The sequence below is a fragment of the Diplotaxodon limnothrissa genome, linkage group LG11 (genome assembly GCF_057381915.1).
Source record: "Diplotaxodon limnothrissa isolate DT_005_m linkage group LG11, D_limnothrissa_male_GT1.1, whole genome shotgun sequence".
Classification (NCBI taxonomy): domain Eukaryota; kingdom Metazoa; phylum Chordata; class Actinopteri; order Cichliformes; family Cichlidae; genus Diplotaxodon; species Diplotaxodon limnothrissa.
Genome location: NC_140606.1, coordinates 12,059,834 through 12,339,064, shown reverse-complemented (window position 1 = coordinate 12,339,064; position 279,231 = coordinate 12,059,834). Strand labels below are relative to the sequence as shown.

At 40.5% G+C, this 279,231-nt stretch overlaps 23 protein-coding genes and 1 pseudogene across 26 annotated transcripts; 10 read left to right on the top strand and 14 right to left on the bottom strand.

The window, feature by feature from the left end:
- Window positions 1–42,432: 42,432 nt before the first annotated feature.
- On the top strand, window positions 42,433–43,209 carry LOC146622425 (hepcidin-like). Its single transcript, XM_085366205.1, has 3 exons — window positions 42,433–42,676; window positions 42,764–42,841; window positions 42,974–43,209. Exons 1-3 carry the CDS (start codon window positions 42,590–42,592, stop codon window positions 43,058–43,060), a joined length of 252 nt encoding a protein of 83 aa, XP_085222331.1. The 5' UTR covers window positions 42,433–42,589; the 3' UTR covers window positions 43,061–43,209.
- A 26,565-nt stretch (window positions 43,210–69,774) lies between these two features.
- On the bottom strand, window positions 69,775–70,438 carry LOC146622424 (hepcidin-like). The gene is made up of 3 exons (XM_085366204.1): window positions 70,284–70,438; window positions 70,108–70,185; window positions 69,775–69,971 (listed from the first exon to the last, which is right to left on the bottom strand). Exons 1-3 carry the CDS (start codon window positions 70,368–70,370, stop codon window positions 69,876–69,878), a joined length of 261 nt encoding a protein of 86 aa, XP_085222330.1. The 5' UTR covers window positions 70,371–70,438; the 3' UTR covers window positions 69,775–69,875.
- A 367-nt stretch (window positions 70,439–70,805) lies between these two features.
- On the top strand, window positions 70,806–71,522 carry LOC146622423 (hepcidin-like; annotated as a pseudogene).
- A 5,691-nt stretch (window positions 71,523–77,213) lies between these two features.
- Window positions 77,214–78,196, bottom strand: LOC146622422 (uncharacterized). Its single transcript, XM_085366199.1, has 2 exons — window positions 78,157–78,196; window positions 77,214–78,064 (listed from the first exon to the last, which is right to left on the bottom strand). Exons 1-2 carry the CDS (start codon window positions 78,194–78,196, stop codon window positions 77,214–77,216), a joined length of 891 nt encoding a protein of 296 aa, XP_085222325.1.
- Window positions 78,197–80,451: 2,255 nt separating this feature from the next.
- On the bottom strand, window positions 80,452–81,121 carry LOC146622421 (hepcidin-like). Its single transcript, XM_085366202.1, has 3 exons — window positions 80,968–81,121; window positions 80,792–80,869; window positions 80,452–80,655 (listed from the first exon to the last, which is right to left on the bottom strand). Exons 1-3 carry the CDS (start codon window positions 81,052–81,054, stop codon window positions 80,560–80,562), a joined length of 261 nt encoding a protein of 86 aa, XP_085222328.1. The 5' UTR covers window positions 81,055–81,121; the 3' UTR covers window positions 80,452–80,559.
- Window positions 81,122–81,483: 362 nt separating this feature from the next.
- Window positions 81,484–82,210, top strand: LOC146622420 (hepcidin-like). Its single transcript, XM_085366200.1, has 3 exons — window positions 81,484–81,628; window positions 81,716–81,802; window positions 81,968–82,210. The coding sequence occupies exons 1-3, from the start codon at window positions 81,545–81,547 to the stop codon at window positions 82,058–82,060; spliced, it is 264 nt and encodes an 87-aa protein (XP_085222326.1). The 5' UTR covers window positions 81,484–81,544; the 3' UTR covers window positions 82,061–82,210.
- Window positions 82,211–85,271: 3,061 nt separating this feature from the next.
- On the bottom strand, window positions 85,272–86,254 carry LOC146622419 (uncharacterized). The gene is made up of 2 exons (XM_085366198.1): window positions 86,215–86,254; window positions 85,272–86,122 (listed from the first exon to the last, which is right to left on the bottom strand). The coding sequence occupies exons 1-2, from the start codon at window positions 86,252–86,254 to the stop codon at window positions 85,272–85,274; spliced, it is 891 nt and encodes a 296-aa protein (XP_085222324.1).
- Window positions 86,255–88,472: 2,218 nt separating this feature from the next.
- Window positions 88,473–89,179, bottom strand: LOC146622418 (hepcidin-like). Its single transcript, XM_085366201.1, has 3 exons — window positions 89,026–89,179; window positions 88,850–88,927; window positions 88,473–88,713 (listed from the first exon to the last, which is right to left on the bottom strand). Exons 1-3 carry the CDS (start codon window positions 89,110–89,112, stop codon window positions 88,618–88,620), a joined length of 261 nt encoding a protein of 86 aa, XP_085222327.1. The 5' UTR covers window positions 89,113–89,179; the 3' UTR covers window positions 88,473–88,617.
- A 363-nt stretch (window positions 89,180–89,542) lies between these two features.
- LOC146622417 (hepcidin-like) lies at window positions 89,543–90,203 on the top strand. Its single transcript, XM_085365124.1, has 3 exons — window positions 89,543–89,686; window positions 89,774–89,860; window positions 90,026–90,203. The coding sequence occupies exons 1-3, from the start codon at window positions 89,603–89,605 to the stop codon at window positions 90,116–90,118; spliced, it is 264 nt and encodes an 87-aa protein (XP_085221250.1). The 5' UTR covers window positions 89,543–89,602; the 3' UTR covers window positions 90,119–90,203.
- A 3,084-nt stretch (window positions 90,204–93,287) lies between these two features.
- On the bottom strand, window positions 93,288–94,270 carry LOC146622416 (uncharacterized). Its single transcript, XM_085365123.1, has 2 exons — window positions 94,231–94,270; window positions 93,288–94,138 (listed from the first exon to the last, which is right to left on the bottom strand). The coding sequence occupies exons 1-2, from the start codon at window positions 94,268–94,270 to the stop codon at window positions 93,288–93,290; spliced, it is 891 nt and encodes a 296-aa protein (XP_085221249.1).
- A 3,289-nt stretch (window positions 94,271–97,559) lies between these two features.
- On the top strand, window positions 97,560–98,286 carry LOC146622415 (hepcidin-like). The gene is made up of 3 exons (XM_085365122.1): window positions 97,560–97,704; window positions 97,792–97,878; window positions 98,044–98,286. Exons 1-3 carry the CDS (start codon window positions 97,621–97,623, stop codon window positions 98,134–98,136), a joined length of 264 nt encoding a protein of 87 aa, XP_085221248.1. The 5' UTR covers window positions 97,560–97,620; the 3' UTR covers window positions 98,137–98,286.
- A 3,061-nt stretch (window positions 98,287–101,347) lies between these two features.
- LOC146622414 (uncharacterized) lies at window positions 101,348–102,330 on the bottom strand. Its single transcript, XM_085365119.1, has 2 exons — window positions 102,291–102,330; window positions 101,348–102,198 (listed from the first exon to the last, which is right to left on the bottom strand). Exons 1-2 carry the CDS (start codon window positions 102,328–102,330, stop codon window positions 101,348–101,350), a joined length of 891 nt encoding a protein of 296 aa, XP_085221245.1.
- A 2,219-nt stretch (window positions 102,331–104,549) lies between these two features.
- LOC146622413 (hepcidin-like) lies at window positions 104,550–105,256 on the bottom strand. The gene is made up of 3 exons (XM_085365121.1): window positions 105,103–105,256; window positions 104,927–105,004; window positions 104,550–104,790 (listed from the first exon to the last, which is right to left on the bottom strand). The coding sequence occupies exons 1-3, from the start codon at window positions 105,187–105,189 to the stop codon at window positions 104,695–104,697; spliced, it is 261 nt and encodes an 86-aa protein (XP_085221247.1). The 5' UTR covers window positions 105,190–105,256; the 3' UTR covers window positions 104,550–104,694.
- A 362-nt stretch (window positions 105,257–105,618) lies between these two features.
- Window positions 105,619–106,366, top strand: LOC146622412 (hepcidin-like). The gene is made up of 3 exons (XM_085365120.1): window positions 105,619–105,763; window positions 105,851–105,937; window positions 106,103–106,366. The coding sequence occupies exons 1-3, from the start codon at window positions 105,680–105,682 to the stop codon at window positions 106,193–106,195; spliced, it is 264 nt and encodes an 87-aa protein (XP_085221246.1). The 5' UTR covers window positions 105,619–105,679; the 3' UTR covers window positions 106,196–106,366.
- Window positions 106,367–109,400: 3,034 nt separating this feature from the next.
- On the bottom strand, window positions 109,401–110,383 carry LOC146622411 (uncharacterized). Its single transcript, XM_085365118.1, has 2 exons — window positions 110,344–110,383; window positions 109,401–110,251 (listed from the first exon to the last, which is right to left on the bottom strand). The coding sequence occupies exons 1-2, from the start codon at window positions 110,381–110,383 to the stop codon at window positions 109,401–109,403; spliced, it is 891 nt and encodes a 296-aa protein (XP_085221244.1).
- A 2,257-nt stretch (window positions 110,384–112,640) lies between these two features.
- Window positions 112,641–113,303, bottom strand: LOC146622410 (hepcidin-like). Its single transcript, XM_085366197.1, has 3 exons — window positions 113,150–113,303; window positions 112,974–113,051; window positions 112,641–112,837 (listed from the first exon to the last, which is right to left on the bottom strand). The coding sequence occupies exons 1-3, from the start codon at window positions 113,234–113,236 to the stop codon at window positions 112,742–112,744; spliced, it is 261 nt and encodes an 86-aa protein (XP_085222323.1). The 5' UTR covers window positions 113,237–113,303; the 3' UTR covers window positions 112,641–112,741.
- Window positions 113,304–113,670: 367 nt separating this feature from the next.
- LOC146622409 (hepcidin-like) lies at window positions 113,671–114,392 on the top strand. Its single transcript, XM_085366194.1, has 3 exons — window positions 113,671–113,810; window positions 113,898–113,984; window positions 114,150–114,392. The coding sequence occupies exons 1-3, from the start codon at window positions 113,727–113,729 to the stop codon at window positions 114,240–114,242; spliced, it is 264 nt and encodes an 87-aa protein (XP_085222320.1). The 5' UTR covers window positions 113,671–113,726; the 3' UTR covers window positions 114,243–114,392.
- Window positions 114,393–117,450: 3,058 nt separating this feature from the next.
- Window positions 117,451–118,433, bottom strand: LOC146622408 (uncharacterized). The gene is made up of 2 exons (XM_085366193.1): window positions 118,394–118,433; window positions 117,451–118,301 (listed from the first exon to the last, which is right to left on the bottom strand). The coding sequence occupies exons 1-2, from the start codon at window positions 118,431–118,433 to the stop codon at window positions 117,451–117,453; spliced, it is 891 nt and encodes a 296-aa protein (XP_085222319.1).
- Window positions 118,434–120,651: 2,218 nt separating this feature from the next.
- On the bottom strand, window positions 120,652–121,360 carry LOC146622407 (hepcidin-like). Its single transcript, XM_085366196.1, has 3 exons — window positions 121,206–121,360; window positions 121,030–121,107; window positions 120,652–120,891 (listed from the first exon to the last, which is right to left on the bottom strand). Exons 1-3 carry the CDS (start codon window positions 121,290–121,292, stop codon window positions 120,796–120,798), a joined length of 261 nt encoding a protein of 86 aa, XP_085222322.1. The 5' UTR covers window positions 121,293–121,360; the 3' UTR covers window positions 120,652–120,795.
- Window positions 121,361–121,722: 362 nt separating this feature from the next.
- Window positions 121,723–122,335, top strand: LOC146622406 (hepcidin-like). Its single transcript, XM_085365117.1, has 3 exons — window positions 121,723–121,866; window positions 121,954–122,040; window positions 122,206–122,335. Exons 1-3 carry the CDS (start codon window positions 121,783–121,785, stop codon window positions 122,296–122,298), a joined length of 264 nt encoding a protein of 87 aa, XP_085221243.1. The 5' UTR covers window positions 121,723–121,782; the 3' UTR covers window positions 122,299–122,335.
- Window positions 122,336–123,492: 1,157 nt separating this feature from the next.
- Window positions 123,493–127,537, top strand: LOC146622405 (hepcidin-like). 2 transcript variants are annotated; one of them, XM_085365115.1, is made up of 3 exons: window positions 123,493–123,646; window positions 126,558–126,635; window positions 127,436–127,537. In XM_085365115.1, exons 1-3 carry the CDS (start codon window positions 123,560–123,562, stop codon window positions 127,535–127,537), a joined length of 267 nt encoding a protein of 88 aa, XP_085221241.1. In that variant the 5' UTR covers window positions 123,493–123,559. The 2 variants fall into 2 exon arrangements, with proteins under 2 accessions (XP_085221241.1, XP_085221242.1); XM_085365116.1 differs by lacking the exons at window positions 126,558–126,635; window positions 127,436–127,537 and adding exons at window positions 123,745–123,822; window positions 123,960–124,073.
- A 7,449-nt stretch (window positions 127,538–134,986) lies between these two features.
- rspo2 (R-spondin 2) lies at window positions 134,987–191,892 on the bottom strand. Of its 3 annotated transcripts, XM_085365114.1 has the most exons (6): window positions 191,693–191,792; window positions 166,294–166,482; window positions 158,305–158,448; window positions 157,850–158,038; window positions 155,529–155,539; window positions 134,987–135,088 (listed from the first exon to the last, which is right to left on the bottom strand). In XM_085365114.1, the coding sequence occupies exons 1-6, from the start codon at window positions 191,790–191,792 to the stop codon at window positions 134,987–134,989; spliced, it is 735 nt and encodes a 244-aa protein (XP_085221240.1). The 3 variants fall into 3 exon arrangements, with proteins under 3 accessions (XP_085221240.1, XP_085221238.1, XP_085221239.1); XM_085365112.1 differs by lacking the exon at window positions 155,529–155,539 and having other exon boundaries at window positions 134,987–135,102; window positions 166,294–166,478; window positions 191,693–191,892; XM_085365113.1 differs by lacking the exon at window positions 155,529–155,539 and having other exon boundaries at window positions 134,987–135,102.
- A 7,093-nt stretch (window positions 191,893–198,985) lies between these two features.
- eif3ea (eukaryotic translation initiation factor 3, subunit E, a) lies at window positions 198,986–226,562 on the bottom strand. The gene is made up of 13 exons (XM_085366192.1): window positions 226,466–226,562; window positions 225,260–225,377; window positions 224,956–225,073; window positions 222,160–222,202; window positions 220,540–220,644; window positions 215,456–215,581; window positions 214,969–215,093; window positions 211,835–211,961; window positions 211,145–211,246; window positions 207,122–207,231; window positions 200,884–200,986; window positions 200,280–200,414; window positions 198,986–199,146 (listed from the first exon to the last, which is right to left on the bottom strand). Exons 1-13 carry the CDS (start codon window positions 226,553–226,555, stop codon window positions 199,111–199,113), a joined length of 1,338 nt encoding a protein of 445 aa, XP_085222318.1. The 5' UTR covers window positions 226,556–226,562; the 3' UTR covers window positions 198,986–199,110.
- Window positions 226,563–235,165: 8,603 nt separating this feature from the next.
- On the top strand, window positions 235,166–259,293 carry emc2 (ER membrane protein complex subunit 2). The gene is made up of 11 exons (XM_085366191.1): window positions 235,166–235,217; window positions 236,026–236,139; window positions 239,352–239,416; window positions 240,358–240,443; window positions 242,058–242,115; window positions 247,719–247,804; window positions 248,074–248,133; window positions 251,180–251,261; window positions 251,395–251,505; window positions 253,225–253,329; window positions 257,901–259,293. The coding sequence occupies exons 1-11, from the start codon at window positions 235,178–235,180 to the stop codon at window positions 257,985–257,987; spliced, it is 894 nt and encodes a 297-aa protein (XP_085222317.1). The 5' UTR covers window positions 235,166–235,177; the 3' UTR covers window positions 257,988–259,293.
- Window positions 259,294–279,231: the final 19,938 nt, after the last annotated feature.

Genomic DNA, 279,231 nt, shown 5'->3' with positions numbered 1-279,231 from the left:
TTATAATGTTTGCACTCCGTGCTTACTGTCCCTTGTGGTCCACCGTAGTGGCAACGGGGAGTGTTTGTTTTCACGAAAGTGGGTGTGTTTTATGTTGAACTGAACGAGCGGCAATAAAGATAATGGTGGCTCACGAAGCAGAGTATGAACACGTTATTCATAAGTTTGAGACAGAACATTACAGGTCCCAGTGCTCAATTGTATTAAAGACCTCAAATTATTGGCTGGCTATTCAGTCTTTCTGGTAGAAAACATTTTGGCCAACCAAAATTAGTAAACATTTTAACATCATAGTGAATTTCAGATGAACCTTGCTAATTTAAGTAGCTAGCAGGCAAAAGCAGCATGTGGCAAATCTCCAGCTGTACGTTCTCATCCAAATATTTTTGAAAACTTTACATCACAACAACATACAGTGCATACACAACATAACAGTAGCTTCCACAAATTAATGGTGTAATGTACAGTAACAGTATGTACCAATAAACTGAAGGAAATGGGATGTGGATGACTCATGACTCAAAAACAAAATGTGGATGATTTTCCTGTAACGTAGGAGCTCGAAATTAGAATAGATCTTTATGCTTGTGTTCACATGCACTGATCATTTCCAAAGAAAATCGCTATATTAAACTGTAATGCGTGTGTGCATGAGAAAGAGATAGCAAGAGGATGTGAGTGGAAGAGAGATGGAGTCTGAGCCTAGCATCGTCTAAGCATCAGATCATAGCCACTCCAGAATAAATTATTGAAGAGTACTCTGCAGGGATGTTTGCCGTTTAAATACAGCTAGGGCTCTAAAAGCCAACAGCAAAACACACACACACACACACAATTCATGTGCAGTTCAGTTAGCAAAAACAAACTTGATCTGCTTAAAATAATACAATTAATTATAAAGGCTAATGAGATTTTAAATTTTTCACAATAGTCATTAATTTTTAATTACAAGAACAAGAAAACATTTAATACCATTTTCTATATTATAGTTTGGAAATGACAGAATGACAGAAAAATCACAAAATTAAGATACATAAATGCACAAATATTTTTAATAAAGATTAGATCAACCATCTAAACGCCATCCAAATGTATTTATTTCTTCTGCTTCTGGTGACTTGGCACCATATTTTTGCTTTCCATAAGGTACAGAAGGCGACCACTGTTTCTGTGTAGCAACTGGTAGACCTTTATTAGGTCCAACCTGGGACTTTAAAAAGTATTATGTTTCTCTTAAACACAAAAAATGTGCTTCCTGTTAAATGAACGCTTCCTATTTAGAAGATAATGTTGATAATGTTTGCTTCTTAGCTCCCACATTAACATTATAGTATTAGCCTTACATTATATAATAAGTTAGCATATGGCCAGTGTGAGTAACTGCTAATAGTAAATGGCTAATGTTAATGCATCCGCTGGACACATGTTTATTACCGGTTTAACACTTTAAAGTAAATGTGAGTATTAGTGACATCAAAATTCATCACAAAGACCGTGTTGTCAGTCTTTAAAATGCTTTGCTAAGTTTTTTATGCTACTAATTAATGTGTTCAGCTGCTAGTGACTGGGGGGGGGCTGTGTGCACGCATGTTTCCAGCGGTGCCATGAGAAGTTGTCTGTCAGCTGGAGAAGGTGAATATGGCACTGTTTGTATCAATACTACTGCAAATGAGTACCTAACCCAATAGCAATTTTTAGTATTGATCAGTATCTGAGTATCATGTCTTCTGGAGTCAAATGTGAGGGCAGAATCCTTTGAAAACTCTCTTTTCCATATGGCTATATAATCATTCTATTGGACCTGATCAGTGAAGAGTGCTCATCTTCCAACAAGAACTGTGCATAGTCTATTCTAATCCCCCTTCTAGGACAGGCCTGTACATCTGCATACAGTCAGGAAATCTGTAGCAGAACCTCGTCATTCATCAGAGCTTACTACAAAAGCTCAGCCTCACCCACGGGTGCTGATATTGCCTGACATGGCCTTCTGATTGCTGGAAAAAGAGACGTACAGGATGTGGATGTAGGCCTTTTGTAGACCTGCATGCACATCCTGAGTTATACAAACTTCCTCCTAGACAGGAGCACAATTTTCCAAAACTCGATCACAGACGTATTGTGTTCAATCAAAGACTTGTGCTAAGCTGGCACACTGAAAATTAGTATATTCTGTGCTACATTAAACCGGGTTTTATCCTTGTTGTGCTGTCTGCTTTGGTGATTGAGGATGAGCATTCCCTGCCCTTTTTTCAGAAGGGCAGGGAATGCATAGTAGGAGTGAAACAAGAGGAGTGTTACATCCTGCCCATATAGCAATGACTGAAGCTCAAGGAAGGCGCTTGTATGTGCCTGTTTTTCACTGACATTTTATAAAGTACAGTTATTTCTCGTTGCCATGTGTACATTTACTAACATTAATTCGTTACTTAAGGAATCCAGCAGTCAATATTTCAGGCCACAATATAGGTGGCACTTTATGCAGAGCGCTGAAGATGACAAACTGTCTACACTTTGTCATCTTCCATGCTCTGCCCAGAGTGCAAACAAGAATATTCCCACAGAGGACAATGGCTCTGACATAATTAACGCAGGCTTTCTGTACTGCTTTTCATAAATAGAAGAGTCAACATGATGAATAATGTTCTTTCTTTGCTGGTTCTAAGGTTTGACATTTAAAAAGGATAGGCGGCCTGGCATCCACTACATCCACTGGTACACACATGGAAGAAGTCACATGCTCCACATTACTCCCGTAAAATCACTAATTTTTTATTCATTGCTGCACATCTGTTCCACAGTCATAATGATCTGTTGTTGCATATGATTTGTGTATTTGTGTTCACTACACTGAATGCCAGTTGTATTGATTTCTTGGTATATTGTTATGTGTTACAGCCTCTCCTACCTCTTGGCCAGGTTTCACTTGAAAAGAGATTTTAATCTCAAAGAGGCTTTTACCTGGATAAATAAATACATACATAAATAAATAATAGTAATAATAACATTATTAATGCGACTGCAGCATAGTATTGAGTTCTTAATGCATTTAAAACTGAATTGAAACACCAGACCATTATTATTTAATAGCTCCATATTGAAAATAAAATATTTCATGTGGAGTTCAGTTTTAATGACCTCTGACATCCAACTTGGCGTTGTTAGCTAACAGCAGGCTAACTTTTCAGTGCCAACATATAGCAGAATGGACAGTCAGAAAGACTATAAGCAACACATAGCTGTTTTGTAGCTCTGAGTGCTAGTCGCTCTTCACTTGCTCTAAATCACATGACATACAGGTATAAGAATAAAAGCTTATGGGGAAAACAGGTGGAGTGCAAAGGAAATTAGCACTAGCATATTCATATTGGGTTAGCTTAACTACTACAAGGCTTCATTAGCTAGCCTTTTCAGTTTTCCATGTCAATATGTCTGTAACAACTGAAATACAAGATTTAAGTTTGTTTTAAATGTCTGCTTTAAATAAGTAAGCACTCTTTCACGTGCATAGATATAACTCTGTTTAGTCCCCCTACCTGCAATGCGAATTACAGCCCTGTCAGCTGGATCCAGGACCTCCGCTGTGGCGGATTTGGAGCGTTTGACTCTCTGGTGTTTGGACAAGTTCCAGGGCAGGGTGTCTCCAAGAAAGGGGACGCCACTCTTCTCTTCATAGCTTTCCTCCAGTGGGGTTCGATCCCTACGTCTGTCTTTACGGGTCGCCATCACCCACTTAAGAAAGAGATGGATAGGCTTAGTTAGGGACTGATTGCATGAAGGTGCACACATAATCAGAATAAATGTTTTGCTACGTTTACACTCAAATATTAGCACACCACCAGTGGTCAGCTATTTTCTTCTCTGTGCTGACCGACCTCAGCATACTAACATTTAACTGCCACCCAAATGTATAACAAGATTAAACTCAGGTCGCCTAATGTTCGAGTGCTATAAAAATGCAAACTGCACGGCCAGACACACCATGTACTTTGTGGAATACTATCAGTGTATAGAGATGGGAGAGGCTGCATGATCAAGATAACGGTACCACATGGAGCTTCACCTGTTGGTGCAAGGAGTAGGGGTAAGAAATGGCAGCAACAGACACTTGGAAAGCTTGCACGACTGTCCTTCACTAGAAATGCTTAAAAAGGTACAACTGCTTAATGCAGCTGAGCATCCTTGCTCCTTGTTTTCATACTTCCTCTGTGTGCCCAGGTTAACGTTTACTGTTAAATATTTAGCCTATACGCACAGGGCAGCATCAGTTACAGTTAGTTCTAACGTTTTACATATCAGGACATAATAAAAAATTATCTAGCCCTTTCCAGGTTTTAAAATAAGGTACATACAACCTCAAATGAGCAACGGCACATGACATATTACACTATTTCATTATTTATTTATTTTTTAAACTAAGCCAAAATCCAGGAGCAGTGTGTGAAAAACTGTAGCCTGTACAACCACCTATAGCAGTTATAACTTGAGGCAATTGTTTTCTGTATGACTATATCCGTTTTCTACATTGTTGTTGAGTGGTTGTTGCCCACTCTTCTTTACAACCTTGCTTAATTTCACTGAGATTTGTAGGCATTTGTTTATATGCACAGCTCTCTTAAGATCCCACTACAGTGTTTCCATGAGGTTGAGCTTTGGACTTTGACTGGGCCATTGCAACACTGTTATTCTTTTCATTTTCAGCTATTCTGTTGTAGATTCGCTGCTATGCTCATCATTGTTTTGTTAAATGACTCAGTTTCAGCTGAACCTTTGCTGTTAAACAGATGGCCTCACATTTGACTCTAGAATACTTTGGTATACAGAGGGGTTCATGGCCAACTCAATGCCCAGGTCCTGTGGCTGCAAAACAAGTCCAAATCATCACCACTCCACCACCGTGCATGGCAGTTGGTATGCAGTAAATGGGCTCATAAGCTTTGCTTGGTTATGACCAAACGTGGCACTGTACATTTAAGGCTAAACGTCTCCACTTTGATCTGTTCAAAGGACGTAGTTCTGCAGGTCTTGTGGTTTATTCAGATGCAACTTTACAAACCTAGCTGTGCTAGAACAAAGAGGTAAATAACCCATACTTGTTCAGTCTTTTTATAATCATACTGTGAACTTCAACATGCTAAGTGAGGTTTGTAGAGTTTGCGATGTAGCTCTTGAGGTTTTTTTTTGCTGTTTCTCTGAGCATTGCACAGTCTGACCTTGGGTTGAATTTGCTGGGACATCCATTCCTGATTAGACTGTCTTGAATCTATTCATCTTCCACTTGTGAATACTCTTTCTCAGCACTGAATTACCTTATTGATAGGAAAAAACAATTGCTTCTCCAATTCCATTGCTGACGTCTTTCCTCCTTGGCGCTGTTTTTATACATACCTGAATGCTGAAAAGGCCTTCTGCTCTAATAGAGGTCACCACACTTCCTGATCGCATCTGATTATCAGCACCGGGCTGCTGTTTGCCCTCTTAACTCTGGAAGCAGCAAGAGTGTATTTCATTTTGCCCAAACTCCTATGTTTTGGATTCATTTTTTGTTAAATTAATAATGATATGGCATGACGTTGTTTATCTGAGGTTGTATTTACCTACGTTTAGGAGCTGTTAATGAGAAGATTGTTTTAGTATGTCCAGAAATGTAAAACATTAGAGCAAAAAGATAGTGACAGTGACAAAGCTGATTAGAAAACATTTACATTATAACTGTCACTTCTATTGTACTTTTCCTACATTAAGTGGTGTTAAATGCCGTGGGAAGACAAATGGTAGAAGAAAGGATTTGGTTTCCTAAAACTTACAGACTGAGGAGCTTAAATATGGAGATAAAACTAAATAAACAGCTATTAGGTCAATGACCAACATCATATTACTGAAAAGGTATGAAGCTCACATGGTAGTATACACACATTGGTAACGATTACTGATTTAACAAAAGCACAAGCTCAGTCAACACATAGCAGTTAACTGACTCATCAGAACTCATAAACTCTGTCTGTAAGGATGCCAAATAAAACAACGAATGGTGTCACCTGAAGTGACAACCCACCTTCTCAATTGAGGCGTCACTTTCTCCTGTCTCATCGTCTCACTTAACTTAATGTCAGCGTAACTATTTTAAAACGCCAAGAGATGCATGCTTTAATTTAACAACAACATGGAACACATTTGCCATTACTGACCACCTGACTGAAGAAATAGCTGTGTGTGAGTGTGTGTGTGATGACACACCCGCTGTGAGAGATAACTCTGGTCAATAATCCAAAGCTCAGCAGTGATGAAATGGTGTCACATGCCTCTAGTAGTCACAGCTGACCTGAGAGCAGAGCTCAGTCCCCTGTGAAGTTATCATGCTGCACATGTAAATTCCTGTCAAGCTATCCAGCCTTTGGATACTGATGCCATGACAACACAGGCTACTGTAACCAGGTTAATAAATGGGCTGCCAAGTTATAGCATCGAAGCTGGTTTAATTAATCTGTTTGTTTCCATGTCGACACAGCAAATATTGTCTCTGCAGTAGAGGTTTACCTTTTTTTTCCTGCAGATTTACTCAAGGTAAGAATTGGAAAACACTTCAAAGCAGGAATATACTCCTTCAGCGATTTCATTTTAGAAATGTTTGTTTTTGGACTGTTTCAGTGTTTACCTGTGGTAAAAAAAATGTTTCCACACTAGAGAAAGAAAGTCTCACTTCAGCTTGCCTCCATTACAGAACACACACACACAGTTTCCTGTGGTGTTGGATTACAGTATAAGTCAGGCTACCACCGATACATTTTCCATCTGAAAATACTGAAATGTATCATCGGGAGCACGCTGTCCTCTAGCTCAGGATTGTAATGATGTACGGTTTTGCTGAGTACCTTAAGCAACGCAGAATTTCTCCACAAGGTGGACGCACCTGCAACAACCTAAGCCCAAAATCTCTCTGCAAAGCTCACTGAGTCAAGTTATTGCTACACTCCTGTGCTGTCACCCAAACCTACCAGTTTCTTCCAACCCAACCCACGCACAGGACCGGACACCGGCATTGTCTTACCTTACTGCTGAGCTGGATCAGTGCGTAAACGCCTGTTAAACAGCCATGAGTGCCAGTGCTTCACTATGCGCCCTGCAGGATGTCGCCAACCAAAACAAATAAAGTCGCCGACAGCCACGATAGCCACACCTTTTACAGGAGGCAGGGCTGCTGCTGGAAGAGGCTGAAGAGACAACCCGCCGTGCAGAATCCGCATCATCTGTGATATTTCTCCCGCCCCGCTCGCTCTCTTTCATCCATCCTCCACTGCATGGCGACACCACTGAATTCAAAGGTCGGTGATCCTTCGCGCAGTCGTTAACTCACACCCCCTCAAAAAAAACAACAACAACAACTCTAAAGTGCAGCTTCCGATCTTAATTACTCCGAGAGAAACTGAACAGTCCTTCTCTAGACGCTCAGTCCGCACGTCGGAGCTGATGTTGGGTTTGTGCTCCGATCCAAAGCAATTAACAGCTTTCCTCCACCAGCAGGGTCTGGTGCTGCGGTGAAACGCTGCATGACTCACTGTTCGATTAGTTTGCCTGCTTGTCCCGGACTGAATAGTGTATTGTCTGCAGGCTACTGCAAAGGAGAGAGTAAGAAACTGTGATGACACAGCCGCTGTCTGCGAGGGTTTAGACTAATGATTAACTAGAAGAAAAGCAGTTAACTGGTTTGATTTTACACAGTAAGTATCACAAGCTCCTATTTTACTGCACTGAAACATACATGTCGCTGTAGTCTATTGAGATGAGTTTTGGACCATTCAAATAATACACTGTTACGTAATGCTAGGGTCATTATACAGTAAACAAATACAGAAACAAAACATGTGAGTCTCTTAAGGAATAGATCCATAACGACTTCGCTTGGCACTCCCTTTCTGCATTTTTATGTACTATGATTTTAAGAGCCCGTCCTTCCCAAAACAGTAAAGTGTTGAAGGTTAAATCAGAGGTTCCCAAAGTGTGGGGCAGAGCCTTACTAAAACAATATATAAAAGTAATGAGAAAGTGGCCACTTTCATGAGTAAATCATATAAGCCTTATATGATTCACTATATGAAGTAGGCCACATCTTATGCAAGTCTTTTATAAGTTTCTTTTCCATTTGGGCTAAAGGTACAAACGCATATAAACAGCTGCGTTTTAAAAAATACCTGTGTAGGTGTGGACGTAGCGTAAAAGACTTAGTTACTACCTGTAATTTATTGCAGTTTACTTTTATTTGCTTAATTGTTTACTAAATGTTTGAGTTGTGAAATAAACCGCAATGGAGTTTGAAAACAAATATGGGCGCGTGTGCCTTAGAATATGGGGACTCTTTTTGTGTGCGCACGCGCGCGCGTGTGTGTGTGTGTGTGTGCTCTATCTAGCTTTAAATCTGCATTGTGTTGAGTCACTGTATGTTTGGAAGGTTAACTTAGTGCAAATTAGCATTGAGTAGCTGGATTTCAGTGGAAGCGTAGCACAAATTTAAGCTGAATTTCAGCGAAGTCTGAGAAAGATAAGACTCCATAACACACCAAGGTCACCACTTGACTCTGCACCACCATCTGCTCAGCTGTGATGCTACTTTGCGCCTGATATGCTAAAACGTATCACGGCTATGAAAGGTCCAGGGTTTAATGAATTTAATTAAATGGATTTATCGAACAAGCTGAGTTATTGTCTGTTGAAGCTCTGACTCACATCTGGAAAAAGGGGAACACAAAATAACACAAAAGAGTAATATCATGTCTACGTGTGTCTGGACTCAGCAGGGATGATAATAAATGACAAAATTTGAGAATATTTGTTCGAAAGCAATAGAGAATGACTCACTGCATTATATATCAGTATGTATTGCCACCCGGAGCCTCATTTCCTTCATTTATTGATGCAAAAAGGCTGAAAGTGGTGCATAAAAATTCACCAGAATGGGGGGGGGGGTGTCACTTCAGGTATCATAATCCTGTATCTCATGTCACAGCACCACTAATGCATTAAGAGGCTTGTTAATGCAGACTAATAGGAAAAAGTGCTGAAACATCAGGTAGTTTACAGGTAGTAAAACATGTTTTTTAATGTTTTCACATTATTCTCATGAATACATGCTTGCTTTATGAAATGTGGCAGGTCCAAAGCACAAAATGTAATCTTATCCTGGATATTACGCCATAATCCATATAAGCAGTATTTCAGGCGCAGAGAGAACTTTGTGTTAGTGGTAATATAAGGAGAAATACTCTGAGACAGTACAGATTTAAGCTGTCAAAGCTACAGCTGTGTGGACGGTAGGAGACAGGACCCAAATGCAGGACATTTGATGATCTAAGGGAGGCAGCTTTTATTGTGCTGTGGAGAACTTGAATACAGGTAAACAGCTGGGACTAATCAGACATAATGAGACAAGGCGAAAGCAAAACTAGACACACTAACACAGGACAGGGGCTATCAAAATAAAACAGGAAGCATGACATAAAGATGCAGACTAGACACTGAGACGTGGAAACATGACAGACTTGGGAACAGAGGAAATATGAACCACAGAGACAAAAGGAACTAGACACGGAACACAGGGAAGACGTAGTGGCAGAAAACCAAGACAAGCATACAACACACGGAGACAAATAAGGAAAATAAGAATACAGAACAAACCCTTCACTAGAGACATGACACCAGGAACACAGGGGAGGCACAGAAACAGAAAACCTAGAAACCAGAAACTATAAATACAATACAAACAGAAAACCATCATTCAAAGAGAATAACTAACCCAAAACCACAAAACACTGGATCACCAACCCAGGACCATGACATAAGCTGTTTATAGGAATACAAGATTTCAGATATACCAGAAAGAATGATAGTTAAGCAATAGATCTCAGGAAAAAGAGTTTTCAGTCAATGAAAATCTCTGACAATAGGAAAAAAAACTACTCGAAAAAGATGAACAAATCATCCAGCTGAAGCTGATGGCTGCTTTCAAGACCCACTGTTAGTATCCTGCTCACCTCTGTTTGTCAGTGAGAACTTGGTTATCTTTTAAGTGACAAATACCTCAGTCTTCCTATCATCCAGATTTGTACATGTCACTGCAGTTACACGTGCAGGATGTTCAGGTGAGCTGGAAAGAACACTAGAGCTGTGGACTTGAATGGCATCAGACTAAACATTTCATAGACTGCATTTTGCTTTTATTTGACAACAGCTGTTCTCATTAAGGTGGAGTCTGAAACCACCCTTTAAATTCTGAGTGTACCGAGCTGCTATAACTATCAAGACAGAAGTAATACTGATCTAAAAAAAACTAGATTGTATTGATAATAAGAAGATTAGATATTAAACACTTTATCCTTAAAAAGAACAGGTTTCCAGTCTTATTTAAAATATGGCCTTGATTTTCTCGCAGCACACATGCTGACTTAAAACACAAAAGCTCCTCAACTACAGTTCTTATCTCAAAGACCTCGGACTACAAAGCAAGAGTCGCATTCATTGCTGCACAACGATGCTACCACTGCATGACAAGCTGAAACTTGTGTGTATCCACTATAACAGTTGCTGTGAATGAAATTTTCTAGTGCATTGCCTGCACTACTAGTTTAGTGGTTTAGCACGACAACTGAGATGAGATGAGATAGCCTTTATTTGTCAGTTGCAGGTCTTTTGCCCACAACCGAGATGACAGACCTTGCCGACCGTACATACAACACACAAACATCACATTGGGGAGACAGGTCAGGCTAGGTAGCGAGGAAAAAAACATCGAAATGTGTAACACAAAAGGATAATACAGGAATGCACAGATATCAACACACCATAGCACAATAAACACAGACAAGCAACATGTGAAAGTGTTCCAGTTTGTACATCTGATCTGGGACCGCTGCAATCTTCGACTGCGCCTCCAGCTGACCCGATGTCCACATCAGAGGGGAGGTAAGCGTTGGAGGTGGCGTTGGATCCGGGGTAGGGAGGGTGATGCGTCAGTGAGTGCTTATCAGTATCAGTATATGTATGTGTTTGCGTGTCCATAGTTCAGCTGAGACAGTGTCCTTCGCCCTGCCAGGCTAAGTAAACAGTCTTCCAGCCAACCCATGTGGCCTTGCATGGGACAGTCAGGGACAATGGCAGCATGAAAACTGAGCCAGGATTAAGGTCATGTGACTTGGTAATAGCAGTCGTAGGGCCATTAAGTGACACCTAGCCTTTTTATGTGTTTAGAACTCACTGGATCTATACTTACAGAGATTTTGATTGGCTCTTACTGTAAGGTTGCACGTACAGCGAAGAGTATTGAGACTCCTCCTGGGTTCATTGTGTCAGCTGCAGCTGCTTTGCTGTCTCTAGAGCTCCAGTTCACTACTCAGGGTGCTACTTTTGCTGCCATTTAACATTTTTGACACACCAGATATTTTCTAGTTGTTCTAAATGTATTTAGAAAGTGTTAAGGTTCAAAATTGAGGAGGGAGAGTACAAACCACCCATGGTCCAGAGGATCTTGGTCCAACAATGATTTTAATGAACACACGTGTGGGAAGACACTCTGTACGCAGACAGCCAGTAGTCCTCGACTTAATCAAAGCATAAACAGATATTTTATAGCATCAGGGTTTGATTTACTGACGCCCCTTCATGCGTCACAGATACATTTTATACATAGATCAGACTTTTAACCCAGAAGATCATCTTCTATTTTCATGGCTGGTACTTTCCGTTCTTGTCTTAAAGTGAATTGTTCCTCTTTCTTGCCGAGACAACAAGGACGGTTCCTCTTTTACCGAGACACTTTTGTAGTTACAACCAGACATGACTAATCTCTCCTCTAAATAAATTTAACTCATGTGTGTGTGTCACGACCTCACATGCTCTTTCTCAATTCACCTGTTGTACTTCTGACCTTTCACCAGGACAGAGGCTCACTGAGACTATGTGTATGTCTTCTACTAAATAAATGTTTTAACCAAGAACCTCTACTAAAACCTTAATATAAAATGACCTGATATATAAGTGTTTTGTAAGCATGTATTGCAATTCCTTCTATGGCTCCAAGTCACTTGCACAATAGATTGTCCGAACATCGCGCCGAACAAAGCTTCCGACCCCCAATTAATTGACCGAGCTCCAACTCTTTAATAAGCACAGATATGCATTGTGTATAAAATAGTCATAACTGCTTAAGGCCTTCTTAAAGCTATCTGTTACATTGTTAAAGCCTCGTCTTAGCCTGCTGCTCAAAATAACTTCCACTTCTGCAAAACTCTCCAAGCCTGTTTCCTGTCCTGTTACTTTTAGCCTTTCTGAAAGACACACTGTTTAACCCCTGAATGCAATATAAACTCCAGATTATATTATTAATGCAATGGTAATAATGATGATTATTTAACAATAGCAGTAAAATAATTTCCCTGCTCCACACTCCCTCTCTCGACCTCTGGAACACCAGAGGTCGCAATACATTGTGTCCTCGCTCAGACCCTCTCTAGCCGTCCTCTGGCTCAACCAGCTCCCATTCGAGAACACTCCATGTGTAAGCTTAGGTTTTCTCGGTCCCTCTCTGGTGGTTCAGCAGGCCTCGAGATCTCCAGGATCCTCGCCCCTCCTGTGGTCGCCGAGATCTTCTGCAAAGGAAACAAAACACCATTTCCTGCCTCTCCCTAACTTATCCTTTTTGGGACTCTGTAATCAAAAGCCTGATCCTAATTATGTTCTTAACTTATTGACTTATATTTATATATATATTCTTCAACATTACTCATCCCTTTAAAACTCTTTAAGCCCTGCTTTCACGTCCGGTTGCTCGCTCTATTTTCCCTTATCTGATCATCAACATCCTGTGCACAAATTGTCGCTGCTGCAAGTTCCTCTACTCTAAAAGATCCAAAAGAAAACAACCACTTTAATCAATTAAGTTTAAGCATATAAGCAATTACTCCTGTATACATTTCATCATAGCTAAATGCTGCCTTGAAACAACTCCTATGTGTTAACTTCATTTTAACCTCACATTTCCTATGTTATAACCCGTTTTTGGTATAGCCTTTTAATTTCATTTGCTCCCTTTAATGTAACAATACCTTCTAATTCTAATTTATCAGACTTAACCAAAATATATGCTTTCCTTCCTCTTTGGTCCTTCTTTAAGTTCAGTCAAAAGCTAAATGAATTTGAGGCCTTTTGCCTGGAATCAATACTGTCATGTGTGTTTTCTATTCTTGTTTACCTCTTTGTTTGTGACGGTGGACATCTCTAAACCATCATGAGTTCAGGCTTTCATTATTATCATAAGTACTTAAACTACCCGTTTCCCTTTCTCTGGTCAGAAATCCCAACTTATGTCATGTATATACGTGTAAGCAGGTCTTCATTGCTTTTCCTATGTATTTTGTTAATGTTCAGTGAGTGTAAGCTGCTTTCTTCATTGCCTCTATATGTTATAGTCAGGTTTAATTCATGCATCTTTTCCCTGATTTCTTAATTCAAAACTATCTCACTTCTGATTCTTTCCAGAAATAATTTCACATGTAACACTTTGTCTATATAATTTCCCTGCTCCACAAAAGCTAAACTAAGTAATCAGTGTTTGGATTTTTTAACCATTTTTTATTTGGAATGTAGAGTTTATAAACAACTATTCATAATAACATACTAAAAGTCATGATATGCATTTCCTCAGTTGTGTGAGACATATGGTTTAATACAGTGTGTGTCCCACAGGTATTGACAGTAGATTTCACAAAGTATTACCCATTACAAATCCCATATTAATCTTTTTGGACAGAAGTCATAGACGGAATAATGAGCAACATTACTATGAAGATAACTACATTTGGTGATGCAAAAACCATTTAAAAATAGAACAAAAACAACAAAAAACTTTTTTTAAATTATTTTAATACCCTTGATTTATGGTCAGTTCTGTTTTTTCTCAATTGCAAATGGAAGAATTCCTCCAGCAGACATTCAGCTTCTTAATAAAATTAGGGGAAAAAAGAGAAAATACGACATTAAGTTTGTGATTTTGTAAGTCCTACTATAGATTTACAGTAAAAGTAAATTAAAGTAACTGTCAGCAAAACACAGGACACAGTCAGGAGTCTCTCTGTTAGCCATTAGGGTTTTTCTGCTGCTTGTTTGGTGTCTCCTAGCTACTCATTAGATGTCCTCACTCTGCATCCAGTTGAAGTTTTTACTTGTTGTTTTTGTCTCTGCATTAATTACTCCTGGAATTATTCATCAGTCCACAGATGTTGTGCATTTTGTACTGCATTCATAATTTATAACTGAAACATTATCTGCATTACATCTAAACGGACTCTGACAGCAAGTAAATGTATTTTTTTCTTTTAAGTTCAGCAGTGGCCTGATTTCCTCCTCAATGTCCCTTATTTGTCTCACTGCTGGTCGGTCTGCATGATTACCACAAGAGGTTTAGTGGTCAGATGTCCCTCAGTACCAGTAAATTTGTGTTAAACAAGAAATGCTGGGACGGGTGCCAGCAGGTCAGATCAGATCAGCTGTTTTACAAGAAGCTCACGTCACCTCCACCCACTCAAACAGCATGTTTTCATGTGGACAGATTATCGAGAAACAGTCTCCCACTTATCTGGAACAACTCTATCAAAACCAAAATAGAAAATTGTTTGCAGGTGTTTTGTGTGCCATTACAGCTTTATGTGTTATGTTTTCATGTCATTCTCCTGTTATTTTGTCTATTTTTATAACTGCTTTGTGTGGCTCTTTTTTTTTCAGTTAAGTAAAAAAGAAGTTTTTTTTGTTTTCCTTTAGTTTTTTCTGTGTCTGCAATCATTTGTATTGGTTTGTGTTCATTTTTCGTGTCATTTTTAAGAGTTCCATTTTTTTGCATTCTGTATTTTTTCCTAATATTTACCATTAAGTCTGATTGTGCAGTGGCCTAAAGAACTTGAAAGAGAAGGCAACTTGACCTCTTTAAGTTTTTTTTCCACTTCTCATCCAAGAGGCTTTACATCTTTACATAAAGGATAAAGAATGATCTTTTGAGGATATCAGTGTTTACATTCTGGACCAAGAAGAAGTTTGAAAAAGGAGTAAAAGAGGCCTATGTCCACGGTAACAACCATCAATAGAATGGTGGCATATGTACAGTGTAGTCTTGATAAATGAGTTTCCTCCACTCAGACCGTGCTTCAGGTGACCTCAGTGGGTTACATCACAAGGTGGGGCATCGTACACTAGTGCTTACAATTCTGTGTAAAGGTCAGAAGTCAAGTGGTCTTGAGCAGTACTTTTCTGAGCTTTCTAAAGGTCATTCAAAGTTCTTATTTGGGCATTGGGTGGTTTTTCACTCATTTTCAGATAAATATTTGTTTGTTAAGCCACTTAACACTCACCTATGAATCACTCAGGCATAAAAAAGCCTCCTTGTTGTGTTGTGTTGTTGTCTACACATAATAGGAAAACTAAGAAAAGAACCAATTTTAAGTTGTGTCTTAGGTACTTTGTTGGTAGCAGCCTGTTACAAAGAAACTGTTCCAATTTATTTATTTTGATGTACAAAAAAGATAATAGAGTTTGACAGGCATAAAACAGTATTTTTGCACCAACAAGGTGATTCCCAAAGAGCTGCTAGATAAACTTATCTCACTCAGCATGGTGTGCAGTGTGTCCTTAAAACACTGGAGGAAGCAGAACACACAGACAAAAGAAGTAGCAGCTCTAAAAATCATAATGCAGTAAAAGCATACACGGATAGAAAAACACACAATGAAATATTATCAGTCATGGATTGGCCTTCTCACAGCCCAGACCTCAGTATTATTGAAGCAGTGTGGGAACGTCTTGACAGAGAACAGAACAAAAGGCAGCCAACATCCATAGAGCTTTGAATGTCCACTATTGCTGAAGACTACTTAAAGAAATGACAAGAAAGTTGAGTGCTGGGACTGCGCCTTGTAGGCCTACTGTGTTTTAAGATTAGACAAGAAAGAACAAAACAGACTGCATCTGATGATGTCTCTTCTTTTACAATCACACACACAAAATTCACAGTCACCTGCAGCAGCCAAAAATTCTCAGGCAGCCATCCAACACTGCCCTCCAGTGGAATTTTGAAAAAAAATTCCTCAAAAGCTACAAAAATTGGGACTAAGTTCAGTGCAGGTCATGGATTATTTAACCAATTCCTCATGAGAACAGTCTTATTAAACCAATTGGAAGGAACCTTGTTTTATCCTCAAAGCCTCAGACATAACATTTGCCACATCAATAAAGATCATCTTATTCCTCAAGCACTCAACATTCTCCAGGCATCTACTTCTTCACCCAGCGGAAATACCACCTTACCCACCGTGAGCCTTTTTCTGCTTAAAAAGCATCATAAGAGTCTTATTTTTTATGTGTTTGTGTGATGGAAAGCACATATTTTCAGACAGCGATCACGGCAGTAAAGCCATAAAGTAATGACGGAAATCTGGAACGGTATGGCAAACGTTATGTTCAAGTCTATATGATTTACATAAACAACAAATGGAAAGACTGAACGCGTCTCCGCAGTGAGTCATTTTTGGAGCAGACTGCATCATGGGAGAGTTTGCGCAGGCAGTAAGAGGGCAGCAGAGTGCTTTGAGATATGTTTGCTGTAAGGTACGATTGGGTATCAACAATATTAAAGTGGATATATATTGTACTTATTGCTAACCACCAAACACACTCGTGCGCACATAGTCACACCACACAGGCATGCAGGATGCGGCGCCGGCCAGAGTCATACACAAACACGCGTAACCCACACACATGGCTGTATATACCCACGAGTCCATACACATATACAGGAGTTTAGTGCGAAACCACATATACACACACAGGAGCGCTCACTCGCCATAAACCACACTCATACACACACGCACACTCCTGCAGTGCATACCTCCCTACTACTGGTCCAGACCCAGACACCGCATGCCAGTGCACCTCACTCCCTGAGCCACAGGCCGCAGGAGTAGAAGAAGAAACAGATGGGTACCAGCTGTTTGGATCAGAGCCCTGGGTACACAGCTACTGTATTGCACCACACACACACATACACACACTTCCACTGCATACATGAATACTTGAACTCATTCAAGTTGTTTAACTGCAGCTCTGCGTATACTGTTTCTAGCACTTATGCAGAGAATTTACAAGTAATGTATTGTTGCTGTACTTTTGGTCTGTTTAACAATTTGAGCTTTCTGCTCTACTACTAAACTGTTGCTCTTTATCTGTCTGCTGATAATTCAAATTACTCACCTTTCCTGGTATTAAATGCTACACGGCAACAACACATTCAGACATTGTACAGTTTGTCATTGCAGCCTTTAAATATGAGAATAGCTGATATTAAGGCGCTTACATAGTCCACATTAAATGGTGAAGGAATGATACAAAGAAAAGCAAGGTCAGACACTGAAATAAGTAAACTCATTAAACAGGCAAAGTGGAATCACACTGATTGGAAATCTGTAGTTGCAACAAGCTGGTTAATAGGTCAAATAACTTGTAACACAAGCGGGGGTTGCTGGCAGTGGTAATTACACACAAATTATCCCAGTGCTAGCATTAACAGCAGGCACACTATCATAGCTGTTAACACATACAGCATTAAGCTTTTTCTTTCTGTGTTAGCCACTGTGACGCACAAAGTTCAGGGTGCCCCACTTTTTGCCCTGCGACAGCTGGCATTCAGCCCCCATGTGGCCCTGAATTAGATAAGGGCAAGAATGTGGATGGATGAAGTAAAGTCATCACATATAAATAATTTTTGGTTGCATGAACATGAAATTGGATTTCTCTTCTGTCCACCTGCTCGATCTAAGTATGTTAGATCTCTGCATAGATCTGCTTTGATCTCCTCCTGAGAAATATATCAAATAAATAAGATTCTTAACAAATGCACTGCTCAGAAAATTAAAGGAACACTTTGAAAACACATCAGATCTCAGTGGGGGTATCTATGCCCTAAGGAGACTACTGATGGTGTCCTAAGGGGTCTCATCTCAGATCTGTACCAGGGTATCACTGAGCTCCTGGATTTGTCTGAGGTGCAATCTGACTGCATTGGATGGACTAAAACATAATGTTCCAGGGGTGTTCTATTGGATTTAGGTCAGGTGAGCATGGGGGCCAGTCAATGGTAGTAATTCCTTCATCCTCAAGGAACTGCTTACATACTCTCGTCACATGAGGCTGTGCATTGCCCGGCAACAGGAGATACCCATCAAGAATTTCATCCTGATACCTAATGGCAGTCAGGGTGTTGTTGCCTAGCCTGTAGAGGTCTGTTAGTCCCTCCATGAATATGCCTCCCCATCCCATCACTGACCCACAATAAAACCAGTCATGCGGTCCTGGAAAAGCACAGGGCACCAGTGGTCCAGCTGCTGATTCTGGTATTCTACGGCAAATGCCAGACGGTGCTGTTCAGTGAGCACAGGGCCCACTAGAGGACGTCAGAACTATGTTTCTGATTGTTTGGTCAGAAACATTCACACCAGTGATCTGGAGGTCATTTTGTAGCTCATCCATCCCTCCATGGAAGAAGGAGCAAAATATCCGGTCCTGCTGTTGGGTTCAGGACCTTCTGCGGCCCTGTCCAGCTCACCTAGAGTAGCTGTCTGTCTCCTGGAATCTCCTCCATGCTCTTGAGATTGTGCTGGGAGACATGGCAAACCTTCTGGTAATAGCACTTATATTAATGTGGCATCCTGGAGGAGTTGCACTACCGATCCAACTTCTGTGCAATCCATGAATGGCCTAATGCTACCAGTAGTGACACTGAGCCTAGCCAAATGAAAAAAAAAAAAAAAAAAAAAACAGTCATAAAAGATGTGGAGCGAAAAAATGTCAGTGGCCTCCACCTGTTAAAGCATTCCTAGTTTGGGGCTTTATCTCACTTTTGCCCATATAGTGCACCTGTTGTTGCTTTCATTAACATCAAAGCAGCTGAAACTGACATCAACAACCCCCTCTGCCACTTACTGACTTGATGCTATGCTCTGATGAAAAGTATTTTTGAACAATGTATCATGTTTGTAGGTGTGTTCCCATTCATACCTACTGCCAATTAACCTAACCCATGCATGTCTTTGGACTGTGGGAGGAAACCAGATTATCTGGAGAGAACCTACGCAAGCACGGGAAGAGCATGCAAGCTTCACACAGAAAGGCCCCAACCTTTCTGTGGGTGGATAAGAACTTAGCATCGTCTTGCTGTGAGTCAACAGTGCTCAAGTATCCACTGGAATATACTGGCTTTCACAGTCTCACTGTCCAACTTTAATCTAACGCACTGCTCGACAGAAGCGACATGAAACACACAAAAATAAGTGCAAAAGGGGTTTATGAAAAGAATGTATCTTTACTCTCAGAGACCACCGTTCCCTAAATAGCTGTCAAATTAACTCATCACTGGCATCCACAACGAGGTCAGGGGTTGATTTTGATCATCCTCGACTCTCATTTCTTTTCTTGCGTTTTCTCCAGGATCCCAGCAATTTCGGATCCAACCTCAGCTATCAACTTTCTTCCTATGAGTCAACCGAGGTGGTGACTCCTTCAGCTCATTACAACATGACTTACCCAAACCAAACCTCTCCTTGTGCTCACTGGGAAGCATGTTTCTCCCTGTCTGAATGCTTTTAGTTACAGTTAGCGGTCGCTCCCCCTTATTACTCTGACTTTAAACAAAGTCAAAGTCTCATTAAATCAAAATACAGCATTGTGTGAAGTACAGTAAAGTTGGGATTTATCAGTATTTAATGCTTCTGTGACTGTCCTGCCACTACAAACGTGACATTAAACATCACAGGAAGCCATGTGCACAGCTTACAGCAGCAGTCTATACTGGATCAGCTATTGAATATTGCACACACACCACAAATGAAAATGGCATTGTGTGTACGGTTGCCCACGATTGTCCTGTGATTTCCAGCTTCAGCGCTGATGTGGTCTGGCCATTGTGGTTTTAGAGGGCAGACCGGAGCAACAGCAGGCTGGTTTGGAATCTTTTTTCCCTCTGGAAGCCAACAGGATGTCTTTAATGAACCACAGCGTGTTTGAACTGTCGCATCTCACCATACTAGGAACCCAGCCCTCATCGTTGGCGTGCACAACAAGAAAAAGGCAGAAACACAGTGAAATGAGAAACATGCAAGAAAAAAAAAACTGAACATGTATCAAATACAGGAAATGCCGCCTCCGAGACAAAGACCACAAATCAAATGTTGGTCATAACAGCGGGGAACGTCTGGGTAATTTATCATAGAGGATTCAAGAGCCCGAGGCCGTCCTGTTCTTGCTGTGCCGGGGCAAGTGTTTCTCCTCCCCATCGCACACATCTTCATGTCACGTTTGATGCAGCTTCACGATCACATCACAGCCAACAGTTCAGTGAAGTTTGTAGCTCCTTGTTGATTTACTTCTGAGGGTTTTAAAAAAAAAAAAAAAAAAAAAAAGCAGACACCGTTGTTTACCACAGGCTACAGATCGCTGGGAGTGACCGGCTTGATTAGTAGTTGCCAGTGTGTTGAGTGTACCTGCTGTGTCCACAAGATGGTGTTGCTGGCGTATCGTATAACTAACCGAAGCCGCAATGCCGCTCGCTTTGGCAGCGACAGAGAGCAAACAGAGCTCACATCATTTTCACGATAACTGCAAACTGTGGTGATGGTTCAGTAACTGTGAGTGTTGATATGCTGCATATTGTTTCAATTATACCAAACTGTTGTTCCAGACCATGCCATAGAAAAATGCTGAAAATACTCCATGTTTGATCTTGTGGGCTCTTGTGAAACTGGAAATGAACGGTGATTAACTATAATGATGAAGAAAGGTTATGTGCCACAGGTTATTTGACTATTTAAGCCGGTCTACATAGAGAAGGCCGAGAAGGAGGAGCCCTTTTAAGCTATTTGCAAATGGAAGAGTCATGTTCTACAAAACTTATTATTTAGGATTGGAAGAAAGCTCTTAAGTATTTAATAGATTTTTAAAAAGTGGGATAGCAATAACTTAAGCACACAGTCTTGTAAAAGTGACAAAGTTGTTTTCCTTTCCACATCGCATGGCAGCTAGAACTGCTTCAGTCTAGCTCAGTTTTATTTGTAGTATGTGTGTGTGACTGTGTGTGTGGTGGTGAAGTGGGAAGCTTTGTAGTGCTGAGTGAGAAAGACGAATATGGCTATGATTAAAGTAGGCACTAAAGCAAAGGTGGTAATTGGGATCATAAACACTCACTTTTCCATTTGCCCCTCTAATGAAGCGTTCCTGTTTATTCTGCGCAAGCGATTCATCAGAAACACAGCATCCACTCTGAGCCAGCCGGAGTGATTAGCACCCCTCAGATCTGTTTACATTGTCTTGGTGGCATGATCAAGGATGTCAACAAATACGGTACGAGTGTGCAGTAAACAAGTGGCGGAGGACTTTCCGGGGTACCGTAGACTCCACGTGAAGATGGAGTTTACCGATCTTTTTGCAGACTTACCGCGAGTGTTTTGCGAATCAGCAAATATTAAAATAATGCAAATTAAAGTGCGCATTATTCCCCTGCTGTTAAGCGATTCAAAGCTTAGGGCAACACGATGAACAGCTGGTGGCACTCATTCAGATGCCAGTGATTGCTTGTGAGCACAAGTGAAATGAAATGATGAATGAAAACTGTACAGAAAAAACATGATGCAAACGTTTTAGTGCTGTAAATGCTTTAGGCGCTTGATTTTGGTTTTCCTTGTTTACCCAGTGATTCAGAAGTGGACAGATCAGTGCAAATATCGATAGTATCGATGTCATTGCCGGTATTGGTATCAGCTTGATACCAGCGCGACAGAATCGATACTGTGTTTCTGTCTTCTAAGGTTAGTATGTAGCCCACTGAATTATGTTAAATATATATATATTTTGGAACTGAAAAAATATACCTCAAACATGCGCTGTAAAAAAAAATGTCAAAAACCCTTTTGCCTTACCTATCGCCTCTATTTTCATGAACCTATAGCACATTTAAACAGCAGAAGCAGACCCAAAGTGCTTTAGAGGCAGATGCATTTACATTCCAGCTCTACAAAGAACCCAGTTACAAAATACATGAAAAGCTGAAAGAGACAAAAGTGTTTTGTTGTGTTAACGAATTACTGTGGAAAGTAAAAAAATACCAATCACAATTATTAAAATCATTATGTGATTCAGCTTATAAATCAAGAAACACTGATTCCTTACATAAGCTACTTTTTTTATAGGTTAAAAGTATTGGTATTGGTATCAGTAGCACTGGCCCTGTATTTACTTGCTATCAGATTGATACCAGAATCTGCATTCTTGCAGTGTCTGTAGTATAGATTTAAAACTATATAGGAGATCAAGTGTCATGTATACATCAAGTTTTAAAGGGGGATCCAGAATCCTTGTCCCTTGTGGGGCCGTGGCCTGAGGAGATTGTGATACTGTGCAAACCAGGAAAGAGTCCTGGCCTACGTACACAGCCGTTAAACAACAGCCTTAAAGCCTCACTGTCAGTTGCTTGGAGTCGGGCATAGAAGCCTGCACCTCTAGTTTATTTAATTACATTTGTTGACCCAAAAGTGGTCTAACCACTGCCCTCAGTGTTAGCTCTCTTTTTTTTCCTATTTATTTTTGGTGTTGCAGTTTTCTACATGGTTCTTCTTTGATCAGTTTTCCAGCCATTATATTAAACTTTACCAAGTTCTTCCTCTGTTTATTTCAGAGATAAAATGTGTAGAACGGAGCAGCAACAGATGCCGGAGCAAAATGCAAAACTAGCAAAGATTGAATCACTGTTATAGCAGCAGTCAACAGAAACGGCCATTTAATCGAGAAAGAAACAACGGAGGGTAATTAGGTTTTGGCAGTATGAACCGGGTTTTAATTGCAGGTTTTACAAAAGGCCACCTCCTGAAGTTGTTTAACAAAACAGGGAGGGGAAAAAAACGAGTGAAATGGAACCTAAACATATCTGCAAACATAGATGTTTGATCTTGCACATTTTTAGCATGTACAGGCTTAGGTCAAGTCAAAACTTTGAGGGGTGTTGTGAAAGGATTAGATCAAATTCTTAGCTAAGCAGCAATTCGACATATATATATATATATATATATATATATATATATATATATATATATATATATATATATATATATATATATGCATCTAATCAGCTCTGGTGTATCTTCACAGCTTTAACAGATGTTTTATTAATGACTGGAAGTGTTTAACTAAATATTACACCTGCCTTCTAGCTGCTTAGATTACAATCAGTTTAACATTCTTCTCCTTTCTCTTTAAAGAAAATGAGAGGCCGTTTGCATATCCACTTCAAGCCCACTTTCAAACAGGATTCCTTTTTATCTTTTCCCCTCACCCAGTGAATCTATCAATCCATCAGTGAACCCAGAGGAAGCTCACCCAGTCAGTGCGTTCCCTTCATCTTACTGAGTCGAAATACTTTATGGCATGTTTGACTTAGCAAATGATAGGAATAATGCAGGCTGTCAGGTAGGAAAAAGCCAGGCTACAAGGCCACAGCAATCAGGAAAACTTGGTCCGGTGCAAGGCATGACTTCAATAAAATGCCACCAGTTCTTTCTTTCTTTCTTTTTTTTTTTTTCTTTTTTTTTAAAGCATTAGTCCATGGCAAATTAAAAAGTAGAGTGCAATTAAAAGAAATCACTGTGTAAATGTTAGCATGTGGAAGTTTTTCTTTTCCTTTCCCCTTTTTCCCTTCCTCCTAGCCGAACAAAGAATGCCCCTGAGGCAGAGCGGCGCAGCTGTTGAATATTACTACATCCATGTGTTTTAAATAAGGCCCCATTATAATCAAAATCATAAAAAAGCTAATGTGGCTCACTTAAACATTTAAATTTAAGTTAACCAATGTAGAGTTGGATCCTTTGTGTGCATTTCTTGTAACTGAAAAAAAAACAGCTTAAGCAACCATCAAAGAAGTCTTTATTGGTAGCAAATATTTTGTTATTGAAAGTATTTTAAGTAGTGATAGTACAAATAATTAACAGCTTTTGCCAGCTGCATTTTTCTAAACATTTTTCATTTGTCATTTTAGCCAGATTACACATCCAGGGCAGTGTATCTGTTGTGTTTAACTCTGAGTTTACTGAGCAGACAATCAGCTGCAGCACTGAGAAAAGAATATGAAGTACTATGAGTTATCTTTTCCTACAAACTGAACTGCATGGACTGCATGGAGGTAACATCAGAAATATAGAATTAATCTATGGTGGCAGTTGAATTATGAGTGTCCTTCCTAAATGAATTTTTCCTATAATTCCAGTCATCCCTCCACTGCCTTTAAGAAATATTTGATATTAGCAAGTAATGCTCTTTGGCGTATGGACCCTGGGATACTAGGGTAATTTTACTGTCTGTCCTATGTCCAGTGTTCACCACTGGACCTATTTGTATGCAGCGAAAAAACTTTCCTCAATCAGAAGCTGCACTATCGGGGCCCACAGCAGTCTATCAACTCAGTTGTTTTTAGTCTTATTGCCACAGGTGTATAAAGCCAAGAACCTAGTCGTGTAGTCTGCCTTCACAAATGCTCACTGGAATCCAATATGATCATGTAATAGAACAAAGGCAATTTGTGAAATTTCTTCCTAAATATTCCACAATCAGTTGTAAGCGGTATTTTTGCAAAGTGGAAGGAACCACATGACCTCAGAGCAGAGTCAATGAGTCCTGACGCAAACCTCCTTTTGCATGAACATCAGCACAAAAACTGTGCACCAGGAGCTTCATGGTATGGGTTTCCACGGCTCAGCGGCTCCTGTAGGTGTTATGATTAGACAGGCCAGTATTTTTTGTCTTTTATAGCAGCAGATATTGGCAGATCAGCCGAAAAGAGATCATGTTTATAGGTTTGAGGTTTGAGCATGAGTATTTAGAATTCTGTAGAGTACAAAAGAATGGGAGCATGAATGAATACAATAACATTGTGCATTTCTATTTGTACTCTATCCTTATATTTTACCCCACCTCCTTTGTTTTGTCTCTTGGCTGTATTGCCTTAGACATCGTCATACTATAGCACTTATAATTCAATACTTGAAATAACACAAATAGAAATGAAAAAATAAACAGATAAAAGATTTGCATGAAAAAGAGGAGCCTGTAGAGATGTAGCTGTTCTTGCAAAAGCAAAATGTGTGGCACCACAATGCATTTAGATCACAATCCTGATTGCAAAAGCGGCCAGACAGGATGGGATTAAAAAATAAATAAATACATTACATGTTGTCAAAAAGGCTGATTTATTTAGAGAAAGTAAAGCAGTCAGCAGACTGAGGAGAAAACTGCAGATACATTCTGTGGAGCCGATTGGTGTGAAGAAGTCTGCTGCGCTCAACCCTTTGGTTAGAAGTCAGGGTGAGGGTGTCGCCTCACACCAGGACAGATGGGTTTCCATGGAGGGATGAACATGTCTGGCCAAATCCACTTTTCCCCCTTATTAAAATGGATATTTCCGAGCTGTCAGAGGGTGAAGTCTGGTTTTGCAGAGTATCTTGCTTACTTCTCGCTGACAGTGGGCTTCCTTTCCCCATACGTTCAGCATCTCCTGAGGCTCTCGCTCCCATTATGTAGCACAGCAGCTTCCCTATGGGTCCCAAGCCAACACAGATCTGGCAAGTGGTTCACTTTTCACTTAGCGGCACACACTAATTTACTGAGACTCGACACTGTTTTGGGTCCGCGGTGCAATTCCCACGTTCCAGCTGAGAAAATATATCATTAGTCCCTCATCGTGTAATGCTTGCCACGTTACGTTATAAAAGCTGGGGTGTAAAGCGACATGGATAAAACAGGAGCAATTTCCAGTGTGCCTCATTTCGACCGCCTGCTTGGAATAAGTGGTAGGCGTTAAGAAATTTGAAAAGGGGACAAGATGCGGTGTTGAAAAGGCCATTTTGCTTACTAAATACTCCTGGGTGGCTGGAAGACTAAGCATTTCCATTGCAAAAGTCTCCAATAACGTATTACAGCCATATGAGCGCAGGTCTTTACGAGCCTTCCTTGAAAGTTATGTGGATTAATTAACTTTCCAGCCAAATTAAGATTCCATGCTAATTTTAGTCGAAGTCATTTTAATGAGATCTGCACAGAAGATGGCCAATTCACAATTCCTTCCCTCAGTTATACACACTCGCTGTTCCAAGGGTTAATAAATAAATAATGAAAAGAAGTTTGTTTATGTGGCACCCCTGTGAGGGAATGACCACATTAATGTTATTTTGTGTAAAACACTCATGTAACGGGACATTTTTCATTGCTATATGTATTTATCTTCAGTTCTTTAAGAGGATAGAAAATCCATGTAATAGGGATTCATTTTATGTTAGAAAGCACTTTGGTGCTTGCTCCGGGGTTTGGGGGTGCAGTAAGTGGAGCCCACCTTCCGCTGCTTCCTCAGACACGTTCTGGAGGAAAGCAGAGACGCATCGTGTCTTCCTTACTCCGCTCTTCACCTGCTTTTACAGGTCGGTAAATGGTGCTCGCACCGAAAATGTTGTTTATTGTTACCATGGTTACCCACGTTAACGTGAATGAGAGAGTTAAGGCGGTCCGCCCGAGTTAATTACATGTAAACGCGGGAGAAAACCAGAGGAGTGTCCCGTGCGACCGCACCGCGAGCCCGCTCGTTAGGTGGAGCGCTCGTGAAGCAGAGTCAGTGCGCTCCTATGCTCGGTGCAAACGTGTTGTAATGCTCCAATCGAATCAGTTCTGTGAGATGTGAATGTTAATAGTTATGTTGAAAGTGACTGAGTAGATTAGCTAGTGTAACACAAGCACTCTGAGCAACTCTGTGTAGCTAACAGAGGCATTCACGGGTTAATTAAACAAGCTGTGTTTCATGATGCACTAAATAGTGATTTTGCCAGTAAATTACTGGAGGGAACAAATGTAATGTATTTACCAATGCTGTTATTGAATATAACTGTTTAGCCAGTAAGACACTGCAGAAGACAATGTGATGTGTTTATTGATATGATAAAAGAATGTAGTTGTTATGGAAAGAAGTGTGAACTTAAGAAACTGAACCAGTTAAAAAGAGTATATTTCACTGATGTTGTGAAATAAGTAAATGTAATTGATGTGAATGAGGAACCAGCTGAACAGTATATTGAAAGCTCATGTTTAGTGTTTTATAGCATTTATTTGTGTGAAATAAATCAGACTCAGACACGTTCTGGAGGAAAGCAGAGACGCATCGTGTCTTCCTTACTCCGCTCTTCACCTGCTTTTACAGGTAACATATTGTCATCGTGGTCTTCATCCTTGGGACCCGTAACAAATCTTGGGGGCTCGTCCGGGATCGGCGCCACCTTGTGGTCGGGGCTGATCCATAAATGACATCTGGGACCAGGACGCGAGCTGATGCTGGCTGAGCGAGCTGAGAGTTGGAGCCGAGACTGATCCATCGTCGTGCTGAGTGGCCCATTGAGAGGGACAGCAAGGAGTTGCAGCCATGGCCGAGGGAGGGAGGAAGAGCCTAGTGTGGGACATTAGGAGAAGCCTACTCACCCTGTCAGTGGGAGAACTCTACAAGATCGCTAAGAAGGTGGGTCCAGCGGACCCGGGTCAGCCAGAGCTCGACGCAACAGACCAGGAGGGCTGCTTTGACCACATCAGTTCTTTCATGTACAGTAAGCCACTGCTTGAGGCAGAAGATGGTGGGATGGTGGACTTGTTAATGTTAAAGGACTTCATTGATGATGTGATTGAAAATCGACAAGTATGTGATGATAGTGTGTACGCAGATTCACCTGTTACACAGACACTTACACAAACTCTGCAACCAGCTCACCCCTCAAGTGGCATGGGTGATAGTCCTACGCAACCTGTTCCGGTGACCACGATAGCTAACATGGTTAACCGGCCGCCAGTTGCAGGTACAACTAGTCTGACTGGCCTAGCTAGCTCTATCTCTGATATCACTAACACTGAGCTGCAGGAGATGTTAAATAGCTATGAGGCGCTTGGTAAAAAACTGAGACAAAGTGTAATGGTCCCCACTGAACAGTCACCTCGACAGCCAACAGGTTTGCTAGTTCAAGCTAACCTAACACAGAGCGACCCATTTCAACCCAACCCACCCGGGCAGTCACGGGCCCAGCCCACTCGTGAGGGGATGATCTCTCTGAGAGACCTCTCTTATCTCCAGAGAAGAGAATTTAGAGTACAAGGGGGTCAAGTTGGTGACCATTCATCCGACATTAGCTACAACAACATTTGCAAACAGATGGATGAGGGGATTAGAGAAGGCTTCCCTGACGCAGAGATAGTTCGTGGAGTGCTCAGGATAATAAAGCCTGGAACTTTTAAAGATATGCTAATCAATAAAGACGATTTGACTGTACTTGAACTGAAGGGGTTCCTCCAGGCCCACCTGAGAGAGAAAAATAGTACAGAACTCTTTCAGGAATTAATGTGTGCCAGACAAGACGAGAGTGAGACACCACAGCAGTTTCTCTACCGGGTGATAGGGTTGAAGCAGCGGGTCCTCTTCACCTCCAAAATGTCTGATGCAGGCATAAAGTACAGTCCAGCTACTGTTCAGGATGTTTTCTTGCACTCAGTCTACCAGGGGCTTGGGTATAAGCACAGTGACATTAGGCGAGAGTTAAAACCTCTGTTGTCAAGCGGAGAGGTGAGTGATGAAACAATTTTGCGCCACATAATGAGAATCACTAGTGAGGAAAGTGAGAGGCAAAAGAGAATAGGCTCGTCCCGTCGACAGAACACAACTAACGCACATAGTGCTCAGTCTGAGCTCAACACCATCCAGGAATGTAGTAAGCAAGACCGACCAGTTGACATAACTAAGACTGACCCGATTAAAGAACTCACAGCTAAAGTTAATGAGCTCGCTGGGCTGGTGGAGGCAATGAGACAACAGACTCTAGCACGAGCCTCAGACCTAGCGAACCCATACTCACAAAACAGGTCAAGAAACAGAAAAGACAAAACCTTTGGGTGTCCAAACTGTGTTGAACAGAACCGTCCAGATTGTTGCCATTGCTTCATCTGTGGGGAAGAGGGTCACAGGGCGGTTGGCTGCTTAAAAAAATCTAAGAACCAGGGAAACGTGAACCGGTCTCTGCAGCGGGGCGCCCAGTGACCGAGTCCAAAAGAGAGCCCCACAGTGAGCGCTTAAGGGAGGTGAGGACCCAACCTAGCCTTAACAGTAGCAAACCCAGTCTCCCCTCACCAGTCACATCAGGAGTTAACCGGCAGCAGGGTGAGGCACTCGCTACGTCTGGTGTTATGACACCCCACACTAAACGTGGGGCAGTTGCTAAGCTAATCGGTAAGAAAGCTCTCATACAGTGTAATTTGAATGGCTTAGCAGTGAAAGCACTACTTGACACAGGTGCTCAAGTTAGCATCATAAGTCGAGATTGGAAAGACAGATACTTGCCTGACTTAGTCATGCGACCTCTGTCAGAGATCATCGAGGAAATTGATGAGTTGAAAGTGTGCGCAGTCAATGGGGAAACCATACCATTTGATGGCTGGGTACCCATCATGATCAACTTACCGGGGGGTGAAGACCCCAGCCTCTCCGTCAGTACTCCGGTCCTCGTCAGTACTTTGCCAATGGACAAACCATTGATCGGTTTCAATGTCTTGGAACAGATCATTGAGGGGCAACCAGAGCGGTTGATACCTACTCTTGTTACCTTGCTGTGCAATGCCATCTGTCTTCCCCCTGAGAAAGCTGAGGTGGTCGTAAGCTTCATCCAGACAGCAGAGCCAAACATGAAGCAAGGGCGCTTGAGAACAGGTGAAAGGGATGTGATTATCCCTGCTGGACAGGTCACCTGGGTAAAGTGCCGGGTTCCATCATTCATGAATCCACCTGATTGTTTGGTGCTGTTTGAGGCTGATGAGGGTAATCAGGCCCTAGAGCAGTTGGATGTTTGGACGGGGTTAGTTGAAATACAGAATCCAGCTAAGCCGTACGTCGCCATTGCACTGAGTAACGACACCAAACATGATATCACCTTGACGAGGAAGACTGCCCTGGGCACCCTACAGCCGGTTGAACGTATTGTGGAGGCCGAGGCCCCAAACGAGTCCCAACCTACCGTAACAGTTCGCGAGGTAACGGTGGAGCCAGCTGAACCTCTCCCAACGTCATGGCATCCGCCAGTGAACCTTGAACATTTGGAGGAGGAACAAAAAGAGATTGTGGAGAGAATGTTGTTCGACGAGTGCAGGGCCTTTGCGAGGGATGGGAATGATATTGGTTGTAATCCTGATCTGAAAATGGTGATAAACCTAAAGGATGACATACCAGTGCAGAGAGCATATACTTCCATACCTAAGCCGCTGCTACGGGAGGTTAAAGAGTACGTGCAAGACCTCCTGGTGAAGGGATGGATAGTAAGATCCAAGTCCTCTTATGCTGCTCCCATCGTGTGTGTACGGAAGAAAGACGGTTCACTCCGTCTTTGCATAGACTACCGTCTATTGAACCAGAAAACTGTTCCGGACCGACACCCACTACCTCGGATACGCGACCTGCTTGACACCTTAGGGGGATACTCCTGGTTCAGCATCCTTGATCAAGGCAAGGCTTACCACCAGGGGTTTGTGGATGAAGGCTCCCGCCATCTCACCGCCTTCACCACACCCTGGGGCCTATACGAATGGGTGAGAATCCCGTTTGGGCTCACTAATGCACCCGCCGCCTTCCAGAGAAGTATGGAAGAGATCTTAGGTTCGCTGAGGGATGACTGTTGCGTACCATACCTTGACGACATCCTCTGTTACTCACAGTCTTTTGAAGCCCATGTCGAGGTGGTCCGCAAAGTTCTTCAGGTCCTACAGGTCCACGGTGTGAAGCTGCGGCCTGAGAAGTGTGAGCTTTTTAAAGCAGAAGTTCGTTACGTGGGGCGCTTAGTTAGCGCTGAGGGCGTCAGGATTGACCCAAAGGATCTGGAGGCTGTCTTGGCCCTGAAGACCAAGTCACCGCAGACGGTGGGTGATCTGAGGCGGGTCCTGGGCTTCCTTAGCTACTATCGCTCTTTCATACAGAACTTTTCGAGGATAGCTCAGCCACTGTACGAGCTACTCCAGAGCAAGTCTTCAGAACGGCCCACTCGTAGCCATCAGAGTAAAACCAAAGGGCCTCAAATGCCATCAAGGGCGCCCATAGACTGGACTCCTGAGCATCAGAGGGTACTGGAACAACTGGTCGACATGCTAGTCCATCCTCCAGTGCTAGCATATCCAGACTTTGACCAACCCTTTGTTTTGCACACTGATGCATCCGAGCAGGGACTGGGCGCTGTACTCTACCAACAGCAGGGTGGGAAGTTGCGCGCCATTGGCTATGGGTCACGAACCCTGTCGCCTGCTGAACGGAACTACCACCTGCACAGTGGCAAGTTGGAGTTCCTGGCTCTTAAATGGGCGGTGTGTGAAAAGTTCAGAGATTATCTGTTCTATGCACCACACTTCACCATTTACACAGACAATAACCCGCTTACGTATATCATGAGCACAGCTAAGCTGAACGCAGTTGGTCATCGATGGGTTGGGGAATTGTCTGATTTCCGATTTAGCATCAAATACAGGCCAGGAAAAACAAACATAGATGCCGACACGCTGTCCCGCGTTCCTCTGGATGTGAACAACCTTGCGTCAGTGTGCACCGAAGAGTTGTCACATGAGGTGGTGAGAGCGGCTTGGGAGGGAGCAAGAGTAGCCCAGCAGAAAGAAGTTGCGTGGGCGGCTGTCCTTTTAGCTTCCTCCCAGGATGTCATGCTGCAGCCAGGCGCGGCTCTCCAGGAAGTCAAACCTGATGACCTGATGCAGGCACAAAGGGATGACCCCACGATGAAGGAGGTCATCAGACTTAAAGAGTCTAATGTCAGACTCAGTGAGAGTATCAGGAGGTCGTTAGAAGGATCTGCTTGTAAACTCCTCCGCGAGTGGGACCGATTACACCTCGAAAGTGAAATCTTGTACAGACGAACACCCGAACGGAAACAACTAGTCCTACCTCTCCTGTACCAGCCTATGGTCTTGAAACATCTTCATGACCAGATGGGTCATGTCGGTACTGAGAGGGTCCTTCATCTCGCACGAGAGAGGTTCTATTGGCCTCACATGAAGAGGTGCATAGAAGAAGAAGAAAGTGTACTTTATTGGTCCCCGTGGGGAAAATCGCTCTCTGCATTTAACCCATTCACTCAGTGAAGCAGTGGGCAGCCATTGGGCGCCCGGGGAGCAGTGTGTAGGGACGGTACCTTGCTCAGGGGTACCTCAGGGTAGCTGTTCAGGGGAATCGAACCCCCGACCTTCCGATCATGGGGCCACCACTCTACCTACTGAGCTATCCCTGCCCAGGGACTACGTCACTAAGAAATGCTGTTGCATTAAACAAAAGAAACCCACAGTTCATGTGCGTGCACCCATGGGCAACCTGAAGTCCAACTCACCACTTGAACTTGTCTGTATAGACTACCTACATCTTGAGAAAAGCAAAGGCGGGTATGAATACATTTTGGTGGTGGTCGACCACTTTACACGGTTCGCTCAGGCCTACCCGACCAAGAACAAATCCGGGCGGACTGCAGCCGAGCGGATCTACAATGATTTTATACCTCGCTTCGGGTTCCCCAACAAACTCCATCACGATCAGGGGCGAGAGTTCGAAAATGAGCTCTTCTGAACTCTTGGGCAGCTCTCAGGGGTTGGTCATTCTCGGACATCCCCATACCACCCCCAGGGTAATCCTGCAGAACGATTCAACCGCACCTTGCTGCAGATGTTGCGTACCCTGACAGACAAAGAAAAGGAAACATGGAAAGATCATCTCCCACAGGTTGTACACGCATATAACTGTACTCGTCATGAGTCCACTGGTTATTCCCCACATTTCTTGCTTTTTGGCTGTCACCCCCGCCTTCCGGTCGATCTGCTGTTTGGCCTGGTTGAGGAAACTGAACCAGTGTCGCACGGGGGGTATGCTGAAAAGTGGCGTAAGAGAATGACAGAGGCCTATCAGGTTGCCACCAAAAATAGCCTTTCGGCTAGTGCTAAGGGGAAGTCGTACTATGATCAGAAGGTGAGGGGAGTGGTACTGAAACCAGGGGACAGAGTGTTGGTGAGGAACTTAGGCGAGCGGGGTGGACCTGGCAAATTACGCTCCTACTGGGAGAACAGGATATATGTGGTCAAGGAACAGGCTTCGGATAACCCAGTGTATGTCGTCCATCCAGAGGGTAATGACCAGGGAAGGACTCGGACCCTGCACCGGAACTTGCTCCTCTTGGTCAATGATTTGCCAGTAGAGTTCCCACCACAACCAACTAAACTAACCTTAAGATCGACTCACAAACAGACCAATGCTCGAGTGAGGGGTAAAGACAGGGAAGGACGGATAGAAAATGCTGAGACCTCTGATTCAGATGATGACCCGGGTAGTGGCTACTGGCTGAGGGTACCACCAATCCAGGCTGAGTTCAGAACAACCGTCCCTTCCGGGAAACAGGCTGTCAGCCAGGACAGATTGGAACCGGGTAGGCAGACGCAGGCTCAGTTTGAAGGAGGATCTGTTCTGAGCCCGAGAGATCTTGAAGAGCCAGGACGAAGGACACCTGTGATAGATGCCGAGGACATTGTTGAGAATCTGTCAGAGGTGGCTGGAGCCCACGAAGGAGGTCCATTAGGAAGAGGGGGTCCCATGGCACCTGAGAATGGAGATGAAGTTGAGACTCACCAGTGTGACCGCGAGGGGAGTAACAGTTCGGCAGCCCTTAGCTTGCCTCAGTCAGAAGTGGAACCTGAGTTACCTCGACATGAGTGCTGTGATGAGCAGGTAGGAGACTCTCAGTCTAGCTCACCTGCCCCACTGAGGCGATCCACCCGACAGAGGCGTCCAGGCCAAATGCTCACCTATTCATCTCTAGGTCATCCAACATACCAGTCACGGCCCACTGTAAACATGGTAGATACTTACCTCGTGCCTTCGGCCACCCTGTGGCCCCCACAACCAAGCCTATCTTCATTCCAAGGCCCACCGGTCGTCCAGGTCCCATATATCTCTCTTCTCTACCCCATATGTAGTTATTAGGAAGAAGCCCTAAACTATGGTGGTTGCTTAATCCTAGAGAACCAAACATTCCTAAGTGCTTGAAGTTTTAATTTAAGGGTTTGATTATTCACTGTCCGAGATTTGACGAGAATACAGAGATTGGGAGTGTAAATTTGTTTCAAGTGTCAGGAGCCACTTTTGTTGTAGGGGAGTGTGTGGCACCCCTGTGAGGGAATGACCACATTAATGTTATTTTGTGTAAAACACTCATGTAACGGGACATTTTTCATTGCTATATGTATTTATCTTCAGTTCTTTAAGAGGATAGAAAATCCATGTAATAGGGATTCATTTTATGTTAGAAAGCACTTTGGTGCTTGCTCCGGGGTTTGGGGGTGCAGTAAGTGGAGCCCACCTTCCGCTGCTTCCTCAGACACGTTCTGGAGGAAAGCAGAGACGCATCGTGTCTTCCTTACTCCGCTCTTCACCTGCTTTTACAGGTCGGTAAATGGTGCTCGCACCGAAAATGTTGTTTATTGTTACCATGGTTACCCACGTTAACGTGAATGAGAGAGTTAAGGCGGTCCGCCCGAGTTAATTACATGTAAACGCGGGAGAAAACCAGAGGAGTGTCCCGTGCGACCGCACCGCGAGCCCGCTCGTTAGGTGGAGCGCTCGTGAAGCAGAGTCAGTGCGCTCCTATGCTCGGTGCAAACGTGTTGTAATGCTCCAATCGAATCAGTTCTGTGAGATGTGAATGTTAATAGTTATGTTGAAAGTGACTGAGTAGATTAGCTAGTGTAACACAAGCACTCTGAGCAACTCTGTGTAGCTAACAGAGGCATTCACGGGTTAATTAAACAAGCTGTGTTTCATGATGCACTAAATAGTGATTTTGCCAGTAAATTACTGGAGGGAACAAATGTAATGTATTTACCAATGCTGTTATTGAATATAACTGTTTAGCCAGTAAGACACTGCAGAAGACAATGTGATGTGTTTATTGATATGATAAAAGAATGTAGTTGTTATGGAAAGAAGTGTGAACTTAAGAAACTGAACCAGTTAAAAAGAGTATATTTCACTGATGTTGTGAAATAAGTAAATGTAATTGATGTGAATGAGGAACCAGCTGAACAGTATATTGAAAGCTCATGTTTAGTGTTTTATAGCATTTATTTGTGTGAAATAAATCAGACTCAGACACGTTCTGGAGGAAAGCAGAGACGCATCGTGTCTTCCTTACTCCGCTCTTCACCTGCTTTTACAGGTAACATATTGTCATCGTGGTCTTCATCCTTGGGACCCGTAACATTTACAACACTGAGGCCAAGTTACTTCATAGTAGACCAACATCCACAGGACTGTCACCAAGTGCAACCTTGCTCTGTCATTACATACTCAGTGAATGAAGACCCGTTTTTGGCACAAGACCACAGCTTTCTGGGCTTTTCGCTTCACAAACATGTTTACAGGCGCAACAGACCTGTCACCTCAAGGCCACCCCGCAGGGCCACACGAGACAGCTAAATATATCGCCTCCCAGGAAGCACCAGAGAAACTCTTGGTTCTGACCGGCTATCGTTCGGCTTAATTAACAAACACAGGTCAGAGCCAAAGCAAATTAGAGGCCAGGGCATGCTTTGTAGGCACTACCACACTGAAACCACAATACAAACCAGCTCCTCATATCGTATCAATCATCGATGCCCTTTTGTACACCCAGCTACCTCACTTCATATTTGCTCCCTGTTTACCCTTCTACTTTGTGCTTCTACCTATCCAGACCAGTTAGAAACCCTCTTCTACATCTTCGTCCTTCTATTTTCTTTTTAATCACACATGCACAACTCATTCATGTGGCAATGGTTTAGGTCGGCCGACACCCAGTGGCAAATGTGCCTGACCCCCTTTCTGCCCCCTCGAGCCTCCCTCCCCAACACCCTCTGGAAAAGCCACATCTATCGCTGGAGCTTTGTGGGCCCTGACTGGGAGCCTGAGCCCATTAAAGCCACGCTGAACTGTGTGTGTCTGCATCTCCGAAGTGAAGGGATTACAGCTTACAAAATGTTGTTCTGGGCCTCTCTGGGACGAGTAATGAGCGTGGCAGTCTCCTGTGCTGTATTAAACACTTCAGAAGCTCTGTTATCCTGTTTAACCAGCCTCACTGAGCAATTTATGGAAGTTTCTAACAAGCATCAGAGATTTAATGAAAGTTATAAGCATCCGTGTTATTTAGCAGATAATTAAAGAAAATTAAACGAGAATGTCACTGCAGTGGAATTCTGTTATTTATATCGTTTATAAGTGCGAGTGAAACATGATGAAAAGAACTTAAATTTAAGCGCAATTCATCAATAAATTTATTGCATCCTCACGTTAGGAAATAGCGATGCCGTTTCACTTCCTTTTTTATCTCTCTCTTCTACGGTAGCAGAACATAGGGTTTTGTTGGTGCAAAGGCTCCTGTTAAATTGTTTCACTGGCACAGAAAAGCAGCGCCCTTTGACTCTGCGCAGAAGACATCATCCGCTTACAAGCTCTCGCTATTAAACCCATGCGTGTCGTAATAAGCCCCGCTTTGTTTCTAATACATCCGAGTGAAAACATTTATTGGACTAATTACAATGGTCTCGCGTTGGATTTTCTTCCTGTGTTACACATGCTTTGGCACAGTTCCCAGTATTGTATTGAAATGTCTCACTACTCATGAATGTGGTATTAACTGCCAGGCAGGCAGCAGAAAGGAAAGAGGGAAAAGCACCTTGGAGGGAAACAAGGAGTAGGGGACTACATTTTTTGACCAAGACATCCTCTCTGATGGCGTTTCTTAAGACTCGCAAAGTCCATTTGCTTTATGATGGATTATGTTGCAGTCGAGGATGTATGAAATTACATTTACATGGGAAAGTTGATGAGACGTGGTTAGAGTCAGAAAAACAATGATAAAGTGGCAAACATGGTAAAGTTAAAATGGACCAATCTGTCAGCTGAGGCTCCAGTATCTTTGTTTAGCCAAAATTCTGTTAGGACTCTAAGGTCGAAGTTCTTTCCAGCATTTTTGCTGCGAAAACATGAGCCAGTTTTTGTGGCCTACTAGAAGGGAGTAGTGTTCCATCCTTGCAGGAGTCCACTCTGCAGGTGGGGGAGAGTTATAGGAGAGGTGGAGAATAAACTTAACCTGGTTGTCTACTGTCTTGTGCAGTCTGGGAGATGATTGAATGTTAGGGTGGGTACAGTTTCCTCTGTGGTGGGGTCGGGTGGGCTGTTCTGGGTCCTGTGGGGCTGGTCGGTCGTGCTGCCGTAGGCCCCCAGTCTGGATGAGCCTGGGCTCCCTTGCCTTGGTGGGTGCCGAAGGACAGGGGTGCCTACTGGGGTCAGCGGGGGAGCTGGCCCCAGGGAGGGGCATCTTGCTCCTTCCTTCTTTTCCTCCCCATCCCCGGCTGCCTCCCTCTTCCCGCTCAACACACCCACCCACACAAGTAGGACCTTGGGGTGCGGGTGTGTCACCAGGGTGCAGGGGAGGCTTCCCCCCCCCTCTGTCCCCTTCTGGCCACCTGTGCCTCAATTTTATTCCACAACTTAGACATCCACATTACTCACACTCTCATAACACATACATGTAGGGCCTTGAGGGTGGGCACGTTAACGGCGTCCAGTGTATTCAACCCCACCTCTGGCGCCGGTGCCCACCTCTCAATTTTAAATCCATGTAGACATTGAGGGTTCTCGGGAGGGGCCGTGCTAACACCTGCTGCTCTCTGGCAGCAGCACCATGCTGTCCCATGTTTTAAATGCACCTTAGAACAACACGCAGCAACACTACACAATAGCAAGAGGAGGGAGGTTTGGGGTCTTCACACACCCCTGTTCTCTGCTTGCCATCAGGGCGGGGGGCTGGAAGGAGGTGTTGGCCGTCCGATTGGGATCTGGGATGCGGGGCCTCCCTGCTGCTGCGGAGCCTGGGGCGGTCTGCTTGCCTCCACCCCGGGGGAAAGGGTAACATCCCCTGGGTCTAGGTGCCGTTTCCCCCTCCAGGGGCGAGGGTACCTGGACCCGGGGTATAGAGTTTGTTTGGGGAGTGTGATTGTGTGTACAGTGTCCATGTATATCTATCCCTACATGGGGTGAGTGCTGAGTATTTGTATATGTGTGCATGAGGGTGGGAATGCATGTTTGTGTCTGTGTCTATATGTCAGGTCGGGTCTTGCACTCCACCTCTCTGGGAACTCCCAGGCCCTCCCTGCTTGCTAAACAACAACGTTCAATATTTAGTATTTACTGCTGTTTACACTTAGCTAGATTAATGTGATTTTGTTATGTTTAGTATGTTGCTCTGGGTTTTTTTTTGCTTGTTTTCTCTTCTTTTTCTCTCAACAGGTGATCCAGGAGATTTTTTTTTCTTCTTTCTCTTTTTAAGTGCCCTTTCTCACTGTCCCTCTTCCGTTCTGTTTTTCTTTTCCTTCATCTTTCTTTCTACCTTTCCTATCCCCCAGTCATGTCTGTCCCGTCTGTAACAACTGAAAATAAAATAAAATAAATAATAACAACAAAGGTCGATCAAATGGACCAATACGGCAAGGCCGTGATGATCCATTTGGCAAAGTAAATCCATTGGGTATCCTTGTTGGTCTTCAGACAACAATTTTGACGACTAAAGAACCAAATGGGACAGGCAAAAAAAAAGAAGGGAAAAATGACATTATAATCACTTTTTTCATAAGCAGTATTATAAGACTAGAAATGGAACACTGTTCCACCAAAGATTAGCAGAATTGCACAATCGTGCGATAGTGGCAGGATGATGTAAAACTGGAAAAAACAAAACAAAACAAACAAGCAAACAAAAATCCCTGTTGATTTAAACCCTGTGGGAGTATTACCCTCAAGAGGGACAAAAGGACCCCCTAATGATCCTCTACCTAAGCACATGAGCCAAGGTGTGAAAATGGGTCTAGGTCACAATCAGCCACCTTGGCTCATGTGATTAGGTAGAGGATCATTAGGGGGTCATTTTGTCCCTCTTTGGGGGATACTCCCACAGGGTTTAAATCTGGGACTCTCCACCATTTGACCCTAGAAATGAAGAAGCTTCTTGGATAAGAGGTGAAACGTCTTCAAGCAACTTTAACCCTCTCGAGGCAGGCGTTGCCGATTTGCAACAGTTTAAAAACTAACAACCTGATTACCCCACATACATATTTTATGATTTTTTTTTAACTCAGAAGTACCACTGCAGGACTTGGTTGTGCATTAACAACAAAAAGTTTAATTTGAGAGTGAGAGGGTTAAGAAGTCCAGACGCTTTTCTAAGCTCCTTAGACTACCATGAGCTGGATGACTGAGAACCTTCACAGACGGATGGATGGAAGCCATTTTTAAACAGTTTCCTGTTTTCAGACTCAAACATGATTGTGCAATTGATTGACAAGCAGTTCTGTGGCCAGCCGAGGCGGATCCCCTGATTACTCCATAACAAATTAAGCAGATAAACGAGCTGTGATTGATTCCAAGTGTTGAGCTTTCATTTAATATCTTTTCTCTGGAGCTTTCAATATGAAGTCCAAAGAGATGTCAGTACTAGCGAACGAAGCCATTGTTAGGTTTATTTGGGCTTTGCAGACTATCAGACAAGCAGCAAAAACTGTGGCCAAATCAATAATCTGGTGCATCCTTAACAATGCAACGACCAGGTCAACAACACCAAAAGGCTTGAAAGACCACATAAGACAAATACAGCAGATTACTGGTCAAGAAAAACCCTTTCACAACATCTGTCTAAGTCAAGGACAGTCTGAAAGATATAGTCTAGGTTAGACTTAAACAATATAATTATTGTAAATACAGAGAGTTTACTGAGCAAGAATTGTGTCACTACCCAAATACCATTGCACCAACACTAAATTGGCTGTGTGAATAGGTGTCTCGGAGTGTTGGCCATTTGATGGGCTGGTGACCTGATTTCACCTCATACCCCACGCCAGCTGCACCACTGAATTACACAAACAATTAAGAATTAAGTTAAATAGAAATTTCTGTCTCAAGGTGATTTTTGTGATTTATCTGTAGGTAATATGCAAAGGTGGTGAAAATTCTGTTCCATTTTAGTGCCTGTAAAGCCCCCTTTTCCTAAGCAAAAGATATTACCTTTCTCTGGAGCAGGACTTTCCATTGACTGTATAGTGACAAAACCATACAATCCGGTCACCATACTGTGGAGTTTAGCTCTTTTTGTCACAGGTAAACACGCAGTTACTGAAAATAAATGTCATGGTTGATGTAGTGGAATAGGAAATATAGCCAAAAGTCAAAAGCATCAGTGTCATTCGGGAAGCATGCAGGTTCTGCCAGTGATGACGCAGCATGAACTTAACAGACCAGCTGTTTGTTTGAAACAAACAGGCAGAACTCAAAACTGCTCTGAAAATAAAGACGTTCAGGGTTGCAGCTGCAGTGGCTGCCATCCTAACATTTGTCTACAATTAGAAGGGTTCTGCTTTTCCATTTCTTGGAGTGAGATTACATTACATTACAAAGTTTTTTTTACAATGCTAAAAGGAAAATTATGTTTCGGCTGTGGTAGCCCATTAGCAGTCCGCTGGCAGCTTCAGACCGTCCATCTACCTGCAGAGAGTATCTGTTGTCAAATGGGGGCAGTGTCCAAAATAAGTGCTTGCGTTGTTGTAAATTAGCCAGCCATGGAGAACAACTAATTTATAACATACAAAGAACTGAAGTGAAACCGAGTGTGCACTGCAGCTACTGTCTGTACTTTTCATGTCGTATTCTTGGTCTTTGCCGCTGTCACTCCTTTCCTTGTTCCAGCTCGATTGTTAACCAATTAGCATTTGGCTAATGCACCACATCATACACGTTGTGCAGGAGTCTCTGTAGGCAAAACTACAACTGCAGTACCATAAATACAAAATATTGGGTATATGCAAAATTGTTTGATGGACACATGAGGGGGAACCAGTGAAACCTTCAAAGGTACATACAAGTAGCTTGGAGAAAGCACGAGAGCTGAAATAGTTCATGGTGTTTCTGTTAATCTGAGATTATTTAATATTGCATCTGAACGATATGAACCTCCAGTGAAAAACTGGAGCAATAAAAAAATAGAAAACTGTAGTAGGTCAGCTTGATGAGGAATTTTTGCATCAGTGTAGAGCAGCTATGCAACACCTGATCTAGTGCTGGCTTGCTCTTTGCTGAGTTGTAACAGATGCATATTTTTACTTCACATGCAGAACCCATCATACAGAAATGATTTAATTTAAAAGTTGTGGTTTGATTTGATTTAGTTACAGACTGTTCAGCCAAGAAAATCAAGAAATTCTCATTTCCCATAACCATTCACTGCAATTTCCAAGCCCCCTCCTGGAGGCAGTTACATGCTGCCAACAATGAGGCTGCCAACAATGAGGCAACAGTGACCCAGCTGAATGTAAATAATGTATCAGCAGACTCTACCATACGTCAGGAGAAGAAATCTCACTACTTCATTCTGTGTGTAAATTTTAAGAAGACATTTTTTTTTTTGTCAATTTGCTATTTTTAATCATGTTTCTGGTGGATTTGGTAATCACCCACATGTAGGCTACAAACAAGCGTTTGAATATCTGTTATTTATGTCCTATTGCTACTTTCCATAATCCCATACTTCTAAATACATAATATGGTTTCAATCTTTTATAGTTCATGTAACATATTCCGCTATAGTTTCGTTGTTATATCACTGATAACATTTAAAATGGTGAATTCACAAAGGACCCAACTTCAAGAAAAATGTAGACATTCATATACAGATTTATACTTTTATCAAACAGAGTATCCAATCTTAAATTACAAATCCCGAACTTTAATGCAAAATTCTTTTTGTCAATTCTTTTGTCTTTTTGTTTATCAGTAGTTTACGTATTCATTAATCTCGGAAAAGTGAACTTTATTCTTTACGTCATGCTGTTAATGTCAGAGATGTGGTAAAAGCTTTATTATGTGGCTGATAGTATATTCAGCAGAGGTTCAAAGATAAGTCAAGCTCCTGCTTTATCAAAAAACATTTCATCATTTGTTGACCATGACATTGTAGTCAAGCACACAGGTCAAAAGGCTTTGACACAGTGAAGCCAGGGATTTTAGTCATTGCAAAAACTGCAGTAATTGTTAAGATAGCAGTCCAATGAACAGAGTCTGCAGTTAGGTTCATTTTTCACAGACATGACAGTCAGAAAGAAGTTAATGATTGAGCAGACACGAGTAAAACATGAAGAAATTCCAAATTTACCAGTCTTTGGAAATTTTTCACCCATTTTCCCGAGCGTCTCGTGTATGGTGCCAGTTATGAGGCAACAAAAGCCTGAGGGGATATAAATACTGGCACTTTTTCTATACTCAGCCATCGGATCAGAAAATCTCAAAGAGCTGACAACAAGAGACATCAAAACATCAGAGAAGAGCAAGAAGTTTAAGCTAAAACCTCTTAAGATGAAGACACTGACAGCTGCAGTTACAGTAGCCATTGTGGTCACAATTATGTGTATTCTGAGGAGCTCTGCTGTCCCTGTTGTTGAAGTAAGAAATTAACCTTTACTATTACAGTATTAATAACTCTATTGTGTAGTAAATTTTCTCGCTCTAAACATGACAACTCATTAATAGGAGCAATTGCTGGTGGAGCTAATGAACACTGACAATCCAGCTGCAGAACCTGAAGAGATATCAGTGAACTCGTGGAAGGTGAGCAGGGATATTTGAATGAATCATTGGGCTAATTTAAAAGTGCCCAGCAGGGAGCTACAGAGCACAAACAAGAGTGAGCTGTAAGGCTGAAGATGAACACTGTGCTCATGTTTCTTGTCTTTTACATAGATGCTGCATAATGGAAGACAAAAGCGTGGTATCTTTTGCGGCAGGTGCTGTAATGGCAAAGTCTGCTGGAGGTGCTGCTATGCCTAACTTGATTTGGTTTTACTCCTTTTATCAGCTGACAACTTTAAATTGTTAAAAAAAAAAAATGCAGCTGTTTTTACCCATGCACAACTGTCTATCTATGCACAACTGTGTAACATGAATTGCTTGCAAAAATAAATGCCTGAATAATAAAATGTAGCATTACTATAATACATTTCAGTGTTATTTTGTATGTCTACAGAATTTTTTCTATAACGTATATGTTAAAAAAAAAGAGTTACCTCACTGATAAACACCTTAAATAAATTAGTTAAATATTTAAACTCCAGTTAAGGTACGTAGTTTGGAATAATTGGAAAAATATAGCAGCTATAGCTAAAAACAAAATTATATAAGCAATCCCATACGGTAAAAAAATATATTTTAAAATACATTTTGAAATATATTTCAAAATATACAAAAAATGGCCAAAAAATATATGTGCTAAAATACATTTTAAAATATATTTATATATTTAAAATGTATTTTAGCACATATATTTTTTGGCCATTTTTTGTATATTTTGAAATGTATTTCAAAATGTATTTTAAAATACATTTTGAAATATGTTTATGTATTTTGAAATGTTTTTTAGCACATATATTTTTTGGCCATTTTTTGTATATTTTGAAATATATTAATAAAATATATTTCAAAATACAATTTAAATTTATTTAAAATCATTCAAAAAAATATAAATTTAACCCTTCATATATTTCTAAGAAAACACATTCACATGTAACATCTGAAAGAAATCTTTATTTGATGTTTAAAACATACATATAGCATATCAATCAAGCAAGGAATATTCATTTTATAAGTTTATTCTCATTACATACTCAAACATTCTAAAAGAAACACACACACATATACATATATGTGTGTGTATGTGTATATGTGTGTGTGATTGTATGAACATAAGTCAGCATACTTAAAATGTAATTTCTTTTCCTTTTCCAGCAGTCTCAGTTCCCCCAGCTTTCACGGCAATCCTCAAAGCCCTTCTGGACACGCTGGGAAACCCCTTCCTTACCGCCACTGTAACAAACAAAAGTCACAGTTCTATTACTTTTATCAGAGTAAAAATAAAAATGTGATTTATGTTAGCTGGCTTCATTTAGCAAACAGATATTTCTGTTTATATAGATACAGATATTAATACAGATATATTTTACGCATAATTTTACCTCTTTTTTTTCCTAGATGGGAAGTCTATCCAGTTCACATTACAGTAATGCTAACACCCCTTTTGGTCGTCTCTCCTTACCTTCCAGCATTCATAAATCTGTTGACCTTCTTTGTCTGAGACCAACCACTACAATGCATCATCACCTATTTGTATTGGTAACTTACTTTACAACCTATTTTAATGGTTGCAAAGTAAGTTACTTGTGCTGTATGCAATTTTAGATACACAGAAAGTCTTCACTTACTATATATGGCTGTCATAGTGTCCTTATCAAGGGCAGTTCTTCACTCTGCGCCGATGTCCGTTTTGCTCTGTCCTCCTATAAAAAGCATGAACATTTGAGTGTTTGACTAGTTTTAGATTTCCAAAAATTTGATATTTGTACAACTAAACATTTGAACTACAATATATGCTATTGAGCGATACTTTTATGGGTAATTTTTGGTAAAGAAACTGGTGACAGAGTTGTAGGCTTTTTAAAGTACTATTAGCTAACCATTTGAACTGACTTTCAAAGCTGATTACCTTTTAAATTGCTGTGGATCAAAACCTCCAGTGGGAAGGTGGCCATTAGAAGAACACGCACCATTGAACCTGAAAATAACAAAAACAAACAAAAAACAGAACAATATATAGATACTGTTTATATAGGGTAATAAATCTCTTCTGAAGCAATATAGTTCATTTTGGGTGAAAAACAAAACATTCCTCTAAAATATATATACTGACATCAGCAATCAACATCATGATTGTAATTATTTCCTTTTTAGTACATCTACTGCTGTTTGCATGTGTCAAGCACTACGACTGTATCTATGCATATAAATTCACCATATATATCCAGCAAAAATGTTTTGTTATAGTCAAAAGGAAAACAAACAAAGGCATTCAATCAGAGGTGAGAAATTAATTGGGAATATGAATTATAGGTGAACTATTCTTTACCTACTAGCAATCAAGCTTCTTTAACCAAGAAGCTTGAAATATTTGAATGTAAAATAAAATAAATAAATAAATAATAATAAAAATAACATGATGTAATTAAAATGCACAACTTACATTAAGGAAATCTGCATTTGTATCCACAGGCTAAAAGTAAAACAGTAAATGTGTTAGTGATAGTACAGGTATTTGTAAAAAAAAAAAAAAAAAAAGAGGCAGTAACTGTGACGCTTCTAGTGGGATGCTAAATGCAGAGATTTATATTTACAGTATAATACTGCATGTACGGGTAACTGTGTTGTGAACTGTAACTGAATATTAGAGAATCTCAGAGAAATTAAATGTATTTATTTTTTGAATTTATCAATCATAAAACCGTCTGTTTTGAAGGCCTGTTACGATAGCGACTTTTTGTTGGTCGGTATATTGCCCCATAAACAATTGCGACAAGTTATGTCATTGTCATTTTAAGACCATTTTATGTCTTTGAATGTATAATCATAATATAACACCATAATAATGCAAGATCTACACACTTTCAATTGACAAACCAACATCTAATTCTTAAAGTATTTAGATCATTGAAATTAGGAATCAAAATATTAGATACCTTAAAAACTTGAATAAATAGTAAATTTTCTAACAAATAGAAAACAATGTTATTTAATGTTATTGTTTTGTTATCATTATATTTTATTTTTGTAAATATAATGGCGGATAAATTACATCATCAACAATTATTGAGGTCATGTACATGTATTGTGTGTTAAGTCGATATATCGATTATTGTGATAGGCCTACTGTTTTGGTATCATAACGAGCTTGTCAAACATGCATGACCACTAAACAATGTCTAAGCAGTAGTATTGGTCTGAATGACAACAAACATAACTAGTGTTTTGGAAAATCTGTTAGAAAACAGTTATTTCAATAATTATGATTAGCATGTGACACAGACACCGCATAAAAAACTACAACAACAAATACTTACTTTAGGAGGATGGGGGAGGGCAGCATGAGGTTGAGACTTTGACATCTGTAAAAAACAAATTCATGTATTACAAACAAGTCACTTAAAAATACATTAATGTGGCAGACTGTTCCCTGTTCAGATGCAGTGTATAAGTACAATCAGGGCTGTCACAACAATGGGGTGGGGCCAAGTGGCTGCAACCCTAGGTACAATGTGCAGGTATATATAATTACATATAATATATGTGAATAAAGCAAGAATCTGTTTAGGTTAGTCACTGTGCTGACTGATGCTTGCTAGGTTTATATGATTGCAAACTGCACAAAAACAACAACAGCAACAACATTAATGACAATGACAAACAAAATTACTTACATTTATGTAAATCTCACATTAGGAAGATCTGCATTCGATTTCATGGGCTGAAATAAATAGGCAGAAACATTACTGCTAAAAAAATAAAAAACAAAAACTCTAAAAAGCCTAAAAATGACTTAAAAAGCAAGGAAATGTGGAACATTGTAATTAGCGAACATTAATAAAGCATAACTGTTCTTTGTTTCTAACCTTGGTAAGTACTCTGTAGCCAGAAGGAGAGGTAGGATTTCTCTGAAAGCCAAATTAAATGTGAATAGGCTTTGATAGTTATTGAGAAGGCAGAATAATAAGAAAAGGCAAAAGTACGTCACAATATAATTAATTAAGTTACATATTTTGATTACCAAATTATGGAAGCGTGGAGCTGCCACCCAGGCAAAAGAAAAATAGAGCTGTATCACGTTATGACGTGAAATGTTTATTGTTCTAACATTATGCTTTTCATGTTTGTATAATATAATATCACGTTATTATAATATACATAATTGTCACGTTCGCACAATATTGTACGGACGTGATAATTATGTACATTTTTCGTACAATGTTGTTCAAACATGTTGTTCAAACATGATAGTATATTGTTAGAACGATAAACTTTTCACGTTATAACGTGATATACTTATATTTCTCTTTTGCCTGGGTGGCAGCTCTACGCTTCCGTTCCAAATACACGAGAATAAAGTAATATTATATGGGAAAAGGCACCTGCTAGCTTGATGATGGAGGCTTCTTAGACTGGCCACCCGCCTTGGCTTCTTGTCGCCACTCCACGAAATAAAGGTCCGTTTCCTCCATGCCGGCTAATTATTCATCCTCATTAAAATCTCGTATATGTTCAGTTGGCAGAATTGAGAATTTTACATCTTCCAACCACTTAATTAACGCGAACATAATCGGCTTGTTTCTTCCCGTCTCCTGTATCCGGCCGTTCCTCTCGCTGTCAGATTTCGCGCCTCAGAGACGTCGTTATTTTTCAAAAAAAAAAAAAAAAGAAGAAAGAAAGAAAGAAACAGCAACAACTACTAAAGAGAGTTTTTGCACGTTCATTGCACATTTGTGGGAATGTTTAAATATTTAATTTTTATTAATTACTTTTCATTATATCTTTATTTTTTAAACCCCCGTGGCAATGCGCATGCGCATACACTCCTGCACGCAAAGGGCTTTGGAGTTGACGTAATGTCGCAATGCATTGTGGGAGCGCAGCACCATCTTGGCAGGTCACGAATCAAAACAAGATTGCTATGAACCATTCTGAAACGTAGCTCAAAAGAAAATGACGGTATAGAGACAGATTCTGTCCAGATGCAAAGAGACGGTACTTGATTGTTGAAATGTGGACCCGTATGAAATATAGCCGTGGAGTAGAAACCCTGAAGACCAAACCGCTATTGACTTAGCATGATCTACTCTCATACCTTGTCTGTGGAGTCAGAGCATACACGGCGCACCAATTTCGCAATTATAAATCTCTGGAGGCGCACATCCAATTCACCAAGGACTGGGTACAAGATTTGGCTATTTTTAAGCCTCCACGTTGTGAGTACGCCGTCATTCAAGCAAAGGTAAGTCAGCTTGAGTACTGCGAGTAAAATGCGTTTGATTCCCCCCAGCATTCAAATTAGTGCTAGCAAAAATTCATTCGTGAGGGGGAAATTACAGTGAGAACATGTAGAGGCTCTGTTAGAGGGATAACATAGTGAGTTCAGTGCATTGATGTGACATTGTCCTGAAGGATTTAGTTATTCTTTATGGTTAAAGAAATTGCCCTAATTAATTCATATTTATTATAAATAATCCTAATTACACATCTTGCTTCCTTGTTTGTGTCCTGTGTCACTAAAAATACATTCTGTTTTAGTTTTATACATTGATTAATGACCTGCAGAATCTGCTTGTCATATTAGGTGTCCATAGTTGTCACTTAAAGTCGAACTTTATGTTTTCTCCCTCTTGAAAGTGATTACATCCTTGCATTACATACTTTAGGTTCATTTTTTGCTGATAGGTTTCTAAAAAGAAACATGCAGATTTAGAATATAACATGCAGCGTTCTATAGATGGATACATAAAAACACTTTATTTGTTACATTTATGATAAATGGATTTGAAAGTAAATAAAACACATTTGTGTCGGACTTGGCTTATTAAAGTTCTTGTCTTTAAATGAACTTTGTCTGTGTGTGTTTTAGGTCCTGCACTCTTAAAGACTGAATTGCAGCATTGCAGCCACAGGTCATTGTGAGCATCACAGGGAAGGTTGAAGCCGCCCACTGCAGCTGTATGGCTAGAGTCGTGGAGACTTGCAGCCATGTCACTGCTCTTCTGTTTAATGTAGAAGCAACAGTGAGGATCTGTGGCACAAGGACTGTTACAGATGAACCTGCATACTGGGTTTTGCTGGGTAATATGACCAAGATACAGCCAGAGGTTGGCCATAAGATAGACTTCTCCTCTTCAGCTGCCCAAAAAAAAGGTTCTTGATCAAAACATAAACAGACCATTCGTTGTGACAGGTAAAAGAAGCCATCCTCAAAAAAGAAAAGTTCCACCTGCTACTGTGGAGGAGTTGGATCAACTGATGGGACAATATTTTTCCAAGCATAGTTCTGTTCTGAATAACCCATAATGTTTTAATTTAGGGGGCCATGTAAATACTTTGCATTTACTGAATATGTACTTACTAAATACCACTGTTCAAAAGTTGAATAAAGAAACAAAGAAATGTTTGCCTATTTTTAATTAAAAGCACTTTGTCGAACATCACATCAGTTACAATGTAGAAAAAATGTTATGTATAGTTTACAAATGACAAAATGTTCACATAAAATCATGACAGCATTTGTATAATATCACCCACTACTAGCATTCTGTAATTTACTGTCTCTTTTGAAAACTTATCACTACATAAACAGCACAAGACTTAAAAGTATTTAACAAGAGCATTTTTCCCTGGTTTTACTACCACACTGGGGCACATGTTCACCAAAACGCAGCAAACCTTTGCCATCTTATCCAGGAAGGTCACCTTTTTACCCTCACATGGAAGAAGTAATCTGATTGGCATGGTGGTATGTAGCATGTAGTTTGAAGCAGGGATTTCGTAGTGCCCCATGTGTAGTGTTGGAACCCAGTCAGGATTTGTTTCATTCATTTCATAGGCTGGTTTGTTGCAATAATGCCAAATAATTAGCAACTCTATAAATAGAAGGTAGTTCTGCATGTTTGTTCTAAGTTTGTGCTATTGAAAATAAAATTAACAGGCTATAAATAATAATATGAACTTATTTAGAACTTACCTGAATGAAAATACTGGAGCACACCAACAGATATCTGTGGCTGGTAGAGAACTGAATATCAGCTCGTCTCGCAGCTGCTATCCAGGCTAGACGCCTTCTTTTGGTAACATCCAACACATAAGCTCCCTCATGATGTTTCCAGGTGAGGAAACAATGAAAAGAGAGCCTGTTTTCAAGCTTATTCCTTTGTCGGTAGTGCAATCTAACATTACAACCGACCACACAGCAAGCATTTGTTTGGCCTGCTAATATGGCGCCTTGACCAAAAATCCTGGCTACGCCCCATCCCGTAAGATCACGCTCCAGAGCCCTATTAACGTACGGATCTAGAAAGAAGACGCTGCATTTTTAACTCTGAGGGAGATGGAGAATGAGCCTATTTCCAAAACAGTGGAGTGTGTTCCTTTAAGTACTAAATTGTATATATTGTCAAAAACTAAAGTGTACATAGCAGTTGTTGTATCTTGTTTACTGTATCACTGACAGATAATTTCAAAGTCAATGAACGCTACATTATAGTGAGATATTGTGTAATGTGAAATACTGTAAGCAAATGAATAAACAACCTAATTCGTGATAGACCTTTGACTCTGTTTTGTTTGAATCCAACTGTTTTTTGCAGATGTGCATAAAACATGTTACTATTAGTATTGTTATCATTATCATCATTATTGCACTAAATATATTTTAAATAAAGGATACTTTGATATACATTCTACTGTAAGGTTGGAAATGTATTTTCTTCACCCTAAAATATGTTTTGAAATGTATTTTGGTTTGAAAGAAATATATTTTCAATTTCAAAAATATATTTTTTTGGAGCATCACAAATACAAAATATATTTACCATATATTTGAAATATATTTTGGCCAGGAAAAATGTATTTTTTTACCGTATGGGATAGCTTAACAAAGCATCTTCAGCTAGCTATACTTCTCCAAGTCTCGCAGAAAGTCAGTTATACAGTAATTAATTGATCTGTTTGTTTTTGTATTAGTCAGCTCGAGCTTGTAGTACAAAATAATATATAATTTCAGGAACACTAGCTTAAAGCAAACTCTGTATTAACTAATTAGCAAGCTAGCATGCTAAGCAAGCAGGTAATATCAGAATATCAGACTATCAAAACAATATCAGTATCAGTTAGATTCAAAACAAATTTGCTACACCAAATTGAAACAAGTACCTGAACGTACTTTTTTCAGGTCACTACTGCTGAATGCTGATAAAAACTGTTTTATTTTTCAGCAAAAGAAGAATTAGCATTGGTGTAATGGCTCTTGGTGACAGTTATTTGACTAATAAGGTATGTAAGGGTGAACGTGTAACCCAGGGTATTTTCTGCAAAACACAGCAAATTTACAGATACCCCATAAAAAACTCACATGCAGACATTCAACTGTAAGAGTACAGTCACTGCAAGCATGACTGCTCATAAAAATAGCACACATAAAGGGAACCTGAGCAGCAGCTAATGCTAACTAAGGAAGTCTTTGCAGGAATGGAATGAACTAGGTCAATGAACATAGCACAAAGATAGTTCAACAAAGAGAGTGAACATGATTTTTTTGATATACAGAATTTAGACAGCGGTATTTGGCAGTCAGACTCCGATGGCCCGTCGCCACAGAACAAAACCCCAGCGGTAGTAGGAATTAGAGCAGGACCCCTGGAGTCTAGACCCTGGTAGTGGAGATTAAGATGGAGGCTTCAGAGGACCCTGAGTGATGAGAGGTGGGGATGAGGAGGAGGTGGACTGGACAAAGGCATCTGCCAATGAGAACGACTAACGCACAATGAGATTTAAAGTACGCGCCATGAATGCTGATTGGCCTGTGGATTGGAGTAGACCAGTTATGTCACAAACATCAGATACCATAAATCATCCTAAGGGAATTTATGCATAAGCTTCTTTAATACATACGTGTGTGTGTGTGTGTGTGTGTGTGTGTGTGTGTGTGTGTGTGTGTGTGTAAGGAAATTTGAGAAAAACAAAAAACCTTGATCCAAAATATGACACTAATGGTTCATTCCATCTCAAATTAACATGGAAAAAAGTACGGGCACAGTTTCACATATTTGAGATGAAAATGAAGACTGATAAATGACATGATAGTCCAAAAAAGTGTTATTTTGAAAATGTTGGAAAAAATATTTGTAGTCGGTAATGCAATGAGAGGTATAAAGGTATAAAGATAAAGATAAATTGTGAATGTATACATAGTACAGTTTGTTGTTTCTGAGACAAGCACAGAATTCAGAAGGCTTTTCAGTAAACGTGACTGTAGTTTGGGATTTGAGTTATTGCAAAAGATGCAATATTTGTAAGCACAGCAGTGAAACAGCTACAGTAAGAATGTAGAAAGCCCACAGTGCTTATAATCCTTTGTAGTGGTATGTGAAGGGGCATTTACAATGACAGATCAATTCATGCCACATTGTTAAAATTCTTTTAAAATAAAAATTTAAAAAAGCCAGTTGTCATTTTCTTTTGACGTGTAAAATGTACTTTCATAGACAAGAAATTAAAAAGTATGATTGAAGAGCCACTGTTCATGGTATGTAAACTTTTGCAGATGTTTCCGGCTTTGGTTAATTTTGCAGTCTGTGATCTATTTACAATCGTGTAACTGCATCATCCAAATATTTTCTTAATAAATGTGCAGATCTTTCCCGTCTATAAATAACAAACTTACTAACTAAACATTACTACAATATAATGCTTAAATATATTTGTGTTATTTGTGCTTGCTTTATATATAAATGTTATTTAACTTGAATAACTAAAATGTGGAGATAAACATATACCTGTGGCGACTGCAGGCCTAGTTAAGTTACTAAATAATATTTCAGTCATCATCATTAGGCCAAAAACAATTTAGGCCCGTTCCTCATGTACAAGGTATTTTGGAAAACATAATGAAAGCAGAAAATCTTCATTTTAAAGAAAGGCCGATGCACAAAGTCTAATAAGCATATCTTACCATTGGACTGCACACTGAATTCCCCATTCAAGCATTGGCACTTAAGTACATCAGCAGATCTTGCTGAAAGTAAGTCATATACTAATTAATTAGTAGTGCACATGTTTAAACCCAACAGTAGCTATAGCAACTAAGAAATTATCATTAAATAGCAAGTAAACTGAATGAAATTAGCTAACAATTATCATAGTGATAAACAACAGAATATGGTTATATGGTCCCATCTCGTCATTGCTGATGGAAATACACGTGAAGGCAATTTTGCCCTGCACAACAGGACTTCCTGAGCAGTAACAAACTTGGTTTGGTGGGTTTCCTTGACATTTATATACTCAAAAGTCTGTGGTCCTTCAGAAAATACTAGAATTTTTATCATGATTTGACTCAAACTAATAATAATCTTTCAGACTTTGCTATCTTAAAGAACCTTAAGCAGACCTGCAGATCTTTGGCATTCTAGCTGTCAGTTTGTTGAGGTCATCTGGAGAAATTCTACTCCATGCATCCTGAAGCAGCTCTGACCCCTCCCCCACATTGGACAATCGGACCATCTCTCCCTGTTCCTCACACCTCGGTATTCACCACTCATCCAACGTGTGAAACCTGCTGTGAGGACAATTAAAGTGTGGCCAGAGGGGACAGACGCAGTGCTCCAGGACAGATTTAAAAACACAGACTGGAATATGTTCACCCACACAGACCTGGACCAGTACACCTCATCTGTACTGGATTACATCTCCAAAACCACAGACAGTGTCACCACCCAGAAACGGATCACCATGTACCCCAACCAGAAGCCTTGGATGAACCGGGATGTTCGTCTCCTCCTGAAGGCCCGCAACACTGCCTTTAGGTCAGGAGATACACACGCCTACAGCACAGCCAGGGCTAATCTAAAGAAGGGCATCAAAAAAGCCAAACACCATTACAAAAAGAAGGTAGAAGAACACTTCTCCAACTCCAACCCCCGACGCATGTGGCAAGGACTCCAGACCATCACAGACTACAGGACCACCAAACCCTCCCCCGCATCCTCTGATGTCTCCTTCCTCAACGAGCTCAACAACTTTTATGCTCGTTTTGAGCGAGGGAACCCCACAACCACAACCAAAGCAGACATGACGCCAGACCACCAACCTCTGACTCTCTCCCCCACCGATGTAGGAGCGGTGCTGAGCAGGATCAATGTCCACAAGGCTGCAGGCCCTGATGGCATCCCCGGGCGTGTTCTCAGAGCGTGTTCTGGGGAGCTTGCAGGAGTGCTCACAGACATATTCAATCTGTCCTTGGCCCACGCTGTGGTACCGGCCTGCTTCAAATCCACCTCCATCGTCCCGATACCCAAAAACTCCAACCCATCTTGCCTCAATGATTACCGCCCAGTAGCACTCACCCCCATCATCACTAAGTGCTTAGAGCGACTGGTCCTAGCACACTTCAAATCCTGTCTCCCCCCCACCCTGGACCCCCACCAATTCGCATACCGCCAGAACAGGAGCACAGAGGATGCAGTCTCCATCGCAATGCACTCTGTCCTCTCACACCTGGACAACAACAACACCTACGCCAGAATGCTGTTTATAGACTTCAGTTCAGCATTCAATACAATCCACCCCTCACAACTCATCAGGAAACTGACAGATCTGGGCATCAGTTCCCTCATCTGCAAATGGTTACTGGACTTCCTGACCAACCGCCCCCAACATGTCCGGCTGGATAACCACTGCTCATCTACCATCACAATGAACACCGGTGTACCACAAGGCTGTGTGATGAGCCCTTTCCTCTACTCCCTCTTCACCCACGACTGCAGACCTGCTGATGGTTCCAACACCATCATTAAGTTTGCAGATGACACCACGGTGATTGGCCTCATCAGTGACAACGATGAGGCCGCCTACAGGGAGGAGGTGGATCGTCTGGCTGAGTGGTGCGACAGAAACAACCTGCTGCTTAACACCGAGAAGACCAAGGAGCTCATCGTGGACTACAGGAGGAATGCTGACCCACATCCACCCATCCACATTAAGGGGACGGCTGTGGAGCGTGTGAGCAGCTTCAAGTTCCTGGGAGTCCACATCTCCGAGGATCTCACCTGGACGACCAACTGCTCCAAGCTGGTCAAGAAGGCTCACCAGCGCCTCTTCTTCTTGAGGACTCTGAGGAAGAACCACCTGTCCTCAGACATCCTGGTGAACTTCTATCGCTGCACCATCGAGAGCATCCTGACCAACTGTATAACAGTCTGGTACGGGAACTGCTCTGCCTCGGACCGGAAGGGGTTGCAGAGGGTCGTGAAAACTGCCCAGCGCATCGCCGGAGCACCACTTCCTGCCATAAAAGACATCTACAGGAAGCGGTGTCTGAAAAGGGCTGGGAAAATCATCAAAGACCCCAGTCACCCATCGCATGGACTCTTCACCCTCCTGCCCTCTGGGAGGCGCTACAGGAGCCTCCGGACTAAGACCACCAGGTACCGGAACAGCTTCTTCCCCACAGCTGTCAGACTCCTGAACTCTGCCTCCTGACATCTGACCCACGTTAAACTCATGGACTGAACATACACACACCCACAATGGACAACTGTACCCTCAAACACACAATAATAACATGGACTGAACCACCACTCACAACCACTAGCACTTTATATAGCCTCTGTAGAAACTATCTACACCCTCACTTATCTTAACTGCACTACTGTATAGCTCTGTGTAAATAATCATTCTGTACATTCGATAATCTTTAATCCTACAACTGTTTACAACTTGCATAGTTCCCATTTCTGTATAGCTGTATATCTCAGATTCTGTAAAGTTATTTATTTCATATTCTGTATAGTTTTTCATATTTATATCCTGTTCATAGCCTGTACATAGCTTGTACTCACTACAGCCTGTACATACTTATAGTTATAGAATATTCACAACATACTTCATACCGTGTACATTATAACATACCATAATAGACCCATTTCTGTAATATACTCACATATCTATATTATTGCTAATATATATTGTAATATATCTATATCACTAAAGCACTTCTGGATGGATGCAAACTGCATTTCGTTGCCCTGTACCTGTGCATGTGCAATGACAATAAAGTTGAATTCTATTCTATTCTATTCTATAAGTTGGACAGCTTTGATTGACATGTTTTGGTTACCTTATCATTCTGTTCCCACAACAGCTCAAGAGGGATGAGATCCAGTCGCAGTCCAGTCATGTTAGCTAAACGCTTCTTTTCTAAACATGTCTTATATTTTTAGTTTTTCTGTGATGTCACGTCATTAGACTAACAAGACTTTCCTTTGGTGCTTCTCATGTATTTTTAACATTTTTGTTTATCCAAAATTACAAAATATAAAACAGGTGCACAAAGGAATATCTATCTTTTGCTTTTTTTTTCACTTCCCTGCTTCACAGGGTTCAGATGACCAACCACTGTCCAGGTTGTCAGTAGTTGGTCATCTGAACTAGGATGAGAAATAAGTTTTAAATTGATTAATATAATTAAAAAATTGTAAACATTTCAATTTTCAAAATATTAGGGCCTGCCTAATACTGTCCCAAAAACTGAGAATCTAATGATAGATTTCTTAGCTAGCTAAAATCAATTATTTGAATATTACTTTTGCTTTAAAAATAAGTTTCTTGTCCTTCACTTCCTAAGCAGTAGCATTAGGGACAAAGCTACACTTTAATTCTGGAGGCAGTGTATAAGGAGAGATTACCCTCAACAAAATGCATTGTGTTAGCTAGTTGGTGAAACAACTTGATCAGCTGTCTTATTGTGTCCTGTGATACTTTCTCTTTATTGCACGTGGATGTAACCATCAGTATCCTTGCATATGTCCACTTCCAGCTGTTTCATTTTGTACAAATCCAGCCAACATTTCCGAGTTTGTGTGGTTTATCCGTCTGACTTGATGCACCTCTCTGCACCATCTTTTCAACAACCTTATACTTATCACCACACTGTGTTTATGTGCTAAGAGAGAAATCATTTAATTGCAACTCAAACTGATTCTAAAGTACGATTTCTCTAACTCATCTATGCAAGACATTTTATATAGGGTATAGTGTTGGAGAAAGTGGCATGGTGAAATATGTCTGCCAGCTATTTGGAGTTGAGTACAGGGAGTAGTTGATTGATGATGATTTGAGCCCTTCTCTATAAAGGGGAGAGAAAGAGGAACTGAGAGAGAGAAACAGGAAGGGAGAAGGTTGTAGGACACAGTTGTAGCAGGGAAGCTGGTTAAACTTGGAGACTCTGGTGAGGGAAAATGACATTTTAAAAGAAAATAGTTTTAACCTGGCCCGAATGGTTTTGCTTTTGAAGTTGTACCGGAAGGAGGATTCATTTTAATTAAGATTTACGTGGATTTGTTGTACTTAAAGCCTGGATTGGAAACTGTTGGACCGGTGGATTTAGGGAGTTGTAATGGAAAGTCTCAAGCGCAGCCATTCGGAGCAAACTCACATGTTACTACAGTCATAAAAGAACAAAAACAAAGCTATCCTTTTTCTGGTTTCTTATTCCACCCCCGTATCCATGTCTAAGCTTTCTCCTGAACGCCGCACAGCGACATCTGCAGATTGGAATGAAGACTGCACATCACAGGATTTTAAGGAGGAAAAGCCTACTTGGTAATTAGGAAGTGAGCAACCAGAAGAAGTCACTTGAATCTGGAGAGGAAGAGCTCTAGAGTGGTATTCGCAGGATCTGGTGTAGAATCACTCCGTACTGACGCAAGGCAGGTTAAGGTGGGTGAAAAGCCTTTCTCGGGAAGATGCAAGACTGATATGTGATTGCCTGCTTGTTCTTCTGAGTGACCACCTTTTCCTGTTTGTAACCAAGTACATTACTTTGACTGTGGTGGCTTCAGAACTACGCCTTCAGCCCACTAGTCTGCTTCAAAGAAAAATAAGGCTTGTGTAGCCTATTTTCAGTGTGAGTGTGGTGGTTTTCTACTGGTCACTATTAGAACTTATTTCTTGCACTGAGGCCGTTTGTTTCCCACTTTCAAACAACAACTTTGATCTCCACATTTCGACTTATTTTTCAAAATAGTATTGAGCTTAATATCATAATTTTGACTTTATTCGCAAACTGAACAAATACATTTTTTTCTTAATGTGGCCCTAATACTTCTTCATAGAAAGAATGTCTGTAACACACCGATATTTAACCAATCAATCACTCACCTCAGCACTCTGACATTCACTTAACTTATTGTGGTCTGACCTGTGTGACATGCAGCAATAATAAACACCAGCTGTAAATGTTGTATCAGTTATGATCTTGATAGGCACTTGAATTTTGTCTAACTTCCAACAAACACAGAACATTTATTGAAGTATTTTTCTTACAGATGGATCAAATTAGAAGTCTGGCGTTAAGTCAAAGAATACACTCTTTAGTAAGCTAATGGCTTTCTTCCAATAGGCTATTAAAATTGGATCGACATCGTTTAGAAAATAACCAAGAAGCTAATGTGATCGTTGAAAAAACACTTTCTTTCTTTCTGTTTTTCCAATTTTTAAATATTGTGGCTTTCGATCACAGCTAGAATTTGGCATACATAATGGCATGTAATCACTGTGACTGGTAAAGATGTTCTGGCGAACATGGCTGAAACCCTGATGTCAACTGGTCAAAACTAAAGTATGACTGCAAAAACTGAACCGCAGTTTGGACAGATGTTGATGTCTCCACAAACAACATAGGTCCTACAAAGTGAGAAGTCTAGATGTGGTTATTACAGTGAAGGGAATAATGCATCCGTCTTCATATAGTCTTTAAACAATGACAACTTAATTGGTTAGTATACCTTTGTGAACAGGAAACCACACACCATCTTCTCAGTGTTAACAAAGTTCAAAAAGAGTTCCATCAACCACTAAAATATAGTTGTACATGTGTTCTTTAATATGTTGTAATAAAAAAGCTGTTTAGCAATGACATTTATTTGTTATTATTTAAAAAAAACATCTGACTGCTACAGTCACCTGGAATAAAGTCATACAGTTGGTTTGTAGATGCCACTCAACATCCAAATGTCTTAGTTTTTAGTTAGCCAAGAAGCGCAGTCAATATCAGATCTCTGCTTTTCTTACAAAAACTTTTAAAAAATCAACATTAAAAAGGAAAAGTCTTAAAGCAAAATGCTGAAAGTGGTTCAGACATAGACATGTGGTCAGAGTGCTTTATTCTAATGTGCTATTTTCATGGAAATGCTTAATTTAGAAGCATCTACTGCTGAATAATTAGATGCTTGTAAATTAGATGTTAATTTTAACTCTAAATAAAACGTTTTGGGGGGTTTTTAACTGGAAGGACCTTAACAGGAACTTGATCTACTTGAGGTTTTAAAGTGGTGAATGACACTACTTATCATGAGAAAATCAAACGTCAGTAATATCAAGAGTGAGCATCACTGTCAACAGTGGTAGACTCAGTAATAATTCCCAGGTTACTATAATAACCTATACCAGGGAGAGAGGAGGGAAGCTTTTGATGTTACTGCATATGTGAATCTGTTAGGATCTATTTAGGTTCAAGTGATGCCAATTTTGTTATTGGATGCTGAACGCAAGGGTCGGGGAAGACATCTGCATACCAACCAAATGTTTGTGACTGTGCAGACTTGACTGCAGGGACTACATTACAATCCACTGACTGTGAATGTGCTCGAGACAGTGAACTTCAAATAGTATAACAGCAGTGACTAACAGGGTGTGGTGTCTTCTGCTGTTCGTGTCAACAACAGAGTAGAATCAACCTTATAGTGCCAGCTTAAACTCTAAGCTAAGGCAAAAGCAGGCTTGTTGAAATGACATGCTAAAATTCTGCCTTTTGTAGCACAAACTGTGGTCATAGTTAATGTTTTATATATGAATTTGAGCCAATGAGCATTTGAAATAGTCTTTTAGTCTTTTTTCTGCTGACATAAAAAAAATACTGGATAGCTCAGCTGAACTACCAAGTTCAGCTTCTTCCCTATGTGCTCATGAACAGATGCAGACAGATCTTTGGATTTTAAAAGAAAAAAAAAATTGTTCAATTTAAGCAGGAATTCCCTTCAGATGAATTCTGAGGAGACTTTTTTTTAAGAAGGGTCATCATTGTAAGGTTACAATAATTACAAAATTCATCATGTCAAAAACAGACACGGAATGATAAAAATACGGAAAGTCAAAACAAACAAGGAACATAATGCAAAGTCTAGTTTAGCAACAGAAGCTTTGCTCTAAAAGTATGAAGAGCGTTAAATTCTCCCAGAGAGACAAAAGCTTTCAGTTTTTTTCTGAAGGTTTTTTGTGACTGAGGTGCAAAATAACACGACTCTGTTCTACCTAGTTCAGAAAACATCCTGGGTACCCCAAAAGAGGAACCACCTGGAGGAGTGAATGTCATACCAGCTGTTGGAGAGCGATAAGAGATCACACACATAAGTTGCTGGGTTCACAGTATGCCCTGGTGGATAAAAATATATCAACGCTTTTGTGTCCTTAGGCTAAATGAAGGCCACGAAATCACATCATAACATAAACAGCGATGTGTTCCGACTCTAATTTTACCTTCAGATTTACTGCTGACCCTCCAGTTCACATGCGTTTTTGCCCACAGACAGTCCAGTTTTTTCAAATGTTTAAACATGTTTCCAGAAACTGCAGCTTAGTTTGGTGAAGTTTTTAAAATGTTGTCTATTTCACACAATATGTAACAAAACTCTGTCATTTCAGCCTGGTAATTTAAGTACAGTAAAAGAAAGAAAATCAATGCAGAGATACAAAAAGGTAACAGGAAATATTTGTTTGTTACTGTAATACAAATGATGCAGTTGAACTGACAATGAATAAATATGTAATAACTACCTTCTGCCTCCTAAGCCCCCCCGTGCTCTTACTCTCACTTTTCTTCTTTCTCTCTGTTCTTGCTCACCCATCTTCTTGCCTAATATTACAAACTTTAGTGAAAAAAAAAAAAAACATATGAAAACTGACAAAATGTGACTTGTTGACCTGTAGCAGCCAGTTTGAACAAAGCTTTTTTCATAGAAATGTTATTACTTTATGCAAATGCAAATGTTTCTTTACGATTATTTATCCTCTTTTTATCTGATATATCTGAATTAAGTGTAGTAAATGGTGCAGTAATTCTGCATGGTTTTCTTTGTTGAAATGGTTGCACAGATGCTCAAATATCTTCTGACTGCATTTTGAACAAACCTGATGGAAGTCGATGAAAGATCATGTCCTGATTTGTTGCAGTATTATTATTCTCTGACTCTCACTACATGTGCTAAAAAGACTTGTACTGTACTCCTTTCAAAAAAATTTACAGCCTCCTCCAGAGTAAATAGACGTGGACTCCAGCTAACACAGTACACCGACAGCATGCACTCATTATAGACAGTGTTGGGTAAGTTACTTTAAATTAGTAACTTAGTTACATTACTAGTTACTTCTATCAAAAGTAACTCAGTTACTTCAAGTTACTCGTTACTTTCAGAGTAACTAGTTACTAGGGAAAGTAACTTTGGTTTTACTCAGAATTCTCTTGTTAATGTGTTGCTTCCGTAACTGGATACCCAGCCAGACTGCCAGTATTCTAGCTTGCTTACTTGCCATAAGTGCACTGTGCCACTTACCAATAGAAAGGAAAAAATAATGTGCACATTTCCATAAGAGAAATCCCACGCCTGGACCGTCGTTGACCGCCGCATGATTCTAGCCTGCTTTTTACATCCAACACAAAAACTGCAGTCGTGGTGCTTTCGATGGTACTCAGAACTTGGAAATTCTGCCTTCTGAATAGGAAGATCTAGGTAACACCAGACTGCAGATGAGCTGCATACAGGGCTGGACTGGGACAAAAAAAAATCGTCCCGGGGGATTTGACTAGAGACCGGCCCACCATTATAGGAAAAATCATAAAGCCTTTGAATGAAAACAAACGCTGTTGTGACAGTGATGTACACTGTTCTGATGGTATATATGCATCAATTTATCAATCGTTTGTTGTAAGACTCAGATAATTATTTTTTTAAAAGCTAGACATTTTAAATGAGAATAAGAAAGAAAAGTATTTCCTTGTGCCCCCCTTTCCCTGTTAATGCCCTACCTGCCCCCCTGGCAACACTTTGCTAGACCCGCCCCTGCACAGTTACCAGCTGTCAGCTACCTAAAAAAGGATCCTGGTGTTATTTGTCTCTCAGAAACAGTTCATAACTTCCCTTCAACTCATTCATGTCACCTAAAAGGTAAACCTGTTTCTCCATCACCTGTTCAGCTCTGATGATTCAGTAAGGACATCTCCTGGTTTCATCTTCATGTTTCCCTCTCACCACATATTCAAACCGACATCATGACCAGCAGGTTTACAGCTGTGGCTCCAGCAAACATCAGCTGATAGTAGAAAGTAATATTAAATAAATTCTAACAACAGCTGATCAAGCTTAAACGTACTGCTGTTGTTTAGCGCGACATCCGCTGGTTTCCTCTTTCTGGCGCAAAGTGAGCGATAAACAAACAAGAGAGAAAAGCCGATCAGCTGATCATTGATCAGTTTCATGATTGAAGTAGCAACAGGAGAGGGAGGGGGGAGAATGAGAAAAGAAGAGGCAGCTGTGCTTCCACCACTTGCTAATGTTATTGAATCTGTGGAAGCTCCGCGATAGCCACCACACGAAGTAACGAATAACGAGCCTATCTAAATCCCAGTAACGAGTAACGCGTTCCTGGTTTTGGCATAATAACTAGTTACCGTGCTCGTTACCACAATAATAACGTAGTTACTGTAACGCGTTACTTAATAACGCGTTAGTCCCAACACTGATTATAGATTAATGTGGTTGTTCTACAGCAACCACCAGAACTGGGATTATGCACTTGACTTGAGAGGAGTAAGAAAACAGAATTTAGTTGACTGCAATCTACAGTGTACTGACATCTAGTGGTGAGATTTTACAGACTGTGCCTTTAAACCCTGGAAAAATAAATCAATTTTTAAGACATGTTGCTAGAAAAGTCCAGCGTTCGTGTAGGTGAACAAAGCTTGCTAAATGATCCAGTCTGTGTTCAGAGATTAAACAGAATGATTTTTGAGTGAGACCAGTGGAAGTTGAATTGAAGTGTTACATTGACCATCATGCTTCCAGAATTGTGTTCACATTTCCACTTTCATTTCAGATCATTTTTTCTCATTTTTCTCTATTCTTAGTACACACCAAAGAGCAATGTTGTATTTATGTAGAAATATGTGCAAACCACCTCTTTACTGTTCCATGACTACAAGAGGAACATGAAGTATTCAAGGTGCTCCACCGAAAGATAAACATTTGCTTAATGACTGGGTGGATCAGTAAATTAAAACACACATTACACACATTTCCATTCACCTGCGCTGATGACAGATTAACTGTTTTAAATGAAACACACACTGGCAGTTTGGGTGAAATTTTATCGCATAATTGTTGAGTGTGTAAAGAGGCGTCCTGCTCTGACGTCTCCACTCCGCTGCAGATATAAGCAGTTACTCTGCAAGACTCTGACAGACCTTTTCCTCCATCCTCAGAGGAACCAAACTGCATCTTTTCTTTCAAAGCATGTTCAGTTCGACCTGCAGGTGAGTCCACACAGGTGAGTCTGCGACATCTCACGCAGCTCCTAAAGGCTATGTCGTTTTTATCTCAGTCTGAGTCTGTGGTATATTAAAGTAAGTGCCAGTAACATGTAAACTATTATCAAATAAATAATAAAACAAATGTAATCAATTGAACTCTATGTATTCTGTATATATATATATATATATATATATATATATATATTAGGGGTGCAACGATACACAAAATTCACGGTTCGGTTCGGTTCGATACTTTGGTGTCACGGTTCGATATTTTTTCGATAGAAAAAAATGTTCATGCATTTTTAATTTGTCATTTATTAAAATTATAAATATATATTTTAACTCAAAAGTACAGTTTTTAAATTTAACCCTAACCCTTGTGCGTGTTTTTTATTTTGACAGCGAATGCGCACCTGCGGACCACTTATGTGCAGCCCGAATATCGTTGCACCCCTAGGGTGCAACGATATTCGTATCGATATTGAACCGTTCGATACAGTGCTTTCGGTTCGGTACGCATATGTATCGAACAATACAACATTTGTAATTTATTTTATCAATTTTCCTTCTGACGATGCTGTCTGTGTTGAGCGCTCAGTGAATCTGTGTTCGACTACTCCGCCTAGGCTGCACTGTCGAGCGCAGATCCACTGAGCGCTCAACACAGACAGCATAGTCAGAAGGAAGAGCGCAGGGCAAGCTAGCGAGACAGAAGTTAAGCTCTCCTTGCAACAGGCAAATTGAACGTCATTCAGATCTGGCGTTTGGAATTATTTTGGTTTTCATGTGACGTATGACCCTGAAGGTAAGCGAGTCATGGACTAAAGTAAAACAGTATGTTGGATGTGCCATGCAATGCTCAATTACATTGGTGTGAACTAGTGTGTTAGCGCAGTTAGCTCGTTAACGTGTTGGCCGTCTAGCCCCATGCACGGAGTGATCGGCGGTAGCTCGTTAACGGAGATTTGCCGTGTTGTGGCGTTAAGGTCATTTCAACGAGATTAACCTGAAAGCACTAGTGGGAACACAACGAATATGACTGCACATTTACGCCGACATCATCGTAGTGCAAAGACAAGTGGAAGCAGACAAAAAAAAGCAAGCATGCTACTAACTTTAGCCGAGTCATTTAGACAGCTGTTAGCACATGATTCTCCTTATGCTGCTGAGAATATAGCCCAGAAGAAGCGGATAGTATAGCTTTTATTTTGGAAAGAGACATTTCTCTGTAATAAACTCTCTTTTCCAAAGATGAGTGATTCCTCAATCAGATACAGGGCTTGCAATATCGCTAGCCCGACGTCCCGGAGCTAGCGATTTTTTCAGTCGGGCTACCAAAATCTCTCTTCCCTGCCCGTCGGGCTATTGTAGGAAAAATATATGTCAATGCTTCTGCATTCTTTCGGAAATGTAGCTGGGTAATTATGTCATTGGCATCGGTGAGCCACTGTCAATATGTGACATATTGAAATCGCGTTTGAATTTGCGCTTGTTTTTTTGCTTTCACTTTGCAATCGTGCGAACTGTGTATAGAGAGCGACAGCACTGATCTGTGAGTGATGATAATTTGTGCACCAATTCCTCTGACATCGTCTTATTAATCGTTAGCTTACTATGCAAACATGACAAGTGAAATCTCCCGCAGCAAGCTTAAACATGTGAGAGGTTGATCGCGCAGAGAATCGCTGAGCTTATGTGAGTGAGTGTGTAAAAGCATTTCAGTTCTGCTGAGCCAAATAAGACAGGTCAGGGTGAAGAAGTGACAGCCAAAGAAAAGCTTACCACAAAACGGAGAAGTTATGACAAATCAGACTATAAGGCAAAAAGAAAGTGCAACTTTATGGTTTCATGGACAAAAGAATTTCTGTGGCTGCAATATGATGAGCTAAATAACCAGGGCTGCACATAAGTGGTCCGCAGGTGCGCATTCGCTGTCAAAATAAAAAACACGCACAAGGGTTAGGGTTAAATTTAAAAACTGTACTTTTGAGTTAAAATATATATTTATAATTTTAATAAATGACAAATTAAAAATGCATGAACATTTTTTTGAATCGAAAAAATATCGAACCGTGACACCAAAGTATCGAACCGAACCGAACCGAACCGAACCGTGAATTTTGTGTATCGTTGCACCCCTAATATTTAATGTTAAAAAAAGTGAAACTTATAATCATCTGTCTGCTTCTGTCTGAAAGGTAACAGCAGCGCTTCAGTGTCAGATCAGAGGTGAGAGGAAAATTTAAAAAAAACCAAAGTTACATATCTCCAAAGTCATTAATATGTGTATCAATTTCTAACATCAATAAGTCATTGTTTTAAAGGTGCTTAGAAATATAGATTAAATAAATATAATTAACACACAAATTTATATTTGTGTGTCTTAATTCAATTCAGTTTTATTTAAACAGTGCCACAATCACAATAACAGTCGCATCTTTCTAGCATCATTGTAAGGAAGAATGTAAGATACAATAATAATAATGCAGAGAAAAACCCAACAATCATATGACCCCCTTATGAGCAAGCATGTTGGCGACAGTGGAAGGAAAAACTCTCTTTTAACAGGAAGAAACCTCAAACAGAACCAGGCTCAGGGAGGGGCGGCCATCTGTTGGGGTGAGAGAAAGAAGACAGGACAAAAGGCATGTTGTCTCAGACATGTAGCACATTGTACAACAAGTGTTTAGAAATCATCGAGTACTAAAGATGCTAAGAAACTCTCCATTAATGTTACTGGAGTGGAGATATCAGGGATAGGCACGGTTGTGGCACTGATTCACTCTTTAAAAATATGGTCACCCCGGTGTGTCGGCCAGAACACCACCTAAGGCCAAATTGTCAAAAAGTATGGAAGAAGGAACTTGAGGTTTGGTTTGAAGCACTTTATACTTACAGCCCAATTCCTGTGGTTGTAATCACAGGGGGTGTGTGTGGCTTTTTATCATTCACGCACACATCACATCCCACAGGAATCAGTGCACCCCCACCGGACCAACACTGCTCGTCCGACATGAAACTGGCCATCTTACTAACTGGATGATGTCACCAGACAGTGGGCTGGATCAAACTAACAGAAGGTTAAATATTAAATGAACAGTTTATAAACTTATATAAACTTACAAACACCTGTATCAGAATTTAAATAGAATTGTCCTGTGAACTTTGGGCCCTTTTATACAGTTACAGATATATGAACATCATAAGAGGTGAAAAGGCTGTTATCTATTCAGTTTAAATTCTTTTTTTTCTTTTTAGAATATATATATATTTTATAGCCAACGTAGACAGCTGAATGAAATTATACCACCCTGTTAGGTCAGACCTGAGCACTGCACAGCCTCCTGTACAACACTGCTGAAGGATACATGCTTTCAGAGCAAAACACTGCGCAGTTTAAGAGTACTGCTGATGTAAGCTGGTCGTGAAATGCTACACTGTGACTAATGAGGCACCTTGGACCAAATGAGTATAAATACCAGCACCTTTTACCGCAGCCAAGCATCACAAAGGAGCTGACAGAAGCCAGTCAGAGGATCTGACCAACATAAACCATTCAACCTTCCTGAAAATGAAGACATAACATGTTGCAGTTGCAGGGGCCCTTCAGGAGAGCTCTGCTACATTTGCCGAAACAGGCCGACTTAAATTCATGAATGAGCAGCCAAGACACTAACATCTGGTTTTCTTTAAGCAGCCACAAGAGCTATCGGGGGCAACAAGCAATGACAGTCCAGTTGCAACTGTGAGTCAGCTAACATAAGGAGATGTTAGCTGACTCACAGTTGGTGTGCTCAATTCATTCAATTAAAACAATGACTGTAAAATCACTCAAATATAAGTGTGTGCGTGCGTGTGTGTGTGTGTGTGTGTGTGTGTATGTGTGGTTCTTTTAAAACATATTTTCCCAATGCCTCTCTCCACAGGAGAAAAGGGGGGGCGGGGGAGGGGGGGGTATGCTAAGGGATCGGATCATACTGCAGGCTCTTGACATTTTGCTCTTGTCTTTCGCACAAAATCAAACAGAATCCTGTTAGGTGTCAGGTGTTACTTTTGCTTCAGACAGTAGATTGTTTTATCCGTGCTTTTACTGACTACTGAAACTTATGGAAGCCAGTTTCTGCCACAAAAAAAAAGTATCCATAACTTGGAATTTCAAGTTATCTTTCTCAAGATTTCGACTTATTAACTCAAAATTTTGACTCATTTTCTTGAAATTTCGACTTATAAATTCAAAATTTCAATGTATTAATTCCAAATTTTGAGAAAAGTAAGTCAAAATTTCGAGTTAGCTCTGCCAATCAACAATCTACGTGGAATGCACACTCAAAACCGGATCACAACTAATTGGCGCTTTCAGGAGTACGTTTGCTGATCGAAACGCCATGTGATTCCGCTAATAACTCAAGGATTTCATCATTTGTGAAGTCACGCTGAAAATAATCAGCAATTTGTGCATTCACGACTGGCTGTAACACTGGTAGCTTAGCTGTAGCATTTGTAGCTGAGGGCTTCAGCTTCCAGGTAACAAGGAAAAGACGTCATTCACGTAGATTACTGATTTCGACTTATTAATTAAAAATTTTGAGCTACATTTCGAGTTAATGAGTCGAAATTTTGAGTTATGAATACTTTTTTTTTTGGCAGAAATGGGCTTCCATAGCACACAGCTTATGAATGCTCATATGATTTATCACATCATTGGACACTGCACTAGTACTGCTACTTTACAGTATACAGTATACACAAAAACACACACACAGATTCTTGGATTTATTCGCAAGGTGTTTCAGCACATAAATGAGCTGCTCCACTCACGGTTTGCAGGTGCACAGACCCCGAACCAAAAGGCAAAAGCCCTAAAATGAAACCCATTACACAGTAGTTACACAGCTATTCACAATGAATGGTCAACAATAAGCTAAATATAGGAACACCATAAGAGGGTGGATCGATTAATAGATGGAGGGATGGACTCAATAGTGAGCAACTGCAATACAAACAACTGCAGCACCATTATATATCCATCTTCTTTAAAAAAAATAATTTTGTGTGTTATGCGTGTTTGTCATTATATCTCAAAGAATCAGCATTACTTTCCTTTTGCTTTGGTATTTGAGGACAAACTATGGTGAACAAGCAAATGCAGGCTTGCCTTTCACTTGGAATTTCCAAGCTGCAGGCTCAAGCATAGATGCTGGGAATACAGAGTGTTGCAAGTTCACCCGTGAGAGCAGGCTGAACCATTGTGAGTTATGAGCGACAAAACGTGTCCTAGCTGCTTAAACAACATTGAGCAGCACACCAGACAGGTTTCAGAAAATAAATACAGCAGCCAAGGAAGAGTTAAGAGATAATAATTCTGTTTAGATGTAGGCCTTCTTTTGTTTTATGTACAGTAACTGTAAATGTTGCTTACACTATGGTTCTATGAGGCACTTTTACTGTGAGTCTGACAGGTTTTAGAAATTAGAACCAGCAACTAAGACAGAGTTAAGATGTAATATAACAACTTAGTTTATGCAAATGTAAGCCTGTCTTTGCTGGTTCACACACAGCTGTAAATCCAGTAGTAGTCCAGTGCCTAATACAAATCCAGTGCTTGTATTAGGCACTTTATACTGTGTATGAAATCTAAACATAGAAGAAAGAGTTTATAGCTTTTCTTTAACTCAACTACAGAAGCGCATTTTCTACAGGACTCAACACGTCATGCAGTGCTTTCAGAATATTGGTTATATGCTTATCTCATCATTCTTAAATGAACTCACAAATGACATCCACAGTTTGACGGATTGAATCTGAGTATTTAAAAAGTTATTATCTGCAGCAAATAAACATTCGAGATCCTGATCTGTTTTCATCCGTTTGGTTGGTTTAAAGAATTCTTTCATGAGCCATTAAAATTTTTGAAGTTATTATAGGGAAACAACGTATCAATGATAATGATATAAATAGTACATATTTTGGTTCTTCAATAAAAGTATCAGAATGATGCTTGAAAAAAGAAACTTGGAGTTGTAGAGCAAAGAAACAAACATGGATAATTTCCCATTTCCGATGCAGTGGAATTTCCCAGTCCCACTGATGCAAGACTGCTCCAGACATAGCTTTTGTACTTTGAGTGCTTGTTTCTCTGTGTGTGAACACTCTCCAGCCCACCCCACAAGAAAGTGGTTATGTAAATGGATAGATGGATGGATGGCCATTTTTAAAGGTCTAATAAAGGAAAAAGCTACATTTAAAATGACAACAAAAATGCACATTGCACTTAAATTAAAAGTTTATTGCGATAAACTGTGCAATACAAGCACGTGGTTGAGGCAGTAACTGAGGACACAATGTGACTAAAACAGTAGAATCTCACACATTAACTGTGACATACAGTTTGTTAATGCTGAGTGGTTGTGGGAGCAGGAATCCTCAGAACCTGCAGCAAACTCCACAGATACCGGGGGTGCAGCAGCCACAGCAAAAGCGACACTTGATGCCACGCTTGTGTCTGCTGTTATACAGCATCTGTAGGAAACACAAGAGACATGAGCACAGAGTTCATCTGCAGCAGCATCACTGCTCTTTATTTTCACCTGCTCTAACAAACACTTTCATTTAGCTGAAGTAATTTGGCCACCTTCACTCAGTTAGTGTTACTTACCTTCCATGAGTCCACTGATGCCTCCTCATGTGCTGCTGCTGGATAGTCCATGCTCATTGGCTCCTCCAGCTCCTGCTCCTGTTAATGAATTGAGTGCAGTAGAAACCACATTGTAGCACTGAAACAAACATTTGCAGCTTGTAAGCTAATACACTTGGTTAAAGTCAAGTTCTTACTTCAGTGACTGGGACAGCAGAGCTCTGCTGAACACAAATGAATGTGAGCACGACGGCCACTGCAACTGCAACACTGAACGTCTTCATCTTAGGAAGCTTTGAGAGGCTCAAGTTCGACTCTTTCTCCTGGTCCGGATGATTGTTGTGAGCTGAGTCCTTCTGTCTGATGGTTAATGTGTGCAGAAGTGCTGATATTTATACTGATTTGGGCCCCTGCTGCCTCGTCACTCACAGCTCTTACTCTACCTGATTTCAGGAACATTGCAAAACTCCATATTTTCCTGTGCTATGAAATTGTAGGAATGGAAAATTCCTGAGGAAGGAGAAAATCTGTACTTTTCTCAGTCGGCATGAACTTTGACCTTCGGATGTTTAACTATATGGGTTTTCCCTGTCCTATTGATGCAAGCCTGTTCCCGACAGTAGTTTCTGTACTCTAAGTGACGAGGCAGCAGTGGAGCAAATGAGTATAAATACCAGCAACTTTTCCCTCAGTCAACCATCACGAAGGCGCTGACAAGAGTCAACGAGAGAGTCAAAGGATCTGACCACCTTAAACCACTCAAACCTCCTGAAGATGGAGACGTTCAGCGTTGCAGTTGCAGTGGCCGTTGCACTCATGTGTGCATTCAGCAGAGCTCTGCCACATTTGCTGAGGTTACAGACTGTGTTAAATTCATGTAATGTGCTTCTTCTGCATGAATTTGTTGTGAAGATGCTAAGATCTGTTTTCTTTCTCTACAGATACGAGAACTGCAAGAGCTACAAGAGGCTGTGAGCACTGACAGTCCAGCTGCTGAACATCAGGAGGTATCAGCTGACTCATGGGTGGTGAGTTTACTTCAATAAATGAATGAAGACAGTAATTGTGAGATCTCTCAAATGCAGGGAGATGTTTAAAATAAACTGTGCACTCACAACTTTTCATAAAATTAGAAACAATGAAGTGACTTGCAGGTGAAGATAAACTCTCTGCTCTTCTCCTCTTTCACACAGATGCCGTACCACAGACAGAAGCGTGGCATGAAGTGTCGCTTTTGCTGCGGCTGCTGCAATGCTGGTGTCTGTGGATTGTGCTGCAGATTCTGAGAATATCTACCTGCGATTCTCACATCAACCACTAAGTATAGACTGTTATACATGAAATGATTTGACTGCTTAGCATTTGTTAAAGTCTGACAGTGTTTCTTCATCTGGTCATCCTGCTGTATCAGTGAACAGTGTACCAAGCATTTGGAACTACAGTATGTTATTATATTAAAAAGTTCAGAGTCACTATACTACAACATGTGCTGTCTGTTTCTGTTTCTGTCTGACAAGAATTAAACATTAATGGAAACCAGTGACATGAAGCTCCTGATGTACAGTTTTTGTGCAGATGTCAGTTAAGAGTTGTTGCCTCATACTCTTGCCCATGTCGTATGTGGTACAACCTGTTAATAGAGCCAAGCCATTGATAGCAAAAGTAAAGTGAGCATATTTTCCCATATTTGTAATTATATGAGTGGGGAGCATCTCATCATCATTCAGTTTTACCACTAATTATGACAAAAATGCAGTAATGTACAATAGCTTTGAGCTGATGGACTGGTTCATTGGTTATTTGAAAGTTAAACCAAGCATACTTTTTTTAAAGAATGTAGAAGTGTTAGATAATGTTTCCTAGAAACACTTTCTATACAAGTTCATTCATAAATGTTTTAGACAACCTTATCTCGACAACCTTTCACTGAATTTATTTGGAGGTGTTTTCACGGTGTGCATATGAAGTTTCTAAGCTGCATGATTAATGCAGGAATCCCTCACACAGAAGAAAAAGAGAGAATAGAAAGATTTGCGTACAGCAGAAATTTGATACTGGACATAATAATAGAAAACATCTCAACAATACTGAGAGACGTTGCACTGTGGTGAAACTGTAAAGTAGGTGTAACACTGTGTAATGCTGTTTCAGATAATATCTGTACTGTATGTGCGCTGCATCCGTTCTGCAGAACATTTAAGCAAAATATTTCACGACACTTCAAAAAAAGCTAGAGTAGCTGTATCATGTGGATGTAGCGTATCACAAACAGGCTCAAAGCCAGTACAACCAAACGTGATCAAACGTCAGGCCAAGGTGGAACTGATTCCTATCTCCTGTAACTTCTACAACACTGTCCAATAGAGACACATGAATGAAATGCAGTGTCGTTAAAAACACTGATGATTTTTTTTCATATTCTTCATTTTAAGAATTTAATATATTTACATCTGAATAAACTTTTAGGCATTACGCTGACTGATTGATGCAGAATTCCCATTGGACTGTTCCCATCACGACCCAGGTGATCAGTCTCTCGATAGCTTTTCCTCTGGTTCCTGCTCTCTGCTGACACTCCTAGCTGCAGCCACGTTCTCCATTCCATCTCTTTAAACAAATTCTTATAAATAGTTTAACCATGTGCATTTAGTTCAGTATTACCTGTTGCCTGTGTCCTTGTCTTTTGGGAAAATACTTTACACAAATAATGGCTCAAAAAGGATTCCTTTTTTTTACTGTGCTGCAATTGATTACTGGATTATTTGTACCATTAATTAGTGTCAACTAATTTTTATTCAGTCTCCACATAGGATATGCTTGTGAAGATGGAATATGGGGGAGAGCAGAAGTGCGTTGAAGTTCCACAAAGGGATGAATGAAGGACATGCATATTGTATTGAAGAAATAAGTGATGAGAATGCTGTTATTTGCATTTACCAGCTCACCTATGTCAGACCTTTTAATAAACAAAATTCTAATGAAAGTGAGAACATGTACACTGTTACATCTTTCAGACAATATTTTGAAATTGTGGTGCACAATTCAGAATAAATGTTTTTCAAAAACCATTGCGTCTTTTTAGTAAATGTTTATTTCCAAAAGAAATTTCTAGAAGTTCAGAACAGTAAAATTCCCGCTTTTTAGAATGAATTAGAAGATAACTCTTACGTAGTTAAACTAAAATACTCTTTTGAGAGTTAATATATAAACTCTTAACACCAAGTGTTAAATTATCAACTCCAGACAGATTTGGTGTTTAACACTAAATCAGAGTTAACGTACCAACTCTCCAAAAAGAGTTAAATTAACACTCTCTGGTGTGGACCCATATAGACACTTTAATAGTGTTGAAATCAAATCCGACAGTGTTAATTTGGACATGCTGGATTTGGAATCTACACAGTCACATCCATTCAAATTTTAAATTCAATTCAATTTTTTTTATATAGTGCCAAATCACAGTAACAGTCACCTCAAGGTGCTTTATATTGTAAGGTATACTTACAAAGAAAAACCCAACAATCAAATGACCCCCTATGAGCAAGCACTTTGGCGACAGTGGGAAGGAAAAACTCCCTTTTAACAGGAAGAAACCTCCAGCAGAACCAGGCTCAGGGAGGGGCGGCCATCTGCTGCGACCGGTTGGGGAGGGGGAAGGAAAACAGGATAAAGACATTCTGTGGAAGAGAGCCAGAGGTTAACAACAAGTACAATTCAGTGCAGAGAGGTCTATTAACACATAGTGGGTGAAGAAGAAACACCCAGTGCATCATGGGAATCCCCCAGCAGCCTACGCCTAATGCTGGACATACACTGTGCGATTTTTGGCCCATTTTGAGCCGATTTTTCAGTCGTGCAACTGTTTTGGGGATCGACCCGAGTTTGGCCTTAATCGTGTGTCGTGCATCGTATACATGGGGTAACGAGAAGTGATTAACACCTCACGATCAGCTCCTATATGATCAGCTTATACATGAAATGATTTGACTGCTTAGCATTTGTTAAAGTCTGACAGTGTTTCTTCATCTGGTCATCCTGCTGTATCAGTGAACAGTGTACCAAGCATTTGGAACTACAGTATGTTATTATAAGTTCAGAGTCACTATACTACAACATGTGCTGTCTGTTTCTGTTTCTGTCTGACAAGAATTAAACATTAATGGAAACCAGTGACATGAAGCTCCTGATGTACAGTTTTTGTGCTGATGTCAGTTAAGAGTTGTTGCCTCATACTCTTGCCCATGTCGTATGTGGTACAACCTGTTAATAGAGCCAAGCCATTGATAGCAAAAGTAAAGTGAGCATATTTTCCCATATTTGTAATTATATGAGTGGGGAGCATCTCATCATCATTCAGTTTTACCACTAATTATGACAAAAATGTAGTAATGTACAATAGCTTTGAGCTGATGGACTGGTTCATTGGTTATTTGAAAGTTAAACCAAGCATACTTTTTTTAAAGAATGTAGAAGTGTTAGATAATGTTTCCTAGAAACACTTTCTATACAAGTTCATTCATAAATGTTTTAGACAACCTTATCTCGACAACCTTTCACTGAATTTATTTGGAGGTGTTTTCACGGTGTGCATATGAAGTTTCTAAGCTGCATGATTAATGCAGGAATCCCTCACACAGAAGAAAAAGAGAGAATAGAAAGATTTGCGTACAGCAGAAATTTGATACTGGACATAATAATAGAAAACATCTCAACAATACTGAGAGACGTTGCACTGTGGTGAAACTGTAAAGTAGGTGTAACACTGTGTAATGCTGTTTCAGATAATATCTGTACTGTATGTGCGCTGCATCCGTTCTGCAGAACATTTAAGCAAAATATTTCACGACACTTCAAAAAAAGCTAGAGTAGCTGTATCATGTGGATGTAGCGTATCACAAACAGGCTCAAAGCCAGTACAACCAAACGTGATCAAACGTCAGGCCAAGGTGGAACTGATTCCTATCTCCTGTAACTTCTACAACACTGTCCAATAGAGACACATGAATGAAATGCAGTGTCGTTAAAAACACTGATGATTTTTTTTCATATTCTTCATTTTAAGAATTTAATATATTTACATCTGAATAAACTTTTAGGCATTACGCTGACTGATTGATGCAGAATTCCCATTGGACTGTTCCCATCACGACCCAGGTGATCAGTCTCTCGATAGCTTTTCCTCTGGTTCCTGCTCTCTGCTGACACTCCTAGCTGCAGCCACGTTCTCCATTCCATCTCTTTAAACAAATTCTTATAAATAGTTTAACCATGTGCATTTAGTTCAGTATTACCTGTTGCCTGTGTCCTTGTCTTTTGGGAAAATACTTTACACAAATAATGGCTCAAAAAGGATTCCTTTTTTTTACTGTGCTGCAATTGATTACTGGATTATTTGTACCATTAATTAGTGTCAACTAATTTTTATTCAGTCTCCACATAGGATATGCTTGTGAAGATGGAATATGGGGGAGAGCAGAAGTGCGTTGAAGTTCCACAAAGGGATGAATGAAGGACATGCATATTGTATTGAAGAAATAAGTGATGAGAATGCTGTTATTTGCATTTACCAGCTCACCTATGTCAGACCTTTTAATAAACAAAATTCTAATGAAAGTGAGAACATGTACACTGTTACATCTTTCAGACAATATTTTGAAATTGTGGTGCACAATTCAGAATAAATGTTTTTCAAAAACCATTGCGTCTTTTTAGTAAATGTTTATTTCCAAAAGAAATTTCTAGAAGTTCAGAACAGTAAAATTCCCGCTTTTTAGAATGAATTAGAAGATAACTCTTACGTAGTTAAACTAAAATACTCTTTTGAGAGTTAATATATAAACTCTTAACACCAAGTGTTAAATTATCAACTCCAGACAGATTTGGTGTTTAACACTAAATCAGAGTTAACGTACCAACTCTCCAAAAAGAGTTAAATTAACACTCTCTGGTGTGGACCCATATAGACACTTTAATAGTGTTGAAATCAAATCCGACAGTGTTAATTTGGACATGCTGGATTTGGAATCTACACAGTCACATCCATTCAAATTTTAAATTCAATTCAATTTTTTTTTATATAGTGCCAAATCACAGTAACAGTCACCTCAAGGTGCTTTATATTGTAAGGTATACTTACAAAGAAAAACCCAACAATCAAATGACCCCCTATGAGCAAGCACTTTGGCGACAGCGGGAAGGAAAAACTCCCTTTTAACAGGAAGAAACCTCCAGCAGAACCAGGCTCAGGGAGGGGCGGCCATCTGCTGCGACCGGTTGGGGAGGGGGAAGGAAAACAGGATAAAGACATTCTGTGGAAGAGAGCCAGAGGTTAACAACAAGTACAATTCAGTGCAGAGAGGTCTATTAACACATAGTGGGTGAAGAAGAAACACCCAGTGCATCATGGGAATCCCCCAGCAGCCTACGCCTAATGCTGGACATACACTGTGCGATTTTTGGCCCATTTTGAGCCGATTTTTCAGTCGTGCAACTGTTTTGGGGATCGACCCGAGTTTGGCCTTAATCGTGTGTCGTGCATCGTATACATGGGGTAACGAGAAGTGATTAACACCTCACGATCAGCTCCTGATCATCAGTCATTTGGTCGTAAGAAAATCAAACCTGTTTGAAATCCTGTCGGCCGTCGTGAGGGTGTCAACGCAGCGTCTCTCACTGCGCACGCGCAAACACAGAGATGAAAGCGAAAAGACAGAACAGCACGGCAGTGCAGCGTGTGATCCGGACACAAGCGATGGAGGCACAACTTGTAGAACTGCCAAGCTCATCCGAGCCTTTTCGATGTGGCCTCACAAAATTATCGCAACCACAACAACCGTGAAAATAGTGTAAAATTTTGTGTCATAACCTTCATGCTATGGACGAACAGTGTGAGCACTCAGGTTGCACAGAGCATCGGGCCGTATAGTATGAGACCCTGCATCGTGACCTACGAACTTCTAACCCCTACGAGTCAATCGGAGAGTTTGAACAGGAGCTGAATAACGCGACTGAAAAAATTGCACAGTGTATGCCCAACTTATGGCAGCAAAACCAAGGGAGGATTCAGGGTCACCTGAGTAGGCCATCAGCCTACTAAAAGGATACAGAAAAATCCCGTTGAAATAGTGTTAGTTGTCATCACGGGTGCTGGTGGACTCATTTGAACACCTCCGAAATTTGCAAACGCGCAAGCATTCCTCTTCTTCTTCCAAATCCTCTCTGGACCTTTTCCTCGAGCCTCCAGTTTCATGGTTGTCAGTCTCTTCATGGGCATCTTCAAAGAGTTCATCACTACTGCTCTCAGAGTGATCATACACAATTGAGCTGGTCCCCGAATCAGAGTTTGCGAGCCTGGATCTTTTGCTATTAGGCTCTTCTTCATCTCCATCTTCCTTTCTGGACCTTTTCGTGGATCCAACAGACAGCGGTACCTCATCAGCAATATTACCAAGATGAGGACAGCCCTCGCTATCAGTATCACAGGCAGAGATGAAGTCAGAGTCATCATCAGAAAACTCCTCGCTCCATCTGATTCTTTTGTTGGGCTCCACATCTTCCACATCCATCTCTCTAGACCTCTTCCTGGATACACCTGGCTGAGGATCCTCTTCTGGGATGTACGGGTGAACATCCTCACAGTCTTCAAATGCCTCATCAGAATCGTCATTTTCAATGCCGACAACAACAACAGCATTATGATCATCATGCAGTTCATTGTTGTCAACATTGGCATCATTGTCTCTCACATTAATATTGTGATTGTTTACATTGTTGACATTGCCGTCATTGACATTGTGAAAGTCAATATATAAGACACCATATCGATCCTCTAATTCATCTAGTAGCTCAGTCAGCCTCCAAAAAAAGATATCATAGAGAGTAACATAAAGTCTTTCCAGTAAACCCCAGATTCCACCAACAGGTTCGTAAGCTGGCTCCTGATCTCCTCTTGGAAACATTTCTGGGTTAACCTGTCGGCCTGCAAGATCATTTTATCTTTTAATTAGCATTCATAAACATCTGCTGAAAATCAGTTTTTCATCAATTTTACGACTGAGTGCATGTGCTTACCATTACGGTTATTTTGTGATCCATCTCCGCTTCCATTCATTTTGACTACAAGGAACAGAAAACAACAATGATCACTAAACAACTCAGAATGTTCAGCGAATTTGCTTTTTTTGTGATAACTTTAGGCTACGTCCACACGTACACGGGCACTTTTGTAAACGGAAATTTTCCTTTTTCGTTTAAAAAAACCCCCGTCCACATGTGCAGTTTTGAAAAAATATCTCCTTCCACATGTAAACCCTAAAAACAAAGTCAGGAACATGCCAAATCCTAACCGTGTAGAAATGTTGGCCAATCAGAAGTCTAGAAGCCTGGGAGGAAAACCTCACAAAACCTTACATACTATACTTCTGAAAGGTTTTTGTCTTTTTCTGGAAAGGCAGCTAATGTTGTGTTACTTTCAAGTGCCTTCATCATTTCAAATGTTAATAGCTAAAGACAGCATTTTGGCTGGTATAGACTCACAACTTTGGAATGGACAAAATGCATATAGCATACATGAATGTAAATTTTTTAAATTACATTTATTGCAAACCGACGTCAGGATTTGTGTTGTGAGAGCGTCTGTGTTGAATGATGCTCACTCTGATGCCTCTGTCTTTCTAAATGGAGGGACAGTAACTGCGTGTGTTTGTGTAAGCGTGTAAAAACTGCAGATACTAAGATTAACAGCAGAGCTTCTGTCACTGTAAGATATGATTAAGAACATTTTCTAATTTATGTATAATTTGTCAAATATTACAACAGCTGACAAATAGTTAAGTCTTCATTTGTTTTCCTGAATAATAGAGCCACATCATCCTCTCTATGATGTAAAATATAGTCTAGACTTGCACAATGTAAAGTACAGAAATACTGTCCTGGCAGGCAGGAAAATCAGGCTTTATATTTAAGTAAATGATCTTAAGTCTATAAAATGAAATTTGAACTTACTTTAGTTCTTGGTAAGTTACAGAGCAGTTAATCCTCAGGGAAATGTAGAAATTTCACTAAATAGTCGTCTTCCTTCATACGGTTGCAGTGTCTCTTCAGTTTTGTTTTCATATGCTGATGTTTTCATTCAAAACATGTTTAAATGCTGCGATGCCATTCTAGCATCATAGACTGCGGAATGTACATAGATTCTTTTTACATCAAGTTGTATGCACAGATTTTGATATCTTATATGGAGACAAAAAATACTTAAGACAGAAGTGAATCTTAAAAACTAAAGCAGTCAATGTGTGTTTTTTTTTTTTATTCTAATAGTTACTGTAAAGTTCTACTCTAAGAGATTCATCTTGGCCTTTATGCAGGATTAAAGCTCAATAATGAGGACACACACAAAATATAATACATTTCTTTATGATTGTTAGGCAAAAACAAAGAGAACCCAAAGCTATCAAAACATATATCCACAGTCTTATTCTTGCTCTGCTCCCTAATTTTCCCCTGGAGGCATCACTATGGCAACAAAACAACATGCATTAAATGACGTTCCAAACAACAACAACCAAACTGTTTTCAGTGCTTAATATTTAACATGTCTTCATTATAAACTGTATTTGTGCAAATCAGTGAGGTTGATGTGCACAAGCTGGGATTCAGACTTCGGAGGGTTAATCCAAAAATTAGGTTTACATTGTTGTTCATGACAGTGCAGATTTCTGACGTTTTGTGTGCTTTAAGCATTTAACAATTTGATTATTTTCTAACAAAAAACAGTGTGAAACTCAAGTTACACTTGTGTTTGTAAATGAACTGCCCCATGTCGTGTAGCTTTCTGGATTTTATACTTATTGGGCTACATGTTTATTTATTACACAGGCTATACAGTACATAACATCAAAACTCACATGTTTTATCTAACTAAAGTGTTTAATTATGTGGGCTACAGACAATAATCAAGTTATGGACTCTATTTATATGAAAAATGTATATATTTACTGCATTTGAATCATTTTAACCATATATAACCAACTGCATATGTGTTTGAAATAAAAATTGAATATTTTGGAGAGTCTCCCCTCAAAGTCAGAACACTTTGGTGTTTGGTTAAATTGTGATTTTGAATCAGTTACAGGGGTTACTGTGATCACGAATGCTTTTCTCTCTATGTGTTAACACTGTCCAGGATATACCCTGCCTGTAGCCCTATGGCAGCTTTGATGGATGAATTGATGGATGGACGGTGCATAGCAGTCAGTTTTACAAATGTAACAAAGGAAAATACGACATTTAAAATGACAACAAAAATCCACATTATATCTAAATGACCATAAAGTTTATTGTGATAAACTGTGCAATACAAGCATGTAGTTGATGCAGTAACTGAGGACACAATGTTACTAAAACAGTATAATCTCACACATTAACTGTGACATACAGTTTGTTAATGCTGAGTGGTTGTGGGAGCAGGAATCCTCAGAACCTGCAGCAAACTCCACAGATACCGGGGGTGCAGCAGCCACAGCAAAAGCGACACTTGATGCCACGCTTGTGTCTGCTGTTATACAGCATCTGTAGGAAACACAAGAGACATGAGCACAGAGTTCATCTGCAGCAGCATCACTGCTCTTTATTTTCACCTGCTCTAACAAACACTTTCATTTAGCTGAAGTAATTTGGCCACCTTCACTCAGTTAGTGTTACTTACCTTCCATGAGTCCACTGATGCCTCCTCATGTGCTGCTGCTGGATAGTCCATGCTCATTGGCTCCTCCAGCTCCTGCTCCTGTTAATGAATTGAGTGCAGTAGAAACCACATTGTAGCACTGAAACAAACATTTGCAGCTTGTAAGCTAATACACTTGGTTAAAGTCAAGTTCTTACTTCAGTGACTGGGACAGCAGAGCTCTGCTGAACACAAATGAATGTGAGCACGACGGCCACTGCAACTGCAACACTGAACGTCTTCATCTTAGGAGGCTTTGAGAGGGTCAAGTTCGACTCTTTCTCCTGGTCCGGATGATTGTTGTGAGCTGAGTCCTTCTGTCTGATGGCTAATGTGTGCAGAAGTGCTGATATTTATACTGATTTGGGCCCCTGCTGCCTCGTCACTCACAGCTCTTACTCTACCTGATTTCAGGAACATTGCAAAACTCCGTATTTTCCTGTGCTATGAAATTCTGGGAATGGAAAATTCCTGAGGAAGGAGAAAATCTGTACTTTTCTCAGTCGGCATGAACTTTGACCTTCGGATGTTTAACTATATGGGTTTTCCCTGTCCTATTGATGCAAGCCTGTTCCCGACAGTAGTTTCTGTACTCTAAGTGACGAGGCAGCAGTGGAGCAAATGAGTATAAATACCAGCAACTTTTCCCTCAGTCAACCATCACGAAGGAGCTGACAAGAGTCAACGAGAGAGTCAAAGGATCTGACCACCTTAAACCACTCAAACCTCCTGAAGATGGAGACGTTCAGCGTTGCAGTTGCAGTGGCCGTTGCACTCATGTGTATTTGCATTCAGCAGAGCTCTGCCACATTTGCTGAGGTTACAGACTGTGTTAAATTCATGTAATGTGCTTCTTCTGCATGAATTTGTTGTGAAGATGCTAAGATCTGTTTTCTTTCTCTACAGATACGAGAACTGCAAGAGCTACAAGAGGCTGTGAGCACTGACAGTCCAGCTGCTGAACATCAGGAGGTATCAGCTGACTCATGGGTGGTGAGTTTACTTCAATAAATGAATGAAGACAGTAATTGTGAGATCTCTCAAATGCAGGGAGATGTTTAAAATAAACTGTGCACTCACAACTTTTCATAAAATTAGAAACAATGAAGTGACTTGCAGGTGAAGATAAACTCTCTGCTCTTCTCCTCTTTCACACAGATGCCGTACCACAGACAGAAGCGTGGCATGAAGTGTCGCTTTTGCTGCGGCTGCTGCAATGCTGGTGTCTGTGGATTGTGCTGCAGATTCTGAGAATATCTACCTGCGATTCTCACATCAACCACTAAGTATAGACTGTTATACATGAAATGATTTGACTGCTTAGCATTTGTTAAAGTCTGACAGTGTTTCTTCATCTGGTCATCCTGCTGTATCAGTGAACAGTGTACCAAGCATTTGGAACTACAGTATGTTATTATATTAAAAAGTTCAGAGTCACTATACTACAACATGTGCTGTCTGTTTCTGTTTCTGTCTGACAAGAATTAAACATTAATGGAAACCAGTGACATGAAGCTCCTGATGTACAGTTTTTGTGCTGATGTCAGTTAAGAGTTGTTGCCTCATACTCTTGCCCATGTCGTATGTGGTACAACCTGTTAATAGAGCCAAGCCATTGATAGCAAAAGTAAAGTGAGCATATTTTCCCATATTTGTAATTATATGAGTGGGGAGCATCTCATCATCATTCAATTTTACCACTAATTATGACAAAAATGCAGTAATGTACAATAGCTTTGAGCTGATGGACTGGTTCATTGGTTATTTGAAAGTTAAACCAAGCATACTTTTTTTAAAGAATGTAGAAGTGTTAGATAATGTTTCCTAGAAACACTTTCTATACAAGTTCATTCATAAATGTTTTAGACAACCTTATCTCGACAACCTTTCACTGAATTTATTTGGAGGTGTTTTCACGGTGTGCATATGAAGTTTCTAAGCTGCATGATTAATGCAGGAATCCCTCACACAGAAGAAAAAGAGAGAATAGAAAGATTTGCGTACAGCAGAAATTTGATACTGGACATAATAATAGAAAACATCTCAACAATACTGAGAGACGTTGCACTGTGGTGAAACTGTAAAGTAGGTGTAACACTGTGTAATGCTGTTTCAGATAATATCTGTACTGTATGTGCGCTGCATCCGTTCTGCAGAACATTTAAGCAAAATATTTCACGACACTTCAAAAAAAGCTAGAGTAGCTGTATCATGTGGATGTAGCGTATCACAAACAGGCTCAAAGCCAGTACAACCAAACGTGATCAAACGTCAGGCCAAGGTGGAACTGATTCCTATCTCCTGTAACTTCTACAACACTGTCCAATAGAGACACATGAATGAAATGCAGTGTCGTTAAAAACACTGATGATTTTTTTTCATATTCTTCATTTTAAGAATTTAATATATTTACATCTGAATAAACTTTTAGGCATTACGCTGACTGATTGATGCAGAATTCCCATTGGACTGTTCCCATCACGACCCAGGTGATCAGTCTCTCGATAGCTTTTCCTCTGGTTCCTGCTCTCTGCTGACACTCCTAGCTGCAGCCACGTTCTCCATTCCATCTCTTTAAACAAATTCTTATAAATAGTTTAACCATGTGCATTTAGTTCAGTATTACCTGTTGCCTGTGTCCTTGTCTTTTGGGAAAATACTTTACACAAATAATGGCTCAAAAAGGATTCCTTTTTTTTACTGTGCTGCAATTGATTACTGGATTATTTGTACCATTAATTAGTGTCAACTAATTTTTATTCAGTCTCCACATAGGATATGCTTGTGAAGATGGAATATGGGGGAGAGCAGAAGTGCGTTGAAGTTCCACAAAGGGATGAATGAAGGACATGCATATTGTATTGAAGAAATAAGTGATGAGAATGCTGTTATTTGCATTTACCAGCTCACCTATGTCAGACCTTTTAATAAACAAAATTCTAATGAAAGTGAGAACATGTACACTGTTACATCTTTCAGACAATATTTTGAAATTGTGGTGCACAATTCAGAATAAATGTTTTTCAAAAACCATTGCGTCTTTTTAGTAAATGTTTATTTCCAAAAGAAATTTCTAGAAGTTCAGAACAGTAAAATTCCCGCTTTTTAGAATGAATTAGAAGATAACTCTTACGTAGTTAAACTAAAATACTCTTTTGAGAGTTAATATATAAACTCTTAACACCAAGTGTTAAATTATCAACTCCAGACAGATTTGGTGTTTAACACTAAATCAGAGTTAACGTACCAACTCTCCAAAAAGAGTTAAATTAACACTCTCTGGTGTGGACCCATATAGACACTTTAATAGTGTTGAAATCAAATCCGACAGTGTTAATTTGGACATGCTGGATTTGGAATCTACACAGTCACATCCATTCAAATTTTAAATTCAATTCAATTTTTTTTTATATAGTGCCAAATCACAGTAACAGTCACCTCAAGGTGCTTTATATTGTAAGGTATACTTACAAAGAAAAACCCAACAATCAAATGACCCCCTATGAGCAAGCACTTTGGCGACAGTGGGAAGGAAAAACTCCCTTTTAACAGGAAGAAACCTCCAGCAGAACCAGGCTCAGGGAGGGGCGGCCATCTGCTGCGACCGGTTGGGGAGGGGGAAGGAAAACAGGATAAAGACATTCTGTGGAAGAGAGCCAGAGGTTAACAACAAGTACAATTCAGTGCAGAGAGGTCTATTAACACATAGTGGGTGAAGAAGAAACACCCAGTGCATCATGGGAATCCCCCAGCAGCCTACGCCTAATGCTGGACATACACTGTGCGATTTTTGGCCCATTTTGAGCCGATTTTTCAGTCGTGCAACTGTTTTGGGGATCGACCCGAGTTTGGCCTTAATCGTGTGTCGTGCATCGTATACATGGGGTAACGAGAAGTGATTAACACCTCACGATCAGCTCCTGATCATCAGTCATTTGGTCGTAAGAAAATCAAACCTGTTTGAAATCCTGTCGGCCGTCGTGAGGGTGTCAACGCAGCGTCTCTCACTGCGCACGCGCAAACACAGAGATGAAAGCGAAAAGACAGAACAGCACGGCAGTGCAGCGTGTGATCCGGACACAAGCGATGGAGGCACAACTTGTAGAACTGCCAAGCTCATCCGAGCCTTTTCGATGTGGCCTCACAAAATTATCGCGACCACAACAACCGTGAAAATAGTGTAAAATTTTGTGTCATAACCTTCATGCTATGGACGAACAGTGTGAGCACTCAGGTTGCACAGAGCATCGGGCCGTATAGTATGAGACCCTGTATCGTGACCTACGAACTTCTAACCCCTACGAGTCAATCGGACAGTTTGAACAGGAGCTGAATAACGCGACTGAAAAAATTGCACAGTGTATGCCCAACTTCTGGCAGCAAAACCAAGGGAGGATTCAGGGTCACCTGAGTAGGCCATCAGCCTACTAAAAGGATACAGAAAAATCCCGTTGAAATAGTGTTAGTTGTCATCACGGGTGCTGGTGGACTCATTTGAACACCTCCGAAATTTGCAAACGCGCAAGCATTCCTCTTCTTCTTCCAAATCCTCTCGGGACCTTTTCCTCGAGCCTCCAGTTTCATGGTTGTCAGTCTCTTCATGGGCATCTTCAAAGAGTTCATCACTACTGCTCTCAGAGTGATCATACACAATTGAGCTGGTCCCCGAATCAGAGTTTGCGAGCCTGGATCTTTTGCTATTAGGCTCTTCTTCATCTCCATCTTCCTTTCTGGACCTTTTCGTGGATCCAACAGACAGCGGTACCTCATCAGCAATATTACCAAGATGAGGACAGCCCTCGCTATCAGTATCACAGGCAGAGATGAAGTCAGAGTCATCATCAGAAAACTCCTCGCTCCATCTGATTCTTTTGTTGGGCTCCACATCTTCCACATCCATCTCTCTAGACCTCTTCCTGGATACACCTGGCTGAGGATCCTCTTCTGGGATGTACGGGTGAACATCCTCACAGTCTTCAAATGCCTCATCAGAATCGTCATTTTCAATGCCGACAACAACAACAGCATTATGATCATCATGCAGTTCATTGTTGTCAACATTGGCATCATTGTCTCTCACATTAATATTGTGATTGTTTACATTGTTGACATTGCCGTCATTGACATTGTGAAAGTCAATATATAAGACATCATATCGATCCTCTAATTCATCTAGTAGCTCAGTCAGCCTCCAAAAAAAGATATCATAGAGAGTAACATAAAGTCTTTCCAGTAAACCCCAGATTCCACCAACAGGTTCGTAAGCTGGCTCCTGATCTCCTCTTGGAAACATTTCTGGGTTAACCTGTCGGCCTGCAAGATCATTTTATCTTTTAATTAGCATTCATAAACATCTGCTGAAAATCAGTTTTTCATCAATTTTACGACTGAGTGCATGTGCTTACCATTACGGTTATTTTGTGATCCATCTCCGCTTCCATTCATTTTGACTACAAGGAACAGAAAACAACAATGATCACTAAACAACTCAGAATGTTCAGCGAATTTGCTTTTTTTGTGATAACTTTAGGCTACGTCCACACGTACACGGGCACTTTTGTAAACGGAAATTTTCCTTTTTCGTTTAAAAAAAATCCCGTCCACATGTGCAGTTTTGAAAAAATATCTCCTTCCACATGTAAACCCTAAAAACAAAGTCAGGAACATGTCAAATCCTAACCGTGTAGAAATGTTGGCCAATCAGAAGTCTAGAAGCCTGGGAGGAAAACCTCACAAAACCTTACATACTATACTTCTGAAAGGTTTTTGTCTTTTTCTGGAAAGGCAGCTAATGTTGTGTTACTTTCAAGTGCCTTCATCATTTCAAATGTTAATAGCTAAAGACAGCATTTTGGCTGGTATAGACTCACAACTTTGGAATGGACAAAATGCATATAGCATACATGAATGTAAATTTTTTAAATTACATTTATTGCAAACCGACGTCAGGATTTGTGTTGTGAGAGCGTCTGTGTTGAATGATGCTCACTCTGATGCCTCTGTCTTTCTAAATGGAGGGACAGTAACTGCGTGTGTTTGTGTAAGCGTGTAAAAACTGCAGATACTAAGATTAACAGCAGAGCTTCTGTCACTGTAAGATATGATTAAGAACATTTTCTAATTTATGTATAATTTGTCAAATATTACAACAGCTGACAAATAGTTAAGTCTTCATTTGTTTTCCTGAATAATAGAGCCACATCATCCTCTCTATGATGTAAAATATAGTCTAGACTTGCACAATGTAAAGTACAGAAATACTGTCCTGGCAGGCAGGAAAATCAGGCTTTATATTTAAGTAAATGATCTTAAGTCTATAAAATGAAATTTGAACTTACTTTAGTTCTTGGTAAGTTACAGAGCAGTTAATCCTCAGGGAAATGTAGAAATTTCACTAAATAGTCGTCTTCCTTCATACGGTTGCAGTGTCTCTTCAGTTTTGTTTTCATATGCTGATGTTTTCATTCAAAACATGTTTAAATGCTGCGATGCCATTCTAGCATCATAGACTGCGGAATGTACATAGATTCTTTTTACATCAAGTTGTATGCACAGATTTTGATATCTTATATGGAGACAAAAAATACTTAAGACAGAAGTGAATCTTAAAAACTAAAGCAGTCAATGTGTGTTTTTTTTTTTTATTCTAATAGTTACTGTAAAGTTCTACTCTAAGAGATTCATCTTGGCCTTTATGCAGGATTAAAGCTCAATAATGAGGACACACACAAAATATAATACATTTCTTTATGATTGTTAGGCAAAAACAAAGAGAACCCAAAGCTATCAAAACATATATCCACAGTCTTATTCTTGCTCTGCTCCCTAATTTTCCCCTGGAGGCATCACTATGGCAACAAAACAACATGCATTAAATGACGTTCCAAACAACAACAACCAAACTGTTTTCAGTGCTTAATATTTAACATGTCTTCATTATAAACTGTATTTGTGCAAATCAGTGAGGTTGATGTGCACAAGCTGGGATTCAGACTTCGGAGGGTTAATCCAAAAATTAGGTTTACATTGTTGTTCATGACAGTGCAGATTTCTGACGTTTTGTGTGCTTTAAGCATTTAACAATTTGATTATTTTCTAACAAAAAACAGTGTGAAACTCAAGTTACACTTGTGTTTGTAAATGAACTGCCCCATGTCGTGTAGCTTTCTGGATTTTATACTTATTGGGCTACATGTTTATTTATTACACAGGCTATACAGTACATAACATCAAAACTCACATGTTTTATCTAACTAAAGTGTTTAATTATGTGGGCTACAGACAATAATCAAGTTATGGACTCTATTTATATGAAAAATGTATATATTTACTGCATTTGAATCATTTTAACCATATATAACCAACTGCGTATGTGTTTGAAATAAAAATTGAATATTTTGGAGAGTCTCCCATCAAAGTCAGAACACTTTGGTGTTTGGTTAAATTGTGATTTTGAATCAGTTACAGGGGTTACTGTGATCACGAATGCTTTTCTCTCTATGTGTTAACACTGTCCAGGATATACCCTGCCTGTAGCCCTATGGCAGCTTTGATGGATGAATTGATGGATGGACGGTGCATAGCAGTCAGTTTTACAAATGTAACAAAGGAAAATACGACATTTAAAATGACAACAAAAATCCACATTATATCTAAATGACCATAAAGTTTATTGTGATAAACTGTGTAATACAAGCATGTAGTTGATGCAGTAACTGAGGACACAATGTTACTAAAACAGTATAATCTCACACATTAACTGTGACATACAGTTTGTTAATGCTGAGTGGTTGTGGGAGCAGGAATCCTCAGAACCTGCAGCAAACTCCACAGATACCGGGGGTGCAGCAGCCACAGCAAAAGCGACACTTGATGCCACGCTTGTGTCTGCTGTTATACAGCATCTGTAGGAAACACAAGAGACATGAGCACAGAGTTCATCTGCAGCAGCATCACTGCTCTTTATTTTCACCTGCTCTAACAAACACTTTCATTTAGCTGAAGTAATTTGGCCACCTTCACTCAGTTAGTGTTACTTACCATCCATGAGTCCACTGATGCCTCCTCATGTGCTGCTGCTGGATAGTCCATGCTCATTGGCTCCTCCAGCTCCTGCTCCTGTTAATGAATTGAGTGCAGTAGAAACCACATTGTAGCACTGAAACAAACATTTGCAGCTTGTAAGCTAATACACTTGGTTAAAGTCAAGTTCTTACTTCAGTGACTGGGACAGCAGAGCTCTGCTGAACACAAATGAATGTGAGCACGACGGCCACTGCAACTGCAACACTGAACGTCTTCATCTTAGGAGGCTTTGAGAGGGTCAAGTTCGACTCTTTCTCCTGGTCCGGATGATTGTTGTGAGCTGAGTCCTTCTGTCTGATGGTTAATGTGTGCAGAAGTGCTGATATTTATACTGATTTGGGCCCCTGCTGCCTCGTCACTCACAGCTCTTACTCTACCTGATTTCAGGAACATTGCAAAACTCCGTATTTTCCTGTGCTATGAAATTCTGGGAATGGAAAATTCCTGAGGAAGGAGAAAATCTGTACTTTTCTCAGTCGGCATGAACTTTGACCTTCGGATGTTTAACTATATGGGTTTTCCCTGTCCTATTGATGCAAGCCTGTTCCCGACAGTAGTTTCTGTACTCTAAGTGACGAGGCAGCAGTGGAGCAAATGAGTATAAATACCAGCACCGTTTCCCTCAGTCAACCATCACGAAGGAGCTGACAAGAGTCAACGAGAGAGTCAAAGGATCTGACCACCTTAAACCACTCAAACCTCCTGAAGATGGAGACGTTCAGCGTTGCAGTTGCAGTGGCCGTTGCACTCATGTGTATTTGCATTCAGCAGAGCTCTGCCACATTTGCTGAGGTTACATACTGTGTTAAATTCATGTAATGTGCTTCTTCTGCATGAATTTGTTGTGAAGATGCTAAGATCTGTTTTCTTTCTCTACAGATACGAGAACTGCAAGAGCTACAAGAGGCTGTGAGCACTGACAGTCCAGCTGCTGAACATCAGGAGGTATCAGCTGACTCATGGGTGGTGAGTTTACTTCAATAAATGAATGAAGACAGTAATTGTGAGATCTCTCAAATGCAGGGAGATGTTTAAAATAAACTGTGCACTCACAACTTTTCATAAAATTAGAAACAATGAAGTGACTTGCAGCTGAAGATAAACTCTCTGCTCTTCTCCTCTTTCACACAGATGCCGTACCACAGACAGAAGCGTGGCATGAAGTGTCGCTTTTGCTGCGGCTGCTGCAATGCTGGTGTCTGTGGATTGTGCTGCAGATTCTGAGAATATCTACCTGCGATTCTCACATCAACCACTAAGTATAGACTGTTATACATGAAATGATTTGACTGCTTAGCATTTGTTAAAGTCTGACAGTGTTTCTTCATCTGGTCATCCAGTATGTTATTATATTAAAAAGTTCAGAGTCACTATACTACAACATGTGCTGTCTGTTTCTGTTTCTGTCTGACAAGAATTAAACATTAATGGAAACCAGTGACATGAAGCTCCTGATGTACAGTTTTTGTGCTGATGTCAGTTAAGAGTTGTTGCCTCATACTCTTGCCCATGTCGTATGTGGTACAACCTGTTAATAGAGCCAAGCCATTGATAGCAAAAGTAAAGTGAGCATATTTTCCCATATTTGTAATTATATGAGTGGGGAGCATCTCATCATCATTCAGTTTTACCACTAATTATGACAAAAATGCAGTAATGTACAATAGCTTTGAGCTGATGGACTGGTTCATTGGTTATTTGAAAGTTAAACCAAGCATACTTTTTTTAAAGAATGTAGAAGTGTTAGATAATGTTTCCTAGAAACACTTTCTATACAAGTTCATTCATAAATGTTTTAGACAACCTTATCTCGACAACCTTTCACTGAATTTATTTGGAGGTGTTTTCACGGTGTGCATATGAAGTTTCTAAGCTGCATGATTAATGCAGGAATCCCTCACACAGAAGAAAAAGAGAGAATAGAAAGATTTGCGTACAGCAGAAATTTGATACTGGACATAATAATAGAAAACATCTCAACAATACTGAGAGACGTTGCACTGTGGTGAAACTGTAAAGTAGGTGTAACACTGTGTAATGCTGTTTCAGATAATATCTGTACTGTATGTGCGCTGCATCCGTTCTGCAGAACATTTAAGCAAAATATTTCACGACACTTCAAAAAAAGCTAGAGTAGCTGTATCATGTGGATGTAGCGTATCACAAACAGGCTCAAAGCCAGTACAACCAAACGTGATCAAACGTCAGGCCAAGGTGGAACTGATTCCTATCTCCTGTAACTTCTACAACACTGTCCAATAGAGACACATGAATGAAATGCAGTGTCGTTAAAAACACTGATGATTTTTTTTCATATTCTTCATTTTAAGAATTTAATATATTTACATCTGAATAAACTTTTAGGCATTACGCTGACTGATTGATGCAGAATTCCCATTGGACTGTTCCCATCACGACCCAGGTGATCAGTCTCTCGATAGCTTTTCCTCTGGTTCCTGCTCTCTGCTGACACTCCTAGCTGCAGCCACGTTCTCCATTCCATCTCTTTAAACAAATTCTTATAAATAGTTTAACCATGTGCATTTAGTTCAGTATTACCTGTTGCCTGTGTCCTTGTCTTTTGGGAAAATACTTTACACAAATAATGGCTCAAAAAGGATTCCTTTTTTTTACTGTGCTGCAATTGATTACTGGATTATTTGTACCATTAATTAGTGTCAACTAATTTTTATTCAGTCTCCACATAGGATATGCTTGTGAAGATGGAATATGGGGGAGAGCAGAAGTGCGTTGAAGTTCCACAAAGGGATGAATGAAGGACATGCATATTGTATTGAAGAAATAAGTGATGAGAATGCTGTTATTTGCATTTACCAGCTCACCTATGTCAGACCTTTTAATAAACAAAATTCTAATGAAAGTGAGAACATGTACACTGTTACATCTTTCAGACAATGTTTTGAAATTGTGGTGCACAATTCAGAATAAATGTTTTTCAAAAACCATTGCGTCTTTTTAGTAAATGTTTATTTCCAAAAGAAATTTCTAGAAGTTCAGAACAGTAAAATTCCCGCTTTTTAGAATGAATTAGAAGATAACTCTTACGTAGTTAAACTAAAATACTCTTTGAGAGTTAATATATAAACTCTTAACACCAAGTGTTAAATTATCAACTCCAGACAGATTTGGTGTTTAACACTAAATCAGAGTTAACGTACCAACTCTCCAAAAAGAGTTAAATTAACACTCTCTGGTGTGGACCCATATAGACACTTTAATAGTGTTGAAATCAAATCCGACAGTGTTAATTTGGACATGCTGGATTTGGAATCTACACAGTCACATCCATTCAAATTTTAAATTCAATTCAATTTTTTTTATATAGTGCCAAATCACAGTAACAGTCACCTCAAGGTGCTTTATATTGTAAGGTATACTTACAAAGAAAAACCCAACAATCAAATGACCCCCTATGAGCAAGCACTTTGGCGACAGTGGGAAGGAAAAACTCCCTTTTAACAGGAAGAAACCTCCAGCAGAACCAGGCTCAGGGAGGGGCGGCCATCTGCTGCGACCGGTTGGGGAGGGGGAAGGAAAACAGGATAAAGACATTCTGTGGAAGAGAGCCAGAGGTTAACAACAAGTACAATTCAGTGCAGAGAGGTCTATTAACACATAGTGGGTGAAGAAGAAACACCCAGTGCATCATGGGAATCCCCCAGCAGCCTACGCCCAATGCGGGACATACACTGTGCGATTTTTGGCCCATTTTGAGCCGATTTTTCAGTCGTGCAACTGTTTTGGGGATCGACCCGAGTTTGGCCTTAATCGTGTGTCGTGCATCGTATACATGGGGTAACGAGAAGTGATTAACACCTCACGATCAGCTCCTGATCATCAGTCATTTGGTCGTAAGAAAATCAAACCTGTTTGAAATCCTGTCGGCCGTCGTGAGGGTGTCAACGCAGCGTCTCTCACTGCGCACGCGCAAACACAGAGATGAAAGCGAAAAGACAGAACAGCACGGCAGTGCAGCGTGTGATCCGGACACAAGCGATGGAGGCACAACTTGTAGAACTGCCAAGCTCATCCGAGCCTTTTCGATGTGACTTCACAAAATTATCGCGACCACAACAACCGTGAAAATAGTGTAAAATTTTGTGTTATAACCTTCATGCTATGGACGAACAGTGTGAGCACTCAGGTTGCACAGAGCATCGGGCCGTATAGTATGAGACCCTGTATCGTGACCTACGAACTTCTAACCCCTACGAGTCAATCGGAGAGTTTGAACAGGAGCTGAATAACGCGACTGAAAAAATTGCACAGTGTATGCCCAACTTCTGGCAGCAAAACCAAGGGAGGATTCAGGGTCACCTGAGTAGGCCATCAGCCTACTAAAAGGATACAGAAAAATCCCGTTGAAATAGTGTTAGTTGTCATCACGGGTGCTGGTGGACTCATTTGAACACCTCCGAAATTTGCAAACGCGCAAGCATTCCTCTTCTTCTTCCAAATCCTCTCGGGACCTTTTCCTCGAGCCTCCAGTTTCATGGTTGTCAGTCTCTTCATGGGCATCTTCAAAGAGTTCATCACTACTGCTCTCAGAGTGATCATACACAATTGAGCTGGTCCCCGAATCAGAGTTTGCGAGCCTGGATCTTTTGCTATTAGGCTCTTCTTCATCTCCATCTTCCTTTCTGGACCTTTTCGTGGATCCAACAGACAGCGGTACCTCATCAGCAATATTACCAAGATGAGGACAGCCCTCGCTATCAGTATCACAGGCAGAGATGAAGTCAGAGTCATCATCAGAAAACTCCTCGCTCCATCTGATTCTTTTGTTGGGCTCCACATCTTCCACATCCATCTCTCTAGACCTCTTCCTGGATACACCTGGCTGAGGATCCTCTTCTGGGATGTACGGGTGAACATCCTCACAGTCTTCAAATGCCTCATCAGAATCGTCATTTTCAATGCCGACAACAACAACAGCATTATGATCATCATGCAGTTCATTGTTGTCAACATTGGCATCATTGTCTCTCACATTAATATTGTGATTGTTTACATTGTTGACATTGCCGTCATTGACATTGTGAAAGTCAATATATAAGACATCATATCGATCCTCTAATTCATCTAGTAGCTCAGTCAGCCTCCAAAAAAAGATATCATAGAGAGTAACATAAAGTCTTTCCAGTAAACCCCAGATTCCACCAACAGGTTCGTAAGCTGGCTCCTGATCTCCTCTTGGAAACATTTCTGGGTTAACCTGTCGGCCTGCAAGATCATTTTATCTTTTAATTAGCATTCATAAACATCTGCTGAAAATCAGTTTTTCATCAATTTTACGACTGAGTGCATGTGCTTACCATTACGGTTATTTTGTGATCCATCTCCGCTTCCATTCATTTTGACTACAAGGAACAGAAAACAACAATGATCACTAAACAACTCAGAATGTTCAGCGAATTTGCTTTTTTTGTGATAACTTTAGGCTATGTCCACACGTACACGGGCACTTTTGTAAACGGAAATTTTCCTTTTTCGTTTAAAAAAAATCCCGTCCACATGTGCAGTTTTGAAAAAATATCTCCTTCCACATGTAAACCCTAAAAACAAAGTCAGGAATATGCCAAATCCTAACCGTGTAGAAATGTTGGCCAATCAGAAGTCTAGAAGCCTGGGAGGAAAACCTCACAAAACCTTACATACTATACTTCTGAAAGGTTTTTGTCTTTTTCTGGAAAGGCAGCTAATGTTGTGTTACTTTCAAGTGCCTTCATCATTTCAAATGTTAATAGCTAAAGACAGCATTTTGGCTGGTATAGACTCACAACTTTGGAATGGACAAAATGCATATAGCATACATGAATGTAAATTTTTTAAATTACATTTATTGCAAACCGACGTCAGGATTTGTGTTGTGAGAGCGTCTGTGTTGAATGATGCTCACTCTGATGCCTCTGTCTTTCTAAATGGAGGGACAGTAACTGCGTGTGTTTATGTAAGCGTGTAAAAACTGCAGATACTAAGATTAACAGCAGAGCTTCTGTCACTGTAAGATATGATTAAGAACATTTTCTAATTTATGTATAATTTGTCAAATATTACAACAGCTGACAAATAGTTAAGTCTTCATTTGTTTTCCTGAATAATAGAGCCACATCATCCTCTCTATGATGTAAAATATAGTCTAGACTTGCACAATGTAAAGTACAGAAATACTGTCCTGGCAGGCAGGAAAATCAGGCTTTATATTTAAGTAAATGATCTTAAGTCTATAAAATGAAATTTGAACTTACTTTAGTTCTTGGTAAGTTACAGAGCAGTTAATCCTCAGGGAAATGTAGAAATTTCACTAAATAGTCGTCTTCCTTCATACGGTTGCAGTGTCTCTTCAGTTTTGTTTTCATATGCTGATGTTTTCATTCAAAACATGTTTAAATGCTGCGATGCCATTCTAGCATCATAGACTGCGGAATGTACATAGATTCTTTTTACATCAAGTTGTATGCACAGATTTTGATATCTTATATGGAGACAAAAAATACTTAAGACAGAAGTGAATCTTAAAAACTAAAGCAGTCAATGTGTGTGTTTTTTTTTTTATTCTAATAGTTACTGTAAAGTTCTACTCTAAGAGATTCATCTTGGCCTTTATGCAGGATTAAAGCTCAATAATGAGGACACACACAAAATATAATACATTTCTTTATGATTGTTAGGCAAAAACAAAGAGAACCCAAAGCTATCAAAACATATATCCACAGTCTTATTCTTGCTCTGCTCCCTAATTTTCCCCTGGAGGCATCACTATGGCAACAAAACAACATGCATTAAATGACGTTCCAAACAACAACAACCAAACTGTTTTCAGTGCTTAATATTTAACATGTCTTCATTATAAACTGTATTTGTGCAAATCAGTGAGGTTGATGTGCACAAGCTGGGATTCAGACTTCGGAGGGTTAATCCAAAAATTAGGTTTACATTGTTGTTCATGACAGTGCAGATTTCTGACGTTTTGTGTGCTTTAAGCATTTAACAATTTGATTATTTTCTAACAAAAAACAGTGTGAAACTCAAGTTACACTTGTGTTTGTAAATGAACTGCCCCATGTCGTGTAGCTTTCTGGATTTTATACTTATTGGGCTACATGTTTATTTATTACACAGGCTATACAGTACATAACATCAAAACTCACATGTTTTATCTAACTAAAGTGTTTAATTATGTGGGCTACAGACAATAATCAAGTTATGGACTCTATTTATATGAAAAATGTATATATTTACTGCATTTGAATCATTTTAACCATATATAACCAACTGCGTATGTGTTTGAAATAAAAATAGAATATTTTGGAGAGTCTCCCCTCAAATGTCAGAACACTTTGGTGTTTGGTTAAATTGTGATTTTGAATCAGTTACAGGGGTTACTGTGATCATGAATGCTTTTCTCTCTATGTGTTAACACTGTCCAGGATATACCCTGCCTGTAGCCCTATGGCAGCTTTGATGGATGAATTGATGGATGGACGGTGCATAGCAGTCAGTTTTACAAATGTAACAAAGGAAAATACGACATTTAAAATGACAACAAAAATCCACATTATATCTAAATGACCATAAAGTTTATTGTGATAAACTGTGTAATACAAGCATGTAGTTGATGCAGTAACTGAGGACACAATGTTACTAAAACAGTAGAATCTCACACATTAACTGTGACATACAGTTTGTTAATGCTGAGTGGTTGTGGGAGCAGGAATCCTCAGAACCTGCAGCAAACTCCACAGATACCGGGGGTGCAGCAGCCACAGCAAAAGCGACACTTGATGCCACGCTTGTGTCTGCTGTTATACAGCATCTGTAGGAAACACAAGAGACATGAGCACAGAGTTCATCTGCAGCAGCATCACTGCTCTTTATATTCACCTGTTCTAACAAACACTTTCATTTAGCTGAAGTAATTTGGCCACCTTCACTCAGTTAGTGTTACTTACCATCCACGAGTCCACTGATGCCTCCTCATGTGCTGCTGCTGGATAGTCCATGCTCATTGGCTCCTCCAGCTCCTGCTCCTGTTAATGAATTGAGTGCAGTAGAAACCACATTGTAGCACTGAAACAAACATTTGCAGCTTGTAAGCTAATACACTTGGTTAAAGTCAAGTTCTTACTTCAGTGACTGGGACAGCAGAGCTCTGCTGAACACAAATGAATGTGAGCACGACGGCCACTGCAACTGCAACACTGAACGTCTTCATCTTAGGAGGCTTTGAGAGGGTCAAGTTCGACTCTTTCTCCTGGTCCGGATGATTGTTGTGAGCTGAGTCCTTCTGTCTGATGGTTAATGTGTGCAGAAGTGCTGATATTTATACTGATTTGGGCCCCTGCTGCCTCGTCACTCACAGCTCTTACTCTACCTGATTTCAGGAACATTGCAAAACTCCGTATTTTCCTGTGCTATGAAATTCTGGGAATGGAAAATTCCTGAGGAAGGAGAAAATCTGTACTTTTCTCAGTCGGCATGAACTTTGACCTTCGGATGTTTAACTATATGGGTTTTCCCTGTCCTATTGATGCAAGCCTGTTCCCGACAGTAGTTTCTGTACTCTAAGTGACGAGGCAGCAGTGGAGCAAATGAGTATAAATACCAGCACCGTTTCCCTCAGTCAACCATCACGAAGGAGCTGACAAGAGTCAACGAGAGAGTCAAAGGATCTGACCACCTTAAACCACTCAAACCTCCTGAAGATGGAGACGTTCAGCGTTGCAGTTGCAGTGGCCGTTGCACTCATGTGTATTTGCATTCAGCAGAGCTCTGCCACATTTGCTGAGGTTACATACTGTGTTAAATTCATGTAATGTGCTTCTTCTGCATGAATTTGTTGTGAAGATGCTAAGATCTGTTTTCTTTCTCTACAGATACGAGAACTGCAAGAGCTACAAGAGGCTGTGAGCACTGACAGTCCAGCTGCTGAACATCAGGAGGTATCAGCTGACTCATGGGTGGTGAGTTTACTTCAATAAATGAATGAAGACAGTAATTGTGAGATCTCTCAAATGCAGGGAGATGTTTAAAATAAACTGTGCACTCACAACTTTTCATAAAATTAGAAACAATGAAGTGACTTGCAGCTGAAGATAAACTCTCTGCTCTTCTCCTCTTTCACACAGATGCCGTACCACAGACAGAAGCGTGGCATGAAGTGTCGCTTTTGCTGCGGCTGCTGCAATGCTGGTGTCTGTGGATTGTGCTGCAGATTCTGAGAATATCTACCTGCGATTCTCACATCAACCACTAAGTATAGACTGTTATACATGAAATGATTTGACTGCTTAGCATTTGTTAAAGTCTGACAGTGTTTCTTCATCTGGTCATCCTGCTGTATCAGTGAACAGTGTACCAAGCATTTGGAACTACAGTATGTTATTATATTAAAAAGTTCAGAGTCACTATACTACAACATGTGCTGTCTGTTTCTGTTTCTGTCTGACAAGAATTAAACATTAATGGAAACCAGTGACATGAAGCTCCTGATGTACAGTTTTTGTGCTGATGTCAGTTAAGAGTTGTTGCCTCATACTCTTGCCCATGTCGTATGTGGTACAACCTGTTAATAGAGCCAAGCCATTGATAGCAAAAGTAAAGTGAGCATATTTTCCCATATTTGTAATTATATGAGTGGGGAGCATCTCATCATCATTCAGTTTTACCACTAATTATGACAAAAATGCAGTAATGTACAATAGCTTTGAGCTGATGGACTGGTTCATTGGTTATTTGAAAGTTAAACCAAGCATACTTTTTTTTAAAGAATGTAGAAGTGTTAGATAATGTTTCCTAGAAACACTTTCTATACAAGTTCATTCATAAATGTTTTAGACAACCTTATCTCGACAACCTTTCACTGAATTTATTTGGAGGTGTTTTCACGGTGTGCATATGAAGTTTCTAAGCTGCATGATTAATGCAGGAATCCCTCACACAGAAGAAAAAGAGAGAATAGAAAGATTTGCGTACAGCAGAAATTTGATACTGGACATAATAATAGAAAACATCTCAACAATACTGAGAGACGTTGCACTGTGGTGAAACTGTAAAGTAGGTGTAACACTGTGTAATGCTGTTTCAGATAATATCTGTACTGTATGTGCGCTGCATCCGTTCTGCAGAACATTTAAGCAAAATATTTCACGACACTTCAAAAAAAGCTAGAGTAGCTGTATCATGTGGATGTAGCGTATCACAAACAGGCTCAAAGCCAGTACAACCAAACGTGATCAAACGTCAGGCCAAGGTGGAACTGATTCCTATCTCCTGTAACTTCTACAACACTGTCCAATAGAGACACATGAATGAAATGCAGTGTCGTTAAAAACACTGATGATTTTTTTTCATATTCTTCATTTTAAGAATTTAATATATTTACATCTGAATAAACTTTTAGGCATTACGCTGACTGATTGATGCAGAATTCCCATTGGACTGTTCCCATCACGACCCAGGTGATCAGTCTCTCGATAGCTTTTCCTCTGGTTCCTGCTCTCTGCTGACACTCCTAGCTGCAGCCACGTTCTCCATTCCATCTCTTTAAACAAATTCTTATAAATAGTTTAACCATGTGCATTTAGTTCAGTATTACCTGTTGCCTGTGTCCTTGTCTTTTGGGAAAATACTTTACACAAATAATGGCTCAAAAAGGATTCCTTTTTTTTACTGTGCTGCAATTGATTACTGGATTATTTGTACCATTAATTAGTGTCAACTAATTTTTATTCAGTCTCCACATAGGATATGCTTGTGAAGATGGAATATGGGGGAGAGCAGAAGTGCGTTGAAGTTCCACAAAGGGATGAATGAAGGACATGCATATTGTATTGAAGAAATAAGTAATGAGAATGCTGTTATTTGCATTTACCAGCTCACCTATGTCAGACCTTTTAATAAACAAAATTCTAATGAAAGTGAGAACATGTACACTGTTACATCTTTCAGACAATGTTTTGAAATTGTGGTGCACAATTCAGAATAAATGTTTTTCAAAAACCATTGCGTCTTTTTAGTAAATGTTTATTTCCAAAAGAAATTTCTAGAAGTTCAGAACAGTAAAATTCCCGCTTTTTAGAATGAATTAGAAGATAACTCTTACGTAGTTAAACTAAAATACTCTTTTGAGAGTTAATATATAAACTCTTAACACCAAGTGTTAAATTATCAACTCCAGACAGATTTGGTGTTTAACACTAAATCAGAGTTAACGTACCAACTCTCCAAAAAGAGTTAAATTAACACTCTCTGGTGTGGACCCATATAGACACTTTAATAGTGTTGAAATCAAATCCGACAGTGTTAATTTGGACATGCTGGATTTGGAATCTACACAGTCACATCCATTCAAATTTTAAATTCAATTCAATTTTTTTTATATAGTGCCAAATCACAGTAACAGTCACCTCAAGGTGCTTTATATTGTAAGGTATACTTACAAAGAAAAACCCAACAATCAAATGACCCCCTATGAGCAAGCACTTTGGCGACAGTGGGAAGGAAAAACTCCCTTTTAACAGGAAGAAACCTCCAGCAGAACCAGGCTCAGGGAGGGGCGGCCATCTGCTGCGACCGGTTGGGGAGGGGGAAGGAAAACAGGATAAAGACATTCTGTGGAAGAGAGCCAGAGGTTAACAACAAGTACAATTCAGTGCAGAGAGGTCTATTAACACATAGTGGGTGAAGAAGAAACACCCAGTGCATCATGGGAATCCCCCAGCAGCCTACGCCTAATGCTGGACATACACTGTGCGATTTTTGGCCCATTTTGAGCCGATTTTTCAGTCGTGCAACTGTTTTGGGGATCGACCCGAGTTTGGCCTTAATCGTGTGTCGTGCATCGTATACATGGGGTAACGAGAAGTGATTAACACCTCACGATCAGCTCCTGATCATCAGTCATTTGGTCGTAAGAAAATCAAACCTGTTTGAAATCCTGTCGGCCGTCGTGAGGGTGTCAACGCAGCGTCTCTCACTGCGCACGCGCAAACACAGAGATGAAAGCGAAAAGACAGAACAGCACGGCAGTGCAGCGTGTGATCCGGACACAAGCGATGGAGGCACAACTTGTAGAACTGCCAAGCTCATCCGAGCCTTTTCGATGTGACTTCACAAAATTATCGCGACCACAACAACCGTGAAAATAGTGTAAAATTTTGTGTTATAACCTTCATGCTATGGACGAACAGTGTGAGCACTCAGGTTGCACAGAGCATCGGGCCGTATAGTATGAGACCCTGCATCGTGACCTACGAACTTCTAACCCCTACGAGTCAATCGGAGAGTTTGAACAGGAGCTGAATAACGCGACTGAAAAAATTGCACAGTGTATGCCCAACTTCTGGCAGCAAAACCAAGGGAGGATTCAGGGTCACCTGAGTAGGCCATCAGCCTACTAAAAGGATACAGAAAAATCCCGTTGAAATACTGTTAGTTGTCATCACGGGTGCTGGTGGACTCATTTGAACACCTCCGAAATTTGCAAACGCGCAAGCATTCCTCTTCTTCTTCCAAATCCTCTCGGGACCTTTTCCTCGAGCCTCCAGTTTCATGGTTGTCAGTCTCTTCATGGGCATCTTCAAAGAGTTCATCACTACTGCTCTCAGAGTGATCATACACAATTGAGCTGGTCCCCGAATCAGAGTTTGCGAGCCTGGATCTTTTGCTATTAGGCTCTTCTTCATCTCCATCTTCCTTTCTGGACCTTTTCGTGGATCCAACAGACAGCGGTACCTCATCAGCAATATTACCAAGATGAGGACAGCCCTCGCTATCAGTATCACAGGCAGAGATGAAGTCAGAGTCATCATCAGAAAACTCCTCGCTCCATCTGATTCTTTTGTTGGGCTCCACATCTTCCACATCCATCTCTCTAGACCTCTTCCTGGATACACCTGGCTGAGGATCCTCTTCTGGGATGTACGGGTGAACATCCTCACAGTCTTCAAATGCCTCATCAGAATCGTCATTTTCAATGCCGACAACAACAACAGCATTATGATCATCATGCAGTTCATTGTTGTCAACATTGGCATCATTGTCTCTCACATTAATATTGTGATTGTTTACATTGTTGACATTGCCGTCATTGACATTGTGAAAGTCAATATATAAGACACCATATCGATCCTCTAATTCATCTAGTAGCTCAGTCAGCCTCCAAAAAAAGATATCATAGAGAGTAACATAAAGTCTTTCCAGTAAACCCCAGATTCCACCAACAGGTTCGTAAGCTGGCTCCTGATCTCCTCTTGGAAACATTTCTGGGTTAACCTGTCGGCCTGCAAGATCATTTTATCTTTTAATTAGCATTCATAAACATCTGCTGAAAATCAGTTTTTCATCAATTTTACGACTGAGTGCATGTGCTTACCATTACGGTTATTTTGTGATCCATCTCCGCTTCCATTCATTTTGACTACAAGGAACAGAAAACAACAATGATCACTAAACAACTCAGAATGTTCAGCGAATTTGCTTTTTTTGTGATAACTTTAGGCTACGTCCACACGTACACGGGCACTTTTGTAAACGGAAATTTTCCTTTTTCGTTTAAAAAAAACCCCGTCCACATGTGCAGTTTTGAAAAAATATCTCCTTCCACATGTAAACCCTAAAAACAAAGTCAGGAATATGCCAAATCCTAACCGTGTAGAAATGTTGGCCAATCAGAAGTCTAGAAGCCTGGGAGGAAAACCTCACAAAACCTTACATACTATACTTCTGAAAGGTTTTTGTCTTTTTCTGGAAAGGCAGCTAATGTTGTGTTACTTTCAAGTGCCTTCATCATTTCAAATGTTAATAGCTAAAGACAGCATTTTGGCTGGTATAGACTCACAACTTTGGAATGGACAAAATGCATATAGCATACATGAATGTAAATTTTTTAAATTACATTTATTGCAAACCGACGTCAGGATTTGTGTTGTGAGAGCGTCTGTGTTGAATGATGCTCACTCTGATGCCTCTGTCTTTCTAAATGGAGGGACAGTAACTGCGTGTGTTTGTGTAAGCGTGTAAAAACTGCAGATACTAAGATTAACAGCAGAGCTTCTGTCACTGTAAGATATGATTAAGAACATTTTCTAATTTATGTATAATTTGTCAAATATTACAACAGCTGACAAATAGTTAAGTCTTCATTTGTTTTCCTGAATAATAGAGCCACATCATCCTCTCTATGATGTAAAATATAGTCTAGACTTGCACAATGTAAAGTACAGAAATACTGTCCTGGCAGGCAGGAAAATCAGGCTTTATATTTAAGTAAATGATCTTAAGTCTATAAAATGAAATTTGAACTTACTTTAGTTCTTGGTAAGTTACAGAGCAGTTAATCCTCAGGGAAATGTAGAAATTTCACTAAATAGTCGTCTTCCTTCATACGGTTGCAGTGTCTCTTCAGTTTTGTTTTCATATGCTGATGTTTTCATTCAAAACATGTTTAAATGCTGCGATGCCATTCTAGCATCATAGACTGCGGAATGTACATAGATTCTTTTTACATCAAGTTGTATGCACAGATTTTGATATCTTATATGGAGACAAAAAATACTTAAGACAGAAGTGAATCTTAAAAACTAAAGCAGTCAATGTGTGTGTTTTTTTTTTTATTCTAATAGTTACTGTAAAGTTCTACTCTAAGAGATTCATCTTGGCCTTTATGCAGGATTAAAGCTCAATAATGAGGACACACACAAAATATAATACATTTCTTTATGATTGTTAGGCAAAAACAAAGAGAACCCAAAGCTATCAAAACATATATCCACAGTCTTATTCTTGCTCTGCTCCCTAATTTTCCCCTGGAGGCATCACTATGGCAACAAAACAACATGCATTAAATGACGTTCCAAACAACAACAACCAAACTGTTTTCAGTGCTTAATATTTAACATGTCTTCATTATAAACTGTATTTGTGCAAATCAGTGAGGTTGATGTGCACAAGCTGGGATTCAGACTTCGGAGGGTTAATCCAAAAATTAGGTTTACATTGTTGTTCATGACAGTGCAGATTTCTGACGTTTTGTGTGCTTTAAGCATTTAACAATTTGATTATTTTCTAACAAAAAACAGTGTGAAACTCAAGTTACACTTGTGTTTGTAAATGAACTGCCCCATGTCGTGTAGCTTTCTGGATTTTATACTTATTGGGCTACATGTTTATTTATTACACAGGCTATACAGTACATAACATCAAAACTCACATGTTTTATCTAACTAAAGTGTTTAATTATGTGGGCTACAGACAATAATCAAGTTATGGACTCTATTTATATGAAAAATGTATATATTTACTGCATTTGAATCATTTTAACCATATATAACCAACTGCGTATGTGTTTGAAATAAAAATTGAATATTTTGGAGAGTCTCCCCTCAAAGTCAGAACACTTTGGTGTTTGGTTAAATTGTGATTTTGAATCAGTTACAGGGGTTACTGTGATCACGAATGCTTTTCTCTCTATGTGTTAACACTGTCCAGGATATACCCTGCCTGTAGCCCTATGGCAGCTTTGATGGATGAATTGATGGATGGACGGTGCATAGCAGTCAGTTTTACAAATGTAACAAAGGAAAATACGACATTTAAAATGACAACAAAAATCCACATTATATCTAAATGACCATAAAGTTTATTGTGATAAACTGTGTAATACAAGCATGTAGTTGATGCAGTAACTGAGGACACAATGTTACTAAAACAGTATAATCTCACACATTAACTGTGACATACAGTTTGTTAATGCTGAGTGGTTGTGGGAGCAGGAATCCTCAGAACCTGCAGCAAACTCCACAGATACCGGGGGTGCAGCAGCCACAGCAAAAGCGACACTTGATGCCACGCTTGTGTCTGCTGTTATACAGCGTCTGTAGGAAACACAAGAGACATGAGCACAGAGTTCATCTGCAGCAGCATCACTGCTCTTTATTTTCACCTGCTCTAACAAACACTTTCATTTAGCTGAAGTAATTTGGCCACCTTCACTCAGTTAGTGTTACTTACCATCCATGAGTCCACTGATGCCTCCTCATGTGCTGCTGCTGGATAGTCCATGCTCATTGGCTCCTCCAGCTCCTGCTCCTGTTAATGAATTGAGTGCAGTAGAAACCACATTGTAGCACTGAAACAAACATTTGCAGCTTGTAAGCTAATACACTTGGTTAAAGTCAAGTTCTTACTTCAGTGACTGGGACAGCAGAGCTCTGCTGAACACAAATGAATGTGAGCACGACGGCCACTGCAACTGCAACACTGAACGTCTTCATCTTAGGAGGCTTTGAGAGGCTCAAGTTCGACTCTTTCTCCTGGTCCGGATGATTGTTGTGAGCTGAGTCCTTCTGTCTGATGGTTAATGTGTGCAGAAGTGCTGATATTTATACTGATTTGGGCCCCTGCTGCCTCGTCACTTACAGCTCTTACTCTACCTGATTTCAGGAACATTGCAAAACTCCGTATTTTCCTGTGCTATGAAATTCTGGGAATGGAAAATTCCTGAGGAAGGAGAAAATCTGTACTTTTCTCAGTCGGCATGAACTTTGACCTTCGGATGTTTAACTATATGGGTTTTCCCTGTCCTATTGATGCAAGCCTGTTCCCGACAGTAGTTTCTGTACTCTAAGTGACGAGGCAGCAGTGGAGCAAATGAGTATAAATACCAGCAACTTTTCCCTCAGTCAACCATCACGAAGGAGCTGACAAGAGTCAACGAGAGAGTCAAAGGATCTGACCACCTTAAACCACTCAAACCTCCTGAAGATGGAGACGTTCAGCGTTGCAGTTGCAGTGGCCGTTGCACTCATGTGTATTTGCATTCAGCAGAGCTCTGCCACATTTGCTGAGGTTACATACTGTGTTAAATTCATGTAATGTGCTTCTTCTGCATGAATTTGTTGTGAAGATGCTAAGATCTGTTTTCTTTCTCTACAGATACGAGAACTGCAAGAGCTACAAGAGGCTGTGAGCACTGACAGTCCAGCTGCTGAACATCAGGAGGTATCAGCTGACTCATGGGTGGTGAGTTTACTTCAATAAATGAATGAAGACAGTAATTGTGAGATCTCTCAAATGCAGGGAGATGTTTAAAATAAACTGTGCACTCACAACTTTTCATAAAATTAGAAACAATGAAGTGACTTGCAGCTGAAGATAAACTCTCTGCTCTTCTCCTCTTTCACACAGATGCCGTACCACAGACAGAAGCGTGGCATGAAGTGTCGCTTTTGCTGCGGCTGCTGCAATGCTGGTGTCTGTGGATTGTGCTGCAGATTCTGAGAATATCTACCTGCGATTCTCACATCAACCACTAAGTATAGACTGTTATACATGAAATGATTTGACTGCTTAGCATTTGTTAAAGTCTGACAGTGTTTCTTCATCTGGTCATCCTGCTGTATCAGTGAACAGTGTACCAAGCATTTGGAACTACAGTATGTTATTATAAGTTCAGAGTCACTATACTACAACATGTGCTGTCTGTTTCTGTTTCTGTCTGACAAGAATTAAACATTAATGGAAACCAGTGACATGAAGCTCCTGATGTACAGTTTTTGTGCAGATGTCAGTTAAGAGTTGTTGCCTCATACTCTTGCCCATGTCGTATGTGGTACAACCTGTTAATAGAGCCAAGCCATTGATAGCAAAAGTAAAGTGAGCATATTTTCCCATATTTGTAATTATATGAGTGGGGAGCATCTCATCATCATTCAATTTTACCACTAATTATGACAAAAATGCAGTAATGTACAATAGCTTTGAGCTGATGGACTGGTTCATTGGTTATTTGAAAGTTAAACCAAGCATACTTTTTTTTAAAGAATGTAGAAGTGTTAGATAATGTTTCCTAGAAACACTTTCTATACAAGTTCATTCATAAATGTTTTAGACAACCTTATCTCGACAACCTTTCACTGAATTTATTTGGAGGTGTTTTCACGGTGTGCATATGAAGTTTCTAAGCTGCATGATTAATGCAGGAATCCCTCACACAGAAGAAAAAGAGAGAATAGAAAGATTTGCGTACAGCAGAAATTTGATACTGGACATAATAATAGAAAACATCTCAACAATACTGAGAGACGTTGCACTGTGGTGAAACTGTAAAGTAGGTGTAACACTGTGTAATGCTGTTTCAGATAATATCTGTACTGTATGTGCGCTGCATCCGTTCTGCAGAACATTTAAGCAAAATATTTCACGACACTTCAAAAAAAGCTAGAGTAGCTGTATCATGTGGATGTAGCGTATCACAAACAGGCTCAAAGCCAGTACAACCAAACGTGATCAAACGTCAGGCCAAGGTGGAACTGATTCCTATCTCCTGTAACTTCTACAACACTGTCCAATAGAGACACATGAATGAAATGCAGTGTCGTTAAAAACACTGATGATTTTTTTTCATATTCTTCATTTTAAGAATTTAATATATTTACATCTGAATAAACTTTTAGGCATTACGCTGACTGATTGATGCAGAATTCCCATTGGACTGTTCCCATCACGACCCAGGTGATCAGTCTCTCGATAGCTTTTCCTCTGGTTCCTGCTCTCTGCTGACACTCCTAGCTGCAGCCACGTTCTCCATTCCATCTCTTTAAACAAATTCTTATAAATAGTTTAACCATGTGCATTTAGTTCAGTATTACCTGTTGCCTGTGTCCTTGTCTTTTGGGAAAATACTTTACACAAATAATGGCTCAAAAAGGATTCCTTTTTTTTACTGTGCTGCAATTGATTACTGGATTATTTGTACCATTAATTAGTGTCAACTAATTTTTATTCAGTCTCCACATAGGATATGCTTGTGAAGATGGAATATGGGGGAGAGCAGAAGTGCGTTGAAGTTCCACAAAGGGATGAATGAAGGACATGCATATTGTATTGAAGAAATAAGTAATGAGAATGCTGTTATTTGCATTTACCAGCTCACCTATGTCAGACCTTTTAATAAACAAAATTCTAATGAAAGTGAGAACATGTACACTGTTACATCTTTCAGACAATGTTTTGAAATTGTGGTGCACAATTCAGAATAAATGTTTTTCAAAAACCATTGCGTCTTTTTAGTAAATGTTTATTTCCAAAAGAAATTTCTAGAAGTTCAGAACAGTAAAATTCCCGCTTTTTAGAATGAATTAGAAGATAACTCTTACGTAGTTAAACTAAAATACTCTTTTGAGAGTTAATATATAAACTCTTAACACCAAGTGTTAAATTATCAACTCCAGACAGATTTGGTGTTTAACACTAAATCAGAGTTAACGTACCAACTCTCCAAAAAGAGTTAAATTAACACTCTCTGGTGTGGACCCATATAGACACTTTAATAGTGTTGAAATCAAATCCGACAGTGTTAATTTGGACATGCTGGATTTGGAATCTACACAGTCACATCCATTCAAATTTTAAATTCAATTCAATTTTTTTTATATAGTGCCAAATCACAGTAACAGTCACCTCAAGGTGCTTTATATTGTAAGGTATACTTACAAAGAAAAACCCAACAATCAAATGACCCCCTATGAGCAAGCACTTTGGCGACAGTGGGAAGGAAAAACTCCCTTTTAACAGGAAGAAACCTCCAGCAGAACCAGGCTCAGGGAGGGGCGGCCATCTGCTGCGACCGGTTGGGGAGGGGGAAGGAAAACAGGATAAAGACATTCTGTGGAAGAGAGCCAGAGGTTAACAACAAGTACAATTCAGTGCAGAGAGGTCTATTAACACATAGTGGGTGAAGAAGAAACACCCAGTGCATCATGGGAATCCCCCAGCAGCCTACGCCTAATGCTGGACATACACTGTGCGATTTTTGGCCCATTTTGAGCCGATTTTTCAGTCGTGCAACTGTTTTGGGGATCGACCCGAGTTTGGCCTTAATCGTGTGTCGTGCATCGTATACATGGGGTAACGAGAAGTGATTAACACCTCACGATCAGCTCCTGATCATCAGTCATTTGGTCGTAAGAAAATCAAACCTGTTTGAAATCCTGTCGGCCGTCGTGAGGGTGTCAACGCAGCGTCTCTCACTGCGCACGCGCAAACACAGAGATGAAAGCGAAAAGACAGAACAGCACGGCAGTGCAGCGTGTGATCCGGACACAAGCGATGGAGGCACAACTTGTAGAACTGCCAAGCTCATCCGAGCCTTTTCGATGTGGCCTCACAAAATTATCGCGACCACAACAACCGTGAAAATAGTGTAAAATTTTGTGTCATAACCTTCATGCTATGGACGAACAGTGTGAGCACTCAGGTTGCACAGAGCATCGGGCCGTATAGTATGAGACCCTGCATCGTGACCTACGAACTTCTAACCCCTACGAGTCAATCGGAGAGTTTGAACAGGAGCTGAATAACGCGACTGAAAAAATTGCACAGTGTATGCCCAACTTCTGGCAGCAAAACCAAGGGAGGATTCAGGGTCACCTGAGTAGGCCATCAGCCTACTAAAAGGATACAGAAAAATCCCGTTGAAATACTGTTAGTTGTCATCACGGGTGCTGGTGGACTCATTTGAACACCTCCGAAATTTGCAAACGCGCAAGCATTCCTCTTCTTCTTCCAAATCCTCTCGGGACCTTTTCCTCGAGCCTCCAGTTTCATGGTTGTCAGTCTCTTCATGGGCATCTTCAAAGAGTTCATCACTACTGCTCTCAGAGTGATCATACACAATTGAGCTGGTCCCCGAATCAGAGTTTGCGAGCCTGGATCTTTTGCTATTAGGCTCTTCTTCATCTCCATCTTCCTTTCTGGACCTTTTCGTGGATCCAACAGACAGCGGTACCTCATCAGCAATATTACCAAGATGAGGACAGCCCTCGCTATCAGTATCACAGGCAGAGATGAAGTCAGAGTCATCATCAGAAAACTCCTCGCTCCATCTGATTCTTTTGTTGGGCTCCACATCTTCCACATCCATCTCTCTAGACCTCTTCCTGGATACACCTGGCTGAGGATCCTCTTCTGGGATGTACGGGTGAACATCCTCACAGTCTTCAAATGCCTCATCAGAATCGTCATTTTCAATGCCGACAACAACAACAGCATTATGATCATCATGCAGTTCATTGTTGTCAACATTGGCATCATTGTCTCTCACATTAATATTGTGATTGTTTACATTGTTGACATTGCCGTCATTGACATTGTGAAAGTCAATATATAAGACATCATATCGATCCTCTAATTCATCTAGTAGCTCAGTCAGCCTCCAAAAAAAGATATCATAGAGAGTAACATAAAGTCTTTCCAGTAAACCCCAGATTCCACCAACAGGTTCGTAAGCTGGCTCCTGATCTCCTCTTGGAAACATTTCTGGGTTAACCTGTCGGCCTGCAAGATCATTTTATCTTTTAATTAGCATTCATAAACATCTGCTGAAAATCAGTTTTTCATCAATTTTACGACTGAGTGCATGTGCTTACCATTACGGTTATTTTGTGATCCATCTCCGCTTCCATTCATTTTGACTACAAGGAACAGAAAACAACAATGATCACTAAACAACTCAGAATGTTCAGCGAATTTGCTTTTTTTGTGATAACTTTAGGCTACGTCCACACGTACACGGGCACTTTTGTAAACGGAAATTTTCCTTTTTCGTTTAAAAAAAATCCCGTCCACATGTGCAGTTTTGAAAAAATATCTCCTTCCACATGTAAACCCTAAAAACAAAGTCAGGAACATGTCAAATCCTAACCGTGTAGAAATGTTGGCCAATCAGAAGTCTAGAAGCCTGGGAGGAAAACCTCACAAAACCTTACATACTATACTTCTGAAAGGTTTTTGTCTTTTTCTGGAAAGGCAGCTAATGTTGTGTTACTTTCAAGTGCCTTCATCATTTCAAATGTTAATAGCTAAAGACAGCATTTTGGCTGGTATAGACTCACAACTTTGGAATGGACAAAATGCATATAGCATACATGAATGTAAATTTTTTAAATTACATTTATTGCAAACCGACGTCAGGATTTGTGTTGTGAGAGCGTCTGTGTTGAATGATGCTCACTCTGATGCCTCTGTCTTTCTAAATGGAGGGACAGTAACTGCGTGTGTTTATGTAAGCGTGTAAAAACTGCAGATACTAAGATTAACAGCAGAGCTTCTGTCACTCTAAGATATGATTAAGAACATTTTCTAATTTATGTATAATTTGTCAAATATTACAACAGCTGACAAATAGTTAAGTCTTCATTTGTTTTCCTGAATAATAGAGCCACATCATCCTCTCTATGATGTAAAATATAGTCTAGACTTGCACAATGTAAAGTACATAAATACTGTCCTGGCAGGCAGGAAAATCAGGCTTTATATTTAAGTAAATGATCTTAAGTCTATAAAATGAAATTTGAACTTACTTTAGTTCTTGGTAAGTTACAGAGCAGTTAATCCTCAGGGAAATGTAGAAATTTCACTAAATAGTCGTCTTCCTTCATACGGTTGCAGTGTCTCTTCAGTTTTGTTTTCATATGCTGATGTTTTCATTCAAAACATGTTTAAATGCTGCGATGCCATTCTAGCATCATAGACTGCGGAATGTACATAGATTCTTTTTACATCAAGTTGTATGCACAGATTTTGATATCTTATATGGAGACAAAAAATACTTAAGACAGAAGTGAATCTTAAAAACTAAAGCAGTCAATGTGTGTTTTTTTTTTTTTATTCTAATAGTTACTGTAAAGTTCTACTCTAAGAGATTCATCTTGGCCTTTATGCAGGATTAAAGCTCAATAATGAGGACACACACAAAATATAATACATTTCTTTATGATTGTTAGGCAAAAACAAAGAGAACCCAAAGCTATCAAAACATATATCCACAGTCTTATTCTTGCTCTGCTCCCTAATTTTCCCCTGGAGGCATCACTATGGCAACAAAACAACATGCATTAAATGACGTTCCAAACAACAACAACCAAACTGTTTTCAGTGCTTAATATTTAACATGTCTTCATTATAAACTGTATTTGTGCAAATCAGTGAGGTTGATGTGCACAAGCTGGGATTCAGACTTCGGAGGGTTAATCCAAAAATTAGGTTTACATTGTTGTTCATGACAGTGCAGATTTCTGACGTTTTGTGTGCTTTAAGCATTTAACAATTTGATTATTTTCTAACAAAAAACAGTGTGAAACTCAAGTTACACTTGTGTTTGTAAATGAACTGCCCCATGTCGTGTAGCTTTCTGGATTTTATACTTATTGGGCTACATGTTTATTTATTACACAGGCTATACAGTACATAACATCAAAACTCACATGTTTTATCTAACTAAAGTGTTTAATTATGTGGGCTACAGACAATAATCAAGTTATGGACTCTATTTATATGAAAAATGTATATATTTACTGCATTTGAATCATTTTAACCATATATAACCAACTGCGTATGTGTTTGAAATAAAAATTGAATATTTTGGAGAGTCTCCCCTCAAATGTCAGAACACTTTGGTGTTTGGTTAAATTGTGATTTTGAATCAGTTACAGGGGTTACTGTGATCACGAATGCTTTTCTCTCTATGTGTTAACACTGTCCAGGATATACCCTGCCTGTAGCCCTATGGCAGCTTTGATGGATGAATTGATGGATGGACGGTGCATAGCAGTCAGTTTTACAAATGTAACAAAGGAAAATACGACATTTAAAATGACAACAAAAATCCACATTATATCTAAATGACCATAAAGTTTATTGTGATAAACTGTGTAATACAAGTTGATGCAGTAACTGAGGACACAATGTTACTAAAACAGTATAATCTCACACATTAACTGTGACATACAGTTTGTTAATGCTGAGTGGTTGTGGGAGCAGGAATCCTCAGAACCTGCAGCAAACTCCACAGATACCGGGGGTGCAGCAGCCACAGCAAAAGCGACACTTGATGCCACGCTTGTGTCTGCTGTTATACAGCATCTGTAGGAAACACAAGAGACATGAGCACAGAGTTCATCTGCAGCAGCATCACTGCTCTTTATTTTCACCTGCTCTAACAAACACTTTCATTTAGCTGAAGTAATTTGGCCACCTTCACTCAGTTAGTGTTACTTACCATCCATGAGTCCACTGATGCCTCCTCATGTGCTGCTGCTGGATAGTCCATGCTCATTGGCTCCTCCAGCTCCTGCTCCTGTTAATGAATTGAGTGCAGTAGAAACCACATTGTAGCACTGAAACAAACATTTGCAGCTTGTAAGCTAATACACTTGGTTAAAGTCAAGTTCTTACTTCAGTGACTGGGACAGCAGAGCTCTGCTGAACACAAATGAATGTGAGCACGACGGCCACTGCAACTGCAACACTGAACGTCTTCATCTTAGGAGGCTTTGAGAGGCTCAAGTTCGACTCTTTCTCCTGGTCCGGATGATTGTTGTGAGCTGAGTCCTTCTGTCTGATGGTTAATGTGTGCAGAAGTGCTGATATTTATACTGATTTGGGCCCCTGCTGCCTCGTCACTCACAGCTCTTACTCTACCTGATTTCAGGAACATTGCAAAACTCCGTATTTTCCTGTGCTATGAAATTCTGGGAATGGAAAATTCCTGAGGAAGGAGAAAATCTGTACTTTTCTCAGTCGGCATGAACTTTGACCTTCGGATGTTTAACTATATGGGTTTTCCCTGTCCTATTGATGCAAGCCTGTTCCCGACAGTAGTTTCTGTACTCTAAGTGACGAGGCAGCAGTGGAGCAAATGAGTATAAATACCAGCACCGTTTCCCTCAGTCAACCATCACGAAGGCGCTGACAAGAGTCAACGAGAGAGTCAAAGGATCTGACCACCTTAAACCACTCAAACCTCCTGAAGATGGAGACGTTCAGCGTTGCAGTTGCAGTGGCCGTTGCACTCATGTGTATTTGCATTCAGCAGAGCTCTGCCACATTTGCTGAGGTTACATACTGTGTTAAATTCATGTAATGTGCTTCTTCTGCATGAATTTGTTGTGAAGATGCTAAGATCTGTTTTCTTTCTCTACAGATACGAGAACTGCAAGAGCTACAAGAGGCTGTGAGCACTGACAGTCCAGCTGCTGAACATCAGGAGGTATCAGCTGACTCATGGGTGGTGAGTTTACTTCAATAAATGAATGAAGACAGTAATTGTGAGATCTCTCAAATGCAGGGAGATGTTTAAAATAAACTGTGCACTCACAACTTTTCATAAAATTAGAAACAATGAAGTGACTTGCAGCTGAAGATAAACTCTCTGCTCTTCTCCTCTTTCACACAGATGCCGTACCACAGACAGAAGCGTGGCATGAAGTGTCGCTTTTGCTGCGGCTGCTGCAATGCTGGTGTCTGTGGATTGTGCTGCAGATTCTGAGAATATCTACCTGCGATTCTCACATCAACCACTAAGTATAGACTGTTATACATGAAATGATTTGACTGCTTAGCATTTGTTAAAGTCTGACAGTGTTTCTTCATCTGGTCATCCTGCTGTATCAGTGAACAGTGTACCAAGCATTTGGAACTACAGTATGTTATTATATTAAAAAGTTCAGAGTCACTATACTACAACATGTGCTGTCTGTTTCTGTTTCTGTCTGACAAGAATTAAACATTAATGGAAACCAGTGACATGAAGCTCCTGATGTACAGTTTTTGTGCTGATGTCAGTTAAGAGTTGTTGCCTCATACTCTTGCCCATGTCGTATGTGGTACAACCTGTTAATAGAGCCAAGCCATTGATAGCAAAAGTAAAGTGAGCAGCTTTTCCCATATTTGTAATTATATGAGTGGGGAGCATCTCATCATCATTCAGTTTTACCACTAATTATGACAAAAATGCAGTAATGTACAATAGCTTTGAGCTGATGGACTGGTTCATTGGTTATTTGAAAGTTAAACCAAGCATACTTTTTTTAAAGAATGTAGAAGTGTTAGATAATGTTTCCTAGAAACACTTTCTATACAAGTTCATTCATAAATGTTTTAGACAACCTTATCTCGACAACCTTTCACTGAATTTATTTGGAGGTGTTTTCACGGTGTGCATATGAAGTTTCTAAGCTGCATGATTAATGCAGGAATCCCTCACACAGAAGAAAAAGAGAGAATAGAAAGATTTGCGTACAGCAGAAATTTGATACTGGACATAATAATAGAAAACATCTCAACAATACTGAGAGACGTTGCACTGTGGTGAAACTGTAAAGTAGGTGTAACACTGTGTAATGCTGTTTCAGATAATATCTGTACTGTATGTGCGCTGCATCCGTTCTGCAGAACATTTAAGCAAAATATTTCACGACACTTCAAAAAAAGCTAGAGTAGCTGTATCATGTGGATGTAGCGTATCACAAACAGGCTCAAAGCCAGTACAACCAAACGTGATCAAACGGCAGGCCAAGGTGGAACTGATTCCTATCTCCTGTAACTTCTACAACACTGTCCAATAGAGACACATGAATGAAATGCAGTGTCGTTAAAAACACTGATGATTTTTTTTCATATTCTTCATTTTAAGAATTTAATATATTTACATCTGAATAAACTTTTAGGCATTACGCTGACTGATTGATGCAGAATTCCCATTGGACTGTTCCCATCACGACCCAGGTGATCAGTCTCTCGATAGCTTTTCCTCTGGTTCCTGCTCTCTGCTGACACTCCTAGCTGCAGCCACGTTCTCCATTCCATCTCTTTAAACAAATTCTTATAAATAGTTTAACCATGTGCATTTAGTTCAGTATTACCTGTTGCCTGTGTCCTTGTCTTTTGGGAAAATACTTTACACAAATAATGGCTCAAAAAGGATTCCTTTTTTTTACTGTGCTGCAATTGATTACTGGATTATTTGTACCATTAATTAGTGTCAACTAATTTTTATTCAGTCTCCACATAGGATATGCTTGTGAAGATGGAATATGGGGGAGAGCAGAAGTGCGTTGAAGTTCCACAAAGGGATGAATGAAGGACATGCATATTGTATTGAAGAAATAAGTAATGAGAATGCTGTTATTTGCATTTACCAGCTCACCTATGTCAGACCTTTTAATAAACAAAATTCTAATGAAAGTGAGAACATGTACACTGTTACATCTTTCAGACAATGTTTTGAAATTGTGGTGCACAATTCAGAATAAATGTTTTTCAAAAACCATTGCGTCTTTTTAGTAAATGTTTATTTCCAAAAGAAATTTCTAGAAGTTCAGAACAGTAAAATTCCCGCTTTTTAGAATGAATTAGAAGATAACTCTTACGTAGTTAAACTAAAATACTCTTTGAGAGTTAATATATAAACTCTTAACACCAAGTGTTAAATTATCAACTCCAGACAGATTTGGTGTTTAACACTAAATCAGAGTTAACGTACCAACTCTCCAAAAAGAGTTAAATTAACACTCTCTGGTGTGGACCCATATAGACACTTTAATAGTGTTGAAATCAAATCCGACAGTGTTAATTTGGACATGCTGGATTTGGAATCTACACAGTCACATCCATTCAAATTTTAAATTCAATTCAATTTTTTTTATATAGTGCCAAATCACAGTAACAGTCACCTCAAGGTGCTTTATATTGTAAGGTATACTTACAAAGAAAAACCCAACAATCAAATGACCCCCTATGAGCAAGCACTTTGGCGACAGTGGGAAGGAAAAACTCCCTTTTAACAGGAAGAAACCTCCAGCAGAACCAGGCTCAGGGAGGGGCGGCCATCTGCTGCGACCGGTTGGGGAGGGGGAAGGAAAACAGGATAAAGACATTCTGTGGAAGAGAGCCAGAGGTTAACAACAAGTACAATTCAGTGCAGAGAGGTCTATTAACACATAGTGGGTGAAGAAGAAACACCCAGTGCATCATGGGAATCCCCCAGCAGCCTACGCCTAATGCTGGACATACACTGTGCGATTTTTGGCCCATTTTGAGCCGATTTTTCAGTCGTGCAACTGTTTTGGGGATCGACCCGAGTTTGGCCTTAATCGTGTGTCGTGCATCGTATACATGGGGTAACGAGAAGTGATTAACACCTCACGATCAGCTCCTGATCATCAGTCATTTGGTCGTAAGAAAATCAAACCTGTTTGAAATCCTGTCGGCTGTTGTGAGGGTGTCAACGCAGCGTCTCTCACTGCGCACGCGCAAACACAGAGATGAAAGCGAAAAGACAGAACAGCACGGCAGTGCAGCGTGTGATCCGGACACAAGCGATGGAGGCACAACTTGTAAACTGCCAAGCTCATCCGAGCCTTTTCGATGTGGCCTCACAAAATTATCGCGACCACAACAACCGTGAAAATAGTGTAAAATTTTGTGTTATAACCTTCATGCTATGGACGAACAGTGTGAGCACTCAGGTTGCACAGAGCATCGGGCCGTATAGTATGAGACCCTGCATCGTGACCTACGAACTTCTAACCCCTACGAGTCAATCGGACAGTTTGAACAGGAGCTGAATAACGCGACTGAAAAAATTGCACAGTGTATGCCCAACTTCTGGCAGCAAAACCAAGGGAGGATTCAGGGTCACCTGAGTAGGCCATCAGCCTACTAAAAGGATACAGAAAAATCCCGTTGAAATAGTGTTAGTTGTCATCACGGGTGCTGGTGGACTCATTTGAACACCTCCGAAATTTGCAAACGCGCAAGCATTCCTCTTCTTCTTCCAAATCCTCTCGGGACCTTTTCCTCGAGCCTCCAGTTTCATGGTTGTCAGTCTCTTCATGGGCATCTTCAAAGAGTTCATCACTACTGCTCTCAGAGTGATCATACACAATTGAGCTGGTCCCCGAATCAGAGTTTGCGAGCCTGGATCTTTTGCTATTAGGCTCTTCTTCATCTCCATCTTCCTTTCTGGACCTTTTCGTGGATCCAACAGACAGCGGTACCTCATCAGCAATATTACCAAGATGAGGACAGCCCTCGCTATCAGTATCACAGGCAGAGATGAAGTCAGAGTCATCATCAGAAAACTCCTCGCTCCATCTGATTCTTTTGTTGGGCTCCACATCTTCCACATCCATCTCTCTAGACCTCTTCCTGGATACACCTGGCTGAGGATCCTCTTCTGGGATGTACGGGTGAACATCCTCACAGTCTTCAAATGCCTCATCAGAATCGTCATTTTCAATGCCGACAACAACAACAGCATTATGATCATCATGCAGTTCATTGTTGTCAACATTGGCATCATTGTCTCTCACATTAATATTGTGATTGTTTACATTGTTGACATTGCCGTCATTGACATTGTGAAAGTCAATATATAAGACATCATATCGATCCTCTAATTCATCTAGTAGCTCAGTCAGCCTCCAAAAAAAGATATCATAGAGAGTAACATAAAGTCTTTCCAGTAAACCCCAGATTCCACCAACAGGTTCGTAAGCTGGCTCCTGATCTCCTCTTGGAAACATTTCTGGGTTAACCTGTCGGCCTGCAAGATCATTTTATCTTTTAATTAGCATTCATAAACATCTGCTGAAAATCAGTTTTTCATCAATTTTACGACTGAGTGCATGTGCTTACCATTACGGTTATTTTGTGATCCATCTCCGCTTCCATTCATTTTGACTACAAGGAACAGAAAACAACAATGATCACTAAACAACTCAGAATGTTCAGCGAATTTGCTTTTTTTGTGATAACTTTAGGCTACGTCCACACGTACACGGGCACTTTTGTAAACGGAAATTTTCCTTTTTCGTTTAAAAAAAATCCCGTCCACATGTGCAGTTTTGAAAAAATATCTCCTTCCACATGTAAACCCTAAAAACAAAGTCAGGAACATGCCAAATCCTAACCGTGTAGAAATGTTGGCCAATCAGAAGTCTAGAAGCCTGGGAGGAAAACCTCACAAAACCTTACATACTATACTTCTGAAAGGTTTTTGTCTTTTTCTGGAAAGGCAGCTAATGTTGTGTTACTTTCAAGTGCCTTCATCATTTCAAATGTTAATAGCTAAAGACAGCATTTTGGCTGGTATAGACTCACAACTTTGGAATGGACAAAATGCATATAGCATACATGAATGTACATTTTTTAAATTACATTTATTGCAAACCGACGTCAGGATTTGTGTTGTGAGAGCGTCTGTGTTGAATGATGCTCACTCTGATGCCTCTGTCTTTCTAAATGGAGGGACAGTAACTGCGTGTGTTTGTGTAAGCGTGTAAAAACTGCAGATACTAAGATTAACAGCAGAGCTTCTGTCACTCTAAGATATGATTAAGAACATTTTCTAATTTATGTATAATTTGTCAAATATTACAACAGCTGACAAATAGTTAAGTCTTCATTTGTTTTCCTGAATAATAGAGCCACATCATCCTCTCTATGATGTAAAATATAGTCTAGACTTGCACAATGTAAAGTACAGAAATACTGTCCTGGCAGGCAGGAAAATCAGGCTTTATATTTAAGTAAATGATCTTAAGTCTATAAAATGAAATTTGAACTTACTTTAGTTCTTGGTAAGTTACAGAGCAGTTAATCCTCAGGGAAATGTAGAAATTTCACTAAATAGTCGTCTTCCTTCATACGGTTGCAGTGTCTCTTCAGTTTTGTTTTCATATGCTGATGTTTTCATTCAAAACATGTTTAAATGCTGCGATGCCATTCTAGCATCATAGACTGCGGAATGTACATAGATTCTTTTTACATCAAGTTGTATGCACAGATTTTGATATCTTATATGGAGACAAAAAATACTTAAGACAGAAGTGAATCTTAAAAACTAAAGCAGTCAATGTGTGTTTTTTTTTTTATTCTAATAGTTACTGTAAAGTTCTACTCTAAGAGATTCATCTTGGCCTTTATGCAGGATTAAAGCTCAATAATGAGGACACACACAAAATATAATACATTTCTTTATGATTGTTAGGCAAAAACAAAGAGAACCCAAAGCTATCAAAACATATATCCACAGTCTTATTCTTGCTCTGCTCCCTAATTTTCCCCTGGAGGCATCACTATGGCAACAAAACAACATGCATTAAATGACGTTCCAAACAACAACAACCAAACTGTTTTCAGTGCTTAATATTTAACATGTCTTCATTATAAACTGTATTTGTGCAAATCAGTGAGGTTGATGTGCACAAGCTGGGATTCAGACTTCGGAGGGTTAATCCAAAAATTAGGTTTACATTGTTGTTCATGACAGTGCAGATTTCTGACGTTTTGTGTGCTTTAAGCATTTAACAATTTGATTATTTTCTAACAAAAAACAGTGTGAAACTCAAGTTACACTTGTGTTTGTAAATGAACTGCCCCATGTCGTGTAGCTTTCTGGATTTTATACTTATTGGGCTACATGTTTATTTATTACACAGGCTATACAGTACATAACATCAAAACTCACATGTTTTATCTAACTAAAGTGTTTAATTATGTGGGCTACAGACAATAATCAAGTTATGGACTCTATTTATATGAAAAATGTATATATTTACTGCATTTGAATCATTTTAACCATATATAACCAACTGCGTATGTGTTTGAAATAAAAATAGAATATTTTGGAGAGTCTCCCCTCAAAGTCAGAACACTTTGGTGTTTGGTTAAATTGTGATTTTGAATCAGTTACAGGGGTTACTGTGATCACGAATGCTTTTCTCTCTATGTGTTAACACTGTCCAGGATATACCCTGCCTGTAGCCCTATGGCAGCTTTGATGGATGAATTGATGGATGGACGGTGCATAGCAGTCAGTTTTACAAATGTAACAAAGGAAAATACGACATTTAAAATGACAACAAAAATCCACATTATATCTAAATGACCATAAAGTTTATTGTGATAAACTGTGTAATACAAGCATGTAGTTGATGCAGTAACTGAGGACACAATGTTACTAAAACAGTAGAATCTCACACATTAACTGTGACATACAGTTTGTTAATGCTGAGTGGTTGTGGGAGCAGGAATCCTCAGAACCTGCAGCAAACTCCACAGATACCGGGGGTGCAGCAGCCACAGCAAAAGCGACACTTGATGCCACGCTTGTGTCTGCTGTTATACAGCGTCTGTGGGAAACACAAGAGACATGAGCACAGAGTTCATCTGCAGCAGCATCACTGCTCTTTATATTCACCTGCTCTAAAAAAAACACTTTCATTTAGCTGAAGTAATTTGGCCACCTTCACTCAGTTAGTGTTACTTACCTTCCATGAGTCCACTGATGCCTCCTCATGTGCTGCTGCTGGATAGTCCATGCTCATTGGCTCCTCCAGCTCCTGCTCCTGTTAATGAATTGAGTGCAGTAGAAACCACATTGTAGCACTGAAACAAACATTTGCAGCTTGTAAGCTAATACACTTGGTTAAAGTCAAGTTCTTACTTCAGTGACTGGGACAGCAGAGCTCTGCTGAACACAAATGAATGTGAGCACGACGGCCACTGCAACTGCAACACTGAACGTCTTCATCTTAGGAGGCTTTGAGAGGCTCAAGTTCGACTCTTTCTCCTGGTCCGGATGATTGTTGTGAGCTGAGTCCTTCTGTCTGATGGTTAATGTGTGCAGAAGTGCTGATATTTATACTGATTTGGGCCCCTGCTGCCTCGTCACTCACAGCTCTTACTCTACCTGATTTCAGGAACATTGCAAAACTCCGTATTTTCCTGTGCTATGAAATTCTGGGAATGGAAAATTCCTGAGGAAGGAGAAAATCTGTACTTTTCTCAGTCGGCATGAACTTTGACCTTCGGATGTTTAACTATATGGGTTTTCCCTGTCCTATTGATGCAAGCCTGTTCCCGACAGTAGTTTCTGTACTCTAAGTGACGAGGCAGCAGTGGAGCAAATGAGTATAAATACCAGCACCGTTTCCCTCAGTCAACCATCACGAAGGAGCTGACAAGAGTCAACGAGAGAGTCAAAGGATCTGACCACCTTAAACCACTCAAACCTCCTGAAGATGGAGACGTTCAGCGTTGCAGTTGCAGTGGCCGTTGCACTCATGTGTATTTGCATTCAGCAGAGCTCTGCCACATTTGCTGAGGTTACATACTGTGTTAAATTCATGTAATGTGCTTCTTCTGCATGAATTTGTTGTGAAGATGCTAAGATCTGTTTTCTTTCTCTACAGATACGAGAACTGCAAGAGCTACAAGAGGCTGTGAGCACTGACAGTCCAGCTGCTGAACATCAGGAGGTATCAGCTGACTCATGGGTGGTGAGTTTACTTCAATAAATGAATGAAGACAGTAATTGTGAGATCTCTCAAATGCAGGGAGATGTTTAAAATAAACTGTGCACTCACAACTTTTCATAAAATTAGAAACAATGAAGTGACTTGCAGCTGAAGATAAACTCTCTGCTCTTCTCCTCTTTCACACAGATGCCGTACCACAGACAGAAGCGTGGCATGAAGTGTCGCTTTTGCTGCGGCTGCTGCAATGCTGGTGTCTGTGGATTGTGCTGCAGATTCTGAGAATATCTACCTGCGATTCTCACATCAACCACTAAGTATAGACTGTTATACATGAAATGATTTGACTGTTTAGCATTTGTTAAAGTCTGACAGTGTTTCTTCATCTGGTCATCCTGCTGTATCAGTGAACAGTGTACCAAGCATTTGGAACTACAGTATGTTATTATATTAAAAAGTTCAGAGTCACTATACTACAACATGTGCTGTCTGTTTCTGTTTCTGTCTGACAAGAATTAAACATTAATGGAAACCAGTGACATGAAGCTCCTGATGTACAGTTTTTGTGCTGATGTCAGTTAAGAGTTGTTGCCTCATACTCTTGCCCATGTCGTATGTGGTACAACCTGTTAATAGAGCCAAGCCATTGATAGCAAAAGTAAAGTGAGCAGCTTTACAGTAACTGTCCAAAACTGTCAAAAACTGTCAAAACAATTATTACTAGTGCTCTTTAATTAAGTCATCATGAAGACATCCTTTGGTGTTTTTCTAAACTGATGTTGTTTCATGACGTTTTTCACCATTTTTTCATTATTTCACCATTTTCATGAAAAGCTAAGGTTTTACACTCACAGCATTATTCAGATTTCTATAGATATGTTACTCAAGACGACAATATTTTTGAATAGGAGGACAGAACCACAGTGAGTTTTACATCTGGTGGAATTTTCCCATATTTGTAGGGAGCATCTCATCATCAATCAATTTTACCACTAATTATGACAAAAATGCAGTAATGTACAATAGCTTTGAGCTGATGGACTGGTTCATTGGTTATTTGAAAGTTAAACCAAGTAAAGTAAAGTAGGTGTAACACTGTGTAATGCTGTTTCAGATAATATCCCGCAGGCCAGAGTTTGACACCTATGATCTATGTTATAGTTAAGTTTAAAGTCTTGTGACATCATTAAGTACAGAAACTACTGTCGGGAACAGGCTTGCATCAATAGGACAGGGAAAACCCATATAGTTAAACATCCGAAGAAAAGGTCAAAGTTCATGCCGACTGAGAAAAGTACAGATTTTCTCCTTCCTCAGGAATTTTCCATTCCCAGAATTTCATAGCACAGGAAAATATGGAGTTTTGCAATGTTCCCGAAATCAGGTAGAGTAAGAGCTGTGAGTGACGAGGCAGCAGGGGCCCAAATCAGTATAAATATCAGCACTTCTGCACACATTAACCATCAGACAGAAGGACTCAGCTCACAACAATCATCCGGACCAGGAGAAAGAGTCGAACTTGAGCCTCTCAAAGCTTCCTAAGATGAAGACGTTCAGTGTTGCAGTTGCAGTGGCCGTCGTGCTCACATTCATTTGTGTTCAGCAGAGCTCTGCTGTCCCAGTCACTGAAGTAAGAACTTGACTTTAACCAAGTGTATTAGCTTACAAGCTGCAAATGTTTGTTTCAGTGCTACAATGTGGTTTCTACTGCACTCAATTCATTAACAGGAGCAGGAGCTGGAGGAGCCAATGAGCATGGACTATCCAACAGCAGCACATGAGGAGGCATCAGTGGACTCATGGATGGTAAGTAACACTAACTGAGTGAAGGTGGCCAAATTACTTCAGCTAAATGAAAGTGTTTTTTTAGAGCAGGTGAATATAAAGAGCAGTGATGCTGCTGCAGATGAACTCTGTGCTCATGTCTCTGGTGTTTCCCACAGAAGTTGTATAACACCATACACAGGCCTGGCATCAAGTGTCGCTTTTGCTGTGGCTGCTGCACCCCCGGTATCTGTGGAGTTTGCTGCAGGTTCTGAGGATTCCTGCTCCCACAACCACTCAATATTAACTTATGAAGCTTTAAAATAGTCAGTTTTAACTGTGTTCATAGGATGAAACATTTTGATTTGGTAAGGTTGTATTTTCTATGTCTTCAATGATGTGACTGTATCAACATATTTAATCACATGTGTGTACTCATTAATCAAGTCTGTCAAATAATAACATTAAACGGTACTTCAGAATAATTCTTTTGCTCTGAAAAACAGATTTTATTACACTGCAGCCGATAAAGAGCAGCTTTAAGTTCAACAGTAGTTAGACTAAACGTGAAGTAGAACATTACTTCACGTTACATTTTTACATGGATGGCCTATAACTTGAAGTCATTATGTGGCACTACATAACATTTTATATAAATATAACATAGACAGTTCAATCGTTACTCAGTAGTACTTCTCACTGTATAAGGACCCAATGGTATATGACAGCAAATGTGCTATGAAGTGTTGATTCATCCACTTTATGCAGCTATAACTACATTTATATAGATGGCAACAGCTGAAAGCAGTAACCAGCTAAACTGGTTCCTGCCAAGTCTGTATTTGTGCGTCAGCACTTTAGACTTTAGCCTCTCCATGCTTGGGACCTTATATTTATGGCATTGTTGTTTGGGTTTTTTGATTTAGAAGTTAATTTGTAAATTTAACATGGAAGTCTACGGGGACTGGCTTGTTTTTCAAGCAGAAAAATAGTACCAGCTAGTGGTTTTTGGCACTAACATCTTAGCTTTATTTTTTAGCCCTGGAGTTTGTTTGTTTTTTGTCAAACATTTATATAGACTCATTATGGACATAAATTGAATTTATATATTTATATACACAGGCTCTAATATATCAATAAATTCAAGCTTTTGCAACTAATTCTTGTTTTAAGGATATTTTCTGTACAATCATTCCACCCTGGAAAAACAACAGTTCAAAGAAAGCATTAAAAGCCCAAAGTTACCACGACATTCATGCCCATGATGAGTGCATGTAAACTTTAGACCACATCTTAATTTCCCGTACAGATCTTTTGATCTGATGATGGATTAGACTTTCTCGTTTTGTTTCCATTTGTTGTTCTTAACAAGTTGGTTAACAATTCACAGTGTAGGTTTGGCTGTTATGTAGCTGATCATTTTCAGTGATCATTTATTGGTGTGAAGTGTTCAAACTAAACTTGATCACATTAAGTAATGCATAGGAGGGAGAAGAGGGGGACTACTTTTATCAGGACTTAGAGGAAAAAGGTAAACAAATCCCAGCTGTGTGATCTCCATTAATGACAACACTGCAAGAAGCTCTTATTTTTCTGCACAGGTACTTTAACACTGCACTCATTACTCCAGTGCTGAAAGCATTACTCCTCAGGGGCTGGAATCTTTTTAAAAATAATGAAATCATCCATCAATTCATCAATATATTCGAGGTGGATTTGTAGCTGCAGTGGTCCTTACAGCTACTATAAATGAGACCAAAAAATGAAGTAATTATTCCTTATAGTCCTAAAAAAAACAGTTAAAAAGGCAGAATGTATTCCTACAGAGCCAATAATCCTACTGTTGTTGTTGACACAGATGTGCTCATTAAGCTAAAGCTAACAGGTCAGCGAGGTCACGGTACATGAGACAGAGTGGAGATAAGGGATTTTGGTTATTGCACAAGATGTTTAGTAAAATTCAAAAGACCCTTTCAACCTTTATCAGAGTAAACACACCGTGCACTCCTGTCATTATTGATTTTGGTATTTCCCTACAATTTATTTCCTTGAACAGATTTACATTATTAAAGTGGTTGTAATAGAGTGACAAAATTTAAAGATAAGCCGTTTGCTCTGTGTTTAAGTTGACAGTTACATGACATTTGATACTGATCCATTTGAAACTCACTCAGTCTAGCATCTTCTTATAAGAAAGTTCCAAGCACTGGACATGTTGATTTGAAATAATAATTAGTGTATTAGTAGCATAGTGCAGAATATAGGTGACAAACTGTGTGCTGTATTAAACTGTTGCACTCATGAAAATTCAATACTATGGCTGAATTAAGGAATTAAGATTATTGAACAAATACTGTTCGCACCAGTGCAAAATACTTAACATTTTGTTGTTTGGGAATTTCCTATTACAATACCCAGCATCATTTAAGTAGTGTTGCAAGTCTTTCCCAAGAAGGAATAAAGTACTGCCAGTGACAAGGTAACACTGTATAAATAACAGCATGATCAGCAAACAGAGCCATTATGCTCAAAAGCGCTGATAGCAGAAATGAAAAATTCAACCTCTTTGACAAGTTAAACTGCTGAAAATGAAAACATTCGCGTCTGCAGTCATCTTGGCTGTCGCACTAACTATTTACATTGAGGGGAACGCTGCCTTCCCATTCACAACCGTGAGTAGCCTGCTTGATGTAAATTAAGATTTATTCCTTTTTATTCAATGCTCATCAGCTCTGTGTGTTTTACTGTGTTTCTGAATGTATGCAACTAATCAACAGGTAGAAGACATGGAGGAAGAAAAGAGCACTGATGATCCTGCTGCAATGCAAGAAGAGACGTCAGTAGAAACATGGATGGTATGCTGAGTTGATCAAATACTTAAAATAAGTCATGAAGCTTGAGTTCATTCAATTTCTAGTCTACAGTGTTTTCAAGTAGCACTTCAAAATACAGCCGACAACCCATCCTGTAATTTTACAGGGCAATTTTTTTATATTTAGGGTGCATTTTCAGTACCCAAAAAATACTTCAAAGAAGCAGAACAAAGCAGTAGCAAACTGAAGTTTTAAAGGATAAAAAGACAAAGAAAATATACGTCAAGTGTATTTGAGGAATTAATAACTGAGATATTTTAGAGGAAAGGACAAACGGTGTTGCCCAATCTTACATTGCAATTTTAGGGGAGAGGGCTGTATTACTGTATCATTACCCCAACCACCCTATATTACACTGCAATTACTCATTATTTTGGTGTCCACATTGTTGCTAGAAATATGTGCCAGTAAACATTGGATTTAAAGCCACTCACACTACATAAAAACACAGTAGAATTTCGGCTTCTTCTTTCCTTTAAAACCTCTAGTTGTCACAGCCTTGACGTACTGTACCCACACCAGTATCTGGGGAAAATTAAACTCTAGGTCAGGAAAATTCAATTCAATTCAGTTTATATAATGACATATCACAGCAACTGTCACCTCAAGATGGTTTATATTGTAAGGTAAAGACGATACAATAAGACAGAGAAAACCCAAACAATCAAACAACACTCTGTGAGAAATCACTTGGCAACAGTGGGAAGCAAAACTCCCTTTTAACAGGAAGAAACCTCTTTGATGTATTTATTGTTCAGACGTATTTCAATTTTTTTTCACAGATGCCGTTTGACATCGGGGAGAATCGCAACACTAGCCCCGTCAGATGCCATCATTGCTGTGACTGCTGCCTGTTCAGTGGCTGTGGCATATGTTGCCAGTGAGGCTCAGATTTGAGTAGCTTCCATCAAAAGCAGCTTTACTTTCTCATCTTCAGCTAAAAAAATATGATGTATGTATTTATCCATGCTGTATTTACTATTATGTACAATAAACAACTGTGATGATCAGAAAGAGGGAGTGTCTAGGGACAAACAACAGAGGCGGCTATATTTTCCGAGGGTGGTCTGCTGTCCAAGTGCAAACCAGGCTCAGCTCTGCAGTGGTTCACTTATTATCCAGTACAGAACATGGAGGTATGGCATCCAGCCATGGTGGTGTGCATGCTATTGTGTAACTTTCAGCATGGCTGGATCGTGCCTCACTATTATAATGACCACAAAGGTCAAATAAATGATGCGGTGTTAAACCGGTGTAGAAATAATTAGGGAACACACAGACGCAGGCAGTCTATCTGACAGAGTTGTGAATGGATGGAACAATATGCAAAGAAGTCAACAGATTGCAAGTGACATGCAGAACAATGGCAAACCCTGTGGTTGCTGTTTAAGCCTGTGTGATTACAATTTAATTACCCCCAATACACACAGAAGTGCAGATACACAAAGAAAAACACACACATTCGCTTACACGCATGCACAGACTACCAGTCTGGAGCCTGGTAGACTCCTGCTCTGATCCCACCCTCATTCAGCCTTGCAGGGGGCTGAGAGGCATGCCAGGCTTGCCTCACGTCCAGACGGATGCCCGTTGTACGCCCCCATACCGACAAAGCTGCTGCCAAACCACACAAGGAGATAGTAAATGAGTGCACAGAGCTCTGTTCAGCTTCCTTACACACACAGAGACACGCACACACACCATGTGGTTTATTTTATCTGACTCATACCCACATACACATATGAGGCACAGTGCAGGCAGGTAGCAATTAGGGCCCTGTTCATCGGTAAATGCAGTACACTACGTCTATAAATCTTTTAAACTAGTGATATTTAAGTGTGTAAACTAAACTTCTCGGGTGGTAAGATGAGGAAATCACACAGTGCTGCTTTTTGTTGGTGATTTGATTTGCAGGGGAAGGCGTTTAGCCAGAAAAATAATAATAATCATACAAAAGAAAGCCACTTTAGATCTTTAAGACAAACACAACTGGAACAAAGAGCTTTATGTAGCACATAATTACTGGGCTACAAACTCTTGACCTGATGGCAGCACTTGCTGAAATGTCTGGAAATAAACATAGGCATCAGAATTCAAAGGGGATGCCAGCCCATCTGATAGTAAATGTAATTTACAAATAGTCAGTAATTGTTATTTGAAGGTTATTGACCTGCCCGTGAGTCAGAAAGCTCCGCTTTCTGTGTCTGCACTGTCTTGTGTCTGCATCATTCAGTCTGCTGTTGCACTGTTTTTGCAATTTTTGCACACTTGCACTTTATGTAGTCCTGTAGCATGATCTTGGAGGAACGCTGTCTCGTTTCAGACTCTTAACTGACAAATCAGTTATCACTTTCTCCAGTTAATCACTTAAACCAGCAAAGAGCAGAGTGTCAGCCACTGACTCCACTGCAGGTCACGCTCGACAGCAAAGGCACGCACACACGCACGCTCAATCTGGGCTGGAAATGTCTGCGATGAGGTCAAGACCTCCCCTATAGCTGAGTTGATTAAACACGTTTCTACAACCCACACACTGCCCAATAAAATTTGCTGTGCTGAAGATGATGACTGTGCTGCCCTCACTGGGGGCATCACTGGCTCCAGTCTTCCCAAAGAGCCCAGCCCAGGGACTTACCCTCAACACCCTGCTTCAGCGGCTCCACTTCCACCTACTCACCACGGGCCTTAAGGGAGCAATCAACCTGGCTTCTTATTAGAAGGATAACAACCATTTGCACGTGTGTGTATATGTATGAATGAATATTCCTTCCACAGACCCTCCAAGTGGAGCCAAAGGTTGCTTCTGAAGCATGCTACTGCATAATCCATCCCTGAATCAAGGAGGGGTTGGGGATAAACATTCCTGGACAATGAGAGCCTGCTTTACCCCCTGCTGTATTCATACCCACTTAAAATCTGCTTACCCACAATGCAATACCTGGCTTAAGCGAATAGCCCCCCAGGAAGGAATGCAGTGCCACTACAGAACAACATATCCCTACACGTAGAAGCCACTAGTGTCAGCTATGGCTCACATAAAGCCCCCCTGGGCTCTGACTGAGTACATTATATCCCATTCAACTGGTCTTAATATACTTTAATAAGACCTGTTTTTGATTAATTCTCCCTTGAAACCAGTAGTAACGCAGCTACTAGGCAGTGGGCACATATAAAAATTGAATGAATGGAGCAGGGCTGCCAGAGAGTCAGAAGAGGGAAAATAGGAATCCTTGTGGATTTGTCCTCACCAGCTGGCTCTTGAGTCCAATATAATGGTTGTGCCCATGGCTCTCAAAGCACCAGTTAGAGGAAATGTTTGCCCAGCCTGTAATGCGTTTAAGGTGTGCAGTATGATTCATTTCAGGTCATAAAGCCCTTGCGTGTCACATCCTGAGTGGTATGAGCGAGTTGCTCTGCCTATGACTGAGCAGGGACAATGGCTTTGTGTTGCATTTGAATCCCAGTGAAAAAGAAACAGCTAGGTATTCCAGAAGAACGCGGGGTTGAATCGGCCAGGAAAAACAATAGTTACGGCACCCTTAGGAATCGCCACGCCGGGTAGGTATAGAAATGCCTGTCTGCTCCATGTAATGGATGGTGATAAAAATGTCCCATGTTCACTTCTGCACCTGCTGCAATGAAGCTCAACTGAAACACTACCAGCGCAAGTGACTCATAAATATCCCCATTTGTCATCCAGAAATTTAAACAAAAATATATGTGTGTCAAAGCATGGCAATATTAATGCACAAGGTGAGCATTATGACAAAGGGCCTACGTTTCCTGTCCCGCAGGTGAGGCCGACATAACGGGGCTACACGACTGCGATCATCCACGCAGGCTTAACTGGTGCACCGCTACTCCAACTTTGAATCTTTTTACAGTTTCCCATTTTGAATGTTTCTGCAGCAAAGCAAATGACTGTCACAGACAATTAGCTTTTATTGAAGACTGTATTTATTCTAGGGATTAATGTGTTCCCTAGCAACTCCAAATGAAGCGAGTTCCTGCTTTGAGAGTTGACTTTGGATTGCATTGTTGCAATTAGGAGCGAGTTTAGTAATAAAAGTCACCCATTAATGCCACCATTTCGCAGCCTTGTACACATCATGATGTCTAACATATGGCAAACTTGTTCAAAATATTAAGATCTGCTTGTCCTTTGACACCAGTATGTTCCTACTCAGTGCTGTTTCAGCCCGTGCCAAACACCATGGCTAACCCACCAGAAGATTAATGATTCCAGATTTCCGTCAACTCGCAGGGCAAAGCGATGGCTCATTATACAGTTATTAAAAACAGCAAATTATTGCAACATTTATTATCCAGGGCAATCTTATTTGCCCCACCAATGTCATAACTTCCACTTCTGCCATGCACATTGGAACAAATGTGTCACATATGCCACAACTGCTTACTCGCATTAAGCTGCAGCATGTTTAATATAGGGCAGAGGTCTCAGCACCCCTCCTGTTATCCTCCTACTGTCTTGTGAGCTCCATACATGGCCGACAGCAGATACGCTTAAACGCCATCCCAACCTGCTTTAAAAGCACTGATCTATCCGAATTCAAGCCCACTGGGTCATTTCCTGTTAGTGGTTTCACTTGTTGTGCCTTTGAAGCAGGCTTTAATAATAGGACCCAACAGAACTAATGAAAATGCTCTCTGTCAGATTAAAAGGGAGCTTCAGTCTCAGCCACCTAACCGCATTCAGCACAAACATTAAAAAAATGCGCACAAAGGAAGGCATACACACACTCACACACTTTACAGAAGTGGTTTGCACAGGGAGGACCATTCCTTCTGATGTGTGCATGACTGTTAACCTCCTCAACAATACTGAGAATTGCAGCAATGTCCTTTTTCTCACAGTCACAGAAAAACAAATGAGTGGAAAGGGACAGACCGATATTAAAGAATAACTATAAGAGTTTGATCGCATCGCATCAAATGTGCGATGTGATTCTTTGTACTTTCTTTTTTCCACTGTGGATGCTGCAATGTGTGCTTTAGTGGTGGTCTTGTGCTTAATGAATCCACTTCAGTGGAGTTCCTCTCCGTAAGCTGTAAGGTTTAATCCCCAAGTCTGGAGTAGTGATAGTCTGGCCCGGGAGATGACATCTGTGAATCGTTCATTAACTTGGAACCAGCAGCAGATGTCTTTAAAAACAACTTACTCAACCTCTATGACATGTTTAATTCCTTTCAAAAATTTATTTCATTTTTGCTTTGTTTCATTTATTCATTGGCCCAACTGGTTGTTTATGGGCTCCCTTTTGCCATCTTTAAATACATTTTTTAGAAAGTAAAATTTTACGACAGCTCTAGATGGAGGCCTAAAACTACTTAATACTACTTGTCTGTCAAATAAAGGCTTGCATCTGGGTAAGTTTGTTAGCTAGAGTTAAAGTTAGCTACCTTTAGACGTGCATTAAATTACATATAAGGTATTAAAGGCCATGGGTTGGCCATTGATGTTATTCCCCCCAAAATTTGGCTGCTTCCAAAAGCCCAAATAACAAGACAGAAAATGTGGATTTTTTAAAAAAAAAACTAAAGGAAAGATCTCAATGGGAAAAAAATCATGCTAGAAATCTATACTGATACGGACTGGGTAATGTCTTTGGAACAAAAGGATGCCACACTGTTTGCTTGAAATGAAAATAATCAAACTACAAAGTGCAGATTTGAAAGTCGCTCTTAAAATCAGAGTGAAAAAATGATGAGGCAGGCTAGTCCATTATACTGGAATTTCACTGCAGCAGCTCACTAGTTTGTATGGCTCCCTAATGTTCTTGTACACATGCTTGACAACATCAGGGCATGCTCCTAATGTAACGACAGGTTCCTGGAGATCTACTGCCAGATCTGGAACAGGCTCAGTGAGCCCTATCAGTGACCTGGCAGCACCTGATCTGGATCCTCTTTGTGAACTTAACATGCTAGCCAAAAATGATTTCTTTGCTATAGCCATACAGGGCTTATTTAAACAATTCTGACATTTTGTATTGCGTTTGATTAAATGTTTCTATTCTCATTGTTCTAATGTCATGGTAACTAAAATAACCAAACGTGTTAGCTATTCTTTTGACTTGATAACCTTTTACTACATGTTGGTTTTGCGGCTCCACTGTTAAGCTTTGAAAAGCCTCCTGGGTAAAGTCTGCCGTGTCACTTGGAACACCTGTGAAAGATGTTCAGGCACTTAAAGCTGCATATTTGGCCTTAAGATAGACATGGAGCCCATAAACTGAGGGGTATTTCAACACTGACAGGCTCCCTGTGGAAATATCATTTGTGATTTCAGGGGAGGTTAAGCAGAGCAGGAAGACTGTGGTCTCTTTCTCCCAGGATGATATATGTATGTGACACAGCGCGATTCATCTGCTACTGGGCATCCATAAGCTGTCTGGCAGATTTGAATTTTTTTTTCTTTCCTTCATTTTTTGGGATGGTGATTACGCAGCGTGGACCTCGGGTTAAATTAGCCATGACTTGCATTAGAACATGCTCTCTTCACCCATATACCAGATAGATTTAGCATAAAGCTAAATTTCTCTGTGATTATTTAATGTTTTGAAGATCACAGAAGTAAGTGCGACGTGCATCACTTAAGTTGGTGATCGATTGTGTGTTGCATGACAAAAGACACAGCCAAACGCAAGTTGTTAGGAAATTATAGTGTAATGCTGGAGATGGATGAGCCACCAATGACATCCGCTGGTTTTGTAGCTTTCACGAGGCTACGTCATAGTGAATTACAAACCCTTAACGGTGCTGTCATGCCGTTAAGGCCTAGTGGACCATATCCAATCCTTTGGCTGGAGATACCACTTGTCTCATGCAGTATGACATGACGGATTTCACAAATGTTTTTGAAATCACTCAATGGTACTCGGAAAAAAAAGACAAGAAAACTACAGTTTCAGAGTTTAGCCACATATATTATAGCCACAGACAATAATGAAAGGCTTCATCATACAGTCACATGAAATGTTTTTTAATAAAACACAACGTACACATATGCAGTCCTATGACCATACATTTGCTGGATCCTAATCAATAAACCTAGAATATGTCAAAGCATAGTTTTATTAGTCTTGTTTTTTTTTTCTTCTTTAAAACATCAAAATCAGTAGATGAGGTCAAATGAAAGGAATACAACACCTGCGTGACAGACGAGAAAGCGTTTCCACGTGTTAAAGATATGCACTGTTATAAGGAACGCAAAGAATATTTCAGCATATAAGAGTAACAGTATGAGGCAAAAATTCTCACTGAACCAAAAAAAAGTACAAAACAGAATTAATAAATAAATCAAATATATACCATATAAATGAAATAGCTATATGGTGGCTATGTTTATTATTTGTTTTTAATCATTTTAATCTGTAGCTTGTATTACAACCTTTTTTTCTCTAAAACATTTAGAACGATAAACGAGTCAATACTGAAAATACAGTAATAAGCTTTCAATATTAGATCAACTATGTACACGAGTCTGTTGCCATGCTAGTTGAACAACTAAATTTATTCTTTTCTTCTTCTTCTTTTTTAGTTTTTTAACCACACTATACAGTTAGAGCATAAAGCGGTCTGAACGTAAACAGTTTGTGCTGAGAATAAAATACTTTGCAACTATGCATGGTAATTTCTTTTAATATTACTCTCAAAAATGTACATAACATAAAGGCCACAATGGGAACACTTGTCTCCATGAATAAGGAAGGTAAGGATAGCTTTGACATAAATATAGGGAACAAAAAAATAGTCTCTCTCTCAGGTCAAGATGCCATTTTCTTGTCCATCAGCATCATTTTGCTTCCTCGAGCGTATTTTTAAATCTCTCCCGAACAGTTTATGTCGCCAACTCCCTCACAACCTCACCGTCCCCTTCCTGGCTCCTCCGCCTCCGCGGTACCTCTGGTGGCTCCTCCGTCTTCCGTCACCCCAGACGTTGAATGACATGGTTAATGACGATGAAATGAGTTCGGTAATGTCAACTGTAAAGATCCACAAGGTAACAAGGCTGGGAGAACAGAGTCACCTGGCTGGTCACTGCAGCTCGGGGAGAATTAGCAGGAGGCAGAGGCATGAAAGCATGTGTTTGGTGTGGTTGTGGTTTAGTGTTGTACTTATATCACACATTATATGCTGTATATTGTTGGACTGGCAGATTTATGAGTCCTGGTTGGCAGGGCGAAGGTGGGATAGGGCTGGGCAGCAGGACGGGAGGTGGCGGGGTTCGTGATAGTCGTCAGTCAGAATATAGGTGCAGCAGCGGCTAGCAGCTTTGCGTTGGTTCTTTGTTCACTGGGTAGTTTCAGTCCTCACTGGCTGGAGCGTTTAGAGGCCAAGTGGTCACTGTGCTGGTTCTGAGCTCGAAACCGCAGCCTCTGCTTGTTCTTCTTCTTTGGCTCTTTGGATCGATGCTTTCCTGAACCACCTGAGCAGAAACAAGAGAGAGAAAAGATTTTTCATTTTAATCATTACCGTCAGGTGTGAGATTCTCTGAGTGAGAGCGATTTTGTATTTTACACTGCCTCATGTCAAACTCGTTCTCTTCTTTAGCCTAAGGTTGGCAGGTCATTTCAGTTAATTTTATTATTATTAACCTCCGGCTCTCTTCCACAATGTGTATTTTCTCTCGTATTTGCTGACAATTGGCTTGTGAGGGCCTTAAAAAGGTACGTATGTGAACTTTTGCCAAAGCCTGCATTATGTAAAAAGTGAGTCCTACGTTAGGAAACATCACAAATGAGGTCTTAGCTTGCTCCAGCCCTCAGAACTGAACCCCAATTTTAAACAAACGTCTGTACAGCCCAACACTTCACTGTCACTGCAATAGAGAGCAGCAATAAGTATGGGAAGTTGCATAACTCTTTTCCAAGTTGGAAAGGTCCCCCAGCCCAAGGTTAATCCATCCCAGGTTTCACTGGGATGGGCAAAGCATGCTGGGAACTGACTTCCTGCTCTCATGGAAGCGTGTGTGGTGAAGGATCTGCACCCAAGGCTCTCTGTGACAGAGAAAACTGGCTACTGAACCACAAGGCAACCAATCTGGCTGCCAAGGCCACAAATAAGATAACGAGGTGTGTGTGCAAGATGTATGTGTGCAGAGGGAGGAGAGGGGAGGCGGGTGAGTGTGAGGGAATTTAGGGGGAAAGAAAATCTAATGGGGGGAAAAGTGGAGTAAGGCTTGGATGATGAGAAAGATATCTGGATCCTGATCTAGAACACAAAGAAACAAGCCACGCTCTGGTTCGCTGACATGGGAAACACAGGAGGAAAGTGCTACAGAAAAACAAGTCTCATATGGTGGCCTTCACCGCTTCGACATCTTATTACAGCAGTTGTTTAAGCTTTTGTCTTGAAAGGAAGGTAACGGTGTGTAAAATGTGGCCCCATCTCTAATTGCCTTCTCATACTGTATGTGCTGGTGTTGCGTTGGCCCTTCAACGCACCCATACAAAAGACTGTTTTCCCGTTCTCAGGGCTGCTCTGTGAGGTAGATTTGAAAATATTCACTCATTTAAGCTGACACGCATGAGAAAGCAAGATATTGCTCTAGTAACAGGGTTTCCCAATGAATAATACAGATGCATGCAAACATCAAACCATCTCTGAGTTATTTCCTGCAATTAATCTAATCTTGTTATTTTCAGTCACTTTGCCAATCTGAAACATGGCAATAAAGTTTCTTGCACACAGCTCCTAGTTAACATCACCCTTTGAAAACAACTTTCACATCTCTTCCATCAAACTCTCATGCCCTTCAATTGAAAATATTGCCAGGGGACTTTGTACACTTGCTTAGCTGATTCTACTCTAGATTTTCTGCGTGACTTAATGTAGAATAATATTAAAGTAAGTCTGGAGCTCAAAGGCATTTGGCCTATAGGTTCATTTTCCTAATTGCTCTTTAAAGAGGTAATTTTCATTCAAAACAGTGTTGCTAGGTGCCTGATAAACAGTGCAATCAAGTCAGGATAAATTACATTTGACAGCAATAAAGTACACGGTGCTGCATTAAACTCCTTCAGTAACGGGCAAAGCCCTCGTGGGCCATTCCTTGGACGCAAGGCTGCATTTAAACTGAAAAAGCCTGCATTTACAGCAATTGCTTAAAACAAATAAATATGTGAGAGTTAAGTTAAAAGGCTCTTTTCCTGGCTAGTTCAGGACTGGGCAGGGGATCTGTAATCCAAAGAGTTTTACGCTCACAAAACACACACACTGAAACAAACTCAGCAGCTGCACAAGCAGGCTGACTTATAGAAAATCAAAACAAAAGTTCACAAATTAATAGTTACGCTAATTAATTACAACCTGAAATGCCTGATTAGTACCTCTTCTACATCATGCACTGCTACTATCACATATTTTATTGAGCAAACTTGAATTTTTTTATTGTTTTAAATGATTGTGAAGAGAATGAAAATTAAAATTTTTAGTGACAACAAAACTGAGCTACAATCAAAGGCAAAACAGAACCTGCAGTGTAATTCTACATGTAATGCCTAAAGCTAGTTTTCTTAGCATTATTTTTTCCGCTCGCTGTGCCCCTGACCACATTTTCACTTGCGCTTCTCTTGAGTGCTTATTGTTGCCTGGTTACAAAAAAACATCGCCTGCCCAGTTTTTCTTCTCCTCCTGCTTGATTTTGATTAGTTAGTGTGAACACTGGCATTGTTCTGAAAGTTTAAGTGTTGAGGCCAACTGAGTAAAGACAGTAAACACACACACAGACAGACAGACACTGATTGCATTTATTTCCCACAAAGAAACAGCTAACTAGCTAAACAATGGGAATGGTAGATACGGCGCTAAATAGGGCTAAAGCTAAGTTTGCTTATTACATTCCTGTTGCAAATTAGGAATTTGCCATCCTTAATATCATTATAAATTTTTACATGGTATAAAAAATGTCATATCACAATACCAATGATATTAGCAACACCATGCATTTACATTCCCAAGCTGGCACAACAGCACAAGCCCAGACATGTCTGACAGCGAGAGCCACATGTCAGTCTAGGGAGGAAAAGGGAGGTACTCCAATAAAGCTTTGCAAAATATGCAAGAAAACTGTTCTCGCTAAAGGAGGAAACAACAAATTGTTTTGCCACTTGAGGCACGCCATCAAGTACAACCACGCAGTAAAGGCAAGAGAGCTGGAGATATGCCACCCAGAAGTAAACAACTGGACCCCATATGACATGATGGAAATTACTGACTCGGTTACACGGTGGTAAAGGCAGGCTTTGAGCAAATGGTTAAAAAACCCGGCCCAGGTTACAGCATCCCAGATAGGAAATATTTTTTTAATTTCGATTTATTACGTGACATTGTGGCAGGTTCCTGAAGAGCTCCATTATTAGATCATTTCAGTCCCTGCTATTGTAAACTAAAGAGTTAAACAGTTGTGTTACAATTTTACTTAAAATTTACACAGAAAACACTATCTAGGCTACTTTACTGTGTCACTGGATATAATGCCGTGTCAGTATGGCTGCATTGCTAATGCTGGCACCTTGTTGCAATATGTTCAGACTTTGAATTAAATAGTCTATCATCAATGACAGTAGCTCGCAAAGGATGAAAAGAAAAGAAGGAAAAGAAGGATGGAAAATTCAATCCATTTTGTTTGCACTAATAAATGCTGCTACCTATAAGCTCCAATCACTGATATAATCACCAGTTGCACACTTCCAATATAACTTTGGATGAATTGACATTCACTGTGCGTTTATACACCACTGTGCACTGAATAATTAGTTATTATTAATCTGAATGCTTATTTAATAGAACTTATTCTTTATGGTTGGTAACCTTTGCATTCAAAGTCTCAAAACAGTGCCTCCATCGTTAGCACCCTCTTGCAACGTTGTTTCAAAAGCTTTTTTTCCTGTTCAGTCTTTTGGTGTGTGGCTGTGGCAAGTTGATGACAGCCATCAACAATGAGTACAAGCAAAATCATCATCCTCCATATGGAACACAGGAAGTAAAATAAACATGGGGGCCTTCACAGCAGAAACCAAATACACTGCCTTCTAGCCTGTTCCCTAGCTTTGGTACCCAAAAAACTTTACTTTAGCATTTGCATGAATCCTGACTCTGTCCACTGGCTCCTTGTTGTTTTTATTATTAATTGAAAGGCTCTCCTCTCACTTTCTTTGTTTTCAATATTTTACCTGTCTGTGTTCCCATGTTTTCATCCCAAATGTTTCTTTTGGGGGGGGTTTTTGGTTTTTATCTAGCAGATATTGACAAGTTCAGACTTTTCCAAGCCACTAGTGACTCCTTCCAATCATACTCCTTCACATCAACATTACCAGTACATTTCAAAGCTAAGCTCACGCCCCCAAGCTAACTGATAGTGCTTCATAAACACACCTCAACAGAAAATTAGGACCATATTTCATAATCCAGTCTCAACGCTGACAGCTAGAGGGCAACCACTCCCCACATAAGCCCCTTCCCCCCTGCATCTGGTGCAGTCCCAGTGTGATGTTTTATCATATCTACCCTATGAACTCCCATTTAGCCTTTCCTCAGGGTACAGTGCACACTGAGCTTTCATCATCTCATATTTACGACCGATGTAATCACTTAAGCTGATTACTAGGGTTCACAGAGGAAACAGTTTAATTTGCATCAATTGCTTTCAAAACCAAAAACAAATTCATAAATCTTACAGCATGTAAAGATAATTTTCTCTTGGAAGGCACAGTGGCCTTCAAATCATTCTCCGTCTTTGTTTTGCATTGAAACTGGCACAGCAAGGATCAAATCAAAAGAACACGACTTTTATAAGAAAATTATCTCCATTTAAAAAAAAATAAAAAATTCTCTTTCCATTCTGGCTGCATTTACTATCAGTAGAGCAAAACCGCAACTTCACCAATGTTTGGTTCTCCTCCATAGATACAGTCTTCTTTGCCAACTTGACGTTCGCATTCGGGTTTGAACTGAAAAGTGAATCAAACAAACAAACAAAGCTCTCAAGAGCAAATCAAAATGTTTTTGCATTTCGGAATCAGAAACAGAGCCTGCGGTGGGATTGTTATTTACCGCTGTCAAAAGTGACCTTTGTGGAATTCTTTTGTGTATCAGTCAGCGTGCGAGCACATGTGCGAATGATGTGCGGCATATGCCCTGTACGCTTGCGAGTCCATGATCGTGAGCTTCTATATCACCTTTGTGAGCTTGAGAAATACTTTGTGTCATTTCCAATTTTTTCAGCTGCCAAACCAATGAGCAAAGAGATATTAAACCTCTCCACAAGCACCGTAGAGGACATTCCTCAATAACCTCTTAAAGCCATTGAGGATCTGCTACTTTTTCTTTTTCTTCCCTATCCTTGCTGTTTCCCCTCTCCATGTCCCCGACTTTCTATTTGAGGCTCTCAGTATGGTACAGCTCCAACTAAGAGTTAAGTGCTATTAGACGTATCATATTATTAGGATCACACTCCAGAATAATATCTTCTTGCGGAATGGCAATATGACTACTTGTCCAACTGATGCACTGAAAAATAATCAGTCAAATCCATATCCAAGGGGAAGGGGGCCAAAGCCAAAGCTCCCTTCATCTATGTCAAAGCCAATATGTTTGTTTTGGAAAGGGGAAGCAAATTGAAGAATATGTATAAGTTTACATGAGAGAAATCAGACTTTTGTTTACTTTTGTCACCATAAAGAGATTTTCCCGTTAAAGTAAAAAAAAAAACAAAAAACTACTTTTTCACTGTTTGCTCACGCGTTATTGTGAGGCTACTGCTATCTTACCCTATCGTCACAGAGGCCGCAACCTCCTAAAAAGAAGCAACACACCAACCAATGGGCAGGCCAAGTGATTTCATCCACTCACGGCTCCGGCAGCAGTGCAGGAATCAAAGGCCTAATCTTATCTCCTTTGCTTTGCGGTTTGAGAACAAAAATCGATGGCTGACCTCGAGAAGGCATTAAGACATACGGTAAATGGGATCCTACGCTGCTGAAAACTTGCCCCTGCTCTTCTGTTACCCCATCCTTTCACTCGACACAGACGGTCAATTAATAAGTTTCGAAAAACATGGAATAGGGACTGGGGGCAGAACAAAGAAGAAAAACAACAACAAAACAACAACAAAAACATTCAAACAGTTTTGAAGAAGATTCAATGGGACTCAAGGAAGGTAAAGCCGGAATTTTTGGCGGCTCGTCTTTTTCATAAACAGGCCAAAGCGGAGGCCATTATTTGTGAGGGAAGGAGAGAACTACTGGCGCCAGTGAGATTTGATTTCAGTGGCAGAAATTGGATTAGCAGCCATTAAGGGCCTCCTCACACATACATTTATAATGCTGTGAAGGGGAAAGGATCTGCAGCCAGCCAGTACTCACACACCGACAACTCCTCTGTCTGGGAAAAGGTTACGGACTGACACTGCCCTATATTGCCGCTGAACTCAGTTTGCAGTTGATTTATAGGTGGGACATAGCCATGTGACCTCAGCTGACCCGTGGTTCATTAAGGCGTGGGCCTGATAGGTAAGCCAAAACTTTTAATGGCGCTTTGTGCTGTTTGTGTCCGCCTGTGGGGGAAATGCTGCAGAAGGGTGATTTGACATTGGAAAACAAGGAGAGCGTGCTACAGGATGAAATTATGTATAAAAAGAGGCCACAGTTTGTAACAGATACAGATGCGAAAGGAGAAAAAGCTCCAGTATTTGAAGTACTGTGGCAGAGACACAGAAGTCAGATAGTAGGAAAAAAGAAATCAGCCCCTTGACAGAGAGGACAATCATTTACAAGATGCTCATCTTGCCAGCCAACTGACAAAAGGCCCTCTGCACAGCGTCACTTAGCCCTAACAAGGTTATTCTGGATCACACTCTTTCATTCACTTTCGTTCCGTCCTCCTTCCCTTTCACCCCATGCTCTGCTTACTATCACCACGCTGCTGGCAGAGAATGATTTAAAACATACGCATTCCGATTTAAAAAGCTAATGTTGGGATTAGGTCGCTCATTATTTTCTCATCTATGACCACGGCAGAGGATAAGCGCAGAGATTTTAAAAAGCAGGTTAGCTCTCTGCTCTGCTCTGCTCTTTGATGCCTTATTTCACTGACAGTAAGTTAAAGCGAAAACCGGACTCGGAGATTAGCGTCTCTAAGCAGAGAAGTCCTGGCAAAATATGCATGACTGACACGGTGATTAATGCGCCCGATGGTCAGCACAGACAGTTTTGTTTTTCCCCCTTGGGAGATGAACGATAACACCAGCAAGATGCAGCCGCAACCTGCACAGGTCGGCTACAGAAGCAATGAAGTTCTCCTCCATCAGTCTACTCAGGGTTCAAAGTCATGCTCAACTTTGCCCAATACACTAACTGTTCCCCCGGGTTACGACTGCTGCTGGCTCGAGCACTCACAAACAAGTTATTAACAAGAGACCTTGACAGATGCTTAAATTAGACTATCTTCCAAAGAAACTCCAAAGTCAAATCTTGCCTTCCAGAGATCTTTCTTCACATTTACTCACTTAAAACATTCCAAAATGTTGGAAAGTCAGGAATTAGTTCTTCCTGCTGTACAAGAAAGCACACAGTGGATCGATTCCTTAGGCCAGATTTGAAAGTTGGAAAATTGGAGCACGTATCATTTCCCACGTTTCTGAGATACAGTTTACTGGCACAACATAACATGATAATCCTAGAGCTAAGGTAACTACTCAGGACAGAGAAATAACATGCCAATGAATATAATAGGAGCCAGCGTACAGTATATGCCCATATGAAATTTATCTTAAAAGATGTTTAGCTAATCATAGTAAAGTATGACTTTTCTAACTATTGTTTACGATGGAGGCTAATTACATTAGTTTACCAATTCATAAACAAATTGAATTAGATTTTTTACATTATGTGGCCCATTTACAAACAACTGCAAAGCCTTCAAAACTACACATCTTTATTCATTTGTAGAAAGAGAGGATGGGTGAAGTAGCCTGTTTAAAGCTGAAGGTGTTTTTATTACAGAAAATCAGCAGCTACTGTATCTCAGAGGCATGAGCCACCACCACCATTACTGTCTATTATGTCAAAATGTAATGTGTGTATATTTGTGTTCATCGTGTATTCATCATGCTGAGTGTGTAGCAGGGATTTATTAAATACAAGAGGATTATTTTGAAATGCATCAATTTGATCGATGTTTTGTTTGCTCTGTTAACTAGTCAGCTAAAGATGCCAAATACCACAACAGGAGCTGTTGACTGATGTATCCATGGTTTTATACAAAGGTTTCCCAATGTTGCACGACCGAGCACACCAAAAAAAAAAAACAAAAAAAAAAACGGTGGAACAAATGTATAATCTACAACCTTGAGAAGAATGCTATTTTCTCATCTGGCTACTGGGCTTAAGAACAGACATGATTTTGGCAGGTTGTGTTGACCGATAGAACATCAGTTCAAAAGAGGTTAAAGTGAACCACTAAAAGAGCAGGATGTTCTTTCACTTTAATACTGTATCACAAACACTCTTGATTGAAGAAAAGAGCCCCACGCAGGAGCAAGATGGTTCCTTACCAGTCCCTTTAAGAGCTAATTGTCTAAAGCTGATATTGAAAACTACACCTCGGTTCTTTGCCTCAGTTAGCATCCCGTCACTGGACAACAGGTCATATACACCGCACAAACACTTAACCTCAAACTATAAATGCTTCCTCTAAACTGCACTGAGCAGATGCCTCGTCAGTAGACAACCGAACACAGTGATACAGGGATAGATTTCCTCATCCTCAGTGGTAAAGCGGTTCAGTCATTATTTCTAATCGTTTGGTGAGCGTACCAGACACAGAAAAGGAGAAATTAGGTCTCAGGGGTTAAATTACATGACGTAATCTGGTTTCTGGTCTGTGACATCCTGCAAACTGTTACGGTTTTCCCACTTCCACTTGGGGTTGCCAAAATGTAACAACTTGGGAGCAGGGATCGTACGCACGCTGTCGCCCCCTGCAGCAATGAGAGGCTGTCTGAACATAGGCATGCCGCTAATGCGAATCAGCCTCCTCTCAACTCGGAAGACGTGCCTGCTAGAGAGGTACGATACTCACTCTTCATTTTTCTGTTTGAATTAGGGCTGTATAACTGATCATCATTGATTTTTTTTTTCTTTTTCTTTCTGGTAAATGGAGCCTTGCTGTATTGCGGTAGCTTTACACGGCTCATGGTGTCATGAGGGTAACGTCAGCAGCCAGTCTGTGAACAGGCATTAAGACCAGCCTGCTGAGTCTGATGCCCCTGGAAACCGCAGGGCCCAGAGAGAAATGAGCAGCCCCCTCTGCGGTCTGCTATCTACCGACTGACTCATCGACACATCTGGGCCTAAGTATACGGGGGCTGCGCTGGCCCGTGGGCTCTTGGGTAAATGATGGATAATTAGCTCTAGTTTACTTTAATGAATGGCTTAATGTTGTGTTTCATTTCTGATGACAAAAATATAAAGCACAGCAGTTATCAAAGGGAGGCCCCTGCACCAATGTTCCTGAAGGCTTTGCCACTGGCGTGGTCTATTTGCTTTTGAATTTGTTGTGCGCATGGGGGAGTGAGCTAAAGCGAGCTACAGTGTTCAGCAGTGTAAAATATAAACATGGATCCAAAGATCGGGGAACTTGCTGGGATCTACAGTACAGTAGCAAATTCATTATTCTAGACAGTAAGCTATTACAGATGTCAACTCTGTTTGTCTTTACTCAAAGATAGGAAGAGCTACAGCACTCCAGTTTAATTTCCATGCCTTCTATATTAAGATGAGATCTCTATAGAGTCTTTGATCCGTCTTATAATTTCCACATGCGGTGATATAAAGCAGGAAATGTGCTGCAGAGTTATCATAGTCATCCATCTTAGTTTCCGATAAGTGCTTTGCATCGAACTGATGAAATTAAGCTTTTTCAGCAAACACATGATCGAGCATGGATTCATTTATTCTACTGGACACTCGATAACAAGATTCTCAGAAGCTTGTGTAATATAACTGCCGTTTACATTTCTGTGTCTTTACAGTGATGTACTGCTGCTTGCTGCTGTAGCTCTTGATCTTATTTGACGGTTCGGTTTCATGCACTTGTACACCATCCACCTTGTCCTTGATACAGTTAATCAGACTTGCAATCCACAGGCAAAAGCAATAAAAAAACCACTCACTCCAAAGAACCTCAGCAATCTTCCTCTCTGTGCATAAACAGGCATGTCAGCAGAATTAAATGGGCACCTCTAAACGGATCTGGGCAAGAAAAGGAGATCAAACTATGGAGGTGATATAAGTATTTGGAGCATTTATTATTTGTCTGAGGAGGGGAATCTGCATCTCCAGGATTTGTTGAGAGTCTGGGGCTCATGTAACGCAGGGGGTCAACCCCCAATGAAGCATCCTGGCTGGGGGATTTACCTGGATCAGCCACCTCCTGTGAGCCTGGAAGGCCTGAGCAAGAATCTCTCTGCGTAACAGTTCCCCAGCCTCCTTTATAGACAGGAATAAAATGGGTGTTAGCATACGCACGAGGGGGCACACAATAAGGTGTATTAAGAGTGGAGAGGGCTTTCTGTATCCCTGTTTGCCAAGTAGCATTCATCCCAAGTGTTTCTAGGCTTAAACATGAAATCGATAGCATAACCAGCTAACTAGCGTACGCTAAACAGCATTGCTTCCATCATAAAAATAAACAGTAATTTAAGGAATGTCTGATCTTGTATTTGTGCTTACTGTGCTTACAGTATTTATTGACTCTTTTCTTTATTTCTAAGTGTATCGTCTGCTATTGAATTTGGCTTACAATCACCTTTTTAACAAGCCAGCTAATCATCTATGGTCAACTGTGTCATTGAGTGTTTTCCAATGTGTTTGAGTGCACATGCTCCTCTAATCAATACATCCTCCTGTCTCTCTAGGTCTGTAAGGGAATGGGGAAGGATATAGAAAGAAATTGTTCAGCAAGACTCCCTTTTTACATCTCAATTCTGCACAAGCCTTTTCATCCCCCACCCCTTCTCTCTACTGGGAAACTTCAGGAGGAAATCCCTCACATGTTTGGACATGGAGCACAACTGTCCCAAAAGAGGACCAGACCCTAACAAGCGGGGAGCCAAACTAAGTCAGATGGGCTTAGGCACAAAAACATAGACAGGGGCCATCAGGATCATGGTGCAATCCCTGTGCAATGGCCAGTGATGAGAGAATCAAGGCTGGCAGCCACTTTTTTGTTTTCCTTGATTGTTCACCTAACTCTCAAAGGGTGCTGTTGTTCAATCTCCTCCGGTGATCCCACAGACGGCACATATTTTTTGATAAAAATAGTTCATTAGTTCACAAAGGAAGGAAGGGGGGAGATGCGTTTGATGTTCGCTGAGCTCCTGTTGCACAGGGAGAGAGGTAAAGCCAATTCAGGAAGGGCTTGATCCTCTCTAAGGCCTGTGCTGCATCAAACACTTGTCAAACACCAGACAGACAGACAGCTGAGTGGCTCTGACAGATCCGATCACAGACACGAGCAATAAGAGTCACTGCCGGCTCAGCTCCTCTATCCAGGCACCACTCACTCCCTTGTCAATAATCCCCCTTAAATTCACAAGAACACAAACAGAGGGCTTTTAGGCATATGGCAGACATTTTCTTGTTGTTTTTAGCTGTGCGTGATTACAGTGCAATTTCAACGGTCGTTTCATGGTCTCACCTCACCAGGGAGAGAGAGTTGTGTACTCCAGCATCTGTCATAGATGCAGCAGGGGCAAGAGAAAGGAATCGAATCAAAGAAAGACTTAAGCGCTCTCTAATCTGAAAGAACTGTCTCAAGGCCTGCTGGGATCATGGTCCTGAACCTTGCCACCCAGTGAGAAGGAGCATTTACATTTGAGGGGATTTGATATGGTACCTGGAATAGGTTGACTTTCGTTGAATGGCCCATTCAGTCATTTCTTGACATTTTCTTTGGAGCGCTATCATATTCTGTGCACTAAACGGACCATTTTTAACATGACAGAATATTCAAACTCTGAGAAAATGCCCTTTGCGCCACTAAAGCCAGTGTGCTAACACAGTCTAAAAGAGGTCTGGATAAGCACCATTTGCTCTTCTGTAACTTCTCCAAGTTTCAAGAAATTCAGCCAGATCATTTCTGTTGTGTAATTTCAGTGACAGACAAGCAGACTAAGAGGACTGAAAATGTATTATGTGCAATCAAAAATGTAAATTTGCCCGTTATTCTCACCAGGATTGTCTCTGTGAGCTTTCCAGCTCTTCTATTGCACTTGGATTGCTGACTGATAGTCCCATTCTGACCATCTGCATGTATGCATTAGCAAATTCACCATCCTTAGACCTCAAACTTGAGCTGAGAACAAACCTCAAATAACGTGTCAAATTGGCCCAACTTTCATGTCAAGGATCATCACCGATGATGAGATCTGGGTCACTGGCTATGACCCAGAGACCACACAGCAGTTTTCAGTGGAATAATCTGAAATGTCCAAGCCCGGAGGCGGTGAATCAGATCAGGAGTACAACCAGAAAACACGTTCATCTTTATTTTCGATTTTGGACTCTGGGGTCAAACTGTCAACACGGAGTGCTAGTTTAATGTCCTAAGTCATCTGAGGGGAAGAAATTTGGCGCATGCCATCGTCTGACCAACGGCATAGCACTGATTAGGAAGACGTTTTTCAGTCACACAGACATAATTGTCATTCAACACCCACCCTGCTTGCCCTTAAAATGAAATCCAAGCAGTAGGATTGCTGTTTTGACACACTGGAGAAGACCTTAAATAACCTTAAAGTGTAATTTATGGTCCTGCAAATGCGTCCGTCTGCGTCCGTTTCCTTTTGGGCAGCAAGCGGAGAGGGGGTTTTCACCCACCGCAGACGTGCTCGCGTGCAGTACTCCAAAATCACAACTGCACGTCGCTGGACGCGGATGTCGTACGCATGTGCCAAATGCTGATTAGTTGAAAAGTGGGCCGAAACATGGAAGGGAGCCATAGAGGAGTTCCGTGCAAATAGGAAAACCACGGAAAAAACTTCAAAGATCAAAAAAATAAAGCACGAAAAGTACGTTGTGTATTCATTTTCAGTTCAGCTTTCATCTGTTGCAATGTCGGTCTTCTCCGTGGATGGCTCACAGACCAATGACAGCAGACCGGATATACTACATACTCTAACTCAAGAACAAAAACTTCCAGTAGACTGTGAACCATGAATTCTACTTAATGATCATAGCAGCATTTAGATCCAAATTGTGCGTGTTACTTTATAAGTGCAATGTTCGGTGCCCTTGCATGGTCAAACTAACTGTAACCGTAACAATAAAAAATAAAAAAAAACCTCTGCAACAGCAAAAACACAACAGAAGTAGAAAAAAACCCAAACTCTCACAAAACACAATGGAAGTGTTTCTGGGGACACAATAATGTGACGGACCAGCTGCCGAAGTATCAGATAAATGTTTGCTATTAGCCGTTTACTCACTTTTGGAGCTGTTCCGTCACAGAATTGTTTCTTCTAAAAAACTTTTATTTTGTGATTTATTTATTTTTTGCTTTTGCATTATTTTTTCTATGTTTGTGTTTTATTCAACTTCTGTTGTGTTTTGTGAGCTTTTGTAGAATTTCTCTCTTTGCTGGTGTTTTCTTAAGTTGCAGTGAATTTGACCCCTCAGGAACACCGTCAAAAAGTAGTTACAGAAGAATTATTGCACTTTGTTTACATCAAAGTGCTGAAACCCTAAATCAAGAGGAACGTGTCATCCACCCAAAGAAATACAAAGATGCTGCATTATATTATTCTTGTCCTCTAATATATTGCTTACAAAATAACAAACCATGGTAACATTGCATGAATTGCTATTTGCCTTTGAAAATTCATGGTCTGGTGCACTTATGCCACCTGCAATTGTCTAACAATAAAGAAATACTGGTGAGTCCAGGCTGTAAAACTATTGGACATAGTGAAGAAGTAAGCTTTAACAGAATCAGATGCTTGACCTATTTCTTTTTCAAAACTAGACTCATCAAGTAGTCAAAAACCTGAACCAAAATGCATGGCAACAAGGCTCAGTGTCTGCTGGGATGGAAAAAAAATAGGCAAAAGCTTGATAACATGCTAGCATTTCAACTTTAATAAGACACTACTTAGTCAGTATTAGCTTATATTAGCTTACAGCTAGATCTGTCCTGGACAAGTGGCTAAAAATCAATCAAGTTAAATACCCTACCTGCCACTCGCTCCAAACTAAAAGCATGTAAGAAGCTAATAACTTCAGATTGGCTCGTGGAAGCTACTTTGTGCTTGTGTTTTTTGTTCTTAGTCTGAGCATGTCAGGGTCACTAACATCCTGCATTCACTCATTTAAGCTGACATTGTTAACCTGTGACATTACCCTGGCATTTTGCTTTTAGTTGTGTGCTGATGAGAGTGCAGTGTTCTTCAATGCTGGTACGCTGGGCTTGGCCTCTACTTACCACCGTAATGGCTGTGCTTTTAGTCTGCACCCCCTGTATTTGTCACTTAGTTCACACAGACACATAGAAAAACACCCCAGACATACACGCAGCCAACGGCCAGCAGGTCTATACTTGTTCTTTGTTGTGTCTACATGTCTCTGCGCTGGGTCCACGTTCATGGACATGAGTGGGTCAGAAGCCACAGCCTCTCTCTCTGAATCACTAGCTGTAATTAAACGCTGTGATGGCTCTATACAGACACTCGGCAGCAATGGAGAAATAAAGTGAAGGCGATGGAAAGAGGAGGAGAGGAGTTGAGTGGTGTGGAGTGGAGCTGAGTGGAGAGGGGTTCTTGGAGGCTGAGCCAGTGCAACTGTGGACCAGATGTTTTCAGGCTGTCCCGTTCGGCTCCTCGCCTGCCTTCTATTCTCCTCAAGCCAGACCGCTTAGAGAGTGAGGACCACAGAGTGCCGCTTCAAAACAATGTGCGCCACGCGAACACGTCCTCCTCCGTGGCATGCACTTTATTCCCGCACTGTGATATGTGATACACGAGCACTAGCGTGTCATTCGAGTGCGAGACAGGAAAAGAGAATGGAAAGAGGGACGAGGGAAAGAGTAGATAATGCGGTGACTTGTTCTGCCTGTGAGGTCTGTTTTACTGTTTATCGGTGTCTATTACACGTTTCTCACACTCGGGCGGTGTAAACGGGTGTGCGCACGTGTGCATACGCATCCTCATCTGTCTGGCGTGTTGTGGATGTGGAGATGAAAGCGTTCGTGGGCCCCACAGGAGAGCTGGCAGCAGCGGCGGACTGGAGGTCTGGCAGACAGAGAGGCGTTGCAGGGATGGGGCGCGATCAGACAGATCACTGTTTGACCAGTTCGGGTTATTTAAATATGAGGTGACAAACCCCAACACGGGCCTGCTTCAAGCTATGGGTGCTTCATATTTTCAGACTGGAGAAGAAATGATGGCTTTACATTTTGCCTTGTTTCAGCTTTAAGAAATTACAATAAATAACAGAGTTGACTCTTATACTCCTATAATTTCATGCTGGAAAAGCCTCTAAAACCATAGTAACCTCCAAATACATAGCAATGAACTTCAATAAACATTTTTTTAGAGGGCAAACAGGTTCCATATAGTCACATATTTTACAAAAGGCCAAGGAGTGCTACATATATGATCCATCACAACTTCAAAGATCAAATCAGAAGCTGTTTCCATCTATCCTTGTAAAGACTGTCTTGTCTGCAGTTAAAAAAATAATAATAAAAAAAAAAATCACAGGGTGTAACGGCACCAATCAAGGGGTCGTTGGTCGTTTTATGGTCATGACCGTTTCATGGGTAATATCAGCCCATACACTGCACAACGGGGGGGGGGGGGGGGGGGGGGGGGGGGGGGGGCATGAGAACATGAAAACATTCCACTACTGTAGAACATTTCCCCTCCTCCCCCTCTTCTACCACCTCCTTCTCTCCCCCCACCAGTTTGCTGCCACTTTGTTTGTTTGTGTACGTCTGTTTTTGATGGGGTTGTTGATGTCGGCCCATATGCCTCATTTCCTCAGCCAGAAGACGACAACGGAAGCCGCGCAACCGACGCAGCGTCCCCTCGTCCCCGACAGAGTTCCTCTCTGAAAACAGTGTGATTGCAGTGAAATGCTGTCTGCAGTCACGGGTGAGCGCAAGCATCAACTTTTGGCTGTCGCCATCAGCTAGCTCGCATCAATGGGAATAAGGACAGCAGTAATGCACATTTCAATAAGCCCAGTCAAACAAATAAGAGGACGTCTGTATCTAATGTGCGTACACGAGTCTACAAAAGGCAGTTCAGCAAAACCACAACTTAACTGGGCCAAAGAGTGTGAAAAAAAACAACAAAAAACCCTCACACCCCTCCTCTTTCTTCCTGCTTGGAAAAGACCAGATGACAATAATGTGGAGCACGGAGCCCCAGTGAGTGCCACTGACCCCTCCTCTTCCAACGCCCTCCCCTCCCTCCATCCCCCCGGTCTTTGAAAGGCCTCCACATGTTTATGGTTCATGCCTGTGGTATGACGATGGATTCTCCATATAAAAGCCAGCAGGATCATGGGTGTTTCAAATATTGCTCTCTGAAGACAGTTGCAGACAAAATGACAGCAGCCATATTTATTTTGGTCAAAGAGCAGGGACACTTAGTGGGAAGTTAATCAGAGACACCCCTGTTTCCCCGCAGGGTTCCAGCATCACCCCCACATGCCCTATAAGGAATGTACCCAGGGAAGAGAAGTCTCTAAGAAGACTACCGGTAATGACTTTCTCCTGCAGTGGAAGATTTAACACCACCACGAGAGGCCAGAAAAACAAACCCAAAGGTTCGGTTTGAGACCATCGGCATAAAGCACGTGTTGATGGTCTGTCCAGACAAGAGCCTAGACAATCAATTTTAGGGAGATATGAAACACAAGCGGAGAGATGGGGAGAAAATCATGGCACAAATGCGCACACGTGATAGATGAAGTGTTAATTTGTGCGTGTGACTGTGGTGGTGACCGTAACTGCCATTGGCACTGAGATGCCGGAGACCTGGCCAAGGCAGTGACAGGTTGATGTGTCTGTCCTCTTCACCCACGCTCTTATTCACTCCAGCACAGCGCAAAACTTCCAAAACACGCTCACCTCAGTTTTACAGAGCCACAGCAATGTGTGCAACACATGGAATTTGTCATGTTTAAATTAATTCGCTTTTTTTTTTTTCTCGTCTTTCGTCTGCCCCAGATTTGGTAAGAATTAAATCAATGATTGATGAGTGTTTGTGCAGTGGGTGGTGGTGGCAGGTGGGCGTCATCACAGTCAGACACCAACTCAAGCCCATGTGACCGCAGCCAAACCATCAATGCTTTCCAAAGGAGGCAGAGTGCTCCTGAGGCCCCCTCACCAGCTACTGTGTCAGCCCCTATGGAGCAGCCTTATTAAATGTAGATTAAGCCGTGGCTCCATCAGTCACAACAGGCTGCACTGAGAGGCACAAATAATCACTATGACAGGGTGGCTGCCAATTAGGGCTCTCCTTCTGTCCTGGGAAAGCGCTCCTCACTCCACTCCCGCTGGCGGGAAGAACTGATCCAGATTGTCCGTGATGTTACCCGGGCCAGAGATCGCCATTAATCACCACCTGTCATTGTAGTGCGGTAGAAATCAGAGCGAAACTTGTCATCTGTGCACCAGCTCCACTGACTTCCTGTAGCGCACACCCGGCGAACATTAATTGGAATAATGAGATAAGTACACAAAGGGAGAGGAGTGCAAACCTTTACTGTCGAGAGCTTTGGGTAGAGTTTAGAGCGGTGTCTCGAGCAGAGCTCTGTCGTTGTTTGGCTTGGACCCACTGCGCTGTGAGCTTTTCTGCTGAGCCGAGAAGACCACGCTCCATCAATTAGGCTCAAGTTGAAAGTGTGCATCTGTTTTAGAAGCAAAAAAAAAAAAACAGGAAAAAAAAAACTGGCCTCATAGTCGAAGGCTACATCCGACAAAAACACACACAGAAATGTGTTTGGATGTCGGGTTTCCAAGCCAAACACAGGCCAGACTCAGATGTGATCATGCTGAGTGCGTAACTCAAATACTCAGAAGTGAGTGGCATCTTTCGCCAGAGCTTAAACCCCTTGGCTCGGTGAGTATAAACACCAAAATTGTGTCTCACACGCTCATAGGCATACATATAACTGCTCGCTTAAATGCGAGCGCTGGCAGAATCCAGAATTGTTTGGGGTCGCGAGCGGTGTTTGCCACAGACAAAGCAGGCTGAGCTGAGCTTCCTCCAGATTGGATTTAAGGCAATCACCATCCCTCTGTGCATCATTTTACAGGAGCAGAGACTTTCGAGCAGATGGTTCGCAGACGGTGAGGACTAGGGGGGTCCGCAGTACTGTGGATTCACCGCAGAACCAGACTGGGTTCAGACTGAACCTGGCATAAAATCCCACCAGTCAACCAAATCTTCCTGGAGTCTGGTCTATCCAGGGCGGATCTGCGTTCCTTTTAGTCTCGTACATCAGACTGTTGGTAGTGTGCCACTGCTCTGTCACGTCCAATGGCTTAAATGGAGACAAAGGACCTCAAAGGCCTAGAGATGTCACACTGCAGAGGAGTGATGAGGTGATACACTGATTCTAAGTGGGTTTATCCTCTTCTACACCCCTGCCTCAGAATGTATTAAAAAAAAAAAACCCCTCAAGGTTCAAATTGATGGCATTGGGAATGGACTGAGCAGCAGGAGCAGAAGAAGTAGTTATCACAGTTACAGTATAAACATAAACTGCACAGTTAAGTTATGACAGGCAGTATTAGTGGTGGCTGGATCCAAGCACTTAAATGACTGATGGGATGGAGGGCTTGGCCTCAGCTGAGCCCTACAGCAGAAAGGGTTTCTCTGGTTACACATACGAGAGATCAATACTCTCACTAAGGCCTGCAGCTCTCCCAAGTGCAGGTACATAATCCAATGGCCAAAGATAATCATTATATGCTCCTTCTCTCTTAGTCTTCCTCTCTCTGCCTCTTTCTGTTCCTCTCTTTTTCTTTCCATGAGGTCAGCGATGTGCCTGCGAGTCTTCACGGGCTCAGAGTAGCAGTCGTAGAAGCGTAACTGTACACTGAAGCACATTGTTCTAAAAAGCCAGATCCTAAATGTCTTTTGGTTATCACTTCCAAATATTTGCAAAGCTGTAAATTTTTACTATTTCATAATTTCATATTGTAAATTTTTTGTGCTTGTTCGCTTAACTTTGGCCTTGGCCGCAAATATCTACCTTTACCTAGAAACCTAATAAACACCTATGGAAATACAGCTCTGAGAGCTGATTTGCAGAAACGGTTGGACATGAGCCCGAATTACAATGGGCCATTTGTGTTGGATTTTACTCCCTCTTAAATGCCAAATCGGGGATAAGAGTTTTGAAGGCTTTAATACTTTATGTTGTTTACACAACATTTAATGTCACTGCCATCGCCGAAGCGGCCATTGTTCAAAGATTACAGTAACATGACTGGGGAAAGAGAGAAAGCTGAGGCAACTCCAAAGATGGTTTGATAGGCAGAAGGAAAATGAACTTCAAATGGGCATCAAACTCATCGCACACATCTGCTTGTAAACCAGTGAATCTGATGACAGGGGGCTGCTGGGAAATCTCTGTAGGGAATTCCTTAAAGACATCACCTATCCTCTATTCCCATCAACACACAAGTCAGGGAATGGGAGGAAGCCAGTGCTGATAGTGTCAGAGCTGCTATTAATAATGTCTCTTTATTGTTTCTAGCCTGGTCAGAGCAATGCTCCAGGGATCCAGGGGCTATAAGAGCATTTTACCATCTCAAAGGTACAATGCGTTGCCATGGTGGTCCAAATGTAGGTTATTTTTGCAACTTTTTTCCGTCATTCCCACCTGGAAATGACAGGATTTCACTGTTATTTCTTGTAAGTTTGGAGAACTACGTGAACGACAACCAAAATGTTCCTGGCTAAACAACGTGGCTCCGGATGCTGAAAATATACACTAATTATCTGTCTACTCATTCTATGTGTTGTCATGTATGCAGTACAGTTGTAATGCTGCAATAGCGTTTTCTTTAACAGAACCCTTCACCGCATGTTTTGTCTGTCCGTGCGCCACAAACCTGCGTAATCAGGATCCTGCTTTCCTAGCAAACACTGGCCCAAATGGATCCCAGCAGTGCGAGTGATATACGGTGTTTACACTGATCGGCAACACGCACTGAAGACATCAGACGGTGCGTCATGTTCAATGTGAAAACTCACCTCTTCACTTTATCTGGGCTTTACTTTTTCCTCTTGTGCACATTTTACAGTGGGATTAAATCTCTGCAGACACAGAAAGGGAACGAAGATCGCTCGTGTAGCGTCTGTTTGTGCCCTGCCTGAGCTGGGAGACAGGGATCTGTCTGTGACGTCCAGTGTAATTTAAATACGTGGCTGTGTTGAAATGCATCCATAAATAGCATATAGATACATGCTTCCTATTATTTTCTGTCTCCATTTAATCCATAGCATCTTTACAATGTGCAGTTATACAATCCTGTGCTGATGTCTATGTGCTTTACGTATAAATAAAACATTGATTACTGCATTGCAAGGTTTATCATGTGCATGTTTCTGACTAAACTGTCAGAGACAGACTCCATGACGGTCCGACATCCTTTAGTGGGACCTGTGACCAATTCTGGTATTCTTTGGTGAATGCCAATTGAGCTACATGGTGCTAAACTGACAGCACAGGTCCCACTGAAGGACATCACGCCCCCCTGTACATGAGTAGCCCAGGACACACTGGAAGTCATTTTGTTGGGCTCTGGCAGCCCTCCACTTGAGAACAAGAGAACAGATACTGGTCCTGTTCTTGGTCGATGCCCTGTGCAGCTTTCTTTCTGCATCCTCCAAAATTTAGAGACTGCTGAAAGACAGCAAATCTTCTTGCAGCAGCACATATACAATGTGTTGTCCTGAAGGAGCTGGACTACCTGTGCTAACTGAATGTACTGGAGGTATTGTCTCACGCCACCAGTAGTGATAAGGATGCCAACAAAAAGAAGAACTTAAGAAAATTAGTCTGAAGAATGGAGAGAACAATGGACTGTTGTCACCATCTGTATTCAAGCAAGGTGAAATGATTTCAAAATTCTTTATGCTTCTTTACTGTACAGATTTATATCAATGATCATTAACAGACTTTTTGTTACACTTTGATGATCGAGTATCATTTTCTGAGCAATGTATTTTCTCAGATAATTGCATTAAAATCAGGCCAAGAAGAACAGGCACCATAAACTCTCTAAAGGTCCAAGTTCAGTGATTGAATCAATTTCAAGCATCCTCTGCCAGCACTGGTGAATGTGGCCGTGCCCTTAACTTTAAGCACTGATGCAGTTTAAAAGCGTTAGCTGAAACAGTCCGAAGATGTTTGGCAGTAAAAATTCTCTTTTTACGCCTGTAATGTTAGCTATTTTAACATGGGAAGCTATGTGGACTGAGCTGTATTTGGAGCCCCCCTCAAGTGGACACTTAAAAAACTGCAGTTTCCGCCTTCTTTTTCAGTCCCGGATGTCGCTGCTTGGATTTCACTCACGGACGTGATTATTTGCCGGCGTCTGTCGGCTGAGCTCCCAGGCAACAGTTCTAGATGTGTGCACTGCTTCTCCTCCCATTTACTTCAGCAGCTTCCATTTTCACATTGTATTTATTTGAATTGTAGAGTGTTGCATTTCACCGGCCTTTGCCAAGAAGGGATTTTTCACAAGCAGTGAGGAATTAACAACACATGCCTAAGTCTGAAATTTGCCTTTATTTAACGGGCCACCGCAGCACTTCACAAGCCCAGAGAGCCCCAAGATGCACACACAGTGACACTTTAACACACGTTTTGTAACCACTAGAGATGTAACTCAAGTCACTGGAAAGGGAACTGTACTGAGAGGTTTACAAAGACTGGATCATCAGGGAGCAGTAACTAAGATGGACATGGGCAAGTCTGGTGTCGAGTTTTTAAAGAATCCAAAGGGGGGAAAAAAGCTTCTGCTACGCACTCTGTTCATAATTAACAACTCTCCATCACTGACTTCATGCTTGAGATAACTGACGACAGTAACCATGTACAAAAATGCCACATTTTAATTAAAGGAGGTCATAAAATTTCTTGGAAAAGGTCAAGCAGGCATGGCAAAGTCATGAAGAGGTGCGTGGGGGTTGGGAAGAATTTCCCTGACAAACAGCAGAGTGCTTTAGGAACTAAATGTGCCATGGAATCACAGTTTCCAACCCAGACAGCAGCAACCGCCTCGGTACTGCTGAAATATGAGAAACTATCAGGGTTTATTTCAAGTTTATTTACTCTTTCACCACTTCGCTAAATGACCCTCCCATTCAACGGTCTAGGCCAAAAATGGAGAAAAATCCTCAAGGTTAGAATATTTTCCTCTTTCTGTTAAACACTGTTTTGACAGGCTGAATGATATCTGCCAATTGCTTCCTTATTTGGTGAATTAAATATTTACACTTGGCCTATTCTAATCCAAAGTTTATGAGAGACGTAAAAGCACATTAAGGGAAAAGACATTTATTTTAAAAGCACTACTAACTGAGGCCGTCACCCCAAATGGTGTGTTTGGACCATCTAAGAGAAAATGGTTTACTTTTTGAAAAAAAAATATTTCCTTTAGCTCTATTTGCACACTGAGAATTTCCAGATTTGACTTCTCATTTAATGGCCTGACATGCATGCAGCACGCACCGCAAATATCTCTCAAGTTGACGGGAGGAAACAGAGACGGCCATTGAGGAAACCTGCAGTTTGTACTTTGAAGAGTTCCACTGAGGAGATGGAAGAGAGGGGCGAGGAAATATACCCAAGAAAAAGAGCAGGCTATCTTATGGCCGCCATGGAAAAACTGTGATATTTCACGCAAGGAAATGTGACGGCACACCTCAAAAAAAAACAGATTCTGAAAACACAGGTACAGGAGTTACATGAGACAGGTGGAACTCTGACAGGATGGGAAGAATTCTCCTTTGGGATAAGTGCACTGTTTTCTTTAATATTGGCCCGAGTAGAGCAAACCTTAAAGTGAGTGTGGATAAAATCGGGACTGACTGACAGAAAGCCTTTCTCATACACAAAAAGCAACACATGGCTGTGTAACTTCCTCACCGTTCCTGCAGTGCCGCTTGGCCATTTTGCACATCCTGGACTCGGCGATGGTGGGACAGGGTATTGTGTCCTTGGGTGGTTTCTTTACAATGTGCCGCGTTCGGGTCTCCAGACCCCACTTAAAGCCACAGGTTTTGTTTCTCCTGGTGCAGGCTCCCCATTCGCTCCACTGACCCACCTCGCAGCCCTCTGCAGAGAAAGACAGAAAAAAGTGATGTGCCGTGAAACCACAGCGCTATTAGGGGTCAACACAGATACCCCGGGGTCAAGATTAATGCAAGCTGAAGGAGCTTTTACTTGGATGCCATAACTTCTTTGTGTGTGGTCCCATTGTTTTTTCTTTAATAAGCAACTCACACTGAGAAGTTATAGAATACTGTTTACAGATAAAGAAAGGTGTAAAAGAGAAGGAGGCATTTCCATTTTTTTCTACATATTTGTTTCGCTTCACATACCTCCACACTCCATGGTATCTTCCAGCGGGGCAAAGCCCTCGGGGCACTTATCAAAGCAGCGCCCTTTGTGTAGGTAAAAACCCGATTTGCACTTGGTGCAGAAGTCTTTACTGAAGCAGGACTCGCAGTTCTCTATCCTGCACCCTGGAGGGAGAAGCAAAGAAAGAGGGAGAGTCATCAGCAAGCCTCTCATCTGGAGCTGATCGAGAGCTAAGGGGTTTTGGGGAAAGGGGGAGGCCTTGAAGGAATTATACTGTCTCTCCCACAAAAAAAAGAAAAAGTCGATAATGCTTTGTGATTCATTTCTCTACGGAGCTCTAGTCTATATCATAGGACTTGTTTTCCCTGACATCAATGTGTTTTCACCTTCGTGTTCTTGTTGCGCAGTGAGCGAGCAAACAGTGTGAAAACGCAGCAGCAGAGCCGGTGAGGAATTATGTCACGCTGACCTCTTTCAACAGGATGAACTGACATCCAGCACATGAGCGCACATGTTTTCAACTAATGCTCGTGCTGAAACAGGAAGAACACATCCCGCCGGAGCTCTGAACCTCTGAGTCCTTAATATGCTGTCGTATCACTTCACACGCTTCCGATCCGCGTGCGTTTCCATAGCTAAAGATCATTCGGAACTCGGGTTTTCATTAAACGGCGAATAGTGGCTCTTGATCACAAAAGCGGACGACTCTGTGTGGATGCTTTGGCTACAATATGAAAGGGTGGCAGTGCGTTTTTTGTTTTTATTTTTGGAGTGGAAGGTGGGACGGGGACGACAAGATTTTCTATTGCACAGCTAAATAAATGCTGAATCCTTTAGTCAGCAAAACCAACAGCGCACTTATCCTCCCACGCCACACCCTGGTGCTGCACATGACACCCTGTGCCGCACTTGCAAAGAAAGGCAACGGCAATGTGTCATCAAGCTCTCTGCAAATAACACATCAGGCAGGGCGAAATTACAACAACCACACCAACGGGGCGACGCACAGGCCCACATGATTAGTAGGAGCCTCCCCGGGGCTGTCTAATTTATGTTGCTACTCAGAAACATTATGTGGCTCTTTTGCCCAGTAAATTCAGAGTGAACCAAACCTTTAACCTGCAGGCACCATCCACCTCAGACTGGAAGGCTGGGTTCTTGTGTAGGGTGTCGTCTGCTCTGCTGATTGTGTCCTGTATGAGGATGCATAAGCTTACATGCTTTTTCTCTCACGTGTTAGTGGTGGAGGCTGAGGGCTGCTCTTTTATCTGTGACCCTTGCAGGGCCCAGAGATGGGAAGGTTCTCACAATCACACCCCTTAATTACACCATCTTCAGCTAACCATCAGGCCTCCTCCTCGACATTCCTCCAAAACAAGGGGGTCCCTCCCGCTCCACTTTGAACCCTAAAGTATGGCCTCTGCCCACTCACTCTGGTCTCACGCTTTCCCGACCAGTCTAAACAAACCATGGACACACACACACACACACATATGCACAAACACACACATACCAATAAGATAAGGCTAGTTATAAATGCGATTCCACAATAAAGCTGCACTCCACATTCTGAAAAATGAAGGTGGACTCATCATCAATCACTCGCTCCTTGAGCTATTTCCTGCTTTCACACATCGCTTTTGCTTTAATAATTCAATCATCTGATATTATTGTATTATTATTATTATTCATCTACATATTTTCTAGTTTCATTATGGATTTTCTGGCGTTGACCAGGCCAAGCGGTTCTGTTATAAATGCACTCTGCTGTTCTTTTTAAGTATCCTGCCTCTGTCTGGATAAGGAAGTTAAATCAGCAACGCTTGGGTCTGATACAAAACAAGCCCAATACAGGGAGCGAGCAAATAAATCACAGCGCTAATTGGAAAGCACAAAGCTGTCTTTTTACCCCTCACACTTCCCAGGCCTGTCATCACCTGAGAGACTTTTAGCTTTTGGACCAAAAAATAAAAGAGGGAGCGGGAGAACAAGAACATCTGGCAGCACTCTGAAGCACTGGGGCTGTTGTGCAATCCTTGGTTATTGACAGTAAATATGAGCAACCCAGATGTGCGGAGGTTTATGTCCTTGCAGAAGCAGCATAAGCACTTGACAAGGTTTTTGATTAAAACATCACTCTTGGTTTCAGTTTTTCAGATGTAGCCAGGCAAAGGCTCAAACACCCGGGTATCTAGTTTTCTAAATAGCAGATAAGCAATGATGTCATGCTGGGAAATGGATGAGGTGGACGACAACATCAATGCAACTGCATGGGAGTTAGAAATGAAAGTAGGCAAAGCCGGAGGGTCAGAGGTCGTCGGCATGAGGGGCAGGTTAGGAAGGGAATCCCTGTGACAGACATTCAGAGTCCAGCTATCAGCCAAAAGGCTATCTGGAACAGCGTGGGCTATCTGAGGCACCGGAGAAGCCCCTATACTGACCACCGACCAGCTCAGCAGTGAGAAGGCTAGTCCAGCAGCTCCAGAAACAGATACAGGGGAGTGGGTTCACTCTCCCAGCGGGATTAACCTCTGGACCACCTTTAAAGTCTTCATCTAGGTGCCACAGGGAAACTAATGAGAAATAATGAGGTCATCAGATCCCAGAGAAGGCCCGGTGTTCCTGTGACTTAAACCTATTATCATCATTATCTCCCAGCCTGGTTCTGGCTGTGACTTATATGATGAACACTGGAAAGTGTGTGTGTGTGTGTGGTGGGGGGCAGTGGCTGAGGATGCTCAGTTTTGAAGAGATTTCGTCAGTGCTTCACCACTGTTACAATGTCACTGCTTCACTTTTCTTTTTTCTTTTTCATCTGATTTTGCACTTCAGTTGTACGCGGTTTGCACGCCAAGTGCTTTTGAAGTCAAGACATGAGTCACCGAGTGTCCCTTGTCATCTAATAGCACATGCTTGGCAGAAGGAAGTCCCTCAGCTGTGGTCTGGATGGGGAACCCACTGATTTGATCATGGACACTTGAAGCTCCGTGTCAGATTCTGTCAACTTGCTCCACTGGCTCACAGCAACATGTGTAATCACTTCATTTATTGACACGAATCCTCGCTGTGCAGAGAGAGATGGTGTTAAATCACATTGTTCCTCACAGGCTTATAGCTGAGCCCGGAGTTGGGCTGTCAGGCCAGTCATCAGTCTACTGAGAGAGCCACCTCCACAAAACTAACCAGACTTGATGATGCACAGCAGGAGTGTCCATGTTATAAAAAGGGCCTGGCAGAGTGAGGGGGAAAACAAGCCCTCTTTTTCCATCTTTCTTATCCAGCCTAAGTCGAACAGCTCTAACCTACTGTAGGGGCCCTGAATTTGGCTGACATGGAAGCTTTGGCTTGCCCGCTGCCACCCAGCCATGTCGTGTGGGGCTGCGGACGGCAGATGTTCGTGGCAACAGCCAGCGCTGCCATGTTCTTCCCGACACACTCCGTGCGTTTTTTTCCCCACATGGCTGCACCTCCGCACACAAGCGCAGAGCAAGGTGGAGCAGAGGTGATGTTTCTGTCAGTCAGTATCTCCCAAAGAGAGATCAGGGATGACAGACATGTCAGCAGGTCCTCGTAGTTTCACTCCAAAAGGCACAATCTTGTGATATGCTGGGCTCCTATATTCCAGCATGTACTCGCAGACAGCTCAAGCTTCAGACGGTGGTCAAGCGTAGACAGCCCTTCCACTCTTGCACTTTGGCATGCATAATTATGCAGGTCTCTGAGAACAAACCCAATTCAACTCTGTGTCTGGGTGTAAGGTCCTGGGAGCGGGCTTGGTTTGGTGGGCCCGTTGTATTGTCTGGCAAATCTGAAAGTGCGGTTAGTAAAGCTGTGATGATTAAATGTCCCTTGGTGAAGCTCAAAGGCCAAAAGCAACTGGTCTTTTTGTTGGTTAGACTGCAATGGAAATACCCACATGCTCAGAAGCAGAGCGAGGAAAGGGGAGCTTAAAGGAAAGACTCCTGCCACTGTTGCCAGCTAAAGGCAGCAAAAACTTAAGTACCTTTACGCACACTTGTGCCCATATGGTTAACGATCATGATGCATAACGGATCTGCAACCCAACAAATTCCCAAAATGCACTTTAAAATTCAAATGATCTTGGAGAGGTTACATCCAATGAGCTTTTATTTTGACCCATAACAAAAAAGAAAGAAGTCTCTAGAGCACAACAGACTGGCACTAAATTAGGGGCAATTTTTAAATCACATTTCCAGGATACTGGATCTCAGGCCTTGATTTGACTGGTTGGTGGTTGGCAGTGAACGCAGCGTGGGGTTTTTAAAGCTGCTGCATTGGGGTAAGGCAACTGTGCTGGCAGCTAGAGTATGTCTAGCAGTGGGGGGTCTGTAATACACCCCGAGGGAGGAAGTCTTCAATGCAGCCCTGCACTCATGCTGACTCTCTCAACACTTTGTCTCATACAGAAGACAGCTCTGATAGTCGCCTTTCAGCTCATAATTCTTTCAGCCAGTGAGCTTGCTTGTGATAGCAAATGACAGAATATGCTTTGGATGAGGATTGTATATTAAAAGCAAAGTGATATGAAATGTGACTTTGCAGAGAGCGTGACTTCTCTACATTCATGCAGATTTGGCTGTACACAAAGCAGCGCACTGTGTGTCCGTTGCTACAAATCTTCCCTGCAGAGCGGTGGGCTGACACTCACAGACACCGGTGTGGGGCCTGTTCTGGGCGACTGATAAGAACTCCCGTGGATAACACTGGAGTTATAGCATATGGTTTATGGCTCATATCAACCCATTCATTAGCTGCTGAAAGGAGTTTCAGGGGAGCAGAGGTCCAAGAACATAAAATATGGTCACACAGAAAGATATTATGCAACAAAAAGACATTACTGACGAACCAGCTCCATCTCCGTGATGGCAGTAAACACTGTGGCTCCCATGTCTCAAGCCTCTTTGGAACCTAACTGAAGTGTAGCTGCAAATGGGCTTCCAGTTACGTTACGCCACAGAAAGCAGAGCTCCCATTGTTTCAGTCTCTAATTATGGTGTTATCTTCCCTGCAGTGAATGGGAAACCCCCCAGAAAAGTGTGCATTAAATTTAAAATTCATCATACGGCACAGTTTCTCAAGGTATTCAGAGGAAATTCAAGGAAACATTTTAGTAACAAGGAGCAGCAGTCAACGTTGAGTTCTTTGCGGATTTGCAAAGAGCAAAGATTTAAATGATCATACATTAAAGTATTGCTGTTGGCTTCAATTTTAGTAGAACCGCATTATCACAGTTTTTGGCGAGCACTTTCCCAAGACATGCTAGTCAGGTGGACCAGACTGTCTGCAGTGCACAGAAGCTGGGTGAGAATGTGATCCTCTAAAGAATGAAACGCGTGAATGACGACCTGTTAGAAGACCAGAAAGCCACAAGAAACCTGCTTTCCAGATGAGCCAGCTGACCCTAATAGAGATCAACCATAATAGTGCATTTGGAGGATCTTTAACTAACAGTTGTAGTCAAGGATCTCTATATTTATGACCAGGAGCTTGACCCTGAATAGCAGAGAAAGTACATCTGACATCTAAATTTACAGTCTGAACCATGACTTGTTCAACATAACAGTATACATACGATTTTTGTATTTGTCTTAGATTCCATACCAGTGAAACTACAGCCCTCTGTCTAGCTATCCTTGCTTTATATTGCATAACAATGTCAGTTTACGGTTTTCCTTTAGAAAAAGTGAACATTAGATTTCAGAGAGAGTCCCCAATCCTATCGACCTCTTGCTTAGTAGAAGAATTTCAGAACAGCCCTCAAAAAAATTCTTGAATGTGATAAGATCACACAGACAAACTCGGATTTAATAATAAACAGCTGTCCTCTAAGTGATTTCAGAGGCAGTGCTTAAAAAACACCAAAGAAACAGGGCACAGAGAACCCCTCATCATCGCCATTCATGTCCACTCTGTCTGAGTTCCAGTTGCCTGCATTAGCTCACAAATATTACCTTCCAAGTCGATAAAATGTCCGCAATAAAATGATCGGATTCCAGCTGTTTAGTGGAAATGACACACAGAGCGCAGTTGAGAGTGAGACTCGAATAGGAAACCGGATTAGAGAGCCACAGCTGAAGCAGCGATCACATCAAAGTAGTTCTCGCATTAAAGTCTGATGCTACATGACAATACAAGATGTTGTTCTATGAGCAGTTTGCATGGCCAGTGATCCAGATTAACTTCCCACACATCAGGATCCGTTAAAGTCAAAATTCAGCCTGTGTGGGGCGGTGCAGTCAGGAAAGCAGGGTTAAAAAGTAACGTTTTAAAAGACTTTTTTTTTCTCTTCGACCAAAAAACAAGATGTCTTTCACTTCTAGCTTTCTCTGAGTAATGAAAATGGGATAAAGTGACTTTGGAGCCTTTAGGATTTTGCCTCTAATGTGGGAAAACTGATGAACTATGAGCATGCAAAGAGCAAGGGTTTTGTTTGTGGGTATCCAATTGATACCAGCAGTCTGCTAAAAGAGACGTTCAAAGTTTCAAACTGCACTACAGGATATTTCTGCAAACCTTTTGTGATCTTGTTATCCTAAATCCAAAAAAACATCCTACAAAAAGGAAAAACCGCCCATTTCGAATAATCTCAATCTCAATGTATTTCCTCAATATTTTTAATTTTATTTAGTTAGTAAAGGTTTAGCTTTATGTTTGGTAAGAATGGGAACAGGCTGACCCACAAAACACTGTTAGTAATTAAGAAAAACGTTATTTTAAATTCATTCATGAATTTATATTTTGAACCTTTTATAGTACTAATTTCTGAACAGAGCCTCAAAGACTGATGAAGAATCACAACCTGACCAGGTAAAAATGAACATGCGCTGATGTTCCACTGCCAGATTTCTGGACACTGAAGTTTCACTTTCAATAGAGGCCGTTTATGGCTTGAAGAAAAAAGAAATTGGTAGTTTGGCTGTAATATGCTTTTATTTTAATATCAAAATGAGCCAATCTATATATTTGCATCTAGATGGGCTACGGTTGCTGCATGTCAGAGGCAAAGGTACGGACATCCTCATCTGGGACTTAATTTCAGTACGCCTGTCAGAAGTTTGGCCTAGGATTTAAGTTCCACTGTTTTTATATGAAACACTCAGCCAACACCTATAAAGGTCCTCTCTATTTCTCTCCGGCCATATTTCACGTTCGTAAAGGTTAAGTTACGAAAGTGAAACATGAAGAGGAGAAGGACATATTTGATTGACGAGCTATTGTTAATAGTATAATCTAGAGTATGTAAGACCAAAGGTGTGGTCCAAAACACTAATATGCCTAATGATGAGGGGATATTTAATATGGTTTCATTACTCAAACAGTAAATAAAAGTAAGTCAAGTTCTGAATTATATTGCCTTTCTCTAAATACTAAATACAATATTAGTCTAAGGTGTAGTGCCACTTTTATTGCTTTACTTTTCTTAATCAAACTCTCCAGTCAATGCACAATATATTGGTGGGTGGCCTGCTTTCTGTTCACAGGCAAAAAAAAATTCTTTGACTCCCAAGAAATTACACTGTCTAATGAAAACCTCAATCCACAAGCTCCGGCAATCAGTCGTTAAAACAAGTAAGTTTCCTTCCCTTATTCTAACATATAAACATCTTTCTCCATATTGCATAGTATCTCGAAAAGGACTGCTTTACCGTACTGCTGTTTAATGTGGCCCTAAAGCTAGTTTTGGCCTAATTGCATTTGCATTTTGGTTGCATTTGTGGTTCGATTTCATGCCTTCAGACAACCTCGCGTTACAGAGGCTGCTAAGACAAGGCTTCACCAGTTACATCCACCTGTGTGAACGGATGAGCCATTCAAATTGTCAGGCATGTGCGTCTCCTCTGAGTAAGTCGCAATAAATCATTCGCTGTGGGAAAATGGGAGGTGGTATTGTATGTCTGGCTAGGGAGCCAAGGGTGGAAGGAGATTTTGGGGAGTGAAGGTGGAGTGTATGAGGGATGCTGGGTAGGTTAAACTCGATAGGATCTTACTGGAGCACATGTTGAGTTCGGGGCTGCGCATGCCGTAGTATCCGGCCGGACAGTCGTGAAGACACTCCCCATACTGCCTCATCCTCTCCCTCCGCAGAAACAGGAACAGTTTGGGCTGGCAGTTCACACAGCCGTTATCCCTGGAGCACACCGAGCAGCCTTTACAGATGGGGTACGCACCATAGCTAGCTGCAGGAAGGACAAACAGGGGGGGTGGGGGGAAGAAAGAGGGTGACATAGGAGCAAGAGTTGATTAGAATCCGGAAGAATCTGTCACTTTTTTTCGATCAAAGATTTTGTTCACACAAAACACACAGATTTATATTTCCTAAAAACTTTCTGAAATCAGCATTTGTGATCGATCCTTTATTGAACAGTGAATTTACCATCATCAATCAATGATCATCAGACACAAAAAATAATTTTTATTTTCAGTGCGTGTGTGTGTGTGAGGTCAGTGCTTCTGTTAGCTCGACTACCGCTGGAAGATGTAACTTCCACGGTGGTTCAGATGGCTGTTTATTCTGAACCAGCAACAAAGAAGCAGGATTCCTTCAGATCCTTGTATCATTACTCATCTGCGGATGACCGTAAGTTCACCCTGTGACAGGGACGAGGTGAACAAGAGGCAACACACTCAACTGTGGGAGGGCTGACCGTTAGAATAATACCTAAGTACAAGAGTAAAAACCCAAACAACCATAATAGATATATCAGCAGGATATCCTTCAATTCATAGTAAATATGTCCAATTCAACAATTTGTCATTCATGCAAACTCTAGTTCGCCTCTCAGCGTTCGAATGCTGATTGGTTATGAATGTGAATATTGCATTAATTCTGGTCAGAGCTGGCCTCCTAAACGATTGTGTTGAGACAGCCGATGAAAGCCCCCAGAACCGCAGCAGCTCTAGCCTCAGCTCGAGTTGCCTGTGGAAGACAAAGGAGCCAGTAAAAAGACAGTCCTTTCTACAATAAGTGACTTTCAATCTAAACTCCTTAGCATCCCGTTTACAGGAAAATATCCTCGGGCCATTCCAAACGAGAGACACTTCAGATGTTCTTCAAGCCAAGTCTTGAATATCACAGGCAGGGACTGGGTAACAGCGGTGCTTATACTGTGCGACCTACCACAACGCTTAAAACACTGTGTAGCAAGCTGGACAGCCTGAGAGACAGAGCAGAGCATGCCTGCATTACTGGCCATAGATCCACATATTAGATTTCTCTGAAGGGATTCAACCAGAAAAAGTGAGAGCTAAGTGGGCCCATTGCAAGCATCAGTTTGTAATCATGTAAAAAATAAGTCAGCGCATGTCGGAGGCTGCCTTGGTCTCATCTTTTTTTCATTTGTTTTGTTGGAGCGCTGGGAGACAGTCTTTAGAGAGGTATGCTGGCTCTGCCAAACTGTGCTCGTATTCCTGAAGCCAGAGTGGATGGAAGTAAGATTAAGTGCTAATCAGAATGTGTCTCTGATGGTCTTTAGGGATGAGGTTTACAGCGACACTCCATCGATCACAGCAGCGCCGTGATGTGCGCTCCAACTCCATTCATCACACAGACTGGGGATGGTTCATCTCCAGTCAGCACTTGCTCAGTAAGACATGAATGAAAACCCCAAATTAATACTAGCGTTGGCTCTTCCAATTCTCAGATGGAAAATCGTGTCTTATATTCAACTGTCAATCCAACGTTTTAGTTGTGCCAATGCAGCTCCAAGATGGCATCCTCAAAGTCATCTGGCGGATACAGGTGCGCCTTACCTAGCATCTAGTACAACTGGACAAATGTCAAGTGCTTTCCTTACCTTACAGAAAGTGCTATAATAACGTGCAGGAACTTAAAGCCGACTTCTATTTCCCGTCAGGTAACGCTATCGCTATCACGAGAATCACTCCCCCGAATATATCTCATATTTCATTCTGTCAATCCTTCCATTCTGTAAGACTAAACTGCATCATTAGACCCAACCTCAATACTCAACCATATATTCCTGTAGAATACACAATCTGGGTGCATTTACAGCAAACTGACATTCGCATTAAACCAGTCACATGTACTCCCGTCTGCCCTTGCTAAATCTGAGCATAGCACTGACAGAAAAACACTATCCGGGCCTGTGGTCATCCCAGACCATTGGCAGGTCAATCAACAGAGAAATTATAGTTATTGAAAGGCCTTTTGATGAGCCTGGCTCAAAGTTCCCGCTCATTCTTTGCTCTCCGTTGTTTCTGCTTGTTGCTAATCTCACGGTGTCGGCAAGTGAGGACAGCGCAGTATACGTTGTTTGAATGAAGCATTTCCCGTGTCCTGGAATTACCATATGACTATGGGGAAAGTAGGGAAGGAAAGGCTGAAGGCAGTGGAGAGAAACTCTTTTGGTCCAGATCTTGGGGAGATTAGCTTGTGTGTGTGCGTCTGTGGAAAGGTTTGGAGGTTTAGGCCACAGGTATGTCAGGAAAGAGGCCACAATTCACAGTGTCTGGAGCTACGCTGTCCAACTCACGTCCCACACTACCGGCATAATGTCTAGTGCACTTTACATCAATCTGCCGACTGCCAGCAGGTTTCAGCCATTCTTAAGAAAAACATCCAAATGTACTTAGAGCAGAAGAAAAGATACTGAAAAGTAAATTAACAGACATCTCCATATATTACAGCAGTTTAATTTAATTTGGGAGGACCGTATAGTTAGTTTGCTAGAGAATATGTTCCAAATTGTAAATGTGGTCCCTTTTTCTTTTGGCATATTATGTCTTTCCTATTTTCAGACACCAGGTCTACTTAAACCCAGTCTATCTTAATGCTAAGTGTGTTCAGACACATGTTCCATGTTCTTCTTCTGTTCTTCACGCCCATGCTCTTCTTCTGTCAGTCACTTTGAAATTAAACTGACCCACAGATGTAGAACAAATGGACCGAGTGGTCAAAAATCTCATTATGGATACCAGGTTTAACGTATACGGTATGTATTTTGAGACTTCGGGAGAGGACTGCACATCATTAAAAGCACCACTCCTTTCACATGATAAAGTGATGTCGTTTACGATTTCAACCACAAAGTGCTTATTACGTGAAACAAAACAAATCCGCAGTTCCCACTTCTGACAGCTGAGTAAAGATCCCCCTGGGCTTCAAGTACTCTATTTACAAAAGCCCAAATCCATACGAACATCGCTGAAAAAGCCTCCACAAGGACATTTTAATACAAAAACTTAATAAGTGCCTCAATGTGTCATGTCTACAAGGCAGAGCGCTGTGCAAAGTTGCTGTTCTCATACAGGAACCACATGAAGGACCCCTCACATATCGTCTACCTCAGCCTTCACAAATGTACTGTGACAGCTAAACCCTGGTAAGTCCCGAGGGAGGAAAATACCTTGAAATCATTTGCATTTATAAAGAGAATTTACATAATGGCTACATTTTTAAAAGAAAATGCTGGCAGTTTGGAGAAGATTACGTCTGTGTGCAAGTTTAAAGCAGAAGCCAGTTAGCTTAGCAAGATCTAACTTTCCTCATTACAAAAACTGTCCAAAGTTTAAACACAGTACATGGCAAGTTAATTTATAAATAATTTATAAATTTCTGGACAGATTATTGATATGGCTAGATTATGATTATGCTGTTTCCCTATGCCCCAATATTTATACTAAATTAAGTTAAAGACCTGCTAATTATAGCTACATATGTAGCTTACAATATGAGCGCAAGACTGGCCCAAACCTTATTTAACCTTTGTCAGAAAGTGTACTTTCCAGTGTGCCACTAAGCAGTGTCCTTTCAGCTAATTTACAGAGGATTTTCTTTTTCTTCATGCTTCATGCTTCTATCCAACTAACTATCCAAAAACCCAACTGCACCTGGCATCTTGTGGGCTGTCTTCTCTAGAGTGAGATGGCAGCCAGTTTGGAAATACTCTCATGTTATAAAAATATAATAATCACCAAAATTAAAATTGATCATGTTACAGTGAAATATGCCATGCAGTTCCAACACCTGTTTTATTTTAGATCAATAGCAGTTAGCTTAAAGGTTTCTGAGAGTGACAAAGGCAGGGTGTTATTCTGGAATCCCCTTGAATTGCATTACTTAGACATCAACCTTCTCCAAATGAGGAATGACCAACTTGATGCCCCAACACAAAAATACAGTGCTGTGAAAATGTATTGAATGGTTGGTTACAATTACAGTGGAGATGACAGATCTTGTAACGCAAGTTTACATGTTTGGCTAGCATTAGCGCTGTCAATATGCTCTAAAATCTGCCAAATCTATCTTTTAAATCTCATGTCAAAGTAGAAGAATCCACAAGATCAAGATTACCCTTCATTAAGATCCCATACAGGAAGTTTGGCCATAAAAGTAAATACATAGGAGTAGAAGCAGTAACAGCTAACTAGCGCAACTGACTCTTGACTTCATCCATCAGTTATGCATCTACTATAGGATGCCACTCACATATTCGACTGGGAAAGTACCCAGTCAAGAGTCATAGCTATGCTAATCAAGTGGTCAAGGCTGCAAGAGAACATGTTTTATAAACCTGCTATTAAGTATGTATGCTGTTCATCTTAAGTTTGTCGAACAACAGTTAGAGTCACAGCATAAGAATGACAGCGTGTTTGGAGCGCGGCAGCTTTCGTTTTGCAGCCTGGGAAATTTAACTGCATGCAGCTCAAGAGTAATTAGGGCTGCTTTAAGATCAAGTTGAAAAAAAAAAAAAAAACACAAACTCCATTGCAGGTAGATTTTTATGAGTCCAAAGCCAGCGTGACAGATTATGCTCATGGCTGCCAAAACCATCAGCATACGCCATGAGGTTCCACCCACGGTCAGCTAACTTCCTGCCTTGCACTCACCTACCTACTGTTACCCATGAATACATTCATATTGAAAGATTCCAACTTTCTGCACTCCAAACCCCTAACAAGGCAAACTGCATATAATTTTTGTGTTTCTTCAAGAGCGGTGAACTTCACAAAAAGAACAAAAGACATGTTTTAGTAGGCTTCAGTGATGTAGGTCTTTTTTTTAGATTGACTTTGTTAACAAATCTTAGGTCATTACTGATGAAGACTGATTCTCTGTAACCATTTTCAGGCCCTTAAAGATATACATTTTATTTTCATTTCCTTTAATTTTCATAGGATCCTTGTATTTATGTTTTTTGGGATGTCATTTTCAGATGCAAGGATTTTTTTTGTTGTCTGTGGCCAACAACATTTAGAACAAAGCAGTAACATGATTCTGTTTCATGCCTCGGCTCCTCAGTTCAAGTCACAGTGTCATTCACTCAGCAAAAAGTAACAGACCATAGTTTACCTTGACACCTGTCATTTTAACCAAGCACTAAATAAAAAACCAGAGTGGGCTAGCAAAAAGCGTGTCCCGGTTAACTGCTGAGGTGATGCAGAAATGCTGCAGACTTGTATCGGTATCATAACACGGTGGTGAATTCCGAACTCAGCAAAACTGAAGACTGGTGCTTATATTAAAACACAACTCTTTCTATTCTCATAGTTCTGCTTCATTTCTCCAAGGGCCCCTGGTATGTAAATCTAATAATGCAGACTGTGAATGCAGCTATCCAGCACACTGTCCATTATTTGGAAAAGGCACTTTACAGTGCAGGACACATATATACATACGGGGAATCTTGACATCATCCAGTAACACGGCAAAAATATATCAGCCGCTTCATCTATATTATCCATAAATGTCACATGGTCAAGAGGCAGTGATGGAAAACCTCAGCTTTTGGAGTAGCAGCAGGTCACAAAGACTTGCACTCTCATGTGGAAAGCGCCACATTCACCAACAGAATTATACGCTTTCCTCGTGGCACTGGGACTATTATTGTTTATTGTCTACCTCACTTGTTCCCCTTAAATGCTGGTATAAGCTTACTGCTGTTCCACTTAAGGGGAAAAAAGAGAAAGCATGGGACAAGGAAAGGGCATATACAGGACAGCGCAGCAGCCTCCAGCTGACTGGCGGCGAATCGTACCAGAAGGAGCAAAGCAGCCACTTTCTGGATCTCTTCAAACCACCAAACTATCGAGGATTACGCTCCATAGCTGTAGCAGTGTCAACCCTCACAAGCGGTTGTAACATCTCAACATTGTTCGAGCATGGAAAATGACATCAAACGACCTGCTTTTCGGGCCCGTGACTTTGTCATGAATTTGGAAGTCGCACTTAGCTAAAAAATTGCGGAGTAAAAGCAGAAGGGGTAAAAGAGGGGGGTACTTTGGGCCTGTGTGCTGAAGGCGCATTTCTGTTCCAATTTAGCAGAAAATATATTGGACTTGCCTCTGACTCTGTTCCAGCTGGAAACAGTCAGGTTTTAGGATCTATGCCTTTTTCCCCCCGGTTTACTTTAACAGATCATACTGTAAGCACATGTTTATAATTTGGGACAGTCCTGCTGCTTATAATGATTTTGCAGCATGAGACTGAGCAAACACATTTTGCTGTCAGACATATTAGCCCCAGCCAAAGTGTTCTTGTGACACAGATCCACCGTACGACGCAGGCAGCTCGGGGATTTGAACCCTCACTTAAAAGCGTGGTTGTTAATGTAATGGCGAATGGGTAAAACAGGCAGCTATGGTTCAAACAGGCAAGTGGAAAAATGGCAACATGAAGGCAACACTTTTTAGTGCGTAATAAAACAAAAAGTCAAACTAATTTAATTTGGTGTGACTCAACAGGTCGGGCCACAGTGCCATGCAGGTGAGAAAAATAGATTTGACTCACTGGATAACCACGGATGCAAATGAATGGAAGGAATAGTTTGACATTTTAACAATTTTTTGGAGTTTTTTTTTTCTGTTTGTGTTTTTTCTGAGAGTTAAATAACAAGATTGATACTGGTAGGGTTAATGTGTACATGAGAACTAACATGTTAGAGTCTCTGGTGGTTTCCCTATTTACTGCGCTCAGCCAAGACATACATAAGTTTCAAACTTCCCATAAAAAGACAATTTATTTGCTGTACACGCATAGATTCAACATGATTACACAAGATAAAACACATTAAATAGCCTAGTGAGCTTTCAAGGGAATGTTGGTTGTTTTGCAGCTTTAAAATTCAATGTGGCCTAGCTCTTTGTCTCTATGTCTCTGTCACGTCAGAGTAAAAACAGGACAACAACCTCTTTGTGACTAGGAAAACTTGGTGGTTGATTTTTTTCTGCTGTTTGCAACCAAATGAGAGTATGAACAACAGGTCACCCAGAGATTGAGCAGTCAACATCCTCAAACATCATTTAACGACAAGTTGCCTGATGGGAGGCAACCTGTCTACAAACCATTGCGGCTCAACACAGACTAATTGCAACCACTCTTAGACTCTAAGTGAAGGTTTTGGTGAAGGGTTGCAAATAACTAACATCTAATTTATAAATGCAGATAGACAGAAACATGCTGTAATCAGTCTGAGTGAGTCTGCGTCAATGAGTTTAACTCCCCTGCAACACAACCCTTTGCAAAAGGAAGCTCAACACCTGCTGTTGTTCTGGTTATATTCCTACCGGTATATAAAAGCAAGGCTGCCAAGAATCTATGACTCCATCTACTACTGTTTTATCACCATTATTATGCACCAAAGTCACTGTGAACACAGTCTTCAAAGCAACATTTTTAATGCAACAAGGTTGCAAGTTCATTCAAAGTGTGATTTGAATGTCCTTCCTGATTTTGCAGCTGGTCAAATAGAGATACATTGAGAGTGCTTCCAAGATTATCTGGAAACACTCTGCACCTTTAGCCCATCTGTCCAGTCGAACTCTCAACCTTGCACTCCTTTCAAGTCTGTATGAAGACCCCAAGTTAGTTCACTTCCTAATATCTTTAAGACTTAAGTCCCTTATTCGGGTCAGACACAACATCTGGATTCCTTCATGTGAAAGAGACCTTGTAATTCCTGTTTGGAAATTCGTAATAAAAGATGAATCACTAACCTGCCTCTCGCAGTGTTTTCACACTTTCAACCACAGTGATGGACACTTACACCCTTCAGCCAGTGGAAAGCTGCTCAAAAGCTGGTCATATATGAGAGGGGGAAAAAACAGAATGACCTTGATGTGGTGGTCAACTAACGGCATCGCCTCTTCATTGTGGGTTGCGGTCCCATAAATGTTTTACAATTTTGCCTTGCCATGAAAACAGCAGAATATCTGTTTGCAGTCCGTGTCAGCATTATTTAAACAATGCAGTGAAACAATGCAAACCTCTAATCATGTTAAACTTTTGTTCCAGTGGAGTAAGAAAACAAAAAAAGTCAATTCTAAAAGAGTTGTGACACTTTAAAAAGCATTTGTTAGGAACGCTGCATTTATGGGCCTATTTTATTTTTGGTATATTTTATAGATTTACAGCACAGCTTTAAAGTGGTTTAGAAAAAAATGAACCAAAAACAACAGTGTTAATTGTAGCACTTTGACACTATTAAATGCACAAAATATTCCCTATTTAATGCACATGAAATCTGTTCTCTTTCTTGCCATTGTTTCAGTAAAAATGGACCAAAAAAAAAAAAAAAAATCAACCTGTCTGCTGCCTGTGATGGGTCATCATCTGTTTTTCATTCTCTTGGTGGTTAATACTTGTTTTATACATTTACACTAGGACTGGCCAGTGCAGGTGCAAAAGGATCTTGTCATATTTAATCACTGGGGCACTGCAGGAGTTAATTGATGAGTCACGAAGATGGACTTTATCACCCCCTAAACAGGCACCATGAGATGAACATGTGGTTTGCATTTCTTGCTGGCTCCATTGCTTCTTCTTGTCTATCTTTTTTCAAAATTTCAACAAAAGGTGATGATGTTCTTGTGAAACACCAGAGTTATTTCAACCCATTTTCAGTAACTCACACCAGACTAACGATGGTGCCAAGTGAAATCGACAGGTTCAGAGCACATTAACAAACAAGCAGTTGGATATTGGAGATTTTATCAATAGCAAACATGTTGTTTAAACCAGTGAGGTGATGGAATGTGGACATTTTTATGCTTTTTTTTTTAAAAGGACTGGCCTGGATGAATTATGGACCTCTACGTAAATTTGTGCCAACACATTGACCTTTAGTTGCAAAACTACATGGAGTATAATAAATTGTTTTATGGTTTTTTATTCGTGAGACTCCAGAGGTGATGCATAGCACATTTGGAAAGGATTAGATCAATTGTCCAGGATGTGGTTGCAAAATACAGTTTAAAAAAAAAAATCTGCATCATTCAAACACGGCAAGGTATGTAGTAAGCTAATTGCAGATGATGGTCCATTTTCAGCCCTTGTACCAGATAATTCTCAGATCTGGTTTTTGCTTTTTGCGAAGCTACTTAACAATGACAAATTATTCGAGCATAAAAAAAACGCACCTAAATCAAGCGAGTGTGTCGATACATAACAGACAACTTAGCCAGGCGACAGTTTTAATAGTGTCCTTAAGGACTTTGTTACTAGCAGCTTGTCACAAAAACATATAATTTTTGTCCCACTTCTAAAGTAAAATCCAGAAATAAAACAGTATTTTTGATTCCCAAAGAGATTATAGCTGAAAATCTGGCATATCTCAGCATGGTGTGCAGAGATGCACTGGGCCCTTGAGTTGATCCATGTACTGTCCACTGAAGCCTCATCAGAAATGGTGTCAGTGGAAGTGTGGCTGTCAAGAAGCCATTATTAAAGAAGGCAAACAGAGAGGAAAAATCTGATTTTTTTTTTTTTTTTTTTTGCCAAATTAGAAAAGAACTGGACTGATAATCAGTGGAAACAGGTTTTTTGTAGTGATGATGTAGTGTTTTGATCAAATCATTGTATCAAATCACATCTATGGAGGACATCGGGAGAGAGGTACAACAGTGAGTGTCTACAGCCATCTGTCATGGTTTTGGGCTGCAGTTAAGCCAGTGATGTTTATCAAAATTGTTGGAATTATACATGCAGAAAAGTACAGTCGAACTTTGATCCACTATGCAAAAATCATCTGACAAGTGTCTGATTGGCAGCAAATCCCAAACACACTGCCAATGCAACACAAGCATACATGGATGGTAAAACATACAATGGTACACTATCAGTCATTGACTGGCCTCCCCAGAGCCCAGACCTAAACGTTAGTGAAGCAGTGAGAGATCCAAAGAAGAGCTTTGAATGTCTTTCAAGATCCCTGGGGAGTTATTCCTGAAGACTGCTTAAAGAAGTTCTAAGAAAGCTTGCCTAAGAGAGTTCAGGCTGTGCTGAAGAATAAAGATGGTCATACCATTGACTTTCAGGCTTGTTAGAACTGTACAAACTTTGTTTTTGTTTTACATTTCAGTGAATCACGGCACCCATTCCCCATTTTCCTAACAAAATATAAAGAAATGAGGAGAAGCTGATAACTGATAACCTAGTGTATATCTAGGCAGTCTGATATCAGGAATGTCAGTACATTAACAGTTTTTGACACTGACTGAAAGAGCATAAACTACTTATGAAGTATAAGACATGCAAAATAAGAAGTAATTCCCAAAAGAAAGAAACCCATTTGGAATTTGTATAGTTCAGTATTTACACTCCCTCAAATTCACTCAAGCTGTGGGAAAAATGTGTTCTCAGAACAGAAGGAAGAAATGGCTGAGGGGAAAAAGCTGGGTGGAGGGAAAGGTGGAGTGGCTGTGATTAGGCCACATGTTGGTAATTTATCACACATAAACCTCACACCTAATTTTCACACCTGTAGCTCACCGTGTGGGTAGTCTAGTAATTCACTCACACACGCACCTCCACACACAAATACACTCTCTTACACCGCTGGGTGGGACTTGGCTGTGGGTTTTCCCAGTGCAGGAGGCGACCGAGGACATCACAGGGATCAGCAAAGTCATCGGGCATATTTGGCATATTTGCACCCCATGTAGCTTCTGCTCCATCTCTCCCGCCCTAACCCGTGCACACGCTCCCCTCCCCATGTGTCATCACCTTGACTAAACTCATCTCCACTTCTAGCTCACACATCTGAAAAACAAAAAAACTTGGACGTGACTTTTTCGTACTTGCCAGAAACATATTTTTGGAGCTCCAGATGGAAGATAATCATCTTTTGCTGAAGTGTCACGCAAAAACAGACCGTAAACTTAAGGTTTTGTTACTTCCTATCACTGGCTCACAAAGCTGGGAAAATAAATTATTTTTTTAAGTAGAAAAAGCTGGATGGATCACAATGAACTGCTAAACGTGGAACTCTGAAATAAAAATATAAGAAATTGCCATCAATGCTGTATTAAAAGCTCAGATTTTTACTTGAAAAAATTAGCTTACTTTCACGCTTTTTAAATGTTTAGCAATTACAGTAAATTGTGGAATTAGTGTTAGTGAATAGTAGCTGAAGGTAGGGCAAATTCCATCATTGTAAAATTTGATTACTTGGCTTTACTTTAAATTATACAAACTTACTCTCTCTCAAAAACATTTATTAGCCTCAACTTAAGATGGTCAAGATATGCTAACTTGGTTTTTTTTTGTGACCATTACTCAAGGTCAAAGGTGTAAAATAAAAGTTCTCCTATCAAGTTAAACACACTCTATGCAACTTCAGTTGGATATGAAATATTGATCAGATAATGATGACGATGACTTTAATATAAATGACGCACTGTGCCCCATACACCGCACAGTTTAAGAAATGCTGGTTATACGAAGATAAAGTACAAAAGTCACATATTCAGATTATAACAAAACAGGAGTTTTGTTTCCTCATGGATAATTGTGACTTTGTTTTAGTGTCAGAGCAGGTCGCAGGAGGGGTCATCTTAATATTCTATACAAATATAGGTTTTAATATTAAATTCTATACAGTGGAACCCCGACTTACGAAATGAATTCGTTCCCGAGGGTCTTCCGTAAGTCAAAAAGTTTCGTAAGTCGAAGCACCCATTGCGCCTTTTGAGTGAGGTGATGCTGAACGATAGGCTATAGGCTAATTGCTAACTAGAATAACAATATGTCGTTCAAGTGGAACAGCGAAGCGCAATTACGAAAGCCAAGGGGTTGTCACATCATTCGGAAGGCATTCTGGGCATTCTGGGCTCGGCCAATCAGAGCCAGCGGATTTCGTAACACGGACATTTTGCTGTAACACGGGCAGAAATATTGCCATTCAGTGCCTTCGTAACTTGAATTATTTCGTTCAATGGGGTATTCGTAAGTCGGGGTTCCACTGTATTGTGTAACTTAATCATGTTTTATATACAATTATTCTGCTAAGGAACTTTAAAAAAAAAAAAAAACATACAGTATGTTTTATCTTAAATGAAAAAGAATGAAAGTTTAAAGGAATAGTGAAAAGAAACATACTGGTTTCTTTTCACTGGTTTTGGACGTTAAGAAAACACACTGAATGTTAGATCCAGGAAAAGACTGCCAATTGTGAGGACTCGCATAAATCAGCCAGTTACTAAAAGCTTTGACATTTTCTGTTCGCCTCACAGAGTTTCATTATTTATTTTCTTAGGGGTAGCCAAATTTTGGGAGACGGGAGCAGGAGCAAAGAGCTGCCACCTGATGGAATCTTCATTTTCACAGAATGTGTTTGAATCAAGTCATTTATCATTAAAAAAAAAAAGAGAAAAAAAACGAAAAGAACATGAACAGCTGTTGAAAAATTATTCCTTATTAAGTGCTTAACAAGATACTACTTCACACTCGCACTTCACCCACTGAGGCCAAAAGGGAGATCTGACGTGCTTACCGGGGTCAAAAGTGGAGAGCACCACAGGGGGCAAATGGCAAAGACCTGGTCTCGCTTTCAGTTGTGGTGCCTGACACTGAAAAAAAAACCTAAAACTCCTAAACATCAAAGCCACACTTTTCTCTCTCTGTCAAAAAAAGAAAAACTGGACTGGATCCAATATCGACTTTTTCACGGGAAAATACCACAACCTTGTTTGTTTTCTCACTTAACTGCCTGCTGCCAGCTTTTCGACGAGAGAAATGGTCACAGCACAGGTCATTAGAAGGCTGAGACTTATATTTCTTTCACTAAAGCTGCCATTATTTTGTTAAGTTCTCTTTAACTTAATTACCAGAAAGCGCACACATACACAAAGAATCTTTAAAGAGAAGTTCATCTGAGGTACTTCTCAAGTCTGCGATGTACAGTTTTGCGTAGAGCCGCCTGCTCCTGTAGCAGGTGCCTGGGTCACATCTGGCCTCGTGTTTTCACACCACCACAAACCGGCACCTGAATGGTTGGCACTGCCCAGATTTCTTAACAGAAACCGGCTTGTGTTGGCTCTGAGAGGCCAGGACTCAGCCCGCGGGAGGACATGTTTCTTTTCTTATATTGCCTTTTGAGAGAACCTTGGAATAAATGCTTTCATAACGCATGAAGGAGGGGGGCATTTTGCTGTAGCTGAATTTTCTTTCAGCCCGAATACTGCACGTGCTCTTCAGTATTTGACTACTGCACCCAAAAAAAACAAAACAAAAAAAAGAACACAGGCTTCCAAGGTATGTGTTAGATGTTTCAATAAGATTTAAGAAGCCGATACTCGCATCCAAAACCCTCTGGGTGGTAGGAGGGTTGTCAAGTCTATCATTACATGCAATGGAGACAGATGAATGGATTGAATGGCTGTGCCCGCCTTTTACCTGCACGCCGCTGCGTTTGCTGCTACAGCTATGAGCAAATCAACTCAATAAAGATTCAGTATCTTCTTTGTTACATATATCAAATAAATGTTGAGGTGAGATCATTTATTTTTCTTATTCTATTTCACTAAGGCTTTCACCCTTTGAATACAAATGTGTGCACTCATCGTCATTGCTGATGCTAAGCAGCCCCATGCTGTCCATTACACTTCACTAGTGTTCATTACCGCACCAAGGCGGTACCATCTCTGAAGCCATTAGCTGGTAAACATATAAACTACACATGACCCTTGTCCACAGATACCTATTCGTTATGACTCCTGCTGGTGACAGCTGTTTACACAGCTAAGGCCGCATGCTCCTGAGCCCTGGCACTACTCCAAATCAAATAATATCCAGTTAAGGAGAAGTCAGCCAAGATGTAACACAAGTGCATAACTAGAAGGGGGTGGGGGGAGGGTGAAGGAATTTGACAAATGTTAATGGACCTCTTTCTTTCTTTTTTTTTTTGTTCTTTTGAAGCTTATACTTCTCTGTCTAGCATTTGTCTCTACCACAGTCATGTCTCATTGTCTGCATCCTAAAACAAGATTAGTGAGAAACCCTAATGGAGAAAGAAAAGTCAAAGGGCAGTCACCACAATTGATGTGCTGTTTGACAAGGCGCAACATAAAAATGCGCTGCATTAAAATCATAACAGCTTAAAAATTTTCTCCCGCAATTAGACTTTCACTCGTGTGTGTGCGTGTGCATTTGTGTCCAAAGCCCATGTGGCATGCAGCCAGAGGAAAAAACAACAACAAGACAAACAGCGACAAAAATGTCCCCGACCACAAAATACAACGCTGCATACAATACAACAAAATGAACTGTATTACAGTGAACACAGCTGTGCCCATTCTGTGAAACAAATGGGACTGCATCTCATTCAGTGACGGACAGCGTTACCCAAAGTGTAGATTTGACTGAGAGGGGAGGAAACTACACCTAACTTGTCGTTCTCATATTAGTTCGGGGATAATCGAGAGCGCGCTCCAACAAACTGCTTCAAAATCTCAGAGACTTCACAATTTGCTCTAGTCATTTAAAGCATCAACCTATTCTGTGAGTCCCACATGGATGCATTTTCATTTGTTAATTTGTCAGTCATTCAGCCAGGTTTTTCCTAATATTTGTAAGCAATATCTAGGCCAATCACAGGAGGACATCCGGTCCAAGTGTAGCCCACTTAGACTGTCAGAAATAAACCTTACTGCTGCAGTGCTTACAATGAAGCTGCTTTAAGCAATATCTTTTAGACTAACAATGGACTGAATTGGTATTTGATGAAACAATCCCTATTTTTAAGCAAAGCGAAGAAGTAAACAACTAGAAACTTAGCGCGTAAAATCTGCCTGGCTTAAAAAATTTACAAGGACTGACATTAGCAGCTTAAGTGTTGCATATATTCTGTAGAAGTTTGCAGAGACCCCAGCACAGTAAAAAGAACTTGCTACTCTGGTATTTGTCACACGGTCAAAAACAAATCTCAAACGGATCACTAATGATTTAACCGGACAGCTGGAAAGTCTAGATAGCAAAAGTTAGTTTTGGTACTTCGATTGTTCAATCACACCTTAAACCAGATTTGTTCTGCACGCGTGGGAAAATGCACATGCTTCCTCTTACTGCTTCAGTTTAAAATTAATTTGTTTTCTTTCTCACACTGGGTTAAAGTGTGTATGTCAATGACTTTTATTGTGAAATGCATGAAGAGGAAGAAGCCCACAACAGAGAGCATTTACAGAGAGCCTGTTGATTGCTAGTACTGGTGTTTCATGAAAAGCGGCAACTACTCGTGCTCGAAGGATAGTCAGTGAAAATGAGTGAATGAAGCTACAAGGCTAACATAATTATTTATATCTGCTTCTAGAGAAAACAGCTAAAAAATACTGTCGTTACATGACATCACACTATTACATTAGTGTAATATTTAGTGTAACTTTCTTTGTCTTTGGGCGTCATTCATAGACAGTTTAAAGGATGGATATCATCCACTGGTTTCTGAAGTCTTGTTTTAAAGCCTCAAGATTAGCATTTTCACTGTCATCGTCTTGGTTTAAAGAAATAAAAATCAGATGTGTTGAGGAGGTGCACACCTGACTGTGAAACTACTCTTTGGCATGTGAGTTGTCAATAATGAGTTGGCAGCCAATGAGCATGGATAATCCTTTTTTTTTAAACAAAGTATGACAAAGATTTGCAAATGAGACAGTTTTCTATTCAATACGCCCCAAAATGAGTGACTGAGCCCATAAACCCACCAGGAAAGTGTTTGCAGAGGTAAAGACAGAAAACGTAATTAAACTTAATTGTGACTGGAAGTCGTTTTGCAACCACAGCTATTGCCATCTTGTGGCCTTTAGATGGAATAAAAGTTTATGCTTCATTTAACCAAACCAATGTCTAGGGTTACTTTTACAGTAAAATACTAAATAAATAAATAAACAAATAAATAGTTTAATTATTGATTAAACCAATTTCATTCATTTTTATAGTTAATGAAAGTTTCTTTTTTCATTTTGTTTTCTTATTTTTCTTATTTTTTTTTCTTTTCACCAAAACAGTGTATAAGCAGAATTTTCTATGTAATTTGACATTCTTAATACAAATAAGGATCAAATTTATTCAGAAAAAATATTTTTCATAACTAGTCAAATAAAATATAAATTTTAATCCTAAAATGTTAAATGAGAGTGTAGCAATTTTATGTACATCAGTCACACAGTGTACGTGTTGGTGACTTTTATTGTGAAATTCACAGGAAGAAGCCAACTACAGATCCCATCTATAAAGAGCCCATTCATTGCTAGTATCACATGCTGCATGTTCCAAACCTGTCAATTCTGATAAAATAAGCACATATATAAATAAAACACTGTTATTTGGGAAGGCTCGGGGGGATTTTATGTCGAAAACACATCCTTTTTCCAACAAATAACCAGCTCCATGGAGAGTCACACCTGCGGCACCAAAGAAACTCATTGAGCGAAAACTTAAAAAAAGCCAACACAGATGTTTTGTTTTTCCAAGCTCAAGGTTGGGAATGAGCTCAGATACTGAGCGTACATACTTTGACAGCTAGGATGCTAGCCGTTTAGCGAGGAGTTTAAAGACACACAGAGGTGCTCTGTTATCTCGGATATAATCTCACAGCTCATCAAGCTGAGTGACAAGTATTGGGGTGTGAGACTGAATAAATCTGACGGGAGAAGAAGTACACTTCACTGCCTTGAGGCTAATGTTGCTGTTACTATAGCTTCCATTACAAGATTGACCTACAATCTTGTTGCTTTGCTCTGATAAGAGACAGACCAGATCTTATCCAATCCTTCCTCTATCGTGCACTCTCTGTTCCCATCACTCCTTTTTGCTCCTTCTACCCCGACCTCATAAGTCTACAGGGTATGACCCTCTAAGACCTTTTTAAATCCGACACGCAGGCTACGTTGCTGTTGGTCTGTTTCCTCCTCCTCGTCCTCTGCCTTCCTTTCTCTCCACAGAGGGAGTCAAAGAGACAATGAGCTAAGCATCAAGGCCCAGTAATGACTCCCAGCCCTGTTTCTGATTAAAAACACACCGGGTGCTTCTGCACTCCACAGGCAGCTATGAGGCCTTCCTCTCCTCACACCATGAGGCTTGAGAGTTAGATGACAGAAGCACAGGCCAGCCTCAACACAGCTCCATGGCCAGGAAAACAAAACCAAAAAATAAAATAAAAAATCCGGTCTAAGCATGACACGTTGTATCATTCAAAGCTCTTGTCTCAACTAGTCCAAGCCTAATTCCACAGGCAAGTCCTTATTTAGTCTGAGGGTGCCCAATTACCAACATTAACCTCAACCTCAGCCAAAACCATAACAAAGCCATAACAGAGGGTGCTTACAGTCCCCGCCAACGATGCATCAAGGGTGGGGGTAAAATATCTTGTCACGGTTATATGTAATTGAAAGTGCGTTGGTTTTGTCTTTCACACAGTATACAATGATACTGGCAAACCAAGATAGCAAGAAAAGCGGATTTTGTTGAGCGTTCTTCAATAAAGCACCTCAGTGCCACTCCATAGATGGCTGTACCGCACCACGCACTCAGCAGGCGGCAGTGGGGACTTCCCTACCTTTACCTCTCCGTGTCCATACTCAGGCCACCAAATTACAGACGTCCCGCAGAGAGACGCTTTATTGCATCTGACCAGCTCACTTCCTCTCCATACCAAAGGCATTACATGCTGAGCTTTATTTTGATGTGGCATGTAAGCATAATTAGAGGTCCCATAAAAGAAGGGAGGGGGGGAGAAAAAAAAAGAAGGAGTCTTGTCCATCTGTCGAGTGTTAAGGGGTGGGCTGGGCACGGGGGTAGCAATCAGAGAGCCCCATGCCTCCTTCTTGTTAGAGCCATTCTAACAGGCATTGAAGCAGACCTTAGCACCAAACTCGAGTCAGTGTGTGTGTGTTTGTTTCTGTACATGCTGGTGTATTTTCTCAAGGGGCCTCCTTGAGTTTCAGATTTCCGGGCTTTGCAGATCAATGCAAAGTAGGTACTAGTCAACACGCACACAAAGGATCATATCAATATGGTAAACAAGAGCACATACTGAGTGTGGCTTTTTCTAGAAACACTATACATTAGCCTTCCTTCCAAAGGCTCTTGGGCTCTAAATGATCCACTAAACATTTAGAGCCAGCCGGCTATAAAGAAATGGAATATTCATAAAATATCTTAAGGAAAATTACATGTTATGTGTTGTGAAAACACATTTTTTGCTTTCTGGTTGTCATTTTATGCTGTGTAGTGTTGACTAAGGGCACCCTAACCCTGACCATTTCACATATTGGAGTGATAAAAGCACACGATGTGATAAATGTGCTCAATATTCTATTATGTATGCTATGTACGTTTTCCAAAAGTGACGATTTCTATCGATATACTTTTGATATCTGGACGTTTAACATAAAACTTATCATCAGACTCAAGCTAGCTTAAAGCTAGCCTGAAGCTAGCCTAATTCAATGGTTCTCAAAGTGTGTGTCGCACCCAGCTGGTGGGACCCACAGTTCTGGCAGGTGGGGCGCAAGTTACCTGGCAGAAAAGTCAGGTTTAACATCGGAATCCCTTTTACTGCGGAACAAAGAAATTTGCGGCAGTTACGTTAATAATATGCGCATCCGCTGAAAAGCTGCACCCGCGTGTGTAAGTCGACAGCCGCAATAAAGAAGTGTACTGAAAAGTGCGAACATGTGGTCAGGTCTGTCGTGCATCATTTACAGTGGTGCCGAAACCCAGGATTGGAGCACAACAGACCCGGCCACATGTTCGCACTTTTCAGTACGCTTCTTTATTGCGGCTGTCGCCTTACGCACGCAGCTGAAGCGTTTCGGCTACAGCCTACATACAACAACAACAGGACCCACTTAATTCTGTTTTAAGCCGCTCAGGTGCGTCTGCCTCCCCCGCAGCCGTGCCGCAGACCACGCCCCGCCACAGCTCTGCAGTCAAAAACAGGCTCACTGCAGCCACTAAGAGTGAAAAGTATTAAACTCTCACTAAATCCTTTATTTTTCATCTCTGTTCACAAGTTTCTGGATTTCTTTTTTATAAGGCTAAGACCCAACTTTATTTTTCCATGTTTGGGAATGTTGACATTCTGTTTAACTTGTTGCTTTTTTGAAGAAGTGGTGCAGACGAATGAAGCAGTCTAGTGACAAAAGTTACAGTTGTTTGTTTAAAACAAAAGTTACTGAAGGATTCATTGTGAATGAGTTGATCTTATGAATAAAGCTGCTTTTCTGTCATTGTTTTGTTTAGATGGGGCGTGAAAGTATTTCTTCCTGCCGTGTGAGGAATGATGTAAAAGTTCGAGCACCACTGGCCTAATTTCATGTAATAACTAGAAGAAGGAAAATAGGAAAATAATCAACATGTAAAGAAGGAAATGTATGTTTTTATACAAGTTTTTATACTTCTTAAAATGTGAAAGGACAGCTCAACACTCAACCTATTCCTTTTTTTCATGGAGGTCATGAGAACATTAGGTATCACTGCTATGTGTATTAGGTGAACATACAGCAGCAGTCTGTCAGCTAATAAAACAGTACATAAATATTTACACCATTTTACAATTTTATAATAATAATTACATTGTTGTAGAAACCTTAAAGAATACTGTATATACATATGTAATTGTAATAAACTAGAATAACTGCAAATAGTGAATCCAAGTGCAGTAGTTTACTGCAGTTTAACACAAACCGATGTTACAGGGAAAATATAAAATCCCACTAGTGTAAGTGTAGTTTTTACACTTTCTGTAGTGTGTTAAATTACATTGTGTTAATTAGTGAGCTTTGCGTGTGGTTTTGTTGCCTTTGGACAGAGTCAGACTGACTGTTTTCAGCGCTTACACTAAACTAAGCGAACTGGCTGCTGGCATAAGCATGATCTAACTCATGTGAATGAACACATTTCTTAAAATGTCCAGCTTTAAGCCTAATTTTAATGCTTTGTTTTGTGTAAAGCGAAAGGGGAAATGGCTCATTTTAACAATTCCCATGATTAGATTCATTGAGGAAAAAAAAAAACACAATAGATGCCTATTGTGTTCACATCATTACCTCTAAACAGCTCTTCACTGGATTCTTTTAGAGGTGTGTATTAGTAACGTGAGAGGTAAGCAGCCTGGAAATGCATTCTGGTGTAAGCTCGAGGGGCTCCATCCCCAGCTCTGGGCAGCTCTCCCACCTGGAAGGACCTTGTATGTGTTTTTTTTTTAAATACTCTTTTTGTTTTGTTGTTTTATGTGTGGCACTTAGAAATGATTCCCAACATTAGAATCTTTTATGGCCCAATAAACTTGAGAGAATTGGACCAAATTGGCTGCTCATATTTAGAAGCTTTATAAGGAAACGTATTAAGGTGTAATTGCTGCGAAGGAACAGGCATAGGTGAGGGATGCAAAAAAAAAAAAAAAAAAGTCTTCACACTCTGGACAGACACTGTAGTTTTTGTCTGCTGCTGAGAGATTCCAGTCACCATGAGGAAACATGGAGTGTGTTCTAAGATTTTATATAATAGCTTTATTTTATTTCACATTTCCGAAAAAAAAAAAGAAAAAAATTTTACAGCGTGGTAACACATCGCCTAAAATTGAAAACATCTGTTTGGCATTTAGCTTTGCCAGTATATGGGATCCTCAGATGACAATAGTTGAAAGTTGGAAAGGAACATCCCCATGCGTATCCCCCTCCTAACCCTCCAACCCAGCCTCCCTATCAAAAAAAAAAAAAAAAAAAAGCCAAAAAAGGTGGGGAGAGAATTTATGAAAGAGAGCCCGAATCTGGAGATGGAAGAAGTTGATAGACGAATATGAGTACATCTCCTACCTCACGATCACACGCTCATAAATAAAAAGGTTATTCAGCAAACTCAATTCATTCATTGGGATTTACTGAATTTTTCAGATGGTAAAACAGTGGAGAAAAAGCAGATCGGATCATCCTACTTTGTCGTGGAGCCCAATAAAGAATCCAGATCTGTGTCTCCCTACAGAAGAAAGTTCATGCCACTGCATGTTTTTTCCTCTTGCTGGGGGTTTTTCAGCAGTGTAGCATGGCACGAACGCACTGAGGAGCCTTTCACCGGCTTCACCTGATACCGCTGGGACTTGAAGTGGGAGCTGCACTACAGGCCGGGATCGACGTGCAGGTCAGACGAGGAGCTAGTCTTTCGACAGAGTTCGGAGGCTGGGTCAGACTAATGTGATTTATCAATATAGTGCATAAGTGAATCATTGTCCTTAATGGCCACGATAATCCCCAAGACAGACCGTGAACATGATTAGTTGAAGAAGTTGGGGTGGGTGAAGGGAGAGGATGTGTGTTGTGGACCCTTGATCATCGGTAACATGCACCTGCAGGGTGTCCATGTATCTGCCAGTACTCTTCCTCTCTCGCTCACTCTCTCTCTCAGACACACACAAACACACACACACACACACAAAGATTTACACTTCTCGAAGCTTAGCTGACAGGGCCTGGGAGAAAAAAGACAGAGCTCTGTTCCTTGACGCTGGAGCTCGAGCTCAGGTCAAGACTCAGCCCGCTGTAATCCCTCTCAGGTGATGCTGTTCACATTCAGCCGCTTCCAAATACGCTTTTAAATATGCCTTCCTCATCCCCTAAAAAGCCCCCTCCTCTCTCTCCTCAGCACAACCTCCAAGGATGGTGGGTGAGAAGGACGGATCTCTGCTGAGATCAGATCCGATGGCTTTTCAGCATTTTCCGGAGACCAATCCCGTGCTTCACACGAATAAAACAAACACACTTTCAAGTGTTAGCTATGGAATAAGAAAGAAAAAAAAACAGACGAGTGAGGCTGCAGTGCTAACATCACCTGGAGTAGAGTGGCATCATGTGAGAAGGTCTTGTTAACAGACGTGCCATCAGGCTTTTTCCCTCCACACACACTTTTTTTCCAGACTAGCGAGGGTTGGTTTAAAAGCAGCTTCTTGGAGCGTTCCCTGTCATTCCCCTTAAACACTTAATCAACAGATTATATTGCGCTGAAGTGCTGTGTTCCAACATTAACACTTACACCCACAAACCTGGGACTTTGTGCAAGCTTTCAGCACACACAGGTCCACAGGCTGATGTGCAGGGCTCAGAAAAGAGAGCGCACTATGTGCAAGTAGCTAAGCTGCATCTAAAAAGAAAATCCACCAAACTTTTGCTGTATTATCAAAGTAAACCATAGAATCAGTTAAGAAGAGTCCACTACCTGAGAGTATCACGTTTTCACTCATTTTCAGTAACATCTTGTGATTTTTAGCACTAAAACCATATTCCCCCCCCCACACACACACAAACACATCCATGCTGCAAGTGTCATGCATCTCTAGCCTCGCCCCCTCCAACTCTGCATTGGTTTAATCTAATCACTTTGGTCCTTCAACAGAAAACACGCAAAAATCAAGCATCTGGGAACCCAGTTAACACAGTTGAGTAACAGATTCCACAGCTGAATCTGATCTGAACCATGCTATGACCTGCAGGGAATTCAAATTTGGGATTTCTGGCTTGATGCACAAAGGGTTAACAGTATCACATGGCAACTTTTCACCACTCTCGACTGCCATTACCTATTCATTACCAGTTAAAACGGCTTAGGGCCCCACTGTGTATCCCTGTTCCTTCAGGCAGCGCTCCTACTCGAGCCTGATTTTATGGAGTCAGCAGGTGGCATCATTAGCCAGAGAATAAAAATGAAAAGTAATACCCTTGTGTCTAGCTATGATATCATAGCAGGGCTCATTGGCATCATTTTCCTATTTCTAGTGGGCACGATAGGGGGTAAGGAGGTGTAAATTTAATATATTCTGTCATCTGTTTTACTTCTTTTTTTTTTTTTTTTAAGTGTATATGCACAATTGCCACAGTCAAAACAAGAGGCTGGTTCATGCCATGCAGTGTGTGAGCAACACCAGACCAGCCCAGAAAACCACACAAAGATCCCAATCTTGACCGCGCGCCGGGGGTCACATGCAACGGCAGCGTTACTCCTTGACAAACCCGCCCGCCCCCATTCCCCTCATTATGATGGCATCTCCATTCCTTACACCTCGCTCAGTTATGCGGCTACGTGTGCCATAGCATATCAGTGGCAAAAAAACTCTCTTTTCAGTGTTTGGTAAATTAAGCAGGATGTCTTTCATTCCTCGTTACAGCAGTTTCGCCTGGGGGAGCCGAGCACGGCCAAACTGAGTTTTAAACGTGCCTGGGTCTCAACACTCCTGAAAGCTTTGGATAGCTTCCCCGTGCATGCCAGACAGGCTGTATATAAAACTGTCACAGGAACCTTGAGGGCTAGAAAAATATTCAAGCATTTCTAGGCCTATTGGACAATGATCTCTTACACATGCTTCTTTCAATATAACCGTGATAAATAAAGGAAGGAAACAAATACTGAAGACTTGGCTGACTGCCCACTGCTTGCTAGGATGGCAGTTTTGGCCCAAAGTGCTGTATATCCACCCCCCTCAATACAGACGCACACACAAACACACACGTATACTTTAAACATTACAATAAAGGCCAAACCTGTGCATATTTGCACGGGGTTAGCATGACAAGTGTAACATCCGCTCTGAGAGTGAGCGGTAACAGTGTGTAGCTTATCGTCCTCAGCCTGAAGCTGTTCTTGAGGTCAAATGTGTAAGTTAACCTTTTGATCTCGTCCCTGCTGGTTAGGCCACCCCCCAGCTCTCTTCCTTCTTTCTCTCTCCGAACTCTCCCTCACACACAAACAGACAGCAGCACAGATAAAGAGGCACCTAAAGACAAATGTGCACCGCTGGATTTGCTGCTTGACCATCCAACCCTGCAGATTACAGGCGCTCTTAAGGGCGAAACACTGCTCTTACCACATAAATGGCACTCCATATCTTGTGTGCTATCTAAAAGTTGCACGGTGCAATGAGAGAGAGCGATGCAGAGAGAAAGAGAGGGGCTGAAAAACGTGTGTGTGCCAGTACCCCGCAGTGATTGCCTGATTATTTGCAGATGGGCAGTGGAGGGCTTGCAGAGTGTGGAGGTTCCCCCTGGCACGCAGCGCATATGATTAAATATGTGATTGCCTTACAATTTACATGAACCCACCCCCCCACCACCACCACCCCCCTTTGACTTTAAATGAGTTTTTCAAGTGTCCTACCTTTAGACGTGGGTTGTTAGCGCCATGCGCAAACTGGACCACATTTCCTCTCACGGTCACCCTAAAAAGGATCTCGGCAATGTGTTATGTCACAGGTCTGAGGAGGGCTCCGCAGGGGCCACTTTCCTAATCCGGCTGGCTCCTCATTCATACAGAGTAGAGAGTGGTATTTACGAAGGTGCTGCTCCCCCCCTCCTGCCCCCGACCCCTCCTCACAGCTCCTGCGCCTCTGCAGGGTGATTGTTATGCGCTTTTCCTACCAACTGTTTAAAGTGGTTATGAGATCAATTAAAACCAGCTTAAGAGGTGGTAGGTGGGAGGGAGGGTGGAGTTGAGATGTGGCATCCATAAGTGTGAGGACGGGGATTCCGTATCTGTCCACTGAATAAGTCACCTCCTGCTCGCTACAGACCCAAAGCGCTATTTATTTATGTAGCGCTTTACGATTTATGTAGCGCTTTACGTGCCTCCAACACACTGCACCTTTTCTGGTACCAGAACATCCACAGATAGCCTGAATTAACGCTAATCCAGTTCGCTCTTTGTCATTTTGGATGCGCGTGGCCCATTTTGCGCACATTTTACGCACCAGTTACCGGCTCTGAAATCATTAAACAATGTGGAAAATCTTATTTTAGAGAGGTCAGTAGGTTACATGAGATGCTGTAAGAATGAGCTGTAGCTCAAACAACTATTCATTTTTTCTCCTTTTTGCATGGATTTCTGGAATGTTCTGGTTTGGATCGACGGCACTAAGTTACGTGCGTTGAAAACAAAATTCAGATTTAATTTCATTTTCTAAAAGAAAAACAACAACAACAAAACCCAACAACTTTCCGCCCGCGTTTAGTGCGCACAAAACAGGGGCTACAAGTAGGAGCGAAGAGGACTTTTTACAGAGTGTGTGAACAACCTTGTTTAGGCTAGTTACCTCCCCGGACACACACAAACTCTTTGCGAACCCTTAAAAGTGATGCTCCTGTAATACTGGAAGGTTTTAACCTTCTAGTTACCTCTTTTGTTTCTCCTCCAGCGGTGCGACGGCGCCTGACAGTTGCTGTACTCCATACAGTTCAATATGATCAGGGCAAATGAGAAGAGTCGAAACTGCATCTGGACGGCGGTGTGTAGCTCGGACTCCAGTTAAAATCTCGAAATCTGTGAAACGTCCTCCTCCACGTTTCTTTAGCTGGTCATCGGATGTGTCAAACATAAGACGAGATGTGACATCGTATCAAGTCGCCGACTGGGATCATTTTATGGAGCGCGCTGATCCTCACTGAGTAAAAGTGTCCGTGCGCTGAGGGGGAGAATGACAAAGGAGGTTACTGTGATAACAGTGTAACGAAATCAACACCTTCCCTAAACACTGATGCGTGGGGATGATAGAGGAGTGCACTGAAGCCCCCCCCCCAAAAAAAAACAAAAAAGCAGAGAAGCTTCTGTGTGTTAATGTGTCGGAACAATCGCAAATGTAAAGCTCAAAGGGCACCCCTCTCTAAAAATAAAAATAAAAATAAAGGCAACTGTGCGTAGTGGTCGCCAAAAAATAAAAATAATAATAATAAATAATAATAACGCTCCGTGAGTAACGTGATGTTGTGTACCTTTCACAAGATTAAGTGCAATTCCGCTCCGGTTCCACTTTCAGCTTCCCACCTCTGAGTGCAAGTGCGAATGGGGAACGTGCAGCATCCCTCTGTGTGTGTGTGTGTGTGTGTGTGAGTGAGAGAGAGAGAGAGAGAAACTTGTGTCTCCAGAAGAGAACAGAGGTCCGAGGAGGAGGAAAAAGGTGGTAGCGGTAAAGAAGGGGAGGTGGTGGAGGAGAAAGAGGAGGAGGGGGTCCTTTCCTCCTCTCTGTAAAGAAAGGGGAAAAATTGGGGTGCTTAGATTCCGTTTACCTGCGTTTCCTCTCTCAGGCTCGTCCACTTGGCTTCCAGCAGAAACACATGTGTTGCTTGTTTGAGAGCGTAAAACGAGAGCCGGTGAAGTGAGTCTGCGTTTTGCGCGCTGCTCAGACTGAGCGGTGACTTGGAACTCCCGATCGGTCCTGATGCTCGCTGCTGCCTTTTGCCAGATATAAGCGCCGTGTCGCTGTCACGTGTGGAGACTCTTCGCGTTGTGTGTTGCTCCTTATTTCAGATGTTCGAGATGACATTTCTTGTATTCCCCCCACCCTCCCTCCTCTCCCCTCCTTCCCTCCTCTCCCCTCCTTCCCCTAGCCCCCTAGCGCAAACTCGGCCACACTGGCCGATCCGAGGCTGCCTCTGGGTCCTAGTGAGCATTAAGAAAAAAGCTGGATCGTCATTCAAGAAGAAAAGAAAAAAGTTGATGTATTCGTTTCTGGATAATGGGATTGCAGTCCGTATACAATGGACTTTTTTTCTGCCAAACGACAAGATTATTTAGGACCCAAATCATCATCCAAACACGCCCCTTTGCCCTTCGGCAGAAGTTTCAAATCAAAGTTTTTGACTCCTCTCAACTGGAGATGTAATTGTTGCACAGCCAGTCTATCTCGGTTGAGCTTTATTCCACTGACGATGGCCCTATTTAATAATTAGAGGTTCACCCCACGAAAAAGAAAAATTATCTGCATAATTTATGGTAATAGCATGGGTAAAGTCAACCATATGGTCACGCCTATTTTACTCCAACCCCCACCCCCTCTCTGAAATTAATGCTAATCGTCGGAGAGGCTGTAATTGTGGAACTTGGATCAATCATTCAATCGTTTCTGGGAGTTTTTCCGCTTTTCCCCTCATGCCGGGCCTTCCAGGGTGACCCACGTGACCCCAAAGAAAGGACATATCCAAGTCGGTGAGCCTTCTCCTTCAGTCAGGAGCGTCTCACCTCGTGGGGAAAAGCTGGAGCTCGTCCACTACCCCCCCTCCCCCGACATTCAGACTGCCGGCTGACCTGCAGATGAGTGATTACAAAGGGCAATGAACGTATTAAAGTTGGTGACGGAGGGCTTCAGGTAAAACAGCCACACACATAAACGTGGCCGTGTGCAGAATACCATTTTCTCCTGATGTTTTCTGACCCAGTGGAATCCAAGTTGTAAATGCTCTACCCCTTTCAGCCACTAGGTGTGGCACTTAATCTTTTATTTATTTCAGGAAATTATTTTCATGTGAGAGCAGCTCCGTTGTCCACGTCAGTGATCCTACAAGTGGGAGGTCAAGAAAAAGGAAAAAAACAAAACAAAACAGGGCAGATATATTTCTTACACTTCAACCAGCAGAGGAGCCAGGTAGTTTAAAAAAAAAAAAAAAAAGAACACATTACTACTCAAAAACCCGGTGGTACAAGGCATGATTTGGTCACTAGAACCGAAAAAATGTGAGTGAGGGAAACCCTATGTTTAAAAAATAAATCCTGAAACTTATGGTGACCTTTGTCCTCACTTTGTTTATTTATTTATCCAGACATTGTGGTCAGGAGGCCTGTTAGCCACAGGCAGAGCTGCTGGTTTGGATTTGTCTCTAAAACAACATCTAAGAGTGCACGGTTAAGGTGAATGTGATAATTTAGGCCTCCGGCACTTTTATTTTCATGATGTGTCATGGAGAAGGGGGTCGGTAAACCAATCACTTTATTCTCTCCATCCCTCCCCTCCCGCTCCTTGCAGTGCACAGAAGTGGGGATGAGGGGGGGTGACGTCAGCATTTGGATGGTCTGGCTTAGAGCCCTCAGTGCCATAACAGCAATGAGGGGAGCTGCTGTTCACTCTGCTAATCAGAGATCCAGGCTAGATGGTCTCCATCGTGGGTTTTTTGTCACAGTTTATTTAGTTAGAAAAGGAAAAAAAAAAAAAAAAAGCCACTCCACAGTGGTCATCTACAAATCAGAATATCCAAAATGTCCAGGGCAGGATGAGAGTGAGGCAAACTGAGAAAGTTCAATCTGTTTTTAGCAACTTTCCATGTTTGTGGCTCCAAATGGAAAGAGGGAAACTTCAATATCCCAAAATAATCCAACATGACATTCACAAACAGAGCTGAAACATTACAGTCCACTTGTGCAAACAGTTTTAGAATCACCATAAATCTAGAAAACAAAACCGTCTCCCCTCAGGGTTCACTTTAGGAGCTCTTCCATTAGATTTAACTGAAAACGTGAAATAATCTAAACAACTACAGTTCACCTGCTGGTGAAGATCGATGAAGTTTTGGAACAGCTGATAAACCTGACCTCTAAGGGAGACTGCGTTGAATAACATGATCCTATGTATGACAATGTGCCCACGTCTGATCAGACTTGTTTTGCATGTGTTTTATCTAGGGACGGATTGGTTTGTCATTAATCTTTTGTGTCCGTTTCTGTGGTGTTTCGAATTCCAGTTCCTTTTTTTAAATGAATAAACCCAAGCTCATTCAAAAACAATAATGAAGGGCTGAAATGCTTCAAAAGTGGGGTTTTTTCTGCAATGAAGACATTACATTTCCCTTTAATAAAAAGGAAACAGACCAAAAATCCTTTTTTGAAAATCCCCCTGGCATCAGCTGTTGATTATCAACAGTCCTGTTAAAAATTAAGTGCATCCCTACTGTTTCCATAGGAAATGTGAGGGTTAGTAGCAGCCAGGTGCAACTAATCAGCTGCACCTAATTAACTGATCATCAGTTATAAAAGACGTTGTTGTGGCAGTTTGCCGGTCTGGTTTATTCTGTTGTGTTAATACAATGCCACAATCTTCACAGTAACGTCACCCAAAGGTGAGACTGTGCAGTGCTCATAGAAACATGTTAAATCTTACAATTCATGACACTACAATGGGAAAAAGACTGAACAAGTATGGCTTGTTTGCAAGGGTTGCAGGGAAAACCTCTTCTTTGTAAAAAGAACATGGCAGCATGACTTAGATTTTCAGATTTGCATGTGTTTGGAAAAAACTAAAAAAACTAAACAACCCCTCCAGCATATCAGCACATATACCTCATACCAACTGTCAAGCACAGTGGTGGAGGGGTGATGATTTGGGCTTGTTTTGCAGCCACAGGACCTGGACAGCCTGCAGTCATTGAATCAACGATACTAAATAGTGTCGTGAAGTAGACAATAATCCCGAGCACAGGAGAAAATCTACAACAGAACGACTGCAAGAGGGGAAAAAAAAAAAAAAAAAAATCAAGGTGTTGCAATGGTCCAGTCAAAGTCCAGATGTCAACCTCAACGAAATCCTGTGGGGTGAGCCTGTGGCTCTGTATAAACAAATACCCACCGACCTCAATGAACTAAAGCAACACTGGAAAGAAGAGTGGGCCAAAATTCCTCCACCATGATATGAGAGAGCGATAAAGTCAGACAAAAATAATTAGTTCAAGTTATTCCTGCTAAAGGTGGTTCATGAGATTTTGTTTGTCTGCACGTACACATACATTAATACACACACACACACACACACACACACCTACCTATCTATATATACAGACATGCAGACCCTTTCCAAAAAATTAGAATATCATGGAAAAGTTTATTTCCATACTTCCATTCAAAACATTAAATTTTCATTGATTATAGATTCATGACCCACAACTTAAATGATTTCAAGTACGTAGTTTTTTTATTGGTACATAATTTGGGCTTCCAGCTCATAAAACCCACAAAAACAGGAATTCAAAAAATTAGAAGCAAATTTTACAGGGCATGAATGTTTTAACAGTGTCACACACAAACTCATCTACTAAACTAAAAGCACCTGCACAGGTTTTCCCAGGTGTCATTAAATTGCTTCAGTTTATTTCAATTGTCTCAGTTAGGTTCAATATAGTGAAGACTGCAGACTTGACAACTGGCCAGAAGAGCATCACTGATACCCTCCATAGGATGGCTAAGCTACAAAAGTTCATAGCTAAGGAGGCTGGCTGTTCACAGAGTGCTGTGTCTGAGCATATCAATGGAAAGTCTAGTGGAAAAGCAAAATGTGGCAGAAGATGCACCAGCAGAAGAGATGACAGTGGCCTTCGGCAGATTATCAAACAGAAGATTTAAGAATATGGCAGAGATCCAGCTTCAAAATCCACCACATTCAGATGCATCCAGGATATGGGCTATAACTGTCGGGTTCCTCGGGTCAAACCACTTCTGAGCCCGAGCCAACGTCGGAAGCGACTCAACTGGGCCAAGGAGGAGGACTGGACTGTTGGCCAGTGGTCCATGGTCCTCTTTTCCGATGAAAGTACAGTGTGCCTTTCATTTGGGAATCAAGGTCCAAGGGTTTGGAGGAAGACGGGTGAGGAACAGAACCCAAGCTGCTTGAGGTCCAGTGTGAAATATCCACAGTCAGTCATGATTTAGGGTGCAAAGTCCGGTGCAGGTGTTGGTAAACTCTTTTTTAAATCCAAGGTAGCAGCAGTCTACCAGGATGTTTTAGAAAAACTTCACAATTCCTTCTGCTGAGGATCTGTACAGAGATGGAGATTTCATCTTCCAGCAGGACCTGGCCCCTGCCCATACCACCACAAGCTCCAAAACCTGGTTTGATGGCCATGCCATCACAGTCCTTCACTGGCCAGCCGGACCGAAACCCCATTGAGAATCTATGGGATATTATCAGGAGGAAAATGAAGTCCACCAGACCCAAAAACCTTTAGAGCTGACAGCAAGCATCAAGGAAATCTGGGCTTCCACGACTCCCAGGCAATGCCACGCCGCATCGAGGTAGTGATTAAGGCAAAGGGATTCCCAACCAAGTATTGAAGATTGACATATCATTTTGAAAGTACGCCATTTTTAATTGACTTGATGTGATCCTTTTTTTTTTTTTTTAAATGCAAAAACTGAGAAGTAAATGCTAATGTCTTCATGGTATTCTAATCTTTTGAATTCCGGTTTTTGTGGGTTTTATGAGCTGGAAGCCCAAATTATGTACAGATAAACAACTAAGTACTTGAAGTCATTTAAGCTGTGGGCCGTGAATCTATAATCAATGAAAATTTAACGTTTTGAATGGAATTATGGAAATAAACTTTTCCATGATATTCTAATTTTTTGGAAAGGGTCTGTATACATACACACACATACATATAGTTCAGTAGTCTTCACTTTACATGTTGGTGAATTTAAATGTGGCTTTAATAGGCAGCTTTTTTTTATTTATTTACCTTTTCATTTATTCTGTTTGTAACTGTGATAATCATTTCCAACCAAAGAAGATAAATCTACATTTTAGCAGATGTGTTTGTGTCTAAAACTTGAAGTATTTTTTAAATTCTGCTAGTTTTTTTTTGTGTTTGTCTTGATGAGAACCATTTCAAAAGAAACAATTCAATCATAGTTAAATTCTGATATCACACCTTTTCCAGCAAAGCCCAGAAGGGATCTCAGTTAAAAATAGAACCGATTGTGAAACCCTGCTCCGATACCTATGTTTACAAAGCACGCTGAATAAATAAAATGGGACATGCTGTGTACTTTGAACAAACCCACTTAAAAAAAAAAGAACAAAAAAAGAAAAAACAGGTTTTCATATTTCACCTCTAAATGTACACAGTGCACTTGTGTTTGTCAACCGAGCTGGTCTGTGACGCATTATGAAAGAAAATAAAAAGAGGGAAAGCGCCTATTATCGGTCTGTCCTGCTGCTTCTTGGACAGGACAGTGTCACTCAAAAGGAGCACGTTTACGGGTGAAGCACACATACGGGTGATCAAACACTCGCTGCACTTTCTGGAAAGTGCAGGTGTATTTTTTTTTTCTTTTTAAACATAGAATTCCTTGTTTAGCAGTTCAGTTGCATGTAGGAAGAAAATTAAAGGCACATGAAGGATCGACACCCTGTTTGTGAGCAATAAAGAGGGAGTTAGGGAGAGTCAAAGGACTTGAGTTATGAGAAGGTCGAAAGCAGAGAAAAGTGGGGGTGGGGTGGGACATTAAAAAGATTGTGTCCGTCTGGCTAATGGTTCTTTATGGCTCCCTCATGTCCTCAGATGGACAGGATGACTGGCACACAGTATGACCACTGGTAACTGCACATCACCTCCATTGCCCCCCCCTCTCTTTCCTTCAGCTGACATCCCACTCAGGGAGGCTGCCTGCCACAGTGAAGTGAACCACTAAAAACACCATAAAACCAACAGACTAAACAGCCATTCATCATTACACACGCACTAGTCTTAACTGTCTAGTGCGTGTGTAAACTTGATGAAGTTTTAATGCGAACATTAAAACTTCATCAAGTATTACCGGAGCAAAAAAAAAAAAAAAAAACAAGGAAAGAGAGAGAAAAAAAACAAAGTTCTGACCACTCAAACCTCAAGTGCAGAATGTAATGTCCAGAAATAAGACAATCATGGGTGAAAATGGTTTTGTTGGTCACTTTTATTGAATTGGTGATGACTTGAACCAAGTGCAAAACAGTAATTTGCTCTTTGAGGGACAAGTGTGGGGGGAAAAAGATGCAACACCACAGGGCACGGGTGATCCATCAAAATCCGCTTTCCTGACCTGCCCAGCTCGGTGTCTGCAAGAGAAGCGTGAAGAAAACATCACATTTAGACCATTTGCACATCACTGTGAGCGATCAAAACAAATCTTTCTTGTTGACTGTGGGAAATGTAAAAAAAGTAACATACATGTGCAAGCAGTTATATGATGACGTTTTCCCCTTGTCGGGTGTGTGTAATGTGTGTGTTCTGTTGGTGAGTGCTGGGTGGCTGTGAGAGCTGACAGGGACCCTAAGCAGCTGGCCCACATGGTAGGGCTGTAAATGTTCCCTATATGCAAGTAATTTGTAGCCTTAAGGACAGCAGGATGCAATCGTGCTCTGTGAGTTGTTTGCAACCTCTCTTTTTTGGTCTAATTACAAAAACTCCTTAATGGGGGGGGGGGGGGGGGGTGCTTTTTTTATAGGATAACTTTAGGGTGCTTTTTTTATAGGATAACTTTAGGGTTGCACTCCCGCTGCAGACATTCAAACAATAGGGAGGAGGCTAATTGAGCACATCAAAAAGATACTCAAGAGGCGCACGGTTATCATGAATGCTGTAACTGCCTGGTCTCGGTCGTGTCGGGCTGCCCGTCAATCCGCTCTGACAGATGTCAACTTTTCAGGGAGTTCGGAGCATCATTTTAGCATTGCGCGTAGTTGCAATGTTTGAACTGCCTACATAGCGCCATAACGTGCAAGGTCAACATCAAAAACAGACTTAAAGGGGATGACTGGACCCCGAGCCAGACATCTGTAACAGGTCCTAAGTGCAGAAAACTCCAGACTTTGACTAATGTTCACCAAAGCCAGAGTGAGGGTCCACCTTATTTACGCTGCTGAGCTGAGTCACTGAGCTCGGGCCTCGTTTTATGGTTGTTTGGAATCTACCTTGTCATTAGGCCTTTGAAGAGCAATGGAGGGATGAAAGCATTAGCTCTGTTAAACTTGCTCTTCCGTGTAAAGAGAGCTTTTGTTGACGGTTGTTCATCAACATTCTTGAGCCTTGTTCTTCTGAGCTGATCATTTGAGGTGCTTTGAACTACCCTGAGTGCACGCTGACCTTCAGTCTGATCAGTTAAGTGAGTTTTGCTTCCCCTACAGCGACGAGCAGGGAGTGGAGATTTGTGTGAATTTTTATTTTAATGTACACTTTGTGCATTACTCACCTCGTTTCTGCTGCTCTGGGCCTGCTTTTTCTCAATGTTCATGGCCAGCATTTGGCTGCGGAACGAGAGGCTCTTAGTCTTCTCAATCACCTGCTGGTAAGGCGATATGGCGTTGTTCCCCATGACCACATGGCCCTAGAAGAATGGATAATAGCCTCACAATAATGCCAATAACTTTTAGTCTCACAGGCATGCTATTCTACAATGACCAACCAGAAGTATCACATAGGTCCTATTCGTTTCTACTGTAGGCACATCTAGATAATTCTATGTCATTCTGGTAGACTAAGCTATGATTTACTGATTACAGAGAACTGTTGCGATGGGTATGCCATAACATGTAGGATCAACATAGAGCCTCATAAGAGGATATGTAACAAGGCTCAGATACTGCGGTTACAATGTCCTTATAGCTACCCTTCCATTTTAAAAAAAAATAATAAAATTTTAAAAATGAGGATAGCGTTGGGCTCCTTTTCCCTCCTGAGGTTACACAGAAGTGGTTCTGAAACAGCCCCCAATTTGCTGAGATTTGTTTTAAAGGATTTGATTCATTACTTAAGCACAGAGCTGACTGATTGAGGAAGAAGACAGAGGGTCTCACCAGTTTGGAGTCTATCTTGGCATCCAGCCTGGCGTTGCGGATGAGGTTGACGATCCATCTCTCGGCTTCCTCGGGAGTCATGTTCAGTTTGTCTGCCAGCATGCTGTTGAGGAAAAGGAGACAGTGAGCTCTAACCTGGTTCGGTTGAAATAATTCAAAGTAACATTGATATTAAATGTTCTAGAGACATTAAAGAGTTCCCAGAGGATGTGTCTTTGGTCAGCAATCAAGTTAGAATTTTAATTTGACCAATACTTTTAGCCAATGACAGGATATCGGCAAAAATCAGCTGTTCTTGTACATTAGTGTACGTGTGTGGAATAGCACGTTCAATACCAATGTATGTAGATCGAACTGTCACGACTTCTGCATGAGTCTCAATTGTTGTAGCTTGAAGCACTATACTGAGCCACCAACAGTCTAGCAAAGTCTAAAAAACAGCTGATAAAATCTCACACTTTAAGAGGGATTTTAATATAAAGTCACGTGAAAAAGAACATTTTCACAGAATTCCAAGCAGACTTATATAGCAGTAAGTACACATTTACTGCTTCCATAGGAATTAAGAGGGTGCCAGGTGCTTCCGATCAAATACACCTGATTCAGCAAGTGTGAGCACCTCTATAAAAACAGAAGAAGAACACACGAGACTTCTGGAACAACATGCTTTGGACAGACGAGATCAAAGTGGAGATGTTCGTCCACACAGCTTGCACAGTGGCACCTTTAGCAAAAACCAAACACAGCATATCAGCACCAAGACCTCATGCCAACTGTCAAGCACAGTTGTGGAGCAGTGATGATTTGGGCTGATTTTCGGAGTCATGGGACTCATGGAGTTGAACATCAACAGTACAAAAGTATTGTAGAGTCAAATGTGAGGCCATCTGTCCAACAGCTAAAGCTTGGTCTGTATGGGGCCATGCAGCAAAAGAACGATTTCCTGCACTGCAGCAAATCTACAACAGAATGGCTGAAAAAGAAAAGAATCAAGGCGCTGCAATCGCCGAGTCAAAGTCCAGATCTCAACCTGATTGAAATGAGAGGACTTTAAGAGAGATGTGCATAAATGATTCCCCACAAAACTCAATGAAATGATGCAACGCTGTATAGAAGAGCAGGCCAAGACTACTATGCCAGAGACACAGACAATTTCATACAGAAAAGTGTTACTTCAAGTTACTTACACTAGGTGGTGAGTCTAATCTAAATCATGGAGCTATACTTAATTTTTGAAAACTGCCATTTTCAAATAAAATAAATAAAATACCCCAACTGAATTTTACTGTTAATTCTCAGGTAACATTTAGCTTCTGGAAACCCTGACTTCAATTAAATGTAGCTGCTGTGTGTGCTGATTCATGCATGAAATATGTTCTAGCACCCAGTAAATCGTATTTAATGCTACTCTATGTTATGACCGATGTTGCACATTAGGTCCCAAATGACTGGTTATTATTTCCATTTGACAAAGTTTATAAATGGCCAACACATTGCACTTCAGGCAAAAAATATATATAACACACCCAAACACTTCTAATGGTCCCCTGCTAATGGGAGCTTGATTTACAGACTTGTATGAACAACTCAATTTGAAGAATGGGTACTACCCCATGTTGTGAACCTCTGTAATTATTTAACTCTTTCTCTTTTTTGTCCAGGAAACACTCTTTGTCCACCTGGCTGCTAAAGCTCATCAGACAACTCCAAACAGCAAATGTCCCCTGAAGTAAAAGCCAGGTAGGAGACCGGGCTGCTCTTTGATAGAGCTGGATGTAGATGTGTCACAGTATAAGGAGGGGGTTATGAGGGTGGCTGGCATTCTTTGATCCAAAGCTTTCCCCATTGCAGCTGGCTTCCCTTGTGGCTTTCAAAATAACTAGACCCCCTCGATACCCCCTTCCCCCTACATTTCCTGCCTCTTTCCTCTTGTCTGACCCTCACCACCCTCCACGCCTACCACATTTCATATCAGGGCCCCAATAAATATTCCCGGCCGCTTTGAGCACTACTCAGAATGACTACAGCAACTCTCATCTCAAAACCATGAAACCAGCCCCTCCCTTGAGAAGCACAAATCCTGCTGGCACAAATGCGTGAAATCGGTATTCCTGCAAAAAAACAAAACAAAAAAAAAGCAATAGCACAGGTTAAAAAGGCCTGTATTAAACAACTGACTTTGTTAATGATCGCTTCCTGGTCAATTAACCCCATTTCGCGAGACCCCTTCAATATAAGTAAGAATCTGCCCAGACAACACCACTTTTCACTCCATGCCTCAGCAAACAAATTCAACCACTAGTACAGATTTCAACTGTCTCTCAGAGGCTTATTTAAGACATTCTTTTAGTGGGAAGTAATCTTATTTTGTGATATGTCTGTCTTACCTCAAGGCTTAAAAACTTTAAAAAAAAGACTACCACTTTCTAACCCATGAATGTTGGTCAAATGGTGGCAAAACCACATAAAGAAGGGAAGTGAAATGATGTCAGTGTCTGGATGAGGCATTAAAAGCATAAACAACAAATAAAAGGCATTACCTCAGCATAATGAGAAAAATAGGGTTTGGTCTCCAAGTGACAGTGCACATCTCTCAACACTTACACCACAAGTGAAGTGATTGAGAAGGTGGATAACAGGACAGAAAAAAAGGCAGTTGCGAGGAGTTCCCAGCAGCCCAGAGGAGGGGAAAGGATATGAGGAGACTGATGAAGCTGTCACTCATAACAACAAACCTTGTAACATTAGCTCTGCCGGACAGCTGATTACACTTCAGCTCATCAAACCTGTGGAAAATGATCCATGACAGCAACATTGCTCTGATGGATCATTGTCTGGAACGTCACAAGTTTGTGTGTAGGCTGTCTAAAGACCCAAGTTTAGGTTTGATGGTTAACACATGTCGGTGATCGCACTGACACCATTTCACATCAGCAAGTGTTAATTTAAAGTAAATGATGCGCTGATGAGTAGCTGCAGCTCACACTGTCAACTCGGAAATTCAGGATTTCGATTTCATGCTCTGTGAGGCAATGTGTTGCAGGATCTTGAAGACAGTCCTTAATAACTCTGTATGTGGGATCATTAACGTGGTACAGGATGACTTATTCAGTAACATCAGGCAGGCAGACTGGAATATAAGGGGTATAGGCATCAAAAGCACCTAAAACCTTTGAAGGGTACTATACATCGCACTCTATCAAGCTGACTGATATTAGTAACAATTCTTCAACTATTTATTTAACAATTAATCTAACGCAAATTCAAAAGTAAATTTGAAACTGGTTCTAATTTCACTCCAGTGAAGGTGATTGCTGCGCAGGAATAATGTGGGTGTTTTGTTTGACAATTCAGGAAAGTCGGGACGCATGTCAGTCAGGTCCAGGTCAGATATGGTGATCAAAACAAACATGATCTGGTTTCCTCGCTGGGGACTTGAGCTAATCCTTAACCCTTCTCGCTGTTGTCTTTGCAGTATAACACAGGAACACAAAGTGCCCCAAAAGGCCCAAGGCCTTGGCCTGTACGAGTCAAAGCCCTCTAATCTAATTTATAAAATAAAGTCTGGCAATGTTTTGCTCCCAGGAAGCACATTTGTATATCAGAGCAGGGTAACTTTATCTTATGTTCTAGTGACAGTGTTCTTCAACAGCTAGCCTTACTTATATCTCAGAGAGAAGGAAGATCAGAGGGAAGGGGAAACAAGACAGAAAAGGACAGATGTGGGAGCATGCAGTGCGCAGGTCAGAGTTAACAACCCACACTATTGACATCTTTTGGCCTTAAAGCTGAACAGGCAGCTTCCACGCCTGGTTTTATTTTACACAACCATGATCCTGTTCCTTTGGGGAGAAGGATCACTTTCATTTCGACCCCTTACTCGCTCTGGCTCCTGAGCTTTCGACTTCAGGCTAGGGGACTCCTGTGAGTCTCAATACCAAGCTCACACTTGAACAGAGAGGTCAGGCATTGGGGTCTAATTCAGTTAAGGGAGAGAGGAGGATTTTGGGGGGGGGGTTCTTCTCCAAAGTAGACCCCTTCTTAACATGGCTGGCCTAAAATGAATGCATTGTTAAACACTAACATATGATAGTGTTTAGGAGAGTCCAAGCCATTTGGAGCAACCTCGTTTTCGGCTTGGGGTAAAATTGATTTTTCGGAGAAACCGAAATGATTGTGTGGTCTTTTTAATGACTCACTTGTGAGGTGGAAAGCTCTTCAGTGTTACTTCCAAATACACACGACACCCCTTCCAAATACCAGTGAACTGTTGTGTACAACACAATCCAGTCATGAGTGGGGGTGGGTGGGGGGGACAAAACTTCCCCAAATGACCACGTCTCAAGCATTTACTCATAATGTCAAAGGACAAGTGTGCACTTGAGGTCACAGCAGGGTCTGAAACATTTATGGAAGGACTAAGGAAATAAAGCCTGTAAATCAAACAAGGAAAGCAAAGCTAAATTGGAAACACGCACGCACACGCACGCACTCTTGAGACACTGAAAAGTCTAGACAAAAAGACATGTGTGTGTGTGTGTGTGTGTGTGTGTGGGGGGGGGGGGGGGGGTTGCAAGTGTGGGCTAAATCACATTTTCAGTGCCTACAGTACACTTTACACAAGCATTTCTTGCATAAAAGAACTAAAATAAGCCAACTTCTGGTCTACTTTTGTATCTCAAGCTGTGGGCAAAAGGCAAGCTAAATATCTGTGAAACCATCATGGCCAGCAGCTATAAAAATGTCCTCATTAAAAACAGCCATCAAATTCATTTGAGTCCACGCTTGGGTGCAGAGGGCTTCTGGGTAGAGGACTAATGACTTGGAATTTAGTTGTCTGTCAAAAACAGACATGTTCTGTCCATCGTCACAACACCACCAAAAATAAACACGGAAATCCCTAAAACGACCCTTGGTTTGTGTTCCTGCTTCAGAAACCTCAACAAACAAGAGAGTTGAGGACACACAAAAAGGTGAAAAGTAGAAAAATCACTGTTCAACTTCCTCTTTCAATGTTACCACTAACCTTTTGTGGTCCTTAACAAGTAAATGGATCCAATTGCACTAAGTCTGCCAAAAAGAACCAGGACTCCTAATCAATTCCAGACAATCTGCAATTGGAGATTTCGACAGGGCCTGATCATGTTCCATAGTTCAACCTTGACTACAGACTTCCACAGCTCTATGTAGCAGTCAATGCAATCATTTTCGTGTCAGAAGAAGTAATTCATTCCCTCTTTCCACTGAGCATCACGTGTTTGTGAACCATACTTGGAAATGCAGCCTTTCCTTCAAATCTTTAGCAGTCACAATAGGCCTGAGGGACGGCATACTGCTGTGTGAAAGCAGTGGAAAATGTGTACTGTAAATTAGTCTGGAACAGTATGAACAACAGAATAACATATGCACTTCCTAACGTCAGAGATAACACTTACAAAGACAAGCGGGATTTCTCTTTATCTTTATAACTCTCTCAAATTGATGCCAAATCCTATAATTTTTCTTAATTACAAACAATTACTATAATCTTTTTTCTTTCTCGCCGCTAATGCTCACTATAATTAGCATTTACTAAATTTCTTGGTTTCGGGGATGGATCCAAGGTCAATTTTATTTTAATGTAACTAAATTGAATTTCAAGCTAACAGTCAAATTAAGACCTACAGAACCCCCTGACCTCCATTTACCCAGCCGAAGAGAGCTGAAATGTTTATGTGTACTGGAGCAGCTGGGAACATCTAAAGCAATCCAAACCCTGACCTCTTACTGGAAGACAACTTGTAGTGAACTGGCCTTGACAGGTGGTCTTAAAAGTTTAGTAAGCACAGCAACCTGTAGAGACCTGGAAGCAGTTAAACCCCATAATACTTATCCCCAAGATGTGTGGGGTTAGCATGGCTGTGCACAGAGAGGCCAATAAACACTCATTTCAGGAAAATTCCTTTAATCGCAAAGCAGCTGTTCTTACTTCCTGCATCTTGAAGTGTAGCGATATTAAACAGTATTTCCTGTTAATCATTAATGATGTCAGTCAGTTTTCCTGTCAAACATATTCTACGTAGCAGCACACAGGCATTCACAGCTTTCAAACCGGCCAGAAGTGGTTTTTGGTTACACATCCTCTTTGCAACTGACTTCATGTAGCAACTGCCAGCAACTTCCAGGAATTACTTGCCAACTAGTTGGGGAATACACATCCAATACAACAGACAACTGTTGAGCAATGTGTGTTACTAACCTGATGCTAATGCACTGGTGAATTCTGCAGAAGGTCTCAAAGATGAAGAGCCGTGCGTTCTCGATGAAGTCCTCCAGGCAAGCAACCAGGAAGAAGTCATTCACAAGAACCTAAGAGACGGAAAGAAGTTCATGTTAGAGCACTGTACAACAGGTATGAAAGCAATGCTTATTTCTATCAATCTAGGACACTGGCCTAAAATACACACAACTCTGAGTTTGGACCAGACAGAGTGGAAAGTCATGAGTGCTTTGTCTGCCTCTTTTATTTAATGTCATATGTAATAAGGGGGAAAAGAATTCAGTTCACTTAAGCCCAATTCCAACTTGGTTTTTGCTGTAGTAAATAGGGTAGGAAGAACTACACTGTCTGCATTTTTGTTTCAGAATAAAGGTCCCTCTCTAAGTAATACACTTCAAAAACAACCACAAATCTTCAGATTCTACAACCACCACATTACACCATTCAGTAAGAACAGATGCAGCCACAGAGATGACCACCCTGTCAGCGACTTATCACCGGTCATCTAGGCTGTTGGTTCAGTGTCAACTCTCTCTCTCTCTCTCTCCTCTCTGTAGGATTGTCAGATTTCACAGCTACTGTCATCCAGCATCTGCAACACCACAAGCTAAATTCCATTCACAAATGACACTGATTTTTTTCAAAAATATGTACTGGGGAAAAAAAAAAAAAAAAAAAAAAAAAAAAAAAAATATCACCTGTGGCCGGTTACAATAACAAATGCAGCCTCATTTTGACTCTTTCTTACTGCTGCATATGGCCTATTCATCCATTTATCTACTATAAATGTTCATGTTCCAACTACGGTCCCAGAGGTACTACTGTATGAAATGCTCCCATTTCCCAGTGCTTACTGCATTCCAATGCACCAGTGAGAGCTATTTCACATCACAGACCTCTATCTTCAAAAGTTCTGTAAGGATTACCAGCTCTTTGTTTTCTTAAGCCTAGAAAGCTGCTATCTGCACAAAGTTCTGCTTGAATAAATCCCAACTACATGGCGCTATCAGGCAACACACGTTTTCAGCTATGACAATGCTTATCTAAGGCTGATAAACTTTGAACAGCTAAGTGCCCTAATTATTGTCATCTGGGATTCAGACCACAAAGCTTAAACAAATTCTGGAAGGGGCCCGAAGAGCCTATTTATGTGCAATCTGAGGGCCGGACTATAGGTAGCCCTATACTTTTCATTCTTTTGCCATGCAAGCATCTAACATCTGACAGCGATTCCAGATTTGGGTGGAGTGGGAAAGAAACAAATAACAACTTGTACAGCCTAACCAAGCTAAACTCCCTATTTGAAAGCACTTTGCTCATACTTTTGTACCGGCTGCAGTGAACTGAAGTTGGGAGAGCTGAAAACAATACGCATGTCGTGCTATTGTGGCAATCAGCAAATAAATGGGTGCCACTGTTCTCAGCGGATCAAATGTGAGGCACTACAAATGTTCATCAAGACAAAAACCAATTGCAGTGTGTAGTGGTTTACTTCAATCACTCCATGGTCTGTGAGATCCTTTAACCAATGAAACTATTCTCTTGCGTGTGACTTTTCTTTCCCCGCACAAATGTCTCACCGACTTCAAACAAGACCATTTTGGGAACAAACACATGTTTGCATAGCATCACAGTAATGCATTAGAGGTGCTGTTAAACACTTTGGAACCACCCAACTCGTTGTGAATTGGACAAGGTTAATAGAAGCCTTTTGTGCCAACTGGACATGCTCTGATAAGACTGACAGGTAAGCTAGTGTTAAAAGCACCTGGAATAACTTGGGCTCTGAGAGGAAATTGGGAGTGAGCATCTGTTTCAAGCACAGTCGAGTATGTAAACAAAACCCCACGAGGTGAGGTCAGGACCTACCCAGAGAGCTCCTAAAAAGAGCGTGCAAGTGTTTAACAAGGACGGCGGTGTCATATTTTAGTCAGTGTAGACCTTACAGAAAAATATTTTTTTTTCCCCACGTTGGATGTGTTCTTTTTTTTAAGTACATAATCACATAAAAACAAATTTGGCTAATTAATTTCGTTTTAAATTTCTCTAAGTAGCGATATGGTGAGGCAGATGACTCCATATTAGAGAAAAGAGAATAAATCTAAATGAAACAGAACCTTAAGTATACCACTGACATGAGTTATAAACATTTTCTCCTAAGAAAGAGCCATTTGATCAGGCCACATGTTTTTCATTTATCTGCAAGAGGCAAAAGATGAAACGGGGGCCAAATAGCCCTAAGTTTAGTCTTTCAATCCTCTGCACCTCCAAATTAGCACGTCATCTGGGAAAGCCAAATTGCAGTGTGTATGCAGAGAATGAACTAAGAGATTAAGTTCTACTAAATAAACACACAATATGTACATAGCAAAACAATCAGGACACCTGCTCCGTCTTTAAATTTGATTACTTACCACAGAATGTGTCCAGAATATCCTTTAGAGTATCCATGTATCTTATATACAAAGGTCACTAATGCAACAATCTTTGATAAACTGTGGCAACTGTCTAGTTTCAATGTACCTATTATTTTGTCTGTCACACACAAACCTGACAGAATTCAAATGTAAAAATTGCGCAAAATCTTGAATTAACCTTAAGAAAAAGAACACTGCTGGCAATATTTGAGATCAGAAGATACAAATTAAGCCAAATAACTCAATTATGCACCACAGTGCCCAAAATTAAATTAAATTGACCTTAAAGTGAAAAATGAGTCAGAAGAGCCATTATTTCTTATTCACCCAGTCTAATAACGCTTTCAAACAAAAACCTGTGGCATTTTTAAATCTCTAGTGGTAGAGTGGGGCCGTTTTTTAAGAGTGGGCTCCTGTTCTGCTCGTCTCACACTAAGCAGCAACCTCCAGAGCTAAAAAATGTAAACAATGCGAAAGTGCCCGAAAGAGAATTTCATGTTAAAACGATCAATTTTAAAGCGTTAGAACGCATGTTTACAATCTGGTGCTGGCCTCTATAGATGGTTTCCCCCTGTAAAAAATAAAAACAAAACAGAAAACAAAAAACAGGGGTGATTTTTTTTTTTTTTTTTTTTTACTTTTTTGTTACTCCACCAGCCCAGACATTGGTGTGACCTCTTTGCATGACACGTGTCCCAGCAAAGGCAGCTGTAGCCAGTCTTTTGTATATAGTCAGTAATATAAAAAGACTGGACCAAGTTGTGTGCGTTTCTACTGCAAATTATTGAAATTGAGTGTATGACATGAAGGAGAACATGGACTAAATTAGCACTATTCTCTAGAAAAGACTGAACACAGACCTTGAATAGGTTTTGGGAAAAAAGAGGGCAGAATGTTATTTTTATTTTGCATCATGTCTTTGCGGGTTTCTTCCGCAAAGTGAGCTGTAAATCTTATCTTGTTCAAGGACAAGTTCTCAAATCATCATGCTGTTCAGTGTGTTAAGCTTTGTAGTCAACACACAAAGAAGACTTTTACTGTAAGCTACTCATATTTCATATTAAGTTACATTTCATCATTGCAAACCGAAATTGAAACAAATGCTCTGAACAGTGGTGTTATGACAGATCTCCCTCTTAAACCGAGTGTCTGCACGCCTCTGCAGAGACTTGTGCTTATAAAGCTTTTATTGTTAACGACTAGGCTGATGGGTCAATTACAGGACATAGCATAATCTGACTGAAGCCTGAGTCATACAGTGTCCAAGGAGACCTCTACATATCAGACAGTGAGATACAAGGCCCAGCCTATCACTGCTCTGCCTCACTGGACCCACGCAGAACTGTGGCGAAAAGAATTGCTGTGTGAACGTGCAGAAGGTCACACACAGATGACACGATTACTAACCATTAATACTATGATGCTCTGTGTGAAAGTTCAGGGGTCTGACCCACAAATCAGACGTCCTCAGAAGACCCCCATATTGTCACGCAGATGAACAAAAAAACCAAAACAACATTTCTTCTCCATTTGGGAGCAAAATGATGAATTTACTGTTGGTGAGATGACTGAAGTGGGTACTCACCGATTCACATTCCCTGAGCTTCTTCTGAGCACTGTCAAAGTCAAAGTTCACGTACAGGCACTCCACAAACTCTGTAATCGGATCTTTGTAGGTGTAAGATTCCTGAGAACATAAAAATCACAGGTACAAACATATTTGTGTGTCTAAGTTAGAAAGTTAGGGCTCATCGACAGTAAGGTGCAAGTAGTTTATACAGTTTATTTAGAAATAAATACGACAAATATAGCAAACGTAAATCACTATCTGTATATGAAGTTCAAGCGTTTTACAATGTAGTCAGAACCACCACCTGCTGGACACAATTGCTAAATAAATGAAACCATGCTCTGAACTCTGAAGGGCTCTAAATTTCTTAACTCACATAAGGCTATAGAGCAGACAGTACTGAGGACATCTTTTATTCATTACCAACAGCCAATCAAAACAGTGCTTAGATCTCTGAACCAGCTACTGTCATTGGTAGATAAGGCATGGGCACACAACAGTTAATCAGTTTACTGCCATTCATCAGGAGTTCAAGGCTTCTCTTGCTTGACTCAAACTATAATATATTTTGTGCTTAAAGTGAAGTGTTAGCAATGCTATTGGGTTACATGATCAGTTACCCACCCTTCAAAGCCAGTATGGCCAATAAGTAATGACCTAATAACTGTGCACTCTGTGACAGATTTTTTTGTGTGTTTTTTTTACCTGTTGTATGACCTTCACCAAATCCTTCAGAACTTGCCGACGTTTACGGACATCCTTGTTTGTAATGACCGCTGTAGTTAGGTAACGCAAGATGTGGGGGCACATAGTCTGGATAGCATTGAGGTATCTGGAGTGAGGTAGGATGAAAGCAATCACTTTTAAGACCAACGTAAGCATAGATGTGATCTTTACAAGGACACATAATATAACATTTTGGGATTCTTATCAGGCTCCTGGCATTTTCAACAGAGAAAATCCTTTTCAGCTAAACAGATAAATGTCCTAACGGGACCTTCATTGGGTCGGCCTGGGTTCAAGTTTTAGCCATTTCTTTCATTAGCATCTTAGGGGGGGATTCTGGCAAGAAGATACAGATCAGTGAGCAGGGACCTGCCCAGTAGCTGAAACTCAATCCAAGAGGGACTGATGCTCCAAGCACAGGTCAACTTGCTAAGGGCTGAACACGAGAGAGACAACACTGTTTCAGGCTCATTATAATCCCACACCAACTGTGGAGATACTGTTTCTGTAAAAACATGCTGCACGCACAACAACTGGACGCAATATTAAAACCACCTACCTGCCTAGTATTTGTGACATCAAAACAAATCCAAATTAGAGACATGGACATTTAACTACACTTCTTTCTGATAGCACTTTGTGGTATTGAGGGAGTCGGGGGGGGCTAGCATCAGGTCCTTTAAGTAATTTGAGTTGCAATGTTGAAACTACGTGGACTTGTTTTTAACAACACAACCCACACATGTTCAAACAGATTGAGATCTGGGAAATTTGGATGCCAAGACAACATGGTCATATTCCCAAGAAGAGGCCATTTCCACCAGTGAATACCACTGCCATGAAGGGGTGAACATCTTCAGCAATGTTTAGGTAGGTGCTATGTGTCAAAGTAATCTTAACATGAGTTCCAGGACGCAAGGTTTCCCACCAAAACATTACTCCAAGCATCACACTACTTCTGCCAGCTTGTCAGCTTTCCATAGTGCATTGTGCTGCTGTCACTGCCTCAGGTTAAGGACCAGCAAGCTCTTTGCTGTTCACATGGTGTAAAAGTAAATTGTGATTTACCTTCTTTCATTACTCCATGGCTGAGTTCTGATCTGCTTGCATGCTCTTTATAAATAGTTTTGACAGTGGACTGGAGTCATCGTGTACTCTGCCCAGTCTGTGGCTATCCAAGAAAATATGCACCAAGTTGCAATTCACTGTGTGTTCTGACAGTTTTGTAATACCCAGTATTAAAATGCCCTTATCATGACTTTAAGAGGGTTTGCAATCCTTTAGTGTGCAGTTTAATTTTTTTTGTAAACGGTTAGCAGACTTTTGAAAGCCACGGTCCTTAGCCAACTGAATTCACCTAATTGTTTAGCCCAGGTAGGTTCCTTCAGTTCTCCATAGCTAAGGCCAAAGGAGCACATGTTACTCAGAGGAGCGGTTCTAAACCAGGCTTAATTATCAAAATCAATTAAAGGGACAGGGGAACCTGTGGCATTTGTGAAGTTCAGTCTAAAAATGGCAGTGGGCTACCTTTAAAAAGCCACTGTTGGCCTGGTTTTAGGAGAGCTCCCTTTCTTGCTTTGTAGTTGCTTGACTCCCGTGAAGAAGAAGGAGAAAAAAAAAAAACCCACAACGCTCCCTGCTGTGTTCCTGATTAACTTACACCTACTCATTCTCCTGGGGGCTCCAATAACAAGCAATCTTGCATGAATCACTGTACCATAGCCTTCTTGGTGCATTCACTCTAACCCACTTAGGAGACTTGTTTTTTTTTTTTGAGTTTTCAGGCAACAAGCATCACTGCACTGGTTTACTGAAGATGCTACTGAGGCATGCAGCCAAGAAATCAACTATGAGTTCAGGTTTCCTCTATTTAAGGAGTCTGTGTGAGAACACAGGAACAGGTCCCGTTTTACAGCTTGTAGGAAAAAGAAAGTCATGTCAAACATCCCAAGGAGGGATTTCAACAATCAAGTAACACAGGGTGTACTACTGCAGTAGTGTTTGACCATTTTGCACCAGTCTTATACTTTGTTACTGGATATTATTTCCCCTGAGGTCTGCGCACTCTGTCAATAGTACACAAACAAGGCTTTGGACCAACATTTGCTGACTGCAGGGGTAAGGGAGGTCAAATGTGGAGCTGAAGGCCAACCACTGGTCACCAACTTCAGCCAAAGGAAGTACTGGTCAAGAGATGGGAAACAAGAGCCAAGCCAAGCCTCAGCGGGGAAAACATGAGGTTTCAAGACTGTGAAACTGCAAAGCACACAAATCTACCTCAGTTTGTCCAAACAGATGGCTGGGTGAGCTTTTCATGAGTAATTATTGGGCAGGCCTCCTTAATCATCCACAATAAAATTAAAAACTGAGTAAAATTCAGGGAACCAGACATTTGAGTGTGCTGTGTTGTGGTCGCCTGTCATACTGTCTGTGGAGCCCAATCATCTGTACAATTATACAAGCCTGCAATCAGAACAGGGGAGGGAGCTAAGACATCAAAATAGGTGGTGTGCAAATTTTAACACAGTGTATAAAGTTTCCGATCTGCGATACATATGGCCTGGTTCTCGACTTGGAGAGTAAACAGACCACACGAAAACACACTTCAGAAACCACTTTGAAAAAAACCAGCAGTGTTTCATGAGGAAGCCCACCACCAAAAAAAACGTGTCATGACAGAAAACAGTTTCCCTCTAAATCAAGTTCAGCGTGTAAAATGTTTTATGAAGCATTTTGATATATACAAGTCAGATAACACGTTAGAGGGTCAAAATATAACACTCTAACCACAGCATATCATTTTTTTTTAGTCACGGCCATTCTCAAAATGCAAAAAAAAAAAAAAACAATTTCGAGACATTATCTCATTTTCATTTGCATTTGTAATGCTAAACCACAAAATGCCATTCTGAGTGTAGTTTAAACAGCCAACAGGGCCGAGTCTCAACCACACTGCAAAACTGTGCCTTTCTTCTTTTAGACATTGTTCAGGGGAAATGTATCTGATCTTTTCAACTACTTCCTGGGATTGTTTCAACAGTTTTCAAATTCCTCTCTAAAAGAATGATTGAAGTCAAAAGACTGAAAAAAAATATAATAAAAATGGTACTTACTGTGGCTGATACAGAAAGAGCTCAATGATATTGTCCCTGCCCTTGGGGTGGTTGAAGAAGACAAACAAAGACCAGTGAATGAGCCACGTCCTTTGCTGAAGAGACTGGAGAGGGGAGCTGACGGTCTGGACACAGCCAAGGCCAAGGCAGAAACCCAGTCGAGCATGAAGACAGACACGAAAGAAGGTCCAAAAGAGACCACCAAAAGGCAAAGAGAAAAAAAAGAAAGTCATTTTATGTCACAAATATGTTTCAAGACAGTTCTATTAATGCTCTTCTCATCTTCAAAACAAAGAAATCACCTCGGCTTCCAAAGAAACACCGATAATGACTTAACACAAATCCAAGTTCTTAAGCAGTCAGATGAGTGTGTGTGGCAAGAAATAAAACGCCACAGCAGAGCTGTACTGCAAGTGAAATGTCAATACGGGAGTCTATGTAAGGGAATCTAAATGTGGTATCAAATTCTGAGAAGTGGGGCATTTACGTTGTTATCGATAGTCTCTCTCAGGCGGGTGAGATCCTCCATGGCTGCCTCCCAGTTCTGCATCAGGATCTCAGAGGCCAGTTTGCCCCACAGCGAGTTCAGGGCATTCCTGTCTGTAGATGGGACCTTGAAACGGACAACATGATACATTTGTTAAACTGATGACACAGTCCCACCTGCAAAACAAGTGTTTTTCCACATTACTTGACAGACCAAATACTAATTAAGGTTGTTCTCATACAGGCTGGCAGACCAAGCGGCAACATCTGCATCCATACGCAGCAAGCCAGGGCTTGTCACCATTTGCTTGGCTTCAGTAGCAGTGTTGTATGATACAGTAACTTTTCTCATTTATATCCTTCAAACCAATTAAATTATGTCATGGCAGGGGAATGGAGCTTGACAGACAAGAGAAATGAATTATGAAAGACTTTAATAGAACCACATTCAAAGCACTTTTGGGTAAATTGCCACATTAAGGACATATTTGAAGAATGTGTCACTGAAATTTCCTGAACAGTCCTACAGAATTATAGCATTTGGTTGGAGAGTTCATTTGACTGGGTAATGCCAATAAGGTCCTCAGGTTTAAAAACGCTTCAGCAAGATCAAACCATTGTTTAAAATTCGAATTGTATTTATTGCAAGGGGATACTTTTGACTTGTTTGCTATCAGAACTAATCCAAAGATTATATCTCATAGATTGATAAAATCAGGGCACAAATCGGAGACTGTTCTAAATGAATGTGGCACATAGGTCATGACTTTTTATTTGCTAGCATGGCTGTGTAGTTAGGATGTTGCTGAATCAAGATCGCACTGCCCAAGTCTGTGCAACAGAGCGGCACAGGAGTGATAAAATAAAGTCTTCATTAATATTTAAATGATCCAACTTCAAAATATCCAAGAAAATTGGAGTTGTTATTATTTCTTGCAAATATTGCTGCTCTTTAAACAAGAAATGAAAAGTGCCACCCATCACCTTCAATAAATCTGGACAACTCTGTCTTAATCACAAGGTAATTAGGCTGAAATATGAACCAAGGCTAACAAGACACATCTTTGAGAGGATAATTACTCTCAAACGTGTTGCAGGCTACAGTTTCTGATTCCCAGAACCCAGCTAAAACAAACAAACAAAAAAAAAGAAAGAAAGAAAAGAATCCTGTAATGAAACGCAGGTTGAGAATGCCTCTGAACCTCTGCGATGCAATCACTCTGTAGTGGACCACTGGACTACACCCTAGGGCTCATGGGAAACTGTGCGCCACAGTAGTCCACGATAACACCAAACACCAGACGCATTGACATGAGTCAAGCAGGAAGTCGGGGTGGGTGTCTGTGGAGCGTCCAGAGAAACCTAGATGCTAACCAAACGCCCCTGTACAACATCGGACAGCTGCTGTAGTAGACTGTGAGACACGACAGATGCACACACGCAGGAAACGCTTCAAACAAAAAGGAAAAATAAGAGAACAGGTTTCCGCTGAAACTGAAATTGGTGATTATTTGGCTATAAAGGGATTTCTTGCTTAGCAAAAAACAGCTACAGTCTGATAACATTTCATCAAGCTGTTATAATATGAGATGATGGCAGGTAAAGGGAAAATATTTGGAAAATCTCTTGTGGTATTCCCCCAAAGGAGAAAACAGTAAGATGCTGTGTGCATCCAACCAGTCGGAGCAGCGCTCTTTGATCACAGAGCACGTCTCTGGTCTATAATGAATGATTTTTTTGAAGGGGGGTTTGCAGAAGTCACAAGAAAGATCAGCATTGTAGCTCTGAGAAGAAACTGGCTATGCTGCCGATATAAAGGTCAGCGTTTCATCTGTTCTAGTGTTTTGTTTGCTATTTTTTCTCTCTTGGAAGTCCCTGCCTGCTACGTTTGGCTGACCTCCAGGTCATTATGGCAGCTTTCTACACACACACACAGTCTGGCTTTTCACTAGTCGCCACGCTAGAAAAGTTTCAATACCTGGGTTTTTCCAGCAGTTACCTTAAGTTTCCATTGGTTTGTGAAATGGGCACATTTTCGCTGACTGACCAGCAACAATAAATTTACTGTGCTGGGGATCCGTCGGGATACTCAATCTTTATTCTTAACATTCAATCCCTGCATTAAGTGATGATATGAATAAGTTGCTCTTTTCGGGCTAGGCCACACTGTAACAAGACCTGAGGCATGGATTTTGCAAGGCTGGCTTCTTTCGTTTAATTGACTGGGTTTCCCACGTTAAATGACTTTATGGAACCTCACCTCTCCCATACGGAAGAGGGGGGGCAGACAAGGGGCCTGTGAGGATGGGAGGTCCACAAAAACACAAAAAAAAGACAGGAGGAGGAGAGGGAGTAGTGCACAGAGTCTCACTAATGAAACCCATTTCTACCTATTCCCCTTTCTAAAAAGCCTCTCGCATTGTCAAGAGTAAGCAACAGATATCCAGTTACAGAGGCTGGAAATGAGGAAACTAACAATTTGAGGGTTAAAAAAAAAGGGACTCTGCTGGACTTTGAACAGCATACCTCAATTAGAGCAATTTTGGTTTATTTAGACTGAGTTGCAACGCCATAAACAACTGTTGTTGGGATAGTGGGTCATACGCCTTGCAAGCTTTTGAAGACTTTTCTTACACGCTATTGATTTGTCTCTTCCCTTAACAGATCTGAGCACATCAGTAAAATACCCAACTGCTTTGGGCTAAAAGAGTTGTTTGTAGGGAAGAATCGTTGCCAAGATTTTCAGGAGGGGAACAGAGATGTGCATGACTAGTAGGACTGCCACGATTAGTCGACTAGTCACGATTACGTCGACGAATGTAATAGTCGACGCGTCATTTGAAGCTTTGAAGCCAAGATCCCAAAAGACGCAGGAATAAGTAGTAGGATTTAAGAGTGTAATAACGAACTGAAACAGAAGACGGCAGCACTGCATGCACAAGGATGCCAGCTGCCGTTAAACCCCGAAGAAGAAGAAGCCGTGTCCGGTATCGTAGCTGTGTCCAAATTCAGGAAGCGCATCTTCCTGTGCCTGCATTTGTAGGCCAATTACATTACAGCGACACAACGAAGACTGTCCAAATTCCAAGACTCCGACAAATGCGGCCTTCATTTCCCCAGATTGGGGATGGGTCGGGTGTATGCTTCATGGCCCAACCTATCGACCATCAAAATAATCGCTTGTGGCAGCCCTAATGACTAGGCAGAGTCACTAACATCCAAAAGACAGGATGCAGTGCCGTATCAAATGCTAATGAGGACAGAAACAACCAAAAATGGTCTTAATATTTTTCACTCTAATAAACAGACAAAATGTTGATATTATTCTGCCTGGCCTGCTTTAGCACAAGTCCTTGCTTTACCACACAGCTAAATGCTGAAACAAAAGAACAACAAAGCTAGAGGACAAGTGAGTGACACTGTGAAACCACCAACTATGCAGGCTGCTTCCATCGCTCATTATAGGACATTCAGCTCCAAGTTTAACTCACAAACACTTGATCTAAGATCACACACAAGGAGTAACAATAGAGTTTAATTTCTGCAGGGCATTTTGATTTATTCCAAATGACTTTAGTCAACAAATTGTACAAGCTTGGAGAGTCCCCTACGTGTCACAAAAACACCACGATCACTGATCATTGCACTTACCAAAACTTGGCAATTGTGATTTTTTTAATGCATCCAGGTGAGTCCACTCTCATTTTCTGATTCTATACACAATATGTCTTTGTGTTTGTAAAGTAGAGGCCACCCGATATGAGGTTGCTTTCTTTTTTTTCCCTTTTTTTTTTTTTTTTTTTTAAAGAAACAAGAGTGATACTAATATATCCTCCTGGGCATTTAAAAAAAATGTTTATGGATATTTTTTCTTTCAGACAAATTAAACATAATCAGATTTCCCAGGCATTTATTGGGTGTAGTTATAATTCCTTAATAAGATAACATGACATTGCCGTTTACCCCCCGCCTTTTTATTTTAATTGTCAGAACATCCAGTGGATTACTCATTTATGCTCTGCCCAACTCAGCTAAGATCAACTGTTTGTGTTTCTGGCGTTCCAAACGTGTGTTGTGTTGCCAACAGGGAAGATGCAAAATTCCTTTCGCTGGACAAAATAAGCATCATCAAAATTCATAATATGGTTGAAGGGTGTTTCTCGTCTCTTTTTTACCTTTTTAATTTTCATTTATTAGCGGTTTTAAATACTGATACCACTACATTGGAAAAACAGCTAATATCAGCCAGTACATCAGCCTCACAAATATGTCAGTCAGGCTCCATTATAGAGAACATAGAGAGCGTGCATGTACATAAACTGAATACTGGCAGTGGTCTCGGTGAACAGTAATTATCTTTCTCTGCGAGACAATCACTGGACTTTGAAACATCTTGAAAACTACTTAATAAAACTTTGGCTTTGTCCTCCAGCTCATCACTCCAAATTCAAAATAGAAAGATAGCTGTATGATGAAGACAGCTATTAATTACGTACAGTTAATTTTCATCCCCCATGATAATCACACACCCTCTTAGAAACACCTTGCAAATTGCATGAAACCCTCTTAATGGTAACTGGGAGATGCCTTGCATAACTAAGTACATAAGCTCAGAAGTCGTGACTAGCGACTCTCTGGCCACAGCACTCAAATCAATAAGCTGTCTACTGAGTCCCGCCCCGTGAGAAGACTACAGACAGATTATGCAGTCCGCCACTGATCACTTGGCCCAGTAAAAGATCCTACTCAAGTCCTAGAGCAGCAGTCTCCTCCTAATACAGAAGACGTGCAGGGAATTGAACAGGCAATGACGTAAGCTTTTCACATTCAATTACTTCTAAGTGTTCTTTTCCTCTGCTATGCAAGCACTGGCATATGGAGGAATTAAAGCTATCTGGCAAACCTAATGTGACGTTCAATTTTAATATATCAGACGAACGCCTTGAGCTAGTATATAAATGAGGATAGAAAAATAGTACTGGCACTCTGTTAAGTGAAGGGGTACCGGTTATCAGCAAATGCCACCATTCATGTTCAATAGATTGTAAATGTGTTGAATGTGTGCGACCAAAGCTGAAAGCTTACCAAGACACGGAAGAAGTAGAGGTACTCTGCAGCACCAGAGTAGTTTCCACACTCGTACTGGAACTTGGCATACCTGTACAGGGTGTCTAAATACTCCTGACGAAACTGCAAGAGAAATACAGCATAAACACAAATGTTACAGAGACAACGTGAATTGCTGACAACGTGAAATGGTAAGACTAAAACTTTATAAATACCATTTCTAAAGGGGACATTGGTATGTATTGAGACCTTTTCTACAGTAAAAAAAAAAGATGAAATCATTGAAATGTTGACCGATTATCAAAATTATATGATAATTCTTTACAGAACATTATTTGTACAGGCATTATACAGTTGTAAATTATGTTTATAAAGCTTTTGATCATATAAGTAAACAGGTGATGTGGTGATGGTGTCCTGTTTCACTCACTCGTTAGCATTTTCACCACTTGTTCTCTTTTACTTTCTCTAGTTGTTTGGTTCAACTGAGAAAACATTGTGGCTTGGGTTAAAATGAAACAAGTTAGGAGAGACCGTAGGCGAGGCCCCAGTTTCACTACTGCCACAAGCAGTGTGTCACAGGAATGTGCTCAAAGACAACTTCCATGTATCTCAGGTTTTAAAAAAATGGCCGCATTTCATGCTATTAGAATCATGATGTGAGCTTACGATCAGGAACAAAATAGCAATGTCAAGTTTTAAACCATCATTGCATTAAATAAAAAGTAAATAACATGAGCTGGTATCATCAGAATGTAATCAGCTGAAATACAATATATATATATATTAACACATTATGGATAAAATTCTGATTTTGTTTTGTTAAAAGTAAAATAAACACAAAAGTTTAACAACAGTCATAACAAAAACTCCAGAGAAACACAAATGACCTATAAATTAAATCACAAATATGACAATATTCCATATTTATTTGTTGCATCTGAATAATTCCCTGCTGTGGTGGCACACTGCTAAGTCATTTTTTTCCCCCAATGAAAAGGAAGGGACTATTTAAATTAAAAAAAGCAAAACAAACCAAAACAAAATGCCTTCCAAGATGTGGTTATATGAACTATATATTATATATGGGGCTATCATTTCAAGCCTACATGTCTTCCTATATTTAAATGTCCTTCCTGTCCAGTATTTCAGAGCAGCGTGAGCTAACGTCAAGCCATTCAAGAAGATTCAGAACAACCGTGACAGGCAGCAAGCGCCTTTTGCCGCCCAAGCCTTTCCCAGTGCATACTGAGGGGCTCTGAGCTCGGGCTGTGTCGAGGTGCACTGAGGACAGCATGCAGGTCAGCGGGATACCGGAGTAGGAGGGGACCGATGGAGGGGAGGGTAAGAAGCCAAACATCACGGTAAATATAGAACCTCCGGCATTCTTGCGGCTCTATCCACGAGTCCCGAGCTACTCCGTTTATTCTTAACAATTCACCACAGAATGTAAATGTCCACAGAATTTGTGCAAGCCATACAAACCCCGAAAATGAGTTAAGGGTTTTGGGAAGTAATTTTGCATTTCCCTGCTCGGCCTGTCCCTCCCGCTTTGCCCCTAAAACAACCATGAGTTCACAAAAGAGCCATGGGAAATGCAGCGAAGAAGTGAGATGTCAGCAAATCAGGCCAACTTACGTTATGTTTCTCTGCCAAATAGTCAAAGAGCATTCGTCCATCTCTGGAAGACAGAAACAAAAAGAAGAAAGCAAGACAGTTCCTTTAGTTAGAGACCATTTAACTTGAGTTGCCGTTTGGCTAAGGAACTGGCATTTAGACCATCATTCAGGTATATTTTTCCACTTTTGGGCCAAATCAAGAACCATACATAAATGAAGACCATTTCACTTTTAAAATGGTGTGATAGGCTGTTTATTACATTTGGTTTGGCCAACATAAATCTATGTTAGCCATGTCAAACAAATGATGTCTGGTGAATAAAGTGAATACTGATTTTTCAGCACAGCCTCTGTGTCTCTATGGGTTTGCCAAAATAAAGGACTGGCTTCCCTTAACTGTTCTCTCCTGAATGCATTTTACAACTTTGCCTGTGACCTAAAATCTATTTATGTGAACACCACATAGAAACTATGTGTGTGCCTGGGTTGAGTTCGCTTTCACAGTGGGAATGAATGAGTGTGCATTTACTGGCACAAGTGTGATGTTTGTTAAATGAAGTTGATTTAGGCTCTGAAGCTAAAGATCCTTTATATCCACCCTCTACTGTGAAATTTCAGCCCGCTGTCCACGCTAGTAACACATATTGCGATCAATTAACACACCCACTAGCATGTGCAGTTCTTACCACAAAACACAGTTTCTTAATAAGGTTCCACATAAGAAATATCCTGAGGCCAGAAAAGATTTACTCAGGTAAGACGACTGGCCAGTGGCTGGGGCTGATCAGGCTGAGGACAGTTATATCATTAGTGGGGATCCAGTTAACCCTCTATTAACCTTTATTTCCTGACAAGCAGTTTTCTTGTAGGGTTCTTGAAAAGACTGTTGTTGCTGTCAATTGGTGCGGCATAAATAAAATAGAAAACACAGTACACCTGAGTTGAGGACAGAGGCAAAGTAACAATTTCAATTTGCTGGTGATTAGAGTTATATAATTACCATGTACCAGGCAGACATCCTCCTACTCCCTGTCCAGTGGGCTACTTCACACTAACAAAACAGTCTGTGTTGACAAGTAGACATCTGAACAGCAGCTCAGATTGCATTTAAAAGCACATCCACAGCTTACTGATGGTTGCTTTTATACACTAATAACCCATGCTTGTATCATTTACTTAATTAAGTATGTCGTTTCTATATGCAACCCACGTGGGGGGAATAGACAGATCCATTTCTCCTACTACGTGTGATGTGATCTTACTAGATTTTTCCACATATTGCTCATGTTTGTGGTCTTACATGCAAAAGACTTGTTGCATATGTGGCAACAAGTGTGACTATACTCAAGTGTAACCACAGCTTTCCCAATCCTCACTAAGAGCAGGCTGTGTGTGTCTGTTGGATGGCGGTGCTGCTGCTCCTGCCCTTCACACAGAAGCTCCAAAAGAGAGATCTCTCTTCTGGATTGGGAACATGGAAAATGCATCATAGACAACCGTCTTAATCTTAACGTAAATTAGAAAAGAAATTGGTGAGATAAAATTTTCGAGATAAATTTAATGTAGTAAAGTTAAACAGGAAATGTCTTATTTATTTCTCCAGTATCAAGAGTAAAACTGACAACATTACAACTTCATGGCACTCCAGTGTTTAATCATTGAAACCCTAGGCTGTTTAACAGTGCTTAACAAACTGATGATGTAAAAGATCCAATCTGTCGCTTTGCACCCATCAGGAGATGTTAGCACACACACACACAACCCCCCACCAAGCAATCAGTAGCTTGTCTACTCAAAAACCCCAAAGTGGTTTTCAGTGCTTTAACAACTCCAAACAAATGAGAACATAAATCACTGGTCATCCTAATGGTGATTATATTCCACAGAGTGTATCCAATAATGACAGATTGTTTATAGATATGGTAAAACATGATTTACTATGACAGCTGAGTTTGGATTACGGCTTCAGAAGAAGTCTTAAAAAAAAAAAAAAAAAAAAAGCCTGGTAAGTGGTAACTTCAATACAAACTATAGGATGAGAGTTTTAATCTAACACACTTGGGGAAACTGTTTGATGTGAATCTTCTGTTAAACCATTTAACCCTTTATTTCCAGCACCAGGTGATCCTATAAACGAGGCATAACGTTAAAAACAAGCAACTGCATTAAGCAGAATTTAGTCCAGAATCGTGGGATAAAACTGTCATTTTTAATTAAAGACAACTAACCCCCGGTGAGTTTCCTATTGTTTTATAAACCAAGAAAAGATTGATGTAAAACATAAGACAGAAACTTTCTTCCTCACTTTGTGCTGACAGCAAACGAACAATAAAAAGACAAGCGCTAATACACTGTTGCCACTATCAGGCTTTGAATCTCACACAACAGTTTCTACAAGTATGTGGCTTAAATAAATAAGTGCAGCCAAAGCACAAACCAGAAAGACATTAAACTAGAAAATGATCTTGATAAACCCTACACACTCTTGCCAAGAAACAAATGAACAGATAAAGCTGGATATGACTGTTTTAATTGAAATTACCACAAAACAGTCCTGATAAAGTTAATCATAACATTATCCATCTGCCTTTTTTTTTTTAACTTGTGTCTTCCTGAGAAGGCTAAGTACATTTTTTGTTCAATGTGCAGCTCCTTGGACTTCATAAAATCCATTAGCTATGCTGCTGTGCCGGTTTTACTAACCCAAGAGCCAGTAAATTTTACAAACTCCTCATGTTTGGCATAAAATCTGTTTTGGGACACTAATTAAATACAGCTGAATGATATGTTTAGAGTAGGAAATAACAGATTCTACCTGGTTGACTGCATCTGCCTTGTTGTCTCAGGGTCTTCAAACATCTTCACGATGGGTTCGGTCTCTGACTGCAGCTGCTTTAGCTGGGCCACAACCTCTGTCCTCTTCTCCTTCAGCGCTGACACAGGAAAGAGAAAGAAAGTCATTAGATGCAGCAACACTATAAACTAGCAATCAATACACCAGTACTAAAAATGGCTGTAAAACCAAGTTTACTGATAAATCAATTTTGAATAAGTGTGTAGAGTAGTGTATGTTTCAGCTCTGGAGAAACCGGGATAAGCCACTGAGCACCACCACTTACTATGGGGAATTTCCTTCTCAGCAAACAGGCTTCTGTACACATCCATAGCAAAGTCCACCATGTTTGTGTCACTGAGGAGGTCCAATTTCCCACGAAGTAATTCCTGCTCATTGTAGATCTAAAAAACATGTCAAATAATAGGAAACAGAACAGAGGACAGAGTGTTTTGTACATTAATTCAAACCCTGAGATTCAAAGTTACAAAGACTGATTTTCTTTTAAATTATTATAAAGCACAATGTACTGAATAAATTTAGCACATCTCCTCCATAACGTCGGGCAATACATTAACAAAAGCTGACAATTATTTTGTATTTGTAACAGCGCACTCTCTTTGTTGGCTATAGCCGATTCAACTAAAGGCGGCAACAGTTAAACCAATAACGTCTAGTATGCTATTTTCCGTAGATAAATAGTTTCAGACGACCGGGAAAAAACTTGCTCGTCTTATTAGCTTTCTGCATCAATCTGCTGGCCACAAACGTTGTATTAAGTGAACCAAAACGTCCAAACTAAATGACTATTTCAGCACTGGGCATGATTTTTTTTTCCAGTTGTTCGCTTTTTCAGGTTTGGGGGTTTAGCTTTACCGGAGAGAAAGAGGACTACAGTATGTTTCATCGCCCGGCACATTCACACGGCAATAACACTGAACCGAATAAGGACAAGTCTGGTACCACCGCCAAACAACTCTGTAAAACCAGCTGCTTCGAGTTTAGAAAACGTGGACTCATACACTTAGCTAAACTTAAAACTTGCATTTAAAACTTCAAAAGAAAAAAGCGTGGTTTTACCAGTGTAAAGTGAATCACAGTCAAATGCACAACTTCCGACTCGGGTCTTTCAAATATGGAACAAATTGAATTCTTAAGTGTGACACTATAGCTCATAAAATCTTGTGTTATACGTTTTTCTTCAGCCATATACATAAATCTTTACGCTAAACGTTGATCTTCTCTTTTTAAAAACTCCTCGACGTTTACAGGCTTTGTTCAAACGGTAACTTTAACTTTATTTATTTATTTTACTTTGAATGTCGTTCCTACATTTCACACTTCCGGTTAAATGTCGTTTCTTTACAAAGCGGCAAACAATGTGGCTCGTGGAGTACATGGGTTTTTACAGCAGCTTAAACACCGACATCTGCTTGTTAAAACACCAAAAAAAAAATGTACCGAAATGTTAAAGTTTTCATCTACTTCGTACCTCTTTGACAGACAGGAATTCCAGCAGAGGAAAAACGAGATGTCGGTCTAAAAAGTGGGCAATTTTGGTAGTGAGGTCGTACTCCGCCATGTTTGCTCCGGGGGAAAGGGAAGTAGTAGAATGACGCAGCTGTTTGCTGAGAAACTAACCAATCAGCGATATCCTCACTGAGGGGAAAAATCTAGCAGTGGGTTTAGAAGTGTTTCCAAAGGCCAATATGATTTCGCGTAAAATTCTGTACATAGTATGAATTTATGTTACCAGTATACCATTTTGAGGAGAGATAGATAGACTGTTGAATTTTGTTGGTATTGTTTTACAGCAGCAGGATAAAGAATAAAAATAGTAGCTTATAATAATAATAATAATAATAATAATAATAAAACGTTAGAGTGATATGTATGAATTTAAGACAAATCTTATTCCTGACAGGTGTGTTTACCTGTCACAGGAAGAAGCCTTATTATACAGTTTAATAAAGAATGGCAGGAATAAATTGCTGAAGCGTTCTTTATGGGTTGAATCAGTCTGAGGGAGAAGAAGTTCTGCTGCCTCAGAAGTGTGGAGTGGAGCAGCTGTGATGGATTGTTCATGATGGAGAGCAGTTGTCCTTCACTGACACAAACACCTCCACATACAGGCAAACGATGGTTCCTGCCTTGTGAATCATTTTGTTGATCCTGCTGGCATCTCAGGCACTGATGCTTTATGATGATGAATAGCAAACAACAGGAAAGTAGATGGCACTTGCTACTACTGACAGGTAGTAGATCTCCAACATCTTGCTGCACAGATTAAAAGTTCTGAGCTTCCTTAGGAAATAGTCTACTCATCCCTTCTTGTACACTATACTGCCGGTCCTTCAGTCTGTCAGTCAGGTGAATGCCCAAATGTAAAGTCATGGTTCTCAACTATGTTCCCTAATGGCAAATACATTATTTCCAAGAAACGTGCATGATTTTTAAAGTGTAGTACTTCATTTTATTACTCCATGACAATATGGTTCTTTGTCATGGAGTATAGGACATGAGTTTTACATACATTTTTACCCTTTTACTGTGTTGTTGCTTATGTGTGGAAATGAGCAAGGTTTTTTTTTGTCTTTCCTTCACTGGTTTCTGAGAAGGATACATGACTGTGACCTGTAATACTTTCAGAATTCCAATAATTTCCTTGTGGTGTTTGTACAGTGAAACATTTCATTTATAAAGAGGGGTCCATGTGAACATATTGTTGAATGTGAAAACATGGGCTTTCCTCCAGACACCACCAATATTTCTGCTGTATGACTTCTTTATGGGACGAGAACGGTTTGAGGGCAAATAAAGTCATATTAACCACCACTTGCTTGCCGTCTAAATTTTAATGAAAACAACCGCATCATTTTCCAATTATTTTCCTTTTCCTAAAGGTTAGAATGTCTTCACTGTGCATCAAAACTATCCCTTGTCCACCTTCATTTCAGCAGCTGCCTCATAAAGGTGCCCATGTGTCTACCATACCCGGTCAACAACAGCCAATATCAGCTACTGAATGGCCCATCTCTAATGGGTTTCACTGCTACCTTGTTTTCCTGACAACCACACGGCGCTGTCTTGTATCCCCACACAATTCTCCCCTTGTTAGCGCCAGTCTCTCCCTCTTCCCCTTGCACTTCTCCCTGCCGCCTGACTGCAGGTAGAAATGAGTCATAAACAGACACCACTCACCGTGGCCAGTTTCTGTTTTACTGGGTGCTTCTGACACAGCCAGCTCTCGCTCAGTGGCAGCACGCTTTAAATGAAAAAGAAAAAAGAAAACACAGCTTCGACTCTCCTCAAACATCTTTTTTGTTGTCTGCTTGGTCTCACAAATGGTTGCAGTAAAAAAAAGGTATCCATGAAAATTATTCGGTCTGTTTGGCAAGTATGATTAGGGAATTTGTTACTGTTAGCTCATTCATAGATTTAATATGAGGCCAGTTTGGCTGCCACTTAGCTCGCTTTATAAGATCACAATAAAATACCTTCTGTGTTACAATATTCTTTACTAGATTTTGCTGATATAAGCAGGCAGCAATGCTTCTTTTCTTTTCTTTATTGCTGTATTCATATTTTTACATACTTCCGCTTGTACGCTTTTTTTTCTTGCAGGAGTTCTTCAGCTGTTTGAACTGATCTTTTGTTTAATCCTTAAGTCTATTTCACTTTTAGGAACAATAGACCTTACGCTTTTTTTAGAAACCACGCTTCCAGTAAATATTTTATTTTTCCTGTCAAAATGTTAGGGACTGCACACAAAAAGTGCAGGAGATGGGAGAACAGGTCATAAAGGGGGCAGGGGTAATTTTGGATCTTGAATTAATATTTTTATTTCAGCTTTCCTTTACATAGTAATGCTGCTATAAGTTCAATGTGAGGTACTCGATTAAACGTAATGTACCAGTATATGACAGAAGCAATATAGCATCATTATTCTGACATGTGAGAGTGGTTTTCTGTGTCTACAGGAGAGTTCAAAGAAGACCTTAATCGCCTCGAGAACAGGCTCACTTTTTCACAAAGTGAAGCGTGCCTTCTCACAGCCCTATTAATTTTCATCCAGTTACCGTGAAGGAAAAAACCTCCGTATGGTCTTCCAACCTAATTTATTGCAAAATGATCAAAACCCAGTAATTGCTCCTTCATTAAACATAAATATGTGGAATATATTGTCCATTTAAAGTGTAATGTGAGTTGTGTACTTGCATTTTATGTGCAGGTCATAATACTTGTTATTACACAATATTGAATTAGGAAGCAGTGGTGAAAAAAAAGTCTTCACTGGGGCAGACAAAGCCAATAAGCATTCTCGGATAGGTTAAATGATGTAGAAATGATGTATTTTAAACAGGGATTCAAGGGCCAAGTTGGATTGGTTTCTTTTGCTTCAACTAGCCAATCCTCACAAAAAAAGGTACTTGGGAGGTAGTATTTTGGGAAATGTGAAGGGGAATTCTCTTTCCTCTCTTTTGACTTTGTTTCAGTTTTCTTCTCCAAAGCCACAGTAATGTTATTTTGCTAATAACATATCGATCTCGCAAAAATATGTTAAACCGGTTCTTCCATCCAGACCTGAGAGTCTCTGAATGGTCATAGTATAGGGCATAAAAGAAAAAAAAGATTTTCTCTTTTACAGTGATCAGTTGCTATCATTTTTCTGTTGAACATAACCTCAACCATTGTTTTTTAATTTCAAACAGAAGTCTCAGAATACATAGCCGTGAGCATTAAACAGCCCAAGACGGTGAACACAGAGCTATGTTCAACTCATTTCTTTTCAAATGTCCACAAGTAATATCACCTTATAATGTGTGATCTACATCAGATGTACATCAGTCATAGGATAAGTAAACCTCAGTTAGACAACCAGAGACAATAGATGAAAATGTGCTGAAAAAGGGAGACAGGCATCAGATGTGAATCATAATCACAATCAGAAAGGGTTTTATTGCCAAATGTTGAGCAGGTTTAAGATAAGATAAGATAAGATAAGATAAGATAAGATAAAACGTTATTAATCCCTCGGGTGGGATAAATAAACTATACGAAGGGGATAAATAGAATAAATAGGAATAAAAATAAAAATACAAGTGAATTGCACATTTCAAGTATGGAGTCTATTGCACCGTTGACTATTAACAAAAGTATTGCACAAATGTTTACAACATTAGGAAATTGCTGCGGCACTTAGTGCGAAACGTGCTGTAAGACAAACACTTAAATAAACATGAAAATAAAAATTAAAAGTGCTAAGCAGATTGATGTATACATGTACGCAGGTGATGATCAGTGCAAAAATGGAACAGATGCAGAGAACACAGTGTAGGGTCATGTGTTTGTGGTGGGAACAGTTTTATGGTTGTTGTTCATGAGTCCAACAGCAGAGGGGAATAAACTGTTCTTAAGGTGAGAGGTTCTGGTCCAAATGGACCAGAGCCTCCTGCCTGAGGGGAGCAGGTCCAACAGACTGTGTCCAGGGTGAGAAGGGTCAGCTGTGATCCGAGCTGCACGCCCCAGTGTCCTGGAGGTGTACAGGAGGTGTGAGCCACCGTCATGGCTGTCTACTGAATATTAAGCTGGAATTAGAGTTGACTATCTTAGCTTAGCTTAGTTTAAATGATCTTTGTTTCATTTAGCTCAACATGAGAACTACAAATGGGGAAAATGACTGTAATTGGCATAAATGATTATATCAAGCCACAGTTACTTCGCGGAAGTCATTGCTCAAGGAAAAAGGAAAATTCAACACAAACCGGTATGAAAGCTAGAGTTTTACACTTGAGCTCTGTATGAACTGAAGAAATAAGATACGTTGTGTTTATTGGTGGGACTTTAGCAGCTCTAGTAGGAAGATTTTATTACCTTGGCACAGAGGCTGGGTTGGCTAGGCGTTTCCCTGTTTTTTCCAATCATCAGCCAGAGCTAACCTAGCAGGCAGTTGGCCGTAGCTTCATATTTACCAAACAGATATTAGCCTGAATCTATAAAGCCTGAACCATGAAATAATTACCAAGAAATAAATCTAATCATTTTTAACCTTTAGTGTGTTTATTAATCTTTCTGATAAATAAAAAAATATATGAATTTACATTTATGAGTTTTAATTTCTATCATTTTTGCTACATCCACCACCTTTGTTCAATTTATGGTTTTAAAATTAAAAAACAGTGCAATTTATTTATTTATTTTCAGGAAAAAGGTCACAAAAACTAATTACAAAGTTAGAAATGTGTCATTCCCCTCATTGTTATTAACAAATGGAAAGGATTTCTTTTCTGAGGTTGAGGCTTGTTAATTGTTTTTGCACCCAGTCCTACTGTGATAGTTGTCTCTCAGATTTAATTCCGATCCTCTGTGTGGATATATTTCATGGTGGTCTGCTATCTAACTTAACTATGTCCTGCCAATGTTTCTTCAGCTTTGCCTTCTCCAAGCCAAGGTGCTTCACGGTCACCCCACCCAACAGAGTAACTAATGATTTTCTCCTGTCAGCTCTCAATGGTACACAACCAGGGGTAGTGAATGAAGAGGTCTGGGCTCAAAGGATTATCAAAACTTTAAACAAAGCCCATAAAATGTGGAGTAAATATAAACAGTCATCCACCATTTATGCCTCTGTAAATCAAAGCATGTGTGTTTTTGTAGGATGAAGCAGTTGCAGGCAGTGACGGGTTTGACCACACGTAACATCCAGGTTCAATACTGGGATGTTGTCAGGAACAGCAACACATTTCAGCATGCACACGTGCTATCTATCACTCTACATGTTTGTCTTGCAGAAAATACTTTTCGGCCTTAATGGGATAAACTCAAAGGGCGCTGGAGAGATGGGCCAAATATTCCATGAAAAACCTCAGCTCTTTGGTTCCCTGAAAGCTTTCTTGGTCAACAAATGAATCCAAGAGTGGGAGAGGAGATGACAGTGCCAAAGACACCCACCACTGGCCTCAGTCTAATATCTGTCAAAATATAAATCAATAAGATCTGAAGACAAATGACTCGGTGCTGGAGGTTGCAAAGCCAAGCATCCCTGAGCTGAATCTGAATTCCGGCATCTCATATGAATTTCAATGATTATTTTTGTAAACTTTTTAGATATGCATCACCTTGCTCTGTTTGCATGTCAGGTTATAAATCAGCAGCCCACACTCCTGATTCAGGGCCCAGTGCTGACTTCAGCACCGTCACACTCTATGGCAACGAGATGAAGGTTATCGACCAGGCCCATGGGCCAGAAAACGATACAAAATCCCAGTGTGCACCCAGTGGCACCGGGCAGAACATCTGTGCAACTGCATAAGTCACCTTGATTTGTTTTCAAAACACATCAGCAATAACACAGAGGATACACAAGGGAGCTGATCAGTTTTTGACCCGTGTAATCCTTCCTCAACAAGCACTGTTTCCATGTTTGCTCCTTTTGTTATGCACAGCTTCACTTTTCCTCTCTGTAATTTTCTTTGAAAACATGACATTAGAGAGAATGCGGCACTATCTCCAAATTTGTGGCCATGATTATTCTTACCAGAAAGAGAGAAAAGGGAAATCTGATAACTCCAGATTATGTTGTAAAGTTACAGGCATGTGCTGCACTTGGGCGATTTGAATTTCTTTTTTTTTTTCCGTGGATTTGAAATTCTGTAATAACTGCTATCATGTGTATTTGTGCACTAGACAAAAAAAATTCTCTTGCAGCCATGGAAAGAAAGTAATACTGGTGAACAATACCCGTGCCTTCTATGATTGGCAAACCTCAACTCATACCCCCTGGGAAGTTGTAGAAGTGCTTTATATTTCAAATTCTACCCACACACACAAAAAAAGAAAAGAAAATGCTGCTGGAATGGATGAGCTCCACCAGCTGCCGAGACTTAGAGTGAAGATGATGTGATTCTTGGATTGGACTGAGAAGACATTTTCAATATTTGGCTCGGAGGTGTCAAAATTGTCATGCCACTGCCAAATGCTCTCTTAGAGATCAAACATTCTCTTTAATAAGACTGCCCGAGGGTTATGTAAGCTTAAACTCAAATATAAAGTCTTCCAATATGACTTCTTTCATTATTATTATTACACATTTCAGGAGGAAAGGAGCTACATGCTCATTTGGAAGTGAATAGATGGAACTGTCAAGAGTTTGTAGAAATCACCTGCAGACTGAGTTGAAGTCTGCTGGAGGTAATCTCACGCACAGTAATGTGGATTTAGCAAGAAAGGATGATTGGATGTTAAACCAATCCAGCAATACATAATATACTACATGTGGTAATACTCCAATCCACAATGAGCAATCAGGCTACTACACAAGGTGTCAGGGGAGCAATACATCTTAAGGCCCGTGCTGTGTGAGCACCGTCAATTACCAGTGCAGTGCTGCTCTGACATGAGACTGAATATTGTTTTTGGCATCGAAGGCAAGAGGGAGAAGAGCAAGACAGTGAGCAAGCCTAATTGTGATGTGCCATAATTTCCCGCTCAGGGCCTCTCAGTCATATGGGTGAGGTCAAAGGTGCAATAGAGGGAGTCCATCAGAGGCAAGGCGTGCTGAAGTCATCTGTACAGAGTTATTCGGTGTGAGGTGAAGTCAACTTGGTCAGACAGGAGACCTAATCAGATTTCAAAGTAAATACAGTGCCGCCGGCTCCAGAAGACTGAGTCCAAACATTGCTGCTAATTGCATCTGTCTTCATTTTCCGCATCTCACTGTACAACAGCAGCGAAAGAGAAACCTAGATGGAACAGGGACTATTTCAAAACCGCAGAGAGCACCTCAACGTTACCTCAATTTTTAGGTCGTAACTGTTCATTTTAGAGATTGCCAACTCTGATTGCTTCTGTCAGAAATCAAAATATAATGCCTGTGAAGTGTTTCTACTGGAATATTTCTTTCTTCTTCTTCTTCTTCTTTATACACGGAGACTGAAAAGGAAAATATATATAGTCTTGTCCCGTTTGCCTTATGTGGGACAGAGCATGGAAACCTACGTAAGCACAGTCAAGTAGCACAATTTGCTGCAACTGATCTCCTGTATTGTGACATTTCTGTACAGGAGAGCTGCTCCAAGTTAAACAGACGCCTTATGTCAAGAGGCTTTTTTTTTTTTTTACCATCACCACATCCAGCTGCATCTCAAAGTTATGGACGGCTTGTTCACAGAGTGCTTTTACCATCATGTCCTGAAAGTCCCAAGAGTTACGCCCGCCACATGGTGTTTATTGTAGGTCACCATTAGGGCCCTGGCCCTCAGTGACACCTTGGCAGACGGGGGAAGGCTTCCACCCCAGAGGAGCGTGAGTGACTGTTTTACTGTGGCGGTTTCGGTATTCTGTACTCCAGCAAAAACCCAACCACATATCAACTGACTGCCATATGCAGACTTGAAAATTACAAGTGCACAAATAGTCAGAGCTGAGTGTAATTTAAACTGTACATACAATGTTATTAATTGTGTCTCTGACAGGCATGATGACATTTCATTGTTGCCCTATACTGGTGAAGCCAGACTGTTTTTTTTTTTTTTTTTAATCATATCAGTGTCCTACAAAAAAGAAGAAGTCATGGACAAATAATCATGTTGCCCTCTCACCGTTAGAGCATCGGCAAAGTATGCATAGCACTAGGCTATGGTCAGTGAGCAGCACTGGATATGACATCAAATCTCTGAAATGTCTCTGTAAGCAAGTTTGTGCTGAGTCCACATCAACAAGTGTGTAATGTGGTAAGAGAGAAGTGTGCGAGCAAGCATCCACAGCGAGGGGATGAGATTCACAGAGGCTCCTGAGGGAAATCAGAATAAAACGGTAGATTTGCTTGGAAAGCACATTTCATATTTTCAGAGGAAACCGAGATGCCGATTATCCTACCCGATACTTAAAAGGGAAACATAAAAACGGCAATGGAGCGCGAAAACGACATCATCTGGATTGTAAATGCCTTCTGTACCTGCTATTTATTTTGGGATGTATTGCTGAATACTGCAATGCAAGAGAGGGACCTAATTTACCCTAAGGCTAAGTCTAGACAAAAACACTAAGGATTTTTTATTGTATGAATAAAAAATACGTAAGCTGTTTGGATGAATTATAGCACATCTCAAGCGTTATGAAAGACTTGGACTTAATAATAATAATGCATAATCGCAGCAGGCATGTCCATGACGTAAGCACGGCGTACGTTATCACAAAGGAAAAGATGGCGTCGGTAGCAGAAATGTACGATGTAGGATGGGAAGGTAAGATAAAATATAAAATAGCTACTCTTCAAGTGTCACACAGGCACGTGTTCTTACTTTTTGAAAGCTTCTGGCGTTATCTTGCGCACTGACATGACGTGGAGTCGTCGCTGTTCCAGACTTAATATACGAGCTCTCAAGCTACCCTTTAAAGTGGTTAGCTAAACATAGTTAGCAAAGTGTGCTACCCAGTCAGTTTTATGTTCGCAGTAGTCAGTAACCGCTTCATTGTCCCTAGCTTCAGCGTAATGATGGCGTGAAAGCACCGGGAGTGTGCAGTGGAAACCGACGTTTGTCTCTTTGAAGAAAAGACACAGGGCTTGTTATCATTTTAGCCCGGGTTGGCCTAATGCAGCGGCTAACGGTAGCCACCACAGACTACGCAGGTGTCGGGTCCTGTAAAAGAGCTGGAACACGGCGACAGTAACGCAGTACCGTACTAATGTTGATGCTGCCTTTTCTCCGCCTGCACTTGTGTGCATTCATAACGTCTCCTAGTTGCTCGAACATTTTCGTGTCATGCTGTCAAATCTGTTGAGCTAAATACATGCATAGTATATGAAGTTTGGTGTGTGTAATGGTCCTAATATCGTAAATCTCTTCAGCCACACCGGTTCAAATGCCGGACAGGTTTGAGTGCATTTATAGGTAATAAAGTGTGATTTAGAAAAGCTGTATGCCGCTCACACTTGACAATCGTGTGGTAGAGTGCTACAGAAGTGAAGGTCTTGAAATAGTGAATTGTGTTGCAATCTGTTAATTTTCTCATTTTGCAGTTGTCCTTATTTTTCATTGTCTCTGTCCAAAGAGATGAGAGATAAGCTGCGGAAATGGCGAGAAGATAACTACAGAAACAGTGAACAGATTGTGGATGTTGGTGAAGAACTCATCAGTGAACATGCATCTAAACTGGGAGATGACAGTAAGTGTGTCAAGGCTGAATAAATCTGAAGATTGTCATCTTATGTCATTATAGACATGTTTTTTGTGTGTATGGTTAGGTGGAGTGTTAGACTTAAGAATACTGATTATATTATATTATTTGGTAGTATTAAAACAGGTAACAAAACATAAAAGCAGAGAAAATTTTGTCTTTGTATGACAAATTCAAAACAACAGGAAAAACTTTATACTTGTAATAAAACAGTGAGTTGTTTGTTCCTTTTCACTAGTGGCGACCTTCAAAACTGCAGTATTTAGGCAATAGTTTAGGATTTAGACTTTGTAGTGACTAAAACTACTTAATAACCCTCAGTAAAATTTGTCAGTAATAATTTTCTTGTTCTTAGAGAGAATCAAAACGTTGTGGACTTTTTAATTTCTGGACATGATCTTGAGCTTACTGTGATGTGGATCATGCAGATAAGCAAAGACAGTTCTGAGAATACAAGTCTGGACAGGGGATAATGCTTAAAATGAAAAAGGGTGAACAGAAACCAGTTCATATTTTAATGTCTTTGGTTTGATGAGTAAACGTCGATACAGAAATTAAATTGGTAGATTGTCAGGAAAAACACTAAAACATGATTATTTTCCAGAAATACAGTGAGCAGGAATACAGCCCTACACAGTTTAATAGTGTAAAGAAAAAAAGAATAAGGAGTGTATTCAGTTACCTTTCACAGTGCACACCATATTGTTATTCCTGCAGATTTTATTTATTGTTTTAGCTGCCCTGCTGCACTACTTCGTAAAACTCTCCCTTTTCCTCAAATCATAATGATTTACAAACCCCTTAAAAGAATCGGACGCACACTTGACATGCTATGCTTTTATTGAAACCAACTCCTAAATTGGCTGTGAAATGAAATGGCAATTATCAAAACATGAGTTGGAATCATTAAAGTGAAGAAAAACTAAGGGCATTTGTTTGTTTTGGCATAAAACCTTTTGGGTGGAGGCTGGGTGTATTTCATTTGGCTGAACATGTCTAGTTTATTTATCAAAGCTGCTGGCTTAACATGTTGCGCTGATTTCCATTAGTCGACTTGTGCAGGCACTCTGTTATGTGTTATAGAATGTTGTAATGTCACAGTTGACTTAAAGAAAAATTGTCAATAAACATTTCATATTTTTAAAGCTCACCACAGAGTTAAACATGTTAAAGGGTTAGTGCGTGTTATGTTGGTGAGGCTTAGCATGACTTGCTTCACAAGCAAATAAATATAACATGGAAGAAAATGCAGAAAGTGTTGTCATATAACCACCTATAACACCTATGTAAATTTCCATTAATAATTTTATTGGTGTTGAAAAGTGTTGCAATGTTTGGATTGTTTAAGAATTAGCGGTATAGTTATATAAATGTCACCCACTTATCAAAATAATTTTATATCTTATTTCTTTAGAAACTGATATGTACAATCTTTGTATTTGTAATGAAAACAGTCACAATATGTTGTTAACCCGACCACATTTAGCAGATCAAACTTGCTTTGGCACAAAAACTACAGTCTGTGTTATAACAGTCATACAACCCTGAGCGAAACATCTCAGCATGGAATCTACAGAATTGTTAGTTTAACTACTTTAGTTTCACAATGCGTCAGCACTGTTTTTAAGAATATTAGTAATATTTGCAGGATTTTTTCTTCAGAATATAGCTGCACCCTTACTAAACCGCCCAAATTGTGACTGTTGTTTTTTTTCCCTGATGCCTCAAGAGATAATTATATCCATACTAACACTTTGTATTGTATTATTAAAGTAGAATTTATTTGGAAACTGTAAACAGACTGGTTCTTATGTAGTGTTTTTCTACTTTACTTAAGCACTCAAAATGTTTTATGTCTCATTTCCCCATTCACAAATGCTTTTTCTATGCCTATGTGTTTTCTATCTAGCGTTCACACAGATTCACACTCTGTTAAATTGGAGTTCAATATTCTACCCGAGGATGCTTTTGGAATACAGATTTGAGCGGCTAGGGATTGAATCACTAACCTTATGATTAGTAGATGACCTGCTCTACCTCTTGAGCCATAGGCACCATTTCAACATAATGAGGAAAGCAAATTATGGGGTTGAGTGTAACTTTCAAACAGTCTAACTTAAGGACCACCCGGCACACAAAAATGAATTCACACAAAACCATATTAAGATGTTCCACCTGTGTTTATGGTTGTGTAAATGCTTTCAAAGTGATCTGCAAAGCTTCTGCATCTAATATGCATTTAAAATGATTGTTAGGACTAATAAAAACATAGTTTTAAATAAATATATTTATTTATATTTGTTGTACAGTCAAAGTTATTTTTAGGATCATTCCATCTAACATAGTAAAATCTGAGAAAATTCCCACTTGACCCCCATATAAGCTTTTTTCACTACTTGGAAATCTATAGTTCAGTTCCCGTCCAGATGTCAATTCCACATGTTGAAGTGTCCTTGAGCTAGATACTGAACCCCAAGTTGTCACTCTACTCACTGGAGTGTTGTGTGTCTGTGTGATAGTTATAAACCATGCAGTATAGTATAAACATAGGTAACATTTAGTACAAAGTACTTTTTTATGCTCAAAGTAAAAAAGCTGTTTAAGTAATAATCCATTCCCCACTTACTTACTTACAAAAATTAAATTCAAAATCTCACATTAAATCAGTGACATTTTTTGACACTCTGAAAATTGACTGAAATTGAATTAACTGAAACCAGTTGAATCCAGTTGTTATAAAAAAGTTTTATAATTTGAATGTACATGTGTGTTCCTGCTCTAAGAATCTTCCTTAAATGTAAAAGTAAAACTACTGAAATTGAATACATTTTATGACCAGTTCACTGCTAGCAAATCAATAGTATGCCTGTAAAATTTTTCAGAAGGGTGTTTATGGATGTTAGTAATACAGCATGGATGTTTTTAAGTAATAGTCAGTGTATGTCAAAAGGAAAATAATAAATGTTCCATGATGTATTAAATGAAACAGAACAGTTCTTTTAATAATAGTAATAATAATAAACTCTTGGTTCTCATTGTGGAAAGTGGGGAAAAAACATCCCATGCAGTTGTTGGGGACAGACTCTTAAGTCTCTATGTCAAGTGTATAGTTTAATATATCAAGTTTTAGATGTTATGACAGACAGTGGAATGGAAAGGGCGTCAACACTTTCTTCTTTGTCTGTGTGTTTTCTGCCCAGTATGGATTATTTATGAGCAGGTGATGATTGCAGCCCTGGACTGCAGTCGGGATGACTTGGCTCTGGTAAGTTTTCGTCGCACTTCCTCACACACCCAAAAGCTTCACTCTCTCACAACCATTACTACTTTGCAGCACCTGCGCTGCCAAATGTGAAAATCTGATTTTTATTTGGCCAAGTGGTCTTTACTTTGTCTGTACTTTGGAAAAACAGTTTAATAAGAACTGGAGTTAGTGGATGTAACAAATACATGGAGATGCACGCTTCAAGTGTTCACTGAACTTGGCATCTCTAACAAAGTTCCACCTTTTTTTTTCTCTTTAGGATTTATTTGTCACGTAGTGTCACGTAATTATTCAGAGTTTAGGTTCAGAAATATGAAAATGGTCAAATCTGCATGCAAAACTAGAAGGGGTGGGGGGGACAGTAATTCAAGTAGTTCATCTCCAATCAGTATGGATGTGACAGCTCCCTTTGGCTAAATGAGTGACTCACCGAGTACAGAGAAGGCTTGAACTCAATCATTAGAATTAGTTGTCTGTTGGCTATCCTCTCAGCACTTCTGCCAGAAAAAAAAAAGCAGAAGGACTAGACTTAAGCTGATGGATAGCAGATACGATCCAGGTCACACTGCAGACTTTTCCATCTCATTCATGATAATGCTGAATGCTATTGTTACTATTGTCTTCTCTTTCACAAATTCAAACTTTGTGTAGAAGAGGAAGAAAAGGTGGAAGTAGGAGAATCTGCACTTTTAAAAAATATATTTTTCTTTTTTTAAATATAGTGATGTGGCTGTCCCAATGTGTAACAGAGAAATAACAGTTCATTTAAGACAGTGAAGTTTGCCTTATGGGAGAATGTCTGTATTGTTGGTTGTTCAGTTAAGTCCCAAGACAGACCGTTTGTATCAAAGAAGCTTTGGTATTTGCGTGAGAGTCAGCGTAACATAAAGTTTAAATACTGCCATCTATAATTGGTCTCCCTTCTGCCCACATCCTTGCAGACCTGTCTACAGGAACTGAGGAAGCAGTTTCCAGATAGCCACAGAGTGAAGCGATTAACGGGCATGAGGCTGGAAGCTTTGGAAAGGTAAGCATTGGGAGAGAGGGCAGGCAGAAAAAAGCACGGCCTTACTGTTATGTATGGTACTTTGAGAGGCTTGGGGACAAGAAAATGTTAGCAGATCCTAAGTGGTACAATGGTCTGGGTATATGTAAGTACAGTGTGTGGGGTAATGTGTGTTTATGTTGGATCACCCAGCATTCCTTTTGGAGAAAGAAGGGAATGGAGTGGGGAAAGGTTCAGTGCTGGGTAGTCCTGTGGCCCTTTAGACTGAGGTAAGGATTCCCGGGAAGGAAGTGGTTAGATCCCACTGTTATTCTGGGGGTCTCTCAGCACTCTCTGGTTTCTATTCTGCTGTTGTTTCCTTATTTTGTTACTTCTTATTCGCCTCTTTTTTTTTTCTCTTTGCCTTCCCTGTTTTGATCTCAGTGCTTTAAGAGCGTCTTGGCTATGTAAATATTGAAATGCCACCACAATCAGAACAAGGAGTCTGAGGAAGGAAGATAAACAAGGGGGTATTTTAGTTTGTACTGATCTGAAGTCAGGGTAATTCAATCTGTTTACTACCTCACTCACATTCCCCACCCCGATTACCATTGCTGGTTTATCGGTTATGTCAGAGTTTATGTGATAATTGAGAGTGATTGCTTCAGCACTGTCAGATTAAATAAACTCCACACTGGGATCTAATTGGCAGCAGACAGAGCTACACTTCAATGACGCAGCTTCAAACAGTAAGGGCCTTCCCCTCCACACATGCATATGCTTGCCCACACATACACACACATGCTTGGTCCTTAAATAAATAAAGCAAATCAAAGTGGCTTGTGAGTGGTTGCCTGGTGCCATCTGAAGTCTCCCAAAGTGTGGCTGAGTAATAAAGTGAATGTGAGGGAAGCATCAGTGCTGGAAGTAGGGCTGCTCATTGCTAATGGGAACCAGAGGTGCTTCTGTCTGTTGCGGGATTAACCATTTGTGATCAAGGAACCATGCTGTTGTTTGCTAAAACATCAGTGCTGCAGATTACTCCTTACAAGCAAAAAAACATTCTTTGGCGCCTGGTTTCACATCATAAGTGAGGAGCACATGCATCCGATTGCAAGATTTTTATTTATTTGTAACCATGTATCCATTATTTATAGCTCATGTATTTGTTCTTGTTGGCCCTGTCCAACAGTCTGAAGCACACTCTTTGGGATGCAGCAGGCTATCAGGTTCATATGCATGTTTTGTGGTAATATGTGGGCCCAGAGAGAAAAAGACTGTTGCAGACACAGACAGATGTAAAGGCAGCATTTTAATTTTGTTTAAAGGTGAAAACAACTCTACACAATCAAATGAAAATACAATCTGAAAAACAGGGAGTTTTATTTGTATTGATGTCATGAGCCATTGTGAAATTATATAAGCCACCGTATGACTAATAACCTAAACTTAAATGAAGGTTTTTCTTTCTATAGATTAATACTGATTTCTGTACAGCCTCATTGTAATCCTAGAAACCTGCCATAATGTGTACAGAAACTTAATTGTTTTGAACTCTTTTTTTTCCAAACCATCTAATTTTACTTGACTGGGAATAGGGATTGGTTTAATTTTTAATAAAATGTTTTTTCTTCCCCCCACTTTCCCATGCTGAAGGTACGATGAGGCCAACAAGCACTATGATGCCATTCTCCAAGACGACCCCACCAATACGGTAAGGAAAGAAAAAAAGAAAAGTCCCCTGCTTAGCGCTCTACTTTGCTTCACTTTGTGGTTTCAGCTTTTTGGAGGGCTTTAAATCTGTCGAGGCAATTTGGTGTTAGCAAGGGAGTAGCTAAGTTAAACTCCAGTTGGCCTCTGGCCTCAACCACACTGCTGATCAGCCTATCACCCACACAACTAAAAAGTGTTTAAGGGAGGGGGCTGGGTGGCTGGGGGGGTGATTCATAGTCTTAGTCAGTGGCGGACATGTTTGGTGGAAGTAAAGCGTAAATATAGCTCCGGTCTTTGAAGATGATGATTTACTGGGCCTTTTAGACCTCCACCCCAACTGAACAGGGATAAGCTCCCTTCCCTTCACCTTTGCTCTCTACTGGCTTCAGGTGCAAAGTGCTGCTGGATGTTAAGCTGGTAATACAAACAAGTCTGAAGTAATTCTCTGAAGCCCACCCCTTGCCATCTTTTCTTTTCAATTTACTATCCATCACTGTAAAATAACTTGCAGAAACTTGTCTAGCCAGTGTTCTGCCAAACCCACATACCTTAAACACAATGTACCTGCTGGTAATTGTTTCCATAAGGACATGTGGCCAAGCAAGAAAATAAATCTTTTAAAGGGTTTTCAGAAGAAAGCAGCTTGTTTATTTTGGCTGTAGCCTTCCCCCCCCCCCCCCCCCCCCCCCCCCCAAAAAAAAAAAAAAAAAAAAGATGTGCAAAAAGTCCTGTGCCATGGTGCCATATGGATTCCTTTAGATGCATTAGATATTTTCTTTCAGCAGGCAGTGTGCTAGAGACACATCATAGGTACTTTGGATTTCATTTCACAACATCAGCTTTGTGCTTTAAACAGGAATAAGCTTGTTCTCCGTGTGTCATGGAGAAATAGCCTCCCTATCTTTATCTTGCAAGAATTGCTGCCTCCCATCAGTCTCTGTCTGTCTCGCACTCACTTTATAATTATTTGTCGCTGTTTTACACTGAGATTGTAAATCATTTTTGCTGGTTAGTATAAATATAATTTTGTTTTACATTACAATTATAAATATACATTTTTATTTATCCACCCTTATGCTGGATTCAGACTACATAACATTGACAGAAAAGCTACAGAAAAAAATAACTTTAGCATTACATCTTCCTTTAAATCTTGCATAACAGTTCTGTAACTACTGTAAGGCTTACCAAGGTAAACATGGTGGATTCTGCCAGCTGCTGAGAACTTTTTACACCAGTCAGCTGTGTAGAGCTGTAAACATGACAAAACAAAAGAGAAATTATACTTCTGTTGCAATTGGTTTAACATTCTTTTCCTGGAAATTGTTAGCTGGCACCTCCTTCCTACCAGATGACATCATGCATATCAGAAACACTAGCTAGCATGATTGATTATGGAGCAGTGTGTTGTCTTTCAGTGTTCAGTGACTGACCGTGACTGTGTGTCATAACAGCTACTAGTTCAATGGTATTTTAACGAATACAAATTAAGCATCAGATCAAACGTCAAATTCAAAATGTTTTAGCTTTCATTAAGGCTAGAAATAACAAGAACTTGAAATTCAGTTTTTCCTCTCACTGTGATGATTTGTTGGTTGTTAGAAAAAAAAAAAAAAAATGCAACTTTTTCAAGAGGTAGTGACAATTTATTTTAAAACCCGAAAACTACCCTGAAAATAAGACACTCAGCAGGAGTCATATAAGGTTTATTGTTGGATTGATAATAGTTTTGCCATACATAATGTAAAATATGGATATAGTGAAGTGCCTAAAATCCTGCATTCTATCTGAATGCCACCATATGGTGATAGCTGTGGTTGGGGAAAGAGAATTCAAGTCCAAGTCAAGTCTTTGGGAAAAATGTTTTTTGTTTTATTTTGTTTTGGGGGTTTTTTTTTGTCACGTGACATCTGTAAACATTTTATTGCTGAGTAAATCTTGGTCATACTATGTTTCAATTGAAGGATTATCTGTGGTATGAAGCTGCATGTTTACTGGCTAATGAGTTGTCAATCACAGGTCATTAGACAATCCCTCCTCCTTTTCAATACATCTGGTCTTTTGCAACCAAGATGGCAAAAAAAAAAACTTATCACAAGGCTTCAGAACAGGACTTTATAAACCAATGGATGATGTTATGGTAGTGTTATACTGTCTATGGGTTGTTCTGAAAACAATGAAACAGATACACAGCTGTTGCTTGATTGAGCAGTAAGAAAGATAAAAAGTTTAATGAGAGGTTATTAGATTAGTGTCTGAGCTTAATGAGTGCAGTTATTGAACCAATCCGGAACCAGACCTGCTCTGGATCCAGCAATTGCAAGCATGGCTGCAACTAAAGCACAGAGCAAACATTTTAAAGATGGGTTACCAACAGTGATTAAATTTTTCAGTCATGATGCCTACCAATATTTGGTAGCACAAAAGTGTCATTGACATTTTTGTCATAGCCTGCTCTCCTGAATGACTCTGTCGGTCCGTTTCAAACAAGGAAATAAGACTCGGGTGATTGCAGTGAATGACACGCTAACGAAAATGAGATTCAAGTTGCAAATTCTGTGATTTTCTTCCAACGCTGTCATTGTCACGTACAGTGATTGGCACTCAGCCAACTTATGTTTGGTTATTAGAATGATCTGTAGTGAATTGTTTAAATATATCCACTGTTCTGATAATGTGAGTTGTAATTTCAGTGAGTCCCAGGACACCTCCCAGACATGGCACAGATCTAATGTAGATTGCAGGGACATACTCGGAAAGGGAATGGTCTGTTTCCTGGTCTCTGCGTGCTAGAGACTGCCACCCTTTCAAGCGTAGGCTGACATTCAAACCTGGGACTGGGAGTGGAACAAAACAGACAAATATGTCCTCTGTCTCTGAGATGTTAACCTTAAACCTTTTTCCCAAAATCCTTGTCCTCAATGGGTGTAGTGATGCAGGGTGGAGCGACGATTCAATGACATCACTTAGGTCACCTGTCTTATTGTGAGGGCTGCCTCCTCCCTACATGTTCTCCAACATGCTCTTAGGATTCGGGCAGGGGATGGGCCTGAGAAATGGCGGAAAATTGGCGACCACAAGGAAGACTTGCGAGGCATCCCAGCATGCGAAGCACAGATTGGAAACTGAGCTGTTGTAATTACAGGCTGTGGAATAGATGTGGTACCCATTAACCAAAATTGTTGAATCAACAAAAATTGCTCAAGGTTTTTTTTTTTTGCCATGGCGCTGTCCAAAAAATGTTTCAAACTCTTAGCCCTTCCATTGCTTGCTATGTTCCAATACCTACAGCAATGAGCTGGCAAAATTCTTGTCTGCGTGCATAAATGCGATTTTTCCACCTTTTTATTTCTTCCTGTGAGTATTTTAGATTATGTGGTGCAAACAGCATTTGCAAAAAAGGATGTGCTAGTTTAGGATTTGTTTAAAAATGAGTGGACTTAGTGATTACGTTAATATTAAATTCCAACGCTCTCATTTCACCCTAATTGTTCAATATAAAAAGCTAGTATTTCTTAAATAAGCCGCTGAGGTCACACAGACGACTTCTGAGGTTGACCCACAATCATATGCAATTAGAGATTCATTGCTAGACAAGAGTTTATTTGTGCGGGAAAAGCAATGTGAAGTTTAAAGCCTCACGTCAATGTTTATTGACCACATAAATGTGAAGTATACTCTGAAAACTCTTGGAAGCGTTTGACTTTCAGACTTTAAAAAAGTATTCGATTGTAACTTAAACAATCTGCTGTGTATGGGTGCAAACATACCTGTGGGGAAAAAATAAATAAATAAATGCATAAAATACATTTTTAACCTGTTTCACACATGTCAAGTGTGCCACCTGTGTTGTGTGTTCATGTCTCATCATAGGGAACGAATGCTGTAGGTCAACTCATGGTGCAGTGTTGACACAAATATGCTAGTCTGTACTTTTTGAGTGTCCTCAGAGCATTAATTAAAAAAAAAAAAGTCATAACGACAGAGGGATCAGATAGTCAAATGCCAGGTTTTTGTTTTTTGTCTGGATCAGTAGCTAGAAAAGAACAGGGAGGAGTAGGTTGGAGTTACTTTATGTTTAATAAAGTGCTATGACATTTCAGAGCAACAAGTTCCATATGTTGTTTTGAGCCCAAAGATGTTCTTTATCCAAGAAAAAAAAAAAGGGGGGGGGGGGACAGAGAGAAGTGGGTGTGTGTTGAGGAAAGATCTTATTTGTGTCTTTAATTTGAAGTGAGTATAAATTCTAATTTCATGATAGACTGCAGATTAAATTGGCGCCCTCTTTGTTTTAATAGTCTGAATACAGGTAGGCAATAGAATTGTGATGCACAATGTTGCTGTATGGATACAAAGCGTGTCACTCCAACTCGAGAGAAGAGGCCCAGCCTTCTTATCTCTTCTCAGATTTTATTGGGAAAGTGCTGACCAGATGTAGTGAGCACATCTCTCTCCTTTGAAGAATTTCAGGACACTATTCTTCATCTGTCTTGTTAGCTTCTTGAACAATAAGTTGCAGCTCAAAGATGCGCAGTCCAGATCATCCAGGCTTATTAAAGAAGAAGGTATTAAAAGGAAATAATTAGCCATTCACGGTTCACTGCTGGTTGATAAATTCATGAAATGTTAATTTTCTCTCAACTTGCCTGCCTTCTGCTTATGTTAAAATATTCTTTCCTTTATGACGATGATGTCTTGTTGCACAGCGCTCCTTTTATTTATTTTTTTCGGTTAAAGCTGCTGTGTGTCAGCAGGTCTTTGTCCCAGCTTGATGGATAAGTGGATTTCTTACGATGGCATTGTCAGAGGAGACCCAGATTTACAGCCCCTAGACATGACTCATACACAGCCCTCAATGGCTTTGGTTATGAGAGGAAGCCCCACTCAATCAAGTGCCAGTCCATAAATAAAATAAGCTGTGGCAGGGCAGTGCACTCCTAATGGAGCAGCAGCCCCTGTTAAGGTTTTCACTTACTATCAAAAGAGAAGAAGGAGGTGGTCTGGGGGGAGTCTAACATTTGGAAAAGTCAGGGCAATACTTTCTAATTCAGATTGATGAGAATCTAATCCACCTTAAGGTCAATTCAACATCAAAATGAAGCGGAAAGCAATTTTCAGCTGATGTAAGTCAGGCTGGTGCAGCGCTAGATGCGTGCTGTGCCGGCAGGAAGACAGGCGTTGGGGTTTGGAGGAGTGTGCCATTTTCCCCACTTGGTTAGGGGATGACTCACCACTTTATCTCAGCCACTGAGCTCATTCCAACTTCCAAACATTGACTCATAATGTGTGTCCGTATCCCGTTGGACATGGTCGCTAACTATCTCCAATTATGATTAAAGTCCCGCAGTAATAATATGAATAAACTTAACAAAGTTAACTTGACAGAGTCTTGTCTTTTTGACTCTGTGGCTGTTACTTTGGAAAGAAAGTGCAGTTTTTTCTTATAGAAAATGATTCATTGTCATAATGGAACTTTAAGAAAGCTTGTGGTACACTGAAAAGTGAAACACTTAGACTCACAACTCTTACACTCCCTCATGCTCTTTACCCTCTCAACCACTTGAGAAGCTGAGTTCCTAATCCTGTTTACACTCTGCTCTATAGGCAGCAAGGAAGCGCAAGATCTCCATACTGAAGGCCCAGGGGAAGAGCACTGAAGCCATCCGGGAGCTCAATGAGTATTTGGAGCAGTGAGTGTTTGTTGCAAGGGGGGGATCAGCCACCCCTTCTCTTCATCTCCCCAGATTTTTATTTTAATTAAAAACGAACCTGCTTTCAAGAGTGCTGGCATGATTTGAGCATAAAATGCCAACAAATGCTGTCAGCTGCAAGACTGTCATTGTTATTATAATACACAGTGGTTGCTTAATCCTAATATTTTTTTTCTTTAATATGTTAGTTTCATTTATTGTTTTACTCCTCTGGAGGAAGAGAATTTAATGTCAGTATTTGTTTACAGGTTTGTTGGAGACCAGGAAGCATGGCATGAGCTGTCAGAGCTCTACATCAACGAACATGAGTAAATGCATTTTTATATTTTAACCAAAACTATTGTAGTATTCACTTCCCTGAAAGCAGAGCCAAATTTCCTTGTATATATACTTTTTCATCTGCCTGTTCTATGTACAGCTTTAAAAAGCTTGCATTCTTTGTGGTTATATTGGGACCCACCTTTGCAGTTACAATACCCAAATCCAAACACTATTCAAGTCAAACATTTGCTATGGTCATTATGATCAAACTGATGCATTGTTTTATACAGTTGGAGCATAAACAAACCCTTTTCTTTTAGATAAAGGATTCTCCAATATGTGATTTTGTAACAGTTAACACAGGGAACAGCATCACCATGTTCATCATAGTTTATTAACAAATGCACATGGATTGATCTAGACATCTTGTGTAGCAAAAATTTGGTATTTAATTGTTGTTTAAGTGTGAGTTGTCGTGTCAAGGTTATCAGACAAAAAGTGACTTGGTACAGCTGCTTCATGTTTAGGTTGCTTGTGTCAGGACTTCACATCATTCTGATGGCTTGATCTCCAAAGGGCCGTTGGATGGCCACAATGGAAGGCGTTGAGATGCCAAACTCAGCCAGGGGTCTGAATAGAACCCTGGCTGAGTTTGCCATATAAGACTGGTTTAATAGGATTTCAGGCTTAAGCCCCCACCCACTCCTACATATGAGAGCAGAAAGACTCCCCAGCCTGATATCTCAGTTGCCAGGGAGAACTGCCAGACAGACAAGAGCACTGTAAGACAAAAATAATTTTGTTTGTGTCACTGTTCATCCTTCCTTAATTGTCTGGGGCTCAGAAGTTAGTCAAGCGGTGTCTGTAGTTTAACAACATTTTTTTTTAAAATATATATATATATATATGCGTGTGTGTGTGTGTGTGTGTGTGTGTGAGAGAGAGAGAGAGAGGGACTTGACTGTTGTTGCTCTGGTAGGAAGGCAGCAGCAGCAGGAATGTGTAGCACGGTGAGAAGGCTACTTATTGGATATTTCATGCTTTGTCTGGGAGGCTTTATTGCTGTAGTAGCCAGAGGAAATCCTAGGGTGAGCGGATTATCTCCAAGCTTATCCCAACACTTCTAATATCACACCATTCACTCCCACAGCCCTCTATCTACAGGCGTGTCAATTTCTTTTCTTTGTCTTCTTTATTTTGGGTTACAAACTCCCTGTTTCCCCTCCTCCTCCTCTTCCGGATAGTGAGGCATTATCACCACTCTTTTCCACAGGGATAGATCAGGAGGCAGAGGGAGAGGACACTTGCTGTGAAATTCCCAGGAGAAGGTGGTGGCACTTTAGCCGCCCCCCTGCCACTAGAGAAAACAGAAGTTGATGGAGAAGCAAAGCAAGAGAAATAAACTCTCCTCCTCTCACTGCACAACACCCTGGAAGCTTAAAATAAACAAAGCAGTCTGTCTCTGCCTTGCTGCTGTTAGGGTTGTAGTAGACAGCATTAACAGATTAAGAATGTAATTAATAGCCTCTGAGCTGACACTGTTAAAACAATCCGTATGCCGCTGATGTTTAGACAGGAGATTATTTTGTCTGTTGCAAGTATTGCTCATAGCCACTGTTGGAATCTGCTGCTGGCTCTCATTCTGACCCAAGTTATGAGCCTGTTCAACCAAATTGGACTGGTCATCCAAAATTGCAGGATAAATAGTAATAATTTTTTCAAGCATACTTTGAATCCAATTTTGTCCAATGCATAGTCAGAATGTGGTATTAAAATGGGGGGTACGCCACTGCTGATGGTTTTACTAACCTCCAAAAGAAATAAATACAGAGTCTCACACATGATGGTGACACTACCCTCGCTCAAGCACTGTGGTGTAGAGGGAGCTTAGAAGCTGCCATAAAGAGCACATTGGGTTAGAAGCTTTCGTTGAAGAGTAGAAGAGGTACAAATTTGGCTCCAGTACAAGACTGATGGAGCAGGCACTGGTGTAGGCCACAGCTATTGCACGAGCACATCTGAAAGTCTTTATAGAGAGGAAGTAGTAATTGTAAGCAGCCCCCAACCTCCCAAGCCCTCTGATCTCCCTTTCTACTCAGCCCCTTTCCACTGTTTTTTTTCTTCTTCTCCTTTCTGTGTCCCCACCTTTCTTTAGCTCCTATGCTCTTAATTTTTCAGCTAGTTACCATGGCAGACTTCAGGTATACTGATAAGTTTTTCATGTTATTTCAAGCATCAGTCGGATCATTTCATTTCTCACAAAAGCAATAAAAAAAGCAAAATGCGTCTTTGCATTTTGCTTTTTTTTTATGAAGTGAGAAATTTGAGAAGTCTTTAACAGGGTAAAAGCCTGTTCACACAAGCAAGATTTTTGTTTTTCAGCTTATTCTTTGATAACGTTTAAGTTATATGTAAAATCTTGAAAGGCAAATAAAAATACAGAATTCCTTAAGATATTAAGGCTTGACTACAAAACTTTGCCCATTTTCTGTTGATAGGTCTGCTCTCTGTCTCGGCTATGTGCCTATGTGCTAGCTTGCATTTGGTTAGGTGTGCAGACGTTTTATGGCTTTGTGTCCAATGATATACTGTATCTTAGCTTGTCTTGGCCTGGTCCTGTGAGGGGGGGAAACTGTGTATTAGAAGTGGAGTGGCAGCAGATTAGTGTGAGGTCAACAGCTCAGCAGTCTGCTGCTGAGAAGTGATCTCATCTGAGTATGGGCACAGTGTGCCAGCTCTTACTGTAGTGCTGACCTCAGGAAGGTAGTTAACTACACATTAAAGACAGGAAAAACACACAGATGGACACAGTGTCCCCAGTGGAGAAAGAATCACCACACTAGATAGGCTTTTACCTTAGCAAGCTGTCTAGACCAAATACCCTTTATTGTAAGCGTCTGAATAAACCTCTCATCTGGTGGGCCTTTATATATTATAAGTCTGTCACCTGTGAAATGACGTGTACCCTGTGCAGTCTCATCTCAGACCTGTGAATTTACTGAGCGTACCCGTTGTGCTTCACAGTTGAACAACCTTAAGGATGACACATCCACAGCTGTATCAAGCTTACTGTTTTCTTTGTCGCTTCCACAGCTATGGAAAAGCTGCATTTTGCCTGGAGGAGCTGATGATGATCAATCCTCACAATCACTTGTACTGTGAGCAGTACGCTGAGGTAGGTAACCACCTGGATGTCTGTCACCAAATACAGAGCTGGTCATATGTTGTTTATTCAGATGTCATGTTGTCATTGCTTGAGCTGCCCTTTAACACAGCTTGTTGCTTGTGTTTAATGCCTCCTCACACAGGTGAAGTACACTCAGGGGGGGCTGGAAAACCTGGAGCTGTCCAGGAAGTATTTTGCCCAGGCGCTGAGGCTGAATAACCGAAACATGAGGGCATTGTTTGGTCTGTACATGGTGAGTGCTGCTTTGAATGAAGAGAAAGTGGGAAAGAAATACAACAGTGGTTGAGCCTTTTTTTGTAACGCTGTGGTTTTTCAAGGTTGAGGCTGGCCACAGTGTGTCAAGACTGTACTTTCTCTATCTGTATGTGTGTGTGTGTATGTTTTTGGGGAGAGCTCTCAGACGGGTCAGCTCGCTGCTGACTCAGACGGTGAACTCCAGCACTGGAAAAGCCTGCCCCTCTGGAGCCCTTTATTTTAGTAATAATACCCCCTTGGTGAGACTTTTTCATGTTTATGACTTGAATAAATAAAGTAGTTATGGGCTAAAAAGGAGAAAAGCATAAGGAAGAGAGCAGCACAGCTGTTGCCAGTATTTTGTGACTGCACTGGCAAATTATACAATCAGGTTCTAGTTTAATTGGAATATTGGCCAGATAGCCCATTCATCTACATATTTGTTTAAACAGGATATTGTGTGCTAGTGCCAGTGCATCATACGTAAGGGAGATCTGACATAAAAACACAAACAAAGCAATGCAGGGAGCAATAGGCAGAAAGTGGAAGCAGCTCTTTACGCAGCGAGCCCTGGTATTTTCCTGTTTTCTGGACTGGGATTCTTCATTTAGTCCAAACACCTCACAGCAACCCACACCCTCTGAAACATCACAGGTCTAGAAGAGGAGCAGTGAAGGTCAGATCCAAGACATTTAGTCCTGCTAATTCTCAAGTCTGACTGGCGAGAGAGCAGGTTTCTTTTTTCATGATTATTATTATTATTTTTTTTAATATATCGTCCAAAGACCCTTGGGTCTTTAAAGGATACTTCAGGTGGTTATTTATTATTGTAGTAGTTAAAGAACTGTCTTAATGTGTTTTGCACATTGTTAGCTAGCCTCGATGGTCCAAACAGTGACAGGTGCAAGTTCAACATAAGGGAAAACTTTCACCATCTTACACCATCTGAGTCAGTGTGGCACAAGACCTGGTAGCACTGACCACAGACTGGTTGTGGACTGGTAACTTACACCACTCACTTGGGGATTCCCCTCCACAGTTGTGCACACAGTTATTCAGGGATAGCCTGTCTGTGTTGACATCATCTAAATTGAGGTTTCTCTTGAGCTAAAAAAAAATAGAAATAAAAAAAAAAGCTTACTAAAAAAATACAGAAGCCAAACCATTTTACAGAAAAAAAAATAGGGCCAGGTTGATTGGTGCGTAGCTAAAGTTTCAGCACACTGGTAGGTTGGGCTTTGAAGTGCAGGCAGGGTAAGCCCTCTGGGGTTTGCTGCGTGGAGATGATGGCAGGAACATGGGAAAGACATGGGATTTGTGGTTCGGAGGGGAGCTGTCGGGGCAGGCAGAGACCGTGATTCACATGGCGCTCCTTTCATTTCACGTCAGGCTTTTTTCAAAACATACAAGGTCCTTTCATCGGCGGGAATCAATGGTGTTGGAGAAATTAGGCCCTGTTAAGTGACAATTTACGTATGAAGCATTAAAATGCTCACTTTTTCCTCTCCGTAAATGATTTCCCCTGTGTCATCAGGCCAAGGTCTGTTTTTTCTCTTCATTCTGCCACAATGACTAGTGGAGTGGTAGATGGTAAGAGTGGTTGCACATTCATCTCCATTACGCTTTTATTGCTGTTTCACCAAGTTTTGATATAAGAACACCCCTTCCCCTGTTCTCTCCTTTGCATCTTCCTTCCATCTTGTTTTTTTCCTTCTAGTCTGCAAGTCACATCGCTGCCAGTCCTAAAGTTAGTGCCAAGGTGAAGAAGGACAACATGAAGTATGCTGCTTGGGCTGCCACTCAAATAAATAGAGCCTATAAGGTGAGTTACAAATAGACTTTAATCTAATGTGATGTGAGTGCACCTAGCTTTTAATTTTTCTTTCTTTGGTGTCTCTTTCCTGCTGAAAAACATTTTTCCCCCACATCAATCTTCACTCTACCAGACACTGAAAACCACCGATCAGAATTTTCTGCTATGTTGCAGCTTTCATGGAGTACTTGTACACAATATTCAGAGATCCTAAAATCCCCCTTATTTGCATAGAATGTGAAAAGTATTCCCTACCCAGTATTGACCCTTAAATGCACAGCAGTCCTGTAGGATGCCTTTGACTTGCATGGCTGTAATAACAGCCCTGACGTCTTTTACTGTGTCTGGGTACATTTACTGTTAATGTGTTGACTTAAGGCCACAGCGTCTGCTAAGACTTTATCCTGCAAACTGGCTTCACAGATGAGCTTCTTGCAGAGCCACAAGCTGATTCTCAGAGGACAACACTAAACTATAGCGTGAGAGTAGTCTACTTCAGTCTTTCTCAAAGTGGGATATAGTGACCCGTAGCTGGATTTGAGGAAAAATGTAGGAGGTTCATAGCAGTTCCAAAAACCGTTTACGTATGTTGTCTGATTTCTTCAGTTCCAGTGTTTAACTAGCTGCTGTTTTAATATTTTACAAACAGATTCAGTCTTCCCTGTGAGGCGGTCTTCCATTAAGTATTTGCTTTGCCCTATTACTGTAGAGAGCAAAATTTGGGAGAGAGAGAAAGATAAAAAGGAAGCCATAAATAAGGTTAATAAAGGATGGATGTGGACATGCATGCATGTATTTGCTGCTTTAGCAAGGAAGGGGCAAAAGTAAGGAGTTTGTCAGATGGTATCACTAAAATGGTTTACAGTGTCGTCCTGGCAACCAAAGTACGAAAGCATAAAGATTATTTGCCATACTTGCCAGATGTGTTGCTTATTTGGGCACCAAACGATTGTAATGTAATAAGTGGTTCCTCACTCAGCTTCTGTGGGTCCTACAGAAGCTGAGTGAGGCTTCCTGCTGAGCCTCTAAAGACCTTGTCTCACCACATTTGACTCTACTGGCCTTATAGGCACGTTTCACATGTTGAGCCCTCAGTCTGACAGTTCTGTTGGAAAAAGTGTGCATGTAACATGATGGTGAACTTTTTTGCAGAAGTGTCACAAAACTGCTCTAAGCTGTCACTTGCTCCTTTGATTTGAGTGAAAAAAGAATAGAAATAAAATAAAAATAGAAGAGCTGTCGTTGAAGTGGTACAGCTTATTTGGTTTAGATTAGCACTTTTATATTTGCAGAATGTCTTGATAAATTTAAAAAATGTTGAGCTGGCTTAGTCAATGCAGAATGTCTTCACTGAAGTCAAGTGCATACTACTTTTCACTTTGATTTTTGTGCCTACTGACCTTATCCTGTCTTAGAAAAGCTTTGATCTTAGCAGGGGAAAAGATGAATATCCCACACTGATAGCATTTTTTTCATATATCTAAGACTTAAAATAAGAAAACAGCCCTGATGGTTTTTTTGGTTAAAATAGTGAAACTGTATATTCTTGGAACTTCTCATTCCTAAGAAAAATAGCATCTTATTGGGCTTTACCAGAAAGTTTTTAAATGTTGTTACACAGTAGCATAACAGGGAGTGTGTTAAAGGCTTTAATCAGAGACAGAAAACACATCTGTAATATAACTAATGAAAGAAATTGATTGATACATGATACACTTTCATAGTGCCTAACTGTATAAAGTTTTTATTCTCATTAGTTTTATAGGAAGAAAAAAAATCTTTGGTGTATTTTTTTCTGAATTGACCAGTTCTGCAACAATTTATATTTTTTCCCAGGGATTTAATGTGCTTGAAAAAATAATGGCCAAGATGAAAATACTCTGGGCCAAGTTGTAATAGCAGGCTAAAGTAGTAGCTACTCTTAAAGGCCATTGGACAAGTGTGTAAAAGCTAGATTATGTGTGATTTTGACCCTGTGCTGACGATAATGAAACACCTCAGTCAGTCACACCTTTATCCTCCAGGGAGCATGATGTGAGATTCATCGCAGCCCTCTGCTTCTGCCCTGCTCTGCAACCTCCTAGTATTTGTTTAGTTGCTTAGTGGAGTTGTGTGGATTTCAATTCAGCTGTGAGCGTGCGACCACATTACGGGTATGCATACCTGGCTGCCACCATGTGTCACGTGTGCTTCTTTTTTCCCCCCTTCTTCCCTTTGTTGTGTGAGATGAGTTAAATGACAAGGTGTGAGGTTGCCTCTTTTAGTTCTTCGATCTCACCTCGGGTAAAATGACTCTTGAGATGCCCTCCATCAGACAGCTGCTGGCTGCTGTGCGCTTGTGCTGGCTGATTGATTGCTCCTTTAAAGCGTCGCCCTTGTCAGTCGTCCACTTTTATTAGGCTCCGGTACCTGGTGATTGTCATACCTTTGTGTGAGGAAACTGTGGGCAGGTGAGTGTACGAGGGAGCAGACATTGGTGAGGGGTCATGACTGACAGGGTTGCATTTCAAAAGAGAAAAGAAAAAAAGTAATTACTGTGGTGAAGTTGGATGTGCAGGAGACCTGGAGATGTGTGGGTTGTTGTTCCATCAGGGGTGAAAGTAGTACTACATAGCCTGGCCTCTTTTCCTAACTCTCTAAACAAATTCTCTGATTAGCTCTTCTGTCACGGACAGAGGCTCACACTGCGTCATGACTCCATTATCAGATGCTCTAAATAGATGTGGAGCTGTCTAGTCTGCTCCTACTTGTAGAGCAGAGCAGGAGTTAATGTGGTGGTCTTACCTCAGGCCGAGGAGATAATTGACTACTGGGCTCAGAGTAATGGCGCATTAGACAGCAAAGCAATGAAATGCACAGATCATTATAGCTACCCCACCACACAAACACACACACACACACACACACACACACCCTAAATCTAGAAGAATGAGTCACCCTTGGAAATTACACACCCAATTGTACACCTTAGCCAACTGCCCTCTCTAAGTTGGAGTTTGGCAAAAGGAGAAGGAAAAAGCTTTTACCATGGAAATACAGTATGGACTAGGTTAAGCCTACATTTATTTCCTGTTTGTAAAGGCTTGAGAAGGACCAAACGTTGAGTGACTAAATATGTCACAGCAATAAATCAGTGCTTTATGGTATATGTAGAATTTTAAATAATCTGCTTAGCGGTGTTATTCCTCAAACATCCCAAGCATCATTTTTTTTTGGTCACACCAGCCCTCTTCATGCCTTTCTTCACTACATCCATGAACCTCCTCTGTGGTCTTCCTTTTTTCCTCCTGCATGGCAGCACCATATTCACTGTTCTTTGTTCCTCCTCTGTACATATCCACACCATCTCAGGCTTACCTCTCTAACTTTGTTTTTAAACTGCTCAGACTGATTACAGCTGCATGTGTCAGCTCAACTGTCAGTAAAAGTGGCTTTGTGCTATTACCCAATGGATTAGCTATGAAAATATGAAATTAACCATCTTATAATTGTTATGAGACTGAGACCACCTCTAAACATGTTAATTTCATTACTGGAAACAAGACTCACTTTTAGGGATGGCGTTAAGTGGGCCCTTCAGGAACTGCAGTTCTTCAGCATGTGTTGGCATGCTAACATGCCAAATTTGATTGGCTGATTATTAGCATTTTGTTAATCTGATTTTGACTCTATTATTATGCTTTTACATTTTGCATGACCTCAACCTGCTGACTACATGAATATAGAGCCTTAGAACTGTTTACTCTGGATTTATTCACTGCATATATGTTGTAGTTTACTATACAGAATTGTCATAACATACAGTAACTACAATTAAGTGAAAATGAGCAGGGCACATAACTTTTATCAGCTGATATCATTTGCCATGTATGTCTTTCTTTAGACATGGTTACAGACAAAATTAAATCTATGCCTGTATAGGTAAAGTTAATTGAACTGACTCATTTTGGGCCCCTGGTTCCTTGCCGATGGTTAAGGAAGTCGCCTTCCGTAGTGGTATTTTTTGAGGGGGTGCCTTATCCATGGCAAAGTTAAATTGGGTAGAAAAAGTGTGTGCTTCTGTGTGTTTGCATGAGTAATCTGATACATGTCTGCGGATTATAATTTGCAGCACTTCCTGCAAAACCCTGTGGACACAGTGCAGAAATTAGAGTAGGGTGTTACATACTTCTATACTAGAGGCCATGGAAGAGGACTAATGTGGGCATCCTGTCTCGGAGCGCACTCAAAATGAAAATGGCACTTACGCAACAGTTGAGGAAAAATCCTGATTGGAGGTATTATTTTACTTTGCATGACCCATTTACCAATTCTATTTAATGACCACTGTTGCGTCTCTGATTATTTCTGCTTCTATGCTTCTCCATTCTAAATGGGGAAAAGGATGTTTTTGGTTAGTTGTTGAAGCATGCTACTGGGTGGATGAGGTTATCTCTGATTCTGTGAAGCTGTGTTTAAGTGTGTTTGGCTCTCCATTACGTTAGTTGGCAGAGAGATCTAATGAGTTGATGTCCTCTTTTTCCCCCTTCTCTCCGCCCTTACTCTGTCTCTGCCACTCACCTTTGTTCTCTGACTTGCAGTTGGCTGGTCGTGGGACCAAGGAGAACAAATGCTCCATGAAGACGGTGGAGGAGATGCTGGAGTCGATGCAGATCACAATGTCCTAGACGCCCTTGTGTACATCGGTCCTTGGAGCAACATGGCAGCTCAAGTAGCCTTGCAATGTGACCAGAGTGGTTGTAGAAATTATTATTTTTTAATCAGGTTCGGTTCTGTAAGAGGACATTTGTTATGCTCAAACACATTGATTTTGCCACCTGCCTGGGAGTTAAATCCACATATTTCAAAATGACTAACAAACATACAAAGTGTCTCCTGGACTGTACTAACCCTCCCATTTCTAGGTTCTTTTAAGTTCAGCTAATATCACTAATTACTACATTTGCATTAATGATATGACTGTAACCAGGAGAAAAACAAGCTGTACAGTAAATGTTATTTTTAAGAGATCCCACATGTCTGCACTGATGTCTGCTACTGTCTGTTTCCATTCTATCTGTAAATGAAAAAAAAAAAAACTAATTTAATAAACCAACTGTTCCCCCCCCCTATTTTATTTGATTTTTGTTAAATCTTTTAACGTGTTTTCATAGAAGTTGAGTATAAATTTTCTACCCATCTGTGTCAGTTTAAGAGCAGGATACGTAGGTTGTTTTTGGATTTCTGTTTGTTGGCAAATTTGCACCTGCAATAATTGTCCTGGACGATTTAAGAAGGGCATCTGTCATTAAGGCAGCAGCAGGATCAGAGGTATGACATATTCCACTGCTTCTCAGTTACCCCTCTGAACAGCATTTGAAACAGCTTTAATACACTTGCGATTAACTCTGTCATTAACATGTGGCATCTTGTTAAAAACAAAAAACAAACTGTTCATAAAGAGAGTGCATTCATAAGAGGAAGGGAAGAAAAAACATCTTAGTTCTGGTAAGTTTTGTTACTTCTGCCGTTCACTCAGTTCACTCAGTTCTGTGATGGTTGAATGTGAATCCCATCCAAATGTGCACCTCAAGTTGTTGCTCACCCGTGCGGGGTCAGCTGTTACTTCCATTTCTTTTGTTTATTAAGTCAAGGCAATTGTCTCATAATTTCACTCTTCGGCGGATGGAAAACTTGAGTGTCGAGTTTATGGTCTTTTTTTGGACAGCGTTTAAGCTGAGAGAGTAACTAGCCCAGAGATGGGAGTGTGGAAAGCCATTTTCTCAAGTTTTTAATACTCTCTGACCTTGGTCAGTGGATGAACGTGTCTGCATTTGATTTTTCTCACCAATCTGATGGAATCAGTAAAAACCAAGGGACATTTGAGAAAATGCGGGCATGAATTCTTTTTTACAGGAAAAGCACTGAGGCTAAATTGAACTCTTGTAGTTGCACAATTGGAGTAATTTGATTTGAAGCTCTGTGTGTGTGTGTGTGTGTTTGTTTTTTTTTTTTTTGGGGGGGGGGGTGTTATGTTTAATGCTCCCATGCACCCATGTAAATATTTCAGTACTTCAGAAGGTCATTTATGAACTTATAAAAGCTGAATAAAGGTTGTCAATCAGTGTGTTTGAAGTCATTATTATCATTATGAGATACAGGTCTTTAGGTCTAGCCACACTGAGGCAACAGTGCCATCTGTAGTCTAGATGAAGAATTTGGGTAAAGCCTTTGCAATACAGCAGTGAGTGACATACATTGGAAAGAGGCTGTGAATGTCATGCACTAACCTTAACCTGTATGTAATGTTATTTTTAGCCTGTCTGCAACCTTGATTTGTAGAGGAAGAAAAACTGTGTTACACACCATTTAACAGTCTTGAATCTGATAAATCTTTTCCTTGTGTTCAGCTGTGCGGTCCAAACATATCCTTGTAGAGTCAAGGAAAACAGAATCTTGGCCTGTGCTTGTATTAAGTCAGACTAAATCTTAGCATCACTTCTACAGAAGCACCTGCTCATCAGTGTTTTCTCCCTGTGGTCTAGGGTCTAGGAGCGTGACTTTAGTGCATACCTGATCCTAAAGCTTGAGGAGAGAACCTTCTAATCCCTCTAAGCTGCTGGCTCAGCCTGGTGTGTATAGTGAATTCACTGTTAGTGCTGCTCATAATCCTGGATTCTCTGGGAGATTAGCCCTTGGAAAGGGTTTGCTTGTCCTTGGCTGCTCTACAATGGTCAGGTTAGCTGAAAAAGGATGAGCCTGAGGATGAGGAGCTTATGAGGACTGGATAAGAACTGTGCCTGATCAGCCTATTCATCAAAAGCTGGGGTGATGACAGTGATTTACAATTAACACTTGCACTGAATGACAAAGATTGAATTAGGTTATTTCTCAAGTAATATTACTTTTATTACAGGACACGTTTTTTTATTTTGTGATCATCAAGTGCTTGGGCAAAGGCAAGATGCTTGCTGGTAAACCATTAAAGCACTGTCAGATATGAAAAATGTGCCCCCTAAGATTGAAAGATGCGCCTAAGAGTTTTAACAAAATTTCTTTTGGTAACCCAAGTGTATGACTCTGAATGGCAATGCTCATCAACTGCCCCCGCTTTGAACAATATATTTGTAAAACTCTTGGATGGATTTCAATGATAGACACTGGATGATTCCCACAAGTTTTTTTAAAAACAAAAGCAGATAAAAATGTTGGGGTTTAGTTAGCTTTTTGGCTGTGACGTTTTCTTTTTAAAATATTCATCATACCCACACGATAAGCCCACTGACACAGGTGATCGCTGGCCTTTGCTACTGCAACACTGGGACTGACATAGTAACTGGCTGGAAGAACTGGAACAACATGTTGCAAAAACACGGAGAGTTCCCAGAGGATGAAGCTTAATGACATTGGGGATCCCTCGAGTTTTCCTGTAACACCATTATGAGGTTTACATTTTTGGTGTTTAGCCTGAGTCTTGACCACTTGAATGGATAGCCCCATTCATTTTGAAGTATCAGTTGTCACATACTTTCATTATAACTAAGCACTGATCTAATGATGTTCCCAACAGCTATACAATATATATGATGCTAACTAGCAAATGGAAATATGCCAGATAATGCTGCCAAATGTTCTTGATGCCATTCTTGTGCCCGTTGGCACAGGAGGCCACAGGCACACGTAGCAAGATTGACCCTTTTCTATTCTATTTTCAGTTGCAGTTTGGTTACGTTTACATAACAAAATTAAGTCAAAAAATGGTTTGAGCTAAAATGCAAGAATGTTAACTACATTTCTCTGGCAACAACCCGTAAAGAAAAGTTTTGACCATGCACAACTGTTTGAAGTTGTCTAGTATTTTAACAAGTTGAATAATATTATACTGCATCTAAAGGGCAAGGAGCTAGCCTGTGGAAAAGACCATGGGATTGGGACAAGAGTTTGTAAGAAGAGTGATTGTGCAAGATCAAAGTAGAGGAGACGAGAAAAAAATATGAGTGTAGGTAAGGGGCAGACAAATGCAAAAAGTGCAGCAGGGTAACTTCCCCAAGGTGAGGGAGTGAATGGAAAGAAGGAGTGAGGTTTCCTGAAAATTCATCCATCTTTGTCTGATTTAGGGAGAGAGACTGGAAGTGCCAAAGATGGATGAGGCATGCAGTGCTAAATCCAGCCCTGTCCAGTCACACAGCCGGGCTTGGCGATGAGATAGTGTTTTGGCCAAGAGCAGGGACGACCTGACCCGCTCCTTTTTTTCTTTTTGGGATGCAGAAGAAGTAAGTAGCTGGATTGCTTAAGATGGATCTGTCAAGTAGTACCTAACTTAAAGACCTGCAATGAGATGTCTTTCATGCAGTTGGCCCATCCGGGACTCAGTTAGCAAATTTACAATAATCTGCAACTTTGAGCGCTTTGTTCCATCTCAGTTACCTTTGAATATTAACACGTGTACACTGCAATAAATGACTTTCCTTAATTCTGTGGTATTTGCATAGATCTGCTTGGCTTGTCATGTCAATATAATGCTGTTTTCGCAATGAAATTCATTTTGTGCACAATGTTTGACACGCGTATATTCATCAAAGCAGTTTTTATTTTTTTTACTTAGATCCAGCTGAAAGCATCTCATTCACCCATTTGCATAACATAGTCAAGAACTGCTTCAATACATGCTGATAAAGAGGTAAGATGGTTACATTTAAAACTGAAGGGATTGCAATACATAATACATTGCAAGCATTGCTTATGAACTAGTGGTGTAATCTGGAAAAACTTTTTTTCTCTGGCTCTTATTGCACAATGTCTCCTTGTTGGTTCTGTTTTATTTTTCCTGTACACAATTGCACAGATATGAATGCAAAGTTAATTTTTTCTCCAAGGGCATCAATGCTGGGAAATAATTTCCTCTCAAGGCAAGAGAACATCCCTGAGAAAAGCATGTGAGTGTGTGAGAGAGGGAAAGAAGACGAGAATGTGTGGTTATGAAAGTGTGATTATGAATGTGTGGACAATGTGCAGGCATGCCTTTGTGTCAGCTTGAGTTTGCGCGCACATGCAAGCGAGACTATGTGGTAATTTCAACAATATGAGGAACTTTTGCCCGTGGAATTAAAACTATTGGCCTCAGGCGATGCTTGTACTCCAAAGCCTCTTGACCAGGAGGCTCCAGACTGCTGCTATCTTCTTCCAGAGGATATTCTGCGGCCTCCGCACTCCTTTCTGGTTGTTGCGCTGGCTTCTCAGCTCCAGGCTCTCTGGCAGAGGTCTCGACTGTGCACATGTTGAGGCTGTATCCTGTCTGCAAAGTCTGTCACAGTGTAGGGCATGTGTCAAATCGGAGAGGGGGCAAGTCGTTGGCTCCAGCAGACAGTTGTTCTTTCCAGCCCAGGCTTCCCAAACCACAAATCCCCTCTCAGCATGTCTTCTCAGCCAGAATGCACAAGCCTACCCCAAACAAGGCCTGGGGCCTAATTACAAAAAGGAGGGAAAACCAGAATTGGCTACTGATTGAGCTTCCTGGGTGAATGTTAATGGCAACCACAAAAGGATATTTTATACTCTGAGAGTGATGCAGCAGAGATTGGAAATATATGTGGAAGCTGGGGAGGCTGCACAGGCAAAGCTTTACATGCTTTTATGAATGCAAACAAGCAATAACATGTTCTTTGATTCCATAGGCATTGTGAGACATCATATTTGTGTCTGCGCTGCCATCCAGGAATGGTAAACATTACTGTGCTACAGTTCTGGTCTCAGAGGAGTTCCAAGGCACTTTGCCAAACCTCATTCCAACTGGGAACAATGGGACACACATATTCCTTCACATTGCAGCTTTAGTGGTGTTTGAGCACTTCCTTCTCTTGAGTTTGAGTACCTATATATCATGTCAACAGTGTAATGCCTGTCATTCAAATACTGCATTTTATTGCAGTCATGTATTGTATATTAGTAGAGCCTTAAACCAAACTTTATTGGACACTCATTGAAATACTTGGAAAGTTCAACCATATTACATATTACAAATTATTATCAAGAATTTATAGACTTTTTTCCAAAATGTTTCATTTTTATGTTGCAAATGGTTAGTTTGGGGGCAGGGAGGGGTTATATGCCATCTGTGACATAGCCTGATCTTCCCTAATTGCCTGTGAGAAACCCACGGGGCACTAGGAACTCATGGAAGCTGTTTTTTGTGTTTGTGCTAAGCTAGGATAACAGCCTTAGCTTTGCACAAACTTTAGGCTTCTATGGAGCACTATGGAAGTGGAATTCATGGCATATTAGCTTATAAATGACCCAGGTGCTTTCCTACTCATTGTAAATTAAGGACACAATAAATGATTTCTTCATGGGTCCTAAATGAATGCTCGACTGCTAACTGCTGTTACCTACCTACCTGTTGCATTATGATGCGCTAGGCCAAGGATCTTGCTTTAAGACATGACCAGTAGTATCGTTATTAATTACATCCATCTGAGCCCATAAGAGCTGCACTTGTGTGTGGTTTAATTTATTCTCATGATAACTTGTCCATTCCACTGCTTATAGGGTGGCTGACCATCAGTCTTGGGGTCGTTACTCAAGAAATGTACTCTAATACGCAGTATTCATTACTTTTCTTAAAAGTAAATCCATATGTTGCTTACTCCTAAAATGACCTGAAATGCATTGTCAAATAATTACCAGTTAACAGTATAAACATTAGGCTACAGTTCCACACAATAAAACAAATGTGAATCCTAATGAGGACACACGTACAGTCTTTCTTTTAGTGTTTTTACATGTGAACACAAAGTTAAGCTGCAAACAAAGGAAATCAGATCTTGAACTTCTGAAACATGTAAAGGTAGAAATGGAGGCTACAAGCCTGACTACTCATCACTGCCTTTGTTACCTGTTGAAGATCAGGCTCTGCCCTGACGGCGCTTGCAGTTTCCTGATACATGCTAATTATGGCAGTGAGAAACTCAGAACCCCGACTGCAGGATATACTGATATGCAATGTGGTCCACTAACTCCCTTTGTATTATCTACTTCACACTATTTGCCTGAATCTCATTTTGTATTTTCTAAGGTTACAGTACATCTTCCTTTTACATCCATCCAGTCAAAACCCATCACACCCTTTCCCTGTGACAGGATTTGTAATAGACATGAAAACACACCAGTACACTCTTGTTTGTGGACAACAGGGGGAATTTTTGAGTAGGTTTTCACGATGAATAAAAATCAACTCTAGCATATTATTGCCGCGTACAATTTTATGTGTGGTCACGTACACATATGTACACCAATGGATACTTTGGTCACACAAACGCATTCTTGTCAGCACAAACTTGGCAGACTAGCAATGCTACCATCTGCTTGCAGAGAGAGAGGAGTATGGCAAATGGTTGACCTCAAACATTCAAGGTAATAGTGATGGGTTCCATTCAGTCTCTATCTCCCAGACAGCACTAGAAACCCTGTTCCACTGCAGTTGGATGTCATGCAACATGAGCCACAGCACAATGACAAAGTGCTTCTCCAGTTAGTTGGCAGTTACTGTGATATTTCTCAGACATTTACGTAGTTTTGTGTAAACCTGACAGACTCGTTTATTCATCCAGTTCTTACATATGTAAATTGTGGAGCCAGTTTCCAACAGTACTTTAAGGTAAGATTTTTTTTTAATGATAATTGGGAGTAAAGTTCTACTGGTGGAGGATTCTTTGTCCTTGAAAACAGCATAAAGTAAGTAACAGATCACAGAGAGAAAGCTTGAAGCAGTGGGGCGTTGCCAGCAGACTAATAGAAAAACTGAAAAACAAAATAAAAGTACTTGGTTTATGAGTTGGGTCCTCATCAAAAATGAATAGTTAGAATGCTTGCCAGAGTAAAAAAAAAAAAAATCCATTACCTATGGCAGCATTTTAATGGACTCTTTGTTCATCTGGACTTCGAACAGCCAAAAGTTTTAATTATGCATTTCTCCATTTCAGAAACACTAAAACATGCATATATTTTGGGAGTCACTAATAGTACTTGTTAAATCTGATTTCCAGTGGCCATGTTAAAGTTAAAAGTGTGCATGCAACTTTATGATTCCCCAAATCTAATAAACAGTAGGTGTAAATTCTTGCATATAAATCAGTACATTTCCTATATTAAATGACAAAGTTGATCAGCTAAATTGCACTTGCCCCCGTGACCTTCCCTCGGTATTAGTGTTGGCCAAAGTTTGAAGGTTTTTGGCAGAGCCAAACCACAGAGTCTAATTTCAGCACATATTCCTCTGAGGTCAAAGTGGGATCTTTCACATGAAAACAGATTATGGAGATACTTCTTCCACTGTCACATTTTACATTGCAAATTGTGTTGATCTGTGCAAAAAGCATAATGTATTTCAATCAGTACTGGCAGTGATCCGCTTTGTAAACTTTTAATTATTCATCAGTTATCAAACCTTGCAGAGGAAGTAACTCAACAAATATGCTGAAAGGCAACAAACAAACATAATAAACAATTGTTCTTGATCAAGAATGCTTCTATAGCTAGTAAGGCTGCGATGATGGTTTTAAGAACAACAGTTTATTCCACTAAATGCAATATAATTGTATAAATAATGTCAATAAACTCCCCAACATTTGTGAAACTATTGAAACTATTGTACTTTTGCATGTATCCACTATTACCTTTAAGATTGCACATTATAACCTTAACACAGCATTTGACAAACAAAAAAACATAGAAGAGGATTATGTTATGGCTTACTCACACTATATGAAAAATAGGACAGCAACCTCCCTGTCTATGACAAACTGGTGGTTGCCCAGTGATTGCGTTGAATTTTTTCCCATTTGGTGACTAGATTGTTTACATATTGCAATCAGTCTGAGCACAACCACAGCTCTGTTCTGGTTTTATTACTATATAAAAGCAAAGTACCTACACTGAAAAAAAAAGACCATGTTGGATTTACTTAATTCAGTAGTACTCAGTTAAACTCAGTTAACTTATTCATATTCAATAAACCTGTGCATTTTGTGTTGATAAAACGTGATTGAAACATGTTTAGATGAAGTAAGTTGAGCTCTTGGAATATTTTAATCCTTCAATATTTTGTCATTTTATTCCAACACTATTCAATAACTTTTACCCCGATACTACTTGGTCATTTAAATACTACATACGTTCAACAAAGTCTAGGGTCTGGTTAACATAAAAATTGAATGGATTTACAACGACTACTATCTTTATCCAGGTTGCGGGGGCATAACCCTGAAGTGATCGGTTACGAGGCAGGGTACACTCTGGACAGCTCTCCAGTCTATCACATAGAGACATACAACCATTTGCACTTACATTCATGGGCAATTTGGAATCACCAATTAACCTAACTCAAATAACTACATGACTTTTAACTGTGGGGAGAAGCCAGAATACCCACTGTCAACTAGCTAGATTGTGGATTTGAACCCAGGGCGTTCTTGCTGTGAGGCAACAGCACTAACCAACACGCCACCAATCCAGATGAAACTTGAGGCTTGAAATCTGTACGTTTTTGTCCTTGACAGGCTAAACCACATTAAAAGGCAAGGCGATAGGATACATGTGGTGTGTGTCTAGTTGTCTGCCTCTTATAACGCCAGTGATTTTCCTGCAGTTTGAAATCTCATGTGATCTTGTGAATTTCATGAGTCCAGCAACTAACCACTCTTACTAGATTGTATCATGTCATCTCAACAAGAACAAATTAAGTTGTTGAATTTCATATAGATCCTACATGATTTAATTACATTCACCATAGAAACATGAAATTATTTTGTTCAAATTACAAGTTAGACTTTTGTAAATGTAACAACCACCCAATTTTCTTTTTTTGGTATACCAAAAAAGTAAAGGCTGCTGCTCGAATTGACTGACATGGATGCCTTCCTCAAACCACGATCCAAAGCGTGAAATCATGTGCGGTGTTGCGAGATTTAACATTTCTATATTGTTGACTTACTTCACTCGAACATGATATGAACAATTTAATATTCCCTCTCTGCATATCATGTAGTTTCTGCACAATATAGTTACACTTAACTTTAAAGCATGAGGGAGTTGTGTTGAATACACGCAAGACGCTCACATAAATCCAAGAGATGGACAATCCCTTTTTTTCAGTGTATGTCGCTATGCAGTTACTTCCCTGTCTTATAAATGCAGAATGTAACATCACACTCACAGTGGAATGATGTGTGTTCTTTGTGGATGAATGCATGCATTCAATGCATCGTTGCAGATGCTAACATGTGACTGGATCAGTGTTACAGCTGGAGAATTTATTGGTGAAATAATTCAGTTATAAAAGCCCCAAAACACACCAGCACCACCACTCATGTTTTAGCAGTTTGCTATTGCGAGTCAACGACAATCACACTATATCATCAAATAATGGTAAGCTAACATTTTGTGTAAGGCTTGAAGTGTGAAGATATTAAATTGTTACATTTTAATATAGTTGATCAACTTACTGTAAAATGTCTGGCATGTCCAATAATAGCTGACTGGCTCCTGCGACTAGCAACAAGCACTAATATTCAATATTTAAACTGAAATGTGACTCAGTATTTTATGATCAGATGGCATGTAACCCCTAACCCTGCCCCAAGCATAAATTATGCGTATGCTTATTTATGTATTGCCAGTCCATTTTTTGCAAAATGTCAGTTACTATTGTCATTGTTTTATCATTTCATATTGTCATATAATTTATAATTTATCAAGTCCAATTATAAGAGTATCCCTTTTTGCCTTTAACTGATTTTTTCTTGTTAAATTGCTGCTTTTCTGAGCAGTGGCTCTTTTTCCACCACTGAATAACACAGTGCAAAAGTTCAAACCACCTTCTTCAAATATCATCATCACACTGGCTTTAGGCAGAATTACTTAAATGACACCAGTCTGGATATTGTAGCTGTGTATCAGCATGTCCAGAGGAGCATCAACAACACCACAGCAGACAGAAAGGGCAGATCAAGTTCTTCTTTAAGCTATCAAATTTTGCAAGATCCAATAAAGTTTACCTTCTCTTTGGCAACTGAGACACTTTAGTACAGCTCAATAATCTCAATTGCCACTGCCTGCTCACATTAAGCCCACTGTATCATGCAGCAATGCAACACTCGTAAAGATTTGGATAAGTAATACATATCACATGCTGAACGCTGCATGCTCTTCAGAAGGGTTAGGTTACCTTTGTGGTGAAAGCTTGTCAATAATTGCTGTTTATACCTCTGGAAACTTTGTGCAAGAATTTTCTCTTCCCTTGGAAAATAATCATTGATGCAAATTTGATTTGTTGTGGAGGTAATGATTCAGTCCAAGATCAAGGCTGGTACGATTTCCTTTTAGCCCAAATTGGGCTATTTTTCCTTTTAGAGGTCTAAGCAACCGGGATAACAACCCAGAACTATTACGTTTCTCGACTCTTTTGCCCTCACGCCTCAACACTCTTATGGTTCTTATTTTGTTTTGATACATGGCTGGAATGGTATCAAATCCTTAAAGTAGCAGAGTCTGCAAGTCTACCTGAATGTTCTGAGGGTAAACCAGGAGAGACAAGAGGCCTGAATTACAATTAGACCAGTTGGTAGAAAAAAACTTGGACTGTGGTATATACATATTGGAAAAGCTGAGGTATTTGTAAGAAAAGGGGAAGTAAGTTGAACTTAATTGGTACAGAGGGAATGAGTAAGATTGTGGTTAATTTTCTTTCTTCCACCAATGAACCAAGCTCATATATGGTAAGTCATGAATGGACCCATTTCCATACCCAGATCCTTGTCCCTCAGGGCTAAGCATAGTCCCTGGAGATTAATAACCCTGGTTTGAGACTGCAGACATTAAACCACAGACACCACCATCATATAAGCTTCCAGATTGAGGGTTGGCACATTACATTTGAATAAATACCTATCCTTGGCGATACATTCCATCTCATTACCCATCCTCACTGTTACCACTGACGTCATTGCAAGCGTCATCCAATACTGCAGCCACAGCAAGGTCTACAGAGGTTAAATATGATGTCTTTAGGTTTGGATTGAACAGCTCCTGTCTGTTAGCAGTGGAATAAGGAAAGCAAATGGTCCGTCTTTAAAAAGGAGAGAAGCAGTGATTTGTTCGTGGCTGCAGAGTCGAGGCCTTTGCCTAAATCATCCAGAACAGATGCCCCGATCCAGCTAGCTGGCATCTCAGCCTGCACCCTCTTTTCCTCCTTGCTGGCCAGCTCTGGTGTCTGGGAATCTAGGATGCTGTAAGTCATCATCAGCCAGTCAAGTGGGAAGCCAGAGCTTTATATGGATGCCGAAGTGAGAGGGTTAGGATGATGTGCCAGCGCCTGTGAATTCAAAGCTGCTGGTAGTGTTATTTTTAGTAGTAGCAAAAAGTGCGCTGTGATGGTAGCAGCAGGAGTTGAGCCAGCAATAATGCTACTTCTGACAATATCAGGTTACAAGATCTTATTTACTACTGTGATTGTAAGCATATTTATGGTAATTTCATGTGCTTTCAAAAGTAGGGGCAAATAACACTATAATTTATTAAAGATTGAAGGCAGGATACATGGTGAGTTCCTGTGCTCTTTGGGACCGTGTGTACATAATTTCGTTCCACCTCATGTTAACATGTGATGCGAATGACAAATAAAGCTTCTTGAATCCTTGAATTCATAAAAACAAATGAAGCATAACCCTAGTAGTGCTTGATAACAACAACAGAACTAACTATATCCACCATGCTACTAGAATTACAGTTAGGTCCATAGATTTTTGGACAGAAACAACTTTTGTCTAATTTTGGTTCTGAACATTACCACAATGAATTTTAAATGAAACAACTCAGATGCAGCTGAAATGCAGACTTTCAGCTTTAATTCAGTGGGTTGAACAAAAGGACTGCATAAAAATGTGAAGAGCTAAAACATTTTTTAACAATCAATTTAACTGCATTTAGCTGGATTTGAGCTGACAGTATGTTTCCAAACACCTCAGAATTCATTCGGCTGCTTCTGTCCTGTGTCACACCACAGTAAACACTAGTGCCCACTGTGTCACACCACAGTAAACACTAGTGCCCAGTGCCACTGGCAGCCATCCACGCTCAAGCCAGCACACTGCCTCCGCCGTGTTTTACAGATGATGTGGTACACTTCGGATCATGAGCTGTTCCACACCTTCTTCATACTTTTTTCTTGCCATCATTCTGGAAGAGGTTGATCTTGGTTTCATCTGTCCAAAGAATGTATTTCCACAACTGTGCTGCCTTTTTAAAAAAAATGTTTTTAGCAAAGTCCAGTCTAGCCTTTCTATTCTTTGGTCGCACTGCACCTTGCAGAGAACCCTCTGTATTTATTTTCACGCAGTCTTCTCTTTATGGTAGACTTGAATATTGATATGCCTACATCCTGGAGAGTGTTGTTCACTTGGTTGGCTGTTGTGAACGGGTTTCTCTCCACCATGGAAATGATTCTGCAATCATCCACCACTGTTGTCTTCCGTGGACATCCAGGTGTGTTGCTGAGTTCACCTGTGCTCTATTTCTTTATCAGGATTTACCAAACTGTACATTTAAGGATGGCTTGTTTTACCTGCATGAAGATCTCCTTTGACTGGATGTTGTCTGTTCTCAGCAAAATCTTCCAAATTCAAACGCCACACCTCAAATCAATTCCAGGCCTTTATCTGCTGAACTGATAATGACATAATGAAGGAACTGCCCACACCTTCCCATGAAATAGCCTTTAAGTCATTCGACCATTTATTTTTGGTCCTTTTAACAAGAGGGTGGCACATGTTAAGTAGCTGAAACTCTTCATTCAGTTTGAATGTGAATACCCTCATGTGACACACCATGGACCCACACAACATTCGGTTATAGTGCATCAGTTTATATTTACAGGGTGTCAACCACTAGATGCTTTTCTTCACGGCAGCTCTGCCACAGAGCTTCCTGTTTGGCACCTTGACTGCTCTGGACAGCTTCCCAGCTGCCTCAGCAGACACACCCCTCCCTGGTCCTCAGCGTCACTTCAAAAAGAGGGACATTCCTTAGAGAAATCCCCTCCAATATTACTGTAAAATGTCCAATATATATGGACCTAACTGTATATAGTATAGCATATAGTATATAGCACAGTATAACTGAGTTTTCAAATGTTAAGATATTGAAAAGATCAATCGGTTACACCCAAAATAATATTTTAGATAATAGTAAGCTTATAAAATAAAAATTGCTTTCTCCAGTAATAATGTATTTTTTTAAAAATCGTATGAGGAATGTCACTACCAATCACTGATGTTCTGCACTTCAGCTAATTTGGTGAGCAAATTTAAAATGATCTAAAGTTGTGAATACAGGAAAAGCAATAATAAAAGAGTGACAAAGCGTTGTTTGTGACAAAACGGTTAGGTACAAGGACCTAAATTATAGTAAGTGAAAAAGCAGTCAATGTCCAAAAAAACTTTGAAAGACCTTCACATAATCTCTACAGCTATTGCTCAAGATCACTGGAAAATTTTAAGTCTGGCTTCTTGGAAACAAAATATAAAGAAATGAGGGATGGCTCAAGAACCTATTCCACAATAAAAATGTTTTTTTTTGGTAGTCAAAATTTTTCATGAGAGCCAAAAAAAGTGAAAAAAAAAACCCAAAACAAAAATATACAAATACAGATAAAAAAGATAAGATAAAAAACAAATAATAATATAAATTCTGAGTTGACTGTATAGCTACTTGAAACATTGCCCTGTGCATATTATGCTGAACAATTTTAGAATTTTTCAACAGAAGGGCAGATATAAAACTGCCACACACTTGACATAACAAGAAATAATTGATTAGGAGGTCCAGGCAGTGACTTAGGCTTGATGACTCCTGCATCACAAATTGTTTCTAATGACAATGAATATCACCATTTAGGTTACAGTTAGAATTAATGCATGTAAGCATTGCACAGTTCCTAGTAGAGATGGACCGATCCGATATTACGTATCGGTCCGATACTGACGTAAATTTTTTTCTCAAAAATCGGCTCATATCCTAGTAAGCTGTAGTACTTTTTCCTTTGGGAAGGTACCATCTGTGCAGTCTGCAATTCTGTTGAAGAAAGATGTTGAATCTATTTAATTATTCTTGAAAAATAATTGATTTCTGTGCATTTTTTTCACACTGCATCAAATTATAGTTGATTATGTTGATTAAGCATCATGTTGATTATGTTGATTAAGCATCATGAGGTGGAGGGTGGGTGTTTCCCCATCTTTTTTTTTTCTTTTGCTGGGAGTTTTAGAACCCTATTATTTAGGTTGCTTACTCTTTAAAATACCAGAATAGGGAGGATGGAGTAGGTTTGATCAGTATTGCTGAACTATGAAATATTTGGGTGCTGTGTATTTTTTGCATACAGGTATAACAGAATAGTTTTAGTGTTTTGTTTTGTTTTTTAACTTGAGTATGAACTTATACAAAAACAGCAAGATATTTAAAAAAAAACAGTTTTATTGATTAAAAATACACTATATCGGCTTCATATCGGTATCGGCAGATATCCAAATTTATGGTATCGGTATCGGACATAAAAAAGTGGTATCGTGCCATCTCTAGTTCCTAGCACTAAATTCCTGGAGAGTGCCTGGACTCTTTTCAAGAATGGAACACATGAAGGTACAAGCTGGGTTTGGCCAGTAGTGTTCACAAACTCCCACTGTGTTTAGATACTTTCCTGAATATGAGAGAGTCATTTATGTGTGATTATATGGGGAGACTATGAATGCTGTATGTTCTTATAGACTGAACAGTACCTCAAAATATTTGGCCCCTGTGAAGTCTCGAGGCAGTGTTCTGGATGGAATTCAAAAAAGGAACTCTATTGTTCTGTTGAAAGACTTCAACACTTGTGGGTGATGACAGAAAAACCTGGAGTTGACTGAATAGGTGGAACAAGAAACAGAATGGTTCTCTCTAGCCTGTTAGAGTATTTATTGCTGGGGTCATTATGTGTACAAATGGGTTAAACTACTGTCAGCTTAAAAAAAAAATTAAACATGTGCTATAGTAGATTAAAAAAAAACATACTGCTGTGATGACAAATTCTTTTTTCTGCAGCATGTAGTCTGCAGCATGTCGCTCCGCTTTTACTCCCGTCGGCAAATCTCCACACAGGAAATGAGGCTCTGTAGTGTGCTGGCAGGTGATGGTCAGGTTAGGATTAATGTTTTGAAACAGAAGTGTCTCTGTTCCTCTCTATCAGCTCATCGCAGCAGCTACAGTATTGGCAGCAAAGCCAGAAAACCATGTCTGTAACATTTCCTTGAAGAAATAGCAAGAGTTTCTGATTGCAGGATGCAAGACAGCAACCCTAAATAGCTGCAATTCTTAAGAAACTACAGATTGCATCTTTGAAGGGCATTCTGATGTAGGGTGATCAGCATATACACTCAGTAGGAGTGTTTTTGGTTAAAATCCTTTAAAATATGCTGATCTGACTCTGATCAATTTCTCTTGTTTGTTGGCTCGTTTGTTTTCATGTGGTGATGGTTTATTGAAAAGGTGGGTTGTAACTGAATCCAGGTCATCCCTTTAATGTAGTATCACCATTGGTGTAACTGGGCTGCAAACACTAAAAGTGTTGTTTGTGCTGTAGACAAGATGCAGTGCTGGCAGTCAGATGGGGTGAGTGTGTAGTGTAGTGTATATATTTTTCTTATCAATGAGGATACATTTTTTTTTTCCAAGTAAATCCAGCATGTCCAAATTAACACTGTCGGATTTGATTTCAACACTATTAAAGTGTCTATATGGGTCCACACCAGAGAGTGTTAATTTAACTCTTTTTGGAGAGTTGGTACGTTAACTCTGATTTAGTGTTAAACACCAAATCTGTCTGGAGTTGATAATTTAACACTTGGTGTTAAGAGTTTATATATTAACTCTCAAAGAGTATTTTAGTTTAACTACGTAAGAGTTATCTTCTAATTCATTCTAAAGAGCGGGAATTTTACTGTTCTGAACTTCTAGAAATTTCTTTTGGAAATAAACATTTACTAAAAGACGCAATGGTTTTTGAAAAACATTTATTCTGAACTGTGCACCACAATTTCAAAACATTTTCTGAAAGATGTAACAGTGTACATGTTCTCACTTTCATTAGAATTTTGTTTATCAAAAGGTCTGACATAGGTGAGCTGGTAAATGCAAATAACAGCATTCTCAACACTTATTTCTTCAATACAATATGCATGTCCTTCATTCATCCCTTTGTGGAACTTCAACGCACTTCTGCTCTCCCCCATATTCCATCTTCACAAGCATATCCTGTGTGGAGATTGAATAAAAATTAGTTGACACTAATTAATGGCACAAATAATCCAGTAAACAATTGCAGCACAGTAAAAAAAAAAAAAAGGAATCCTCTTTGAGCCATTACTTGTGTAAAGTATTTTCCCAAAAGACAAAGACACAGGCAACAGGTAATACTGAACTAAATGTAAAACCTCAACCTTTTTAATTTTTACCTAAACCGTGTACACAAAACTCTGGAGGGATCTAAATGCTAACGTAGAATCCAGTCAGGACATCTGCTACTGCTGTTTGCTCGTTTTTTTTTTTTGTTTTTTTTTTAATGGGCGATCGTTTTCAGGCTTCAAGTAGCACCATTATACCAACATTTCACATTCTAGACATTGTTTTAGGTGTATTTGACCAAAGGTTTGACTGAAAATTCACATGCAAGCTTTTTTTCAAGGCTGTGGTATTTGCCCGCAAACAATACCTTTCAGCTAGCTAAGACAGAATATTATGCTATCACCAAGCAACACGGCTAATGCCTTTCACACAGCTTTGTCTCAACTCCAAAGAGCCACAGAAGTAAAAGCTCATAATAATAATTGAAACAATCTTTGAAAAAATGACTTACCAAGCATGGCAAACAACTCAAATATGTAGAGCAAAATGTTCTGAAACGGCTTCACTTCAGCTTCGATTGGAGCCTATGGTGCTGGGGGCGGAGTCTGTCAATTTACTCTGTTGGTGTCATAGCCCCTCTAGGAGTTCAGAGTTAAGAGGTCAAGAGTTAATGTTTCCATTGTAACACCTCCAGATTTGACAGAGAAACACTCATTTTTAACATTCGAGTTTAACTACTATCATTTTACACCTCAGAGTTACATTAAAAGAATGTGACTCTACTTAGAGTAAAATTAACTCTACTTTTGCAAGAAGACTATTAACACCAAAAAATTTAACACTTTTGAATTTGCTGTGATACATGCAAGTTTTTTTTGATGGGGGCAAAATTGTAATATTTTGTAATTTATTTATTTTTTTAAATAGCAGAAGCATGGATGGTGGAATTTTCTTCATACCAGAAAACCACACCTTGTTTTGCTCATAGTAAGCTAAATCTTTGGTTACGATAAGGTGTGAGACAAGGCTGATAAAATCAGTGGCTGTCAGGGTCCTTCAGCAGATCTGTTGGCTCAAAACTGGAAGATATAAAGTTCTGTCTGTGGCTTCATTGTAGTTTTCCTGTAGTACTTTATGATGTCTTAATATAAAATCCCCAGTTATTCGTATTTGCACTCATCCTCAGAAAAGTATTTTATATTTCTAGGATTCAAAATATTGAGTTTTGCCCATATGAGCAAATATTTGCCTGCCTTAAGCAAGATATCAACTTGCTGGTATGTTGTACCAGAGAACAGTAGAGTTTAGCCGCATGTAAAAGTCTGTACAAAATTTTTGGGTTATCTATCCAGTGGACATCGAGATATTTACTTGCTAAGGAAAAACTTTGGGAGGAAAAAATAATCTGATCTCCAAAGTCAGATACCAATATACACGAATGCTTAGAAACATATAGATATCATGGCAGTTCAATCAATATGAACCATCCTTGAAAACAAACCTTGAAAATAAAACTATGCAAAAGTGAAATCAGCTGTTTTCAGCTCAACATCATGGTAAGAGCTAGTGGGAAACTACGGTTCATTTGAGTGGTCCCTGATTGTACCCCAGATCTACAGACCCCATATGAAGCCTTTTTAAGAACACAATGTATTTTAAGGTCCTACAAAACAATTAACTAGTGAATAAATAGAATGTGGTGGAGACAGATGCTGGTGTGATTTGACCTGTTGATGTTGCGGAATCTGTGAGAATGTGCTATGGGTCTCCATGTCAAATTTGACTCCTGGAGAGTGCTTGGCAGAATAGCAAAAGGCTCTGAGTTACTAAACAGAGCCATTAGTGTTGGGTAGACCAGTGGTCTGGCCTGAGGGCCTGGTTGAGCGGCAGGGGTCCTGTGGTAGGAAGTTGTGGTCTGTAGAAGGCAGGCAAAGGGATTTGGAAGCGTGAAGCCCAATTCACATGGCCTACTGGCTGGACCAGGGTATGAAAGAGATAGGGTGTCTGGGAAAATATGTGGATATTTTGGATTCATCACATTTGGAGACCACAGAAGACACTGAATCTTACTATCTATCTTCATCCAGGCATCTTGTGACAAGCATAACCCTAGTATTACTTTTGTATAATATGCAAATGTTATTTCATCCCCAAACAACAGTAAATGTAGGTTGATACTGCAGATAATGTATGTACTGTGGTTCATCCACAGTACTGGGGAGTAACGGAATACATGTACCATTGTTACGTATTTAAAATACAAAAGACAAGTAACTGTATTCGGTTAAAGTTACCAGTTAAAAGGGTGATAATTAGAATACAGTTGCTTTGTTGAAATAAATGGATGACATGGTCTTTTACTGTTTATGTTAGGCTATCCCCTCTCTAATTTTGGTAATTTCACACATTGCTGGAGACCCAAACAAAACACGAAATAAGAGGCTCTAATGTAAGCGCCTTGTTAATGTTGGTGTCATCAGTTACACAATGGACCTGAAGCCAGCACAACAGAGCCAGCAGTGCATGGGCAGGAATACATTCCTTACTTGGAAATTCCACTTCGTATTTAAACAACAAAGGGATGGGCGAAATTTGACCGTTCAATGCGAACTCTGTTTGCCAGCAACCAAGCTGCTGTCAGCGTCAAAAAACTCCACCTCCAACCTAAGGGAAGTAAGTTATTTTTTTAAAAAAAAACTAATGTTAGCCTACTGCAACTACCTTGTTTTAGTTGTGGTAGCTACCTGGGTTATGTGCCACTTCAGTATCTTTGATGTACTATTGCTGTGTGATTTATTACTATTACTGAAGGCTACTTGCCACCAAGCTAACATTGTTAGCTGCCATTAACTGAGGTTAGTTCATAGACTGCAGACTGTTATACTTGATGGATAGCATTAACAACCTCCTACCCACAAATAATCATGTGCAATTCTGAAAGCAAAGTCTACAAACTTACCTCAGCTAACGCCAGCTTGGTGGCGAGCAGAGATGGACAGTAACGCGTAACGCGTTACTGTAATCTGATTACTTTTTTCAAGTAACGAGTAAAGTAAGGGATTACTATTGCAAAAACGGTAATTAGATTACCGTTACTTCCCGTAGGAACGCTGCGTTACTAAAACCGTGATTTTTTTGCGAGAATGTCTCATGACAGTGACGTAAGCGAGTGCGCCATTAGTGACAACAGCTGTGTGCAGATCAACAATGGATCACATATCGATTGTGAGAGAGAGTATGAGCGTGCAGCGTTTAAAGCGTGGAAGTACTGACCTTACTTTGAGTTTGATTCCATAAAAAGTGAAAAAAACATTAGCGTCCATTGTGCGTGGGAAGAAAACGTATTTTTACAGCGAAAAAAAACCCTAAACTTCCAAGCAAGCACCGAGTGCGCAACGACGTAATGCGCAACTGACCGCTGCACACCTGCACCAAGGTAAACCTCCGCCTACTGCAGTCCTGCTTTACAGGTGAAAATAGAGCAACAGGACCGCTGAGTCTTTGACTTTATTTATTTTCTGCTGTGTTTTACTTGCATCTATTTGAAAGAGTGAGTGTAAACACAAAAAATATTTTATTTTATGTGCTGGAATGTGTAGAAAATAGGTTTAAATGTTAAACTAATTTATCCAAGTCAGAGAATGTTGCATATAATTAAATTTTTGCTTGATGCATAGAGTTAAAAGATTAAAACTGATAAAACAAGTTAAAAAAAGAGACTTTTCCATTTGATTACATTTTGTATGATGGATTATGTAGAAAAAGTAGAATTGGGCTAAAAGATCTATCGCTTTATCACCTATTCAGGTTGTAAATCGTGTTTTTAAAAAGTAACTAAGTAACTAAGTAATTAATTACTTTTGAAAATAAGTAATCAGTAAAGTAACGGGATTACTTTTTTGGGGAAGTAATCAGTAATTAGTTACTGATTACTTTTTTCAAGTAACTTGACCAACACTGGTGGCGAGTAGCCTTCAGTAATAGTAATAAATCACACAGAAATAGTATATTCATGTAGTTGTAAAAAGCATGACAATATATCCAAAGTATTCAGATTACGTAGGCACTTAACGGCAATATTTCTGCCCGTGTTACGTGTAACAAAATCCACTGGCTCTGATTTCCTGGGCCCAGAATGCCTACAATGCCCACAATGCCTTCCGAATCATGTGACAACCCCTTTGGCTTTTGTACTTGCGCTTCGCTGTTCCACTTGAACGACGTACTGTTGTTGCAGTTAGCAATTAGCCTATAGCCTATTGTTCACTCAAAAGGCGCGATGGATGCTTCGACTTACGAAAATGTTCGACTTGCGAAAGAACCTCGGGAACAAATTAATTTTGTAAGTCGGGGTTCCACTGTATTAGTGTTACTAATTACTAATTACTAACTACTTAATCAATATTGTATTTAAAATACTTATCTAATTACTGTGTCTGAAAAGTAACTTAATTACTCAATAAGTTATTTAACTAAATACTTCTTAAAATCCCTATAAACCTT

Excerpts from the sequence above, each read along its gene's own strand:
- LOC146622425 (XM_085366205.1), top strand. The coding sequence starts at position 42,590 with ATGAAGACACTGACAGCTGCAGTTACAGTAGCCATTGTGGTCACAATT. Across the intron at positions 42,677-42,763 it reads CTGCTGTCCCTGTTGTTGAA|GAGCAATTGCTGGTGGAGCT; the intron begins GTAAGAAATTAA and ends ACTCATTAATAG. Across the intron at positions 42,842-42,973 it reads TATCAGTGAACTCGTGGAAG|ATGCTGCATAATGGAAGACA; the intron begins GTGAGCAGGGAT and ends TCTTTTACATAG.
- LOC146622424 (XM_085366204.1), bottom strand. The coding sequence starts at position 70,370 with ATGAAGACGTTCAGTGTTGCAGTTGCAGTGGCCGTCGTGCTCACATTC. Across the intron at positions 70,186-70,283 it reads CTGCTGTCCCAGTCACTGAA|GAGCAGGAGCTGGAGGAGCC; the intron begins GTAAGAACTTGA and ends ATTCATTAACAG. Across the intron at positions 69,972-70,107 it reads CATCAGTGGACTCATGGAAG|ATGCTGTATAACAGCAGACA; the intron begins GTAAGTAACACT and ends TGTTTCCTACAG.
- LOC146622422 (XM_085366199.1), bottom strand. The coding sequence starts at position 78,196 with ATGAATGGAAGCGGAGATGGATCACAAAATAACCGTAATG. Across the intron at positions 78,065-78,156 it reads ATCACAAAATAACCGTAATG|GCCGACAGGTTAACCCAGAA; the intron begins GTAAGCACATGC and ends ATGATCTTGCAG.
- LOC146622421 (XM_085366202.1), bottom strand. The coding sequence starts at position 81,054 with ATGAAGACGTTCAGTGTTGCAGTTGCAGTGGCCGTCGTGCTCACATTC. Across the intron at positions 80,870-80,967 it reads CTGCTGTCCCAGTCACTGAA|GAGCAGGAGCTGGAGGAGCC; the intron begins GTAAGAACTTGA and ends ATTCATTAACAG. Across the intron at positions 80,656-80,791 it reads CATCAGTGGACTCATGGAAG|ATGCTGTATAACAGCAGACA; the intron begins GTAAGTAACACT and ends TGTTTCCTACAG.
- LOC146622420 (XM_085366200.1), top strand. The coding sequence starts at position 81,545 with ATGGAGACGTTCAGCGTTGCAGTTGCAGTGGCCGTTGCACTCATGTGT. Across the intron at positions 81,629-81,715 it reads GCTCTGCCACATTTGCTGAG|ATACGAGAACTGCAAGAGCT; the intron begins GTTACAGACTGT and ends CTTTCTCTACAG. Across the intron at positions 81,803-81,967 it reads TATCAGCTGACTCATGGGTG|ATGCCGTACCACAGACAGAA; the intron begins GTGAGTTTACTT and ends TCTTTCACACAG.
- LOC146622419 (XM_085366198.1), bottom strand. The coding sequence starts at position 86,254 with ATGAATGGAAGCGGAGATGGATCACAAAATAACCGTAATG. Across the intron at positions 86,123-86,214 it reads ATCACAAAATAACCGTAATG|GCCGACAGGTTAACCCAGAA; the intron begins GTAAGCACATGC and ends ATGATCTTGCAG.
- LOC146622418 (XM_085366201.1), bottom strand. The coding sequence starts at position 89,112 with ATGAAGACGTTCAGTGTTGCAGTTGCAGTGGCCGTCGTGCTCACATTC. Across the intron at positions 88,928-89,025 it reads CTGCTGTCCCAGTCACTGAA|GAGCAGGAGCTGGAGGAGCC; the intron begins GTAAGAACTTGA and ends ATTCATTAACAG. Across the intron at positions 88,714-88,849 it reads CATCAGTGGACTCATGGATG|ATGCTGTATAACAGCAGACA; the intron begins GTAAGTAACACT and ends TGTTTCCTACAG.
- LOC146622417 (XM_085365124.1), top strand. The coding sequence starts at position 89,603 with ATGGAGACGTTCAGCGTTGCAGTTGCAGTGGCCGTTGCACTCATGTGT. Across the intron at positions 89,687-89,773 it reads GCTCTGCCACATTTGCTGAG|ATACGAGAACTGCAAGAGCT; the intron begins GTTACATACTGT and ends CTTTCTCTACAG. Across the intron at positions 89,861-90,025 it reads TATCAGCTGACTCATGGGTG|ATGCCGTACCACAGACAGAA; the intron begins GTGAGTTTACTT and ends TCTTTCACACAG.
- LOC146622416 (XM_085365123.1), bottom strand. The coding sequence starts at position 94,270 with ATGAATGGAAGCGGAGATGGATCACAAAATAACCGTAATG. Across the intron at positions 94,139-94,230 it reads ATCACAAAATAACCGTAATG|GCCGACAGGTTAACCCAGAA; the intron begins GTAAGCACATGC and ends ATGATCTTGCAG.
- LOC146622415 (XM_085365122.1), top strand. The coding sequence starts at position 97,621 with ATGGAGACGTTCAGCGTTGCAGTTGCAGTGGCCGTTGCACTCATGTGT. Across the intron at positions 97,705-97,791 it reads GCTCTGCCACATTTGCTGAG|ATACGAGAACTGCAAGAGCT; the intron begins GTTACATACTGT and ends CTTTCTCTACAG. Across the intron at positions 97,879-98,043 it reads TATCAGCTGACTCATGGGTG|ATGCCGTACCACAGACAGAA; the intron begins GTGAGTTTACTT and ends TCTTTCACACAG.
- LOC146622414 (XM_085365119.1), bottom strand. The coding sequence starts at position 102,330 with ATGAATGGAAGCGGAGATGGATCACAAAATAACCGTAATG. Across the intron at positions 102,199-102,290 it reads ATCACAAAATAACCGTAATG|GCCGACAGGTTAACCCAGAA; the intron begins GTAAGCACATGC and ends ATGATCTTGCAG.
- LOC146622413 (XM_085365121.1), bottom strand. The coding sequence starts at position 105,189 with ATGAAGACGTTCAGTGTTGCAGTTGCAGTGGCCGTCGTGCTCACATTC. Across the intron at positions 105,005-105,102 it reads CTGCTGTCCCAGTCACTGAA|GAGCAGGAGCTGGAGGAGCC; the intron begins GTAAGAACTTGA and ends ATTCATTAACAG. Across the intron at positions 104,791-104,926 it reads CATCAGTGGACTCATGGATG|ACGCTGTATAACAGCAGACA; the intron begins GTAAGTAACACT and ends TGTTTCCTACAG.
- LOC146622412 (XM_085365120.1), top strand. The coding sequence starts at position 105,680 with ATGGAGACGTTCAGCGTTGCAGTTGCAGTGGCCGTTGCACTCATGTGT. Across the intron at positions 105,764-105,850 it reads GCTCTGCCACATTTGCTGAG|ATACGAGAACTGCAAGAGCT; the intron begins GTTACATACTGT and ends CTTTCTCTACAG. Across the intron at positions 105,938-106,102 it reads TATCAGCTGACTCATGGGTG|ATGCCGTACCACAGACAGAA; the intron begins GTGAGTTTACTT and ends TCTTTCACACAG.
- LOC146622411 (XM_085365118.1), bottom strand. The coding sequence starts at position 110,383 with ATGAATGGAAGCGGAGATGGATCACAAAATAACCGTAATG. Across the intron at positions 110,252-110,343 it reads ATCACAAAATAACCGTAATG|GCCGACAGGTTAACCCAGAA; the intron begins GTAAGCACATGC and ends ATGATCTTGCAG.
- LOC146622410 (XM_085366197.1), bottom strand. The coding sequence starts at position 113,236 with ATGAAGACGTTCAGTGTTGCAGTTGCAGTGGCCGTCGTGCTCACATTC. Across the intron at positions 113,052-113,149 it reads CTGCTGTCCCAGTCACTGAA|GAGCAGGAGCTGGAGGAGCC; the intron begins GTAAGAACTTGA and ends ATTCATTAACAG. Across the intron at positions 112,838-112,973 it reads CATCAGTGGACTCATGGATG|ATGCTGTATAACAGCAGACA; the intron begins GTAAGTAACACT and ends TGTTTCCTACAG.
- LOC146622409 (XM_085366194.1), top strand. The coding sequence starts at position 113,727 with ATGGAGACGTTCAGCGTTGCAGTTGCAGTGGCCGTTGCACTCATGTGT. Across the intron at positions 113,811-113,897 it reads GCTCTGCCACATTTGCTGAG|ATACGAGAACTGCAAGAGCT; the intron begins GTTACATACTGT and ends CTTTCTCTACAG. Across the intron at positions 113,985-114,149 it reads TATCAGCTGACTCATGGGTG|ATGCCGTACCACAGACAGAA; the intron begins GTGAGTTTACTT and ends TCTTTCACACAG.
- LOC146622408 (XM_085366193.1), bottom strand. The coding sequence starts at position 118,433 with ATGAATGGAAGCGGAGATGGATCACAAAATAACCGTAATG. Across the intron at positions 118,302-118,393 it reads ATCACAAAATAACCGTAATG|GCCGACAGGTTAACCCAGAA; the intron begins GTAAGCACATGC and ends ATGATCTTGCAG.
- LOC146622407 (XM_085366196.1), bottom strand. The coding sequence starts at position 121,292 with ATGAAGACGTTCAGTGTTGCAGTTGCAGTGGCCGTCGTGCTCACATTC. Across the intron at positions 121,108-121,205 it reads CTGCTGTCCCAGTCACTGAA|GAGCAGGAGCTGGAGGAGCC; the intron begins GTAAGAACTTGA and ends ATTCATTAACAG. Across the intron at positions 120,892-121,029 it reads CATCAGTGGACTCATGGAAG|ACGCTGTATAACAGCAGACA; the intron begins GTAAGTAACACT and ends TGTTTCCCACAG.
- LOC146622406 (XM_085365117.1), top strand. The coding sequence starts at position 121,783 with ATGGAGACGTTCAGCGTTGCAGTTGCAGTGGCCGTTGCACTCATGTGT. Across the intron at positions 121,867-121,953 it reads GCTCTGCCACATTTGCTGAG|ATACGAGAACTGCAAGAGCT; the intron begins GTTACATACTGT and ends CTTTCTCTACAG. Across the intron at positions 122,041-122,205 it reads TATCAGCTGACTCATGGGTG|ATGCCGTACCACAGACAGAA; the intron begins GTGAGTTTACTT and ends TCTTTCACACAG.
- LOC146622405 (XM_085365115.1), top strand. The coding sequence starts at position 123,560 with ATGAAGACGTTCAGTGTTGCAGTTGCAGTGGCCGTCGTGCTCACATTC. Across the intron at positions 123,647-126,557 it reads CTGCTGTCCCAGTCACTGAA|GTAGAAGACATGGAGGAAGA; the intron begins GTAAGAACTTGA and ends ACTAATCAACAG. Across the intron at positions 126,636-127,435 it reads CGTCAGTAGAAACATGGATG|ATGCCGTTTGACATCGGGGA; the intron begins GTATGCTGAGTT and ends TTTTTTTCACAG.
- rspo2 (XM_085365112.1), bottom strand. The coding sequence starts at position 191,892 with ATGTTTGACACATCCGATGACCAGCTAAAGAAACGTGGAGGAGGACGT. Across the intron at positions 158,449-166,293 it reads CGAACTCAACATGTGCTCCA|GGTGCAGGATAGAGAACTGC; the intron begins GTAAGATCCTAT and ends TTCTCCCTCCAG. Across the intron at positions 135,103-157,849 it reads CAAGCGGCACTGCAGGAACG|GTGGTTCAGGAAAGCATCGA; the intron begins GTGAGGAAGTTA and ends GTTTCTGCTCAG.
- eif3ea (XM_085366192.1), bottom strand. The coding sequence starts at position 226,555 with ATGGCGGAGTACGACCTCACTACCAAAATTGCCCACTTTTTAGACCGA. Across the intron at positions 222,203-224,955 it reads AGGCAGATGCAGTCAACCAG|AGATGGACGAATGCTCTTTG; the intron begins GTAGAATCTGTT and ends TCTGTCTTCCAG. Across the intron at positions 200,415-200,883 it reads CCAAGATAGACTCCAAACTG|GGCCATGTGGTCATGGGGAA; the intron begins GTGAGACCCTCT and ends CCATTCTTCTAG.
- emc2 (XM_085366191.1), top strand. The coding sequence starts at position 235,178 with ATGGCGTCGGTAGCAGAAATGTACGATGTAGGATGGGAAG. Across the intron at positions 242,116-247,718 it reads AAGACGACCCCACCAATACG|GCAGCAAGGAAGCGCAAGAT; the intron begins GTAAGGAAAGAA and ends TCTGCTCTATAG. Across the intron at positions 247,805-248,073 it reads CTCAATGAGTATTTGGAGCA|GTTTGTTGGAGACCAGGAAG; the intron begins GTGAGTGTTTGT and ends ATTTGTTTACAG.